At 40.3% G+C, this 288,358-nt stretch overlaps 5 protein-coding genes and 2 long non-coding RNA genes across 14 annotated transcripts; 4 read left to right on the plus strand and 3 right to left on the minus strand.

Annotated features, from left to right (window-relative positions):
- Window positions 1–5,187: 5,187 nt before the first annotated feature.
- On the minus strand, window positions 5,188–11,384 carry FAM20B (FAM20B glycosaminoglycan xylosylkinase). The gene is made up of 8 exons (XM_053469867.1): window positions 11,182–11,384; window positions 7,429–7,896; window positions 6,960–7,046; window positions 6,763–6,872; window positions 6,479–6,650; window positions 6,189–6,380; window positions 5,595–5,654; window positions 5,188–5,449 (listed from the first exon to the last, which is right to left on the minus strand). Exons 2-8 carry the CDS (start codon window positions 7,803–7,805, stop codon window positions 5,218–5,220), a joined length of 1,230 nt encoding a protein of 409 aa, XP_053325842.1. The 5' UTR covers window positions 7,806–7,896; window positions 11,182–11,384; the 3' UTR covers window positions 5,188–5,217.
- Window positions 11,385–17,458: 6,074 nt separating this feature from the next.
- RALGPS2 (Ral GEF with PH domain and SH3 binding motif 2) lies at window positions 17,459–76,255 on the minus strand. 3 transcript variants are annotated; one of them, XM_053469862.1, is made up of 21 exons: window positions 75,815–76,255; window positions 58,872–59,010; window positions 57,718–57,825; window positions 55,997–56,047; window positions 54,303–54,386; window positions 53,049–53,138; window positions 52,478–52,570; window positions 50,101–50,227; window positions 31,696–31,833; window positions 31,252–31,342; window positions 28,528–28,595; window positions 28,160–28,301; window positions 27,574–27,725; window positions 26,111–26,165; window positions 25,069–25,146; window positions 23,905–23,985; window positions 22,393–22,498; window positions 21,242–21,334; window positions 19,729–19,834; window positions 18,983–19,074; window positions 17,459–18,470 (listed from the first exon to the last, which is right to left on the minus strand). In XM_053469862.1, exons 2-21 carry the CDS (start codon window positions 58,926–58,928, stop codon window positions 18,441–18,443), a joined length of 1,842 nt encoding a protein of 613 aa, XP_053325837.1. In that variant the 5' UTR covers window positions 58,929–59,010; window positions 75,815–76,255; the 3' UTR covers window positions 17,459–18,440. The 3 variants fall into 3 exon arrangements, with proteins under 3 accessions (XP_053325837.1, XP_053325834.1, XP_053325835.1); XM_053469859.1 differs by lacking the exon at window positions 23,905–23,985; XM_053469860.1 differs by lacking the exons at window positions 23,905–23,985; window positions 25,069–25,146.
- ANGPTL1 (angiopoietin like 1) lies at window positions 33,904–45,007 on the plus strand. 3 transcript variants are annotated; one of them, XM_053469865.1, is made up of 5 exons: window positions 33,904–34,039; window positions 37,753–38,606; window positions 43,576–43,769; window positions 44,052–44,322; window positions 44,448–45,007. In XM_053469865.1, exons 2-5 carry the CDS (start codon window positions 37,784–37,786, stop codon window positions 44,633–44,635), a joined length of 1,476 nt encoding a protein of 491 aa, XP_053325840.1. In that variant the 5' UTR covers window positions 33,904–34,039; window positions 37,753–37,783; the 3' UTR covers window positions 44,636–45,007. The 3 variants fall into 3 exon arrangements, with proteins under 3 accessions (XP_053325840.1, XP_053325839.1, XP_053325841.1); XM_053469864.1 differs by lacking the exon at window positions 33,904–34,039 and adding an exon at window positions 34,777–35,067; XM_053469866.1 differs by lacking the exon at window positions 33,904–34,039 and adding an exon at window positions 34,777–35,055.
- A 12,772-nt stretch (window positions 76,256–89,027) lies between the features above and the next one.
- Window positions 89,028–91,739, plus strand: LOC128500471 (uncharacterized). Its single transcript, XR_008354924.1, has 3 exons — window positions 89,028–89,178; window positions 89,740–89,825; window positions 91,378–91,739. It is a non-coding gene; the product is annotated as an uncharacterized LOC128500471 (long non-coding RNA).
- Window positions 91,740–92,162: 423 nt separating this feature from the next.
- Window positions 92,163–92,392, plus strand: LOC128500299 (uncharacterized). The gene is made up of 2 exons (XR_008354912.1): window positions 92,163–92,217; window positions 92,339–92,392. It is a non-coding gene; the product is annotated as an uncharacterized LOC128500299 (long non-coding RNA).
- Window positions 92,393–95,446: 3,054 nt separating this feature from the next.
- RASAL2 (RAS protein activator like 2) lies at window positions 95,447–200,837 on the minus strand. Of its 4 annotated transcripts, none has more exons than XM_053468719.1 (18): window positions 200,654–200,837; window positions 149,450–149,577; window positions 147,380–147,506; window positions 121,078–121,184; window positions 117,034–117,146; window positions 110,783–110,936; window positions 110,590–110,688; window positions 109,711–110,265; window positions 106,593–106,737; window positions 106,042–106,186; window positions 105,178–105,414; window positions 104,431–104,632; window positions 103,181–103,359; window positions 101,147–102,008; window positions 100,080–100,217; window positions 99,739–99,941; window positions 99,559–99,646; window positions 95,447–95,869 (listed from the first exon to the last, which is right to left on the minus strand). In XM_053468719.1, the coding sequence occupies exons 1-18, from the start codon at window positions 200,835–200,837 to the stop codon at window positions 95,705–95,707; spliced, it is 3,831 nt and encodes a 1,276-aa protein (XP_053324694.1). In that variant the 3' UTR covers window positions 95,447–95,704. The 4 variants fall into 4 exon arrangements, with proteins under 4 accessions (XP_053324694.1, XP_053324693.1, XP_053324695.1 ...); XM_053468718.1 differs by having other exon boundaries at window positions 103,181–103,380; XM_053468720.1 differs by lacking the exons at window positions 147,380–147,506; window positions 149,450–149,577; window positions 200,654–200,837 and adding an exon at window positions 137,583–137,610 and having other exon boundaries at window positions 103,181–103,380.
- A 50,738-nt stretch (window positions 200,838–251,575) lies between these two features.
- On the plus strand, window positions 251,576–260,703 carry LOC128500147 (histo-blood group ABO system transferase 2-like). The gene is made up of 5 exons (XM_053469187.1): window positions 251,576–251,639; window positions 251,741–251,873; window positions 254,686–254,832; window positions 257,956–258,087; window positions 259,545–260,703. The coding sequence occupies exons 2-5, from the start codon at window positions 251,806–251,808 to the stop codon at window positions 260,251–260,253; spliced, it is 1,056 nt and encodes a 351-aa protein (XP_053325162.1). The 5' UTR covers window positions 251,576–251,639; window positions 251,741–251,805; the 3' UTR covers window positions 260,254–260,703.
- The last annotated feature ends 27,655 nt before the right edge of the window (window positions 260,704–288,358 follow it).

Below are 288,358 nucleotides of genomic sequence, written 5' to 3' on the forward strand. Positions count from 1 at the left end.
GCAGGGCACTCCACCACATATCTCTGTGTAACGGTGGATTGCGGCAGGGCTCGGCCGTCATGTTTTGGAGTAATTCTCTATATAGAGGATATTTTGCACACATTTAATCTCTTAGACCTGTTTGGACCCTTTTTGTAGTGAAAGGCGCCTGTGATGTCACTCTACGCAGGAACTCCGTTACACGCAGGTCCAGTTTATTGCTTATTACTTGTTCGTAATCTTATCTGTGCAGACAGCGTGAGCGCGGCGTGACTGAACACGGCACACGGGCAGATAAGCGCGGCGTGACTGAACACGACATGACGTGATTAGGTAAGGAGAACAGCCGACAAGGTTGGGCTATGGAGCCCGGTACAGAGGAAGTGACGAATACTAATACATCACTCTGTAGGGATTAGTAGAGCCGGCTGAATGTCATGTGATTTGTAGTTCATTAACAGTCCCCATATCCCCTGTCAGGACCTCTTCACCTGATATACTGAGGTGGGCAGCCAAACAGCAGAGATGGTAAAGAGACCTCTGACTGAGTCCCTTGTGCATCGATGTGCGTTTGGCCTCTATGATAGAATAATGGCAACTTTCCGCAGCCACCCGAAAGCATCTATAAAACATATATTAAGTGCGCTTAGCATATATCAATTGATTATAAAATTATTTGTACACAACCTGTATGTGTGTTTCAGAGTTGTATAACTTCTTTGTGAGATATATCTTGGTGTAGTATGTTAAAAGCACAATCAGCTTATAAGCCAGCCATTGCACTCACATATTCCATGATTGGAAAAAGCTCATCATAGATATTTCCAAAGAGGTTGATCTCCAACTCCCAGGACTTTGCCGTACCAGATCTTCAAACCTCGTCTCCAAGAGGTTCTTCAGCAGCTTCACGTCTCCCGGAGCGAAAAGGAAAGTGACCGTACTCGAGGTAATGCGATTAAATATTTATTTGGAATAATAAATAAAAGATTTAAAAAGTTAAAAGTCTGAGCGCATATCATGGAATATGTGAGTGCAATGGCTGGTTTATAAGTTGATTGTGCTTTTAACATACCACATAACCACATAATTAAGGTGCTGCTGGCATAGAAGGGAGAGCACAGGATCGGTCACTTTATTTATATATATATATTGTTTTTTTTTTCTTTTGCGACATTATCCTACATCCGAAAGCACCAGCCGTCTCTCACCATCAGCCGGCTCATTTTCTAAATAAAAAAAGAGGGATGTCATAAACAAGAAGCCATCACGCCTCACCTATCGCCCTCTGCCTCATCTATCGCTCTCTGCCTCGTCTATCACTCCTCTTCTCTTTCCCTCAAAAAGCCTTCAAAAGAAAACGAAGTCATCGGCAGCCCCCTGGGTGTGTAGCTCTCTGATCCCCCCATAGACGGGATCAAAAGGCCCCACCGTACCACTCGAGGATGCTCGCCTGCTAAGGAGCTCTCTAACCGGCGCCTTACAGTTTGCCAGGAATGGCCATTAGTGGATGGGGGGCAAGTGTTATTTGGGTGGGAAGAGGAAACGTCCAAATACTGACATGGAGACTCCAGTCCAAACCGGGAGAGTTCCCAAGTATGTTTATAATGCATGGCGATGGGGAGCTGAAATGTTCAACCCTACCTTAAGTGACAATCTCGTTTCAAGTTCTGTGGCATAGTTAGTAGAAGTCTACAATACATCAGTAGTTAATTCGGGCGAGCGCTACATGGTGATGTCACAAACGCAAAGATAAAACAATAGAAAGTCTTTGTGATGTAATCCATTTAAATACAAACGCATCCGAGAATAAAGGATTCACAACCTGTAGTAAAGAAATACTCAGCCTTTAACAACTACTTGGTGTTGGTTGCTTTTGTTTTGAAGGACATTGAAACTTTCTTTTGTTAATTTGTGGGTAATTGTCAGCATTTTCTCTTGCTGTTCTTTATTTTTTATTTTGTAGTAAGAATTGGATTTCAAGTAACCGTTTTTCATCACAGTAAGATTTACTATCACCTATTTTGTCTTTATACTCCAATTGTTTAGTGTGACCTAATGAGCTTTTAGAATCACTGAATGTTCTTGTTACAACAAATTACAGCTTGATAGGCAAAAGCTATGACAGGTAGTTAGCTGTTCTGTGGAATATAGATAGCCGTTGGGAAACTGGATTATTTTAGGGCTGCAACTAACGATTATTTTAATAATCGATTAATCGGCCGATTATTTTTTCGATTAATCTATTAATCGGATAAAAAAATATTTAATAAAATGCCCTGCACCCACCCACCCACACTCTGCCCCATCAGTTTCCCACCCGGCAATCATATTTATTTTCTCTCTCTCTCTCTCTCTCTCTCTCTCTCTCTCTCTCTCTCTCTCTCTCTCTCTCTCTCTCTCTCTCTCTCTCTCTCTCTCTCTCTCTCTCTCTCTCTCTCTCTCTCTCTCTCTCTCTCTCTCTCTCTCTCTCTCTCTCTCTCTCTCTCTCTCTCTCTCTCTCTCTCACGCTCCAACGACGAATCAATCACTCGATTAATCGATAATTATCGATTATTATCGATTTTATCGATTCGTTGTTTCAGGTCTAGATTATTTGATCATATTTGAACTAGACTTGGGCGCCAGCCAACTCTTCGAGTTCGTCTTCATGGGGGTGGAATCCTCGTATTCCACGAACATTCGCCCGTTCCTCAGGCAAAGTTGCTCAGTCAGGAGTTAAACATCCAATTGGTTGAGGAGGCCCCTGCACGGCCCTTTAACTCCTGATGACGAACCCACGGATTTCCACTCCTGTTAACACCCGTGATGCTGTGTAGATAAGGTAGGCTAGCTGGGGAAGGGACCAGGGAGAATAGTAAATGAAGACGAAAACTAAGATTCTTCGTGTTATGTGTCTTCGTCTACGTTTTGCCGCCGCCATGTTCGGTATTCGGGCTGAACAACGAAAACGCACCCTTCATGTTCGTTTTCATGTTCGCCCGAATACAAACACACAGGCCTAATTTTAACTATATTAGACAAACCATAAGCCACACGATATTACAAAAAGAAAAAGTAGAGGTATTCTACTACTCAGAACACGATTCCGATGCAAAGTCTGAAAAGCAATATTATCATCAGGGACTTTCCAGTGGTCTCTTTTTTCTAAACTAATGACTTCAAAAGTGATGCCCAAATTGTTCATGGGGCGGTACGGGAATGGTTTGGTTGACATTGAGTATTCTTCTAAAGTTTCTCTTTTATTATAAAAAGCGTTATAAGCGGTGTGGTGCATTTTCAGTAGACCCCCCCCAATGGAAAAAAAAAGTACCATAATTGATGATTTTTTTTTTATTATTATTATTTTCATAAAATTCTTGTAGGCATTCATCCTTTTATAGCACTATATCACTCCTGAACTGGATAACAACTTAGAAAGTACAAGTACCCTTATACCAAACCGTCATTAATCATATAGCAGCTTTTCTTACATTAAAAAGGAGCATCCACTGAGAGAGGGAAAAGCTCTGGAAATTGGGCAAGTTTGGGAGAGCCGGACCCAGCATAGACACAGAGCAAACTCACATCCAAAAATTGGTACACAACAAGGTTTCAACTTAAAAGTCATCAAAACAGAAGGGAAGATAAATGCCCCGTTATAAGAGCGCGTGAAAGTTTGGTATGTATACGCAGTGAACATAATCGCAGCTCCTATATTAGTCACCTACACAGCACACAGGTAAGCTTTGTCAGTTGTTGGACTACAACTCCCACAATCCTCTGCCAACTAGTTCAACACAGGTCGGGAGGCTTGCTGGTGGTGAGTCTGATGTAATATACAATCGCACCCTATAGGTTTATTCGTTAAACCAGTTAGAGTTGGGACATTTCATATCCATACCAGCACTGAATTCTGAAGGGGCAAACCTGGCCAAAGTGTTCTGAAAGGAAATCTTTAAGGTCCTGCATTATCTCACCAATATGTATAACGTATACATAATTAACAATGTGCACCATTATATCAGTACAAAAATCTTGCTTCCACCTACTGATCAGGTACAAGCTAACCTTGTAAATTCAGAAGAGTTGGGATTTTTACTCTCTCATTCACTATTCATTATAAAAAGGCCATCACCAGAAAGTTTCAACCAAAGGCTGAGTTGGCCCTGTATAAAATTACAGGTCAAAGGGTGAAGAGATCACGAATTTAAGTATGCATTACATGGGGCCAATCAAGCTTCTCCTGCATCAGTCTGGGAATTCATAATAAATAGCGAAGTCAAGAGAGCTGAAACACGACACTAATTTAGTGAATAGACAGCTTACCTGTATTCATTTAGTGTGCTAAATGTCCTTGTTTGTCAAGTACCTCTTTAAATTCTACATATATTTTTGTTAAACAGTAATAACAATATTGCATTGTGTCACATTCACACCCATGCCTGACATACCTAAAAAGTATAAACAGTCACAGCAGGAAAAAAGAAATCATCCATCACGATCCAATTCCTAAGCGGTCCTGCTAAGAGATGCTCTGTGCCATGTCTTCCCATCTTTCAAAACAGCAAGACATGCGGTTACCGTCCGATTTGCCATAAGGAGAAATGTTTTGCTATCCCTTGACAAGAGAGATAGAGGAAGGAGCGAGAGCGGCACACAACGCACCAATGCTTTTTAGGCTTCTCAGGAACTTAGACGGGCAACAGCATTATGCTGAGACGAACTGGCAAAAACAAAGTCCGAAGAAGTCCCTTAATGCCATTCATCAAGGATTAGTTCATAAATTAGAAGTCTAATAAGTTATCTATCAGATCTCAAGAGGCCATCAAAATACATACTAAACTTAATAAAAATAAAAAGGGGTGGGGGTACTATGACCACCAATTCCATGAGTCGCAGTGTACAAGGTATTAGCGCCGGCCCATGGACACCGTACAAACCTCATGTCTGTAAACCATCACCCGCAGTAAAAAAAAAAAAAAAATTTCAGGTTTCCCCAGCCTGGAAAAAAAAAAATAATTTGCCAACCCTTTTCACGCCGAGGGCACACGGGTTCATGAAATCCATCATGTTTGCCCAGATTCAAGCATTTCCACATGGGATGTCGGTTTCCTATGACATGTGCGTGATACAGGGGTTGCAGTCTGTAGGGTCTACATTTTGGGATCTGTAGGTCACACTGTGCGGTTTCACATGGAGTTGCAGGGTGTGTCGAAAACAGTTCCCTCATTTTTATTAAGCTAGTTTCTAATGGACGTGTTACAAGTGGGAAAGCGTCATCCTGTCCTCCACCATCACGGTATCGGTCCCAAACTGGTCTATGCACTGCTGAACTGTTCCCATTATCCCCTGCAGACGGCGCTCCAAAGCTTCCAAATGAGCTTCAGACAGCGCTGGATAAATGGGGTCACTGGCAGTGGCAGACAGCAGCGCTGAGCGAAGGGACGCCCGCTTCAAGTGTGAGAGACGATTCCAAGTCGACACACGAATACTGTGAACAAAAGAAGACTCAGTAAAAATAAAACAATGAAAAGAAAAAAAAAAAAACAACGGGCAGAACTGAGAAAAGCCAAGCAGCTGTTGGCAGAAATCAAAGTAATATAAATGAATAAAACATCAATGTCTGTCTGTCTTACATGCAGCACTGATAGAGAGGGGCTAAGATACTGCGCTCGTCCAACGATGGATTCCCAAAGCTGAAAAGACAAAAGATTGTTTTCTTTATTTCAAACACATGAATTGTGCCGCTGTTGTACTGTTAGCGTTTGTCTTACCTTCTGCCCATTAATAACATTGCAATAATGCTTTTTATATTAACAATATGAACTCATAATGTATGAGCCAAAATTGTTAAAAAAAAAAAAAAAAAAAATATTCTAAATGTAAGAAATAAGACGCACAAATAAACCACACGGCAGCTCAGGTACCATAACTATACTGACATTGTAACACAAGCTTTCCCTTACACCCAAACGGGTCAAAGCTTCGAGTCTCGTGCTACAGTGTATCCCTCTGTCAGTCCCAAACTTGAATGCAGAATTCCCTCCCAAAAAAGACTAATGTTTGATTCACAAGCGGACACTAGAAGCAAAAATGACGTATCCCTCCTGCGGTTCACCTGTGAATCAAAGGCCTTTAATGTTTTACTAATTTGCCTTCAGGTTACTGCAGTTATCATGCAAAAATATTTTATTACAATCTCTTGACTGATTCAAGGACTACAACCCAACCTTTTGGCATTGTCCAAGAGTATAAGCATACTGGCTCCTTCATCATCCTGGAAGCTCTCATAGTGATGGCGATCTGCATTGCCAATAAGATAATCGAAGACAGCAGTGTCAATGATGTCCAGAAGTCGTGGTCCCGAGTCATAAGGCGAGGTTTTTTTTACGGCATCACAGTAGCTTTCGTCATACTCCCACCTGAGGGTAATAGCATGTCAGCATTTGGAGGCAGTAGACAGAGGTGCAATGTGTAAGGTGTAGGGAAGCAATGAGGTGAACTTTGCTCTGTATTTTACCTCGCCAGTTTGCCTTCACGATAAGTCCTTCCCCATGGGTGTCTGTGCTTCTGGAGAGGCCAGACATCAGGAAGCCAGAGAGTAACCGAACCTTCCATTACCTCCCCGTCTGCACAGGCTGGCTCGGTTTCCCGGCAGTAGTAACACTTTCCATAGAAGCAGGAATTGTTCCCTAGAGGTGATAGGTTACAGGCAAAAACTGGGCTTAGCTCCTTATAGAAAGGTATAACATGCACATAATGACATACCCATCTACATCCTTGTCTTTAAATTGTCAAACTCACCTTGCTTCAGAAAGGTGCTTAGAAGTTGTTCGGTGGCTACTGGCTTAATCTCAGTCATAAGGTTTACATATCGACCAACCACAAGAGGAGCCCGCCGGAAGCCAAGGATCCTGAAGGAAGACACACTGGTAAGCATGTACAATGCATCAACAACAACAACAACATGTCCATGACTATTCTGCACCCGGCACACTTACCTATCCAAATGAAAGGCAGCTACCTCCGCATTATGCCGGTCGTAACCAGCATATGGCTCTCCCTCCACAATGTAATTACGACTGTATCTGAAATCATTAAGAAACATGGTCTTATCAATAAGGCAAAACTATACAAATAGACACATTAGAACATAAAGAACAGTTAAAGCACACCATCCAACTAACAATGAAATTGTTAAAAACCTACACAAAGGCATAGTATTTGCTGTTACAAGATAACATTATTTCCTATTCCCTATTATACTGCTTGGCCAATTCAATTAAATAATGGACACTGGCAGAGACCGTTAGATATTGATAATGGACACAGTCTTTGTAAGAAAAGTTCCCAGACTGTGAAATACAAGGATATTAACCCCTTGCTTTACATTATAGCTCATATGCTAATCCAATCCAACACACATTGTATTTTATAGCTGGTGGGGCAGACATTGAATATACCCCTTACCTCTTTGGCTTGAAGACTACCTTCTGTCCACCGTCAAGGACTAGCAGCGCCTTAAGTTGCGTTCCTTTGTATCCCACATCAGCCCTAACAATTTTCTTTGTTGCCATGGCATGTAGAACTGCTCCCATTTCTGGAGTATCCTCGGGATACACTTCCCGTGGGACAACCCACTGGGATGCAATTTCCCAAGGGGACTGCAAGGTGTGCTCCAGCCGAGAGTCCATTGTGAGTTTCAGACTAGACATCATGCGCTGGAAAGACAGCTGGTCTTGTCTTTGAGCAGCGGAAGTTTCCAGTCGATCCAGTAAGAGAAGCTTGGTAAGAACAAGAATGACCAGCAGCAGGGCAAGGACAACAACCCTCTGCTTCAGCTTCATGATGGCCTGGACAGGAGGGTCTTAACACAACGGAATGCAGAGCACATCAAGGCAAATGCAGAACATTGCTCTGCCGGATCCCCGCTGAAACCTGTAGGTCAAGGATAAGTCATTTATTAGCTTCGTCATAGTGAAACTTAGCAGACATCTGCATAGGATGAATACCAGTGTTACAAATTAACAGCTAGCGTGGAAATATTTTAATTAAGAAAATATGGCACCTTAGTTACGTTTGTGTCAAAATCGCTTAACAAAGAACATACGAGTGTATAATTCAATCAGCATTGTTTCAAAGAGCTCAAAAGTTACCAAAACCAAATGTTTCAGCAGATTGCAAGAACACCGACCATATCTCAGGAGTCTTACCCAACAATAGACATATCGGTCACCGTGACAGAAGAAACCAGCACGAGACAAAACGCAGGTAAACAATGAGGTGCAGAGACATAATGGAAAAGGACAGACACTGTGACGGCCCAGGGTTAATAGGTGCCGTCTGTGGTAGTTATTGTCTGAATTCTGTATGTCTCAGTATATGTGTGATTATTGTTATACTTTTGTTCTCCCCTCATGCGTTACCCTGCCCAGATGCCACATTCTCTGCCCACGGACTCTAACCCTGTATAGCCTGGACAGCATCAACCCCACCGGAGCGCCCCTTTCCTGGAGTTAACCCACAGGGGGCGAGGTACTGACCAGGGGTCGCTGGGACCTCCTGGAGAGCGGATATCAGCCGGCGCGGTTGTCGGACGTTCGGTCCGTCCCGGGGAAACTTTAAACTGCTGCCACTCGGGGTCCCTTCATCTGATTGCATCACATTGTGGACAGAATATCGTCAGGACCCCGAGCTATCCATCGGTACCCCGGGATCGCCACTGCTCTTTCGGGAACACCCTGAAAACGATGGTTTAAGGTTGTACGGTCATTGCGGGGCTCGGTGGCCTAAGTGTGGCGCCGGACTGTCTGGGCAGGGCGGGAAGATGTGGACATGATTTATGGTCTTTTTCTCACCTAACTTATATATAAGCCTGTGCGTTTCACAAATAGAGTCCCTGTTTTACCTCACTACGAGTCCTGTCTTGTTATTGAGGTAAGCCTCTGCGCGCTGACCTTATCAGGGCGGTAGAGTGCTGTATTGCTATACTTCTGTATACTACAGCGCCGCTGAGGTTCCTGAAGAGCTGTGTCCTCTGCTATGATCACTTATTGTCCTTTTCAGGACAATAGCCACCCTGTGTAGCTCAGCTTCGGCTAGCCACAGTGGTAAAGCAGCCCCTTCTCTCTGCAACGCTAGTTCTGTCTGGCGGTGAAGGGGTTAATCTCTAGTGTCCCGGCAGGAGGAAGCAACGATTGGCGGGAGTACCCAGTCGGGGTAGAGGTCGTTCCCGTAACAGATATTATAGATCATTCCCCATAAACTACCCAGCACCAGCTTTTTTTTTTTATTTATTATTTATTTAAAGGAAAATGTGTGTTTTGCCAATGCATTGCCAAATATAACTTAAAATGCAGACACATTGAATCATATTTTCATTATAACTTTAATACGAGTAATAAGTGGAAAAGTCTGCCATGGAGCCCACTGAATACAGCAGTGATCATCTTAAATCTCAGGGTAAGACTCAGCCAACTACAGACCAGTAAGTCTTATGCCAGCAGTGGGGCGATTAATAACCGCGCTAAATGAAAGGCTTGGTAAATATCTGAATGGAAGATCAGACACAGCTGGGTTTACTGCAGGGAGATCTTGTCTAACCAAATGAACCTCATTTTTATCTGGGTAACTGAAATAATAGACCAAGAAAGAGCTGTAGATGCCACTTATCTAGGTTTCAGTAAAGCATCTGACGCGCTCTCTGACGCTGGATTGGTTAAGTTAAAATACATGAAGTATAAGGCAATGGTTGAGTGATAGGTGGCAGAAGGTTGTAATTAATGTATATTAGGTGTATATTCAGAGAAAGGTCTTGTTACTAGTGCGATATCTCAGGGATAGGTACTGGATACCATACCTTTGATATTGATGATAAAAATATAAAAAAGTAAGGCATGTGCTTTTGCAGATAATATAAAGGACAGCAACAGAGAAGGCACTCCTGGTGGAACAAGCCAAATGGGAGCTGCAGATTAATGTTGATAAATGTAAAATAATGCACTTGGGAAATAAAAAAAAAAATTAAAGGCAGAATATAGCATTGGAGGCACCGTTCTATCACTAACCACAAATGAGAAGGACCAGGGGTAATTATCCGGAAAGGCCAAGGCATCTTAATGTGTATAGCTTGGAGAAAAGAAGATGGCAGGGCTAATACAGTGAGGGAATTTAAACTTAAACATAAAGCTATCTGGAATCCAAGACAAGACCAAGGACTGATTAGGGTCTGAGTCTCTGCATTAGGAGACTAGGTGGGTTCTTATCTGCTGTCGAGTTCTATGTTTCATGATGTTACAAAAACTACTGCTCTCCATTCAATTTTAGACTAACCTATTATAGGTCCAACAATAAGGTGACCACTGACATAATGTGCTGAGTGTACGCTGTCCAGTTCTGTGAGCACACACTCACCATACAATGTGCACATAAAGGATCCACTCAAAATGGCACGGCTACTCTGGGCACCCTGGTGGCTGTGTGTGGAACTGCATGAAATTCACACATGAAAGAGGTTCTTGTAGTGGGAGCAATTTGTTAAAATCCCTGGAATCAACTAACACCCCCCCACCCCCCATCTCCAAGTACATCAGCAGAATAATAAAACATCATAAACTTTATTACAGAAAACCGCGGCCTTATCAGTAACACTGATCTCAACTGTTAGTGCTGGGAACTAGTGCTATTCTGCAGGTATATAGATCTATATTCCATTCAGATATTTATCAGAGGGAACACGGAACCTGCATGGCCGGATGGTGACAGCTCCTATATAAGGTTGGATGTGCTCATTATACAAAGTACTTCACTCCTAGTACTGTCAGGAAGCCCCGGGCATTACTCACACCACGGAGCTCTACATGCGTCAAATCAGGTGTGTTTATTCGTCACAGCAGGTGACCGCCATGCCTCTGGCCATCGCATTATGTTCCCTCTACCTGACGCAGTCCCCACCCTCAATGGAACCACTGGGCACAAATACCCTAAGTCACCGGCCTTCTATTTGCCCCTCCCAAAAGCAACCTGGGGTAATTATCATCTCCCAATAATACCTGCCCAACAACACTCCAAACCCTACTGCCCGCTCAGCCGGGTCATGTAACCAGGCCAGGTAGAGCCACCCGCATCACAGAAATAAACATACATTTAATCGTGCTTTTAACCCAAGTTACAGCGGAACCCCAAGAATTCCCCACTCCAGTTTCCTGGTGGGAACCCGCTCACCTATTTGACATGGACCCCAGCCTTCGGTTGCCAACATCACACTCTCCTCCCATATAGGACACGGTGCAGCGCACAACGGAACTGTCACACCAACCAATCAACGTCCGCAAAACTGTGGTACAAAAGCCAATCAAATGTTACGTCACGGCCGGAGCGAATAGAATCGGCCACATAGCCAACGCGATTCCTGCCAAGAGCCGTGAGAGAATCAACCTGAACTGCTAAAGCCAATAGGAGCGCACGACACAAATATCTGAGGCGTAAAACCAGCAACCAATAAGAAAAAGAGAGGACGCGCTGACGTCTGTTATCCGCGCCAGAGGTAGTGGCAGCCATATTTAGTTGGGTGAAATGAGATTTCCGAGTTTACATGCAAAATGATTTGAATGGTAAAACTAAACACTGCAGCACTGGTCACTGGTGACTGACTCAAGAATATTGTAGGCTTATAAAGCTTCCAGAAATGGTATGAAATCCAGCCTCTTATATGGAGGATGACTTAATAATACAGCAGGAGCCGCAAAATGAATCCATGCTTTGATAAATAAAAGATTTGCTCAAATTGTGTTTTGCAAGCGTTGCTCTGTGCACCACCATTACTTGGCTATTTCATTCATACCCCCCAACAGTTCAAATGGCCAAACAGGAAGACCTTTGTTCAAGGGGGTGTGGTTATGGGGCGTGGTTATGGGCGGTGCTTCAGCATCACTTTTTAGGTGATTTTGTGATATAAGGTAGCCATAGAAACCCAGGAGACGAGTGATTCATTATTGGAACCAGGACTCATATACTGAGAGCCATTCACATGCTAATTACTCCTGGGCTGCTCGGATTTCAACATTTGCACCCTACCTGATGTTTTTTAATCCTTCTTGTAATTTCATGTGTGTTTCCTAGAATGTATATAGTAACCATGCCTAAAGGCAGAGGACTGAGTGTGAGTCTTCAGCTGTTGTAGTACTGGAACCCAAGTGCTATTGTTGTGAAGTGGAAGTGTCTAGGAGTTACAGCTCAGCCACGAAGCGTGAGACCACGCATGCTCACAGAGCAAGGCTCCTTAGTGCCGGTATATAAATATCGTCTTCTGTAGCGTCACTCACTTCAGAGTTCCAAACTACTAGTAGGCATAGTGACTACTGTAAAGTTTGGAGAAGGGATAATGGTCTGGGACTTTTGTTCAGGGTTTGGGTGAAGGGTAACATTAATGCTACAGCATACAAAAACATTTAAGACAATTGTATGCTTCCACATTTGTGGCATCAGTTAGGGGGAAAACCCTTTCCTGTTCCAGCATGAGTGTGCCCCTGCGCACAAAGCAAGGTCCATAAAGACCTTTGGTTAGACAAGTTTGATGAGGAGCTAGAGTGCCCCGCATAGAGCCCGGACCCGAACCCAAACACCTCTGGACTGGAACGCATGTTGCAAGCCAGGCCTTCTCATCCAACATCAGCATCTGATCTCACAAATGCTCTTTTGGCTGAATGGACACACATTTCCACTCACTCCCAAATCTTGAGGAACTCCCTCATAGAAGAGCAGTGGGTGGGAGAACCTCCATATTAATGCCCAATGGAATGTCCAACAAGCTCATATAGGTGGGATGGTTAGGTGTCCACAGACTTTTGGTCATATAGTGTTGTACTTCATTTGTTTTGGACTCCCAGCTGCACGTTTGCTTTCATGAACGTGGCCACCTGATGGCAGTATCAACCGATGGCTTAGAAGAGTCAGAAAATTAGACACCATTTCATTTGACTGTATGATATATGTTCTCAATTATTATTTTAAGAACTTGGTAAAGCACTCCTCAATCTCCAAACTTTTTGTTGGTTTGTCATTAATATACTGAGCCTGTGCACTTAGCTAGTTGAATTGTACTTCATTTAAATGATTTGTATTTTTCCCCAATATTCCCCTGGTCTGAAACACAAGCTATCCTATGTAATCTGTATCAGTATATTTGAAATATAGCTATGCTTATTGTACCCGTAAAGGCCGCACATTGTCTGTTTATAAGCATCTAGGAGCTCAGTTGCTAGTAAAAGTTGGCAGGGAAAAGGTTTGGAATTACCGAATTCTGAATTCCACTATCCAGAAATAAAAAGGCCGCCCGGAGGTATGACGGGTAGCAATTATCCCCAGCAGGGAGAGCTCTCACATAAGATTATGGTACCTAATTCATTGTAAAAAGTCATGGCTGGTGTCTTAGTACTTGGGGGGCTCCTGCCATTGCCCTTATATGTAAGGGCAAAAAATAAATATATATATATTCACACACACACACATGTATTTGGACAGTCTGTCAGTGACTGTTAATATTTTGGGCCTAGAGTGACACACATTTAACCAAGAGGCACCATTTAGTATTGTTTTACTTTTTTAAAAACAAAGATAGTGTCTGTTTCAGAGTCCAGCAACTGTGAACATGTCCACCATGAACTGTGTCCATGCTATGTCTGGTTAAGGTGGGTGCGTGTACAGGGTTAAAATAAGTGTATACAGGGTTAGGTTAGTTAGGGTGGGGTGTCAGTATACAGTGTAAGACTGGGTGGAGTGTGTGTGTGTGTGTGTGTTTTGTATGAGCCAAGAAGGTGGTGCGCAGAGTGACATGCACTGAAGCTGTCCCAAGTAGGGAACAGAGCAATTATTTCCTGGGTGTTCTGTACCCTGCATTAGAAATAATTGCTCTGCACCCTACCCTGTTTAGCTTCTTCATTGCTTTTTATAAAAATATGGGGGGAAAAACAGGGGGCACAGCGAATATTCTTGCCAGGGGTGCCACTTGGTCTAGGACCGGCCCTCTACAAAGTTAATGTGGATTAGAGCAGGATAAATGCTTTTGCCCATTTTCAAACAGCTTCCATGGCCAGTTATGACACTTACACGGTGACGTTTAGGTTGCAACAGAGATTTCGATCTCATTTTGGGTTCCCTACAAGAGTGTAATAAAAAACAGGTAAAAACCATGCGATGCGGGAACAAAAATCCATCTTGTTCTGGTGTGGATATCAAGGTTAAATAAGATCGCCAACAACATCATCAGCACTGTACTAAAACACAATCAGATAATTGTGTAGCGATGGACTTGAAAACTGGGTATAAACCACGACTTTCCTTAAAATAGCGTCATGCACGGGATTAAAAATTACACATAAAAGGCGTAAACCAGTAACTCGCTGCATACTCGTCACATTTAGATGAAGATTCGCCTAGACGCAGAACCTGCCTGTATTGTAATTTTCACCAGCGCTGGTACCCGGGAACCTGAAATCATTAGTCCCAAGAAGCTGTAGAATGTCAGTTTTCGCGCCAGTTCTTTTCTCTGCTTCATGGTTTCCAGCAAATAACATTAGGTAAGGCATGTAGAATGCAGCTGCTTTCCAGGCGCCTCCGAAATGTTTAGGTTTTGACATGAGTTATGGGACCGAGTAGAAGACATGAGTTGTGTAAGATTTAAACTACATTACTAGTACGGTTAGTTATAAAAACAGACTGTTCAAACAGCGGTTCCTGTCGGGTCGGCAGGTTTTCCCATGTGAGGATGTAAGCGAACGCTTTTGATCTCTCCACAGATAGCAGATTGTGCGGTTTTTGGAACGGACATTGGTTGATTCCTTTGGGTTTTCAGGCAAAATAGTGGAAAAAAATGTAAAAAAAAAAAAATTAAAATACTAGAAGCCAAAATAAAAACAAATTAAATAGTAGATAATGTAATTTTTTTTTTTTTTTAGAAAAATAGGTATAACCAGTATATTAACTGGATTAGGTAGTTTAAACAAAATACAGACTACATTATAATGTTAACCTTTTATTTTCAGTAGGAAAACGTGACCTTGGGACAGTGTAACAAACGCACATTTGTCAAAGTGCTCACACACAACTACGAGAAAGGAAAAAAAAAATAGGAGAAATGCACATCCCTGGTACAGATCATAATGCAGATTCTCCCAACGCAGCCAGGGGCCACATTAACCCTTTCAACCGGCTTTACAAAATCACCAGCAGAGAAAGGGCTTTAAATAACAAACCAATGTGCTTTTTTTTTGGCCCCATCCTCCCTCTTCATTTGGCAAAGGACATTTAATAAATTGTAATAATGAACCTCAATGATGTCACGAGAAGATAACTAGTGACATGTTGAGGACTGGATAAAGTCTCAATGCCTTTTTCGCCCCAGTGTCATTGACATTACAGTCACAGTAAGCAGTTTGACTTTTAAAAAGCTTTAAAAACGAAACACTGATGCATCATTTTCTGCCAAAAGCGAAGAAAGATCATCCATTGTGTTACGACCCCCCACATTTGACCGGTGAAGGCACTAGCATTAACCCGGCAATCAGCGAGCAGACTCAATGCTTTCCGGCATGGTCACTGCCTGCTCTAACACTCAAAGGAAATGATATCCGAACATAAGTGGAAAATACTAAAGGAGTCGTCTCTAACGTAATATTTTTCTTTTTCTTGACGGTTTCTGGTACCGGGACGATGCATTTCACATGGATAAGGCTAAGGAAAGCAGGCATCTTGATTTTTTGTAGGGCTTTAACAAGTCAGCTATTATGGTTAATTAGGTCCAATGTGATGTAAAGATAGATAATATTACTTAAATCTTAGTTAATTCAATGCCCTATACATAATAACTACTTTCTAGATTTCTAACCGAGTTCCACTACCTATCTGGCAGTCTACGGTAAAAGCAAAATCCCTGCTCCCTGTATCCTTAATAAGTTGACTGCGTTCCTACATAGCTGAGTCCCTGCATCACATAGGGGAATGGCAGAAGAGAAGACGTTTCTTAGAATGTAAGAATATGTGATGCGTATATTTATACAGAAGGTCCCCAAACAGCGGCATCAAGTTATCCGAGTCTCTAGTGTATGCTACTGTTGGGCATCACTAATAACTAATGCACTACAACTTCCATTATATTTTGGGTCTCCTAGCCCAAATCTGGCTGAGGACGTTGGGTTTTGTTAGCCACATACTGGCGGATCCTAATACACAGTAGAATTGTAGGCAAGATCCAGTGACAGATGTTCAGGCCATGGGTGGATAAGGTAATATGTATTGTGGTTTTTTTTTCCCTTCCCCAATACAAATTTTGTTAGAAAAATGGCTGGCCAGGACAGGTACCCGGGTAGCTGTCCAGTCCATAAAGAAGGCTATGGGGGGGGGATTAAGAGGGTGTGAATATCTTGTAAAAATAGAGGAAGACAGATGACATTTGCTTCATATGCTTCCAAAAACTGTTCAGGTCATGTACACAGTAACTTAAACCAGCACAAATACTAATGTTTGCAGAAAAGTAGTATGCTTGGAGTCCCAGGATAATTAAAATGTGCACCAACCGTATACAGGCGGCCAGCGGCTACCATTCCGCTTACGTTACCTGCGCAGGAAAGAGAAACTAAAAACAAACATTAAATAACTGTCCACGGCAGTGAGTGACACTCGCTCCAGGTTAATCAGGGTGGAGGAGACACCTATTTGTGAAACGATTATCTGTATGTGACTAGTATGTACATTAAATAATATCAATAATCAATGGTTTTATACATAAGGTGATGTGTAAACTATACATTTAGCTTATACAGTGCTGAATGCTCAGAACACTTCAGAGGTGGATGGTTTTCGGGTGGGTATGGGAGTGAAATAATAATTCGGGATTTATACTGCATTATACATCCCCGTAGCTTGCATGGGCCGCATGGCCTTGGGTCTGGATAAGCCCAGATTGGCCTCTTGCATGTTTTCTACATGTGGCACGGAGGTTGTGCTGTATCTTCCCAGCCATGCAAGGTGAGCCATGATGTGCAATCTGAGAGCAGACCTAACGTGCCACTCACTCACTCTGTCCCCTGTCTAGTTGTACACAAACAGCATCAAAAATAACAATAGCTGTCTTAAATGAACAGTGTATATGAAATTATATATAATTCGTAAGGAAATGCTAATATTACATATCCATCTCCAACAAGAGTATTCTAGATGTTGAAGTCGCCTAAGTGGCAGAGCTGTCAGTGATGTCGATGAAGGCTCCACAGCAACGCGAGCGTGGATCAGGCCTGAAATGTAACCCAGTTCTACCTGCAGTGACGTTAATAATGTAACAGAGGAGGCCTTCAGGACTCTCACATCATCTCAGACAGGCTGGCTAATATTACCTGTCTTTATTCCCCAGGACCTACACTGACATTTTATTAAAATTCACTCGGCTCCGGAGAGATATTGGGAAACATCTCTGCTGATTCAAAGGCAAAAACCTAATTCATTAACAATAAAGTGAACTCGCCTTTTGGTTAGAATAAGTTAGAAAAAGTAAACAAAACTAAAACAATTCATAAAAAGTGGGATTTTTCTGTGTATGTAGCAATGGGTGACACAGATACCGTCTCAAATATTCCTACAGAAGAGACCAAATCCCCAGCCGCTGTAACAAGCACGTGTTTGTAGCTTTCAGGAGGACACAACATGCCCTCGCACCAGTACGATACACCTTCCAGAGACCTCTCCGCATCAGTAGTTTCCATCCTTCTCTGGCTCTATCTTTTGAATCGGATTTCCAACAAATGCTTCAGTGAACATAACCCTCAACCAACACCTCCCGAAACGTCACACAACCCTAAACTAGAATACTAGCGTTTATCCTACAGTAACACTGTCCTTCCTAGAATGTTTTTCCTGTTTTCCCAGAGAAAACTTTTTTCGTATAAAAAAAAAATCCCACGACCCATCGGTTTCCTTCCCCAAATCAGTGAGTTTGACAGTTAATAAAAGTTAAAAACAAAACACAACTCAAATCACAAAGGCGTGCGTAACACCCGTGTGAATGCACTCGCTCGCACACGCAGTATTTGGTGTCACAGTTCAAGACGCACAGTTTCTTTTAAAGTTTGTCTTTAAGGCAGTGGTTTGCACAGATTGGTTCAGTGAACGCTGTCAGGAAAAAAAAATATGCGTATATATAAATATATACATAAGCAAACTCAAGATGAGGTCCATGGCTGATCCTGTCCACGTCTGCAGGTCTTTTGCCCCCACTAGTTATTAACGGATATGGTCGGGCACAGGCGCTTGCCTTGTATTTCCGGCTGTCAGTCTGTTTTGTTCATAGCTCTAAGGTGCTGTTGCCAAAAAAAAGGATGTGGAGTCCTGCGGACGTATGGCTCAAAGCTTCAAGACAACTGTAGCTCCTTGTCATAAAGTATGTTTCTTGGTAGATTCCACAATCCTAAATCACTGTCTATATTTGTGCCGCATCACTCAAAGGTCATCAGATTGGCAGGAGCCTGTGTAGAAACCAAGAGAAAGATATTGTAAGCGGGTAAACAATTACAAAAAGTGTATACAGCTGGAAACTGCGCATCTCGAAGCAGAACAATCACTTCTGATGCCCAGTCTGGCCCCGTACCAGACCCACCAAAACTTCAGGTGAAAACATTTGTCCCCAGAGAAATATACAGGAACTCTGCTTGCAAAGTTTTATCCTGATCAAATATTTGCTTACAATGCTTGTCCTGGAGAGTTGCAATGAGTTTTATTTACAAAGTTATGCTCACGAATTTAGTGAAGATATTTTTTTAATCACCAACCCGCTATATATACAATGTCAGAGACTAAGCCAAGTCACTGATTCTCACTGTGCCTGGGAGGTCAAAATTGGTTTAATACTTCTTTCATATTAATAGATTTATATGCTTCCCTGTCCTAACTATAAAGAATCAGTCAAGAAATACACAGCGATACCATACTGTGGCCTTGAGATATCAGCACCCCGTATGTAAGCGTGTTCTCTGCTTACCTGTTGTCTGTTGCTTTGGCAGGCAGAGCTAAGGTGTTTGAACCACAACATGGCATTCACACGATTACCGGCCTGGAACTTGTAAGAGTTTCCTACAACGTGGGGAAAAAATTAACATAAAATCACATGAAGTAAAATACTGGAAAATGCACAAAAAAACACCATCAATAAAGTATTGTATGCAAAGCTAGCTTCCCCGTTTCATATAGCGTTATAAGGATTCCACTTCTTTATCCTCCACATCACAGCCAGTGTGCTCAGGGATATTTTTTCCCCTTATCTCAGGTAAAGATATTTGACAATCGGTGTCCATTCTCCATAAAGCAGTAAAGGTGACCACGTACAGCACTATTTTTTTTTTAGCACTGCACAAAATGCTGCCCATATCTTGCGATGCTCTGCCCATATCAACACACTACATCTGTTTTGGGCTACATGCTCATTCTCACACACCTGCCCAAAGCACTCTACATTATTTTAGCATCTCAGACAGGAGAATCATTATCTCCTGGGTTCAAATCTATCCACATGGCAAAAGTGGAGAGCCCACACACCTAGATGCTATACCCAGAATAATCAATTAGCTGCAGTTCTGTCTGTACACAATGTCAGGACAAACAGATACGAATTCTAACAATTATGTCCCAGATCCAGTCTGGAGAGGAAATGCTGGCAAATGACCGAGAATGATGGCTGGAGCCAGAAAACGTGATGTTCTCGGTTTATCCTTAAAAGAGTTCACTTACCTTTCTCAGAGTCTGTTAACAGAAAAAGATCAGGATGTTCCGGATCATCAGCCATCATCACCATCCAGCCCAAAACACAAACATTTTTTGTAGATGTGGACTTGAACTAGAAAGTGAGAATAAATACATTAAAAACAAATACATAATCTAACATAACCAAAATGCCCAAACAGGGGAAAGGCATATTTTTAAACGCCATGAACTGATACCATTCGAACCTTCGGATATGGTCTGAATTTTTCCAGTCTAATGCAAAGCTAAAACAGTAACAGGAAAAACAAACAAAAGCCCCCAAAAGCTATCTAGCTCCAGGATTTGTCAATTAACGATTTTGTTCATAGATAGTCTTATAATTTGTTGCCAGGTCAAAGTACAACATGTCTGCACAGTCCTAAACGGATTGTGGAGTTTGTTTGCTTTAATCATCCCTTTCTTTAAACAATTCCACTCATTCCGTACTCTGCAGTATGAAGTACAGAGCATTTCCATGTGATATATATTGTCTTTATTAACAACAGACTAGAAAGCCTGCCACAGCATAAGCAGTAACTTGATTAGAGTGTTAGGGAGCCAGTATCCGCCGCTTGGCCAACAAAGAGGTTTAAAGCAGAACCAAACTGTATGGAAGGACTCCAGACACTCTTTATAATGTTGTAGCTCGTTACATTTCTGTTAAAATAAATAGGATGCTGCATAACAAATTTAAAAACTTCAAAAGAAGAAACGTCTCTTTAACAAGTATCAGGCCGTTGTAATCGACATTAGTATACATTGCAACCTACAAGGTTTGATTTGTTCATCAATGTGTATAGAGTGGAACAAACCTCACCAAGCGCCAGAGGCGTATGTGAAGTATTTGGCACCTGGGGCAGATCCTATATTTGGCACCCCCACACTTTAAATATTTTGTGGGTGTTTTTACATTTTAAACTACTTTATCCCAGCATTTCTCCTCCTTGGTGATTTACCTGCGCCACTGCTTATACCACTTACCTCCAGGAGTGCCGTGTGCAGACTGATTCCGCATTCAGGAAGTGGATGTGATGTAATTTCCTGTCTGCTGGATCAGTCAGACAGAGTGTGCAGGGAGAGTGTGAGCGTTCATCTTACTGAACGATCTTTGAACTCTAAAGCCACTAGGTGCGGGTACTATCTGCAGCTAGTGGCACAGAAAAGGGGCAGACAAATGGCTAGAGATCTGTCCCAGAGTGGCAATCCCCTGATGATTGGCACCCAGGACAGACCTCCCCCATGCCCAGGACATCATTACCCAGCAATCCCCAGTGCCATAATAATGGCATGCTAAGATCAAAGACGTACAAGGGTGGTAAGGCTGTATCATATACAGTGTAATTGTAGAAGACAAGAATATATATTGTAGCGTGAATGAAAATAATCGCCATTCTGCACAATGCACTTTTCAGTGTCAGTTCTCCTTATCCATCACCCCCATTTGGGTTCATGAGCAGCATTCTAGTTTGCATTACAGTTCCAGAGTGTTCTCCAATCTTACATGTTTCCTCTCTGTGGCCTTCAGGGATTTTGCGGCGTAGTAGATCAGCTGTGTACCACACAGTACGGCCCAATACTTGGTCCAAGATGCAACCTGCACACATGTGACACAGACATGTTACATAGAGCTAACCGTGGAGGACACAATCAGAAACAGTTACATGCATAGCCTGGAGGAGAGAGGGGATGTGATAGATAGAAACAAATATATAAAGGGAAACAACCAAAATGCAAGAGGGAAGTATATTTCAAAAGCAGGAACTTCGAGACAATAGGGCAAACAAAGGACTAAATAAGGTTTGAGGTTTATAAAGACGCAAAGAACAAAATTTGGCCAAATGGTCCTTATCTGACATCAAATTGTATGTTGCTACATCAATAGACCTACAATTTATACTCATAGTTTGTTATCAATACATGATGTGACAATCTTGAGTACTGAACTACTGTTGCTTTATTTTTGGCTGTGTCCTTGTTTCTATTGGTTGAAGTAATGCTGCGGGAAATAAATTGCGTGTTGTATAACCAGGGTAGCAGATCACCCTTAAGAAAGGCATAGAGCCGAAACGTTGGGGGACCCCCCCGTGGAACAGCTCTCCCATCTCTGCTTATTTTATTTTTTGGTATTTTTTTTATTTAGAACTTGTGTTTTCTTTTTGGCTTTAATATTATTTTTGGATTAAATATATTTTATTTAAATGACTTGTTTGTTTTGTGCACCTCCTTACTTATTAACCAGGGTAGCTTCCCGAGTATTATATTTTGGAAGCTCATGGTCCCTACAGTAATCCTAAATACGGAATTAAACATCAGCTTCAGTACATGGAGCAGGAAGGTCTGATTTCTTGCCAAGTTAACACAATTGCCGTGTTATGTTATATGGTCCTCAGGCGAGAACTTTTGTTTTGTGCCAAGACTCCTTAAAGAGTGGCAGGAAAAAGAGAAGAAAAATGCATCGCATACAATGCAGAATATGGGGCCATGCTGTAAAATAAAACAATTTGCTTCAGAATTTAAACAGCTGCAAAATGAAATCATTATTTCAACAAAACGTACAAATGGTGAAGAAAGCGTGCCGAGGTAATTAAAATTGTTCTGCAATTTGCCATCGACAATAAGGCTGGAAATGGGGTTTGTGCAGTGAAATCTTACTGTTGGCTTCTTTCCTTCTTTAAGCAACGTTTTCCGGCGCAGCACCCCTTGTATAGCCACCGCTCCGGGATATAAATGCACGGCCAGCTCTGTAGAGTCCGCAGAACTGCAGGAGAGAATCAAGTTAGCATTTATAGGAAGCCATCAGCTCCAAGGTATCGCTGGAATAAAGATGTAAAAAAGTCTAAGAAGGACAGCAAATCAGGGAACGGCTATACGGTGGTCTTTATTTTTTAGCACAAGCAGAGTGTAGTTAATGTCAGGCATTCACCCGGGACACAAATCAAACTAAAAGCATCTCTGACGGGTTCATCACAGGCAGCACTTCAGCCAAGGGGGAAGATCCCAAGTACTTTCCTAAACAAATTTTAATTGCCATGACGCACACACAAGACCAAATTAATGCGAGATCAGAAGCCGAGCGATAGGTCACGTGACAGCACCGCAGGATAAAGACCGCTTCTAATGACGTGATTAGGTCGGCTTTGGAACTATGAACAATGCAATAAAAGGTGGCTTCTAGCATTAAGGTACAAGAATTTGCAATGACCTGCACCAATGGCCCTCATCTGCCCATATATATTATATTTCAACCCTAGAGGAGTCTTTCATGGAGCCAACTGAATCCACAGAACTTCTTCCATTGTAGCATTTTGTCTTTTGGACTGCAGAAGTCCTATTTAAGTGAACTTTTCTGCCCATGAAAAAGGCAGGCGTTGCCCTATTAAACATTGTTTGGTCAGATTTCTAGTCTAGTTTGCTGAAAAATCTGCTTCCTTTACGCTGTAATATATTGTGAAAGAATATCCCCGGGGAGATCAAAGAAGAATAACGGTTAATACTTCCATGATAGACACCAATTAATTCTTGCACAATGACCTAGTTCTGTGTGCAAGAATGGAAAATCTTAGCTCATCTGAACTAGTAATAAGTACACATGGCTAGGAATCCCAAAATTAAAAAGCATTAATTTGGTCATATTCTTTTAGACAAAACAATGATTATTTCCTATATTTCAGTGATTATAGGAGAATTTTATGGGGCTTCAGTTTCCATTAAGATGCCTAACAGGCCTTATACCATACAGCTAATACAGTTACTGTAAAGGTGCTTATTGGGGTTTTAATATTTCACGTATGAGCGATGGCACAAGGGATCAGTCTTAAGGAGGCATCTCACACATCCGAGCGGGTAAATTAAAAAGCAATGAGATGTGCATAGCTTCTTCAGTATGCCAGTACTAAATATTATGTGCAGGCAATACAAGTAGGATCTTTTATCACGATTGCTGGCGCACATAATTCCAGGAATCCGGTTCGGTGTTCTGTCATGTGACCCAGGGCTACAACTGCTTCACAAACAGACGGAAAAACACAAGGGGAAAATCCAAACAGAAACGGAATATGCAGTCAAAACCACCGTTAAGAACAGATTTATTTTAGTTTGTTATCAAAAACGTTGGTAGTGAGGACGTTAATCAAGCGCGGGCTGGAGACATTTCTACAGACTTGCCTGGAACTGCGCAGCTGAACGCAGCTCCGAGTTAAAGATGACATTTTGAGCCTGCGTATAGAATGCAGAACACGAGGGGTCCTACAAAGGAACGGAGCATAGACATCTCAAGAAGTTCCCTTTAACTTCCTATTCCGCAAGCTCCAAGCACATAAAATACAAACTTTGCCGGACGTGTGGTAACTGGGTGACCAAACCAGATACGTCTGCACTCAATGACCATAATCATAGCAGAGGTTTAGGATGTCTTAAACTAAAATATAATCAAACAATTCTATATCACTGCTCGTATACCAAGCATTCTTCAGAGGCTCTTCACGGTGGTCTCATCTACTCCACTCTCTCCCTCCTAAGTCATGCCCATTTACGCCATTCAACAGTAAGGGAGATGCTTCTAACTCTACATTTAGTTACAAAAGTGTTGAATCCAGCAGAGTAGGTGGAACAGCACCTTTATTTTGCACACTCCACTTGGTACGAGACTGAACACGGGTTACGGGAGGTTGAACATGGTGGGCTTTAACAGTTGTTTTTACAATGCAACACTAGGAGTTTCAGCCTTGTGATCAGAAGACCCGATACTTACCTGCCACGGAGTATTTATCTTGGCAAGAAGGAAGATGCCCAACACTGGCCAGGTGACTGGCATTTAAAACCATATAAAAATAGGCTATTACCAACACCTAGAGGTTCTCCACCATACCCGCGGCCATTGTTTGACCACGAAGACAGTCAGTAGCAAAACTATACATTACACCAATCACTTGGCAACTGTTAACACTTCAAAAGTTCCACCTGGCAGTGCAATATAAAGGGCTAAAATAAAAATAAGTTCCACGGTATTCCGTTTGAAATAAAATAAAGCATTCCGCAACAGGTCACACTTTGAATCTACTTTTCACCATTACGTGAATATAAAAACTCAGTCCTCATCATGTTCCTATTTAAATCACTTAACATCCATAAAAGTCACGTAATTCACTTCCAATGTGCAAACGGCAGATTCAAAGAGGAGGGAAAAAAACACTGGAGATTCTGCAGGCACCGAAATGAAAAAAGGGTCACCCAAAGCAGGAGGAAAGCTCTGAATCTATAGCCAGCACCCGAAAGAGGACAGTAACCGATGCCTGTGTCACACCCACCACCGCAGCAACATACTTATACCTGCTGGCCTGCACTGGCCCTCGGTATCCATTCCATGCCCCTCTTGTCATCGGACCCAGAGAATGGTATAGTCTGTTCCTGTAGGATTCCATTACAGATTGGAACGGTTACATGCGGGCAGACAGCCATGTGCAAGCGCTCAGAAGGAGTTTGAGATGTTAGAGAATACATTGTGTCTAATGGATTTCAGGCCCTCTTATTTCCTAAAAGCAGAACTCTACATTTAACTATTTTATCATTTTGGTATTGTTTTAAAGAACAAAATCAAGTTAAATGTCATGATATTTTAGTTAAGAAAATGTTCCTTCTCTAAGTGCTTGTGTATATGAATAGACTTTGGCACCTCAACAGATGTTACATACCTTACTTTCTTGTTAAATATTCCTATAATTTAACTCGCAACAATTATAGCAGAAAAAGTTTTTTAAAAAATGCGCCAAAAATAAAAAATGAACATACTAACAAATAAGAAAGGTTGAGCGTAACATTAGAATAATCTCTTATTCCTTACCGCAACAGTATTGCACATTGATTCCTTTGAAAATTACCTTTCAAGATAATTTCTTCTTTACTATTTTTACCATTTGAGATTATTATTTAAAATAATATATTTAATGTATCTAGTTAGGTTACTTGCTTAAGAATTGGTGTTCTTGCAAAAAACAATCTTTATAGATTGTTCTTGACAGGTATAGAGATGAGTGAGATCTTTGGGTACATATATGCAGCCCCCATAGTAATTACATCCTAAAGGCTTCCTGTGCTATTTGTACTGTAGTTTGATGAACAAAACATGAAATATTAAATTGCTGAGAAGAATCTCTGTAACCAACCATAAGTATGTATCATATTTCCTCCGATACAAGAAAGTAATGAAGTGCAAGGATGAAGAAACTGCAATCGTGATTTCTGTAATTAGAAATGACATTCGACACGGCACTTTCATCTCTTAGCCAGACCCGGTAATCAGACGTCAGGCTGTCTTGAAGTGGGTAAAGCCTACCTGCGGATTAAAAGGCGGTGTGCTGATCAGAAAGCTTACCTTTCAAAAGCTGGCCATGACATGTCTTCACTGAGCTCTGACCCATCGCTGCTCCCTGAAAGCAAACAAAGAAAACAACAAAAAAAGTTAAGGACCTGGGAACAGGACAAGACACACATATTACACGCATAATGTCTGTTTACGTACTTATGTACATTCCAGGAGCATGAGCTCTGCACAACCTGTATGAATATGTGACATGTCTTAAAAAAGCATGAACGTGAAGTGTTTTAAAATCATTACTAGTGAAATTTAAAAGGCTGAAGAGAACAGATGGTTTTACCAGAATTGTGTCATGCAACTTTTCTAGCAAATGTTGTTTTCTTATAGTTTCTAAACCATCCCTCAACATGGGAAAGGTATTAAAAACAAAACACCTAAAAAATTATACCAGGACATAAACGCCTATTGGGACATTGCTTAGACCTTTAGTTTTTAATATATTGCAATAGCGCTTCAGTGAATCAGTTGCCAGTCCTCAGCGTGCTCCTGATCTCCAGATTGGTGTTAATTCAATAATTAAAGAGTAGTAGCAAGAGGAACAATTTTGTCAAAGGTCTAAATTGTTGCTTCATAATAAATAGCTAAATAAGACAAGATGTTTCAACTTCAGTTAGTGAATAAAGCCCCTTTAGAGCCAGCATATGTTGCTCTTAGTTAAATCTTCCAAACTTTAAGGGGCAGAGAGAAGAGACATTAGCCACAGCCACTGCTGGGATTAATCCCTTCTCTGCAATACGTGCCAACGACACATCATACTAAATGATTCCCTGGCAGCATTGCAAACCAAGTAAGAGACCTATAAAGTGAACCCGACAATTGGCAAAAATGTACGTTTTCCAGGAAATACTGTTCTGGGCGATTTTCAAGTAGGGTAATGCCTGAGTTTTCCCTAGCTTTTAAGAAAAAAATTAATTTTGCATTGTTAAGAGGTGAGAAAAAACGCCTTGGGTAAAAGTAAAATGGGCTAAGAGAATAACAGAATGCTTGTGGTTGTGTCCCTACCAAATGTTCCAAGTCTCTGGCTGTAAGGGTTAAAGAACGGTACACATTCATTTTGCTGGCCTTGAAGTTGATTTCATTTTACAATTCAATTTAACAGCTTACAAAAAAGGATCCTCAAGTGGGATTTAGCTTTTCCTCAGCAATTCCTAGACAGTATCTTACACAGACATTTTCCAGGATCAGTTTAACAAATCTGGTATATATCCTCCACAACCAATGCTTATGGAGAAGGTGTTTTGTTTGCCAACATAAGGCAATTCAGTCTGTTCAAAAAAAAAATAATCCCAGCCACAGGCCTCCGGTAACCGTAATAGAGCCGTAATGGTCACAGTCACTAGCTTTGTGAAATGCAAAGGGAGTAACCACGCTCTGCACTCCAGCTCCTCAGTAGATCCACCTCTCAAATTATTCTTACAATTATCTTAAGTGCCAATATATGTGTTCCTTATACTTGTTACCTATGGATATTCCGCTGGAAAGAGTAGAGCTTTCTGCCTGCCCTCGTGAAGGTGTGTGGGGCTCCATAACACTGTCGTCTAGAAGATGCCGGGGTCCAGCATTGGGGAAGGTGGCACTTTTAAACTCTACTGTATTCATTTTATGGATGAAGCTAAAAAATAAATAAAATAGATACCACACAGTTAACTATAAGAGACCACCAAGTTTTACAATACCCTAACTTTATAGTGCATTGGGGCATTCATAAAAAAGGTAACACTAGTTTGTTAAAATATCTTTTAATTTGGCATAATATAGAAATGTATAAAGCTACTGTAAACTCTACCACTATACCAAACTATACCACTTGATGCCACATGTGTCCATCACTGGGAAGAAGAAACTGTCAGTGATTTAGGTTACTTATGACAATTACTATACGACATTCCCAAATGATATGGAAGGTGTAAATTTGAGCATTATAATTTGGTGTGGCCAGACTAATTTCGGAAGAAAACTGGTATTCTCAAGCATGTTTTAGCTTTAAAGACAATGAATGAGACTTATCAGCTATATAACACTCAAAGGTTCTGAAGGCGTACTGACTTGTATCCCAGACTATGACACTTGCGGTGTCCGTGTGGGATCAGGTTCCGTGGAGAAGGTGGTGTTGGTGGCAGTAATACTCCTTCCACTGGAATGGTTTTTCTGGAACTTTGAGGTGAGGCTCCTACCTCTGGACCTGGACCTAGGAAAACAGAAATGTGAACAGGACATTTTCATTACATAACTGAGCTTGCATTGACCTAGACAAACAATGTTAAAAATAGTCCTCAGAAGCATACTAGGAGATGGGGAATCAAAGAGGTAGCATTCAAACGAGTCCACTGAATTAAAGAACAGGCCTTTAAATTATATCTCGTACGCCTTAAAAGAAAATAATTTTGTCTCAGGTAAGATATGAAAGGTCTTACCTTCTAAGTCTTCCTTAGAAGGAGCAGAACGAGGAGTGCTGGTTCCAGGTTCTATTTTTAAAGATAATCTGTGTTGAAAGAATAAAGTTGAGAAATTAAATGTATTTAATGAGTGGCTCATCTTGTGTCTAAATTTTACAGCAGTACGATGGATGCCAAAAAACGTAGATGAACAATCACTATTATAAAATAAAGCATTTTATGGCACATACATAATTTCATATAAACGTAATTTATATTGATTGATTATTAAGCAGCTTTTATTTGACTTCAACCATGGCTACTCAAGACTGGATGAAGCCATTACGATACAGCAGGTGAAAGCTGAAGTAGTCACCAGGGGACCAAGATAACAAGTGTTGCAGAAATACACCTTGTTTATCCTACTCCTGTTTGTGCTGAAGGATACACTTTAAAGTACTCTTATCTGACACAGAACAGGCTGCCCTCGTCCTCTATGATCAGGGAGATCGTTTGATCGAACGCATGCCATGCAAGGCATTTAGCTGTGTGATGTGTTAAGGGGGGTTCCGCAGAACCACTCAGCCATTATATGCGTTAAAGTTGCATATGGCAGCTGGCGTGTCCATTTGAACGGTTCTGTGAAGGAGCTGGCATAGTGATCCTATTTTAAAGATCATTGCTTCCATGCAGTGGGAGTCACAGGGATCATGGCAATAGGACAGTCCAACAGCCTTTTAAGAACACGGGCAAGTGGGAAACATTTTAATCCCCCCCCCATTATAATATATCACACTGTTCTCACCTCAACCGGATTATTGGTTTAATAAAGACAGAATGGGAGGAAAGAGGAGGATGCAAGAGTCTGCAGATAGGAAAGAATGCTTTTCCTCATCTGGTACCAATATACAGCTGGCTCCAAGAGCTCACTCATTAAGCCTCCTCTCTCTTTTAATAGGTCTTTAAAGCAGCAGTTACTTTTGAACTCCATAATCTATTTCTATTTACTTTGCACAATCAAAAAGTAAATTATGTCTCTATTAATATGATCAGAAAATCACTTGCATGTCTTTATAAGGATGTCGGTCTGAAATACACCAGAGCTGGACAGATGCCCAGTATCTCTGTGAGAAGACATCATTGGAACAGTGCGGTGTAGGAAGGTGTGCGTGTTACTTCCACAGAATGAGAAAGGAAAAGGGAATTTAAGATTGAGCGATAACCCTCTTTTAGGATCCATGTTCAGACCTCCCTCCTTAATCCATATACATAATATACATTCCACTAACAGCCATGCAGTGCCTGACACCGGGTTTCCGAGTGACGATAAGCAGTTGGCATGGCTTTGTTTACGGCACGGCTGCTGTATCTTCATCTCAAAAACTTTCAGAAAGGATGGCAACGAGAATGCATACACAGCTATTTACACAACCTTTATTCACTAACGCAATGCCGGACGCAAGGAGATTCACGAGACCCGTGTGAGTCGCTATATAACATACAAAGAGCAGCTTTAAGAAAACATGATTTCTCCCAAAAAAAAGAAGCTCGATGCCCATGGGCATATATATAGGTTAACTGGAACTCCTAGAGAAACCTGGGCAGAAACACAACCAATGATCAAATGATCATACATGCGCGCACACACAAACACACACACACGAGCCAATATAAACAGGAAGGCCGGGGTTTCTGTTTATGCAAAGTACATCAGGAAGTAGGGGCAACCAAAAATATAATTCTTCAAACATTCACCTTCCTTCCGTTTACCGTGTTTGTGTTCTTTCACCAATCTAATCACCTCATTTTATGAAGCATGTCTATGCTTTTTCCTTCTAATTGTCCTTTTCCCATACAATCCCAATACATCTGTTTGCATTTCTTTTTAAAACTCCAAATGTCTGCTGTTTTCTCTCATGCAAATTAATGGAGATGCTCAGATATTTGCATGGAGAACATAACCAATTTCAGAATAAATGCAAGAATTTGATGTTTCACATAATTTACAGAAATTAGCAGAAGTAACCGTATTATATGGTCGTCACTTGATAATAGTGATGACGCAAATGTTGTACAGAAATTCTTGCCAGGATGCATCAGTAAGTCTTTGTTCCTGTGTACGGTAGAGGGGCTGACAAAATAATTAAAAACCAGCACTAGATTGCAACCAGACAAATATTTTTGCCAGACATCACATTGATTTTGAGAGAAACAATTGTTTGACGTCCGTCCACGTCCACATAATGAATACAGATGTTGAGCTATGTCTGCTTGTATGAGACCTTCATACTAAATGTCCAATATTGTGAATATTATACAGTAGCCTTCAAAACTCCATTAAATGGCCAAAATAATAATAAGTGGAACAGCAGATGACCCGACATTCCGAATACAATCTAAAGTAGGATCAGTACGTAAAACCTGGCTTTTAAGTAAGCTTTATTTAATCAAGACAGACTATTTAGGTAGATAATTCACAACAAATGCTTGCATCAGGCAGGGGCAGACAATTTAAACAGGTTCCATCACAAGCGCTACTCAATTGGCAAACACAAACATTATGTTATTACTCTAAATTTAAGAGGGGCCCCTGACACCTCTGCTATAGAATAATGAATATTAAAGGACCCAATGCTTAAACAGTCCAAGAAACAATTTTTGGACTGACTGGTTTAATGTATCCGCTGAAGGTGTGGTATAACCTCTAAAGCAAATAATGTCATGCCAGGCTATAGCTCAATATACCATTCCAAATTCACTTACTTGTAATTATCATCCTCTACGAACTTCTGAAGCTCCTCAATGTACCGCACAGAGTTCAGGTATTTCTGTACATGGGGCAGGATAGGGATCTCTGAACATATAAAAAAAAAAAACAAACACAAATATAACCTATAACAAGGCATTACGTATCAAGAAAAAGCATGGGACAATTAGTTAAAATTGAAACAACCATCAAAGAAACCAATGAAGCTTTTCTACCGTTAAAACAAGAGTAAAGCAATTTAGGTGTTAATACACCAAGCTGTTGTATTAGATTTTATAAGCCTGCTTGAGCAGCTTTTTGTTTCTGTAAATCCAGATTGTTACGCGATGCGCTAGTTTTTATGTTCACCCGCCGTCTAGCTCTGCGGAATATGAGGCTTCTACACAAATTCATTATTTATTACATTTCCTCCAAACAAGTAAGTATGCTGTTCTACACACCATATTCGCAAGACTGCTGCAGGTCAGAGATTATCCTCAGAATGTTGTTCATCAAGTTCGATCTCTGCTCATTTTCCAAGATGCTGCCGGTGGAAGGATACGCCGAGTCTATGTACGTGAGGTCAGAGAGGTAAATACCTGTACATAAAAACAAACACAACGTTATTAAGGGCCTTCATTTTGCGCATATATTGTTTATACATACATATACACACACACACACCACTGATACATTGCTGCCCCAACACAACGGTGTCGTAGAGGGTAAGGATTTCAGCTTTGATGAACAGAACCAAAGTCTCCGCTGGCGTGCTAAGCCTCACACACATGCAGACGTGTTTATACACAAATGTCATTCTGGTAATGAAAGCAGATTTTGAGTGCGACGTTACTTTCTGTCGCACATAGTATTCCATTATGCAGAGAGAACAGCAGCCCACAAATAAGAGTTCACATTGAGAGACCTGCTGAATGGAAGCCCTGCGCTGGAAATTAGCCCCTGTGACCTTAGGCCAGGAACCTCTCCTGGTATCAATATTCCTTTGTAAGGCAAGAATTCGCCGGGTTATAAATACGCTCTGTACATCGTTACACAGCCAGGCCCATACATTTTATAAATAAACTAACCTCTTGTTTCTGGCATCCTAATAGTTCCAATCCACTAATAATCCGCCTATCAGTCAAATACACAGGAACGTTTGCGTACGCTATTAGCATGCCAAATATATGCAGGATACGTACGGGGGGGGGAGCTGGATCTAAAGCATCTTTTGATATTTAGAAACTAAATGACAAGAAACAGCAGGTACACAGTAATCATTCACCTCTGTGTGTCTTTGTTTGAATTAATCATTAATTGAGCTGGCCAAACGCATGTAGCAATCAGATGAAAAATGTTGGAAATACATTATTATTACATTTAGTACAATTTTAGAAGCCACGGTGATCAGCCAATGTTCTACCCCACAATTTCTTAGGGAAGTGTGTCGTGTAACCAGCAGAGCCCTCTAGCTATTATTCCGGAACTGGAAAAAAATACGTTTTATTTCTATTAGGTGATTTTCATTTTATGGACTTGCAGTTGTAGAAGCCAGAGGCGTCATGTTTGCACAGCAGTGGCTCGCTCTGGTTGACCACGAGCCTCCTTGCCACTAAAACATATGGTTACACGAGAGAGGAAATTTACATCGCACTCGGCTTCCTCCCCTGGCTACCTTTTCAATCAATATATCCTTTCGTAGAGTTTTGAGATGAATTAAACAGATGACGTGAGGCCCGGAGATCAGACTGGGAACAGAAAGATGGAAAAAGTATTCAGGGGTGGAATAGCAGTTATTTATGAAGCACCTTCCCCGTCAGAGCGCTGAATGGCGGTGAAATATCGGTTAACTGATGATGGGCTCTCAATAACGCGTAAACGATGCATGAATTGAAACATTTCCACCCATAAACTTGATTATCTGTTATAAAAGGACAACCCCGGCATTCTCCTCCAAGTCAGGCCAAGCTGGCCATTCATAACGCATCTGCGAGGAAGGTTAAACCTCGTCATCATGTATGGCACGGTGCAGCAACTATCGGAGGAAAAGGCGATTGGGTTCATCCTGCCCGAGCCGGAACGGAAATGCTTCATACTCACGATTTACCGATTAAACCTGTCACTATTTTATTTATTTTATTTCCCAATCATTGTTATATACGGTATAAGGCATCGCAGTTATCCAATATGCCCGATAATACAGGTTTAAAATACAGTAAATGTAGATCCAATGAGTCTGATTTATAATAAAGCTATTTATTGCTGTTCTAAATAGTTCTGATAATAAAGTGGCTCCACGTAATCTGAAGGGAAGATATATGTTGTTAGGGAGCAGATCGGAACTTTTTAATTTTAACAGTGCAATTATAAACTGGAAATCCAAATATCTGCAGCTATGTTCCCATGCTCCTGAATAGCTCTGCCTAGAATTAATATAATAAAAACAATCCCTGTTTCCAAGGAGAATTGGACTCGGCTTTTTTCTCTAAAGGGTTAACTTTTCATAAATTCTGGAGGTTAATCCCAGCAATTCCAAGAGCAAAGAGCCTGCGACTAACCAATGAACAATTTATTTAGTGTAAGAAAGGCTGCAGGAACCAAGGAATAACCGGCCCCGCTACTAGAAGACGGGACGAGAGGCCAAATGGTCCAGAGCATGGATTGAAATCTCAGGTTACATGGACTTTAATGGGGAGGCACGTTACATAAGGCAGTTATCCCTCCCTATCTAAACACGGACATAACGCAGAACATACTCTGCACGCCGTTCAGCTCAGAGTTCTGGCAAAGGGGGAACGGGCTGAGGTAAGTCAGTTGTTTTTTTTCTTGTTAAAAATTCTCTTATGAAAAAGGTAGAATATTAAAACGCATGATAGACTCTCCTAACCCTAAACAAACGTTGAGGTTTTAATCTGACCCTGTGACCGTAAACACTGCCACATGTGCCGGACTCAGACGGGAGAGCACGCTGGACCACTGAACACTATACAGAAGCCTTCGGCAGACGTAGTGTCAGATTCCTCTGTGAAACATCGTGTCCTCTGCTGTTACAACTCAAACTAAGACGTGGTTTATATAAAATACAGACGCGATCCTCTGCTCAGCAAACACATCATCCTCCCTTCAATGCTGATGGAGGTAACCGTTTACAGAAAGGGATTATGCTGATCTCGTGTCACAGACATGTCTGCCAAAGCATGTCGTGACCAAGTTACAGTATATGTGTGTGTATGTGGAGGAAGATGTTACTCACCTGTAAAAAGATTTTTAAAAAGAGAGACAGAGGAGCAGCAACAAAGCCAGTGAATTAGAAACAGATAATGCAGGACTTAACTACCATGCGATTCATTTATTAGAACCTGCTGCCCTTACTCGGATTCCGAGGCAAACCCCGCTCCATTCCAGTGTTCTATTTAAGGAGGAGCTGTTGGGTCTTTGGCTCCAGTCCTGTGGGGCTGAACCTTCGTGTTTATGATCCACCGATGAATTAAAGGAGTAAGAAAGAAAAAAAAGTGCACATAAAGGGTTTAAGCTTAGATGTCTGTGTGTATTAAAGACCCAGTGAACGTCAGCAGACCAAGTTGTCACAACCTGACGTTTCCAGTTTTATCTGCTTATGGGGCTAGGAAGGGGTACTTGGCACTTTGTTAAAGAAGAAGCAAGCTGGGGATATCCGGTGATTGATTTGGATGCTTGTATTACGGAGAAGAGATGCAGCACACAGCTCATGAGTTCTTAGGATAGCTGTGGGCTGCTTTCCTGCTGCTCTCCCACCTTCTGGGTTTTGGAACAAACAGAAGTTAGAAGAAGATTTCATCAAGGTCAGGCAAAAGGTTGGTTTTACGCAATTGTTATCTGTTTTTTCTAAAGATGAAAGAAAAAAAACGAGCGCCTTTGAAAATCTCATATGTTTGGCACATGGGAACATCTGGAAGGTCTTAACCCCTTTTCTGACAAAAATAGTGTGCCCTGGCAATGGGTATAATGGGAGGAATCCAGAAGAAAAATGAAATGGGGATCTTATTGATTCAGCTGGAGATAAAGAAAAAGCAGACGTGGACAGTAATTAGATATGGAAAGAAAGGTGGAGAGTGTGAAAACCAGGGTTAGTGCGCTCCCTCAAACCTGACGCTTAATAAATAGACTGCAGATGTGATCAAGTGAAGATGTTTAATGGGTGGGAGACGGATTGCAAAAAACACACCCAATATCTATAACACACTCCTAACGGCATTCACTGGAGGGCTTAACGTTGCTTTTGCACTTATGCTGCTTACTTTAATACTTTTGTAACCAAAGGCAGCGTTAGAAACATTATTTCTGGTACTGCTGATTTTCCAGAGATTGTTCTTTCATATTTCAGCTGGAAACACTTAATTTCCATGTGAAGCAACATGCAGATAAGGAAAGTTTTAACATACTGAACATAGTTTGCTTAACATACTAAAGACCGCAATTAATTGTTTGTCTACGTAGTACGTCACTTTTCAGGTATAAAGAAAAAGGCAAAAAAAAAATATACACCAAGGAAAGAATAAATCACGGTTTTGTACCCAAACAGGTTAGCAGGAGACGTACGTGTGATAAAAGTATTTAGGGGCCAGGAATAGGACAGAAGTATTACTAAACATGCAAACCATTCACTAGAAGAGATTGTAAAGTGAAACTGTCTGAAATGATTGAAATCCTGAATTCATCCACAGCCTTTGACTCTATGAGCTTTGTTACAGCAGACCGTATGAAGACGTATTCATGCTCCTTTTAAGATTAATTACACCTTGTTCTATATTTACCCAAACTACAAAAATATTTGTATGAAATTCATAAAAAAGGCAAAATGTAGTTGTGGAAGAAAGGCAATGATGACATTGTGAAAAATACTGATATAATGTTTATAAGGAAATTTCTCTTTCCGTAACAATACATCAGTACATGTTAGGATAACTTGGGGTGTATAAACTTATAAGAAAGCGAGGGAGTCTATAATAGGAACAGATGTAGTTATGTGCTGGTTTATGATCAAAGAATCTAAATGCCATAATCTAACTCTCCTATAAACTGAAGCATAAAAACAAGATGTTCATAAATCACTTTTAGTATGTGCTAGTAGAAAATGACATCAATGTTATTTAAAGAAACATTCAAGCATAAAATTGATAATCATATTCTTACACGGCAAGAAACAACTTCTCAAATCAAGGAAAGAAAGGGGGCAAACCCTACTTGGAGGCTAGTTCATTACTAGTTTAAACCTAAAAGCTGAGCAACCCCCATTCTGTCTGGGGGTATATCCAAATGGCACCGTGATGGGCAATTGCAGGTGGTGTATGAGAATATGGCCTATAATAACATGTTGGTCCTAGAAATGGGGATTATAAAGATCTATACATATTGTTCAGAAAGTAAAATCAGGGGAGTATTCACTTAACAAGTTTCACAGGTAAATTGAAGCGAGCTGAAAATTTTTGTTCTCCGGGTTTAAGGCTGGACTGGCCCTGTAGAAGGTATAGTAAAATCAGGGGGATTATAAATCATCTCACGGATTTAAGAACCCCAGGAGAACTTTGCTCGTTTTACAGGACAAACTCACAGGCCCTTCGCAGCGCGGCTATTTGTCTACAAAAAGCACCTGTAAAGGCTAAAATAATCTGTCCTCCATAAAAATCGGTCACGTGGCAGAATAGGTGTTGCATAGGAGTTAGTAACTGGCTAACAGACAACAGTTTGACCGATGGAGTCTTAAGGGCAGTCAACGGTAACAGCTAAGGTTGGCGGCTGTCAGCCAATTTACGGTTTCCACAAAATTATCCGTGGCAGGCACCTGCCCCTAAACATCTGGCACATGTCTAAAAAATTAATAGGACAGTCACAGGGAGTCAGGAGAAGTTAACTTCTGAATATTAATGCTTATGCTACATCTAAATATACTTTACGGTGCATTCCAAAAAACAAATTGGAACAAACCATCGTCCCGGTCGTCCCTGAAGACACCTTGGTTGCTACGGAAAGTAAACAAGTTTGAATTCTGATTTCCTGAAATGGATAACTCTCGAGGGAGTCGATTCCTACAAATTCATACCTACAAAATGTACATTACTACTTATGGAGTATAATAATCTTTAACTCTAAAGAATCATCAGGGAAGAACATGCTAGCACAAAAGTGGCAGTGTGTGTGTGCGCATGTGCACGTGTGTGTGTGTAGATAGACATGTCCCTTTAATATTGCGATCATGTTATAAAGGAATAAAGAATGTATATTTGCTATGTGATCCAAGGGTAGATTTTAAAGGTGAATGTTCCTCTTTTCTGGTAACAAATCATAGGTAAAAAAAACATCTTGAAATTTATATCGTTTTTACAAAATGGTTGGTGCTCTTAAGCGGTCTTTGATTTTTTAATTCCGATTACTAAGAAAGAAATCATGAAATTACCTATCGCTTATCAAAACCAGTTTGTTATAGGCTTACTTTTAAGAACATGTGTCAAGCCATTTTTTTCCCAATTTATTTATTTTAGGATTCTGGATACCTCCTTTGTACCGCGTAAAATGGGCAGCACTGTCTGGACCTTGGGATTCTTGTTTTTTTTCCTCTTGTCTACTGGGGACTGTACAAATAAATCCAAAGTTGGTAAAGACACTTCAAAAAGGTTTACACGCTCTGTTGATCAATCAGATGCCGGTGATGGCAAAAAGTGTGGCTACACCTTCATGGTTCCACAACAGAAAATCACGGGTCCAATATGCGTTAGTACCAAGGCAGCTGGGTCAAACAAAGACCAGGTAACTCGAATGGACTTGGAGAACCTAAAAGATGCGTTAGCTAAGCAGAAAAGGGAGATGGAGATGCTGCAAGTGATTGTGGACGTGGATGGAAATATCATTAGTGAGGTGAAGTTACTAAGGAAAGAAAGTCGGAACATGAACTCTCGCGTCACTCAACTTTACATGCAGCTCCTGCATGAGATCATCCGAAAAAGAGACAACTCTCTTGAAGTCTATCAGATGGAAAACAAGATTCTAAATGTAACAGCAGAGATGCTTAGGGCAGCTACACGTTACAAAGAGCTGGAACTGAAATACGCATCACTGGTTGACTTGGTCAATAACCAGTCAGCAGTTATAGCTTTGCTGGAAGAACACTGCATGAGAGTTTTTTCCAGAAGGGATAGCCATGGCTCACCACCTTTGGTTCAGGTGGTGCCACAGCACATTCCCCAAAGCCAGCAGTACACACCGGGACTGGTGGCCGGCAATGAAATTCAGCGGGACACAGGATATCCACGAGCCAGAGACAGCAGACAGCCTCCACAAGTCCCGACACCAACAAGAAGCCCATTCCGGAACCCTCCAGTCACCGTAGTCAATGAAGGTAATATATTTCATGTAATTTTTTAAATAATGGGACTAATATAAGAACATGCAGATAATGTAAATTATAAGCATAGTCAGAGTGGATATTCTCCTATGTTTCTAATTGCATTGCATTTGCCAATGTAAATTACTGTCTGTATAACTGGACAGACACAAAGCATTTTGGTCATACTGTTTGTAGTCAAAATTAGACTCTACAAAGATTGCATTACTTAGATATAAGGTGTCGGAGCCCGATAGAAGTTGGTGGCCTAGCGATACTAAAATGGAATTTTTGGCTGTAACTTAAATCATAAAGACTGTCTCACTCCGCCAACCCCAAAATGACTACATACAGAAGCACAGCTGGATCGCTCTAAAAGAGCTATATTACCGTTTAAGAAACTGTATGGGGGAAATCATCTAACAAAAAATGAAAACAAACCATAAGAACAGCTGATGGCCGATCTGTAATTTAAATGATTAGATGACTTGAAGGAAAAAAGTAATAATAATAAAATAGTCATCATGAATAAAATGATTTCATGGGCCGTACACATTTTAGGATGAACATAAGACCTGTCCTGATGGCCCAGAAAACATGACTATTTTGTTCTCATTTCATGCCAACTCTACGTCAAAGAATTCTTGCAGAGAAATAAATTGCATACATTATCATAACATTTAAATACGGACGCATAGATCTCCACATATATAAAAAGAGAAAGTAACAGGGAAGCCTTAAAACAGTGCATTCCTAACAGAGTTCTTTACCCAAACCGAGCAATCAGTAATGTGTTCACAGGAACCCGGTCAATCAAAAGATTCAACTGCCAAAATAATCATGTATTGGCTTTTTTGGTTATGCCAAGTGCTAGTAACTTATTAAAAATGGGACCTAAATCCATCCTTCGTGTGCTCCTTCCCAAAATGACAAACTGTAAGAAAGATGGAATAGAATGGGCAAGAGCGAGACCGGTTATCCCTCCACATGTGCTGCATAATGACTGACAGATCCTCAATACTGCATTAGTGACATACTGCACATATACCACCATATAGACACCAAATGCCCTTGGTGTTCAGTTGTGGGGTAAAACATAATGCTGTGCATAAATCTCACAAAAATCCGGCAGGCGTCATGTCCTGTTTTTAAGCTCGTCTTGTCTTATTGTCGTGTTACAGAGCTTATGATTTACATTTTTCTTTATAAAAACATTCTTCTAATCTCAGATTTAAACTGTTGTTAAGAAAACACTTTTCAAATAACAGGGAGCAATTTATTTTACTATGAAACAACCCCCCCTCCAGAAAAAAACAGTGGCTTTAAGTAGCCATAATACTTGGACAGGGCATTATTTTTTGGCGTTAGTCTTGAAGACTCTGAAAAGGAAGCTCCAGTTTAACATGATGCAACATCAGCTGTATGAGTTTAGCAATAGGTCATGCTGCTGCACAGAACGCAGCCAGATGTGGACTGTAATCTTTATCGATCCTGGGAAATTGGGGGAGAACAGGAAAAAAAAATTAGTTGGGTCCAGTCCTACAACGGTAGCAATTTAACAAAAGAAAAAAAAAAAAAGGAGAAGAGAAGGAAGGGATCATAAATTAAACTTCGCATTTCCAAAAACTAGCGATGTGACTGTCTCACCCTTACTCGCCCTTTCAGCAAAGGCTTTTAATTTAGCGCAAGAATGAAACTGGTCCAAATGAGCAGTGGCCAGATCTCACAAAGACAAAACACAAGGCGGCTGTAGTATGAGACGTGACAAAACTCGGAAGAACAAAGTCACATTATTAATACAGGAAGTAAGAAGAGGTGAAAAATCGGAAGCTTGTAGAACAGATGAGCCGGAATACCTGCAGAATCCTGCGGATGGTGCTGTAAATCATGATTCATACACCTCTGTGCATTCACTCTGTTACATAGCAGTTACGAGCTTTACAGAATCTTCCACATCTGAGCAAGCAAGCAAGTAAGCCCAATTACACATGAATGGGTCAGAACAGTTGAATATGTTTTCTGGATATATTTGTGGGGTATTTGGTGTTTCCATACAAGTAACAATTGGTAGGAAGAAGAAGTATAAAAAGCAGCCATGTAGCAGCCAACACAGCTCTCACGCAGAGACAGAGGTCACAACAGGAACCCGTCTTATGACATAAAAGGGTTTCAGCGTCAAATTCCAGCTGTCCAACATTGTACAATTATTAATAAACCACACACAGGAACACGGCGGCTAAAACTAAATTTGGATTCTCTCCAGATCTTGACGTTATTCCCAAGGTGGAGGCATCTTTTCTGACTCTTGCTTTTTTGGTCTTCAGGTTTCTTTCTATAATTAAAGACATCTGACTAAAATCAATGACTGTAGTTATGGTTCTATGGATGGTCTTACAGTGACCGGCTTCTTAGATTACCGGCCATCGTCGGTTCAGCCTGTTGTCTATTTGAATTACCATTTCCCCAAAAGGTGCTCTAATGAAATCCAGACCTTTTTAGCGGACGTTAAAACAAATTGTTTTCTTGTATTCAGCAAATACTAATTACTCAAAGGTAACTTCAAGTTCTTAGAAATGACATCAATTTATAGACCATTAAAATTGCTGAATCCAGATGTCATATCAGTTCTTCATTAAAAGTCCTGGAAACATGCGCCATGCTTCTTAAATGTATTAATAAGACACTGTGGAGTCTAGGTAACCTAGACACGAAACATGTTTAGGAGTGATAGTGGCAGTTTAATGGATGTTTATGGCGTTAGTCAGTCATGGTTTTGGGTAATATTCTCCTTTTCAAGCCATACTGTTGGAGGTGGTTAAGCTCCAGGACTTTCAAGTCTTTGTGTTCCAAACACTCACATTTCCCCCCTAAAATTTGAACATGTCTGAATCACATGTAAAAGAACAACATTTCGATAATGTCTGAGACCAGTAGGACAAAAAAAGTGCCGAAATGAATGCCGCTGGCACGGTAGGATGCCGTCACTTTTACCGGCGCTTGTCTCTCTGGCACATTTCACTTAGAGGTGCTATCTTCTGGGGGTTTCTGTTTCCATGATAACAGACCTTGGGGGGCTTGCATTTGCTGGCCCTTAATGCATTCTCCCGTGGTGGGGGCTCAGACTTAAACAGATTATCGTGACAGGCTGTGGGATTCAACTTTCGCTTTGTGACTGCTCCTTTAAGAGCAGTTATCGTGTCTAAACCGTTTTAAATTAGTTCATTTTCTCAGATTTCCCCCTTTTTTGGAAAACAGAGGGCTTATTTACCACGAGGCTTTACTATCCCTTTAAGGAATCACAGATAATTCACATGATCACAAGTGGTGGAGAAACATTAGTGAGCGGGCATCCTGTCAGCCTAAGGCACGCTTCCTCCGAGTAAAATAGTGAGTTACGTGTAATCGCACGCAGATGTTTACGGCATACAATATCCTGGTTGCTTTTTGATCCCACCATACCATTAAGTGGCTGTTAAGCAGATAATAAAAATACGTTCTTGCGGTTAATGATCCGTCACCGAACGCAGCGTGGATCGCAGAGGAAAGGTTACACAAATATGTAGAAGTATCCTTTCTTCATCAAAGGAAAGGTATCCAGTTGCTGGGCAATAACAAAAGCAAAAACAAATGTTTCCACACGTACAGATCGGACCCAAAAAAAAGGATCTGGAATTTAAGCTTTATCCAACAGGAATGAAAAGAAAAATGCCACGTGAATACTGAGAAAATTATCCTTGGGGTCCTCGGGGGCCTCCCAGCACGCTCGACAAAGATCACAGTTTATCCTACAAACAAAAGGCTCTGTTTGCATTTCGATGGCACATTCTGTACCAAACCATGCTGTGAGAACAACAAGCCCGCGACGCGGAGGCATCCAGAGCAAACACCCCCAAGCAGCTATCACACAGCTTTGGGAAAGAGCGATTTACTATAAGGAGTGATATAAGGAGAATTACAAATCTGGAATAGTTTTAAGAGGTTTATTTCTTTACGGATCCTTTTTAGAAACAACGCTCAAGATTATAATCTTGATTTAACGCCATTGCCGTCTACAATACCTTGACGGATTAAGGATGGATTGGCAGATATCATCAAGCACTTGAATATCATTTATTCACAAACGTCAAAACACCCTGAATACATCTACAGGCGGGGAACGATTGTTATTAAAAGGCTGCGTTTGCTGAGAAACTGAAGAAAAAAAAAAAAGTACAGAGAGACCAACAGCATCCATCCAGCTTTCATTTACTTACAACTGTCCTCCCCAATTCCAAAATCCTTAATGCAACAAACGTAAGGGCAGTAAAGTGCCGCGAAAGCCCTTCCGCCCACAAATATCAACATGTTTAAAAAAGGGAGCTTAGACGCTGGCTTAAGCTATCCCTTGCTTAACTGAGCGGTCGTATTAAGCATCACGAGAATGATTTTTATAACTAGAACACTTAGCTACTGGAAAGGATATCCATTTAAGGCTATAAAGACTTCATTAACATGAATTACATGTAAAGGATTTTCATTTAAGATCACAAGTACTGGAGTTTTGGCAGCCAGAGGCCAAAGCTGTGGGTAGAAACAGAGGAGGATGGAAACGGCAAATAGGGGTGAACAATAGGCAACGTGGAACAGAGATGGTCCACCAATGGTCCAACCACTAAACAGGTATCTCCTGGGTAGCAGATGTTTATAACAATAACCCCCTCCAACCATTTGTCAATAGTCGGGCAACAAGCGATTTATTTTCTCTTTTTCTCAAGATGTACAGACTGTATACTCATAACCAGCCAAGGGCATATTTAACCAACTTAAAGACAGGGAGACACAGCGATACAGATTGTATTGTATTGTATTGTTAACCATTCACCATCTTTTGCAGATATTGTAGAGAAAGCACAGTATTATTCATATGTTTATTAATATTGGGGGAGGAGAGGTCCTGTGTCTGGCAAATATTTTTTTAATAAAACATGACATATCTATTCCATAGGCCCGTTTCGGGACTGCAAGCACGCTAAGGAGTCTGGATTTTCCAGCAGCGGAATCTATTTGATTAAACCGAATAACGCTAATAATCACGTGCAGCTCTGGTGCGAGAACGGACTGGAACCTGGCGGCTGGGCGGTAATCCAGAGGAGAACAGACGGATCTGTTAACTTCTTCCGGAACTGGGAAACATACAAGGCAAGATAACAAAACACTGACACTCCATAACCGTTAGTACTAAGGAGATGTAACCCAAATGTTAGACGCAATAAAGTGTCTTATTACACACTTTGAGGTACATGTGATCATAGACTACGTTAATCTATGCCATAACGTTTTAAAATGTATTGATCTCTTTAAATCTTAACACTAAACTATCCTATGCTACAAAAGTGCCACAATATGCCGATTAATATCCTTATGATTGTTCCGGTGTCATTATGAGCAACTTGTTAAGAATAGGTTCATTTCCCTGTGCAGAAAGGCTTCGGGAACATCGACTCCGAGTACTGGCTGGGATTAGACGCCATTTATCAACTGACCAACCAGGATAACTACAAACTGCTCATTGAGCTGGAGGACTGGAACAGTAAGAAAGTCTACGCAGAATACAGCAGCTTCCGCCTGGAGCCGGAGACGGACTTTTACAGGCTGCGTTTAGGAACGTACCAGGGAAATGCCGGCGACTCTATGGTCTGGCATAACGGCAAGCAGTTCACAACATTGGACAGAGACAGAGACACATATTCAGGTAATTTAAAGCCATTATACATACATACACACACATTTACATATATATATATATAAATAAATAAAACACACACACACACCTTTGTAAGTGTATAGAGGCTAATAACAATCACATTTTATCTTCAGGAAACTGCGCTCATTTCCATAAAGGAGGATGGTGGTACAATGCGTGCGCACACGCTAACCTTAACGGCGTATGGTACCGGGGAGGTCATTACCGCAGCAAGCACCAGGACGGCATATACTGGGCAGAGTACAGAGGAGGCTCCTATTCTCTCAAAGCCGTCCAGATGCTCATCCGGCCCATAGACTGAGAGGGTGAGAGGGCCCTGTCTGGCACAAGCTGAGAACAGACTGCCGTGATTTGGGAAATAAATTATAAACTTACCATCGTGAATACGTCAAGATTAACACGTTGCAAGACTGTACGCAGATTCACCCAAACTGCTGTCATGTACTATTACAGCAACAATAAGAGGGATGCTGGTGAATCGCCAGCATCGATACGTTACCCAATTAGAAAAAAAAAAGTATTTAAACGATTGTTTAAAAAAAGCAATTGCTCGAGATTTAAGAGAAAAAAAAAAGCACAAAGTACATCAAATGACAAATCCTCCTATGTGCAAATCTCAGATTGATCACAACAATGAGGGGAAGGCTAAAAAAATATAACATTCCTTACATGATCAGTGGTTGCTGTAACTGTTTTCATATGGAATTCACGTTCAGTCTATGGCTGTGTAATAGAGCACAAACGGCAGCCATGTTTAGGATTTAGATTGTAAGCACATGTATTGTGAGCTAATCTCATGCTTGCAAAGCTCTGCAGAACAATGTCCACTAGACGTAGAGGTGGCGCAGGCACATATACAGAAAATCTATACCTGGTCCCCAAATACGTTTTGTATGCACTTCAATGCATTCTTTAGTTTCATTTGGCCCCTCTTTTGCTGCACTCATATGTAGCACCGCAGTCCCCGCAAAACAGACCCCAATGTGCATTTCATGTAAAAAAAAAAAAAAGTGCTGGGGTGTGACAGAAAATGAGAAAATGGCATACGCGGGTGTAACGCTCCAATCTATCGCACTTGCCGAGTGCTGTATGCAGGCTAAAACCATAGCTCATTGAACTATGCATTACATAGAAGTCCATGCAGGAGACGCCCACTGGGACCTACACAACGCACAATGTCTTTTAAATGAAGTAAAAAGAAAAGGGCCATATTATGCCAAGAGAAAACGGAGTATTAAGCCGATGCGTTTTATTGGACCAACACAGAAAAAGATGTAAAGTTGCATAAGTGTTTAGGACCTCAGAGGTCTATTTCTCAGATGGAAGAAGAGGCTTTAAGAAAGCTAACATAATCCAACATCCTTTTCTGTGTTGGCCCTATAAAAAAAAAAAAACAAAAAAAAAAACGTATCCACTATAAACACAGCTTGGTAAATAAAGCCCACTTTAGCTCATGTAAAATGTCATTTGCCTGTGTCTATATGTACCATTATTTAAACATTTATTTTAAAGATATATACGTAAAAGAAATTCTTTTAATGAGCGCGGACACGGCTTTCGACGAGCGCTTGGGAAAAACATCCAAGTTTCCAGACCAAAAACCTGCAGCCAGTAAATCTTTAAGACAAGCACATTAAGCGTTATTTTCCATACAGTCCAGAATCCCGCTAATCTCCAAGAGGCCTTGTCTACGTAGTGTAAGGCAGGTGACGGCGCCAGTTGACTGAATGTGAACTTTTGGCTGATCTCTGTACAGTTTTAACCCTTTCAGTGATGGAAAAGCCTGAAGTACTGAAGTGAGAAGAAATCTACCAAAAAAAACATGAGAAAGCAAACACGTAATGTGACTGGCAGAGGAATACGGCAGCAAAACTTCATGGAGAAGAGTCCCAAGAAAGAATCTATTAATGCTGCAGCAAATTCACATTAATGCAAAATGCTCGGTACATCTCATCATGTGAAAAGGGGTTGTGTATAAAAAAAAAAAGTGGTCTTATCACCATAACAACCATTAGAATTAAGCAATCAGAAGGACGATAACGGAGACCCAATAATGTCTCCAGCTCTTACAATTCCAAGTGTGCATTTCAGAGGTTGTTAAAGCGGCCCTGTTAACCCCTAATCGTACACATTCACCATCATTTTCCTGATGCCGTGTCCCTGCCACCAGATTTCCGTACTCTTTAGAAACTGGATACACTGTTGAATAAAACATATGCTACAAAATAACATCAAAAGAATAAAATAAACTCACTGGCAAAAGCTAGGCAATTACTTTTGAATCAATGGTCATTACGATATTGATTATTTTGTATTTATAACAGTTTTGTTTCAGGCATTTGAAAGAAAAATAACCCACGCAAGTGCACCAATCAATCACATTAACATAATATATAGCTCTCTTCGTATAGGGCCCCCATCCTGAGTGTATATAGCCGGCCTCTTATGTACATAATGTAAAGCAAATCATTTCGGAAGTACCAAATCATCCAGAACAAGGAAGATGTTCTCCGACGTCTCCAGCTGCCATCTGGAGAGAATATGGATGTTTGTGATGCAGCTGCCATGGAATGGGGAATCTCCGGAGAATGGGAATTAAGTGGATACCATCCCTCATAGCATGCAAAGGGAGGAATGCCGGGCAGCCGCGTATGAGTAACAAAGATCTTCATTCTCTTGACTCTCTACTTTGAAATCTTGGAAAAAATATGCATGATTAACTTAACTTTTTTTTTTTTTTTTATACACAAGTGTATGATACACACCGGCTCTCGGCGTTCTAAAACAAGGAGAAATGTTATATCTATAGATACCTAATAAGGTTTGTGCATAATGTCATTTGTATAAAAAAAATAATGGATTCAGATGTTTTAAGTGAAAAATAAAAAACACCAATAAACCATTAAGAACATTGTTTAAATGTGGAACCAACAATGGGGTGTTTAGAAGTGGGGCTACACTTGTGAGTTTCGGATGAATGTATAAGTAAAGGAGAGGGAATAAGGCATACTTTAGCTGTTCTTTCTGAAGTAGAGGGTGTAGCTTTATGACACAGGCTGGTTGACTTTCACAACCACCCGACGCCACCAAATCTTTTTCTTTTAAAAGTAATGTATCCATGAAAAGATACTTTTTACACAAGAAGTAACAGCACAATACGTTTTGGGATGGGTTTCAGAATACGAATTCCTCAACTCCTTCCACTGAAAAGGACGGATGCATCTCCTGGACCCTTTCAATGAAAACATCCCCATCGCTCAAACCTTTCCTTCCCTGTCAATTATGGCGAGAAAAACTTTTCAAACATGTCCCTTTCATTCATGCCATCTTACTTACCCAATTATTTTCAGAAACATGGCTATAACTCACATGAGTCCTAATTTTTTCCCCAAATTGTTCAAAAAAGAATCTCTTTAAAATACATATTTACTTTGATATGATTGCGACTACTTAAATGTTACTATGTTATGTCAGCGGTGTTCCTGAAATGATGTATGGATGTCCCCTCAGTCAATTGAAGGCAACACAGCAGATGTAAAGGCTCATAATGAAAATTGGCAATGAATGGGTCAGCGTGAAACGGAGACCGGGAGTTTAATGAGCATTGGATCCTGAATCTATATTACAGACGTGAATTACTTCCATGCTAAGAGGCACCCGATTCCCATCATGGCTAAACCAGCCGTCGGAGGTTTTGACCTGCTATATATCATTGGTCTTGTACAATCAAACACAGATTCATTCATTCCATTCAGAAACATCTGGACAGACATTAACAGCTCCCATGTGCTCAAATGTATTACAGAGGACTTAATGTGAGGCATTTGTCAAATAGATATAATGCAGGAAAACCAAAAGTCAAGCCAATACATGGTTTTCTATTCTACGTGTGAAAGGGTCCAGAACGCAGTCATGTTGCTTGCTCTCGGGGATGGCAGCTCCAAAAGCAAAATTTAATATTACAAAACACCGACTGCAATTCAGCACATCCAGAATGAAACCAAAAAGGTTTCTCTTTTTCCGACGCTGGGCTGAGTAACATATGTCCGCACATCTTGCTGGTCTGATGTAGTTGCCCATTTTTAGGCCCCCTAAGGGAAGAATTCATACTTGGAGAACCTGTTTTTTGTCCCCAAAAGTTATATACCAACAGGGCCGGCCCAAGACAAAATGCCGCCTGGGGCGAAGTTTAAAATGCCGCCCCTCCCCCCCATTATCTACCCTTCCTCTCCCTCCATCCCTGCTGCCCCCCCCATTATCTACCCTTCCTCTCCCTCCCCCCTTCCTATTATCTACCCTTACTCTCCCTACCCCCCCTTGTACTTACCTTTCAGGAGTCCTGCGGCGAGTCTCCCTGTTCGGTCTCGGTGCCGGCTTGTAATGCTGAGCGCCGGAAATGACGTCATCTTCTGGCACTCAGCATTACAAGCCGGCACCGAGACCGAACAGGGAGACTCGCCGCAGAGGAGAGAGAGAGAGCCCCTTTCTCTCTCTTCCGCTTTAAAAAAAAAAATAAAATAAAAAAAAAAGGGCTTGGGGCGTTAAAGTGCCGCCCCTTCAAAAGTGCCGCCTGGAGCAGTTGCCCCACTCGGCTCCATTGTCGTGCCGGCCTTGTATACCAATACACAAGCTCTGGCGAGTTAGGACTGTAACATGAGTCCTAATTGTTCAAATCAATTACACTGTATTCAGAGCCCAACTACACTGTGTTTGTAAAAAGTACCCGTCAAGGACTACAAAAAAGCATGCCTGAGCGGGACATTTATCAACCTCAGTGTATCTGATGTGACTGCTCTTGAAGTTTTATTTTTTATATCAAATGCAGGAAACAAAAAAAAAAAACACATAAAATGTACAATAGGCTTATGAGTTCTTTCACAAAAGCAGCTTGACCAAGTGAATCATCACCAGGAAACCGGCTTATCCTCTGACCTGCATTTCTAAGAAGAATATCTTCTGGAGAAGCCAGAGGTGTCTCAAGAGACTGCAAACTCCAAACGCTGTTTGGGGGGAGAAAGGTGAAATCCATCTTCCTACAGAGTTTGCTGCCAAGTACTTTGTTAAGAGCAGTCATGTGCCGGACAGAGTTTACACTGCACTGCAGTCTCCATTAATGTCAAAGTGAAAATACAAATCAGCAGAATATACTAGGCAGCCGTGTAAACCATGACACCATGCTCTGTAACAACCTCTTAAAGCAAGCACTCACTCGGGCCTCTGTTGATGTAAGCCTAGGCATACTGTCTTCTATTACTCAATCTCCTTCGGGACCGAATAATGCGGCTGGTAAACACGCCTTCGCTAAAGGTGTAAATCCCACGAATCAGAGGGACTTACCTTGCATTTGCCTCAAACCCCTCAGGGTTTTTAAACACTACCATGCTAGTTTTTGTTGCACTTGATTCATGGATTACACAGAATGACTCCATCCCCATCATTTGCAGTAATAGGTGGCAGCGAGGTTAGTAAGGCTGAGAACAAAATGCATGAACCCACCAAAACTCAAACATTCCAAGAACCTGTGATTTTCCATCAAGGAGAAAGCAGCACAGAATACCCCCTATGGTGTTGAAGTGGTAGGAAAGTCACTCTTGACAACAATGGATGTAGGCATTTTTTGCTTGCAGTTTGCGAGAAAAGCCAAACCTCTCTTACGGTTTTTAAAGGTCCAGTAGAGGTCATCTCAATTAGCAAACAGACTATGCATGTTAACCATGACAATACACACTGCCGACAATATGCAAAGTCAAATTATCTCTGACTTACCTAGGTAAGGAATACAAGGAGTCATCTTCAAGCTATTGATGTAGTCTCTGAGCCTTTTATAATTGTCTTCTTTACTGACTACATACTCCAGTTTCTCAAACGTGGTCTTATCCTTGCGACTCAAAAGCTGAAAGGCAAACAGTTGATCAGTCAGAGATAAACCTTTTTAATACAGAATGTACAACTACCATATTTTATTATAGCGCTTACTCACTTGGGGAAAAAGTGCCATTAGACATGTTTATATTTAGTCTGGCCCAAAAAGCTTGCAACAAACTCCAAAACAAGTTATTATTCAGTTACTATGTGGTTCAACACAAGAGACGCTTAGCTTGGGACAACAGTAGGGAGGAAAAAAGTCTCAGGTCACAACAGTGTAAAGAAAATGTCAGAAAAGTCAAAAAAAATGGCTCAGGAGGCAGAGGTCTCAAGAGGACAACTTGCTGAAATGGTGCTTTTCACACTTGCGTCCCTGCAGACACGGTACAGAGTGAGGGAATGTGTTCAGGTCCCCACAGACTTAAATATAAAGGTCCTAGTAATTACAAGAACAATGTGGCTATTGAATGAATAAAAAAAAGTGTCTGAATCAAACTACAGGACCCGAAGAAATAAATAAAAGGTCTGTGTGCATATGTTTGCATCTCGGGGAAGTGGCTGTAGTCATAGAACAGGCAAGGTGTGCTGCACTAATGCCTTAAAATCAGTGACTTAAAACAGCAGGTAAAGAACTTTATTTACTACAGCTAAGGACCCCTAAGCCATGAACACTGTGAGAAAGGAGCTTGTACTTTACAGGATGCACACTGCTTTCCCTGGGCAGTCACTCCTGCGATATACAATGCCATTTGGATCTAGTTAAGATCTGTTCTATCAATCTGGAGCCAAAGCAGAGTTTACTGCAGTAGAAGTAACAACAGCTACAGAAAATGAGATGTATCTCATTATATTGTATTTATGGAGCAACAACTGATTCAGTAGCGCTATCCCAAAAATGGAGAATATAAAATGACTTAATCACATTAAGTACAAACATGCAGAATTAATAACAGTATGAACAATATGAAGGCATACTGGCACACGAGGAATAACTTTGCACCTACAAAGGAATCCAGTTATTTTAACTGGACGGCCCTTTAAGCAATAGGTTACACGTGACTCTAGAACGTGTGCAGTGCTGGTAACCAGCAAGGATCCCAGTTCAATAACAGTCATCTAAAGGGAATTGGGGCATTTCATTCACATACGCATCATCTTCAATTCTGATACTTCAACAGATCAACATATGATCCTTTTAACGTTTATACAGCTGTGCTGCTAGAATATTTTTGGTTCTAAACCAGAGAACCACTAACATTTGTTTTAATGAAATAAAAACAGGGTCGGCCAACTTGTATAGTTACAATACATTCCTGTGTATGAAAATGCTTGGGGGGGTTCAATTATTAAGAGGTTAAGGAGTGAAACCAGAGGTTACCACAAATAACACGCTGACTGTTAATAGCCACGTCCTGTTCTTCCCCATCACATGCCAATCAAAGACACCATGAAAAGACGCCATACATGTGGAGCAGCTATTTTAAGATGTATTGAAAATATCCAGTTAAAGATCAACACGTTTTGTGGTACTGCCTCACCTTGTGAACTTTAGGATCTAAGCCAAATGCATGCTTAAGGTAAATAGTGCAAATAACAGCATCAAAAAATTGGGAATGTGAACAAATTTAAAGGGACAGAGATAAACTTTTATGAACTCCAAGGACTTTCATAATTCACAGCACATTGCGACTGCTTGTCACAATCATGAAATATGTTCATAAGTTACGTTTTGATCACTAGAGATTTCACAGAATAACATTTCTTTCTTATCTTCTAATTCAGTCGGTGTCCAAGGCAATTAATGAAGTACAGTGCAGTGACAACATTTTTTATCATAACCCTGTGTTTTGGACCGATTACCGGTAACACCGCTGGAGTTCCGCTGAGAATTGCTCCATATCAGTCTAGATCAGTTAACTTACTGTTTTCGTGGAGGATCCACAAGTTTCCATGCATTAAAGGCAGTTTAAAAACAAATCTTAAACATATGTAGACATTTTAGGAGCCAGAATTTCATGGATCGTGAAAAGGGAGTTCAAGGAGGATATATGTAGAATATTTTAAAAATACAGGAGCCAAAAGTGAAATCGTAGAAGCCTTCACTTCCTCGCTCCTGGAACGAATCCACTCCTGGGCACTGCACGGGATTGGAAACGCTCCATAATATTTCTCCGTCATCACCCACATATAGGAACATGTTTTAACCAAACAGTCATAGTCGCACATTGTGTGCAAATGTATCATACCATGTAGTAGTTTAGGGATTTTATATACTTACAGCCCACGTCTTGGTAAGTCTGAAGATGGGAGCACTCTGCAGTCCAGATACGACGGCCATTAACGCATGCAGGTTGTTCAACTCATACAGTTTCTATAGATCAAAGGAACAATTACGTTATATGACTTCCAAAGCAATGTGATAATCATTTAAACACAAAGCTTGCAGACATTTAAAAAATATTGAAATACTTATCCTGGGCTTTACAGTATAAACCTTATTAGCAGCCAATTTCACTAAGTTCAATAATTAGTGGAGTTTGATCATTGGTTTGCTATCTTAACCGTATGATTAAAGTCTGTTACTGAAAATGCATCACAGGCTTTGTGGCTACCGCGCAAGTAGTAGAATAAAACCATATTACACCGAGGTCGCTCTCCCTGTAGCTGCTATTTTACGCAGCCTGTTCCTTGGGCGTCTGGAAGTATTTAATGGACTCCCAGAGTGCTGCCAAATAAAGCGTTGGAAGTAAATATTTATCCGTGGGGGTATTCATTTTAAAACAAGCTTATGTGCTTCAATATATTTAACTCAAACCAAAAGTGTGACAGAAAAAGTAAGGGAAACTCACCTTGGCAGTTTTAATGTAATGACTCAAAACTTCAGCCCGGATTTTTAACGTTTGTGCGTGAAGGATCTCTCTGACCACCCAAAAACTCACCTGCAATGAAAAAGTATGGAAGCAAAGAAGATAGAAGGGTTACAAGCAAGCACATCAAACCGTTACGTCACGACGTGTTCAGCGTGTTATGAAAGGGAGTATGGAGGGTGAAAGCTGGGGAAAATGTTTAAATCCTCAAACATTATATATGACAGCCCAGCTTTAGTTACCAACCTAGTATAGTTACCAACCCAAACCCATCCAAAGTCAAGTACTGCAGAGAGACATGGCAGTAGGGTGACTGCTGGCTGAATCTATAATGCGGCAGCCATCATAATCATTTAATGTAGACAATAGCTGCGTGCTGCCTTTTTTGTGTTGTCCGATTTGAGTTTGGGGGGGTTCTGCAGGAGATGTGTTTAGTCAAACACATCTCCCTACACATGTATGAGTGCATGGTGAGCGGTGAGTGTATGATATGGGTATGTGTGTCTGAGTATATGGTGTTAGAATGAGTGTTTGTGGGTGTCAGCATATATTGCTGTTTCTTGATGCCTGGGAGAGGAGGCACATGAGACAGATTGTGTGTTAAAGTGAGTTTGCATGCATGCCTTTTAGTTACAAGTATCCCAGTAGCCCCTAGGCTCACCTCCGCTCTCATAAGGCATCCTTATCGTAAGGAGAGCGAAGGGTGGGGGAAGGGGTGTGACAATGGGATGGACATGGGGGCCCAGGCAATAAGCCCCAAGATTTCTGTTGGTGGCCCTGAATGATCTGGGGCATATCAAAGATGCGTTTAACCAACTGCATGACACGCATGGGGATCAGAAACACTATACAGAAATTTGGACTTAAAGGGGTTAAGACCCACAAAGACTGGTATGCCAAAATCATTCGTTTCCACTAAAAACAGGTTTCTAAAAAATTTAAGGAAAGTGAAAGGTGATCAAATGAAACCGATGTTTTTCTTGGAATCGGCACCATCAACAGGAATTGCAATTTCCTGAAAGGTAAAAACTTCATTTGCTGCAGTTTATGGCCCTTCTGGCTTCGACAGCCCGTCATTCTTAACGGGAAACCATTGTGCGTGAGATTCTATATACATATACATTATATATACACATTATATATACACAAAATTACGCTTATACATGTATCTTTATGCATATTTTCAAGAGTATAAAAACTGCATAGTAATAACGAGATGCATTACAGGGAACTCACTTGATTAAAACGTCTTGTGAAAGCCACGGCATTTGGTGCAGAACTGTATTTCTCCTTCTTATTCCAACCACAACTTGATAACTCCTGAACACAAGGTAGATATGTTTACCAAGTTAAGTAGAGAAACAAACGAAAGGAATACTGAAATATAATATTCAAAAGTTTGTGCGAATATGCTTCTTTTGCCGCTTACAGCATGGCAGCGCCCTGTACAGTGAACACGTGGGGGTGATATCTATTCTATGATGGCCTAATAGTGCCAACAACAAATGTTTGTAGAGGCACATCAAAAAAACCTTATATATATATATATATATATATTACTTTACAGTAAGCCCACATTTACACATAAAATAAGATAAGATAAGAAGGTGCACACAAAAGATAATATGCAAAAACAGAATATTTATTCAGAATTGTACAAGAACACACACACACACACATATATATATATATAGTACCAATATGTATACACCGAATACTCAGAATAGTACAGAAAAAACATGTCAGCGACAGGAGAGCTATACCGTGGAGACCCCCAACGTTGCGGCTAGCCCCCATTCTCGAGGGTGTTTCTGTAATAATGCTGCCTTTAACAGGAAACAACTCATCCCATCATACACTCCATATTTACGTACATCCATCCAAACCTTTACATACGTATTCAACAGATGGTTTATTTACTAGTAACCATGGAATAAGTGAAATTCCCAGCAGAAAAGGAAACTGTATGATTTATAACTCGGAGGAAAATGTGGTAAGGATTGCAGCTTAGAGGGGGAAATTCATTTTTTGGACTACTATTAAGCGCCAGGTTTTTCCGTTTCTCAGAACTTAAATTGGTAAAATAAATACGGTTGCCGCTTAAACGTATAAAATGTGTCTAAACCTGCTGGTAGCAAGTAACCTGCAGCTTAACTCCCTCTGGTATTATAGGATTGTATGGTAAAACCTCCACTGCCACACTGCCAACAAGAAGTAATGAAGACCACAAACCATGTACTGAGGGGGGCTTCAGAAAAGAAACGCAATGATTACTTTTTAATTCACACCGTATAGACCCCCACTGTTACTTGCGGCTTTTCCTTAAAATGAATTGAAATGCCGATTTTATTTATTTTTGTCTAATATATTTATGTATTGGATATGCTGGGAAATGCATAGGCCACAGATTTACCCGCCATGTACGTGGCAGCCCATGTGGACAATGAATAAAGACATGGCCATTCTAACATCAGTCTCCACATGGCTATGGAGGGCTTTTGTCACTTTTTTACACTTTTGCAGGACAGTACCTGAAAATCTGTCCCATGTAGTTTCCCCCATCCTAGTGGGGGCTATGGGCCAACTCTGTGCGCTCTTTGGGTAAGGTGGGTGGGTTGATGGCCAGGCCTCTGGTCCGGACCACTGCCACCTCTAACCACAACACGGGTGCTCTTGTTCGGTTGCCGAAAATGCCGGGGTTATGGGTATATAACACTACATAAATAAGCAGCCGCTCTTTGACGTGGTAAGTCAGGAACATATAAAGAGCATTACTTATAACCCAGGAATGTAAAGGCATAAGGGGTCATCATCTGTTCTTGTACTTCAGTTTCCTTGGGATTTGAGTGTGGAGGAATGGAAACTGACATGATTTAAAACCAAAGTCAAGTCTATAAGGAATTAAATGTACAATCCTGTACACTACTCACCTCTGGCTGAATTGCTTTAAAAACAGGAACATCCATTAGTGTTATCTGACCCTGCAAGAAGGAACACAAATACTTCTGAGAGCCTATCTCCCGGCACGTAAACAATACCACGGCAATGAAGAAGACAACGACACCGCACACATAAACAGGACGTGGAGGGATATTCCTGCCCTTTTTCTTCTACCCAACATGTTTATATTTCAGGCTCCTGTCTTCGTCTGTATATCTTATCGTGTCGACAGGCAATATTTTTTAACACGGACCAAAGTCATCGTTGGGTTATCGAATTTACAGTAAAGTGTTTCCCTTAAAAAAAAATGACTCGGGGTGTGGGGGAGCCTGGTAAAAACAAATACATGAAAAACCATTCAATCCCCGACTCACTATTCCTCCAGAGGGCCTTATATTCCAGAAAACATTGAATTTTTTTGGTTTTTCGGCACAACTATTTTTAAAGCAAAGAGGAAGTGTATTTGAAAGTTTGTTTTTCACCATCCTTAAAGATGGTAGAAAGTCCCCAGCATAAAAACAAAAAACTGTGTGGGGGGGGGGGATAGTTAGATGTCAAGCAGAGGAGGTATTGAACGTGAAATGGAGTAGATCAACCCAGAACTATAGAGAGGAAATGCCATGCGGGACAGACTAAAGTGAATGATGACATTCCCAGGCAATGGAAAAGCCTGGTTTAGACAGGACTGATGTAAGGACAGCTCTTTAACACTAAGCACCAGGTCTAAAAGAACCAGCAGTGAAGAGCTTTCTGGATAAGGTGAAGAAGAACTGTAGACATCAGAAGTTTCAGAAATTTGTATGGATGCAGACATGGCTTCCAAAATCAATTCTTAGGTCCAGAGCATCCCAGTGGCCTAGTGAATGATTCTCATTGATGTTATCCCTTTACGTGATTAATCAGTGAGCAAACATCTTGCAAAGCCCTCATTTACAGACAAAGAAGACATGAATCTCCAATGCTGTTCTTCAAAATACAGAGAATGGCAATGAAATAATTGAGCTGGCTGTAATAGGCAAGCAGACATGCTGCATAAAAGTTTATTTCAACGCCTCACTTCAGCTGCTTTGCATGCTCGCAATACATGTATGTATATATATAAAATCATGATTGAGTCATTTGTTATATGTCATAATTCAGTTAAACAAACATTAATCAACAATGTTTTTAGAGCCTGTGTGCGGGCCAAGTCTACCGTATCACGGATTAATAACACGGAAATCTCCCAGCCTCTGAGGGGAATGTGACGGGGCTTATGCTAGGAAACCACTAGCTCTTAAAATCAATCCTCCGCCAGCATCACATATGGATGGGCAATACATCCTTCTTCATCAGAACTCAACAAAACCCAGGGTCCAGGACGCCACAGTAACACTGAATGACATCCCGTCCCTGGACACGTGAATTGGCTGAATACAGAGCTGGTTACGTGTCCAGAACAACGTTTTAATATATATATATATATATATATATATATATACTGCTAGAGGATGGACCTCCATGGGGTCACGCGGCTCCTGGCTCTCGCATCGAGCCCTGTTCTACATAGGGCTGGCTTTACACATAACCAGACAAATATATTCATACAGAAAATACCACTTACATCTACGCTATGGAGCTGTGCCAAATAAGTGGAGACGTATAAAGTGTGTGTATAGTCACTGACGGCTTATAAAAGATATTTAATTCACTTGTGCCCAGGAAAACTTACAGCATATTCTTCTGGAGTAACCATGAGGACATCAAACACGACAGCATCAAAGCTTTTCTTGAGCTCAGATGAGCCTTTATCACTTAAGGACTCCGAGCTGCTGCTTTTCTGTTACAAAAGAAATTATTATATTTTAGTTGGGGGGGGGAAGACACAGTAAAGTCGCATATTATGTAATTAACAATCTTCTTGGCAGTGAATGTTAATTATTATAAGCCTGTTTAACTTTTCATGCCAAACCCCCATTTTTAATTGACACCAGATGTTTTGGCCTTCACATGGGTCATGTTCCTGTTTCAACAGAATCTGAGCTACGATGCATTACTAACTACAAGCAGCCAAAGCAGTGTTTTATAAATGCCAACTGCAAGCGTGGGCAAGGAGGGCACGCACGCCATGGACTATATACCACATCAGCAGAGACCCTGACCCAGCATTTGGTCTGTTACACTGCAATATCCAGACATTGGATGGAATTGGTATTTATCCCGCCTGTCCTTAAGAAAAATCTGAGCTACGAAGAACACACTAAACCAATGATTAGTTAAACAAAACAAAAAAACAATGTACAAATAAATGATTGATCACCTGTTTACCCGAAAAACCTGCAAGGGTTAAATTTAGAAAAGCAGGCAGAATAGCACCATTAAGACTCCATCTAAACACTTACCTTAGTTCAACCATGGTGCCCAATTAAAAAATGGAATAAATCACATCCTTAAGAACACGGAACCAAATAAACCTCTTATGTAATTTTAAATAGAATTTATTAATATACTTTTTGTGTCTGTGAATGAAATTCCATTTTTCTCAGTAAACTCCCACAAATGTGGTATATGTGGTTATTCTGTGTGGGAATGGGATTACAGATATTTGAAGTCACGCTGCCGTTTTTCGTCAGGCTGGCACTGTAGACTTCTGCTCGCAACCTGCTCAGGAAATTACGTGGACAATAAAATTGCTCCCCCCGCCCCTCAGCCTGCTTAAATAAGGACACACGCAACTTCAGAAATCTCAATTTATGTCAACCTACGGAAAATTTTCCAAGGCATTTGCAAATATCACAAAACAGTCCTTCATGTGACAAAAATGCGTATTTCAGCTGAAGGCCTTTCATTAAGGGCCGAATGAAGAGCGCTCTGTGTTGCTCGTACCTCTGACGCAGTAGTTGTTAGAGCAGTATTGCTCGACTGGCCGTTGATAAAGTCCATCCTTCCCGCACCATCAGTGCTCACCCCTTCCTCAGTGTGCGCTCTAATGTGACAGTCATCTCATCTCCACGGATGGGGCATCCTACAAACAAGTGAAAAGACACATTAATGCAGGCGATCTGAACGTATACACTAGCGAGTAATTTGAAGTGAAAATCCATTACAGCTGTTGAAGAAAAACATGTATCCTTTTTTCTTTCTAAATGTAAATGGAGTCAGTTTTGCACGGACTGGCACGCAAATAGACGCACTCTGTCGTTACTGCGATTCTTCTGTCTCATGTAATTCCTTCCCAGCTGCATCTCAGAAACAGAACATGTTCGAAACATGTTAACCTTCTATTCTATTGAATTAAGTTTGAGGAATGTTTTGTGTTCAAATACTGGTTTTCTTTTTTCTTCCATATTCGAACTTTGCCCAGACATGGTACAGAATGACCAAACAGACTGATCCAAAATACGAAAGAATGCTTGTTATAGTAACGTTTGCTTGTTAGTTTGGTCTTTACATATATATATTATATATATATTCAAACACACAAAAGTAAAATGTGTCCGCAAATCTACAAAACCAAAGTTAGGTCACCTCTTTCACTACAAAGCAGCAGAACAGCAGTAGCTGCAAAGAACACGTCACATTTAATTGTTATGTGCTGTGTGAGGATACCTGTTCTCAAAGAGCAAACATTTCCTAAAATGTTGCACTTATGTGGATAAAATGTTATTTCTATTAAAAAAAAAAAGCAGTAAATGTTCCTGATCGCTTTAGTCATCCAAGATACAAAAGCATGGTCAGAGTAACAGCGCCACCTGCTGGACGCCCGTACACACGGCAGGCTGCGCTGCCTCCGAACCAAAAGCAGTCCTTTTTCATACATCGGAAATATTGTATGGCGCTTAAAGAGGATCTCTCATGTTTCCTGTATTTTACAGTTCTACACACCAAATACATGTGTTACGGTGATTAAAGAAGCAATTACATACAAGTAAAAAAAAAAAAAAAACCCACTTTACAAGTACCCCATGAGAGCAGACTTGTTATTGTCATTATGTTCTCTAACCTGTCGAGTGGCTGATTGTTGTTGACTGGTTGCGGCAGCCTTTGTAAGGGTGGGTTAAGTAAAAGGGAAAAGAGTTATGGACAGGAAAGCGATCAGCTCCTTGCCACAGACTGCCATCATAATAATTGTCAATGGGGTGAACACAATACACAAGCTAAAGATAGATGAAGTAGTGATTGGGACAGTTTTTCTGTAATAATGCCATAGGACGAAGTCCAATATTACTAAAACCTCAAAGGAGATTTTCGCTGTGTTCAGCTTTTCAGTTTTCTAGTTACACATTAAACAGCAGCCATTGTTTGAGAAATTATTTTCCAAAACGAAATGTTTGATGCCTTCAAACATTAATAAAAACTCAATATCTTTTAATGACTACAAGGGGAAACCCCTCTCCATCTCGTATCTATTACAATCACAAACCACAATGTTAAGCTCTGGGCGGTGGGGTCTTCCTACTGCCAACCTTTTTCAATGAAACAAATGCTTTTTTGATTGGGTTTTTTGCCGATTTGTACTATTGCCACTCCATTGTGCCTGACCTCACAAATGCTCCACTGGATGAACGGGCAAAAATTCACACAGAATGTGATGTCATAAAAGTCTTTGTTAGTGTAACGGTCAGGTGTCCGAATACTTTTGTCCACATAGTGTATATATCACTCACACGCTTTGAACCGAGTGAAGAGGACGTGGATACTAGACATTATGCGAGTCTAAAGTAAATGTCCTAAAGTACACCAAAAATCAGAATTAGAAACCAAGTTTGCCCCCTGTGTCATCAGCCAACTGCATAAATAGTTAAATGATAAAGCGATATATGGGAAGGCAGCTTAGATACAGTTGAAGTATATATGTTTGGATAGCCGTATGAATCTAGTATCCTCTCCAAAGCAGCAGAAAGCCATGCATCACCGCCATGAACAAACACATTTAACACTAACACAGCCACAAGGCACCATGTAATTACAGCGTAATAAAAACATTTAGAGAGCCCAGAAGCCGTGCAGTATTTCACAGTCACCGAAGCAAAACATGCGGGACTTTTTATACTTTCCAACAAGTGGGGCTATAAAGGACAGGACGGAAGCTGTCCCACAACGCAGCTAAAATGACAGCAAGGGCTGCAAGAGCCATCATAGATCTGGTCGTTCCCAAACACAGAGTGATTTGTAAAAGCCGATAAGTGCCGACATACACATTACCAGAGGCATCTGGAAATCTAATAAATTTTAACCTTTTGAGAGCAATAAACCTGAAACACGACAAAGCAATCATGAAACATCACCATTTTAACACAGGAAGACAATATGACGGAATAAACATAGGATGCGTCTCTTTGTATTAGAGGACAGCGTGTGAATGAATGAGACAATCCAGAAAATCTAATTGTTCATAACTAGTCCAACGAGAACTTATTCTTATGAAATACATTTCATCGGTAGACCTGTGATGTTTGCCGCTCCGTAACCCACAAACAGTTCATCCTGCCGAAAAGATTTTATTCCAATGATCATATACATGTGTATGTAGTGACCTCGCCTAACAAAATGCTACAGGACACACAATTAATTAGATTCAAACCCATTATTACTGCTACACAATCCATTAGCGAAACATCCTATACGTACAGATTCCTAGAGAGTATAGAAATAGAGACCAACGCTTAAACCGCTTCTTCCTTTCAAAAGCAACTTTTTAAAGATTGTGCTCTCTCCGCGGGCCGCGCTTACTTAGGTGCGTGCAAGCGACTAAAAGAAATGACAAATATTCAGCTTTCATACAAAAGGTCTAAAATAAGGTAGAAACGCAAACGACCCCCGACTGATTTGTCCAACCCTAACGGAGTTGAGTGATCTTTCTAACAGCTCTGGGTTTCCATGGCCTTCGGAAGGTGCCCAGACTCATTAGACACGTGTGACACGCCACAGCAGACACCGGATACACCGGCTGTCCGCCAGCTGGATACGCCATCCCATTCACACACAAGGATAGCAACTGGATGATCTCTGTCACAGCGGAATCCGGCCTCATGGTCATAGCGACCCATAGAGACGCAGCCCGTCCTGCCTCATTCATGCCAACAAGCTCATAGCTTAATACAGAAGGAGAATTCTGTACATTCCTGCGCTGGCTTCACGTACACGCTACACACAAGCTGCTTTATGCACCAGTACGTGACACGAGAATGTAACGTCTCCACTGGAAACAATGGAACTGCGAAAAACGCACCACTCATAAATATACAAAGCTCCGGGGAACAGGCACGCAAGCCTGGAAATAAACGCTCTCTTGCCATAGATGAATTGCTATTGTGTTATACTACACGCCGACAGCTTGGCTTGAAATTACTTCAGAGACAAAAGCGCCGCTTGTCAGCTCTCAATATATACTATGGTTAGTGGAAGATCAGATGGAAAGCTTCACCAAAGTGCAAAGTTTCTGAATAAGACAAAGGACACCAACCATTAGGAAGGTAGGAGGATTAGAGGATTTATCCTGCATACATCACAAATTGGCAGCGTGCCGGGTGCTTTGGTTCTGGACGGCCATCGTGGATAGGATCACACTCATGCGGAATGAAGATTTCCCCCTGTGATGGCACCCGAGATGCTCCCGAGGACGGGCTATTCAGTCGCCCTCTTCTCTGTTAAGATGCTCTCATATGTTTTTGTACAAAATAATTGGCACACAATGCCAAATACTTCAAAAGGAAATATAAAGAACAAAAACATTAGAAACATAAAAAAGACGAACACCAGGAAATTTGAGTCAGTCCGTCACGTCTGTTCCATTTAAGTCACAACACTCGGGGCATCTCCGCGGGGAGTAGAAGCCACACAAAAGAAACCTAAAGTGTCTGACAAATGAAAGGTATCCTGTGTTTATCTCACACTGGAGATGCTGGAAAACTCTGAATTCTTAGAAGAAGGAAACGCCTCATGTATTCCAAGGTCTAGAGGAACATCTACAGAGCCAAAATTTAGCAGGCGTTAAAAGAACAACCAACAAAAGACTCCGTTTTAGTAAATAAGCAGAGCTGATCATTATAAAAGGTGAGATTTCCCCTGCTTTCCCTTTAACAAAAAGGTGAAATCTTAGAAAGAAAAAAAATTCACGTTTACAAACCCACCCCATTCTCAGCTACTCATTAAGCAGGGAGAATTGGCACAGCTATTTCCAAATATTGTTAGATCAGTAAAATCATCAGTCACGGCGGCCACCATGTCACAACTAGCATTGTTATAACTTCAGCCACACATAGGCAGAGTCCATGAAAAAAATTGAATACAACAGACCTGCGTATGTTAAAGGGGATGACCAGAGAACAGATTCCGCATTGTGATGTGGTTTCAGGCTCATCCCATAGTAATGCTCTATGACAATCGATTCATTCATTCACCCATACATGCCCTGTCGCAAATGACATGCCTTGAAGAAAACAGCGATCTGGCATTCTTCTTGGCTTATATGTTTTTAAGATGCTCTGAGCCTAAAATTGTGCGTGTATATATTTTTTTTTTTTTAAAAAAGGTATGACATCAGCTGGATAAACAGCCGTTTGGAATTCTGACACTGCTTTGATCTCACTGAAACCTATGCAGGTAACCCATGTCCTTTCTTGTATTAGTCCAGCTGGGGTTAATCTCAGACAAAAGGATAGGGAAAAGGTAGAAGATATGGCTCCGAGGCAGTAATGTAGAGTCATTTCATTTGGTCACATTTCAGAGCATTTCATGTTTGGCTTAACATTTACAGAGGGACATTCTCTCTGTCACTTCACCACAGCAGATAATGAACATGACAGCCGATGGTGGCTGAAACACACGACACCGAAGGGGAAATTATAATACCACAAAGCGTATTCGCTGCACAGAGATAAGCAGCTGGTGAAGGATCATGGGAAATATTAACCAACAGCTAAAAAAATGCAGAGACCCCCCAACACCGCTTTAGACAATCAGCCAAAACAATACTCCTGTACGGGAATAAACCTATTCACCAGATCGAACTCGGACGCACTTGCCCAGCTTCAAAAGGATAAACATTTCCTTTTCAATACGAAGACTATTATTTCCAGATCCTTTGTGATGTCAGCTGTGAGAACAAAAAGGTACTCTGAACATTCACAATCAAGTCAGGCGTGAAAAATTAGGAATTTAGGAGAAAATAACAAAATAGAATAGCCGTAAACAAAGCAATGGTGTAGGAGAGCACCAGGGAAGTGTCTAAAATTATCTATATTTTCGTTAAACCAAGGCTTGCCAAATACTTTAGCACACTGCGTTTGAGGCACTCCCTCCTGCCCGTGGCGATTATATGTTACAAGCCACTGACTTGTGATAAAATAACCGGTGACCTGGTCATGTCCCGTGCATTTTGTAACTGGAAGCTAACGGAAGCAATGGATAAACACTGGAGTTACGCTATTATGAAATATCTCAACATCAAGAACACTCAACATGTAATTCATGCATTAGATACATTTTTTAGCATTCACGTCTGCCATAATAGTTTTAAATAAGTCATGCTTAAAGGTAACATTGCAAACAAGCTAAGGGTTCAATTATTAGACCATTACATTGGCCACTTGGTACGAGGACTGACACACCAAGTCAATGCCAAGAAAAAAAAAGGCCATCTTGCAGATATAAAAAGGTTGCACGAAGAGGGAAACGTTACAAATATACGCATTTAGTCATCCCATCCCCCTGCTTCCTAACTCACAAGAAGAAACTGAACACGGTTCAAAACGTATATAGAGAAGTAGAACGCAGCGTGTGCCGCCCTGGCTTTATACCATATCTTTGCCCTTATATCCAGAACTTTTTTTCCACACTGCGACTGTTAAAGTGTTTCCCGAAGAGAACTGCGGGCTAATTATCCTAATCAATCAACTAAACAAAACAAAGTATGCAACGCAGAACAAAGTGCATGAGGCATGAGAAGGAAGGGCCCGGGCACGTTTCATCGGGCTCTCGTGGCCCGGCATGTACGTGCTAGCCCTATTTAGCAGCCTGTTGCAGTGCAGTGCCATTAACACAGTATCGGCTGAACCCTCTGAATGAACAAAGAGCTGCTGACAAACATTCAATTACTGTGGCAATGGGGGCAGCGAAGTGTAAAGAACAGAAGCACAGCCCACACGGCTCACATAGGCCTCTCTCCCCGACACGCGGGCAGAACATACTCCAGCAGTGACACCGGCTCGGGGGTTATGTACAAATCATGTCATCAGCCTGCAAAAAAAGGACATTTAACAGTATATTGGTAAACATTTGTAGCAAATCTCAGTTAAAGTGTAATTTACATAGCTGGTTTAGAAAATGGGTCAATCAAGTATATATATATATTTATATATATATATATATATATATATATATATATATATATATATATATATATATACACACACACACACACACACATACACATATACACACACACATACACACTTTGAGTGGCGTGACCCCAGGGCTTTACCAATACGAGATAATCTTTTGGGGAATAGTCTATGATATAAGTTAATTAGCGCATGACACGGCAGACACACCCTGAAACTAACACACAGGAGAGCTGCGACTTCACTGCGAGGGCTGGTTGGGCGAGTTATATCTCCACTCCGACAATCGAGAGGGGTGGGAGGGCAGCAGGGAACAAAGAGAGCATACAAAATATATTTCAGGGATTGTCTGGTCGATCGGGAATCTGAAATAGATTCATGTTGAGACAATTTATTGCAATATCTTACCAGAACAGACATGATACGGATAAATACACAGCCTGATCAGGAGCATATCGCCCAATATATAAATATAATGAAGGTATTTAATCAGCAGATACCGGGACAAGAAAAATATTTTGAGCAGTTACTTTGAATGTCCAAGCCACTCTCTCTACTTTGAGACAGAGATCTAGTCACTCTATGCTCCTCAAATGATAAAATCCTTTTAACCCTATAGGGATCTTAATTGGAAGGTTCCATATATATGTCTTTTAATATAGTATAATGCAAATTGGTATTAACATAAAAAAGTTTTTTTATATATATATGGATAGAGTATAAAGCCCGTCTCATACTTTTACTGTAACACAATAATTTTATAGATGTAAGAGCGTTACAGTAAATTGAAATTTGTATTTCTCTCAGTAGCTGACAAATTGTTATTTTGAAAGAGCAACAAATTATCTTGAAAGCTTATGAAAACCATTACAAAATCAATCCAACAAATGGATTCTGTGATACGAGTCTCCATGCAGCTGCTGGTATTCTTTTAATGACCTATCCTCAATGCTAAAGTCATTTTTGGAGAATCAAAGCCTTTTTTTACCTACTGCATTAGCCTTTGCTTTTCTGTTCTCACTAAATGTATTGGGAATGGTTGCTTTTCATACGGACGCGATACTTGTTCTTTTAGTTTTAGTAACGGCGCATAATGTAACAAATGAGTGATTTCCGGGATTTTGTGTTGCATCGGTCATGATGATTGTGATCAAGAATATCAAGAACTGAATAAAAGTATGTATTGTGAGAGGAATAGTCCCCTATGGAAATATATTATCGATCAGAAGGGAGTAATATAGTCTACATTATTCTTCAGCATGGCTGCTGTGAGGATCCCTATAAAGAGTTGTGAAAAGGCACACAACTATCCAAAAGCACGTACGTGTCCGCACCATCTCTAACGCAAGCAAATGTTTCAACAGCCACAACATTATTAGGCAGTTATAGAGAGATTAGATGCATGCTGGGAATTATTACGTTCCAAGTTATGAAACGGAGCGGGAGAAAGTTTACTGCACGGCTACCGGAGAAGCATTACAGGGCCATCTGGTGAACCCGTTAGCCACACTCCGCTCTATGCAGATCCATTGCATTTTCTGTCCTCCCTCAAAGCTGCCTCTCTTTGGTTTCTCTTGCCATGTTCTCCACGAGTTGTGGGCCTTCCCCAATGCTTCCAGGATCTCACCCACTCTCTCTGAACATGCGATACAAAAAAAAACACAGTAAAAACTGACCGTAATACGCATATCAATCTACTGCAAGTGAGAAATGTTCCTTTCGATCCCCGGGAATCATCTTCCCATGGTGTAATAACCAAACAAAAGGGAAACTTTGTGACTCATGGGCAGGTCAAAACAAAGCGATACTTTGTCAATCAGTCGAGTAAACATTATTACAAGTCTCTTTTACTTTAAGAACGCGGACGTCTCAGTCATTTGGCAACAAATCCCCAAATCTTGCTTAACTCAAAGGCCATAAACAAGCTACACATAACAAGCCACTCAATATGTACACGAGTTACAGGCGGCGCCAAACACGCACTGCTAGCATTTTCAGACTTTGCTGTATCCGGTTGATGGAAAGAACATTATATGTCAGTCTGTATCCATTTATAGTTGTCCCATAAGTTTGTTTGGGTCAAGAACTACAAAACAAAAGCCAGTGTTGAGCCTAGCCTAGCGGCGAGGACAATGATGACCTTTACAAAGCTATCTACATGAACTTTCCTCCCCAAAATATGATTAAACAAAAAAAAAGGAGTGATCTTCGCATGCCTGCTCCTCCTAGAAAGATAAAATGGAAACCAGTTGTGTGGCGTCCATTATTTCATATTATTTATACACAAACAATGGGTGGGCTTTGGAATCAATGCGTACGTTAAAAGTTTTACCGGGGACATTGAGAACTTGCTGCTCGGAAATGAATTTTAAATGTATGGAGATGTGGCCATTAAGCGGTTATAAATAAATGAATAACTCCGTGATTAAAGTTACATAGAAATGGCAGGAAAGCCAGTGATAAGAGCGTATCAGCAAATTAAAGGGAACTGGCACACAAATCCTAATTCCTGCTATATATAATGTATGGGTGATTTATTCATTTCATAATGCCATGGTTAAGCTTTTGGGGTAGCCAAGATCTGCGGTCACAGCTGGAACAGACTCAATCTTACAAACAGTGCATTAAATAATAATAGATGTTCTCAGCGCTGGATCAATCTATGATATTACGCAACACAGCATTCGAAAAATGCTCATCAAGTGAACGGGATTAATAGCAACATTCGTTCAGAAAGCTAATATTTAAATTGATTTTTTTTTGTAGTTAAATAAAACAAATTCTATATACTGTCATTAATATGATTCCCAGGAATATGTATGAAGGGTTTACAAGCCAGACAAAAAAAAACAAAAAACCCCCCCCACATTTTTATGTATGTGCATTTAACACTACATCTACAATTTCTCAAACATGCAACTTATAATAACCTATTAACAAAGACGCATCACAAAACCTGCATACTTTTACATAACAAGACTCACTCCTATGCTGTATGCACCTCTGTGGGATTTGTAGAAGTCTCCTAATTTAAAGAAAAAGGTAAAACGTGAAGTCCCGGGGCTGGCAGGGAGGAGGCTTGAGAGTAAATGGGTTCACTGCTGTCAGAAATCATATTTATATGGTGGGTTTATGGCGCACATTTACTTCTTTACAACGCTTTGAAGAAACGTGTCTGCTGACTGTCAGCCCGGAGACACACAAGCGGCAGAACGCCGAGGACGCCATGGCAGCTCCGTACTCTCCATCACGCAGCTAAAATCAGCACATTCCCTGCAGCAACACGATAATGAATACGATATCCCAGCAAATAAACCCACACACATCACAACCGACACGTCTATAAGGCTGATATATATTCTATGCAGAGGGCTGAACATTTCAATAGTCTGACGTATAAAGGGGTTTATTCACCAAAGGGACAGTTCACAACAGCGGTGAGATTCTGCTCTTTGACTTCACTCAACATTAGGAAGGCACAACATTGTGCTTTTACTGGAGGAAGAGCTTGGCCAGGCCTGGATAATGTATAGTTAAATCAGTGAAATTTCATCAGTCTCCTTTAAATATGCATTACGCAGGGCTAACTCATACCTCACTGCTGTACACAGCCTTGCTAGTGTTGGCCCTTCATAATGAATAGTGAAGCGAAAGCTAAGCCTTTATTGAATAAACCCCAAAAGCTTGGAACGGGATACAGTTTTTCCTTCTTGTTGCTAAACATAGTGGTCGTAGGATTTGTGTGGTCAGATTTTCACTAATATATATATATATATATATATATATATATAAATATATATATATATCTTAGTATATATATATATATATAGTTTATGAGTCTGGTGATGTTGTCAAAGGACTAATAGTCTGTAAGCGTGGCTCTTGGGTTTTCAGTTAGCTGGTGCTGCTGGGGCAACCTCACCTAATGAGAGCATGAGACATACACTATTAGGTCACACACGATGACATCACTTTGGTAAAGGGCGAGTAGGCACAGCAGGTCATTGTTATAGCCAGCAGAAGAGGAGAATAAACGCTCCACATTTGATCTGAGTGACTGTGTAAAAGGAAGCTTAGCATGGTGTTCGCTCGGCTGGAAATTTCCACACATTGAACAATTCTCACAGACAAGAAATACACGCTGGCTTTCTGTATTTCTCTCAGCTGCAGGGCTCCGCAGCAGACACGGGAATTACCAGCATTATTTTTTATTCTACATGTGTGTGGAACAGAAAGAAACTCGAAATGCCTTCCACTCGCCAACAGTTGGGAAAACACATTTATCACCAGGAGCACACTACGTGGGGATTTCTCAACCGGGAACGAATAAACGACCCCAGACAGCAAGGGGTTTTATAACCATTAGAGCCACCATTGGATGTTTCCAGCATCATCTTAGGGCCCAGGCCCCCAACTGGTCACAATCAAACCCCCTCATTTCCCTACAGCCCAGGTGCCCCTACCCATGTCACAAATCTATACCTTGAACACATGAGATGTGGGGGGCATCATATATCTGTATTGCTTGTACCCCTGATGGCAGCCCTGGGGCCGTTCTAACATTTCTCTCGGCTAGGAATACAAATTAAAACTAGCAGGACTTTCGAAAGCATCACAAACAACAAATCCCATCCTTACAATTAATAAATGTAATTTATTGACTTACAACTATAATTCATGTCAAGAGACAATTGGGAGTAAGTGTTTTTAATACAGCTCCGTCCATCATTTTCACGTCACGGCACGGCACGTCACGTCACGGCACGGCACTCCAGCCACACGTGCAGCACATGAAACATAAATATTTTAATCTGAAGAAAGGACTCCTGATGTCCCCAAAAGATTGGAAAACCAATCAAAACTTATTCTGTTTGTTCAATAAAAAGGTATTAAAGGCTGCATTCTCTCTTAGGCTGACAGGGCAACATCCATTTTTCTTATTCAAACATCATCACCAGCATGCAAAGGTCTACAAAATCAGTCTGCGCTACTAAATAACGCGATTATTCGCAATACTATTTGTACCGGGACACCAAAGTAAGACTGGCTCTTGCAGGTAGTCTAACACCGTCCATTTACCCGGTTTCCGGTGATATATTTACATCAGTGTTATAATGACAGTAGCACATGGTTGCATGCATTTTAATTAACCCGCTACTTGGGAAGGGTAATTGGCCGTTTCATCTGCTTTCTATTATCTATGTTTATAAAACAACATTTAAATAGGCCTTCGTTGTGTTCCAATTATTTAATGTGACGCAGCTTTCCTGCGGGATTCCTCTGCTCAGGGCCTTTTATCTCAGCAGTCCTTTTTTGTCAGTATATTTGCATGGGTAAAAAAAAATAAAATAAAAAAAAATAAAAAAAAAAAGGGGCAATGATCATTATGGCCGAGAAAGGAACCCGCTGACTGATTGAAGGAGAACTGCAGCAAACTTTTACATCCTATGCCTGTGGTTGGAAGGAATATGTATGTAATATTTGTAGCAATCAACCTGATAATAGCAAAAGTTTCTCACGTTTCATAAGAGTACTCGCCTATCCGCGATCCTCCACTAGTGACTTGGAGCCCTCGCGGAGATCAGAGCGTAGTACTAATTGTGTCATACGTGACACGGGCGGCAATCAAGTAAATATTTATGATGCAGATGGCGTCCTTCCACACACCACGTATCGTCACGTACGGCCCGGCTGCACTCCAGGAGGGAAATACAACCGATCGTATTATCTATGGAAAGTAGAATTAGCGCATGTGTAATATAGCGACGCACACACGCGATCTGCACACGTTTTTCTGAGCATCATAAACCTGATCCAACTGAAAACAGATTGCTGTCAAAATGCCAAATCCACCAAACCTTTCCTGCATTTTCCCTTTTTCGGTTTAAGTCGCTGACAAAGTGTTTCAGAGGAGCTGCTGGATCCCGTATTCCGGGTTACTGAAATTTCCTCAATAATCTCTTTTGTCCTCAGAAAACTTGGTATCATTTTCAGAGCCAGATCCGCACAGATATAAAGCTTACCTCCTGCAATCACTTCAAGGATTATTTGGATTGCCCAGAACACAGCACTCTAGCCACCTCTCTCTGCCATGTATGTATTAAATATTCTGCAGAATGGTACAAGATCTCTTCAAACGTATATGAGCGAAGAACACCGTTAGTGAATACATGCGCTTAATTGTTACTATATACATGTGCAGGGGTGTGAGTTTCCACGGCAAAACGACAACTCCTGCACACAAAATTAAGGTCTAATGTATTCAATATAGAATATGCAGGGGTATAAAGCGTGTGTGTGTGGGGGGGGGGTGAGTGTGACACTGTTTGAGTGTACTTCTGTAGGTCAAAGTTGTTATGTGATGCACTACCTGCTACGTCATGCATACCAATTGTACAGCACTGCGGAACATGCTGGCGCTATATTAATAATAATCATCATCTTACTCCCCCCCTGTGTCTACAAGAAAACACATACATACACATATATATATATATATATATATTTATTTTTTTTAACGCAAAAGGCAAATAAAGGTGTTTAATTAGATTTTCGCCCCACCATATGGTGCCACCATTTCCTTCTTTCATTACCACATCAGACGGCGTGAAACGAGAAGCAGAGGCGTGCGACGCACAAAGCTCACAAGTAACGGCGAAACAACTTTTGTTTGTGTCCAGTCGCTGGAAACAGGAAGGAGAATTTAAAAATCTAATTAGAACCAAGCGTCTCTTCACTTCCCCATTCATGTGTTAAAAAGCTTGCAGAGGATAGAGGTTTGTTTTCTATTTCTCCCCAATACAACATGATACAGAACATTAAAACAAATAATGTTACAGGAAATTAAAAAAAAACATACAAAAGATTCAAATTGAAACAAAGCGAGGTTGTATTAATATCTGGCAGGTTTTAAACATGCGATACAGGCGTCTGTCATGAACACGGCGGCTGCCAAACACCGCGCCGGCCTTGGACAGAGACTTATCTTTCAACTTTTCTTGACTTCAATAAACAAGACTAGCGAGTCCCGGACATTCATGACTAACGATGCTAAACTTCCAGAATCCCGTTGGCTGGAGGCCATGGTGAGAGGTTAAAGAAAACTCCAAAAACCCATTTATATCGTCATATCGCACATTGGGAGTATCAGCTACGTATAATGTGACTACAATAACGCGCAGGAACAACGGACCCATACAAATAATAAGCGGCTATCCACCCCAGCAACATTCCTGCATTTCATATTTCGGCCAACCCCAACGAGTCCGTCTCCAGCCTGCTTGGGAGGTCACCCCGGACCCCGGGATCCGCAGGTCGTCTCGCACATCCTTCAAACGCACACACGAGGCATTAAAACCATCTCGCTCTCGCACTCCTCCCATCCGGATAAGCCAGGTGTCAGACACGAGACAACACTGGCTTTTTCCATTCTACTTTACAATTCCGGAATAAGATACACGTTAAGAGAGCTTTGGAGACGAGCGCAGTGACACTATCTAGGAGTGCCTCGTGTTACAGAACGAAGACAATTCATGTTTTATTACATCAAAAATGTATATAGAGATGACCAAATACGCACATTATAGATGTGATGCACTTCTACAGCCAGCAATCTACCTCCAACCCACGTGACGTACAGACTTACGACAATCTGCTGCCTGAGTTGTGAAGGCAGTTACACGTTACAGAGAAGCTAGGCAGACGCCGGAGCTCATGTAGCCTGAAGGAATATCACTGATAAGCCTCTGACGATTGTGACTTCAAAACACCCAAGTTCGGATTAGTTTGTGAGTTTTTACTCAAGTTATGTCACCCCCGCAACCCCATTCTGTATCGCAAAGAATTACGGGCCAGGTCCAAACATGAGCTAATCTAACCATATAGGTTTAAATACCCCACTCCCCGGAGTCCTCAAAGAGCCTTTTCTTGATGCAAACACAGGAATCATAAAATCTAAACTTAAGTTGATTTTAACATGAATTCAGAAAAGCAGCCATACACCGTCCGATAAACACTTGCGGTAATGGCGCTAATACACATAGGAGTTACGGATATCTCCGGCATGCGCAGCAGCGAGATGTAATCTCAAGCAATCATCTGCTTTAGAGTTATGTCAGCTGTTTGCAGGCCACATGGCAGGCAGCACATCCACGAGGAGAACAAGCTCATCACAATTTAACGCCCCGCTCTACAGAAGGCGGTGAGACGCGCGTCGGCCGAAATCACAGGATATACAGGTGCTGATATAATGCGAAGCACACTATACGTTCCTCACCCTAACCAAATTACCTGGAAAGAGCATGAACGATCTCTTTTTGGACTGGGACAGATTATATGTACGGGGTGACATTGGAATAATAGCGGTGCCATCAATACTTTATTCTTTTTGTCCATCGCGACTATTTTCACACCAAAAAAAAACTAATCTCATTCTTTAAAAGACGTAACAGAGTCAGACAGCAGCAGATGAATGTATTTTGTACGATGCATGCGCCGCCAACATAAAAAAATGGATGTTTCAAATACACACGATGGAACAATCATTTCAGCTAAACTTATGTTTAACGGACGTTGGTTTAAAACGCTCACTCAGTGTCCCAAATGGTCAGAGACCATCTGTGTCCCTCAGTATCCCATCAGACAGGAGACCGTCTCATCCGTGCAGACAGAAGGTCTCTCAACTGTTAAAGACAAATGGTGTCCTGTCAGCTAAAGATAGGAAACCTGTCACAACAGGTGGCTCCCGGATTCCCCAAAATAATCTACAAAGATCAATAGACCGCGGCGCGCCAAACACTCGGTACCACTATACGGCCGTGCCATGGAAGCCGATACACGGGGATCGGGACAAACATAACTGATAACAGAGGAAAGCGACACGGACGGGACGGAGAAGATAAACAGCAGCTTACTGACAAAATACAAAAGGACACAGGAGATAAGAAACCATTCTATTCTCTCCCATACGAGCAGTCAACATGCCAAACGCCCCGGGAGCTCTACGCCAGTCCCTGCAAAGCCATCATCACGTAGAATATACACACACACACACGGTATATATATATGCGCATGTATATTCACACACACGCACTTACTTCTAAGAGTCACATTTATGCAGAACTACTAATGTCACATACTCCGCGAGAACAATCGCACAGCCGGTCACGACGCCGAAAGCACATACTTTCACATGACACAGAAATGATTGGAAATCACAAGACCGGAGCGGTGAAGATCTTGTATTTTAGTGGAATATATCCAAGAACTTGTCTTATGTGAGAAATGAGATCACATTTCTCATCATTTAACGCACCGGCTACTTTCTTACATTACACTCATCCGAGCGATCAGCTCCCCGACGCGCTTTGGAGAGGTTTATTTACCGATAACGTGTTTATTTTATGCACATCCTATAATAATCCCCCCAAATCAAACACACGATGCAGAGGCGCGGGGGCTCCGGGCCACCAAACAATAAAGCAAAGAGGACATTGGAATGGCTTTAAATGGAAGACAAAGAGCGCGAGTGCCCGGGACGGTCTCTAGACTGCCACTGATCGCTCGGAGGAGGGGAGAGACTCCAAAACAGAGCATGAGGGATGCTTGTCTCAGAGACAGCACGCCATGTACAAAGAGCAACTCCGGTGCAGTTACCATAGAAACCAAGGGAATGTCCTTGAGGATTGCTCAACTTTGAACCATAGTTGCTCTTTGTATGTAAGCCGGGGGCTGATTGTGTTCTTCTGTTTGTCTTCTCATCCTCCACAATTCAAAGAACAAGATAAAGACCCTCAAGTCCCTGCATGTCCCGATGACTTAGTAAATCTACACTTGGTGGCCACAGACCCCCCAGAAACCGCCCCTCCTGGGCCGTGGATTTGTCAATAACATCCCCTGGAGTAAGCGCGCACAGTCTGCCTGTCTCCCAGCCTCAGCTGCTGCAGAAACTCCCGGGGGTCGCAGCTGTCACCCCCGCTTCCTTAGCCCGGCCTCTGCCGCAATGGCCTCCAGTCCCAGGGACCCAAATCAATCACAGAGGACCATCTGTCGCCACCCGGACCCCAGAGACACGATGCGGTTAACATGAAGCTTCCAACTGGCGCTCCAACTTTTTAAGGCTTCAGCGGATGGGCCAACAGCCGTTCTCGTTGCTAAAGGGGTGGTGGATGCGTTGTGCAGTATCCAAGCGGACGCACATGGATTTAAACGTGTTGAGAATGACAGGACATCCCCAAATCCATGGAAACGCCTGAAGGGACAGTGAGCCCGGGCGCTGGGCTGCAAGCACACCCTGAATCAACCAGTGCACCGGGCAGCAGCTCGGCCACGCTTTGTGCCTGACGGGGATCACATATCCGTGTATCAGAGCACCACAGCTTGGAGGATCCCAGTCAGGGAGCGGCCGCGGGTACCAGTTCATCCCTCCTCAGCAGAAAGGCCCTCGGTAAAAACCCCCGGCCCCGCTGCCCTGTCAGTAAGTGTTACCTGGCCGGTGTCGTTTCAGCCTGCTGTCCGCGATATCTGTGTCAGCGCCGTTCCCGGGAGCTCCGGGCCGTTGTTCTGGCTGTTTCTCTTCTCTCTCATTCAGACGCCGGCACGGGTTCGTGCGCGCCCCCGCCTCCTGAGGCTCAGCACGACCCGCTGCTGGGAGGGGTCACGGCTCAGAGGAGGAGGGGTTCAAGCCCGTGGAAAGAGCGCGCAAAATTGCGCGTACCCGTCTTCTCAGAGCAGAGCGAATCGCTCGGGAACCCGGAGACTGAGAGCTCTGGCCCCGCCTCTCTGACAGAAAGGGAACGCGCGAGGAGGGGGCGTGGTTTTGCTAATCCGTATTTTGTGCCAGAAGCGGCAAGTGAATTCAACAATTTAGGTGCTGGAGTGTAGGAAGAGCAGCAGGCAGATACACAATGCTCTCTGATGTCACCATGGATGACCTCATAGAGGTGGATTGCGATGGCTTGAGCTTTAAGGGTTTCTCTAGCTGAGCTTTATTGGTACCCCGTTTAATGCTATAATGTGCTGTACTCATTAACTCCTTCATTTAAATGGCAGCCGAATGCTACTCTCACAGATTGTGATTTCAAACTAGTCAGAAGTCATGCATGTGATAGATATCGTCTGATATAAATGATTTGTGAGGCTAGTTGTGTTTAGTACCCATTGTACAGCGCTGTAGTATATGATGGCGCTGTGAAACAAAAAATCATAATAAGAGTGCAGTCATTATTAAGCGTTTTATTTTTTGAAATAAACTCCATTTGGTGCACCTATATATTCTATGGAGCATGGATTACACCACCATTAATTTGGTTGCCCTTTTGGGAGGTCACTTTTACTGCTTCTATAGCTTGTGTGCCCAGGAGCTTGCAACACAAGGCCATTCAGCTTTTGTTCTGATACGCCTTATATATATACGGCCAGCGTCTTGAACAGCTGAGCATTATAGGAGTTGTAGAACTACTACCTCAACTGTTAATAATTAGCAGGCCCAAGACGGAACTTTCCATCCAGCTTGGACTAAATTTAAAACTACAATGTGTGTTAATTTTACTTTCATAAACAAAAAAATGGCGAAACAAAGACGGAACGATAGATACTAAACAGCTGGCAACACCGCGGATGCAGAGTGCCTGTTTCCCTGACAAGATGAACATTATGCAGTCTGGGCGGACTATGATGTCATAACAATGCATAGTGATGCTGGTAAAGTCTGATGTCATAGGCCAACTTACAGAAAAGACCCATAATGACTATACTCAGCAAGGTTTCCATCCTGCCCTCCCTCCAGATTAACGTTAAGCACAAATACGCCGTTAGATACCCATAGAACGAATAATACATCCCAAGATGCTTTGGGGTAAAGATGGTCAGGCTGTTAATTCGCCGTCCACGCTCTCTCCCTGTGACAGTCTATTCCATTCCGCTTTAATAAAGATAAGTCCCTGACCATCTGGTGGCATCGCTGGTGAAGACATCAAGAAAGATTAATACTCTATTGGGCTTCCTAAATCAGACACACACAGTTAACCCATTGTACAGCGCTACAGAATATGATGGCGCTACCTAAAACAAGAAATAATAATTACTGCTTATTTATTTATGTTTGTTTATTAAAGGGTTTTCAGAATACAAGCATAGTAAAATACGAGTACATGAATAACTCCAAAGACTACGCGTTCAGACATCCGCAGCTTGATCTCGCTTCTCACAAGGTCCTCCGTCAGAGCCAAGTCCCCCCCGCCCGACAAATAAATGATTAAAATAATCGAATGTAAATATTGCTGTGTATTTTTGAATCTACACACACACAGTGTAAAAGAGACACAGCATCTCACCTGTCTTACTATGGACCTGGCGGATGAAGATCACAAGACACGACAATCAACCACAACATTTCAACTCAATAGCGGGACGGTAACGTGATCACGTTGTGTTATTCACAGCCGTGCTAGAAACAGGAATAACATATTTACAACAACATCCAACATGGGCAAAAAAGGCGTGAAACTTCCAGTTTCTGAAGCCTTTTACACAGATCAACCATTTGTGATATTATTTTTTATATAGCGCCATCAGATTCCGCAGCGCTGTACAAAGGGTAGACGGGACATACCAACTAGTGTATAACATAATACGATGACATATATAAACGACAGGTGAGCAGGGCCCTGCTCCAATGAGCTTACAATCTAGATATAATTTATAAAGTTAAAATACCAAAAAACACATTTTATTATTATTATTATTAGGTATCCTTTACCTTTTTTGACACAGTTTCATCTCACAGAAAGGTAGCTATATTGTAACCTCTAGTTTGCTTCTAGTGTATGAAATGCAACTTAAACAAGTTTGTCCCTCACAGGCATCCATATATACTTCTCATCCTTTAATTTTTCTGCCGTGTTAGAAAAGAGCTGCATTAAATCACACATTTTTATTAAAAAAGTCTATTTATTACGAGACGAAACTGTACCAAAACCGAGCACCCGCGTGTTTTAGGGTAACACTAGCGATGTTATCCAGACACTGTCCTTGGCTACTGAAAAGCAGTTCCTGTTCATTTGCCAAATATATTTATTTTGTAACATAACTTTCAGTAGCGGAGACGATTCCTTTATTATCTCTCAGTTCAAGGCCACTTCCTTCTGTGACCGTGCGGAACACACTAAAATAACATTTTATTCCTATGTTATTCTAACAGACTTCTAGCTACGCCTCGCAAAGAAACAGCTGCAGGCTAAAAATGAATGATTACAAAATAATAACGCGGTTTTTACATTCAAATTGCTCTTAAATATTAAATAATAATATTCAGCATTTTTTCCTTTATGCAACCCTTTTACAATATAATATTACACTAAAAAACATTCGATTATGTGTCAACTATGATTAATTACCATATTTGCCCTAAATATAGGCAATGATTAAAAACCTTAAACGTAACAACTGTATTTTTGGAAATAAAGGTCTTTTAAAATTTGGTGAAGTTCTGTTTGTAGGCGGCACATAAGGCTCATAATCAGTAAAGTTGGGGGGAAATGAGGCGGCCCCGGGGCTTTAAGGCCAGCGGCTGTCTAATGACGGAAGTGCAGCCAGCATGTTATGTTTTTGTGACCATACAACATGCAGCCGGTTATATCCAAGCACTGACCGCGCACCGCAGCGCCAGATCTGCCCTGGAGCAGCAGGTCGGGGCAATATGGAGCACTGTAGGGCAGCCGCTCACGGGGCATTTGCCTGTGTGCCAGATGGCCAGTCCGGTCCTGTTGTATGTATCGTTTGAAGGCATCCAAACAAATACAGGTCTAAAGGACTTAAAACGGTTGGAGGTGAGCCTAATGCGGGTGACCTACAGCTTATTACTTTAAAGTATTTAAAACCCGTTAGCCAACCAAAAAAGAGGAGCAATATTTCCATATGAGAAAAAAAAAAGAAATTCTGGATACTTGTAACCCGGTGCCTCATGTTATCTCATATGAAATATTCCATATATTCTGCAGTAAGTAACAGTTCTCTAGAAAGCCGAGACCCTATAGGCGGTCACCAGGAACCCCTTCATTCATAAAGATCAATCACCCCTTCTTAAAATAACTGGTTGACATGAATACAGACTATAGTTTTTATTTAATCTATTTAGAAACCTCCCTTATTCAAGCGTAAACATTCAATGTGGTGATAAAGGGATTTTTTAAGGCCAGAAGGTCTAATAAAAAAGGGAAACCTAATAATTTCTTGTTGATGAGGCTCACAAAAGCACCAAATGAGCATTGTTTATGTATCTTAACTTTAATAGAGGCTAATAGGTTTAGCTCCATTCTGTATAAAGAGCTTTGTTCATAAAAGGCTCTTAATTATCTCTCAATAGACAATAAATACGATTACACCACGTTGGATGTTCTGTGTAGAATTCCTTTTACATGCTAATAAAGCAAAAACTGAGATAGGGAGAACACGGAGATTGCAGTGTGGTCCTCTCGCTACGCCTCCCCCAACCTGACAAAGGCAACTCGAACCAATCGACAATCACATTGTTACCTCTTCTGGACTATATTGATGTAATATTATGTTTCAAGGCGACCTTTTGGACGTAATAGTATGTCAAGGGTTTTACCGTGGGAGATCGGGCTCATATCATCGCTGGCTCCGTGATGACAGTCCAGGTGTAATTGTGCTCAGTGCGAGAGCCTGTCCTCCATCACTGTTTGAATGCCCAGTCGCTTAATCAAGCATTCTCATTAATCACTAAGCAAGAGGGACCAAGTGGAGGGCAGAGACCCAAGAGGGGTCCGAACCGTGTTGTGATATTTGATCACCTTCCTGCTGACTGAGAACCAAAGAGGGAGACGCCAGAGTAAGATACAAAGTGTTCTCCATCTTCCAAAAATTAAAAAAAGAAGGTGAAAATAATATAAAACCAAAATAAAAATATTGTACCATGTAAAAACGTGACGTGTGCCATGTAAAAACACGGTGTGGCCTTTCAAAGCATTACAAAAATATGTGTGTGGGATATTATATAACAATTATAAGAAAGCCTGACTTGATGTTTAAAAAAATGGTATTATTTGTTTTGTGCATACGCTGAACATGGCAAATGGTTTTCACCATATGGTGAAAATGGCAAAATGTTCCAGACCCTATATTGTGTTGTGAAGGGGTTAACAATAGGTGTGAGATCTATGGTGTACAAATCAGGTAGGTTTCAAATACACATATATAGCTTATTTTAATGTGGAAGCTCCATTACACGGGATCATTAGCTTTATAGAACCGTAAAATATATAGGTAACCAAATCAATTAATAAAATACGCATTTGTGCCGTTTATGTGACAAAAGAACAGCACTAATTGGTAATAAAACACGGAAATATTCACAACAGAGCTGCAACGTTTCCAACCGTAAAGTAGACAGACTATACATTCTGTATATCTTTACAGAAGCTGGAGTCATACAAATTCCTTTTGGGCCCACAAGCCCCCGGCAGAAAATAGTTTGGATAGATGGATATACATTCTATATCTTTATTGTAATTGCAAGATAAATCTTACGCTGCAGTACAGATATACATCGTACGGAGGTGTGCGAAGCTGTCATCTGTTTTATTGCACTATGACCATGAAGCAAACAAATCGCTGCTTTGTATATGGAAATACCTTCACTTTAATCATCTCCTTTTCCATCGGCATCCGAGAAATATTCTTTGGCCACCCCGGGCTAACTGTATTTGCCAACAGAGCCTTTTCTTCAAAGGCGATCTAGCTAGTAGAAGAAAAAATACACCTAGAAATATAGAATTTAACAGAGGATAAGAAACATTCAGCCCATCTAGAGACTCAGACCTTAATTCGTCCTTAGTCTTTTCTTAGATTCAGGATAACTTTATGCCTAACCCGGTTTAAATTCCTTCACTGTATTAGGCTATACCACTTCTGCTGGGAGGCCTTTCCATTTATCTACCACTGTTTCTGTAAAGTAAAACTTCCTTACGTTCCTTACGTTCCATCTTCTTAGTTTTTGGTGATGGCCGTCTCTTCTAGCATTTCTCCTCCTTTGAAATACATTTTCCTCTTGTATTTTGTTTATTATGTTTATGTATTTTTTTTCCCATTGTACCCATTGGGTAAGTGGAAGGGAGAAGCGCCGGCGCTCACCAGCTTCTTTTAATGTATGTGTCCTCTCAGGGACAATGTCGGAGAAGCACAGAGATCTCAGGATCCCCGGCAGTCTATACAGATAGAAACATATTGAAATGTCGTGACCCGGCATACCATTCTATATAGACAGGTGGGGAGCAGAGACATCCACGTTGATAGATCAGCTGAGTTTCCCGACCTCGCTATGTATAATGTCTGCATTTAGGCTGCTTCCAGTATAACTGTTATATTTTCTATTTTCATAACCACAAGCAAGTTGAATAAACAACAAAACATCTTACCTACTCCAGCATTATAATCATTCCAGTTCTAAATTGTTAAATCTTTAAAACTGTAATTAAAATAGTTTCCCGGAAGAGAGTTTTATGTCTAAAAAAATGATATAAACTCAACAAATCAACACGTCGCACACCGCGCAGAAAACATTTTTAATTAAATGAGCATGTTAAACATCTTGAGATAACTCGAAGCTGTAGCCAAGAAAGGAACATCTGTTTTTGTCTGTGGGAGCGCGGTTTTATACTCATTTTTATCATCTTAGAGCCGGAATTGGGGAAATCCTTTTTAGTTTAGGCTAGTTGTGTAGCTCTTGCATGGTCTAATACAGGGGACCCGTTTGGGTAATTTATGTTAGTTGCAAAGCAGGTCCGGAATGGCCATCTGGCACACCGGGCAAATGCCTGGGGGCCCGTTGGGTCGCTGTCCGACAGCTCCACACACTAACCTAATCTGCTGCTCCATAAAAACATGGCGTGCAGCCGCGCACATCCAGTGGTCAGCTGCACTTATGTTATCAGGTGGCTGCTGGAGCAAGAGATCTGGGCAGCACAATCTCCGATGCTTTGGCATTTCAGTTCTCCTGGAGCTCACTGCAACCCTGAATCTCAATGTTACAGGATTAGTCCGGTCATTTTTTAGCAACTCTTGGTTGATGACAGAGGAGGCCCCTGCAGGCAACCAATAGACTCACTTGCATGGCCCTTTAACTTCTGACAGCGCAACTTGGCCTGGGCCCCATTCGAAGAGTTAATGGGCCGTACAAGCGACTTTATTTTGTGGTCTCTCCTGGCCAAGTTGTGGCGCCAGGATTTTAAAAGTCTGTACGAGCAACTCTATTGGTCACCAACAGGGGGCTCGTCTGCCATCAATCAATGGTGCACTTCATTGGTTGACGGCAGAGGAGGCCCCTGCAGGCAACCAATAGAGTTTCTCCTACGGACATTTAAAATCCTGGCGCCAAAGCTGCTATGTAGTGCGTACCACGTTAACCCCTTATTAACCCCTTCAACAAAAAACAAACACAAACAATGTACACAAATATTTGCCCGAACTGAACAGAGGAATGGGTGAATATTCGTGGAGTACAAAGATTTTTTCCCCTATGAAAACGAACACGAAGAGTTGGCCGGCGCCCAAGGCTAGTAATTACTGTATACAGCTCTGGGGATTTTTACTGTATATAAAAATATTTTCTCATGGGAATTTCCGTTTAAATATTGTGCTTTATTAATCCACACAATGAAACTGCACAGCAGGGCAGCCTTAAGATATGCATGAATACCGATAATCAGCTGTATTGCTCAGTCATTGTTATATATACCGGTATATATATATATATTCTTTATTGTAGAATAAGCTGTATATTTTAATAGCACCCATCTCTCCCTCCCCAGAGTGTTTCTATGTGGACACTTTTATTTTGTTTCTAAGCTGGTGGCATCATTGTGGGAAGTAGTTCTATATTAACAGCCGCATCACAGATTCTTCACAATCAGCGCTGGACGCGTTGATAACCCCCAATTACGTTGTGTCAGGACGTTAATATTCCTTAAGTGCGAAAGTATGTGTGCTGTAAATTCCATTTGTAATGCGTTACATTAAACAGCCGATAAACTGACAGGGAAGGCGTTAAGTGATAGAATACTTTTTCCTTTCCTAGCAACCATGGCCTGAGTTGCTAAATGGGAATAAAGTTTTAACATTCCATAAAGCCAATGAGATTAGATATTACAAAGCGCTAGCTCACTACTGTAGTGCACACGTTCCATAAAGCCAATGAGATTAGATATTACAAAGCGTTAGCTCACTACTGCAGTGCACATGTTACATAAAACCAATGAGATTAGATATTACAAAGCGCTAGCTCACTACTGTAGTGCACACGTTCCATAAAACCAATGAGATTAGATATTACAAAGCGCTAGCTCACTACTGTAGTGCACACGTTCCATAAAGCCAATGAGATTAGATATTACAAAGCGCTAGCTCACTATTGTAGTGCACACGTTACATAAAACCAATGAGATTAGATATTACAAAGCGCTAGCTCACTACTGTAGTGCACACGTTCCATAAAGCCAATGAGATTAGATATTACAAAGCGCTAGCTCACTACTGTAGTGCACATGTTACATAAAACCAATAAAAACAGATATTACAAAGCACTAGCTCACTACTGCTGCTGCTCTAGAGCTGTAGCTTCTATTAAAGTTAAGTTTTTAAAGAATGTAAAGAATTATACTAAAAGTACTTATAAAGTTCTTTACCAAGAATCTTTCACCCAAAATATCACATGACTGGCAACAATGGCGGCCTCCTGGTCTTCAGCTAAATGAGGTTTATTGGAAAAAAAAATGAGATACACTCAGGTTTTCTTCAATGCCGACCTACATCACTGCATACAGTGCTGGGGTTATTACTGTCAGGCTCGTAACTAGAAACCACAGTGCCCAGTGTGAAAATTGCTCTAGGGCCCCCCAACTTCGCCAAGCAATATGACACAAATGTACACATGCTTACATACACACACATGCTTACACATAAATGTACTCATACTCACTAACACACATGCACTCATTCTAACACACACACACTCTCCCTCTCACACCACTTATATTTACACATTCATGCTCTAACACAAACACTTACTCATGTGACCCGATACTTTTGTCCATGTCTCCCTGTGCCAGTTTAAAACTGTTTAACAAGGGCTCACCCTAGTGAGATGGACCCAAATGTAGTTGCGAACCCTGTATATAGCTCTGGGATACATTACTGTACACAGTGCTGGGGTATATTACTGTATATAGCGCTGGGATACATTACTGTACACAGTGCTGGGGTATATTACTGTATATAGCGCTGGGGTATATTACTGTATATAGCGCTGGGATATATTACCGTATATAGTGCTGGGGTATATTACTCTATACAGCGCTGTATTTAAGGTGGAAAGGAAAACCATTCCCTTCCCCTTTGGGGCTGATAATAATTACTGATAATAATGAACAGTAACAGGCCTTGGAATTACTATCTGTAAATAACGGAGACAGAGAGAGCTCAGATAGGATCAGTATGTAAACGACTTAGATCCTCGCCGGTCAGATAACCAGGGAATTCTTTTGTGTAATCGACTCCCGTAGTAATAGAAGAGCAGATATGTCGCCAAAATAGCTGAATCCAGAAACGCTCCGAAAAATCAACCTGTTATTGACGTCACTGGAAATAGAACGTGTTTAGCGAGCGGCGTGTAGTATGTTAGTGTGTAACACGAGCATTTATCATTCATTTTTATCTCTCCAGTCAATCAAAAACAAAAATTCTTACCAGGCTCTTGGCATGGGGGCTAATTCACTAAACTGTGAGATGTGGGTTAGTTTCAGTGTGCTGAAACATTTCATCTCAATTACTTATAGGGGATCTGTCACATACCCCAAACCCTACATATTTTCAATTAAATAAACCAATAGTGCTTACATGTTAAAATGAACATTATATAAATGCATTAGGACCACACCTTATATATATATACCATATAACACTGCAGCCATTATATGTTTGTGGCGTCTCTTTTCAAATTCTGCAGAATCCCCTCATTTGCCCCCCTCTCCCACCCCCCAGCTACACTATATGGACAAAAGTATCGGGACACCTGACTATGACACCAAAAGGCACTTCTCGGGACAATTGTCTGCTCTTTCTATTTTCTATTATATTTTATTATAAAACTATAATTAATTGACGAACAAAAACCACAGGTTTTAACTATACATTATGAAGGGCTGACCCTGCCAGGCAGCTCTGTGGAAAGTATAACGTAGTTACATTTGTGGCTTTAAGATATTTCACAGTACTCTGTAAACTATTTGAATGAACGCTATCGCGGAGATGAGAATATGACTGTGAAGGATACTCCTCCTGGAACAAGGAATTTGGAACTGAAAGTGCCAGCGCGATGAACTCTTTACATTTGTAACGTTCCAAACGTCATATTTCTAGCTGTTTGTCACTTTGCAAGGAACAACTTTGGATGAAATGTTAGATTTTGTGTTGCGGTATATAGTTTGTCAAAAGAAATACTAATTTAAAGGGCAGCACCTACAATGGGATACACTTTAATTTAATGAGATCTACCTACCTCTAATTCTAATAAAAGCGTTAATCTGAAACAACGTGAATACGGGGAACTAGTACAGGGTGCAGCTCTGATGCAGCGTGATACAAATGGAGCAATTAGCAGAGGCAAGCCCGGATCGGCCATCTGGCACATTGGGCAAATGCCTGGTGGGCCAGTGGCCGATAGCACCCTGTATTTGCCCGATCTGCCTCTCCAGCAGGTAATTAGGTCCTGCAGTGTGTGGCCACTGGCTGATTATGAGATGCTGCATAAATATAAAAATGTAACATGGAGCAGCACGTGCGTGAATTGGAGGTCACTGGCTTTAAAGTGCAAGGGCTACTTCGTCACCCCCTTCATCACCCCCTGTCCAGTCCGGATCAGAGTCTTTCTATTTGTTGCTCTGGCGACTGCACTGCTTCGGGGGTTTATTTACTATTGTCTTGGTTTGTGTAGGGGGGGTTCTGCAATTAAATGAAATACTTTATTACGCATCATCAATGGACAACCCAGTGAGCCTCTCCTGGCCCTTGATGACCCAGTTATATGGATGAGATGACACTTCAGCTGTGAATTGCAGGGCCAGATCCAAAATAATGACACTGATCGATATCCAAATGATTTGAAGAAATGGATGTAGTGATGCTGCACCCGTGCCAGCGCCCCTTAGGTGTTACCAGGCCGAGACATGGAGATTGCTTCAGTATTTGCTAACAAAAATAACCCAAAATAAAACAGTTGCTGTTCCTTGTGAGCGATTCATTTGCTTATCATGACATGATTTCCTTAGCACATCCGCGCTGTATCCTCTCGAACGTTTGTTCTTCCTGCTGGGGAACTGATTTCCAGTCATGCAGATGATCTCAGGTGTCAGGTAGAAGTGAGAAGACTTTCTAATGTATTTCACGGAGTGGCTCATCCAAAAACGTTTACATTTCTGTTTTATGGCAGATTAACTGCCTAGCGTGCAGTGGAGGTGATCGTGGCATTACGTGACCTCCTGGCTATGGTAGTGGTCAGTGGCTACTGTGCCTCTGCGGCTGCTGGTGGAACAGCCACAGGATTATTAGGCAAGGCACTCGTAGCCAATAGACATCTGGAGCCTTATTTAAGAGCCTGGCGTGCTTAATGGATAGTCCAACTCTGAAATAAACTCTTCTAAATGGAATTGGCGTGCACCGACTCTTCCCAAGCGTGAGATAAATCCTAGTTCTTGGCAGCTGTTTCCCTATACAGGTTCCCGATTCTGGATGTACAGATCCATCCATCACCTTCTTGTATAAAAGAAACCTACAGGTGGACTCAGTAAACCTGAAGCTTAGGGTCATCTGAACAAATCCTCGCAATGAAGGCCTTTTTTAACGAAATCTCTGCAGATAGCTCCAACTCGGTCCTTCTCACAGGAGAGACTTGTCATAATGCATTATGAGGTCATACTTCATTGTATTTTACTTTAAATGGATGTCAGTTTAGTAATTAAGATCGATCAAACACCTGAAAACCTTGACCAGCGGATCGTGGGAATACATTTACATTTTTATATTTGTGTTTGATTAGCGTTAACATCAATAAACTTTGCCTTGATTTTAATATTGACAAACGTAACGCCACAACATTCTTCACTTCCCATCGGTGATCATACATCGATTTCCTGTCTCCTTGTTAGTCCATCGGTATTTGCTTGAAACATTTGACTTGGAGGAGCGGCTTCCGGGAAGGAAATCGTGGATTACAATGGTCTCGGTGCGGGGCTGTAGAGTGAGCAGTGAGGACGGTGGGCAGAGGCCATGATGCAGTACCTGGGACTTCTCTTTCTTCTCGTCGCAGGTAACCCCGACCAGGGAGACACTTACTCTCTACTGCTTCATATTCTAGGTCTCTTTTCTTATCAAATGAAATAACCTGCATTTTAAAACGATCAGCACGACAAACCCAATACTTTATCGCAATGTTCTACAGCGGTCTTCAAGAAGACAAACCGTTCCCAGCCAGGTTCTCTCTCTTCTATTACAGAGAGTTAACACCAATCAAGCTTAACAGGTGAAAAAGCTTACAAGACAATAGGGTAACATGTTTTCATCCAAACAGGAGAGACTTACAGGGAAAAAAATACATGAAGATATTAAAAGGATGCTCCTTGTATGTGTGGATGCATAATATCCACTTTTATGTGTTTCTTCTTATAATTCTTCAGCAATCCAATTCATTGTTTGTTTTTCTTCCGATGTATATTCTGCTACCTGTATACATACACTTGTGTGAAGTGCACAGCATTAGTATGTTTGTTTCAGCAATATTCAATATTTTAATAATCCATTTTATAAAAATACTTAACGTGATTTAACGAATTGAAAGGCAAATCACATATTTCAATGTAACTACAGCAGCGTAAAACGGAATCTGTTGTTGTTTTAAGGGTATTTATAGTAAAGCGGTGCATTTGAATTACCTGCCTTGGAGCTCATTATGTTTTGGGCATTTTAGGCATTCATCTAACACAACTTATTTCTTGTTGGCTGAATAGGTTGAATTTTTCAAGGGGGTAAACACAGTACATGCAAACAGAAATGCCTTCGTATAGAAATAACAGCAGACATGATGGTTCGCTGAAAGAATATATTAAGTTTTTAATCCCTGCAATACACCAGGGCACTCCTTAAAATCATGTATGGACGTCATAATCAGCCATATCACTCTTCTAGTACGAAGAACATTGCTGATTGAAAAGAACAGTCGTGTCTAATATATATATATGTGTTTGTTTATTGCACACATGGGATGTTAGCCTCTGCAGAGCTTCTATATAGTTTCTATTGGTTTCAGTCTAAGCCCCTCTCTTTTGCTTGCCTTGGTGAATTAGCCAATCTGACAGGGGTCGGTGCCAATGGTAAGTTCACGGGTCAGGAAGGATCAGGACTGAATCCAGACACTAGGGTAATATGCATCGTGGGTGCACTTCTGCTTTTTGGGACGGACAGCCAGTTTTCTGTGAAGTCAAAGTACTTTGTGAGCTAGTGTTAAAAATTGTCCATCAAATACTAAGTTTCTGTTAATATGCTTCACTTACCTGGTTTAAAAAAAGCTAATGAATGCTCCTTCATATATTTAGTCGTAGGAAGAGGCATCAGGATACTAGTATAAAACATCAAATGTAGGCTGTCAAAAACAGCCAGCAAGTACTATAACTGAAGACACTTCTGTATCTCTACCTGTCCTTCCTCAGATCCGGACGGCTGGATCCCAACCGTCAGATTATCTCATGGAAGCACAAACGGTGACAGCGGAATGTCTGCCGAACAAGGTAATTCTATTCGCTTTGTATTCATCACTAGTGGTGGGTGCTTCCCAAAATGCGGGGCAATCATGATCTGGCATCATTACATTCAATAATAACAGCGAACTGAGACTATTGCATCCTTAGATGATCCGAACACTGACAGTCTGGGGGGGTCCCTTGGCCATACATGAAAACCGATCACTATCAGACCACCCAACATCTTGCGATCTACATGCAGGTTGTCTTGAGCACTGATTTATTCAAATGAGCTTCTTTATGAAAAAGGGAGAAAGTTGGGGTTTAGGTTCAGCAGTTTTAAAATGCATCATGAGCTAATCCAGGAATCTTCTCCAGTAGTAGTTATTGAGTCAAATCGCCAATTAAACTATGCTTCATGCAGGGCTAACCCTTTTTCCATGAGAAACTCACAGAGGCCAGAGCAGTTAATGCCAATTAACTTCACTAAGCACCCAAATTTATTATAACAAAAGGTGAACTCATTCTGAACTTGGAATTTTTGGTAGGAATGTGTAACAAAGCAGGAAGAAGAGACGCTCATTATCAACCTCATTCATTTTTCTGCAGACTATGGCTGGATGGTTTTCAAAGTGGATTTTCTCATCACGGAGGAAGTTGACTTCATAGATGCCCTAAATACCGTCGTGGACATGGTAACCGGCTCACAATATAATCTAAAAACATTTCCCTAAACTGCACGGTATTAAAGAGAAATGGATACCACATCCCTGCTTCCTCTAGAACTAGTATGGAAGTGTGTGTGTGTGTGTGTGTGTGTGTGTGTGTGATTTAGGACACAATGAAAGGGGTGTGTAGACATTCTATATACAGAGCTGATAACAGCTATCTATAAAGATAACATTTTGTTGTATTAAACCTGATACGGGGTCAGCACAGTCCTGGGCATGAAATGTTTTATGAATGTTGAATTGTATTTACAGAAGGCTTCACATGTCTATAATAGTTATTCAGGCTGGAATAAGAATAGCTCATTCTTACATTGTGTTTTTGTTTTTTAGCTCAATTGAGCATATAGTTGACAGTTCTGACAAACTTCAGTTACCTGAAGTTTGAAAGTAAATAGGAAAGTCTAGCTACTGGAATAATAAGCCATTATTTAAATATTCCAAGCTCTGTGATATAGCCGTCTCTATGCATCATGTGGCAAATGCTAACGTAGAGGAAAAATATACAATTGCACAGTTGGGATTTAAACATAACATACTGCGTCACGGCATGTGCTTTTATTGTGCCCAAGCATTAGGCTTCTTAGGCATTTACCCATATATCGAAACCCGATTCACTGCACGTAAGAGCGGTATATGTATTATACACTAGGAACACACGGTGATCTATTCACCAAGAGATTTGTGTTTCAGCTCCTTCATTATGAAGTAGTAATAGTAATAGTGATCAGGTGCTAAATGTTGTACTATTTAGTAAATAATTATATAAAACATTTATAAAAAAATTTAATATGAAAAAAATATATATAAAATTATATATAAGTGATTGTAAATAATCCGGCAAACACTAATAGTATGACCCCAAAATACATAATCATTAGGAAGGACTAACCCCAACCTCACCGACCGATACATTATGCAGGGTCAGTTCAGCTCTTCATAATAAATAGTAAGGTTAAAACCACAACTCTCCCACAAACTCTCTCGTTCGTGAATAAACCACACAATGTTGTGCTGCTAGCAATATTTTGATTTACACAACTTCTTCTGCAGGCCACATGGCCATCTTTTACCACTTACACCTTTATTGCTGCTCATTCGGTAAATCCGGTCCCGGCTGGATACATAGCATGTAGCTGTGCGTGCGTGCGTGCACGCGTGTGTGTGTAGGTGTGTTAGGCAGCCGCTGGCCTTAAAGCACCAGGGTCAATTTAAATCCACAGCCCTGCTAGGAAGCACTGGGGCTAGTTGGTAGCCGGGGATGCCTCAAACAGTTTGATATATTTTAGTGGCCACTGGCTTAGATGGTATTGTCCCATAAGTGCTCAAGATGTATACGAGGGGGTAGTGACTGGCACAGAACAATGAAATCATTTAGGGTTAGGAGATATAGGGTAGTCCATGTATTAACACTTCATCATAACTAGACACCAACATATGACTAATGTAGTTTAACCACATCATAAAACAAAACAAAAAAGACAAGGGACCTGTTGTGACCCGTTTTATTTCTCCACAGGTGGAAAGATTGCTGTTAACAAAGCTTCCTGCTGAGAGTTTTAAAATAGCTCCACTGGACAATACGACAAACCATTACTTCTGAGCACATTGTTCCAACAATCCATCCCCGATCGGCACCATGTCAGCCCGACCTGCAGAGACATTGTGTACAAAGTAATGTGCTTTTAACAGAAACTGTATATCAGTTCACCAATACGCCTCCTACAGGGAGATTATTCACTAAACTGTGAGTAGCTGCCACATGAAACATCCTACCTACTATATGCATTATAAAGGGCCGGTAATAAGGCCGGGCATGATGCATAGTTTAAAAATGTAATCTGAGCATGATCTGCTCCATTTATCTAGTTATGCCAAGTAGATGTATCATCTCATCCACTTCTCAGTTTAGCGAATAAACCCCATACCTGGGGTAGGAAATGGGCATAACCAAGAACCATTAGATTAGAGCCTGTAGACTGAAAATACTCAGCGGGTGCCCTGGGGAATTATTGCTTCAACCAGAGACCCTGGGTGAAATCTGGTAGGTTCCCAGGTATAATAACTCAAATGAAAATAAACGCAAGTTTGTAAGAATACTGGGATGGACCTGCATACTTACACCATTCAATGCATAAATTGCATTACACAGCCCCCCCCCCCCAAAAAAAAAACCCCTTCCCCGGCCCTGTCCGTACACTTCTTGCACATGCTCAGTACAATTAAATTTTAATCAGTGGACCACCCCAATCAATGAGTAGCACCAACCAATCACATACGGTTCTTTAGCACGCGATGGCTGCTGCTGCTGCTTAGCGACCCAAAGGAGAGTGCCACCGAGCACGTGCAAGCAGCGCATGTTCCAATTCTTCCTGATTTCAGTAGAGGTAGCCTGGAGAAGAGGAAAGAGACAAAAGTCTAATTTCTAACCCTAATAATAATGCACCAATTTGCATGGCAGAAAATGCACTGGAATCCAGGCAAAATGTACTCTGACATACACCTCTTGTAATTAAAGTGCAAAGTGAAAGGTATATGTCTCGGTATCCGTGTGTCAGGGAATCTCTGCTATGGGCAGATCACCTATTTCATCAAAACCCAAGATCCGGAAAGATGTAGGCGTCTAAAACAAGAGATTTAGCTATGTGTTCAGTATAATTCAAGCGCCCTTTGCCCCTAATGGAGTCTTCACATTAGGAAGGGACATCCAAGGTCCTGAAAGTTTGTTTCCGGACATCAAGAAGATGCAACAAACATCTTCAGATACATTTCTGTACATTTTATGAAAACCGGTTATACCTGCAGGTCCACGTCGGTAACAAAGTGTCTGCTATACTCACAAAGTTACATGAAAGAGCAAGCCAAATCAAGACCTTTAATAATCATGTTCCTTGTATAGAAACATTTTGCACATAAATTGCAACAAACTTTGTTAAATACAGAATTTTATTTTATTGTAGATATTAACATTATTAAAATAGCTAATTTCCATAACGGTTTCAGAAAAACAACTTTTTAATCCATAAAATCCCTGGATGTCACAGAGGCAAATTATTCCAAAAACAAAAAAAGGGAGATGAAAAGATTAAAAAAATATCAAAAAAAAACAAAAAAAAAAACAACCGAACAATAAATAAATAAAAAACGATTTGTCTCACTTTCAATCAGACAGCAGTCCGAGTTCTTTGATACCCATTACGATAGCCCTTTTTGAAGAAATTTTGGTATCGGTTCGCAGGCTAGAGATGAACAGAAAAATATGGGGAACTAAGAGGTTATTTCAAGCAGTGATTCATTAACACTTTCACTGCCAAAAAAGGTGAATAATGCATAGCAAAGCCCACTATCTGGCTGAGAAAGGGTTAAGGCTTTTCACGGCAGGAACGTCCTGTCCTACTCTGCCGTATGCTTAGAGCGCATGAGTGATATGTGCTAAATATTGTTCAAGGGTTTGGATCCATCCGTATTCACCGATATCGTGATAAACACATTGCTTTGCCTGGCGTGAAGCACACAGGTTAGGTGCGTGGAGGTGAATCTTGTGGCTATTTTTGCATCCCTAAACATATGTAATAAAGGTGGGAATAATGTGCTTTCTGCAATAGCGTTTGTTTTAGGATTCATTACAGGGAGTACTTAACATACTGGTACTGGAACGCTCCGCACTCCTGGACATCCCTCGGTACGGCTGAAACATTCTACATCCGCCGGGGTACACGAGTATATAAGGGCCTCGCTGGACAAAACAATGCTTTTTAAATAGAAGAGGTTCCTTCCGCCTAAGACACTTAAAGTAAGGACTCAGGCACACAGGCTATTGCTTATACCTTTTGGTATAAAAATACAGGATATTGGGAAAATACTACATCTGTAAACAATCCTAGGTTACAGCCTAATGGATGTTTGCATTGAAAGGAGTCTTAAGGGTAAAGAAATAACATGAGCTCCTACGAAAGGGCAGCCATTTAGCTTTCCAGTCATCCTTTCTGGCGATGGCTGGGATTGAGAGATTGCTGCAGGTTTTGGAAAGAAGTGCTTTCCTTCATTTATTTCCTCCGTGTCGCAGATCATTGTTATATATTAGGCTGTCTGATAAATGGCGGCACTCGGCGCCTCCTAATAAGACAACAAAATGGATAGATGGCAGCTCGAGTACCACAGACAGTGAGCCATATTTATAAAGTTCTGCAGCAAACTTCTACCTGTCGACGGCTTCTGTAATTTGGGGGTTTATTCACTAAAGGGAGAGTTGTCAGAGGAGTTGGGACTTCACTGACGCCACTATGCATTATGAAGGGCCAACCCCAGAGAGCTTCTGGCACAAGAAAACCTTGGTTGGCCGCGGATACTTCTTCCTTGGAAGTCTCCTCGCTTATCTCTTACACAAAGCAGGCTCAGTATTTCTTGCAGGATAATTACCTGGAAGTCGCCCTTCACTATAATTAATAAACTCAGTGAGTTCATACAAAGTCTCGACAACCCCCGTTATCTACGCTGCCACGGGAAGGAAAATAGTTACTTGAACACAATTATGCTCCTGACAAAAAGCTTTTTGGTGTGAAATGTCTCAGGACCCCCCATTTGGTAGTCTCTGGCAGGTGTTGGTATTATAGGGGGCTTTTTGGTTGCCTCCTATCTGCAATCAAGGGTTTATCAATTATTCAGTGGCCCTGATATCAACTTCTAATAACTGTACCTTCCCTTTAGTGGCCCCACCACTTTTTTGTTCAATGTATTTCACACCCCGGGTACACAAACCGTTTCAGTCCAATTACAAGTAAATGGTGTGCTGTGAATACACAACAGAGCCGAGCAGCTGCCAGTTCATACGAACCATGCTTATTACTCACTCTTCATGCCCCTTTAACGCAGGGTAGGTGAACCTGTGCGCAGAACACCACTCCCATCAACTGCAGTCAGAGTGATACGAGTTGACAATTCGGCAACACCTTACGGTGCTTCAAGCAGTAACATTCATTACCCTCCCCCACCCCTAACTCAACATGTACAGTGATCGTGTAATTATAAATGTGAATTGTATAATTACATTTTACAACCAAAATATACATATATACAGATTTGTAAACACCAAAATATTACTGTAAAAAAACACATCCTACACTATTTAAAGTATTGATCTGAATGGGTGCCATCGTGGTGCCAGGAGCAGGAGAAATGTAGTGACCGCTCGTTCCCTTGTGCCCCACTTCTTAGTGTTTTTCTTTTCTTTTTCCATTTTAACCCATTTACGGCCATAAGTTAATCATACACCGCAGAACCCCTTAGGGAATTCACCGAGTGCCATCAGATTGGTATTAAGGGTCTTTACTTAACCCTTCAAGCATGAGCACATGGCACTGCAAGGGTTAAGAGGATTAAAGCAGGGGGCGTACCTGCCGACCCACTCATTTTCACTTTCCTCCAGCTTTCCACGTTTTATTATTGCTCACGTTCTGCGCAGCAACATTTCCTGGGTATTGGTGCAATATGTACAGCTCCTTCTACTAATGACTTTTTATCTAATTTACCAGTCCTGCCAGTGAGAAGATAAACACAAAAAAGTATATATATATATTTTTTTTTAACAATTTTTGTTTTCTTTACATATATTTATAAAAGATATCTTCTACATATTATTAACTTCCATTTGGTATGTTACAAGATTACATTTCTGTACAGGGCACAAATGCATTCACTCTATATACAGCACGGTATGGTCGGTCTCCATCCATATCGCAAAAAGGCGTTTCTAGGCTTTACCGTCACACTTTCAGTTAGATCGTAGATCCGGGGTTCTTCGTCATTTGGTTTAGCAGCATTGGGTCAGAGAGAGTCCTGGCCGAAGACTAACAACTGCTGTTCTTGAACTCTCCGTTCTCCGTGATGGACAGTTTGGTGGGATTGGTGGGAGAGAGTCCGTTGCGCACTTGTGAGCTATAGCGCTCTTTGACCTGCGTCAGCGCGCTCATCAGCCGCGTGTTGGCTGCATCCAGTGATATGATCCTCTTCTCCTGCAATACACGAGACATGTTAGAGGTTTCACGGGCTGATTGTACAGATGGGTAGACAAGCTATAAATGGGCAAACAATTCTTTTCCTCTGTGCAAAATGGAACGTTTTCTGGAAGCAGCACACATGCTTATTTCTGAATTTTTTGTACTTGATGCACTTGAGTGGCTTCGGTCTATAGAGGCTTTGACGTCCCACTACTGAGCCCTTTAAATTATGCCATCAGTGCGCTAAATGTTTTGATGTTGCCGAAAAGGATAGGTAACCTCCACCGAACAAATTATTCTGACGTACATTTTAAATAATAGTTTAAAAAAGGCTACCAGGGACCTCTCATGAGATGGTGGAAAGTGTTAAGAACCAACCATATGCTGAAAGGCTGCAGAAGATAACAGTCCACATATAAAAGTCCAGCAACCGAGAACATAGAAATGATGCTGAATATTTATGGGGAAAGTTTTAATTTAAGGAGCATTAACCTCATGGCTAAGGGACTGTCGGAACACTGTTGCAAACCTGAAATCAAATGAACAAGGGGGTTTAAACAGACAGCCGCACACAATATCCTACAAGCTTATCAATATTGTGATCAATACATATGTAGCTAATTATGTACCTGCTGCAAACATTTATACCCCTAACTGTATGCAAAACAAATGTCTACATTAGGTTCCAAGTAAGCAAGTGGAAGCCCGTTGGGTAACCGTGACAAGATGGAGAGAGAGAGAGGAAGAAAATGTTACATTTTGCAGAGAAGGAAAGGAAATAGTCCTTTGCATGGGCGCGTTCTTCAAGGAAGCTACTAAGAAAACAAAGAACCTAGCAGAACATGAGCAACCGATGGCTGTTTATTCGGCCGACAGCAGGGAGGTAACAGCGACACAGGAGTGAAGCAGCCCGAAAGCTACAACAAAAGGTTTGTACGGAGGCATGTAGGTGATGGGAAGGTGGTGAAGGAAAAGCACAAAAGGGACCAAAACAAAAAAAACCCTAAGGACCAACAATGCACTGCTCCAAACCCCATTCCAGCTCATGGGGCGAGGGGGTGGAAGGGACCCTTAGCCTGCCGGTGCTCCGAAAGGTAACATGCCCATTTCCCCCACTCCAACTACATGGAAGAAACCCACAATGAGGTATAGGGTATATATATAATGATTCTGGTGAAAACCGGTCTGATCCACATAGGAACAAATGCCATGCACGCTGGCTGCTATGGAGTCCACTTTGCTGCAAATTATTTTTAAATAGGTAAATCCCCCTTCCGGATTCCAAATATACCGTAATATATTTATAAACACACATTTAATAACTTTCTTTAAAACTGACCCTATTAAAAGGATCTGAGCTGTTACTTTCTGAAAAAAGATGTGATTTATCACAAAATGTGTAAGCAAAGTAATAAAAAAGATACAATATAAATGTACATTTGCATGATCATCTCCCTTTAAAGAACATCTGTTAAATAGCTCTGCAACCCCCCCCCGCAATAAAACCCCCTTTATAAACGTAAATCTGTTACAGGAAGATTTTCTCCCCCAACATAAAAGAATTGGCCAAGGACACATTTTCCTGCACCGCACAATACGCTGTACACAGGCCAAGTCGATCATGCTTTCCAGTGCCAATAGTAAAAGCAGCAACTCAAAAGCAAACAACTCTAAAGGAAGCCTGCGAGGGACAGCGATCCGAACAAGAAAAAAACAAACACTTTACATGCCAACGCAAAAAAAATTCGGTTTAGGAGAGGTGATCTAGAAACGCAGAGTTTGACAGATCATAAGTCACCCAAAGTGTATGGTATGACGATCAGACAAAACATTACCTACATGAATACAACCTACAGGTAATATTCGGGTAACCGCCATTATATAACGCTACAGCTGCTACCAGTCCAGCATCAGCAATGAAGACATAGCCCTCCCAATGTTATGGGACTACAACGCTCCGGGGTTTTCAGACAGGCTTAGGTGGGTGAGATAAGGAATTAGGAAGGGGCAGATCCTCCGATCCTCATCTTACTGTGAGCACCAGCCTTTTGCCCCGTGGTGGAGGCAGATATGTCCGGCAGCTTCGTATGGCCCGACGAGAAGGGAGTAGAACTTAGCACAACTGCATATGTCTATAAAGTATTGGCCATACTATGACAACATGTCCCGTACGACTAAAAAACACTACTACAGACAGTTAAAGTTAAGTATAACAGACAGAAGAATTCTAATATTCAGGTTAAATGAGTGTGATGGTTTTAAAATTGCATTCAATGACATGAATGGATTTCTGTAAATCACAGATCAGAACAATCTGTCCAGTGAAAGGCCCTGTCCACTCTTGGCCTAAAATGACTATTTTTTTGGCCAAGGCCTATATTTCGTTGACCAAGCCAAATTCTGCTATACTGTAGGCAATTAGTAGATTGGCAACACCACCCCAGAAGAGTGGAAGGAGCTGGAATGTGTCGGAGGTCAGTGCTGCGGTCCATGTCTGGATACACGGCTCAGCTAATTAGTGCACTTGGGTTACTTGCCTGCTTGCGGTACTGTCCCATTAATGACCTGTAATTTAACACAGTTGTTATGAGACTAACGAAAGACCAAGTCAGTAGTAGTTGGTGAGGAAGAGGACTGAATGGTGTTGCAATGATTGCCCATTGACCGTATTCATGGATACCCAAGAGATAGCAGGACTTTAAAGAAGAAGCATTAGGTACAAGAACACGACCTCATCGTGCGGGCGTTTAGCAGAAGTACAAGTATGGGGGGGATTTTTCACTAAGCCCCAATGCCGCCCGGCAGTTATTTCACAAATGTCAATCACAGTACTCTTTCCATCTGAATTTTGAGAGACCCCATGGTCCCTGCAAGTTGAAGGAAAGTCAAACAGAGAGCTGCTTATTGTGACTGAATTTGGTGCAAATAAATGGCCCCTTGCTGCACAGTTCCCACTTATCTTGGTGGGAAGCTGGAATCCATATTAAAGTAATGGGGACTTAATGAACAGTTAATTTACGGAGCTGTAGCTGCCCAAATCAGATCTGGTATATCCATGCAGATGGAAATGTAAACTTATTATAAGCAATGACACAAGCGCCTGGCATGGAATACATTATGAAGGAGTTGTATGCTTACAGCACAACAGACTAAATGTGATGGCATTTAGTAACGGGTAGCTGTACATGCACATAGGTGGAATCCAGCAATTGATTCACAGTAATCAACACAGCTGCCCAAAGACTTCTGGGAACTTTCCATAACGTAGCAATTAGCCACATTGCAAATTTAAAATAAATAGATTTGTACTTTGGCGGTGTGGCAACGATTAGTAATTCTTAATCATAAAAATCTAAAAATAATTTATGAGCAATGTATGGATGTAACTAAGTTATAAGATCCTGGCACACAGCTGATATCTTTTAGCAACAAAGTAAACCTCATTAGTTTTGTGGTGAAGACTCTGAAGTGCTCAGAACCAGAAACCTTCCTCTTGGGTTCTAAAGATCACAGCAGCTTAGAACGTCAATGGAGATGCTTTTCATCTTATGTCACAAGGAACCGAACTGTTCTCAGAGCTTTCTGAAATGGTTGGTGCGGCACAAAGTGCATGAGTTTCGGTGCTGGTTATGAATTCTAACACAAACCAATACGACAAAAAGCTTCCGGAAAAGCATTAGAAACGGACACATCCAAGCACGTACCTGAGCATCGATGATTTTCTGCTTTGCATCAATGACAGCCTGCATCTCAGCATGGTCCTTCTTCAGTTCCTCCTCCACAGCTATTAGCCTGGAAGGAAGAAATTAGGGACATGTAAGCACAAAACCAGCCTTATTTACAAAGAGCCGCACTAAAGGGCAAACCCTTACTTCTGCACTCACCTGCTGATCACGCTTTTCATTTGGCTGTCCTTCTCTTCCTGCTGCCGGCGCAATCTCTCCTCGCTGTCCTCCAGCCTGGATTTGTATTCAGATAACAGCTTCTGCATCTGCTGTTCCTGCACCAAGAGGCGTCTCTCATACTCCTCCAGGCGCCGGCTTGAAACTTTCAATCGCTCCTTCAGCTTGGCAATCTCTTGTTCATACTACAAGATAAAGGTTTTGTTTCAAATCAAGAATTCCTTTGCACAGCTGAGTTTAAGCGGATGCCCCTGTGCATATGGTAGCCCTATTACACCTAATGGATTCATATAAAAACAAGACCTCATCATCGACTGTCTCACCTTCTCAGCAGGTTTAGATTCATCCTTGTTCTGGTCTACGCTTTCTTCCTCTTCATCCTCATACTGACCATTATTCAGCACCCAGGCTGCTGTCCTTTCGACTGGGGACATCGTTGTGGAGTCCACAGGTGACTGTACCTAGAATACATCCTCCAAATTGAGTCTCTGGATTGAGACAGATCATCTAATATGCTTTTGTTTTCAAAAAATGAACAATTCTTTTTAAGGGCTGAAGATGAAAAAGTGTATATTTTATATATATATTACATTTTTAAGGAAGAACGTTCGAAATACACTCTGCAGGGCTGCCGAGTCTTTTTCTCGCTCTCTCCATTAAATCTAGATGCTGCCAGTGACCCAAAAAGGGAAAGTCTAGGTTCTAAGTTTACTTTCATAAGTAAATTAAGCTCAATCACCCTGAGAAACAGGATGCTTGATAAGTGAACATCTTAATTTATCCTATCATTTAATGTATTATTAAATGGGTCCTGAAAACCAAACATAAATTTATAATATGAGAATTAAAGAGCTTATTACAAATTATATTTACTAAATTTGTCCTTTGGAAATAAATATAAGAAATGCATCGTATAGCAATCCCTAACTCTACATCTACTTTCTTCATTAATTAAGCATTATGCATGGCCAAATTAGCCCTTGATGTAAGAGAAACTCACAGAGGCTGGCCTTTCACGATGCATAATTAATGTAAGTTCTTAATGTCAACGCAAGTCACTGAAGGAAAACGTTTTGTCACCATGCTGAACTGTGTTGAATGTTTGTGGGTCTTTCATGTAAAAGGAGATATAAATGTAAGCAAAATATTGCCTAGAATTAATGTTTATGAAATTTCGATTTGAGTTCAGCTACAGAAATAAGAATGAAGACACTGCCAATTAACTTCACATTACAGCCACAAGAGGGCGACACAGCACCAACAGATGAGGAAGCAGTAGAGAGCAGCCGTCTAATAATACTCAGGACTCTAATAAACTACTAGCATTAATCCATGCAAACAATAAGTTACTTGTATGAGCCTGGTACTGAATATCAGTAAAACCTCTCACCTGCTGTGTTTGCTGACGGTGTACCGCTCTTAGCTTCGGTACGGGGCTCTCCCGAGAAGATGTGGATTGCTGCCTGGATCTACTACCGTTCTGCACAGGTTCCGCCAGCAGCGTAGCAGAGATCCCAGACATGCTTCCCGTGCTGCGCATGGAGGCACTATGCGGTAAGGATTGTGGAGCTTTTGCCCGAGCTCCAAGGGCAGCCTGGTCGGTTTTGCGGATCTGCGCCTGCCCAGTGCTGTTTTGCCGTGGTAATGCGATAGGGATGGGCCTGTCAGGCATGGTGTGCCTCCTGGCGAAGTCTTCACTTTGAGTGCTCCTTTTAGTGAAGTCCTCCATGCTGCTATTGCTCGGCCCGCTGAGAATAAACTCTTCACTGTTGCTCTGGCTACGAGAGCTGGCAGTGCTGAGATTTTCTAGGCTGGAGTCCACAGAAGCCTTGGGCAAAGAAGGTGGTGGGTTGTTGAGATGATATACAGGATTTTGAAAAGAAAGAGGCTGCAAGCTGCTTTGTTGACTCAATGCTGGATGCAGTGGCCTCCTGACTTGGGGAGCACTTTGTGGGGTGCTCTGGTTTTCCCGTAATTGTTTAATGGTGGCGACGTGTGCAATAGACAACTGGCTGCCAGTAAAACGAAGTGGTGGTTCCTGAACCATACAGGATCGCTCACCGTGATTTACGGCGGGGTCTTGAAGGTCCATCAAGGAAACACTGCGTCCATTGGGCAAAACATTTTCTCTCTCATCTTTGTCTGAGTAGGACATGCTTTGGGTAGACGCTTGCTGGACAAGGAGCAGTGTTTTTCCCCTAAAGTAGCTGTCCGTGTTCTCAATAGTTGGGGACTTTAACTTCAACAGATCACTATAAAAACAAGTATATACATTAAGTTAAACTAAAACTCCTTTAGGCATTGAGTTATTTTACCACTAATATCATAGATCATCAAAAAATATCAAGTACAGCTTTAAAAAAAAAAAAAGCCAAAAAAGAGAGGGGGAAAATGGACAGGACAGGAAAGACAGGTACGCTTTCTAGAAAAAAAAATGATGGACAAGGAACCATAGCCTAGATGTGTTGCTGTTAGGCTGCTCCACCACTCGGTAACGTGAAAGATTACATCTTTGATGATGGAGTAGCCTAACAGTAGAAGCAATTCAGGTTAACACAGTGAAAGTATGTAAACACGGATGAGATAAGCATAGGGCCAAGACATGCGCTAAGCCCAAAGGTGGAACAAACTAAGCGTGCCATATATCACATCTGCTGTCTGTTTACAACAAAGGTGAAATAGATCTACACGGAATAGGTGTACAAATAGAGACATGCCATTGGTTTAAGTTCTTTATTTGGCCGTTATCGTAGAACCAGTAAGTCTGGTGTGCTATGCACGTCTTTCATAATTGGGATGCAGTCCTGTACATAACTTATAGAGAACTAGACAAAATGACATAATTCCATCATACACACCATTTGCCCAACAAAGCAAAGAATTGCGATTCTACCCACATTAAAAGTAATAAAATGATAATTGCTGGTTGTGGTGAATAAGTGAGAAGAGGAGTAGACCTTGTGAAGAACACAAAGAAAAGAAGACCAGAACCCAACAGCGGTAACGGACTTTGGAATTTAATTATGGACATACGTCACGGTAAGAAATCATTCTCATGCTTTTATTCCTACACATATATACATTTTAGGCCTGAATGCCACCTGAGTGCTAGGAACACATGCTTTTAATCATGTGATATCTGTTAGAAGGTCTTCTTTGGAATACTAGTGTATCATTTTAATGGTCCAATCCTAAAATTCACAAATTGCCCATATATATAGTAAGAACTTATACCCTAACTGTTAACGTAAAGGGGTATGAAAACTCATGATTAAAAGGGCTTGTTCTCCTCGATCTTTTCAAGAATACAGAGCCTACAACCATTGTCTTGCTTCAGTTTGTGCCGTATGTAAACAAAGAGCATTTGAACCTACAAAAATAAACTTCGCAATGCAAAAGGAGAGTTCGTAGCTCTTGTTCTTACCCATCAGCAGGATCCTCGAATATCTTCTGAAGTCCAGATGAAAGGCTGCCACTTACATTGGGGGAAGAGCTGTGCTCACTAAATCTTCTGAGTTGTTGCTGGATTGGAGTAGGATTCGTCAGTGACTTGGTGATGTCTGCTAGGATGCGTGGCAGTGGCCCCAGTTTTTCCACGGTCGCCTGTAGGAAGGAATTTTCACCCTGATTGGACAACATGTGTGGCAACATCCGCCATTGTGATGGGGAAGGCCAGGAGGGGTTTCGGAGGGCAGGTGTTTTTCGCATGAGTGTGTGAGCGCATGGCATGAGCGCAGAACCATATTATCGACCACGATGTGACGGATGGAGGAAGACGGGGTGCAGCCAGGCATCAGGGTAGGAAAGGGGGAGGGAGAAAAGGAAATAGAGAAGAAATTAGGATTGGTACAAATCCAGAAAAAGAAAATATTTACAACATGCTTAATGTAACTAACACTACTGCCATTCCAACTCAAAACAATCATGCAAAGCTAACCAACTACAGGGAGATGCAGAGGAGGAAGGAATGTGCTTTGTTTGCATTTCAAGGATGAGGATCTCTAAGTTAGAGGAACATGCTTACATTCTAAGGAAAGAAGGAGGGGAGGATGAGGATCAGTGTTACTGGGTGGAGAAGTGTTCAAGGATTCAGCCATGAGCCATCAATGGTCCATTAGAGTCACCTATGCCCATGATCAATGAAGGACATCAACAAATTGATGTAAATGTGACAAGATGATTCAAATGTGCACACGTCACCCATGGAAACATAAGGTATCCGAAAGGATGAGCACCACACAAAGGTAGCAAAAGCACCACTAATTGGAACACAAGACAATATGTTGGCCTTCAGCTATAAAAGACAAACCATGTTCAATCCTCACACCAACTTACCAGCTGCCGCTAGGAAAAAGAAGGCCAGTTGTACAATTACTCTGTATGTCACATATTAGCTCATGTTAACATGTTAGAAAGATATAACAGGTTTGGAGCAGAGAGGCACGTTTCTTATTTCTAGTTCCCCATATAAAGCATTACAAAGACCGGTAAGGCCGTAGGATCCAGGATCTTTACCTTCAAATGCCTGTTACAGTTATACCTTTTCCTGAGACCTAACCGCTCATGTGATTTGTAGTGACACCCTTGTTTTAAAAAGTATTCAATAACACGCTACAACTAATCACAATACATTTCAACCAAACGCCCAAACTGTACGATTCTCTCGAATGTTACCTTATCCAGCTGTGACACGACTTCCCACAGCAGGCTGTGCAGCACAGACAGCTCCCGACCAAGGTCTATATAACCTTCAAAACCTGGTGTGTTTGAGATGGTGTCTGGGTTGGAGATCTCCTGAAGGAAGCGCTTCATCCCTCCCCACTCGTGCTCCAGAAAGTCATTCATGAAAGCCATGTACTCTTCCTTGTTACCAAACCTGTGGTAAAGGTTGGGAGGAGGAGGTGTTTAGCAAGAGGCAATACGTTCTGATGTTGGGGCTCTGTGTCTTTAATAGGCCTGATGTGTGCCTACATTATACTGCAGCATGTGCACACACACACACACACACACACACACTCACACACACACACACACACACTACCGTTCAAAGGTTTGGGGGTCACTTAGATGCTTTCATGGAAAATAAGGACATTTCTAGCTGTAACATAATTGCAAAACTTGTCACGGGGTATACAGCAGTCATATGGGTTCTGGCTTCACAACTTCCACATTTTCTTCAAATATTTCCCCTCAGAACACACATCATTGTTATGTTTGAAAGGCTGTCAGGGGTATGAAGTAACCTATTAATTTTAATGTTAAAAACATCCTCTATTTGCATTGTGTCACACATCACTGGAATTATTCACTGACTTAGAGAAATATATTAGTTGCTTATTTAATGGGTTTTAAGCTGCTGATGACCTATTGTCCAAAGTCTGTCTGAGCGCAGGACACTTACTAGGGCCGGGGAACACTTACTTGGCAAAGTTGGCAAGATTTTGGATGACCTTGGCGATGAGCGTCAGTGTTCGAGAGGTGCGGTCATCAGGATACTCCTGCATCAGGCCAAATAGGCTGGGAGACATTATGGATGGACACAGAAAGCGAAGGAAAAGAGAGGCGCTGATCAGCCGTTCGCTGATATCATGCTTCCCCCGGTTAATACATTGCTGCTTCCAGGATGCAAACACCTCTTTCAGCTCCCTGGGAAACACACTGCAAAAAGAACAATTACATCAACGTGACATCAAGACGGCATCAAAGCAAACGGAAAACTCCTGTACTGACATGGTCTTTAAACCTTAGCCTGGAGATAACATTTTGGTGAACGGAATTTTAAAATTTAACTATATCTGTCTAAAAAGTGTACACTTTTTTTTGGCAGGCGGGTGAACAGTTCATTGGGCAATGGCTCTCAAGGTTCAAAAGAAACACAAAAATGCCACAAAACATGATTTTGACTGGTCCACATAACTAAATGCCTGGCTTGGGCATGTGTGACACAAAAGAAGCCAACAGAACCAATGGACCTTACACAAACTCACTAAGAATCTATCATAGCACATAATTTGTTCTGCAAGGACTCTTCGTGAATCTGTTGTACTGTAGTGAACAAAACATAATAAACCACAGCAATTAAAAGATTTGTGGCTGACAAAATGTAATCAAAGTATACCTCTGATTCTGTAACAGTTAAATCCACACATAGGTTTCTCTTAGAGGAGTAAGTGTTGGTCTCCTCATTTGGCAGAACTCCTTGATAATGGGGACACAGTAGTCCAAGGCCTTATTTACAACGTCTACGATTTGTCAGGCCACGCATGGTGTCACTGGCTTACTTACCAATAAGAGTTGATGATCTTACAGAAGGCCAGTTCACAGCACATCTTCAGATTGCTCTGGTGCTCAGCTAGTTCACTGGAGGAACATTTACTGGGATCCACCTCACAGTTTTCATCCGACTCATACAATGCTTTGATAAACTCCCCTGTAACCGAAGCCAAAAGTTGGTAAAGTCAATGAGAAGCCATAATGACGAACAGGTTAGAGAAACAACACATTGTGTAATCTAATAAACACAAGGAAACCAAAGTTATACAAACAAGTTACCAGGCTGATCTATTCAACAAAAAAAACCTATATTTAGCTATTAGCTGCAGAACAAACCACTGTCCGTAACTCTCTTCTGATGTGACGATAAAGCAAAAGGGTGGAACCTGTAGACATGCCATCAGCTTCTACGGGCCACACGAGAAGAGGTTATAATGGATGGGAAAACGAGGACTCCATTAAAGCCCGCCATTCTCCAACGCAGAAGTTCAGGATTATTAAAATCATAAACGGCTGGAAAGCTTTCTGTTGTCTAACGCAGGGATAAAGAGCATGGACCTTACCCAGCGCATCATGAAGGTACTTTTGTCCCACCAATTTCAGATACTCCTCAATGGCCTTGGTGGCCAATGTGTTTTCTCTGAAGATAAGGACATCATGGTCACCGCAGCGGTCCACTTCTGACATAACCAAATCAGTTAGGAAGTCCTGAAAAGAAATTTAAAGGTTTTGATTTTATGGTATGTGGTGATAGAAAGAATAGCACAGCAAGCACTCAATTTCTATACATATTTTTACTGTTTTGACAATAAATGGCATGTTTCAAATACAAAATTAGCATCAGACTACAAAACTATCAATGGCCCACGATGAAAACTAAAGAGTCAGCGATCAGACTATGGGCAATAATTCTGGTTACAACAAATCACCTTAACGTAAAATAATTTAAGCCTACTTATAACACGTAGCAGCAAAGTCAGGCTCCACCACATTATACTTTTCATGGTGTGTTTAAAAATCTATGTTATTTAAACATAATCTTGTGCCGTTTAAACGTTATTGGTACTGGTGCCACCAGGGCTGTCAAGGAGGAACATTTCAAAGAGCAGGAACAACAACGGCCAGAATTAAAACAAAATTCACCTATCCATAGCTATGGAGTGGCTGGAAAAAAAAAGACTTTCTATGCATCAACAGCTGTTGTGAAACTCTGCTAAAGCCGATCCCGCACCCAAAAGTCGTAGCAAACATTTTTTAAACAAATGGCTGTGATGAGTTGCCACAGGTGCAAATACTGCTTGGCACTGCAGTTCTTGACAAGCCATCGTTCTGCCACAAATTGTTTTAAATTATAGGGACTGTGGGACAATTGAATTTTAAGTTATGTTTCTATAAGCAATTAAGGCCATTCATTGTGTTTCATTGCAATTTCTGTAGACCGCTTCATGCAGGACACTAGAAGAAGGCCATCAGCGGTGGGTACCATAAAGAAAAGCCTTGTGGACGCTACAACTGTGGGAGTGAAAAGCACCTCCAGGAGTTTATTCCAAACATGTCAAGGTAAACATACGACTGATTATCAGAGGGGCATCGACATGTCCCGGCACCAAAGCTCCCCGTGCACAAGAGCCACGTCGCATCCTCTCAACTCAGTCTTCCAGAAAACGGAAGTACCAATTTTCAATGTTAAAGGTCCCAACCAGCCTCAATGTAAAAAAAAAAGTCCCTATTTTGTTTGAATGTAAATCATTGGAAGGATTCCCGGGAAGTATCTGCTTGGATATGGAGAACATGCAGGGTCAAGGCTTTTAAATCCAGAAATGATGGATGGCTGAGGCGGCAAGTTTGTGGAGCTCTGCAAATCGCAACCGTATAAAAGAGCTAAACAGGCTAATCTTAAAAGAGATTCAATTGATAAAATGTGCGTATTAAAGTGCCATATAAGTACTTTAATATGCATCAATGTTTAAGGGAAGGACTTCTAACCTTCCATGACAAAACGAAAGTGAAAAAAGTGAACATGTCTACTTGGCTGCAGTGTATAGATTAGAGAAAACTCCTGAAAACGTGTTCCTGCTGAATAAGGGATATTGCACCTTTAACCATCCTCTAAATAATGCATGTGGAACAATGATGCTTTGCGTGTTATCTAGCAGTCCTGGGCACACTAGGGACAGGACAGTGTTAGAAACAAATATAGCTGTGTGTCTATGGAAACATTGCCGTGCAATTATCATATCCAGCTTTCTGTAGAGCTGCTCTGATGATACAGTGTAATGGAAAATGACCTCTCTGCGAAATATACCAACCATTTATGATAGACAAACAAAAGCGTGTAAGTTAAATCACTATTTTACTATGAATTAAAAGCGCACACGCCATTGCATATGGTAGCCGAGCTTCCCCTCGCACCTTTATCCCTGACCCCATCTCCCAGGCTTGTAAGAGATGTTTTGGCCAAACCTATCTACTCACTAAACATGTGCGGTGATGCCTGCAAGCGTTCCACTGGGTCTGACGAAACCCTACGGATGCATGTCGCTGATTTTCAGTGGGACCTAAGACATTCTTTGTCTAACGCTGTACAATTTGAAGACCCATATATGATGGAGTTCCATATACATTTGTAATTATGTGATGATTTACTATTATATAAACAACAGTATTACTCCGCAGGATTCCAAGGTGCGGTCATGTAATACATCACTTGCAGATTCCTACTAGGCAATGGGCATTCATCCTTGTATTTCACTACAAGATAAGTCTGGGAAACCTGCCAACAGCAAAGCAGCCATCAAAACAATGCGAGGAATGTGTGTGTGTTTATTAAAGAGATAATTAAGTAGAAAAGATGTGAATGTGTACATTTGCAAATGTGGGAGGGGTCTGCTGAAGCCACACCCTCTTTAGACTTATGTTACATTTTTCTGCTAGGAGCTAAACAGTCTCTGTATATATGCCTTTTCCACTCAAATCCAGGAGATTCCGGGTAAAACACTGCTTTCCCAGGGCTCTGGGGTAGTCTATTCAACCCCCATTGGAGTATTTACCATCGTCTCTGCCCTAGGCGTAACCCAAGGCAATGCTGTCTGCCACCCCTCCACACCGCTGTCCTTTCTACTGGGCATCAGGATATGAAGTCATATAATGGCGCTCCAGTTTTTAAGGTAGTGCAGCACAGAAGGGAACTATGGGCTGGTTGGGAAGATCAGCGACCTCCTTTTTAATTGCCCCATTGAGCAATGGCGTTGGGTCTGATCACCCAACATGGAGATCAGGCTCTCTGGAACCACAGTCTCCCTTGGTCCTCTCGCTATTGGCCTGATCCAGAATACACCACGGCTTCTGGCCCATCACGTTGATTGTCAAACACACACAATGCTAAAAACAATCTTTAATCCGTCACACTAGGAAGTAAGCAGGTCGCTATAGAATTTGGTTGCAGATGTGTATATTCCTGGCACATTTTCTGGGTCATCTGGTTTATGTTACCCATTAGGGTGAAAGTATTCAGTCGGCCCTTCTGATGGCGTAAGGCGTGTTCTCTGAATACTACACTTTACTACAAGAACAGTACCCTCAAACAGGGAAAAAAAAAAGACTGTAGAAGGAAACTATGCAGAGACCACATAAAACTGACTAGCCGGTACTCTACTGAATGAATTATGGGAACGGCCTTACCTTGGCTCTTCCGGTGCTCTGTAGAATGTGTACAAGCGCACACGCCATTTCTTCCTTGTTGCGGACGCTTATAACCGGTTCCAGCACAGAGCAAAGCATGGTGTAATTAATGGTAATGAACTCTGCAAACTCTTTGTACTGCTCCATGGGCAGAATGGTTATAGTCTGATATCGGGACTTGATACGGATAGAAGGCCCCGCGGTCTTGCCTTTGTTTACCGTGGGCGTGCTAACAGGGTACCACTTTTCCACAAACTGTCTCCCGGTCACGCTGGCCATGGGGATGTTTACTAGCCCCACGTAATTGTTCTTGTCCTTTTTCTTCTTTTTGTCGACATCCTTGTAGATGTGCACGGTGATGTTGTGTACAGGTGGCAAGCCATAAAACTCAAAGTGCTCTCCCCAGAAGATATTATCGGCTTTTGTCTTGCTTGTTGTGCGTGCAAAAAGCGTGTCGTCCAGGCAAAGCTCACAGAAATATTTCTTTTTGGGGGCGAGATCTTTGGCCTCGATGATCCACAATCGCAGGACATTTTCTGCCCGGCGACAATTATCCTGAAAGAAAACTAATTTAATATCCTGAAATATTGTAAATAATTTATTCCTCGTGACCCTATGTCTGAGGTAAAAATCTTTACCATAGGCTTACACAGCCAAGCAAGACTCTCAAATTTCCATCTGACCATAAATCATCTGACACAAGGCTTCGTCATACTGCATGTAATGAATTAATGAACAAGAAACAAAGAATCTGAAAACAGGTTTTTTTTTTGACTAGTGACTGGATATTCTTTGGGGTGCGCTGTGATCTTGCTAAATGAAATAACTATCTGTTCAAAAGACACCTAATGGTTCCTGGTTGCCCTCCTTCTCTCTTACCTTGTTTGGTTGAACGGTTCGGCGTAGATTTTCCATCCACTTATCCCTCTCAGCTGCAGACGTGCAGCTGAAACATTTGCTGCCGCTAGAATAGGTGACCTTTTGGAGGTAAAGGGGAGAACATAAATGAGCCGAAGCCTGACTAAAAGCTTCTTCTCTTACACGTATTTCATCGCATTCTGTGACTCTTTACCTCGAAACAGAAGTCCTGCCCCAGTATGCTGCTATGAAGCGGTTTAACCAGAATCTTCTCTTCTGTCCCCAAATCCAGAGCCTCCACTGCGCTACCTGGGCTGAGCAGGGACTCGTGGGAACGAGATTCTTTCAGTTTAGGTAACCCACGTGACCTGCATCAAGAGAAGACTAATTAAAAGGCTTGAAGACACCTACCAATCCCTCGGCCATATCACATATCCCATCATTTCCAAATTACACGGGTGGCAAAAAATCCAGCGCTTGGTTTTATTCAAACACTAGGATTTAAGAATAAAACACCAATACTAAACTCGACTAACAGCATCTCAAGAGGTTCAAAAAATATCAAAGGTAACATTTATCTATCAGTGAGGAACAGAAGACAATCAAAACTACCAAACATGATCATGCCAAGAGAGAGTAACAATGTATGTAACAGAATGAATGAAAATCCTCCCAGTATAGTGATCTGAACAGTTGATTTAAAAACTCCTGCTTATAAAAATAGGTTTGCTTAGTTACAAGTTAATAAGGTATTTCATGCAATTGTTTTTCTTCACAAGAAAATGTAAAGACCAAACTTACATGAGGCAATTATACAGCCACCTTGCGGTGCACCCCCAAATCATAGCTGAGCCTCATTTCACAATCCCCCACCCTTCACTCCATCGCATAAGGGTCATGGGTCTCGTGCCACGAGGAAATAAAATCTGCCCGCAGGGATATCAGGCATTCAATCCGAACACACTGTCTGGAGGAAGAGATGTCCTCATAACCTGTAAATCAAGGAATACGCCGAATTCCAATCATTCCGGACACGGGAACAGCATCAGCAGCCAGAGAAATCCAATCTGGCTTTTCAGATCGCTAGCTCCTGGATCCTCCTTCCCCACATCCCGCCCCTAAGGTAGCACAAACAAGGTCCCGGTGAGCACAGCCGGCTGCACTCGGGGCCTGTTGCTATGGCAATGCACCTATAAGCAGATTACTGCTTGCAGGCAAACAGGGAGAAGCTGCAGACAGTGAGGCTCAAAGAGCATGCTCTGTAAACATTGCAAAGGTGACCTTTTCAAGCAGCTTCCCGTCCATAAACCCAACCCCAGCAAGGAGAAGCCTAGGCTGGAAGGGGGACGCAGAGACCTGCAAGTGATGTCCCAAGAGGGGACAGATCAGCGACATCCAATGCGTCAAACCAACAGCAAGCCTCTCTGCCGGGAACCCCCACCCTTTACCAGCATCTGCTCATTCTCTCTCTTAACCCAAAACAGAATATCACTACGTGAGATTATTGCTGGGAGAATAAGAGGACTGAAGGGGAGTAAGGGCAAAAACAGGCAATAGCATTCCCCAGTCCGATCCTTAATGAGCCTTAAATGAACAGATCATTACCCCTTCACCCCCCCATCATGAAGCTGGAAAATCAATGTGTCACTGGTGCAATTGTGGTTAACCTATTCACTGCCAGGGTGCTAGGCCATGCCCAGCACTCTAGCATTTTAACATCTGCAATTCTCTGGCACTTAATCACTATGCAATGAAGCATCTAGATAACGTTAAATCTTTGAATGCCAGCAGGCAAGCAGCCTGTTGCCGCCAGCACCCAAAGGGTTAAACAGCAATCTGGCCTTTGTAAGATTTGATAATGCAGGATTACAAGCCTCTTCCCATTTCGCAGCATTTGGCCTGGGGAAAGATAATCCCAAACAGCAGGATTAAGGCAGACAGGTCACTGGCAACACCCCTGGTGGTTTAAATGAGGGGGGACATCTTCGTTACAGGGTACAAATCAGTCTATTAAACAGAAGAGCTGTATCTATTAGTTATGTTTTGGTTCTACACACACCGTTGCCTCATACAATAACTCACTAGCCAGTCAATCATCTGTAATATAATTCTTTCTGGTAGCCAGTCAGTCATCTGTAATATAATGCTTTTTAGTACAACCGGCAATTCCCTTGCCATCTGAAGGAGACAGGCACTAAATCAAGCAGACTTAAATCTATCTGTATATCTAGCTTCAGAGCTCAATGTCTACTTTACTACTCACCAAAAATATCCGTCTGCCCTCGTCACCGAAACCTATCATAACAGCCATCTGATTATTTAATGCTGTATATCACATAACCACGGCCAGAAACCCCCAAAGCTCAAACAGGAGTGTCTGGGTTTAAAATGCAATTTAAAGATCACTTTGGGACTGAATACTTTTAAGGCTATGGGACTTGCAGTTTGAGGCAACGCATTTGCCTGCTCTGGCCTCAGCATCATCCTGAACTTTCCCCAGGCATGTGTTCCTCGAGTGTAAAGGACCGGCAAGGTATCATCTTAAATAGTCCATTTAAATCTTCGTGGAGAGGAGTGTTTTATGATTGCTCAGCACGCTAAAGGACTTTATCATATTGCACTGAGATCTCAATCCGGGATTATGACCCAAAGGATAATACAGTATTAATGGGAACGCTCGGACCATCCACAGCTAAGACTCATGTTACATGCATTAGCCGATATGACGGCTTGGGGAGATCGGCAGCCAGCATCATGATGAAGCATCATCCGCACCACAAATACATCCTCTCTATGCCTTAAGAGTTTACATATTGAACCCATTTTAAGAAAAATATAATCTAGAAGATCCAGAGCAGATACCACGAAAGTGCCTGAAAATACTTATCTTGTGTAGCAGTGAGCGGGACCTCGTCTGGTTTGCTGCAACCTTGGGTTTAGATGCCCAGAGATGCAGCTAAAAGGTACAGCAGCTTCATACTGCAGCATTCGCACATACACTACCGCACCCCACAGCTGGACCATGGACCCGGCTCTCATTTATTAATTACTTAAATGCCCAGGATCTCTGCCAACTCTCCAGAGGGACTTGGCAGCTCTCAGACGTTACATTTAAGTGCTCAAGATTTATAGGGCTAGAAAAGGTGGGGACACGAGGCTAGAGAAGTCCATATAAATGCATCCCCCGCCATCTGCTGGTGCCAGTCAGTGTTTTAATGTAGTCTATTAACCATATCTCCCAGCACTTTGGTAAAAGCTTTCAAGTGCACCTACTGTGGGTCTGCATGGATTCTGAGCTGATCACGTTACATACACTGAGTTCTAACAGCAATTAAACCCTCTTTTTTTCCCCTAACCTTTTATTTGATTTTTCCAGGAAAAGCAGCTTTTCTCAGTAACTGTTCAAAGAGCTTTGTCCTTCACGTATCAATAGTAAGCATTTCTAAGGCTTGCTCCCTGTATGCACCACAAATTAGCTCTAAACCGATAGAAAATAAAGATAAATAAATGCATGGGAGATTATCCGGAGGTTATTGGTATTTTCTTTAGCTGGAGATCAGTTTCCTGAGATACCGACACATTTTTTAGAGCTTAACTTTTTGGTTGGCAAAACAAGGCACGGCTCTCCGGCACCCAGACAGTTAAAAGGTACAGTCTACATTTTAAATTTCTTTAAAAAGTAGTAGCAGGAATCCATGGACAACCAAAAGATCACCAGAACACCTCTAGATGGTCTTTAGGATGATGCAAGGGTTGATCTCCAGGGCACAATGCACAGGATGTTCCTTTACTGTTATTTTAGGATCTGTATAGTATTCACTTTATCAGAATACGTTAATTTTACACGGGCTACAAAGGGAAGGTGCCCCCCCACCAAAAAAAATGAAAGATCGAAGCTCTAGAACATACATAACACAAACAATCCAGGTATACCACATTAATATATATATATATATATATATATATATATATATATATATATATATATATAGTAAAAAAAAAAAAAAAAAAGAAAAAAAAAAAAAGAAATGGGACTTAAGCACTTCATTTTTAAAGAGAAATCTGATGCCTTGTCTATGGACATTAAAAGTAAATAAAAAAACAAACCGGTGAGCATCCAAAATCAATAAAAGAAAACATTTACCTAAAACGATAGGATATGAGTCCATCTTAATAAGGCATATAAGCAGAAAACATATTGCTATTTTAGGGAAGGATGAGAGATTATTTTTATTATATTTTGGTAGGTGATGAATAAAGCAAACATAATTCATGAAAGATGTTTTTTAGTCCCAGCATCTCGTTAAAGGCTTTATACACGATTTTGGGACAGAAAATGTTTGATGGATATATTTTACTTGGGGAAGCAGAAAAAACGTGTGCACAATAATAAGGCACATAGTATGTCTACTGATCTGCCATAGTTGGCAAAGGAAGCACTGTATACCGGTTAAGACTACATAATAAATAACTTCAATGTAATTCATTTAAAATAGGCTAAAACAAACAGTACTATTTAGCTAATGCAGTGATATATAGTGCCCATATATATTTTTTTTTATTTAGGAGGCATTAGAGCACTGGCTGTTAAAGCAAATCCCTCTCACCATAAAAAAAAGCAAAACTAGACATTCTCACAGAAACGTTTAAACAAATGTAGAGTTCTGTTTAAATAAAGGAGGAGGACTACAACACTGGAGTTTAGAGGAAGAGAGTTCCTACCGACAATCATTTACACTAATTTCAGGGTGATAAGTATTTGTTAATAAAATATCAAATAGTATTGGGGGTTCAGTGAACCTACCTACTATGGAAAGAGCTGGCAGAACGGGTTCCCCGAAATCTCATGATGGTAAATGCCATTACAGCTCATTGCCCTAACACCCCATGTACTGAACAGCCTGCACACGCAGTAATACCAGAAAATGACTCAGATTCACTTAATCTGCAGGAATCCAGCGTGTTTAGCCGTCCAGATGACAACAGAACTCAGCCCAGCTGTCAGGAGGGACGGCACTTTGGGCTAATGTGTACGGGCAATTCCTCCCCTCCCTACTTGTTACACATGGAACTAAAATGTAATGTCTTAAAAACCATCACTTTTTTTAAGTAACAGGATGGTGCAGATATTAACCGACTCCCGTCACATCACAGAATAAACCAAAGAAGGACAATCATGAAGAACACACCAAAGGAGGAAAATCATGAAGAATACCCAAGATATGCAGTTCTTCACTGATGAAGACCAGGAGAAGCCAAAGTGTTCATACGGGGTTGTTGGTTGTCTTGTACAGAGGAAATGTATTGGTTCAGGATTAGTCTGATACAGAGATGCACTGCTTTAGTCTCTAACGGCACTTGTGAGTTAAAATCTAAGACTGTCCCGAGTAGGAGACTCAACAAAGTTGTGCATTCTTGGCCAAGCTAGTGATATATAATATAATATATAATATATATATATAAGAATACAATCCACAACAAGATGTGCAAAGTTTGAACGTATAGGTATATAATATACCTGGGAACCTCCAGTCCCTGGCTACCCGGAGCCCTCCCTCTTTGGGTAGAAGGTGGGCGGTCCCTGTGATGTCAGTGGGTGGGAGGGGAAGTGGCTCCCGCGACCCACAGATTGTCTGCGGTGTCCTGGAATCTCTGGACAGAAAGTGGAGAGTTTCCAGGTACGCAGCCGGCCCTGACTATTTCGGTCATTCAGACAGCACTTTGAAGAGTACATTTGTATAATTTAATTTGTAAACACATTATTGTGACCAAGCAACCGTTCTGATCTCCTACAGAAATAGGACGTCAGGGGAGTAAAGAGGGACAGATGGGTTTGGGCCCCAAAGATGGATAAATGAGTGTATGCATGTTTTTATAATATTGCTTTATATAGCACCATTGCGCTGTACAATAGGAAGGCAGACCACTTTGACTTACAATACAATAGAGCTTACACTTACTAAGACAGAGATCCTATTCTAATGCGTCAGGCGCTAAATAAAGCCATCAATAATTTAAGATTCTATAAAACAAGAAATTCAATACACTGCTATTCTTGGTGCCGGACGAGGACATATGAAGTGAATTATATAGGGGAAGACAATTCTTCTTTCCTCTTCCAGACACTGGGATCCCTCTGTGTCATATTTAGCCCAATTATTTGACTAATTATTCCAATAAAGCAATCCTCATCCTGCCAAAAGGTTATAAATCTCAACTGCTATGCTACTTAGACAATGTCCCCCAGGGTTACTCATCACAACTATTTTTATATCCTACCCATAACTCTGCGAATTAACAAGGCTCTGGTCATTCCGCTCTCCCAGATTTATGGGGCCGTATTTCACATTGCAACGAGAATGAAATGGGCTACAGCCAAAGAGCGTAACAAAAGACAGCGGAAGAATACAGAACATGAATAAATAAACGGCTCAGACCTTCAACGCTGGAAGACATGGGACTTACCTGTCACTCTCTGTGGGTCGCAGGGACGGGAGACGAAAGCTTGTGTTCCGGTCCAGCTTAGATTGGCTTTTCGTCCTCTTAATTGAGCCTTTTAACCGTTTACTAAAGAAGCCCTTGAAAAGAAGAAAATAAAGAGAACCTGTGAGCACTGAATGGCATGTTATTTCTACTCATAGAACCAAAAGATCCAAAATGACTTCACAATTATCCCTTTCAAGGATTTTGAGCTTCCTGCAGACATCATCAGAAACTACTTACTCCGGATGCAGAGTAATAAAAGTTATTCTTGATAATGAGAGAACTGTCATTAAGCGAAGAGGGGTACTCAAATTACTGAAAAATCCCGGCATTTGGCAAAATGTACCAGGCTAAAAGAAATAAATGCCAAATACAGGCTTTTTACAGCCTAATTCACGATTAAATGAAAAATCCAACTTCACTTTCTCAAGCTCCTTACTGAGAACTATAAAGGAGTCACCGACATTAAGCCCGTCCCAAGCAAAGTCAAAAATGTTTTAAAAGTCTAATAAAATTAGTTTTTGTCATGGAAACTAAACAGATTCCTGTTTTACCAGCCAACATTTTTAGGCTTCATAAATTGCTTCCACGAAATGCTGACTTCATGGGGCCAATGAATGCTGCGGGTAAGCCAGGTGTATGTGTTGGGGCCGGAAACAAGCCCAAAAGTGTGACATCCAGCAGGTTCTGATGCCAATGAAAAGGCAAGACACAAAACAAGAGCTCGCCTCAGTTAAATTGAGGTAAAGAACTCTAGCTTAAGACCCAGAAGATCAAGATCTACTGAATCGGTTTAAAAGATGAGCCTCCCATGCTCCATCCACTGGCAACAAAGTTGGAGAGTTCTTGGCCACCGATGCACACGTAAAGATCGCTTAGTTGTTACGAATTATCTTCACGTGGGGTTTAATGCAGTTCTAGACATAAATGATCCAGGTTTCTGTGAATACAAACACCGTCACTCTCTACTAATGGGAGCTGTAATGAGAAAATCACCGTCAACAATCTACAGACATACCTCAAATGTATGCGCTAGGCATTCAGCGACACAATGCTCCATTAAACTCTCATACGCAATTCCGTGCACAATGTGTCTGTGCGCGTTAATCATAACAGATTAAAACGGATATATAGGAAATCCAGTCTATGGAGCTCCTGGTTCCAGTTAACACATTAACTGCCAATAAATGTTATTTTCTAGGTGCAATTGTCCAAATACTACTGCAAAATTACATCAGGTGCATAGCAGGTTTATATGCAACTCGGGGAGCGCATAGGACCGATTAAGGGCAAAAGGGACCTTTAAATCTCCTTCCTCTGTCAGGTTATTTAAGGAGTTTGAAGTCGAATGTTTTAACTCAATAACATCAGAATTCATTATGAAGGGCAAACCCCAAAGAGCTCCATCGGTAAGAAGGGATGAGCTGGCCCTGCATAATTCATGGTTACATTATTATTATTGATCTATGTAGAACTAAAATATTCCATCTCACTGTACAATGGCCATCACACAACAGTTTGGATACCACAAAAGGTGAGAAGGGCCCTTGACAAATGAGCTTACAATCTAGAAGACATGACGTTCCCCACACTAACACTAAAAATATATATATATATTTTTTTTCTGGTAGTAAATTATCTTTTGTTTTACTTGCAGCGTGGAATTCACTTTGGAGATATCTTAGGAATTGGATCATGATACAAGAGGACTCTGCATAATAAAAAGTAAATAAATACTTAATAGGAAGCTGTATACTAAACAGGATCATATGAACATTTTATTGCGGTGATGGCAGAAAAAGGGATATTCCGACAGAGGAAATTCAAAACTACAGCTAATGCTATTAAAGGGATATTGATTCAGAATTGTGGGAAGACAGTTGGATCGTCTTAATGCACACAGAAGGACTAGGACATTTGGTGCAAGATAATTGCATCACATTAATGTGGTGGAAATGATAGATTGTAACGTAATAGAAGCAATATGAAATTAGGTGAGAACAAGCCACTCCAGCCAGATCAAGTGCTTTATAAGATGTCAACCGGGAAACACAGGCATACATTTACAGGTATTCCTTTTCTTTGGGTTGAAAAGTGTAACATTTGCAGCTTTTTACATGACCCTATAGTTTTATATCCAACGCTAAGAAAGTTATGGGGTGCTGGAAGCCAGGTTCATATCGGGTTGAGTTCTGTAGAGCTGGGGACTGCAGGTCTACGGTTAAACTGACGAGTTACTGTGAAGTTGACTTGAGCTTAGAGTTTAACTCGGTCACGCAAGCGAGTGGACGGGTGTCACTGAGGTCTTTCAGGCAGCTAGATGAAGAGGATGGTTGTCAAATACGGAAGTTCTATTGAGCTTAATGGAGTTCTAGGTCGACTGGGCTCCTCAGGAGGAATCGATGAACCTGGAGACCTTTTTCAGCTGTGTGACGCTATCGAAAGACTCAGCAGTTTGAAACGGTGATTAGACAAGTTGCTAAATTTCAGCCAACTCAGTTAACTTGCATCAAAAGAACTTCCAACACAATACAAAAAAATATGGATTATATAGTGATTGTTTTTCAAGATCTTCAGTTTTAAAATGAATGTTTAAACAAAAAGAGGAAAACCTATTTTAGATAATTTCTTTTAAACTACCGAGCCAGGGCCTTATAGAAACATAACAGGGCTTCATATTTAGGTATTTTAAGTCTATCTGAAAAAGGAAGGCGATTCTTGTAGTGAAATCATTCCATGCCACCTGCCACCCTTCACACATCACTTGTCTCTACGATTGGTTCCTCTGGCATCACAACATGGCAAAACCCAGGTAACGCTCATTTCACTGCAATAACATGTCATTCAAACTGCCCGCAGGGTCCCCAGGAAGCAATTAAACTGGTAAATTTAACGTATGCTAATGCTGGTTCTCCCCAAGCAGGGCCTAATCAGACCCGCATGGCAACGCCTCCTGTTGTATCAGAACAGCAATGCTGCAAGCATTACTTGTTACAGGTCACAACATTGATGTCCTGAAGATTAAACAGAAACGAACCAGAGGTATTTTGTAAAGTCATGCCAGGGGCATTACTTTATAGCTTACTGTACATGAGAGGGACCAGTTCCACCGATCTTTTATACACATGCAATCCCCTTAACTCCATTTAACAGTTAAACTTATGAGTTGGGCAGATAAACCGCAGGGTCTAAGTCACAGGGCTCAGTAGAAGATATAAATGAGTGAAGAATCCATGGCACAATGTGGTTTGAAAGTAATTTATATGACTGATGAGGTGGGGCAGGTCAGGTAGAAGATACTATGAAAAGGTTTTAGTGTTCACAGGCTGATGTAGGAGAGTAAATACACGCTACAAAGTGACCTTTACCAACCATGCCACCACAGGACAAGCTTTTGGTAGGGGCGCGCTGCCCACTCCACAGGCATAAGGCAAGAGAACATGCAGTTGGGAGATCTCAGCAGGTTTCTCCTGACCTTCACTTTTGCTGACTATGTTGGCTTTTGTTACATTTAACACCGCCAAAGAAGCCAGACGGCATTCCCTCACATCCAATTACATCCTCTGCTAGACAAAAGCAGGTCCTAGCGTCCCCTGTGTTACCGCTATCAATAGCCGAGTGTTCCTTCATAATGCTGTCCTGATTCTCCACCAGATAGAAACTAAGAGCTACAAGACTGACATTTCACTCCCGTATCAAACCTTTTTTGTGGTTTTGGGAAGGGGGGGCGATGTCTGTTGCAGTTGACCATACATTCCATCCGATGCAGCCGGTGAAAAAATGACATAACCTTTAATTTCTCACTAGTTTAAACTGTTCTGGAGAAAACTCTTTTTTGTATATCCTGAAACCTCATCAGTAACCAGATGTTTTCTCCACTTGTCGACTGCTTTGCTCTGGTTGACTCAAATCTCAGATTGTAAAAAATAAACACTCCATTGCAACGTGTCTTATCTGAGTTCAGATCACAAGTCAGAACCACCCCTGCTACGAGATTTAGCAAAAAGTATCAAAGGCGGAACTTACTGAGACTTTAAAGGGAGAGGTGTTCGCAGGATCCATGGAGTTGGTCTTATCAGATGTGCTGGTTCCAGAGATACTCCTCCTCCGAGGCGATCTCTCAGCTGGCACCTCTGTGGGAAGAAAAGAAAGACGCAGAACATCAGGAAATGGTCAATATAATGAATACTCTAAAAACAACAATCAGAAGAGCTTTGGAAACCCTACAAGTGGCTCTTTGCGAACAGAACATCTCTTTGGCCATCACAGACGGAAAAGAGCAGAGAAAAGGAAACAAATTCTGAACATGGGTTTTTTTTAGCAGGTGATTTTACAGAAGAGCAAGTTTAGCAGGTGATTTCCAGACTGGAGACATTCTGAAAGTCTGTGCTTCTCAGGCATGTTACGGATGATCAAACCTGTTTGGAGTCAGAAATGACAACTCACCTCTATAAGAGGGTGAAAGTGCACGGTAGGGTAAAGACAGGCTCGGGTGAGTATATATATATCATGAAGCCCCACAATGTGACAATGATGAGAAGAAAATAAATAGGAACTTATACAGTAACACTATATTCAAATGATACTATGCCATGTAAATAAATAAAAGTAGCTCACAGATTTTAAGCTACATCAGAAAATAAAAAAGCATGTTAACAGTTCTCATTTGTTAAAATAGATTAGGCTCATTAAATAGATGTCACAAAAGTCACAGCGGCTAGCTAAGGGGTGAGAATTAGACACACACATTCTACACACCCCGACCCACACATGGCAAAGCTATCCTCACCTTTATCACACGTGCTGCCCATCTCCACACGAAAGGCAGGGAGAAGCTAACTTCGAAGCTTCAACCAATAATTAAGCAAAAAGGAGCCGGAGTCACATCCTACGGAGTTCTCGATCGTCACTGGAGAGCACACAAGTAATCGCAGCATGGCATATTCCAGCGCTCTCACAAAACCGACGCAGCTAGAGCGAACGATCCTGGCCTTTTGGCCCAAGGGATCCGTGCTACTTCCAAATCAGAGAAAGCTGGATCCGATCCTTCCGCTCCCCCTCCCTGTGCCAGTGTGCAGAGAGCAAGAAGACACACATAAGACTGCAGCTATTCAATCAATCGCCTCCACCGCACATCCTCATTAGTTATCATCAAGCTATTTACAGACGCCGAAACACCCTCTCGTTCTTTAAAGAAAAAGTCATGAATGCGCCCCAATCTAGGCAAACAATACGCACTTAGAGAAGAGTACTGCCAGTCTGTGCCAGTACAAAAACCGTTCTCCTCCAAGGGCAAATTATCTCTCTACACTGTGATCAACACATTCACAGACTTTGAAAGGGAATAAATACAAAGCAGTCATCTGGTGACCATAGTTTGTTCGTTAGAAATATAAATGTGTTTCCAAAGAACAATAAAATGTTTAAAGAGCATTTTCTGTAGCAAATATAAAGTACACAAAACGCTACCCCCCCCCCAAAAAAAAACTTTGTGTTCTAAAGAAGACAACATAAGAAGATAAATGAATAAGCATGAGGACTAAAGCGCCGGGAGAGACATAACATAAAGAAAAGTTAACTACACAAAAGCCAAACAAGTGAGAGAAGGAACTGTAGATCGATGCAGCAAATGCTTTCCTGGGGAGCGCTCTGTGCAATTTGATCCCCCGCCTGCCAGAGCACCATAGAAAGATTAGCCGTTATCAGTCCGTACCCGGCATCCCACCTATCACCGAAGATCACAGAAGAACAGCAAGACAGGCAAGCATTTTTTCCCAAGACTGCAAGCATTAACCGCAGAATTCAATCTAAACAGTTGAATAAAAAGAACAGTTCGGCTTCACTACAAAGAAGATGATGTGGTCTGGCAACTTAAAATTATAGGAATGATCATATGGTAAATAGATAAAATACAGCATCCTGTGCTCTTTGATATCCTCCGACATTTCCCCCCAAAACATAGCTCTCGCAGTAAAGGACCTGGGATAATGCAAGACCCTAGAATTCAGAGATTTGAAGGTATTGCTTTGTATGGGGGGCAGATAAGCTGTAGATAGAGTTACGAAGCAGCCATCCTTAGAATTGAGCTTCCCCTATAGTTGGCTTGCCCGTCTAAACCCTTTACATGCTGCATTCTCCTTTGGCATTATCACCTGCTGAAACATTAATGCAGCTTCCCCCATCCACCTCCCCGCTGCTTGCTGGTTTCCATTTCATCTCGGGCCAGGTCGGCACTCAGTCCAAAGGCTGAACTGCAGCCGCTAAATACGGACCTGGGCTTTCTTCCTTTTGCACAACAAAAAGCACAAATACATTAAAGCAAAAAAAAATATCTAAATCAAATTAATGGTTTAAAAAGACAGCGCGCTCACTTGGCCGCCGCAGTTGCCGGGGAATTTTACAGCATGCCAAACAGAAGGCTCCGGCTACGTGAGTCAGCATGCGGCTGGGAGCGGGCATCGCCAGAGCATTCCGCAGATATGAAAGGAACGCTGAAGACTATGACCCTGAGCCGCTCATCGGGACAGCAGCCTTTCACGTCTGATCGGTGACACAGTAACAGCAGGATGTGTTAGACAGGGATGCAGCCAACATTAACACATGCAGATAAGTGGTTAATACATGGGCGAGCAATGAAAGGGTTAAAAAGACAAGTAGCAGCATGTATATGCAAGCTATAGTGGGTATGCATATCCTGCATAATGGGTTAATACATTGACAACCTTTAGAACCAGTGAATTGTCCAACACAGAGGAGGTTATTTTATATGCATCCGCCTAAAGAGGGGGTCTGATAATCAGATTGACACATTTGGCCCATCTAGTCAGTCCGTTTTTTTCTGATGTAAAGACTCAGATCTTAATCAGTCCTTGATCGTGTCTTAGATTCAGGATAACTGTATGCCTATCCCATGTGTGTTTCGATTCCTTCACTGTATTAGCCTCTACCACTTATGCTGGGAGGCTGTCCCAGGTATCTACCACACTCTTAGTAAAAGTAAAACTTCCGTTACATTTAAACATCAGACCCACTAGTTTTAACTTAAAGCTAACATTCCTCCTCCTTGAAATGTTAATATGTTTACCACATTCAAAACTGAAAGGCAAAAGAAACAGCTTTGCACACTTATTTATTTGTGATTAATGTTACAGGAAATACAAGTGAACTTAATAATACGCTTCACGGGGACCTGCGGGACATTTCCTCTCTGGGCGATGGGAATAGACAGATGCCGATCCAAACTCAGGGCAACGGGCAGACTCTCACGAACGAGCCATTTTCTTAATAAATGTTGTGGAAAGGCACAGCCATTAACTCATTTACATATGATTAACGCAACCTTTCGGCGAGGCGAGGACCTGTCACGGCGCTGATCAGGGCTGTCGGGAGCACAGCGGCACATCATGTAAATTTGGGGATCTTTTCAATGCATTTACATAATGTCTAAATGCGAACCTCATCATGGATTCATCGAGGAACGCAGTCGATTGATATATTTATATAAGCGGCACTGGTTTATTTTAGGATCGGAAATTTCCATTTTCAGGATTTTTTTTTTTTTTTTTTAAAAACTCTATCCAAAGTTGCCTTACGAAAAAATTATTAAATGGGACAAAAAAAAACTACTGAAAAAAAAAATACCCAAAGTCATTTGCCGTGTACTGATGCTCACTTGCCCCTATAAAACCCATAAGCACAGTGCTAGCAGACTCCCATAATCCCCAGCCAGACACAGTATTACACAGTGCTAACACTTGGTGAAGGTAAGTTGGTGATAGCTCTAATTAAATGACTGGGCTAAAAGACTGGAGTCAGATATAAATAAAACAATACATAACATTTGATATTGATCTCCAGTATATATATATATATATATATATATATATATATATATATATATATATATATATATATATATATATATATATATATATATATAAAAACAAACAAACAGGGCGCTTGTACGGTGTCACTATCACCCGACGCGTTTCACCGACAGTCAGCATGAAAAGCTTTATATTATTTGCAGCACTGAGAAATTAGTAAAGCTTCTTGTTATTTTACCTAGTTTAGCGAGCAGCATATTCTGTATCCCAAACTACTTTCTACTTGTTGCTTTTCAGTTTCTTCAAAAGGTGGTAGTCAGTACTAGGAACAGAATCCCAGCAGGAGGGATAAAGTAGTGCTCCTGGTATTAGTAGCCAATGTTTCACCCGTCAGATTGAGAGCATTTTGTAATTCACAGTTAGAAAAGGTTGAAAGGCATTAAGGGATTGAGAGTTGGGAGAGCACGCACAATCCAATCACATCACCTCTCCGTGCAATACAGATTTAGAATCTCATCTAATCCGCAGGAGATCACGGAGCTCCCTTACTGTCCACAATCATTAACAAGTGAGAATACACAACCCCCCGACCAGAAATGTGTCATATAGGAATCTGGGCCACCGTCTACAGTTAAAGAAACACGGACAATCTATACTTCCCTAATATACATATATGTAAAAGACTCATCGTTATTTAGTATTCAAATGACGAGGAAGATTCTACAAATTAAACAAGGCTATAATAGTGTTATTTGTGCCATATATATATATATATATATATATATATATATATATATATATATAAAAGGCCTGGCTATACGTCAGGCTATACGTCAGTGACTCTCGAGCCCATAAGAAAGAACATGCTTCCCCACATTCTTTTTACCCAAACCCAATCATAGGAACAGGTTCACCCCCCTGTATGGACTCTAAAAAAAAATCATACATTTTAGAAATCTAGGAAGAAAATATACAACACTAACCATATAGAATAGAATGAAGTCCAACTGATATACAAGAACTGAACCCTAATGTTTTTTATCTACAGACAAACAGCACCCCCTGCTGGAGATAAACAAACGACAAATCTGGGAGAGAGGGGCAGAAGATCTGTAAACATATAGAGCCAAAAATAATTTGGAAAACTCATTCCCTGAAATTACCAGTAATGTCAACTCCTGTGACACTCAGCCACAGTTAGGCTGAGCACCAGGGTAATCATAGTTAAAAGACTGGCAGGGTCACACGGTTAGGCCTGACAGTGTGCTCCAAACTGTACTGCGCTGCCGGTGTGGTTGATGGGGAACTGACTAACCTCATGGTTGCTGTCCACAGACGGGAGTCCTGAAGCACTTTAGGAAAAAGTAACAGTGAAGCAATCCAAACCATGCTAGCGCTATCCTTTATTATACATTAAAATGCTGAGGCTAAACGACAAACGGCAGTAAAAACGCACCGAGACGTAATATTTGCTCTAATGTAGAAAAAGGCTAACTGTGCGGGTGGCTGAGTGTTAAACTCCTTCGCTGGAGTGGAACTAAAGTTGATGCTAATGGCTCATTAGCTACAGCGCCCAAAGTCTTCTACCAGCTCTCCTCCAGAACAAGTGGCATTTAATCAGCTTTCCATCTCACAAACTACACAAAAAGGAAAAAGAGAAAAGTGATGAACGATGCAAAGATGAAGGAGGAGAGGAGGAGACAACGGACACAAACTGGGATACAACTTGAGATCCCCCAACAATTACATAGCAATCAAAGGCTTGGACGCCAGATCAAGACCAAGACCGATCACGTGGCACACAAAGGGTTAGACACAAGAGTCGTCACAAATACAGAGCCGCTTGCTGGCCCTTCAGATAAATTACACTGGACATTACTGCCAGACTCTGCCTGTATCGATCTGCCATCTGCCAACCCCGTTTCCTCCGCCAGCCACTTTCCACAGCGAGTTCATAGTAATTAACATTCACTCAGGGACTTTTAAGCATCTTCAAAGTAGTGAAGGACTGTGCCAGGGTACCGAGCACTCACACTACAGCGTATCGGGGGATATTCACGGAACCCTTTCAACTTTATAAATTCAGCAGGCATTATGAAGGTCTGATGCCAATGAGTTGGTACGGCAACAATGGTTAAGTCGGCCATGCACAAAACACACAATCTAATTGCAGCAATACTGAAGAACAATTATGGGGGGACATCTCTACCCTCTATTGTGCAAACACAACAAATTTGCACATACGTTACATATATATGTATGCATAGGTACATGCGTGCGTGGAGTGTGTGCATGAGCGCGTGTGTACGTATGCACGTATATTATATTTATTACCCATCACTTTAACAAGCAGCGTTCGAGCGGAAAGCTCTTCTTCTCGAAACCCAGCACAATGATATTTTCTGCTCCATCAATTAAATTGATTCGCCCAAAACATTTCTTTTTGTGTGACTGCCGTACCAAGAAACGACAGGAGGCTCCTCTCCTCCTCCGTACTGCTGTCCAGCCACTCCGCGCCGCCTGGAGATGGGAAACTCATGCTCTGTCCTGAAAAGTTTCCCACGTGGAAGACTACACCCCTCCGCACCGGCTGCTTTCCTGAGCCCAGCGGTGACAACTTGCAGTGGGGATCGAGGGCCGGGATTCCAAAGGCAAAGCTATAGAGATCAGGGGTAATCGGTTTTATTTGAGTGCTTTTTGCAGCAGGTAGCACTTGCTGGCATGGCTGAGGATTAAAAGGACTCAAGATGAAGGCTAAAAAAAACAAGGAAAGAAAATGAATGCCAATGGGTCTAAATAATATTTCTCTGTGCTGAAATCAAGGACTAATAAACAGCCCCATTTATCACTGGAAATGCTGAGTCAACTAAATCCAAAGGGGGAGACAGAAGCGTGAGCAGCGCAGTTCTCCTGATCCAGTCCGCGTTGAAGCATTGTCTCCTTTCTGCACAAGCAGGTTCATCAATCTATGATTAGGAAGCACCGGATGCTCCCGTCCTACCTCCTTTCCCAAGCCAATCTTCCTCCTCCTTGTAGCCCCTACTTAGATTGTGACGGCTGCATTGATCGGCAATAATGGAATCCGCAGTTAAGTGCCAAGAACGACATTAAAGGCTATTCCAGCGTGCTCACAAAACCGGGCTGGTCGGATGCCCAGCTTTGCCTTCCGGTGCTTATACTCGGTGGGAATATGAGGCTGGGGAGTGCGGCTGAAGGAGTGGAAGGAACATTCGCTATGTGGCTCATTGGAAGGAATACTCCATTTAAACAGGCAGCACAGCTTTTTTTCGGTGTTGCTGAAGCTTTGCTTGCTGTAGAGAGGGAAGCCCTTAACAGAAAGGAGGTAGCATGGTTTTTCTGGGGTAACACCTTGCAACGCAAAAGGTACCTGGACAAAGACTGGTGACACGGCAAACCTGTTTAATGAGCACACTGTCTTTGTTCTGTACCTTCTTTAAATTATGACACATCCCTTTTAATACTTTTATTAGCGATATTATAAAAGATCTTAAAGGTAAAGAATGCAGATGATACAGAGGTCTGCAACAGGGTGGAACAAGTCAAATGGCAGCGATTTATATAAATTAGAAGAATGGTCGCAAGTATGGCAGCAGCAGTTTAATGCTGATAAATGTAAAACAACGCACTTGGGAAGTCAGAATGCTAAGGCAGAATATAGCACTGGGGACACTGTTCTGTCAGTGATAAGGAGTAATTATTTCTGATGACTTAAAAGTAAGCAAGCAATGCAATAAAGAGCCACAAAAAGCCAGCAGGGTGCAGGGATGTATAGCGAGAGGCATTAGTAGCAGGAAGAGGTATCTCTGATCAGGCCTCACCTAGAGTTCTGGACACCCCATCTCCGAAAGTTTGACACATCGGAGAGAGTTCAGAAGAGGGCTACCAAATTAATTTTCTCCTGCAAACCAATCAGGAAAGACTAAACGGATCTCAGTATATATATATATATATATATATATATATATATATATATATATATATATAGAGCTTGGAAGAGAGAAGGAAGAGATAAAACCATTTAAAAGGAAACACGAAGCAATTTAATTCAAAAGAGGAGAAATGTTACGACAAGGGGTTATAATCATAATCTGGACGGCCAGATGATTAGATTTAACGTAAGGAAGTTTTACTTTACAGTGGGGGTGGTAGACGAGATGGGTCCAACGGTTATCTGCTGTCGAGCTCTTTTTGTTGGGAAAAAAAATAAAGTTAGTATATCTAAGTATATTCTGAGTTTGAAAGACTAAAGGTGCCTTTAGACGTTATCACAGTAATGGCCGTGTCAGCTGCTGACTGCTTTTCCCATGATGCTCCACCAGCCGTTTGGTAGATGGCCGGAGAGTGCTTTATGGCCCCCGCTCGTCAAAACTTGTTTTAGGGGCCATTTAATGAGCAAGAGCACAAAGAGACATCTCACCGAGCTGCTTTTTTGGATTATAGCCATACAATCGAGTTGTTTAGTTGGGTGAGCATTCCATGGGGGTCCGATCCTCCTGATTGCCGTGATATGCGGTCTTTCACAGATGAGACCAAAGAAACATGCCCCGAGCATAAGTCCACTCAACTGCCATCTACATTTAATGCTCTGGTGTTTATGACTCTCAGACCCACCGCTACATGTGTTAGATACGTCCACGCCGGCACAAGTGTATTTTTCCAAATGACTCGGAGGCCACGGGTGGCCATAAATACATTGAGTTTTTGAATATACGACTGGTCAGAGCAGATTTAATGGACTCTGCACATTACTCCAGCCCACACCAAACGCGTGCGGTCGCTTAATGATCTGTTTGAGGCGGAACAAATTAACAGCACCATGCGGGTAGGAAACACAAGGCGCACAATAAACATGCCAGACTCGCGGGTTTCCAAATTAAAACGTCCAAAACAATGAATGTATAACGTGGCCTAATCGCTTAGCAAAAGTATCAATCACCAAAACGCTGCCTTTTAAGTTACCTTTCATGTTTGTGTAAAAGGCCTTTCAATCAGCCCTAATTACAGCTCCAGAGCAATCGCAGGGAGACGGACATGGCGGGTGTTATTGGTCACACAGCTTTGTAGGCATCTCATTTACCATCTCAGCAGGAGAAAGGACACGGCACAGGAGTTAATGTGATGTCATTCTGCGAAAACTCCTTTTGAGCAACATCACCCCCGCCCTTTTAAGCTGCTTAAGTAAGGGAATTTGGCACTCGTTTTTATCTCCAGGATTTCTTCCATTGTCCAGAAAGTAGCGACCCCCCCCCCCTCAAAAGCTGCCTATAAGCAATCAGCAACTTTTTAATCATCATACTCATGTTTCAAAATAGCTTATCAATCAAGCCAGTTTTGGTGTCCTAGTAAATGGGGAAAGAAAAAAACCAAAACATTTTTGTTACTGCGTTACTATAATCCAAAATAAAGCACAGCAGTAAGGAGTTGCTTTATGGCACTTCTCACTTAAAGGCATTTAACCCATGTTATCTCAGGCAGGCCAGGCATGTGTTAATCCAAAGCGATGGAAAAGCTCCTGAATATTACACAACAGGCAATACTTGATCCAAAAGAATAAGTCAGCCATAGCCACGAGACTTTACACACACGGACATCCTTACATGTAAAGATGAATGATCTATGAATTATATGAAGCTTGTATGCGATAACACACATCTATTGAATGGTCTGTGTGACATTATAGAGGGTCCTGCACAAGCCCTTCCTGGCAACTATTTAAAAAAATACAAAAAGATGCAATTTATTTGCCAGCCCAAGGAATATATGGAAACGGTACACCCGAATGTACCTTTAAAAACAAAAATTTGCATTATAGGTGCAACTACACATCATAGTTTCACAAAAACACATGATTTGGCATAAAACCAGGAGCAATAATGCACAGCCGCTTACTGACCAAGCAGTATACAGAATCAATGAGATCAGAGATCCCTCGCATGTATCAGCGCTGTCATAAACCATTATGTCATGATTCTGTATTTCACCCTTTGAACTCCAGTAGTATACAGCCCTCCCGTTATAGTAATTATAAGAGAGAGGAAGGGAAGATCATGATGTCTGGGTTTTAGCAACAATCAATATCTTTCCAGCCGAAAAACAAAATCAAAGAATTTTCAGATTTAACCCCCTCCTTACAAATAACACAACATATGGATCAGGTGCCCAGGAAAGACAATACATTCTGGTCAGTCATCTCATATCTACCCGTTATGTTGGTATTGATGCCCCCTCACTGGTGCATCGGCATGTATAGTAAATTATAACATACATATACGAGGAGAAACTGGCAAGTTCAAAAAGGTTTCTAAAAATCAGAATGGAGGACAGCCTCTGAATAAAGCAATTTATTTAAACTCACAAATAAAACAACCTTTAGGAACACCTCCGTGGCCCGATGGTTTGTGTCACAGTGCGCCGGGAACCCCCAAAGCATTTGCAACAGAGACCAAGTGACGTTTTTAAGTACCTATGATGGCTGGAGCGTCCCTTTAAGTTTTGATAACGGAGCAGTAGGCAACTCAATCGCCTTGGCTGGTATCTGAGTGAAAACCTGATACATACGGTAATCTGTGACAACAAATAATCCACAGAGGAGACTTAAAAGTCATAAATACATATGCAATGCAGTAGTTTGAAAATGATGTCATAATGTAAATAAATCAAACGGGGGGGGGTGGGAAGCATATGAAAACTCAATTTATTGGCTCTCGTATTGACTTATTGCAGCTCCTCCAGGAACTGCTTACACTGCAGAATCCGCTGGCCCCTATGCAAACACATTAGATCCTGTATAAAGCAGTCAATAATTTATAGAGCTCAAATCTAATGTGAATAAGGGCTGAAGGCTGTATAAAGCTGTTTTTTTGTACTCCAAGACCATGACGTTGTCAAATATATCAGTTACCCAACACCATCAATACAAATGGGTATCCTTAAACAAGAGAAGGTCTATAAAAACTCAAGGGTGGGGCTGTATGTTCCAAACAACAAACACCGCATTAATAAATGATAATCAGAATACAAATGTATAACAAGATGACAACCAAAAGGAGAGGAAGTACATGCCATAGGCGCAAGAGAGTCTAGGGTACCCTGAAGAGCCTCCCGTAACATCATTTCCAATAAAACCCTTTCTTCCCAACGTCTGTGTTAAAGTATTCTTTGTTTCGTCCCCCAAAGCCCTAGCATTTGCACTAAGAACATTTAAGAACTAGCAGCGAAACCTCCCAACACCCAAGTACATTCCTACTCCTCTACACCAGCCGTTCAGATCATGTTATGTTCCGTGCGAGCAGACCGACAAGTCTAACGGGGGACTTTAATCCATATGCACTGCACAGCTATATATACACATATACATAAACACCGTGTAGTCTGCCAGCTGACTCTCCATGAAAAACAAAACCGCTGAGAATTTTGTTATTTTCCTCTTGGCTGAAATACAGCCAACCAGCGACATTTAAACAGAACTATTATTATACGTTTGCGGAGGAATGAAAATAACGAATGAGGTAGGTGGTCATTGAAGGGTTAAGTGCATCTTGTAGACTAGAGGAAGGAACTTAAATTTAGGACAGTGGCTGCTTTGTCTGCTCTCATTCTTATACGCAAGTGCAATGCTATAAATATTCATTGCGTAGAACGCTCTTTTGCAGATAGGAAGGTAAATTTTTTCCCATAATAAGAAGAAGTGAGGAGGGTGCAACAGAAATGAGAGTAACCGGTACACGCCTGGCGCAACTCAGGCAGATTATAATTTTTAGAATGTAACCATAGTTATGAACGACACCATGAGAGGCAGATTGTGTGATGACTGCATTCAAAATGACATTCACGCCGATCAACACTTTGACCTACGATTAAACAAGTATTCCAATTCCAAATGATCCCAAACTAAATAACAAGGAACTTGTATGAACAGCCAATTTAATACAGCAAAAAAGAAGCTATTACCAGCAGTGTTTTAAATATATATATATATATATATATTTATATATATATATATTTATATATATCGATATGCATTTGAATTTATTCCTATTGGGTTTATTTGAGGCATGCATACTGGTACTAATACTTTGTATTATGGATAAAGTGTGACTTTTATGAACTGCCTTCCAAATGTGTTTAGATTACACCTTCAGGCTTTGTCACAAGGGCTGTCGTTAGACTTTCCACGTGAAACCACGTTTCTCTCTTTTTTACAGTCTAACAGTCCATAAACATAGCAAAACACCATGTCAGAAATCCTCCATCGCCACTAGGGAGGAAAAAGTCCAGCCCTGAGTATGGGTCTCAGGCCCCAGGGGTTGTCATTCTGGACACCCAGCTGTTGATGGTGGATTAAACATACATCAATACTGGCCTACAGAAAATCATTCAGAATCTTGTACATCTCCTGCCCATTCCAATCATATGAATTCACTAAAAAATAAATAAAAAATTATACATTTATACATACATATATATATCACAGTTGTACCCAGATATTATATATATATATATCACAGATGTACCCAGATAGATATATATATAATATCTGGGTACAACTGTGATAAGCTTCATGTGGGTATTTATGAACATTGTTTGGATAAAAAGATATGAGACTACATTTTTTTCCCCTAAAAAGTAGGGGCAATAAATGACCCCAATTTCACAGGATTTCCGCAAGCTGCTAAGACATCGGTGAATTTGCTGAATACATCACATAATAACATAATATTTTATTAGGGCACAAGCAGATTCTGAAGTTTCTACAGAATAAGACAACATCTTAGGATCTGGGCTCAGAGAATACACCCCTCTTGAGGGTCATTTTGTATTTTGTGACCCAAAGCATGACATCGTTACCTCTGCTTCATTTACTGCTGCCTGTCGCTCTAAGCTGTTGCTTGTCCTTTACAGAATCCTCTTGCTTCAGTGCATCCCCATGTCCTCCATTTGTTTCTTTCTTCAACCTCCTTTAACTCTTTTCTCATGGAGAGGTTTCATATTCAGGACGGGTTAATGTTGCATGAAGAATATCTTCTACTCTTTGGGTCAACTGGCAGCCTACAAGCCTCCAGTACCCCTCTACGACAGAATTCTGGAGTATATCCGGTATTATACCACAGCTCTCCAACAGCATATCAATGGCAATGTAAAAATTATTGTGTAGACACCTCGATATTAAAGGGGCAGCCAAGCCAAAATATTAGTTTTTTGTTCAGTGATCGGTGGAGTAAAGCAAGTTTCTCTCAGTTGAGTTTTAATGAGGTCTTGGGATAAGGACTTCAAGTCAATCATATGAAGAAAAAATACATTTTGGTTGTTTTTAAGGAACACAAGAACATGTATTCCAGACAATATCTTGTGAGGAACTTACAGCTACTCGGTTCAATGGGCTGCCAAAGAAAATGATCTGATCTCCTGAGCCCAGCAAAGCATTGACGATCATTACATCCACGAGTTCTTCTTTCCAAAGGGGGTCATTCGTTTCCAAAGACAAGCTTTTCTGATTTGTCCTCGATTCTCCTGATCCAGAAGCATCTGATGGATTCTTCTCATAGTTACAAACTTCAGCCCTTTTCATCTGGGCATAAAGGTTCTCCTGATGTGGCCTTGATTAGGTCAGAAAGAGCTAAATAGGAAGCTTTATGTGTCTTTGTTGGGCCAGGGGCTTATTTGTGCAAACCCGATTTAAAAACAAATATACTCTTCTATTTAATGCTATTTATTTATTTTTATTTTTTTGCAATATTCCATCGCGGCTGCAGAATGAAGAATGATGGCGCGTTTTAGAAGTTGTGATCTCTGCTGCTACATAGGTGAAAACATGCATGTAATTTTATAATAATTGAAAAAGATGAATCAGAATCTTTCCAGCACCAGTAAAGTACAAAGCCTCTCTCTATCATTATTACTAGGTGGTGGCCTGTTGCGGGAGGTGTCATTGTACCATTTTTATTTCATTGTTCTTGCCAAAAAAAAAAAAAACACCGACGCGTCCTTAGCACTAAATTTAACTGGTGTGATGAATCAGGAGTAATTAAATTGTCTAAAGTTACAATACGCAAAAGGTTAATATACAAATGTTTTGTGGGTAATGGCGTTTCACGTGTTTTATGTACAGATTACTTATTGCAGGACAATGCAAATGCCAAGAGAAGTGGTGATGGTACATCTGGCTGGTTATTTTAAGGAGATTTTTCTTATAGCTTAGTTATTGTTCATAGTTTCGAAAATATATGAAAATCCTATCTTATGCCCATTAATGACTTATCCAGTAAACCAACCAGGGAAGAGGGTCAAGCTGGCGACAGCTGGGATATATTCGGAGTTTAAAGCTGTGAATATAACAGGATCATTTAAAACATTTAACGGGGACGCCCACCTTTGTGTTTATCACTGGTATCAGGACTATGTGTTTGTTTTTTCATTATTCATTATGAAGGGCCAACATTGGCAAGCTTCTTCAGCGTGAAGGGCTGAGCTGGCCCTGTATAATGCATAATTCAATAGGTAACGGGACTTAATGAGGCCGAGATTTGCATCAAAAGCCGACACGGCCGGCATTTTAATGAGATTCCTGTCCCAACATTATCCCCCATTTTCATCACTCAACCTTTATTAAGGCTGCCTGAGCCATTCAACAACTTAATAGGAGATAAATAACTTAGCGAGGCTGAATAATCATACATATCAAATCCTCCTAAACAGGACGTTAAGACGCCTGCTCCCATGGAATTACACCGCAGGTAGGTTTCTAATACATAGATATTGCTCATTTTAATTTATAAACACCATTATTTGGCATTAATATTTTGGAACAAATAAATGCTAAAATATCTGCTGTTTCAGAACCAGATCAAGAAAGGAAAAAAGGGTATAGGACTGTCAGAGCAAAAGATTCTCTCTAAAAGCGAATTTACAGAAGAAAGTTGAATGTATCGGCTACGCCGTTCTAGTTTTGCAAGTTCGCTCTGTCACTAATAGGAAACGTAAGCTGAAAGCATCACTTTGTTGGGGGATCATAACAAAAAGACTAGTGATTCATACAATCGCTTTTGTTGTTTTCGCTTGTGTTGCATGTATCTAAAAGTAAAAGGCCAGCAAAGTGTTGCTCGAATACTAGGTAAGCAAAAAAAATGGCAGCGTAAAAGCAAAAGACATTACAAACATACGCGAAAGGGCATATAAACACACCCAAACATCTATCTATTCATCACGACAGCAAAGTGGCAATTAAATGCATAAACAGGAAAGCAAAAGTGTTTTAAAAGACCAACTCCACCCGATTAATATCACCAGAAAGCAACATATACAAATTACACCCCACGATCTCCCTGACCAGGTTACCCCAATAAAAATGATTCCACCATAACAAACACATTTGAACCAGTAAGGTAAGTAAAGGGCCGTGGGCCCTGCTTATGTGCAAATGATAAGACTACAAAATGCACAAGGAGGGCAGCGCAGGTTTACTCTCAACTACATCGCTCTACACAAGGCTCTGAGTCAATGGAAAACTTCCAACACGTCAAACCTTCTCGCATTTCTCTAAATCACATAACGTGGCTGTGTGCTCCTTAGAATACTTTTAGGTTTACTAAAAGGAACATCACAGCCTTGTTCACGTGGGTAAAACACGGCTCCCTCCTGACACTGAAGGGTTAATGGCAATAGGTGCAATCAAATGCATTGTGGGCCTTCCTGAGCTCCAGTGCTAGACAGGAGGACTTTCCAGAAGCACAAGCTATGCAGATCCTGGCTTTTAGACAGGGGAGGGTAATTAGAGCTGGGTTTACGTTTCAGCGCGATCGCCTTCCTCCAGGGAGAGCCAGAAACACACAGGAATCCATTCACCAGTACAGATACGGACCAAAAACCATCGCACAATGTGAGCGCTTTCAGCCGGACTCTGGAAACCTCACCTGGAGTATCAGGTGTTACAAAGACTTCTTTCCACGTCTGCCTGGAAGTCGAAAGAAATGCTGTTTTGGTATGCAGACTATCACATGATTAGCGAGCTCTGCGAGCCTGCTGGGACGCTGACAATATACACAGGTGGGTGGCCGCCGGATCAGTGAATTGGACAGACCCGATTAACTGGGATATTTGTGTGTGTAATATATAATATATATATGTGTATTTACAGTCTACATCGTTACTAGAGACTCTCAGATCAAATGAAATCATAACTATTAACACTATGCCCACAAAGCATACAAGCGGTTAAACAAGTAAAGCTTACTTTAAATGAGGTACAGACTGTAGAATAAGAGCAAACACCTACCTTGCCTTCCAGACAGGCTTTTAACTATTTAACAGCCAGACTAGGGGCTGAGTGTAAGTACTTACAGGTGAACCACCTGAGCGCAATGCCCCACACCCCCTCTGATGCCGAAATAGTTAACTACTCCCAATACTCGCTACTTACAACAAATCCACTGTTAAAAGTATAAATCACAAGGAGAAAGTCTGTACATCTGCCTATCTATTAACACACAATTCTGAGATCAGTACTGCCAACAAACCAACCCTTCCAAAAACTAATATGCACTTTATATATATAATATATATGTATGTATGTATGTGTGTGTATATATATATATATATATATATATATATATATATAATCTCTATCTCTATATATATCTATTCCAACTGCTCCTCAATCCCATTCTGGGAATCCAGCGAAAGCCTCACCTGTGAACTGCATGTTGTGCTGACATCATATTGCTGGAATGACACAGAATCGGAGTTCCTGCTCGGATGTCTCTGCCTTCCTGTATGAGGGCAGCCTCCCTGCTAGGAATGCAGAAAAGCCTGAGATCCAGCCTGTCCGGCCCAATCACATCCACCAATTGGCACATCCAAACAAAGGCTGTCTCAATGCACACACAGTGTCACTGAAACAATGTGAGACTCTTCCTCCTATCACAAGGGTGTGCTGGGACTGAAGGGAGGTGTGCGGGGAAGGGGGTTGGGATGGGAAAGACTCCTCAAACAAAACCTTGATTTTCTGGAGTCAGATCCTCGCCGGATTGGTCGTGGCCCATTTTATAAGTTTACATACGGCGCGTATGGAGTTTCACATTGTTTCCTCGTCTGTGCATTTTCTGCAATATTTGACAGTCGAGTAATCAGGAGGATCTCAAGGGGCGGTGGCAAGTAATATTTGTTTAAAAAGAAAACCTTAATCATAAATACATCTGAAGTTTAAGAAGTGCATGCTGGCTATTGAGTGGTTACTTAAAACGTTATAAGCTGGAAATACAATTAGGTTTGAACCACCCTGTGGAACCAAATGGGTTAATTTTAGTTTTAAGCACACTTTTCCTGGTGATTATCTCGCCCCAGATTAACAGCAGGATCAGGTGTCTATGAAGACTTTCAATGGCAACAAGGAGGGGATTCTTGCAATCTAGATACTCTGCAGCGACAGGTAGCATTCTTTAACTTCTACATAACAGGCAATGAGGATCTATGAATGTACCGCTCTTGGGCTTCTACGATTTTTGGCTGCATTCATTCGCACAACCATCACTCACACATGCTAACCCTGGCTAGACCTCAACAAAAAAAAGTGAAGGTATTTTACCATTGTCAGGGGCAAAAGAGGCATTTCCCCTCTATGGGAATGACACAGTGGGTTTAGATTTTGTGAGACAGGGCAGAAGATATGTGGTGCACACATACTGCCACTTCTATTTCTATTACTTCCATTGTCTGTGCCCAGTGGCACTTAGCATGCTTTCAATGGCAAGCTTTTATTCAAGGGTCAGCCCTCCCCTCCCCCCTTCGCAGTGCTGCCCAGCAGGAGGGGGGCTGTTAGGTTTCCCAGCCCAGCTCCTCACTGTGTGGGATCTGAGGACAAATAGCATGCTGGCCCTTTAACATGGGGGAAAACCTAAACAATGTGCGCGGGTGGGGGGAAAATACCCTCCCTGTGAAAAGCCAGCAGAACTATCCACCTATTCCCATATAATAGGATAAATACACAGTGGCTGTGCTGCATGGACACCATGCTTCCCAAACAGAAAAATAAAATTATTGGTACATCAATAAAGGTCCTTAGCACACTTACTGGAAGGTGGTTCCATGTATACACCACCCTTTCCGAAACAAAGTACTTGCTATTTTTGCACCTTAATTGCATCTCATGTCGCACCTTTCGCCAGCCAACGTCTTTTTGAGAAAAATGCGTTTCATGAGACGCTAGACTTTTTGTTTCTCACCTTTGTATAGAATGGAATCAGCGTGTTTGCAAATAAGGTGACAGTAAACAAAAGGCAGCAACGCACCTGACAAGACTCGCTCTCAGTCCGAGGGGCCGGGGAAAACTCACAACCCCTGAACTACTTTTCCTTTAAATAATCCTAATAGACTGTAAGCTCTGTTAACCGGGCATTATATTCATGTTATTGTCAATCTCCTATCCATACAGAAAGTTACATATTTACAGCCTATGTTTTGGCACGCAGAACACGCTGTTTATATAGATTTATAGCATCTCGCCTCACCGATAAGAGCCAGAGGGAGAGGAGTTCTTTGCTTTGGTTGTTTTATGACATTTAAAGGACCAACAGGCTTGTGTTCCTGTATGTGCGACTTTGGGGGTTAAAATAAAAGGTGGTCCTTCGGGGGTTATATCAGAGGTGGTCCTGGTACACAGACTGACGTAAAGCCGTTACCATGACAACCACTTAAAGATCCAATCAGCAGGTGATACGGTGATAAAGCCACTTTAAAACTTTGCACTAGAATCCCTTTCCACCCGCAACCCCCCATTGTGTCTCAGGGTGGTCAAATGGCAAAACCCTGGGACATGAAACAGAGCAGCGTGTGACATTTACCCAAACAGCCCCCCACTTAGAAAAAATAAACAGAGGGCCAAACTCCGACGCGCTGCAGTGCCTAATCTCAACGGTGCGCTCCAACCTTCATGAGCACGGATATGACACCTTTTTAGTTGACTCCTCTAAAGATTTACCAATTTGTGATTTTTATAAATGAATGGCTGGAAGAAAAAAAACAATTTATATAATTATTTTAACATATAAACAGCTTTTTATACTGAACTAATTAAATTTAGAGCTTTATGAGCATGTGTAGGCATGGAGGCGTTCCACCTGAAAGTTAGGCGGCGGCAGCATGGTAGGTGAGAAGGGGAGTAGTGTATACTATACTGTCAGAGTCAGTGTGTATGTGTGCATATGTATAGCACTAGAGTCAGCCTGTGCATGTGTGCGTATATAATGTAGTATAGTGCCAGAGCCATTATGTCTACTGCATTGTAGTGTCAGATTCAGTGTGTATGTGTCCATAGTGTTAGTGTGTATTGTTATATATGTATAGTGTTAGCCAGCATACGTGTATAAGAGTGTGTTGGTAGCGTGTATGGGGTTTGTTACAGCATGGCATTAGCATGAGTGCGCACGTATTAGTATTAGTGTGTACATGAGCGTAGAATGAAGTGTGTTAAAGTTTATAAGAGTGTGTCTGTTATTGTATGGTGTTAGAGTGTGTAAATGTATGTTACCGTATGGCAAGGCTCAACAAACTCTGGTCGCCAAGTTGGGCACTATATGAAAATAAAAACATGACTGAGAAAGAGAAAAACTGGCTACTAACTTTTAGGCTGGCTCCTAGATCCAAGTCAAATTTGTTGACCCCTATTGTAGCCGCCATGTACTGTTTTAAGGGAAACACTGTTTGGGGGCATATGCCTTAATGACGCTGAGAACCCAAATCCGATTGTGGGTTTAATAATAATAATAATAATAATAATAATGGAAGGGGGAGCACTGGGAATATGTGAACATATACTCCTAATGCCCATGCTTGCACACATTCTGCTTGGAATGCTGGGTAAAAGACTGACTGTCCCTTTAAGATCCTCTCAATAAATGCAAGCTAACTGAAAAAAGGATTACTTTACTCTAAAAATAAGCAATATTTATTTAACACATCTTGGGCGACGAAGCTCTCCAAGGGCAATCTTGGCACAGTCAATACCCTTTCTATGCCCACCCTCTCTAATCTCAATTAGCAATGCAAGCTTTAGATGCTCAGTTCTTCCCACTGCATTCCTTGTAGGTTACAGCTTCTCGGCAACAGCGGGATTGTCACTAATTAAAAATCATTTAATTCAGCGCTCACCCACACAGTGATATGTGCCCTCTGTAGACCGGGCTTCTTTAGCGGAATTTCTATTTTTCTTTCCAGAGAACATTAGGAAAATATTTTGACCAAGTCAACTCTCAAAAGAGCACTCGGAGCTGCAGCAATTAAAAGAAAATTTGCAGATCTGAAAAAGTCTACTGAGTGTATATTAACGATAATGGGTTCTTATTCATATTTGCCAAGTAGGAAAAGTGGAGATGAATATTGAACCCACCAGGATCTGCACAGATCAGTAGGATTTCTTCTGTAGCCCCTTAACAACTTTATCCCTTTATCTGCAGATTTGGAGGCCGCCAACGCAATATTTTGGGTGACTTTTTTCAGAGCTGATTCTTTGTGGCAATGCTACTGAAGTCTGTTCCTCCTCAGACTTCATTAGAGTATGCGGCTGGGTGATTAACACTGAGCCACTCTATTATTTGCTGCAGGCTATATGATGAGTCTTTCAGACTGGGCTAAGATAACAGAGCTAGAACATTTTATATAAACTTTATATGATACAATAACGGTATAATATTTTTAAAATATATCAGATAGCAGTAATAATAATTAAAAATAGGGGCGTTCCTCTTTAAGAGATGAACACTCTAAGGAAGGGAGCCCCAAAATCAGAGACTGGATAGGGTTTTGCATGGGGAGGGAGAGGACTGTCTCAATCCCCCCATCAATTTTCTGGTTAGATTGCAAATTTGCAAGAGCTGGGTCCTCTTCTGCTTCCGGAAACATAAACCTCATGTTTGTTTGCGTTTTTGTTAATGTTGTGTTCACCCCTATTGTAACAGCAGAATCTGATGGTGCTCTGTTCATAAAATGTAACAACAATTTGTATGATGTGGAAGGCACTTGACTGATATACTTAATGGACATCATACCAGAATTCATAGCATGGAAAAGCAATTTTTGGAGCTTTAACTTATTGAAGGGGTTTATGGACTTGATCCTTGAAGCAGAGCTGTAAAATACTGGTTCTGCAGGATAAGGGGGCCATATTGTTATAATCACACTTTTCTAGTTCGGCTAGCCCTGACTATAAATTCCACATCCTTGATGGATGGTTTAATGACCACATCAAACACCTGTGTATATACATAATTATATAAGTACACATACTGGTGCATTTCCCATAAGCCACACTAAAAATGTGCCTCGACTGCCATGCTTTTCAGAGGTGCCAATGGAAAGGCTTAACACTAGCCTCCCCTACCCACGTACACCATGCACTTCTTGCCACGGACCTGTCAATCTCTTCCCTGCCCCCACGCATTTTATGTATAGTGTATATGCTCATCATTAAAGTGGCTCATCTGGCAGACCCTCACCACACCACAATTCAAGAGACCTACTCATCAGCCCCTCCTGCCACCAACATGGAACACCATCCAACAGCCATTCTTCTCCCTACATACAACATGGTGGTGCAGCAGCCGTTCTCTTCGTCCTGCACATAACATGATCCAGCAGCCCCTCTCCATTGTCCACCAGAGCCATGGTGTGAATTTTCATACGGCAAAGATGCGTTTCTACCAACACAAGGCTGAATCATTCAGACTGGAAAAAAAGCTTAAGGGGCAACAGGGGCTTGATGTATGGGACCCCTCCTTAAATTTAATTTGTCAAGCCCAAATTACTATAGGGCCATTAAGTATGCTGTACAGAGAGAGAAGGCAGATCACTGCTTGCATCCAATGGAGTTTTATTCAACAGAAACTCATACAAAACACCTGCCCCAACCACATGTATGTAGAGCTTCTGAATTTGCCAGGGACTAGCCAGACATTTGCAAATGGATAGTTACCCTTGAATAAAAGCATCAGTCAAATCAGTTCTTTACACTTTGCAATGTCCCCCATACGGGAAACCCCACGCATTTCAGCCACTGCAAGCTCAGCATGAGGATAAATGGAGCCCAGAGTAATCAGACTGCTGGAAATTGCATGTTTCCAACCATCACACGTGAGAAAGAAGTGCAGCAGGTTAGATTTTGTCTGCCATTTTCTAAAAATAAGAAACAAAAAAAAACAACCATTAGAGTTACCTGCCACAATCATTGCTGTTTACAGGAGGGGAACTAATCAATCCTATATTAATTTAAAAATATATGCACGGCTCCTGTCATCTCTTAATATTATGCCTAGCCTTTTTACCAATGCATGTTCGAGATGATAATCATCTTATAATCAGCCTAAAATAATTATTCAAATTATTCAAGTTACATAAAAAGTGAACTTTACCGCAATGCTCCTGAACCTGGCAGATGTACGCTGCATTGTGCAGTTACATCTTGGATTCTGCAGAGACCAAGGATAACTATGACGAGCCGTTGAATTTGACCGAATTTGGTGGAAAGTTTAATGCAAGTTGTTCCGAGAGTTCGGTTAAATTCTAAAAAGTCTAAAGATTGTAAGTTAACACATTTTCAGACTTGACAAACTCAAGGAACCACAGCTCATATCACCTAACTTTTTAGTCTCTAAATAAGCCTTCTCAAGTCCCTAAGTTGGGTTGGTCCTGCTGGTTACTGTGGGCTCCTAAATCCCATATACATTTCATTGAGTTTTAGCTACTGAATATGTTCGTAAACAAACTCAACGCATGGCATTCAGGTGAGATCGGCACCTTAAACTTCCTATGGAGTGACCAGTGACTGAGGGGTTAACTATCCTCAATGGATGAAGTCACCATCTGCGAAGCTTCTAAATGAGTATTTAATAGCAGCCTCAATCTTGTATGTAATGAACGAAGAGCCGAATTATTTTCTTTGACTCATCCAAAATCAATCCAATTCATTCGGTGCACAGATGGAGGAAGCGATCTGTTGCTACCCAAGAAGCGAATGCATGGTGCAGTGAAAGAGACAAACAGGGGGAAATTATGTAACTTTTTTTTAATGAACACAGGATATGATTTTCAAATTCAAATGCCAGAGTCGTAAGCAGGATTTCAGATGGCACATTCATTTGTTTACATCGATGAAAATGCTAATCTGATAATCATGCACAGAAGGAGCTGTGACGTTCCCAACCACCGTTTAACGTAGAGATTGAAAGGTTGGGGGGGTAGGAGAGCCAGCCTTATCACTTTATCTACCCAGATCAGCACCACCGAGTACAGATCCAGCAGAAATATCAGCTGTGCATATAATGATCAGCGATGGCCGCAGCCCGGCCAAAAAAGATGGACAAGTCATCAAACTGGACCTGCCGACTTCTACAAACACATCTACGGAATGCTTCGGTATCGCATTATTAAAGTAAGTTTTAGAAATTGTTCTATTGTCTTCTTGATAATACAAACAACCGTGTAACATCTGACTCTCTGCCGAACAGATAAGATGCAATGAGGTTTATGTATCAAGTGCTCCAGGTGGAACGTTTGAAAAGTAGCCTTTCCACGAAGTTCCTGGCGGCTGGACAATTCCATTGGTTGCTATGATGGCCACCTATAAATGTTTGCGCAAGAACCACTTTTTACGCTTAAGTCCTATCGGGTGTTTTGAACAAAAAAGGTTTTCAGTTCACCTTAATTGCTTTATAAATACCAAGTAATATGTATAAACCCATTACACGAGACATAGGAAATAACCAAAGACATTTTTAGGAAAGGCAGAACAGGTTTCGTGAGCCTACAGAAATCCGATGGTGCTAGAAGGTGATTAGAACCGGCAGGTCATGGACCCTTATACACGATTAACATCTGTGCTTTCTTATTTTGTGTTTTTATATGCCAAAAATATCACTTCCTACTTCATTTCAAGTAATTCCAAATGGATAATCATAATAAAGAATGCCTGCTACAAAAACAGCTGTAGATTATTGCTAAACATAATATATACATGAAAAAAGTTTTGTTTTTTTCTCTTAACTATTAAATAGAATAACCAATTGTCTGTTTTGCCCCATGAAAGCTGCCATATTGTTTCCACATCCCATGTTTTAAATGGGCTTAAGGTTTGTGATAATACATTTCCAGACACACACACTAACACCAGATGTTCTTCAGCAGAATTTATCTACCAAAATAACGTTCTTTTATATAGTGTACCATTTATGGCAATTATTTGTGCTTTTGCCTCACTAAAACCTATTCAACATCGCTAAAGAGAGTCCTCAAAATCTAGAACTTGCTAAATTCGCAACTGTTTCCACCAGTAAACGAAAGAAAAATACTACCTTGGGTATCAACGTACATTCCATTGGTATTTAGATTGTAAAAAGGGTGGGACACTGTCGCACGTAAAAACACCAAGAAGACAGCATCAACAAATGCAGCCACTAATTCCTCATCCTTAACGAGTGTGGTTACGCTCTCCTACACCAAAGCTGCTGGGAGGTTTCATAACATTGTAATTACACCACCTTAACCATGGGTAGGGATTGTTTGGAGTTCAAGGGTCCTGGTCATACTCAACATCATCAGATACACCCAGTAAACATGGGCCATCAAGTCATCTAGACACCTATCAAGTGGATTCTGATCAATTAACATTACAGAGATCACTACCCAACTTCCACATAATTAATACAAAACCATTTTGTAGAATTTAAATGAGCATCTGAAATGGATGTTGTACGGCCCCCACGAACAACCACAGAATTTAGAAGAAAAGTGGACATAAGATCACTTAGCACCTTGGCTTCATCCGGAAACCTGGGCTCCAGTGAATTTTATTCTTGGAATGTACAGAAAAACCAGCGGAATTTTGAGAACTTCTCCGGCAAGAGCACCAGCATGTGACCTGCCGATGCCATCACAAGTTCTGACAAAACACTTTATCAAACGCTCTTTATACACTACTGGGGTTTTATAGGCACAAAGCACTATTTATAGTACATGAAAGTGTTTACGCTGTTTTAAATCAAAGGGGTTTCTTTAGTTGAATACCACAAATTGCTCATGTCCTTCACATAGACTCTGCCATTTACAACACTAATTAACCTACCTAATTGTGTTTACTGACTAAAATAAACAAAGGATGTGTACTTGAAGCCCGTCTTATGTGTTTACCATAGAAGAAGCCGTTGTAGCTCACCGAGGCTCTGTAGAAGTGAAAGATTTAGAAGTGGTCATGCCATCCTAGCAACCAACGGAAAGATCCTACTTGGGCCGGTTCATTTGTCGCCACAGCGATAAGACCACTTTGCACCAGAAATGAATAAATATACATACACACAAACACACGACTCCCATTTTATCATGATCTGCAGTTTAAGTTATTCAGTTGGGCTAAAAAGTGGAGGTGGAGTTGTACTATAAAAACTTTTTGCATTGGGAAGAGTAACAAAAATCAACTAACTGCACTGACACCGTGTTATCGTAACACTATGATGGTAAAGCCGTCTGATTTATGGACCCGAAGTTCAGCCATTAAACCAATTATTTTTTTGATAACTTGCTTTATATTTAGACTCTGGGTAACCTCATTGATAGAATTCCTATTACGCTAACAAGGGGGCTGCTTGGATTATTAAAGCCTCGGGATTGACCTTGCAATGTATGCAATTCCTACAGTAACCGCCCAGTATAACTCGCACTAATTGCTTTATGTTACTGTGTTAATGAACAGTATTAGGCTCTGATAAACACTAGTTGGCTGATAATGTAGAAAGCTTTTTCCTCTGATGACCTTCTGTGTCAGTTTACAGGGAGATATCAGGCAGCCACCACGGGGATACTTTCAAGCGGCAGGGGGCAGCTCTATGACCAGACAAGTCCCTACATGCAGGTATACCTTCCTCTTTAAAGGGGTCATTCACAGCATTTAACACCTGATATCCATTTGTGTATTAAAACTAGTCTTAGATTTTACTTTTTATTTGTCAAACAGAGTAATAGCTTTGAACGTCTGCAGTTTATAGAGGCTGAGATCTGTGACACAGATTCCTGCCCTGGTGTTATTTGCCATTCTCTTCCCTCATCTTTACAAAGGCTGCCAGAACCAATAACTTCATGGGGGATATAATTATTGTAGTTCCCATGATGTACACAAAATGTGGTTTTATAATGACCAATAGATTATATATTCAATGCCTTTACTACCGGAAAACAACATTACATGGGTTTATCTAGTGTGCTAAACTGCAAAAGGTATAATTGTGGGACAGCTCCAGAATCATTTCAAATATTTACTGACCCGTTATAAATTCTCAGTGCAAGAGGAGTGAACACAACAGCAACTCCTTACAGTCTCCTCAGGGTCTCAACGGATTAAAGAAAGCAAAAACATACTGTCCAGAAAGGAAAAGCATGAGGAGCGATGTGATCCAGTTTCCAGAAAAGCAGCTGAAAACGCATAACTTTAATCAATTTCTGGAACTTACCCAGCTTGGTGGCCCCTTCTTGGGGGTATTCTGGAAACTGGCCCTCAGAGGGGACGCTCACTGTTCTCCGGAGGCTGCGACTTTTGCTGGATTCTGGAGGTGGATCCTGAGTTATTTCACCAGACATCTACAAGAAGAGGAGCAAACAAGAATGACTGGCTTCAGTGATGATCCTTGCTAATCTCCTCGCAGCTAAAACAGATAAGTCAGTCCTCCACCTGATCTCTTTATCCTGGACGAGATTACAAGCCCAGGAGCAGAAGCAGAACGCTGTGACTTAAGTAGCTCAGGGGCTCCCTCTAGTGGATGCAAATCAGCATTGCCAGATATCCAACTAACAGCCTGATGCCTGCCAACACCAATGCACCAGGTGACAAGGTAACTGGGCTCTCTGTAAAACTAAATCAAATACCCACTAGCAAAAAACAGTGGCCCATTAAATATTACATTTTAATATCAAACATTCCCAGAATGTGTTTATAAAATCATGTTTTGGAGACAAGTCCCTAAATTTTACCTTGCACATGCTCCTCCAAATGCATTTAGACAGTAACACAATTTCACCAATTTTTAGCTGTGCAAATTAATCATGAACGGCAGGTACAATATATCTCAACTGAAACACTATCAGTGCTGGACAAAACCTAGGAGTCGGGAGTGAAACATTTAGAAGCCACGAATGATATCTATTTTATGTCCTCCTCCAGCTTAATTTTTATGGGTAGCTTCTTATCTCCCAAGACATAACTCTGAAAGTGATCTGACGAGCCCAATAGGTAAAAATAATTTGAGATGGAGGGGGGTCATTCTGATTTTTGACCAATTATTTGCTAAACTGCTATAAACCAAGTTCCTAGTTATAAATTAAAATGTTCCTGTCCAAAACACCCAAGTTTTATTAATACCGAATGTGAGTATTTTTACCGTCTGAGAAATTTCTACCCATGTCAGTTGCCCCCTTAGCTACAGCCCATCAATAACCACTTGTCAATATAATCCTCTTTATTTGTGTGACTTTAGCTGCTTTTCGGGGTTGGGGTTATAGCGGATAGAATGAAAGACACATGCAGCGCATTAAATCCGTGGGCTTCCTTGGAAGTGCCAGTCACGGATTCTGGTTTCAGAGAAGCAAGGCTACAATCCCAATTACACAGCAAGCGGAAAAGTATTCCTCCCACCAGCAACAGGAAAACAAGTACTTGGCAGAAAGATGTGCTTTCGCGATGGCTCCTGCGTGTTTGCCGTAGAGGGTTGAGCAGATTACCCAGCACGCTGTTAAATACAAATTATCTGGGGGTCTCTGATGTTCAATGAATGACAGCCATAAAAACAGAACAGGAAAACAAGGGCCTGGCGCTGCCCCAGCATGTGAATACAGCAACGTCAGTCCAACTCCTGAAATCCTGGTTCAGCCAGCCACCCCAATTTTTGGCATACGACTGGCGTAACCAATATTTCTGAGGGATCTTGGTCCATGTGCCTCGGCACGTGCCACACGTGGCACCCTTAACAGTGACTGCAGGTCCAACCAGATCACATGGGGGGAGGGGAGACTGTTCTCCTGTTCTCTGTGGGTTTTCTCAAAATATTTTTTTAATGTCTGAACTGCAAACTCAATTTCCAAACAGGTCAGCGGGCGTTCACACTGTTCCTTTAGCTTGTCACATTTCACACCTAACCCATTCAGACGCAACATTTTAAGGTGTTAAAGCAATTCACGCGGAATGATGGAGGCAGGGTGACGTGTCTGCAGTCCACGCAGCACCCGGGGTACCCTGCCGGCTGCATGTTTATGAATAGGTTAACGTATTAGTTAGGCTCCTCGTCTTTCTGCAGATAATATAATAAGTTGCGTTCATACACAACTGGACTTTTACCGATAGAGCTAATTCTACAAGCTACGGATACAGGAATGCAAGCGGTACTAATGATCGCATTGCCCCTACGGAGAGCCAACAGAAATTATGTTACATGATTCCTAAACCAACATTGGCTAGAATGGGTTAATCGTTTAAGAGGAACGCACTTTACTGCCCTGATCTGGCTTTTGTTCCCCAATCGCACCCTCACCTCATCTTCTCGGTTAAGCAGCACCAGTTGGCTTTCGGTCAGGATGCAGTACTTTCTCTCCCACGTGGTCGTCTCGTTGTAGGGCGACTGTCCACATGACATCCTATGCGTGGGAGGACCCTTCACATCTAGCAAAGACAATCAGAAAATCAGTAAGTACATTAATGACACAAATCTTCAAATACAGATATTTAGGAGGGAACTCGCACAATTTCTGCCAGCATTGCATTGATAGGACGCGATTACCTTCTGATCTGGACCTACATCGGCAGTTTATTTTATCTCTTGTCGTTAAGAACTAATTGAAGTAGATATAATTCGATTTATATACACAAGAGGCTACTTTCGGATTCAGGGGTAAATAGTAAAATCAGTATTCTTGTTGGTCACTAGAGGGCAGTCATTCCATGACCAGTGCCAAACCCCGAACAAGCGATAACACACTCATTAGGAGAACTAGCCCAGGCAGAGCCCACCACGCAGATGTGTCTGAGACGGAGGGCGTGCAGCCTTTCAGCAGTTTTAGTATGTTTCAGAACGTAAAGGTTAGATAGTGGGAGATGCAAAATTATACAGCAGAAACATAACTGCCGGCAGAAGCTTACAATCTAAATGCAACAACCAGGTTGCTGAATAACACAAAATACAGCTGGTGTACGAACCATTACATTACAGGAAGATAAATCAACTTTTTTATTCACCCATGTGGGTGAAGAGAGCACTCGAAGCATTAACAGGGTTTGAGTTAACATGCAATACAGTAAGATTATACTGGATATATCATGATAGATCCTGCACAGACCTGGCTGCACGTATATAAGCCTGCCGGGGAAGGAATACGCTACCATATTAACATAACTATTTTAAATGTTAGAAGATACAGGTTTACAGGAAACATATTTATTGTTTTTGGCAGATGAGTTAACCTCTAGCTCCAGAAGCACCCAAGGGGTTAAACAATAAGGAGTTGCCGTTAGACTGGTGACACACAGCTCTCCCATTACACTTTGTAACTGGGCAGAGCTGCTCCCAGTGTAGTCCAGACACTCCGCTGCCCTTTCTTTATCGGGGGATTTTGGAAAATCTCAGCTTGTGGAATTTTTTTTTTGTCAATGAGCTTATGACGCGGTATAAATGAACAAGAACATGCAGGAAATGAGTCAGTCCCGTCTGTCAATCTCCAACGCTGCCCAAAGGGAGATGGAAATCCTCCAAAAAGAGAAATGAATGCCATTACAAGGTATTGATTTTAAATTAGGCGAGAGAATTCCACGTAGGGTACTGCGAGACGAGAGATTTAGGTGGAAACATCAGGAGCTGGTTACTGGGCTCACTTATAAAAGACATTCTAAGGATGAAGTGCCACTTATTAATTACTACATAATAAAGCCCCCGCTTCCACGGACACAGTGGGCAGGATCATCATTCTTACATATTAAAAATCTCAGGGTATAAACTGTTTTACTTGAGGGTACCAGGCGGCCCTGAGCGAGAGTACAAAGAATTGTCACCTTTACAGCTCTAGAAAACCCGACGTGCAATTATCCCGGGCTAAATATATTCCAACATTACTTAAAGTCTGACCCTGACTTTTATCTAGGCTCGTTGCAATTACTGAAAAGTCACTTGGACTACACGTGAACAAGGGGACGTACCCATTGTACAGCGCTACGGAATTTGATGGCGATATATTAAATAAATAATAACTAGTTCTAGTACAGGGATTTCGGCAATATTAACATAGACACAAATGCGGACATGTTAACAAAAAGAAAACTTTCCAACACCGTGGGGGAGAAGCGTTCACTTTCTAATCTATATACCAGCTTTACAAATCCCCTTTTGCTCCGTACAATGAGGCATTGAAGAAGAATCAGAAAGTGGTCATTTCTTCTCCCTGCAGGATCAAGAGGTCAAGTCATGCTTTTCACATGCTAATGTCTGCCAAGGATAGACAGACGAGCAGAGACGCTTCTTTAGCGTACCCTCGGCTTGTCGCTTCCCTGATGGAATGAAGGAGGCAAACCAAAGCCGCTTTCCCATGGATTCCAAAGCACCGCTAGATACGGTTCTGCATATTCAGAGCTTGCCTTGTTTTATATAGCGGCACGGAGGCACAGATAGCCACCGATTCCATGCAACAAAAAGCAGATCACTGGGAAATAAATTAGTTTATAATCCCAGCAAATCCACAGCTAATGTGCCGGATACAATTAGGAACAAAACGCAAATCAGACTAAAAAACACTGTATTTATAGCGGTTTGTGGTCTTTCAGCATTTCACTTTGCCCAGAAGGCTCTGTGATAAGCATCCAATGGCCGGCAATTTATCTGCAACACAAAGCCGATTGCTGTTGAAGACAAATATAAAAGGGACACTTTAATGCATAAGATAGGTGCGTGGTGTCTGCTTTGCAAATGCATGGGGGGGTATGCAGAATCCCCATTTATCCATTTGCCTTGGGGGTGGGGGTCTGTTCGGACCCTGTGTGCACGCAACAGCAAGGTTCTCATTGTTTTACAAAGATTCAAGCAGCCAATCAGTGACAAAAGTAGTCGGCAGCTGCTGCAGCAGGGCTGCAGTATATAGGTCAGGTACGTGCTTTGCACAGAGTACTTCAATATGCATACTGTCCCTTTAATTAAAACAGAAAAAAGGGTCACCCAGCGTAGCACCAGATCGGCACTCAGTCTGGCATAGAGATGACTTTTAAAAGGGGTCCCATGTGACCAAGACCATTAGTAGCATCTGACCTGCTGAACAGAAACAATGGGGCGTTTGAAATGAAATACGATGAGGCTTTCTGTACTCGAGGAAACGCTAAAGAATATGTCATATTACTGAGAGTGCATGTAATCCGTCTATAACCGGTTAACGCAGAAACGCGTGGCATTAGTATATAAAAAAGAAACGTACACGCAATGCCACGGGCTATAAATCCACAAAGATAAAAACAAAGGGAAGATCCTAATATGCCGTCTATTTATGAGTCTCATTCTTCTGTGATATACTAATAGGCTTAGCTATAACCAAATCAATCCTAAAAGCCCCTCTCGGGTACCAGATCTAAACCTTATTCTATGGTTAGGCCCCAAGGGAAGGAGATAAGTCCGAGGAGGGGGTTTGTTGTACAAATTTTGGGCACACTTATGCTATATTAAATATCAACATATATATACTGGGCTAATTGTATCATAATTCCATGAAATGTGCCCATGAATGCAAACCGGTCATGATTTTTATAACATAGAACGTATATCACGGTAAATGTAAACGTTACTGGGAATTAGACACCCGCTCATGTGCAACAGAGCCAACCATTGCAATCAGAATTTAAACGGGACGCTTAAAACGCTGACAATTAATCTTTCATCAAAATCCGGAGTATGTAAAAATCTGACGTCGCACAAATCCATTCAAACCTAATTACAGATTATCCGAGTACAATACAATTTACTACGGCAAGAGAGATTAATGTCTGCTGACAGACCGGCCTGCACTCTGTAACAAATCCCTGACGGGGTACAAGCCAAATAAAACAAATAAAAATACAAAGTGGGCGAGAGAATCTATGAGCACGCTGCCATTTCATCAGGTTTCAATATAACCCGGGATAAGATGTCCCCAGCGCGGCCATAATGCCGCCATTCATACTGTATTCCTTCACGGCTTAGTTTGCATGGCCCAGCACCCTACCTGCGGGATGCCGCCTGGAACATTTTACAGCAGCAGTAAAGCGACACTGGGTGTTATGTAGAAAGGACAAACATTCTGCTGGTTGCTATGGTGACCTCAATACGTCCACCACTTTGGAACACAATCGTATGCATTCAATATAAAGGACCGGTGTAAAACACACACCGCATTCTTACCGTTCCAGGTGCTTATTACTAAAAGATTGTTTTGAAAATGTATATTTATCAGTCCCACGTAAAAGCCACATCCTGACATTTGCTTACCGCGTCTGCGACCTTTCCACGTAAACTTAACGCTTTAATATCCTACCGAGAAGACTTGTGCCTGTATAGCCCGTCCTGTATATGATTCTTAATGCCAATGTGGAGGCCGAGTCTTCATTAAAATAATTGCCCAGTATGAGCATGCGTGTGCCCGTTCACCCCGAGCAAAACCTGAGACCTATGCCACAGGGTGCGTTTCTCGCTGGGGATAACGTTTCGGCTACTTAGTATAACTTTATGTTCCGGGCCCAACTCTTTTAGATAGCATGCTCTGGCGAGGAGCTCTGCATCATTGAATTATAATATATATATACACTCGCAAGCTTACAATCATACACACACACATACATTTCTTTGTAAAAATAAAAAGGGAACCATGACATTCGTAATAAATCACTTCCTGATTTTCAGTTCTGCTATTACTGTAGGTCTACACGGAAAAAAATTAATTGTAATCCCTGCAATTCTTCCCATAGTAATAAAATACGTGGGAAATTGGAGCTAAACTAGCGCGTCATTCAGACGCAGGATTTCTAAATGTCACACGGAAAATAATTAAGCTGCAAGCGGCCATTGTGAGGAACATGGAGTCTAATATTCAACGGCGGCAGAACATTCACCGGGATTGTAAAGTGGCTATCAACGAAAAGCGGGGATCCTCCTACCTCCCTCCTTAAAATTGAACACAATTAGCTGCCAAGTGTAAACGGCAATTATCTACTTAGGAGCAATGCGAAGCATGACAAAGTATTCTCTGATTTAACACCCACACTGCGATGTGCGGAAACAAAGCCTGCCGGCTCCTAGCTGTGCCATGATCCGAATGAAACTCACCTCAGAGAGGTGACGACAGAGACAAAAATAACGCAGGGAGCCACACACACGCACGCACACACACACAGGCGCTCACACACACATCTCGCTGAATATTTAAGCGCCTTCATTGTTTGCCCACTGCATTTGTTTTCTTTGGGAGTGCAAATCATTTCGTAAACTGCCATAATTAGGGGCTGTGTGGCCAGGCTGACATCAGCTCATTCCAATCTGGTCATTAGGATGCGTGGTTTCTTCTCTCCCTTAACCAATGTGACCGCGTGTGTGTGATGTGATATGGTAACAAGCTGATTAAATACAGCAGGAAAGTAATGTTCAAACCAGCTACATGAAGACAGGGCTAATTTATGGAGAAATTAGGGGCCTGCGTGTGTGTACAATAACATAATTTACATAGGATTAAGGGAACCATATGCTTCCTCATAATAAACAAACTATACATTAGATTGTAACACATTTAAAAATATATGAACTATACCAGATACACAGAGAGAGCTTTAAACTAATATATATATATACATATATATATATATATATAGGATATAATAATTTTCAATAATAAGAGGAAGAAACAGTAATGTACTTAATTTTTTTAAATAATTGCCATGCTGCAATGTGATTGACGACTAAGGCAGTATTGGAGCGTGCAGCTCCGAGGGGGGGGCAGTGTACAGAAGAACCGGACCCACGTAAAATACATTTTGTTTGAGTGATACTGTGTCAGCCATGGAAATGCAGGAGATAAGTAAAGCCATAATGAGAAAGAGTGCAAGCCTTTGAGGCAACGTTTGGTCTCTTCTTCAGACATGGCTAGGAGATTGAACCAGATAAGACTGTACAGGGCAGGCCTTTGATCAGTCATTTGTTAAGTGTGACCTACACACAGTCTGGCTCATGTATGTATGATGGTTATCTAGGTTACTGCATGAGGATGAACGTTTATGCTGCTTTACACCTTTTTCCTATGTTGGCCCCCAAAAAAGGTATCAACTTTAAGATAACTATCAATTTAAGACTATTTTGTTTTTGGCTAATACAGCTACATTCATTGTCTTATTAGGTTTAAGCTGGGAAGCTTACTTCAGAAATATTTATTTACATCTGCAGTCTGGCCTGGGGCTTAACCAATGCCTCAATGTCAGTCTTCAATTACACAGGTTTAACAGATCGCTTCACACGAGGGCAGGTGGATTAACCTGTGTCAGTCATTCCGAAATATTCACAAGTTCTGGGCTGTGGTTTCACTTAAGGACCCTGCTCAACAGCGTTTGTGATTAGCTATACAGTATGAACCATGCGGCTTTACATGGACTTCTTTTATTAATACACAACGGACAATGATTGATGAACAAACATCAGAAACCATATGGTCAGACTGTAGCAGGCAGCAAGTACTCTCCATACACCGACGATACAGCTGCAAATGGACCTACTAACGGTCAACTTCCTCAGCTTCTAAAGCCACTTTTCCCGTGATTATATATATATATATATATATATATATATATATATATATACATACACATACATATATACACACACACACACAGGTATATTTACACTAGGTATTGTGGATTATAATAGCCATAAAGACATTTGACAAAAGTGGCCACTGACTGCCATCACAACCACACCCTGAGCTTTTCTATGCCTTTAGTTCCTTTGTAGGTCACGGATTCCAGGAGGTTATTGTCAGTACGCAGTTAAACCATTTACAAAAGCAGCAAGCGGAATTGATATTTAGGTGACATAACCAAGGGGAAGACAGGTGTGTTGACGACAGCTCATATTCCATTTTCAGGTCCATGTAAGAGGCCCATTGTTTGCAGACTATTCTGACATCACTGTTAACGCCCGCTCAATTTCACAAACCGCTTGTCGCCATAGCTACAAAAAAATGTTTGAACGTAACCTGTTCTCACAAGCTGATGGTCCACAAATCATCTCACAAAATAATTCCCCCGGGACATCACTTCTACAGCTTGCTTATTTTCCTCTGCATGTTAGACTGTTGGGATCACTCCATGTCAGTTCAGGTTTATAAGATCTCTACAGAGGACCAACTCAACATAACCACCTGTCTCAGGAGATTGCAGCAGCTTTTGTTGTTGGAGGACCTGGCCATTATATAAAAACTTATCTACATGTGAAGCATTGTTGAGGTTAAAATAATTTTAAAGACAGGGCTCTCTATGGTGTATTTGAGACCTCTGATCACTACAAGGAATCTTCTGTACTCTTTCTGGGACTGTGAAGACCATGCACCAAATCCTCCACAGTGCAATATTCATCTACACAGCATGTAGATCCAAACATATCCCCATTGTAGGGGTATGTATCCCTTTAACTGGTGAGAGATCCTGAAACCAGCACTAGGTATGTCTGTAGGGATTATTTCGGCTTGCAGAATGAGGCTTTGCTCAAGCATGGACTGTCAACAATATATTTCACAAATTACTCAAGGCGAGGAGAGAAACCAGATACCGCAGGCAGAGCTGGTGTCATTTACAACTGGTATGACCGTCGAAGGCTCTTGTGCTGGATCTTACACCTGGCATGCGTGTGATCCTCATTACTACGAATAATCCCCAGCAGATTCCTATGTGCATCTATTGCCCCGATGAGGCATCCACACATGTAAAGTGCATTAAGTCGCACTTAGCTATACATTGCTCTACCCCTGTGCTTTAGTTCGCCGGTGATACAAGATATTAGATTTGACTGTATACATTTAAATTGTGATATTATGCCTACGCCAAATTTTGGCTGCAGTTACCAAGGTAACTGTCTGAGAACATGTATTTTTAGAAATTTCCAGACTACACATTTTACTTTACAGTTAAAGTGTTAGGGAAAAAGTCTGTGTTGCAGGTGAAACTGATGGTATATGCGCTGAAAGTTAGGCATATACACATTAATTTATACAGTATACGTGCAGGGCAGCTCAGGTCACCCAGCATTCCCTCTTACTAGCCGTGGCTACAGTTATACGAGTTACTGTTACAGCAAATTTAACAAGGGGCAGCACTTTCACTCGTCTATATTATCTACGTGCGTATTGCCCTTTAAAAAAATACATAAAAGGAAGTTATTTCTTTTATTCCAGATTTATACACCCAGAATTAAAGGTACATCAGAAGTTTTGTCGTTCCAAGCATCATAGGAGTTCTAGCAAAAGGGGCCCATATAGCTCAGCCCTGGTTAAAAGCCACACTCCCAGCCCCAGTATGGACATCATCCCACTGGGTAATCATATTAAATGCAGAGTTTTTAAAGGAGTATCCCCACGTCATGTTTTCAGAAGAGCCGCTTCAAATACAGCCGACTTTACGACACATGAACCCCGGTGATCAGCGGCCAAATCCAAGGATTCTTTTACTTGCAGAATGCCAGCTGTCAGGCATTCATAAAAGGCTACACCGTAGCCCTACTAGACAAGAAACACCTCCAGCTCTGGAAATGTAAATTAAATATTTAAGTACTTAATGTAAAACATATAAAAAAGTTACTCCAACATACAGTAAACTTCTTGTTCCGCTGATTCATTTTAAGTTGCCTTTTTTGGGGCTGGGGTCATGCGATGACGACAGCGTCTTTAATGCACAAAGGTCACCGATGACTTCTAACACAATTCTTTCAGGTTTTTTGTTGGTCTGACCATACATTTGGAAACAAGAACAGGTTTAGAATTCAAGGAATCAAAACTATAAATACGTGCTCGATGTCTAAAGTATCCTCACAGATACTGTAATCCAACCTGGCCCTACACCATTGTAAAAATAACTCCGAAATCCTAGAACGCCAGCAGACTTTCCTTCTATTTATACAGAGAACCTGACAGTGACGGCCAACGTGTCCTTACTGACTGCAGATGTTACGGCTCCTTGAACTGCTAACTAGTTATCTCAAACATTTGACAAATTTGACGGCCGAAGCTAGTTCTACCGTGAATCAAACAGAAGAAGAATCATTTACGAATGAACCGCATTGCAGAAAAAAACCCAGAGAGGCCCGAGCCGTAGGGGCGCAATCTTACAAGGCTGAGAACGCAACCTTTGATAACACTAAGACAGCAGTAATGTTAATTGCCTGATTACGCCACACAGACAGGGGTATTGCAAAATGCGAGAACAAGTCTGGCACTAACTGGACTGTTTATTAATAGACATAATGCTCAGATTACTAATGTAACCCGTGCGTATTTATGGCAAATTCAACATGTATTGGAGATATCAGATATGTCGAAGATGATCGACTTGCCGAACTAATTAAATTAATTTAAAAGCGGACTGGTGAGGGTTTGAGGGGCTAAACTAATGCATAATTAATGTAGTTGCGAGTAGGTGGCAAATACGGTTACAGTTATTTACACTTTTTATTGCATTCGGTCCCCTGGTATGTGGGGGGTATAAACTGGGACAACAGTCAGTACAAACCAGCCTTTAATGTGACTGTGCCTGCAATGGAAGGGTTACGGGACTAGTAGCCCTCCTTTAAAGGCACGGTAACATGAGAAAAAGAAAACACATGCATGAAAAAGATAGCAAACTAATGTAAACATTACACGTGTCTGCTTGCTAATCACGTGATCTACTTCTTCAGTTAAAATAGCTTGATCACATATTCTGGTTCTGCATAGTTTAACACAACACACAATGGATCTGCTGAAATAATATGTATAAAATGTGGAAGCAGCAAGAACCATTGATGCATATTACTAACCATGGCGAATCCCAAACACCGAATGGTACGTATCAATTACTGCCTACTGACAAGTCTCCTTAAACCTATGTTAGGGTTACCATATGATGCAGAATAAAACTGGCTTTACACAGAACCGGCAATATAACTGCAATAGCTGCTCCTGATGTGCCAGTTCCATTATCAGAAAATAAACACAGACTGCCTAGCAAATAAGAAAATACTCCCCGGAACGTACTGTTTGGTTATGCAGAACTATGGCAAATAAAACACAAGAGAGGGCAATGGGAAGGATTCCTGATTCCACTTTACAACCTGAAATAGTAACAAATTGAAATGTATCAGTCTGCGCAGAGGGAAGGGTGTCAAATGTAACACAACAATAATGGAAGCGATGCTCTGAAAAAAAAATCTAATTAGCGGTGGAAAGCAGATAAAGCCATTATCAGACTGTTCAATCAGAATTATATCTTCATGCATTAAAGATGCATGGCTCTGTTAGTGTCAACGGCGACAGCTGCTAATGTGGGCTTTGAAGACGCATAAAACATAGTAATGTCGTAATCTGTCTACCTTCGGCTTCCATAGAAGACTCCCGGATGTCTCTGCTGGAACTCAGCATACGAGACAGGCTGGTTGAAAGAGCAGAAAAGAAACCACGGTTAAAGATTCCATGTTGTCCAGAATCCAGAGAGTGAATGTGCTGCGTAGTGGGATCACCAGACTGGCTTTTCCATAAAGTTGGACCAGATGGCTCAGAACTTGATCGTTCAAAAGTAACTCTCCTCCGTCTTTTCACATTAGGAGTCATCCTTCCAGCTGGACCCTGGCATCTTTCAAAGTCCTGGTCAATGTTGAATGCACAACTGAACTGGCCTGAGCAGCTCCTCTCTCTTTGGACATTGGAAATATATTCTGACTGCCCTGACTGTTCTCCGACAAAAACCCTAGGCATAGAGTGGCTTCTTCTATTGGCTGTAAGATTCCTTCCAAACAAATGCCGTCCAAATGTCTTCCGCTTTACCCTTGAACGATAATACCACCTATAGTTGTACAATCCACCGGTTGCTTCTTTGCAGTCCACGCCAATCGGGGCCGATACAGACCTGTACACAACAGGGTGAGGATGCTTTTGTTTCCTAAACAGGTTCATATTTTCCCTGCCGCTTTTATATTATATTATATGAATAATTCAATAAAAATGTTACAAGATCCCAAATCTAAAAGCAATTTGCAGAGTTCAAAACCAAAGATTTCCAGCAGTCATGTACCTCCACGATCCTCAAACCTGACCATTCACTAATGGCACATCTTCTGCAGTCAAGTGTCAGCTCCGATCAATGTAAATGCAGCTTTTTATAAAAAGCCCCACCACTTCCTGAACAAAAACATTTTTCTCTCTTAAAGGTCTGCAGGAAATGACTATAAAAGAAAATTGCAGAACCACTAAAACTCATGCAAAACCTTGTACAGTTCTGCATTTTAACCTAAGGAGCAAAAATGTTTTGAAAAAAGGCATTCAAGCTTTAAACCACAATACAAATGAACCATCTTTTTCCGTGGAGGACAGAACCATGAAGAAGAAGAAAAAAAGATAGAAATAAAAAGGTTTATTATAAGAATCTATTTAAAGGAATTCACAGCTATTCATGATTGGTTATGTGTAAGACTGTGCGGGGTTGCTTGTTTACAGGTTGCATTCGTCTTGTTGATAGTATCTTCACATGAAACGCAAGTGGTCCTCTTCAAAACAATGGTCTCATTTAAAGGGGAAGTTCCACAATAACAAATATTTTCCTCCTTGGGCATAAAATAGACTTCTGCATTCCACAATGTCACCCAGCACCGACAAAAAAAGTTTTATTTCATTTTGCTCAAATAAACTTTCCTTATCTGCAGACCTGGAGGCCGCCATTGTGGGGAGTCGTGTGATATTCTGGATGACTCTCTGCTTGGAAGTCACACAGAGCTGATTCTTTATGGCAATGCTAATAAAGTCTGTTTCTCCACAGTGTAATAAGTCAAAGTGTTTGACTAATAAAGGTCAAGAATACACGCACCTAAAAATCCTTTTTATATACAAACCTATTTCATCTGATATCAATACTATAAAATGGTCGGAGTTCCATCTTAAAGAAAGAGCCAACCTAATTTTGAGATATATCTAGACGATATGCCAAGAATCGGTGCTTGCATAGAGCTTCTACTTCCAAAGGGGCCAGCAACCCAATTAACAATCATACAAAGAAATAAAATATTTTGGTTTTGTCAGTTCTCCTTCGATGTGTTTATTTGCAAGACTGCTGCGCCCACCCCACTTATCTCACACTGGCACCCTAGCTTGTCCAGGAGATAAGTGGTGCCGCTGGATTAACTAACAAACGTGGTTGTAAGAGGTAAGTGAAGTGGTCCCTCTAGAGTCTGCGCAGGTGGCAGGGCAGTCCTGATCAGCATACAGGGCCTGACTGGGGATGACAAGAGGGTCCAGGCACTTCATGGCCAAATCACATAAGTGGGACTGCAGGTTAGATACAGAGGGTCATATGTTACATTTCTATAATTACGAAGCCACAAATATTCAATATAAGACCATATCAGTCACCGTATTTGCCCGGTGCACCAGATCACCAGGGGGGTCTGCTTGCAGATGTGAGTAAGCAGCAGGTGAGTAAGCACTATTCATATTGCAAACCATCAGGGACAATTAAATAAATTTCATTGGTCTTTTGATCCCTGGAAGAAAATACTTTGATGGGTTGATTGTAAATACTCTGCATACATACATTTATATCTGCATCATTGTTACAGAACCCCCTATAACATGCTACATTATGAATCTGGGCAAAGGGAATTTTACGTGGCAGCCATTTCTTTCCATCAGCTGGATGACCTCACTTACCCAGTGTATACGTTATGGTTGAAGAATGTGAAATATTTATATGAGCAAACAATTCATAGATGATGAGAACATCACTTTCTGGAGCACAGCAAACACTAACTGAATGAGGTGAGTTATGGGCAATCCGGAACTGGAACTTTTTTTTTTTTTTTTTTTTTTTTTTTTACCATGAGTGGCATTTATTCAAATGAAAAGATTTCAAGAGTAACAATGTCCTTTCAGCAATACAAAAATAGTCTATGAAAGCACCAGAAAAGAAACCCATACAATACAGAGAAGAGAGAAAATAGGCTTATTATATGTAATAAGGAAGACAGATGAATACACTTTAATCGGCAGCCAGGGATTCCGGGAAAATACTAAATCTACTGTAATATGCATTTTTTTTTAAATAGTTCCATGTTTCGAAGGATTATGTATACTATGTGTGTGTGTGTATATATATATATATATATATATATATATATATATATATATATATATATATATATATATAAATAATTCAAAGTAACTCTGCACACAGACTAATGGTTATAGATCCATACCTGGTTGCATCTTCAAATCAATGTTTCAGACGCTCTCTGGGGCTTTTTTTATCAAGAGAGTCTCTAGACAGAGACCTCGTTGAGTTTCTATAACATTAGACAACATAGAAGCCACAAAATTCACATAAACTTCAGCATTTATAAAACCTATTCAAATTGGTGAACGAATGACATATAATATACCGCCGATTAAAGGAGGTCAAGTATTCACTTATACCAAACATGGGACAAACAATTTAGGAAATGTTTATACAATCCATTACCAGCTTGGCTAAAACAGATTACTAATAACTATTCCACTGAAGACATATGACTCACCAGAAAGGAAGACCCTTGGGATGTGTATTAGTGGGGTTACCGATGAGCTCATAATGTCAATATTTAATTGGATACAGTCAGAACAAGTCATATTATTTTACAGCTCACAGAGCTACCCAAATCATATTAATTGAGGTTAGCAGATGTCCTGCTGGTAACATCAAATCCCTCAAGATGATTTTGCTCCTTTTAATTCCAATTCAAGATCTAATGCTTAATATTTTATGGCACTAAAAAGAGACTACACCTATTACACTCTGCTTGGCACCATATAGGTCAGAGGACACCTGAGCCTCAAGTTTCTTGGTGTTTATTCTACATTGAAAATGAACAGAATAATATCTAAGCCATGTTTAATTACACACTTCTAATAATGAAGCTATCCTGAAAGACCACAATGTCTTAGTAAATTACGCCACGGGTAATGTATAAATGGAGATCACTTCAAAAATGTGTTTTATTACCACAGAAGTCCATGAAACGCTTTAATTGACTGACCCATGGTGGTTGCCATAAGACCACTTTTGAAACTTTGTACCAGAATAAAAGTCACAGTGCTTATCCAGAAGATGGCCTCTGAAGTGCCAGCTCGGTGCAATATGTTTTGAACACCAGAACCCAAAACCACAAATATTCATAAAAACATACATTTCTACCTGGGATGGCCTCGAAAACACACAAACACACGTTATATAAATATATTTCATGGACTTCTGATCTCCTTTTATACGCTACCCGTGGCGTAATTTACTAAGACATTGTGGTCTTTCAGGGTAGCTTCATTATTAAAAGCATGTTAGATCAACCAAAGTAAGCTTGACAATTCATAACAATCTAAAGAACCCCTCTTAGAATAAATATGTGACATTTGTAATGTCGTATTGCAGGGCTTTTTATCTTATTACTATGGAGGACCATGGTTGGATACAATTATAGCAAAGGCGTCAGAGAAACCTTTACAGAGTATAGTGTATCAACGTGAAAGTACACCTTTGAGAACAGAGAATGAGGAGGAACATGGGAAGTTAGGATAACAGTGGAAATGGACATTTCCTGTCTTCTGTGACAGTGCCATGCAACACTATCTGTCAGTCTCAAAAGAAAAACCATTACAGGATCTTTCCTTCCTGCTTTCCAAGCTCTGCATGTTGATGTCATGGATATTGTAACAGCACAGATACCGAGGCATTGCTTTAACGAGCCCATAATCTCCACTGATACAGCCCTGCAGCTACTAAAAATACATCAATTGTTTATATGGGCTTGTGAATGACAAAAACATCCAGCTCCTGCATTTTAATCATTAAAGGACATCTGCTTCCCTACAATGCTTCCTGTGAGCAAGGACCACCTCGCTTGGCTCTTATAAACAGACACACCTGACACGTATGCCTCTTGGAAAGGTCACACCGTGGAGAGGACTTCTAGCGTTCCGGATCTGGGTTCCAGGTAACAGCGAAAGAAATGCTATTACTATTACTCTCAGATGCGCAAAACACATGGAGAAGCTCTGTGTGCACCGACCACAACATTTACCAAGAGCAGAGAACACTTACAGGAAAGGAAACGGTGCTCGAGGAATATCATAACACTTTAAATGACATAATGCATGGGAAGAGCGGTTTATTTATTTACTCAAAAAAATAAAACATGAAGAGGACAGGAGAAGTATCGCTGATAAACCTGCGAGTAAATTAGTGGCTTTATCCTTCTAAGAAATAATCACAAAGCTTTACTTATCCTCCAGATTACTTCTCAGCAAGTTTGTAATATGAGGTAAGGTACTTGGGCGATGTATAAAATGTGATTCCAGTGCAAAGTTTGGAATGTGGTCTTATCACCATAGCAATAAAACGGTACAATTAGTAGAAACATTCCATTAGTTGCGACAATGGTATACCTAACACACAATACTCGAAAATGTGTTGCTATTAGATTACAACAGGAGTCTTTCCCTATAAAGAAGAAATTGCGTATTTGCTAGATTAGTTTATCAGGCCTGTGGTTTCCAAAGGTCACAAAGACCAAGCACCCTTCAACAAACCTTCACACCTAAATGTCTGCAGCCTGTATAACAAGTGAAATGCAAGCAAGGCGTTCTTATTAGGATATATTTTCCATCTCCTTTAATTGTTAACCATCGCTAAAATATTCAGTGTAGTTTCATTATTAAATAACCCAAATCCTTCTTTTGAGTAGATACAAGGATTTACAGACACATGTTCCCAGGAGACCAGCAGCTCTATACAAGCTAGAAACAGGCTATATGAATCCAACAAATGAAAACACAACACAAGAATGCTGTGAGGTCACTAGAATCGCATGATATCATAATGCAGCCACAGTTCCAGTGCTGTAGCTCAGTGAGGAGATGGTAAGCTCCACAATCTCCCATGGGTTTGGGAATGTCTCACTAATGCGTCACCGCAGAAGCTGTTTACAAATGAATTTCAAAGATAAAACATTTTCAGAAGTATAAAAGAATAAAACATAAAATCTTCTACTGAATATAGAGCATGCTTTACTGACCATCTGAGAGCAGATCTATATATGAAATCCATTATGTAGATTAACATATATAAATACACATAGCTTGCACTATTTCTGAAAGATATTTCTCATAATTCTGCAAATTAAGAAGGGTATGCATGTTTAACACAGACACAAAATATGGCCTCTATATAAAGTTTTTTTTATAAAGTTATTATATATATATATATATATATATATACACATATATATGTATGTGTTTCTAAATAAATAATCTGGCCACAAAATTCACAAGTATTAATTATACCAATTTAAGCGTATTGGGAATTTTATCACTAAATATTTTCACTTGTTACCAAAATAAAACAATGCTATTGATGGCGTTTTGTGGCTGACTTCAGAAGAGCTCACAAACTACCGAGCAGACTAATGCAAGTCAGCGGGAAGCCTCATCTCTAGCAGCTTAAAATGATTTATTGGTTCCCGTTATGTAAAAATCAATATTAAAATTCCAAATGGAATGAAGTTTAGAGAGTAGATGGTACAAACCTAAAAGCTTGAATTTAATTGCAAATCCAATGTTGAAGATCCTAGGTAGAACCAGGGGAATTTTAAAAATAACAACCTCGCTAATTTGTGTCGCGTACAGAGAACTCTACAGGAAATAATCCTTTTCTAATGACAAGCACAACATGGTTAGCAATACACAGAGGGCTACGATAGCCAAGCTGATTGCATAGCTTGATGGATATCCGCAGCCATGTGCTCCTCACGAGAACTTTCGAGTGGCAGGCCTCCTCGCGATGGATGGAGCGTGCGACTTGGCGATTTCCATTTACAGCTGACAGCTGCTGTAATAGATTCAGAGGCACTGATCCATGAGGAATTGGCTTTTGTTCCGGTGTATACAGAGGAGGACACCTATGTTTAACATCAAACGAACATGGTGCTTTTAAAACGTCATCACGTTCTGATATTACAAAAGCTGAACTGAAAGGTGAAACAAAACAGAGGAATGATATTTTTAAATAAAGCCACTGTCAAAAAGCTTTTCTTTTAATATATAAATAATTTAAAAAAAAGCATTTTAGTGACATTCCCACAGTGGCCCCCTGGGGATTATTTTTGGTAATACACCAAGGATGGCCACACATGGTGAACAATCATATGATCACTTGCTTGTTTGATGTCCCTGTCTTTGGCATTGTTCGACGCCATACTGCTATTTCAATATCCCCCACCCAATGCACTAGGATCCGACAGGGCGCAATATTCCGTTGCAGCACAACAAAAACTCTAGGCAGACTATGAAGTGACGGTCAGGAAAAAAAAGACCTCTTGAAACAGCAACTACCTCCTATAGTACTGCAACCTTGTTGTTTATATAGGTGCCGATCACCAGATACGCTTACCTGGTTGAGGATATATAGGTAAGGCTGTCTCTAAGGGACGACGGGTTACTCGAAACGCCATGTACATATTCTTTGCTTCACAGAGACCATCCAATTAGCTGCTGGCGCCTGCACTTAAAGTTTTCCACTGCACAGATTGTTGGCTTTTTCAATCGGAGCAAAACGCCAGGATATCCTGACAGTGAGCGGCAGGGAGATAAGCTGCCACATAGAAGAGAGTCACAAAAACACAACCCATGCACAGTCTCTCCGGAGAAATGTCACTACCTAAAGCCGCACACACAGGCAATATGCACACATCTACTATATACAGTGTAAGGGTGTATATGAAATCATACTCATGGCTGCCGAGTCCATGCATTCTATAACTCTACAACAGTATTACATTATATGAGACCAACCGATTTATCCAGCTCTTTGCATGCAAAAGTTCTCCAAATGTTACCTACTACATAACTGCCCCCACCCTCACCCAAAGTAGGTATTTGATCATAAAACAGTCCCAGACAGAAAAAAGCAACTCCTTGGCACGCCAGATCTGAAAATAAAAATGATTGTAAACTTGCCTTTCCTGTGGGTGGCTACGCAGTAGCAAATGACCATTTGACCTTCTGTTTGTGTATGCAATTTGATAAATAATAAGGATGATTAATATAGTAGGTAGTAAGATCTGACAAGAAGGTCCTTGTACTATGACCGCAAGTAACACGGGTTTCTTTAATAGGCTCATTGCTTACTGCACCTAGGGTCCACACTGACACGTTCCCAAATAGTCTGGAAGGCCAAAGGCTGGCTAAGAGTCATAGAAAACCAAGCTAAGCAAATGCTGAAGTGTTAAAAAACACTTGGCAAATTAAATTATTGCAAATACAAGGGGGGGTTCTGCAGAACTCCTCCACACCCAGTGCGTTTGCCTCTTTCCATCCTCCAGCTCACACAAGACTTTTACGGGCCCAACGAGACCAACCCCGTGCACTCAGGTAGCAGAAAGCACTCCACTGATCTCAATGGGGGCACTTTCCTGCCACTGATTGGCTGCTTCAAACGACCCAAAGTTGCCCACAAGTGGAAAGCAGAGTGGTGTGCTGCAGCTTCTCCAAAAGGCGAGTACCTACAAGTTAAAAAATGCATATTATGGTACTTACAAAGTACTTTAACATACATTCTGTATGGAGATGTATGAGGAACCAGAATGTCACTTTAAGCTTTTTTAACCCAAGTTTAATTATAATTTGAGTTTTACAAGTTTAGTTATAATTATGATTAATATACGCATCCTAAACTCTGTAAAAAATGAGTTTGCATCTGTCAAAACATTCGTCAAGAAGCTCTAATCACAATAAGTCAAATATTTTTTGCTGGACTCCTGTTGGCTCTTGCAATAAAACCTACGGCTGATGAGTCACTAACTGGGAAGTAAATGTAAAGAGACTTCAGACCGTAATTCAAACCGAAAATCTGGCAATCACAAGGCTCTCATTCAGGACGACGGTGCCACCCAAGCCCATATTAACTCATCTTGAAACGTACTACCTCTCAAGGAACTTGAAAAGCTAGTTCTGAACAAGAACTAAAGCCGATGCCAACACATACTTTAGAAAACATACGTAGCGTGTCAGAACACAAAGCGTTGTTTGTACAGTTGTAACCATACAGATAATATACAATTTGTTAAATAATGCCGAGTCCATAGTGTTCAGGGATCCGGCAGAGCACAATGCCAAGGCCGGGCTCTGCCACTTTTCATAAAAGGTGTCTTTATTCTTAGGTGCCTGTAAATCAGCTGGAAATGTTTTCACCGGTTAGCTGATCTCCTTTTTGTATACTGCCTCAATACAAGGACGATATATATATACATATCTATCTATATGTATGTGTGTGTTAAATAACAAAAAGATTTATGCCGATACAGAAAACCGTTAATGTTACTTACATATGCACTAAAAACCTAAGACAATTAAAGCAGCCGAAAACAAAGCTGTACGTGTAGAAAATAATTAAACCAATAAATCAATTCTTAAATAGACATAGAAAAATGAACACATCAATGACATGGGACATTCAACTACAGCAGGATATTGGTTGACCCTAAGGGACGTATAAGCATTCAATGTCTCAATATGATATGGCGTCCTGGTTTTATATACCAGGTATTTTTCTTTTTTTTTTTTTTAAATGGATCCCTTTATGGTAAAACAATGCATCTTCTGTTATGGTTGATCATCATTTTCATGCGGAAGCTGTATAGCTGTCAGAATCATAGGTCTAGGGATGGATCCTACCTATAAAATAATATAAAGCAATAATACCATTGCAGCTTTTCAGGAACGATCCTGCGGGTTGCTCACTTTCCCTGCGGGTAAAGTTCTTCCCTTTTGATAAGCACAAAGCCCAGTGTTTTTCTTAACAGTTCTTTTTTTATATATATATATAAAAAAATAGCAGCTCTCAGTTACCTTATTTGCAATAATTTCATCAAATCTCCATGGCCTTAAAGTAAATTGTTTTAACATGTCTCTTGAGAACAGTACAAATTTACTCTTCCATAAAAACTGCAAGCACAAAACGCGGAAAAGGCTGACTTCGCTGACGGTTCATAAAGCCTGCTATATATATATGTTTGGTTGACGCACAAATACATCTCTATGCGCAGTTGGATTGCCCCACTGGAGCAGCCAGTATTGGCATTATAGATTTCATGCTCTATACAATGAAAAGTTTATAGGGTAGCTCCCAGCTTATCAATATATTGGAAATGCTTATTGACACGAGAACAAGAGTGAGGCCTTTTGTGGGAAGAAGCATTATCTCTCAGTAACTGGAAGCGTATAATGGGAATAAGGATTTCACTTATCTCGCAAAGCAGCAGTCTTCCGTTAAAAAGCATGGTGTATCTTAGTGTTTGTTTTTGCATCGTTAACCCCGTGAAGAAACTTCTTTGGTGTTTATAGACACCCTTTTGACAGGAGGTACCATTGTGGCCAAAGTCACTAGAGTGCCACTTGGCCCTTCCTTCTATTATGATATGAGATGCAGATGGCTCACGCCAGGGTCCAACCATAAATATTTGCTAGGGAAGAACAGACTTGGTGTGTAGCACCGGCAAACATACGCCGATTACCTAATTGGTGTTGCCTACCAGAAGTAGCTGCCACGAACAAGTAGGGTTTCACTAAGAAATAATTTCACTTGCTTATTTACACTTAACTGACATAAAAAGTATAGCCTGAATTTGCTTTTTGTGATATTATATATATATGTTAGCCTGTTAAAATAAGGCCTCTAAGTTACAAAACTCCATTATAGATCCATTTACTATGTTCTGCTGTTCTACTAGGCATGATCTATGCTCCATTCCTGTATCACCTACTCAGAAGGACCAGAATTATTTTAAAGGATTTAATTAAGTGATGTGTTTTCCTGCTTGGTAGCTGCAAAAATATCTGTGGTCACAAGTTTCCTTAAGGTTATTTGTCGAGCAGCCAGACAAACTACTTCCTAAGCCACAAACATCATACTTTAAAAAGGTCTTGGAACATTCAGTTCCAATCGAGTGTCTCGTATAAAGTTATGACAATTCTTACATCTGTATATATTATTAGAGCTGAAACAACGAATCGATAAAATCGATAATAATCGATAACGGAAATCATCGATAACGATTTCCGTTATCGATTAATCGAGTGATCAATTCGTTGTTGGAGCACTCGGCTCCTTTTACTTACCTCCGCGAGCGTTCCCCGCTTCTGCTACATGCTCTGCCGTCTCCGCCTTCTAGCTACGTGACGGATGTGACGCGTTCCGGAGGTAAGTATTCTGCACAGATCGCACAGAGCGAATCGCTCTGTGCGAATGGAGCCACTCGCACAGAGCGATTCGCACAGAGCGATTCGCTCTGTGCGAGTGGCTCCATTCGCACAGAGCGGTTCGCTCTGTGCGAGTGGCTCCATTCGCACAGAGCGGTTCGCTCTGTGCGAGTGGCTCCATTCGCACAGAGCGGTTCGCTCTGTGCGAGTGGCTCCATTCGCACAGAGCGGTTCGCTCTGTGCGAGTGGCTCCATTCGCACAGAGCGGTTCGCTCTGTGCGAGTGGCTCCATTCGCACAGAGCGGTTCGCTCTGTGCGAGTGGCTCCATTCGCACAGAGCGGTTCGTGAGTGTGGGTGCAGGGCAGAGTGGGGGTGGGGGTGCAGGGCAGAGTGGGGGTGGGGGTGCAGGGCAGAGTGGGGGTGGGGGGTGCAGGGCAGGAGACTGGGTGCAGGGCAGAGTGGGGGTGGGGATGCAGGGTGTGAGTGTGGGTGCAGAGCAGAGTGGGAGACTGGGTGCAGGGCAGAGTGGGGGTGGGGATGCAGGGCAGGGTGTGAGTGTGGGTGCAGGGCAGAGTGGGTGCAGGGCAGAGTGTGAGTGTGGGGGCAGGGCTGGGTGCAGGGCAGAGTTAGAGACTGGGTGCAGGGGCACAGTGCAAAGTGCTGGGTGCAAAGTGCCAGTGCTGGGTGCAAAGTGCCAGGGCTGGGTGCAAAGTGCAAAGTGCTGGTGCAAAGTGCTGAATGCTGGGTGCAAAGTGCTGGATGCAAAGTGCCAGGGCTGGGGCAAAGTGCTGGGTGCAAAGTGCTGGGTGCAAAGTGCCAGGGCTGGGTGCAAAGTGCTGGGTGCAAAGTGCTGGGTGCAAAGTGCAAAGTGCTGGGGCAAAGTTTCTTGAACAGTAATAGTCCACCTCTTTTCAGAATGTTTGGGGTTATTTTGTTTCATAAATATTGTGTTTGGGTTCTTGTACTTTGAAAATATTGTTTTTTATTACATCATAACAAAATAAGAATGTTAATGTAAATTTTAAGTTGTTTTTTAACATCCAGTTCATTAAATTCTTTTAAATAAACGAAAAATTTGCATATTGTTTTTTTTATCCGATTAATCGATTAATCGAAAAAATAATCGGCCGATTAATCGATTATTAAAATAATCGTTAGTTGCAGCCCTATATATTATAACCTGAAATCTGCCTTCTAGTTCCTAAACTACATACCTTTTTAATGATTATTTTGAAGACGTTCGGAAACTAGACTTCTGTCATTTTCCGCCTCCCCTGCTTGCTCCTGTGGAGTGTAAGCACACTGCCTGCGGAGGTCATCCCGATTCACAAGTATGTTTAAGTCAATGCTTGCAAATCTCGCAACCCAACGAGTTGAGCAGCAAGCACTTAAAGTATTAAAAAAAAGGTAAATTAAAACATTCTAAAAAGTAACTACAGATGTATTTCAAACAAAGGAACATAATGTGGGCTCCTATGAAATGATTGATCGGGATGGACAGCTCATGGGCTTGGTATCCCCTGCTTGCTTGAGAAATCTGGTTAAGCATTTACTGGTCTCTGTGGAGCGAGTGTGGCGTATGTTCTGGCTGCTGATAGCGTTCCTGGGATTATCAGCAAACAGACATTATTTTAAAAGAAGCCCCGACAAGATGATAACTTCTTGGCAAGGACAAACATTGTTTGAAATTAGCAAAGGAAGGAGACAAATTTAGCCTACTGAGGAACTGGTCCCTGCCTGCAATTGTTTCACAAGGGTTACTGCCAAGTAAAAAAGGTTTAAAGATGAAGTTGATTATACTTAAGGCTCAGAAAACGCACAGAGAACATTAATCATTCCCTGGTTACATATTCAAAACAAAGCAATGTGTATAGAGGGTAATACACCAAGGCTCAATTTATTTATGGACGTTTGGTTTGCGCACTAACTTCCAAGGCGATAACGTTGTGTTGAATCGAAACAAGGGATAAGCATAGGAAGTTGGAGTGAAGCAAACCACAAGGCGTAAGGGCTACAAAGAGATGATACCTTTATCGGCTAACTAAAGTATAATAGACTGCAAGCTTCTGAGACTCTAGGTCACTTCTTCAGGCATAGTATACCGATACGAATGAAGAGACAACCTACATATTGTTGAAAGCTTGCAATCTGTTATAATTTATTAGCCAATATAGGCATTATGTGTTTGCTAACATGGTATGCTTTTTTTTTTTAAAAAAAAAAATCAGCTTTTAGATCTTTTATTTCTTGTCAGAGTCATTATTTGGGAAATATTTAAGCCAGAAACATATATGTTTTATGTCTTCTCATTGAATCTTACACAGGTTGTATGAACCAATCACTAAAAACCAGAAACTTAAAACAATATTGGAGAGAAAGACCAAAAATAATCACACAGATCCTAAGAAACAGCAATAAGGATTTGGACTTTAAACAGTATTAGGAAGGATCAGTATTAGGAAGGATCAGTATTAGGAAGGATCAGTATTAGGAAGGGTGTTTCTAATGGTGCATATAGCGACAGATATGTTAATTCCGCAGAACAGAAGCTTTAATATGGAAACATCACGGTTTATTTAATATACTGAGCGCTAAAACGCGGTATTGGAAAAAGTGAGTTAGCCAGGTGGAGTTGAAATGTGGTTGAGAATAACCACCGTTACGGATACTTAAGGGTACACCCCAGCCATCATATGACTGATGTGCGTCACCTTCTTCTTTGCAAGAAAATGCATAGATGGATTCATCAGAGCCCCCTCTATGCATTTGCTCCTCATACCCTAACTTTAATCTTGCAAGAACCATTTCCCTTGATTCCAAAAGGAGCTCTGAGTTAGAGTGCTCAGAGACAAATTCACGTTTAGAAGATGATGGTGAGCATACGGACCCCTTAAATAATAAAGGTCTTTAAACAGGGGCTCCCCCAAGAAACATGCTAGAGTTTAAACTCCAAAGTAACAATTCCCCAAACAGAAACCCTAAGTTTGTAAAAACGTCTGGTGTACCGGATAGAATAGTACATGGTCGGTATTGTGTATAGAAAGTACTTACTTATTAAATTATGGGAAAAATACAAACTCACAGGAATCTTTTGCCTGGCACTTAAAGATACCAGCTGAGATGCAAATGTCATGGAAGAAAGTCTGGCTTAAAATAGATATGTATGTCTGCCAACGTTGCATGGATATGCATAGATTTGCACCCCGGAGAGTTCTTTTTTCTTCTTCTTCAATGCATGTCATTTAACTAAAGAAGCAAACCAAAGCTGAAAATGATTGATTTATGTGGCCGGGGGGAAAATGACATAATAGAAAAAGGTGAAATGTTTACAAAGCTAGGGCACTTTTTCACAGAGTAAACGTGAAATCTTTGAAATCATATAACACAATATATCATTTTCCTTTAGCCCATACTATGCTATGGCTTCTTATCTTGACAAGCAGACTCTACACTTTCCAAAAAGCAGAACCAGAGGTGGACCAAGGCTTATCAGCACCCAACAGCACTTTTATTATTCCTATTCTGGGAACGGGAAAATCTGTATTTTCACTTCTGGCCCAAGCGAGTCAAGAAACAGCCCCAATACCCCCTAGAAGTAAGGGAGTCACTCCATCACTACCTCCTCCCAAATGTATGCTCTCTCTCTTTTTGAGGACATGGCTTGTTCTGTGATACATTAAGAATAGTTGTAAAGGTGGAAGTTAGGGGATAGGAGGCGACGAGGGGTGATCTTCTAAATCAAACCAGGAAATTTCCCTCTTACTCAGTATGGAGCCGTGTGCTTGACTGCACGACCGAGACAGAGTAAGGACTGTGGGGTTTATTAACTAAACCATGAATCTGCAAGTGAGCTGAACCATTCCAGCTGATATAATTCACTATGCATTACAGAGGGTAAGCCCTGATCTGTTTACTCTGAAAGGAAAGTCAAAGGAACATTCCAGCCATTATCTGCTCTTTAATGTATATGACAGCTGTGTGGTCTAAATTTTTGTGTTTTTGTACATTTTCTAAACGCATTGGGGGATTTCTGTAGAATCTCCTCAAACATGTGGCCCTTTTCCCATCCCCCATCTAAATGCCATTCAGGAGATGCGTTCTGCATGTGATATACTCAGCTTCAGCTGGCTCCGGGAAAACTGGAGAAAATGTGATTTTAATGGGAGCGCTTTCCTGCCACTGATTGGCTTCTTCAGGCAGCCAATCAGCAGTAAAAGTAGATAGATCAAGGAGGTGAGGGCAGCTGCTGCTGGGCATCCACAGAGTACTTTGGGTGGAGATGAGATCCCCAACCATCCCAACACTGCAGAGGACGTATGGACATCGATAAAATTATATAACATTCACCGAAATATACTCACAAAATCTCGTCCGTCAATGAAACCGCATGTCATTCACATGACTTGGTAACAATGAGCATCTTATCCGATACAATGCAACAAAGTTCACTACACAGTAACGTTTAAAATTAGGTTCAAGCATGCAAGCACGCCAAGGTCACACCGCACTCTCCTACGCGTGCTTCCATAAAGCAGCACTATGCAAATGTTTCTAGAGATACTTCGCTGTCCGCTGAGAGAAAAACCCTGAAAAACATCATCAATATTATGATTTAATGATTTATGTATACAGAGTCGACCTGAAAGCACCATGCATTATTCTCCCACTAATATCGCGCGTGTATTATTTTACACACAGGCCGTCACACTACATGCTACCTCTTGTTTTAATCATCACATTTTTTTCTGTTTGTGGAGCAAAAATAAGTAATATTATTTTAGCTGCTATGGTAACAACAACACTCACACCTTTGTACGCATACCTAGGAACTGTATGGGGTTTATTCTCTAAAGGGAGTGTTTGTGGGACCTTTTTGGTTTCTACTCACTCCACTATGTATCCTGAAGGGCCAATACTGGCAAGAATCTCCAGCAAGAAGACCTGGGCAGGAAAGTTCTTCAAGTGAAATCAATGCATGTGGGGGTCTTCTTTAGCCCTTGTGCGAGTCACTGCTGGAGCTGGCGGCGGGTCAGTATAATGCATTTGTAAAGGAGCAAATATATAGGGAATCTGATGAATCTCTGCATTTGAAGGTGGTGGTGTGTGTGTGGGGGGGTAACGTAAAGTTGACACTCTGCTATCATGCATTAAAGTGCAAATGATGGCTGGACTGTCCTTTTAAACTATGTCCTATCTTCATTTAGCTAATGTCACAATAAACCGGAAGCTTACAACACTGAGCTAACACTCCATTGGGTTTAAACCAGCCTAAATCAGAGCCAAGATTGCCTTTAGCTAAGCTGCACTATTAGCAACCGCTATGGCAAATTAAGTTAAATACCACTTGTATTGTTGCCATATAGAAATGCATTAAAAAGCTACAGCATAAAAGCTATTAGAATATTAGTATTTTCTTTCATGAGCGGATATAAAAATTATACATAATAGACCTCATAATTAATAGGTATGAAAAAAATAAATGCTTGTGAATAGTGCCAGAATTATGATAAAGCAGCTAACCTCCAGGACCCGAGAAGAATGAAAATGCAGATCTCGTTTGTCTCGGCAAGCTCAGCAGATCTTCCATCTCCACCATAACCAACCAACAGTTGTCAAAAACAAATCGCTAGGAGGCTGTATGTTGGCGTTACATTTTTCCTCGATATCAAACAGTACATTTACCAACTGACCACAAAAGTAAACTTTAGACCAGTGGTTTTTAAGAGCGGCAACCAAAAAAACCCTGCAGTTACGGTGGCTACACTGTTATACTTAGAGAGGCGGCTGGCCCTCCGATCTCCAGTAAACTTATAGAAAGGCGAACACTGATTTTTAGGCTGTTATTGAAATCGGGGATTTTGTATACATATCTACGTGGAACGCTACAAGTGTGTTTATAAAAGCTTTTCTAATATGATGTGGTTTGCGGAACGTTTACATTGTAATATAACGTAGATTTGTTGGTTTGTTTTATAATTACACGGTATTTGTGTATGTTTTAATCACATTGTACCATATGTAAATATGCCACCAGAACCCAAGTGTGGCCACACTGGCAGCCACCATAAGTAAACCTTTTGAGACCACTCTACTCTTTCTTTACTCTACTACAATGGATGGATTTCTGCTATGATATAAAGAGCAGCTACATGATAGAGACATGTTCCTGATAGCTGTTATATAAACTTGGTGTGACTGACAGAATACTTTAATCTCAAGATTAACAGGCGAATGAATTGGTTATCAATTTGCACTGAATTTTAAGGAGGCGGCATTACGTTTTATGACTAACAATAGAACAAAGGCACTCTTCATACAGACGAGCCATAAACAAGGGCCTGACCTCAGAGAGATTACAAACCTTTGCTTGTAAATAGTCTAATGTTCCATCTATGTGTATTCATCACTCCATTAAGAAATAAGTATTCCACGGTAATGAATCAAGGGAAGAGATGAAAAATGTGACAAGCCAATTCACCCTGACCCGGGGCCATCATTCTATTGTAGGGATGACATATCTGCCATTTAAAAGAGAATGACTATGACCTTATCACACTGCAATGCAGAAATAGATAAAACTCAGTGAGATTTTTTTTTTGTAAATTATGCCGATGTATATAATTAGGACACAACATTGGGAAAAAATGGTGCCCACCGGACCAAAAGCAATAAACATATCTCAGAACATCCCAGTGCCGTCTACCTCTTCTGGGGCAGCTGCTTCCAGAGAATGCACACGGGTAGACAGGGCTCAGAGACTATTTCTTACAAAAACTTTCATAAATAGTAATTATTTATTTCTATGTTTCACACGTGTATCCATCATCCACTGCTATTTGCGAAGCTGGTTCTCGTGACTTGGAAGCCTCTTGGAGATTAGAACATGGTACACAACGATGTAGCGTGCAATGTATTCACATAAATATTTATGTAGCAAAATGGGTCAAACTCCCTTACGCAAGGTACTTATTGTCCCAAAAATAGCAAAACGCGTCAGCACCTGGCTTCATGTATGGAGCTTCTGATGCCAGCTCAGTACCACTCTTTAGTGTCCGATGTCCTGCTAGGAAAGGTGAAACTCATTTGGAGCAAACACAAGATTTAATGCGTCTAAATAAAGCTGGGAAACCCATATAAAACGTTATGAATGTTTTCCTGCTTCAAACAACCAAATCCCATTAACCCACATTGCTAGGTACACTACTGACAATACAAATACCTGCAGAAAAAATGGCGGAGGTTCCCCTATGTGTTGATTAAAGCAATAACATTTTTATTTAGAACCTATAATTCTGACATTACATACGCAATTAGTTAAAAGAAATCACATTTAAATCATGGTCCAGAACAAGCCGCATTTCTATAGAAAACTGAAGTAGCTCTTTATGTTTTGGATCACAAAAACCAACAGAGAACATGTGGGAAGGGAGCTTTAATGTTTTTAATGAATGCATTGCATAATATACAAATGACTCACGGCATCTGATTTAAAACAAGTAACTTCAATATACTCTTTGTGGGAATGCCATAATGGATGATTGTTCTTTATGTACGTATGTATATGTATATCTGCGTGCAGCAGGGAACACCCGACGCCTTTCTACAGGTGTAAACCATGATGCGTTAAGAAAAACAAGCAATTGTATCCATGCAGTTTTATTTATATAAAGGCAATGTGCGTGCCGGCGATATATTACCAAATTATTTAGTATAAAAGCCCACAGATAAAGCCAGCAAGAGCCGTACTAAGAGAATTTTAAAATAAAACACTGTTAGAAAGCTCTGCATTTTTGGAAATAAAATCATATACATATATAGCTTTGTGTTCCTGTATACTGTATACATAGTGGGATAGCGGTATACATACTACATTGTGGTTATCCTAGCTATGTTGCATATTCTGATAAAAAGTTGGGGGGCTTGCTCTGGAACAATGTTACCAAAAGCCTGATAATTATTAGAACAACATACAGATTTTGAAATATAAACAGAATTTGGGATAATTGCACATCTTTAACACGCCGTGTCTGCTGGATTGCAATAACATTTAAAGTGTTTAAGCGCGTAGGGCTTACCCCGACCAGATACACGGTTTTAAATGCCCATCAGTTCCAATTCCTGCCTCTGGTATGTTGAAACGGTTAATTAAATGTAATGAGGCAGAACTGCTCTACTTACACACAAATACACACGCTCTGGAGAAATATCTGCACATTACATGAGCTCACCTGGCGTGCAGAACCCAAGACCATGCAAACAATATTTTCTTTGCCTAGACCAGGGCCACTTTTCCAGTTTCGGCGAGTTGTAGGCTATGCGAGAGCAAATAACTTTTAATGGGGCCAGCTTCGACGTCTCAAATAACTTTTTGTCGTCCACCTCTGTTTAGACAATCTGTATTGTTTAAGTCTTCCGTAAGGGTCACGGTAAGCGATACTGCTCAAACAGTGCCTGTACCCTTACAAATGTCATCTAAACATTAACAAAAGAAAACGTGCAGAGTGATTCGCAAATGGCAGGTGAGCAAGTGTCTGAAATACTATTGTTAGTAAAGGGACCATACAGTGAAAAGGACACAGCTGATAACGCAGAAATCCAAGTAGAAACGGTGCATTCAAGACTCCCAAAAATCACAAGAAAAAGGAAAACAAATCTGGAAATACGGACATTGGGTGAAACCTTAGACTGTAAGCTCTCAAACCAAAGGCTAGAGAGACGAGGGACCCCCCAGGCATCTTGCTTTCATGGTAGACGCATAAAGTGTGTATATATTACACACACACTTACACATACACACACACAAACATATCACTCAGTCACACATGTTTATTTAATGTAGACAACTGTAACATGTACAATTTGGGCAAAAGTGACATCTGCTTTAAAGCATGCAACACAAAACGTAATATTAGATAATCCATAATTTAAGGGAATTTTAGAGAATCAAGATTTTAATAATGTGGTGCCTCAACACACAGTCGTTTCATTAGATACATTACATATGGGTATTCTAGTATACTTCCTATGGCTTGTGTGTTCCTAGACAGATCGCTGCTATTAATACCAAGTGCAGCTCCCGACATGCGATTTTTTAGACAAGATTAGAGACAGCTGAGGGACGCTGCACAGAAAGTCCCACATAATCCAGGTCCTGCCCTTAAATCCAGGACTGGCCCAGATACCCTGACCTTGCAGTATCTGCGCTTCTCCAGATGTCAGAGCATTCGCCATCCAGCTGACTGTTCGAGATGAGAACCATCAGGACAGCAAAAACAAAACCATAAAAAAAGAAAACACAAGCCGCAGCAATTAAGTGAGTTGTGTGTTCCTGGAGATAACTTTCCATGTAATTGCCAATAATTAGCAAGCTGCCTGGGCCAGCATTTGACTCCAATTAAAAACAAAAAATTCAATTGGCTTCCATTAGCAGATATGTACTGCAAAGACCCATCCCTGACTGGTGATGCCCGGACGCACACAGGTCAACATTTATCGACCACGCCGGTACACATGCCACAGAACGTCATTAGTAGTTCAGTACTGCGTGGGGCTGAGCCAAGAGGAAATCAATGAGAACGTGTCATATAAAGAAATGGCGTACCTAGAAAGGAGAATGGTTCAAAGAGAGAGACCGTGAAAGACCCACAGGGAACCTAAACCGGGGGTAGGAAATCTCCAGCTACTGAATATAAAGGTGGATCGGGAACATGGACATTTTTTTTAGGGGTCCTACATAAAAAGGGATCACCAACCTTCAATATCCGCTATGGATTTAATTATACCAAAACTAAATAATGCAACGCCCATACAGAATTCTTCCACAACAAATGGCACTATAGGGATCTGATAACATCTATCTGGGTTGCAAAGGTCTCTGTGCTCTGTCTTACCTATGAGGACATCTGGTCGTTACAAGACGATAACATCATTCGCACAGTAAGAGATATGCATAACTTCCTAAACATGGGAAAGTTTCCCGGCTTAGTTCCTACTGCCACTAACTTCTTACAATAAGCTGCTGTAACATCACGACTTCCACAGACCTGTGGCAGACAGGGTGTGTATGTTTTATGACAGGGTTGGCACTGCCAATCAGGCATGAAAATGTATCACCAAGCAATGCATGCCCCGAAGAAACTGTCAAGTAGCGTGTAACATAATTTCCATGAAATTATTATATTACAAACATTCAGGACCATTTGAACCGATTAAAGCAACTTGCTTTCATATTGTTTGCTGATGGATATAGGTGGGAGTCTGGACCCAGGGCAAGTACCCCAGTTAGTGCCTGGTTTAGGCATGGCCATTAGCAATGTGTACAGCCGTGTCTTTCACAGACAAATAGGTATGAAGACATGCTCCAGCCATCATATGCACTCTAATGCATAAGATAAATGCTTTGTCCCTTTACATTTTTGTGCTTATTTTCCAAATGCATGGGGGGGGGTGCAGAATCCCCCATACGTATTTGCCCCTACCCACACCCTCACCTAAATACCCTGCAGGTGTTGTGTTTATCGGAACACATCTCCCCGCATAAGACTAACCTTTCAGTGAAATCTAGCACTGGCTAGAGGAAGGCTGCGAGTTCGGATCCATGCACCCTTGTGTGAAAAGTCCTCCTACTGATTTCAATGGTAGCACTTTCCTGCAACTGACTGACTGACTGCTTCAAGCAGCCAATCAGTGGCAAGAAACACTGCATCAGGGAGGAGGGCAGCAACTTCTGTGTCAGGCAAGAACTTTCTTCATTTTTTGCTATGAAAAGATGCATATTAAAGTCCTCACAGAGGGTTATGGTTACTCACAGAGTACTTTAATACACATTATTCTATAGAGGGAGTCAGGGACACCAAACTGTCAGGCTTGCTCAGATTTTTTATGCTTTCGCTTGGAAGGGACTCAGCAATATTAACAGTTGAAAAATTTTTACAGAATCTTTCCCAGCCCCGTGCTGTTCACGTTCTCTAGGCTGAAAACTTTAATATTATTGAAACACTAAGTTTTTCTTACACCTAAAAAGTATATATTACATGAACATACGTTTCAAGTTACTAGAAGCATTTTATAGCCCTTTTTAAGACTTGCTGAACAATGTAGAGAAATATAACAAAACATTATAAAGATTTAACCAATTTAAACCCAGCCTCGCACTGCTTTACAGTAGAGTGCATAAGGGCTATTAAAGTTTGTGGTTAGAACAGTAAAAAATGCAAGATAAACAAAACAAATATGTGCACTTCTAATTTCCCTTAAATTATTATTAATGCACACGTGAGGGTAACCATTTATCAGAGTAATCTGATCACAAACATGTCATACTGGTATCATAAACAGCTCCAAGAACAAAGTCTTACTGTGGAAATGACCAGTTACAATAGCACAACCCGTGAGATTTCATGCTGAAATGACACAATGCAGACATCAATAATTAAATCACATTTTTGTAAGATCCCAAAAGGGAACAAGCCCTTTCTCAATGTGGAACTTTGTGGTCAGAAACTGGTGAGTAACTGACGCAAATAAGATCTGGGGCTTGAGGTCAGCCTGTATCCTGGCCTAGGGCACCAGGTCCGGGGGGCTGTAGTCCTTTAAGTGCCTTTAAGACATGATGTCATACCCTGGAAATCCATGTGTTAAAGGTACGCCATTAATGCCGTGCAGGAGAGGGCAGCGCAGAAGGTAATACATTGCTACAGGAGGTCATAGCCTCACATCATCACTGGCAAAAAAACTACCAATCGCACAGAATAGGGTTAAGTTGTTGTGTTTAGTCCATTAAACTCACAAAAGAAAACCAAACAATAACAGCCGTTCTTGTTGTAGGTGCATTTCGATAACCCTGGCTTATGTTATTCGATTACAGTTTATAAAGGACCAGCAGATTCCACAGTACGATGACAAAAGTGGGGGATACACAATTTCCATTTTCTTTGAAGAGATACAAATTCACACACATTAAAATATACTGGTACAGAAAGAAAAGAGATACCTGCTCTTACGTGGTTAAACTATTACAATCTAATATATTATTGCCAATATATATATATATATATATATATATATATATATATATATATATATATATATATATATATATATATATATATATATACATATATATATATATACATATATATATATATATATACACACACACACATACATACATACATATATAGTGCTATCATATAAAGCAACAGGATACTAGATTGTAAGCTCCTTTGAGCAGGGCCCTCCTCACCTGTTGTCTCTGTAAGTCAATTTGTTATGTTACATACTACTTTTTATGCCCTGTCCACCCATTGTACAGCGCTTCGGAATTTGCTGGACCTATATAAAACAATAAATAATAATAATAATAATAATAATAATAAGAAGAAGTGCACCACATAACTTGGAAACAAAAGCTGAGGAGGACCTTGCTCAATCCTATATCAACACATAGAACTCTAATACCAGTTATATACAATACACAAAGTACAAAAGGACAGATATTTCTTAAGAAAAGTCTATTATATAATGGACAAAAACAGGTCTGGTGATAGCAGCCACGGTCTCTGTTACCCACACACATACCGTTAATTTATACAGAGTTATAATTCTAGTGACGTCCGACCAGGACACACAAATAGATGAACAATTTTCTGCTTGGCTTCACTGAGAAGTTGTCTGGCATTTCTATATCACTTATAAGACAGATTAAGACCAGGCACCATGACAATGCATTACTTACAATTCACAGAATATGTTTTATGTGGAAAGAATGAAAAATAGAAAACAAAATGCCCAATGGATAGGAGAACAAGCCAGACCAAAAAAAGGGCAGACAACTTCACGCTTAAACTTACTACACAAAAAACAATATTTTAATATACCTATTCAATAAGAATTACGGTATATCATGGTACGTCAAGCTTTGCTTCTGCCGCTCAGCGCCACTGATATAAACAGAATCCATCACAATAAATCCTGTGTTAAATTTACCATTTGCGACATTCATTCCTCTGATGATCAAGGAGTAACACAAGAAGTAACGGCTCAATCAGCGCTACAGGATTGTTATTAGGAAGCCTAGTTAATTATCACAAAAGCAAAAGGACGAGATAGGAGAGCAGGGGTTTCGGGCCAGGAAGGAGATGCACATGGGTACATAATAAAAAGCCTCCTGGGACCATCAATGTAATTAAGTTTCTGATTGAACCTTTTCTCCCGAAAACCCTGGACCTGCTTCCCCTGAACATGGTCTTACATGATAAAACCAGAACAAGGGAATAGTTCAGCCGCGGTCACCGCTCATTATTCTGTGGAAGGTAGAAGGCCGTGGTGAGACACGCTTGTCAAATGCATTTCTCAGATAAAAAGGGACTGACAAACCAGCTACGCTTCCCAGAAATCTCAAACGGACATCTGAAAGGTTTGACGCTCCTTGAACAGAAGTCATTTTTACCATGGAAATAATTATATATATAATATATAGCAACCAAGTACAACATTAAAAAGTTAATATAAACCTGCTCCATCATTTAATGGAGCACAATTAAATTAAATCTAGTCTTCAGAACTCTATTAATGCATATTGACAACCATTCTGCATTAAATCAGTGCATTCTATAGTAACTGAAGTTAGAAAATTAAACCGGCCTGACTTCTATTAATCAGTGTCTGACTGGGTGATTAAGACCATGCCATTCTATTGTTTAACACAGACAGTATGACCAGGAAACAGGGTCTTTGTCAAGTAGATCAGGCCACAAATAAATGGCTAATACGTAGCTGATTGAAAACATTTTATTATAAAACACCTAAAACCAGAAAAAAGCACAATATCTCTTAAAAACCTATTTTTCCTCAAACAAAATAATAAAATGTGGTGGCATTTCTCTTTAAATGTATCTGAATTATACGGATTACTGGGCTATGGATCCCAACATATCATGAACTAGATGTAATTCATCCAGATAAAACTACAAAAGACAAGTCAACAATGCTGTCCTTTCCACTGTGACCCACCCTCTGTCTACAGACAAACAGATAAATTATTCTCCAGTCCACGGCCAACAGATTAAACAGGATATTACTGGTGAATACGGAAAATGAATAACTAGCATGAGGAGCATGATTCACTCCTAAGAGCTAGAAGTCAGTAAGGGAACAAACCAACGGCAATTAACATGGATTAACGCATCCGTTACCAGAAATCAGAGTCATTCATAACATAAATTCTAAATTGATTTTCATAGTAATGGCTAAGGGAACTGGAACAATATAAAGCGCTTATTATCCATAAAACTACCGATAAAATATCTCAGATGGCATAAAGCATAATCTTGGGTCACTTGGAATTATGCGAATATCTGGCGTTTATGTACATTATATTTTTAAATCACTGTGGAGTACGTTACATCTTTGTCCTTTGTAAAGAAATGTGGGGTCACAAGCAGGATCAGGGGATCAAAAAATGCGAACGCCAGGGGGCATCCATTAGGGATGACTAGGATATTGTTAGCCTCGTCTACTGTTCCATTCAGCTTATGTTCTATATAGAAAACATGTATAATATTCAGAGTAGTGGCACCATGCAATCTATTCATATGCTTATATTTTACGCATCCAGGTTAGGAAGCTATAGATTCTAGTGCTGGAACGCTGAATTAAAAAGAGTCAAATCCAAACACTCGGCATTGGTGGTGGCTTCATCATACAAGCAGCTGCTGGGGCCTCCATTAGTCTAAGGGCCCTTAATGTCTAATTTTTAAAGAAAAGCCAGGTTTGCTGGTTGACAGAAGTACAATTGTAGGAGGACTTTAAGAATTGATTAAGCCCCCTTCGTTAGAAGATGAAGGTGCCGTAATTAACAACAGGAACCATGGGGCTAAAAATGATGGATCATGGGTGTTCGGGCGAAAAGAGGAATAAGAAAGGGAGTTCTGTAATACACTCAGTTCTATAATACTCTGTCAATTCACTGTCAATCACTAGAGAAACTACTTCAACCCAAGGACAGGAGCTCACACCCAGTCCATTAAGCAATGTCGGCTCAAGGCAAAAGCGACAATTTCAAGGAAAATGAGAGATGTAAGTCCCCTCCTCTTCGTAATGTAATTCATCAACATTGATTTCTTGCTAGGGTTTTAGTTACCGAAAATCAGTTATCAGATTTATTTTTAAAGATAAAGTTAATGCCTCGTTATGGATAAAAAAGTCCTTTTGTACTAAATGGAAATGCCTAAATCCCTATCCCTTCTCCTTTGGATTATGTCATTTATGGACTCTTCTAGCATTCACAATTCATTTTATTTAGGGTAAATGATGCTCAGGACTATGGCATTCATTTAGAATTCACTTACCAGATTTAGATGGAGCTGCTTCGTCGTCTTCCAAAATGGTTTCTTTCTGCACCTGGACACAATCCCCTGGAGCTCTTATCACAATATTTGCATTTTGACCCCTGCTGCCAGTTGGTAGTTCCATAAAATACACCCAAATAGGACCCTTTTTCCTACCAGCTGGCATTGTCAACCCAGTTAAGCAGGAGAACGCACACCTAACGTTCTCCGGGGCAATTGGCAATGGAGCTTTATGCCCACGTCCAGACCTTTCCCTTTTATGTCTGCTTCTTGCCATGAGTCAATGTGTATTTCCATAGACCCTAAGCTTATCGTAAGATTATTTATATAATATCTATATTAATATCATTTTAATTATATTGCATTGTCTCATGGCTCTGACCATATTTTAGAAAATATAAAATCAAATTATTTAAATTTTGATTTTAATCAAACTGCCTTGTCCACGAGGGTTAATTAAATTACTTACGCGGAAAGCTGTGACGGACGTTTCCCTTTAAACATAAGAAAAAACAAAAACGTTTTATAAAAGATAAGCCTTTTCCATCAAGACGTCAAATGGGTTAAAGTGAAATGTAAAACTTTTATTTGTATCCAGTAACCCATTAGTGTCTATCGTGTTTTTTCTGTAAACCCTCAATGGCCATTGATGCTTATTTAGTGCCTTTGGCCTGTGTCCTATAAATACTTTCCGTTGGTATTTTGATACAATTAACACGAATAGGGTTCTATATATTTACTTAATACATCCATCATTCTAAGCAATATATATATATATATATATATATATATATATATATATATATATATAGTGAAACAGCCTTGCCGAAACTCTGACCACTTCTGATAACATACAAATTGATATTGATCGGCTGATCCGGTGAGGAGTGTTCCAGGAGATTCTGAATAGAATGAGGGGAAATCTAGTTGAGGGTTAAGAAACATAATGGGTTCTAAGTGCACATTTGTAACATTATCGGCCAGTGTTTTTCCTTAAAATCAATATAGTCAAGAGGTTTTTGTAAATACACAGATGGTGTTTCAGAGCTAAATTAACAGGCTTCAAAAGCTGGTAAAATATGATAGCAATTGTAAATGCTACAAGCAAAATTATACTTAAAATAATTCTTTGTTTGAAATAGATAACCATCAGTGGAACCTGCAAATTTAACTTCTACGAAGCGGACATTACAACGTATTTAATCGCGGAATGATTCGCACTCCAACAGCCAATCAGCCACTTTATGAATGCAACGTTTAATCATAATGTATACCATTGTACAGTGCTTTATAACCCAATCATACAAAGTATGAAAATAATAATATAGGTATTATTAGTATGATAGGTTATTAATAATCGTAACAGAAATCTAGCCTGTTGCTGAGCGTGCGGAGAGCCAAGGAAAGTATAGTTAAACAAAAAAACACTAGGGACAGAACTAGCAAAAAGTGTTTAGTATGCTAATGAGACATCACACGCTAAAATCCCACAGAAACACATGTACGTTCACAGCAAACAGAATAGTTACATTAATTACCCACATTTTTAATAATTCATTTTCCAGCGCAGCTGCCACTCACACTGTCTTGGGCTTGCGTGTCTTCTCTTAATTTGCAGATGTGTTGCTCATTGCCATAAATCTGAGTGAATTTGGTATTTCTGCACATATCCAATTAGCAGAACATCTATTACGACTTTATCTTAAATGTGACTGCTTTTATTAACAATACTAATAAGCCATTTTTTTTTTACACATGCAAATATCTCAGTTTTTATATTATCAAGAAATTAAATGTGATAGCGGGCTTTTTTAATCAATTACCCCAATATGCTATGGAGCAGACATATCTTCTAGTTACACGATGTTCCTGTAGAGGCATTTTCTTCAAAGTTATTTAAATGGTCTCCTGTTCCAAAGCAGGGGCCAAGATTTCATTTAAGAAACATGGATATATGGTGTATATGCACTATGGGTAATTTGTCAAGCTTCGCAGTTACAGCCACCAAGGGTGTTTACTAGAAATAGGACTAATTCCAACTTGTAATACAGACAGCGTGACACTTATCAGTGGCATTAATGCAAATATTTGGTAAAGACTTCTTACAACCATCCAGCACTCTCTAACCATCTGCTTCTCCAAGGTGTGTCTGTGGTCTGTTATCTTGTCTGGATTATTTCCCCAGAACGCCTGACCCGTTTGCTCTGCATCAATGACACGCCATGTAAGTCACAACTAGCAAAACGTTTTTTAAATACATCATTTTGCAAGACTTCTAGAAGACAACCGAGAACGTTAAGCAGGATGTTATGTCACCTGCCCAAGGCCACAAGGAGGATTGATATTCAAATCCACTTTCATTTGCATAAAAACATAGAATGCGTTGCAGATGAGAACCATTCGGCCTATCCACTCTGCCCAATTTCTTTCTTTCCTTAGTCCCTGGCCTTGTCTTATATCTCGGATAGCCTTATGTCCATCCCATGCATGCTCGAACTCCTTCACTGTATTAACCTCCACTACTTCTGCTGGAAGGCTATTCCAGGCATTCAATATCCTCCTCATAAAATTTTTCCTGAACCCTGTCAAAGGTATCTTTAGCCTTATGGAGATACGGTCTCCAGTACTGTACACAATACTCCAAGTGAGGTCTCACCAGGGCTCTGTACAACGGCTCTTCCCTCTATCTACTGCTAATACCTCTCTCTTTACAATACTTCAAAAGGCGGTGTTTGTAGCGTGGAGTGATATCCCAGGAAAAGGCTACCCACGTGCAATCATTTCTTTAAAGTCTGTAAACATGGCACACAATCAACGGGGGGAGGGGGGTAAAGGTATAAATGTATCTTGGGAAGGCCATTGTACAGCCTCTCTTTTAGAGCTAAACTGTTTACTGTTATTTTCATTCCTCTGAGCTTATTTGTTTGAATAGGACTAGCAGTCCATTCACAGTCGGCTAACAGGGACCTGTGACAAGAGTCCTCTTTACATGTAGCCATACTGTGAAACAGCCCATCGAGCTAGGAGGACTTGAGTAAGGCTATCCAGCTGGCAAGCGTATGCGGCCGATAAGAGAGAGGTAATGTGCCGGTGACAGATACTCTCCTTCAATGAAAAATACATTTAGAGCAAAGACGTATATCAAGGCACAAACCGCCCCCTCTCAAAAAAATTGATCTTAAACTCATACCCCTGGGGTCCATTACATTGCAGCAAAAGTCCTCTTCATATAATGTGGGACTAATGCAAAAAGATCTTTACCTACAGTAACTCTTCCATAAATATATATATATATATGTTCTCATTAAAAAAAAGTTTTTTCCTACCAGTGACAAGCTAGCTACCATTACAACGTTCCCACTGGGTAACCCGTGACTATCCCCAGCATAATAATACAGCTGGTGAACCACAAAATAAATATAGCCAAGTCCAGGCATTTCAGCTGTTCTCTCACTACACTGGGTGAAGGACAGGTTTATAAACGCAAAACAGAGCCAAGTGTTAAACTCACACATTTCTGAGTAACAGCTGATTGTCTGACGAGGAGGCTGCCAGCGCGGGATGGATCCTGCCAACCCAACGTTATTTACACAAGTCCCGCTTCATTTCAGAATGCACGGTAAAATATCACCTACACGGCAGAGAAGGTGTAACGGCAGAGAAGGTGTAATGCCAGGGCAGGTACCGCTCATGGGTGAATGATCTAACATCTGATTTTATCCAAAGGACTTTACAAAACAAATACATGGGGTATGAAACTCAAACTGAAGACAGAGTAAAGCAAGAAGTACAAGGAGGCTCTTTTATATATAGATATTAAGGGACTAGAGAAACACAAGGAGAACACTAAAGCCAGCATCACAGCCAAGGGTGAAAGGGTGGGGGATTAAACTCAGGTCCTCAACAGTCCAGAATTCTATGTAGCCATGCTCGACCAGCAGCGACTAAATCAATTTTAATCATTTTCGATTGAGTGGCCTGGACTCAAGCTGTAGCATCCAAAAATTCAGGCCTCCTTGTGGCATTCAAATGCTTCTATAGACATTCTCTAATGACAGTTAAGATAATAGTACACCTTTAAGAATATTCTACAGACGCTGATCCCTTATTAATAACAGGATACTTATTCTGAGTATTACAAGCAGTAATTAAAAATGGTTTTCTGAAGATAACTCTGAACGTTCAGGGAAGGCATCCGGGACTTTCAAATGGTCATAAGCAAAAGGCTCCTGGAAAGTCAAGTCATCGTAATCAGCTTATATCGCTTGTGATTACCAGAGACATTTGCTTTCTTAGAAAGAAGCTATACTCGTATTCGTATTCCAGGGCAAGATGAATCTAGAATCATCACTGAGTTCATATACTTTCTGGCTCCTTTGTGCACAATTCAGTAGATGTACCCCTTTCCCATAGCTGGCTCAGGAAACGTTTGTCTCACCGTAAAGACACACTATTCCACCTCATCGAAGAGCTGCTCACTGGTTTGAGGCTGAATGTTTCTAATAACATCATTTCAAGAGACTTGTCGCACTTAAACAGCCAGGGCTCTGCATGACATTCACACGCCCTTGGATCTTAAATCTTGTGTGTTTTAAACACTAAAAATGAGAATCCCTCTTCTGTAGCACTGAGAGATGATCTCTATATGATAATCTTACAGCCGCTGCACTCTCAGCATTCACGGAATACTCTCACATTGTTAGCCAGTACGCATATATTAATAATTCAGTACAAAAAGTCCCAGACAGCTAGCAAAGGTTTATGGAGCGTCATGGAACACCTACTAAAAGAGATAGGTATACAGTTCACTGCAAATAACTTCCAGAATAATGATTGATGCAGTGGTCCACTGCAAGCAGATTATATGACGGTAGCACATATATTTAGAGCCAACAACCAAGAATTGGCATTATTATTTTATTCTGAAGATGCTCTTTGCCAAAATCATTTTTGCCTCCCCCGACGTATCCAAAGCACGATAAAAACAGAAGAATAAATAAAAACAATCACTAAGTGAGATCCTATGATGCAAGTTTATTAACATGATAATGATATTCGTCTTACAGGGGAGACCGCAGAGTTTAACATAATTAATTTAATTAATTAGACCTTCCAATATGTTGTGATTTTTGTTTGTCAATCAGGATAATTATTTTGAAGGTATTTAGTTTAAAAAGTTCCTAATAAAAGCAGAGAGCGGCAGAAAGGGAGAGGGCCAGCATTATCCGTTCCCTTGAAGTTCTCCCCAGCTCTTATTACCTGCTAATTTTAATACTAGGTGACACGACAGGGGAGGAAATCAAGCAGAACCTGAGAAAATGAATTATTAGGTTTATTTGTATGATGTGGGAAGGGACAGATCTGCTGTAAATCTGTAATACATAAAATATTCTATTTAACTGAAAGGATTCTGCATTCAAGGTCATGCACAAATGGCACAAAGAAAGAAAGAACAAAAATATGTTTTGTACCTAAATGTTTAATTTGCATAGTTTATACTCTGCAGAGATGTCTGCAAAAAAGGTTGCTGAAAATCATGCTAGCCGAGCACCGTCTATATGTATAATACCCACATCTCTAACCCTTCTGCCTACAGACCGCAGGAAAGATTGTGACGGCGAATGAATGAAAGAGAATGTACGTTTGCAGCTTTCTCTGTGTGAGGTGCCTTTGGGATGTAAGTGGCAATTAGTATAATTATATTGATCACAACTGTGGTGACATGACAAGCCAAGAGAAAACATGATAAGCTGCGGTATCTCCCCCAGCTGCCTTGCTGTATATTCTCAAGGGATGCAAAATGAGGTCTCACTGCCCTGACCTCATCACTGGATGCATTAACTATTCGCGTAATACAGCGATAAACCACGCATAACACAGCATTGCAACAATCGCTCCATCTGTAACTCAAAGGGTTAACAGTAGAGCAAGTCCCCAAACATGGGAAGGTTTCATTCGTACCTTTCCTTCCTCTAACAATGAGGTGCGTTACACAGATGTCCCTGCTGCCTGGATGTGATCTGCATGCACAATGGGGAGAAAGGCTGATTACAGGGTGGGAAATGAAAAAAGCCTTTGACATGCTAATCATTCCTAAAAGTACTACAGTTTTTTCCTGTTTTCGCTTTGGCATTCAAGGCCACTTTCATTCCAGGGATCCCTTCAAATTCTTTTCAAAAGATCCATTATCACTTGAACCTTTTGTAGACGCTCACCGCATTTTCTGTAGAAAGAACTCTATGGCTAACTGGACTCTGCAATAGACAAAGGGGGAAAAAGGGAGTAAAAACAAAAAAATAAAAAAAAGTTTTCTTGCCACTAAAGAAGAAAAAAAATCCTCTAATGCATTGAGAAGGCACAATGTTGGGCAAAGCATTGCCAATCATTAATTAAAACTCAACACAAAGACTCAGAATAGGTCCTATAAACAAAAAAGGCCAACACCGATCCATTCACTGGAACCATGAACAGACCAGATTTCAAATCTATTATAAAAAATTCATCAGAGAACTCTGACTCAATTATCTAAATGTGAAGAAATCAGAATACACCGTTTCCATAGAGACTGCTCCACTTTAAACACTTTATAAAAAGTACAGATTTATAATAAATATGGTGCAATATGTGAACCATGCTCATAGAATTACATAATATTATCCACCTTTCTTTTGGTTCTGAGTTGCCAGCATATTAATTACCAACTCCACAGGAACCCAACACAAAGCTGGTCATGTTCTTCTATAACCAAAAGTTAGGACTCCGTGGGACATCATATAGCACAATGCTCCATGATTCACATTGCACTGGGGACAGAAATAGCTCCTAGTATGCAGGATGTGGTTGGGAAATAATACAAAATACATATTTCTGCTTCATAACACATGCCGCAAATAGAATTGATTAAGGGAACGGCGATAGTTATTTCACGGAGGTTGCAATAATGGCTCAGCGAGGGCCGACAAGGGGCAAAGGCTTGACTGATTCAGTTCAATGGAAAGCAGCTCCCACTCATCACACATCCACAAAGAAACATTTGGAATCTGCCCACACTGCTGGCGGGAAACATACATGGCTACGAGAATAGAATGTTTTAATTCCTATTGTGGCAATCTGAAATCCACCGATAAACACAAGAGATTGGTATAACAATAGCAACACAGAAGGTTTTATTCCAAAATTTAAGGGGGGGAAAGAACCCTGATAAAGTTGTTATACTTGAGATCTTGAGTTTATTCTGCTATTTTGCTAGTTTTTTTCAGAAAGTCCACATTGGGTAACTAGTAGGATGGGTAAACTCAAAAGAGCCAATCCCTTCTCCCAAGGCTCCTCATACCTTAAAGTAGGAGTTCTCCGTCCCCTTCCTCGAACAATACGTCATTATTCAATGCAATAATGTAGAGGGCGTACACTAATTTGGGACAATAGGAGCCAAGGGCCCCATCAGTGACCAGGCAACAATACAGATGCACTGACTGTACCACCCTAATGTCAGCCCTAGTGAAAGGGCCACTAGAAGTTCCCACAACTGCAAGAAACCTACTGAATATTTGTCTATTGATGAGAAGTACATATTACAAAGCATTGCCACCCACCCTCTGTACACACGCCTCCACTACCTAATACTATAACAAGGGGCCCGAGGCCTCCTAACCATCCAAAAAATGACCCTGTGCCACACTACACCCCGATATAACATTTTTATATTCTTCAGCGACGCATCTTATTTCTCATTTTGCATTGATCGGCAGTTGCCACGGCAATGTAAAAAATCTGGATTTTTCTGAATTCTTTATTTCGCCACAAACGAAGTACACCACATACTTTACACTCCAGGCCAGACCTATACTTGGGCTATTGCAAGTGTCATCCATCCATGCGGCCACAAGCTGTTGTCAATTATTTAGAGTGTTCTAGCTGAAGAAGGCCTGTCCAACTGGCGGACCTTGTATCGGATGTCACGCACAAACAATTTTTTGGCAGCTTTAGTCTGCCTGGGAAATTCAACCTATTTTACTTTTTTAAATTTAAATATGGGGAGAATATATACAATGCAAAAATTATTTGGAACATCATTTACGTTTGTACCCCCGAGCACAGATGAATGCATCCTGGACCTTTAATGCAGAGGGAGAAATTCTCAAATGAGACAAAATAATTTCACCAAACTGGCACACCCCGAGCCAAAATGCACCATTGGGGGCAAAAGATTTTTCATGATAATGTTACTAATCTTATTAATTTTAAAATAAGTCGCTCCACCACATACAGCAAACTGCAGATAATCGCATCAGTAACATACATACATATATATATACATATATATACACACACACACACACAGTGGGAGCGACAGTGGTTAAGGCCATAATGCATGGCTCAATCTCCGGGAGACAGCAAGTCACGGCTCCTATACGTTACTTCTCATGGATAATCGTCTGTAGAGGTCGAGAAACATAAATCTCGCTTGTATGTTCACAGGTCCCGGAACATGACAGTATCGCATTCATAAAACATCTTACTTCTAAACGAACCGCTACACCTCTCTAACCCTTCCATTTCTTCTCTGTCCTGCAAGATTCTTGATGGATGCACAGAAAGCTTGCAGCATTCAGCTAGCAATATATAAAGAAACCATTCATTCCCAACACTGCCCGCGGCGCCGGAATAAGGGCCGTTGCAGGCCAGAATGACCCAGTGGCCGTGACATGTTTTTAAGTGGCATGCAGGACATTACAATAAAAACAAAAAAAGATTTTTTGTTTTTTTTTTAAAAAGCCAATTTTTGGGAATTTCTAAAATATGTTCCCAGTTCCCTTGGCAACACAATTCACAGAATGGTTAATACACCGTTGTACCTGGATGATGAAACTTCTATGCAAAAGCGTTGAAAGCACAACCTTTCCATGAATAACCTTTCCATAAGACCTATAGCAAGCCAGGAGGAAAATCAGAGCGGTTCTCTGACCGAAAACTCATTCACATCCCCTAAATGTGCAAAATACTCAGTACTTTCATGTTATGCGGCTGATAACAAAATCAAATTTCAATCGTAGCAGCAGAGTTCAGCTAGCGCAGCACTGGCATTTCTGCGTACAATACGAAGAAACGGATAAGAGGAGGGTGAAAAACACACGAATGTGCGGTGCGGAGAAGCAGTCCCTTATTCTAAATGGAGTGAATGCAGCTAGACCATAACACACACATTCATCTTTTAACCCTCATTGCACTCTCAGCCCCTCTGCTTTGCTGCATAAGACAAAGACCTATTCTTATATATATATATATATATATATATATATATACACACACACACACACACATATGCTATTTTAACACAATGCTCTCATTCTCTTTTGTGTCCAGTAAAAAGTTAACAGAATTAACATAAAACGTCTGTACGCATCTTGTGAAGTGCAAACAGCCATCATGAAAGCTAAGCTAGAGAAATATTTGCATTGAACATGTTGCACCCTTCTTATTGTGTACAGAAAGTCTAACGCACGGGACGAGCCCCGGTGATTTTGTGTTCGGTAAAATATAATATGCACAAAACACATCCAGAAGTTTGATCTCATCATTCAAACAATACTAAAGTATTTGCTGATCCAACCGTGCTCAATGACACAGCCAAACACTTGGATATTACGTGCTCTTTTCCTAATCTACGCATTTGTGTTACTTTATCGCGGACGTCAATTACGTTCAGTCTAAATTTTCCTTCTGATCCATAGTTTGACCAACGGTCCCCCACCAGTGGGGTCCTTTTCCTGAAATTAGGCTAACATTTCACAGGTGCAGGCCGGTCATGCATTCTAGAAATTTCTTTCATCTGTGTCTGTTGAGAGCTTGCTGAATACTTCTGTAAGCTGCCAAATACAGTTTATTTTCCTTAAAAATGAAATAAATAAAACACTAACTGAACTGATTTGGGTTTTTAAAGGGACATTCTAGTTGTCAAATGTACTTTAATGCATATGATAGCCAAGTATCGCCTTCAAGTTAAGGTTTTCTTGTCCTGATATATACATTTATACGCTTTCCATGCTCCCAGCTGTTTACATTGTAGGAAATGCAGCCATATGCATTTCCTGCACAATACCGCGCATGCAGTCTGAACCCCTTTGCAATTATTCTACTGTATTTTAGGTAAAACATTCCATTCTCCTCTCATTCCCTTTTTTTTTTTATTTAGCTGGAGCCCTTGTATGAATGGATCTATTTAAACTTCTCTGCGTCCCAACGAAAATACAGCACATACGTGCCGCCTGACAGCATTCTTTAGTCGGTCTTCGTCGTACAATCTCATACACACGTTAGATTTTTCTCCTTTGTTTATCAGATAACCCTCTGGTTTTGCTAGAAAGTAATCTTCTGGCTCGAGGAAGAATTGCCACTCCCGTCAAATGAAGAATTTACTTAAAAAAAAAAAAGTCCAAACTGACTCCTTATGCACGCGTAAAAGAGACGGACCATTATCCCATACCACTAATGACTGCACTTTAACATAAATGCCGCTATGCCCGGTGATGATACAGAGCCTTCAAAAGATAATTACAGAGTCAAGAAGAAAGAAAATTGTACTTGGTTAAAATACATCCGAAAATTGCAGTCCTCATTAAACATTTCAAACATGCCCAACGCTTACCACCACCTTGTAACTGGAAGGAGTTCCCGAAGCAGGAGAACTCTCGGGACATGAAAGCCAAGCATTATACCGTATGTGGATAATGGGACATTGTGGTGAAGACACTCGGGGGTTAATAAACACGGCCATATAAAAAAACGTTCTGGGACACGGGCATTCTTTTCACAAATAAATTCCCGTTTATGTGGACTCACAGCTCAATATACACAATGTGAAGGGGGCTTGTAATGCAAAACGAATAAAGCATTAATTAATTTATCTTAAAAGAATATATTTTTTGGCATATATAAAGTATTATAGCAGGGCTTAATGGACGGCAAGTGCAGGAATAATCTGAATAATTAATTATGCCCTGTCCTGAACTCACCTCCTCTATTGTCACATTTTTATGATTAACCCGAAGCTCAGGAAAGTGAAGAATAAACACAGCGTCTCTGAGCCAAAGCCGAACGTACGGAGCGTCTCACACGGTGCGCACCTTGTTGCCGCATCAGTCTGGGGCATTACATTCTGCTGTGCGCTCGGGGTGGTTATGGCGTGTGGGCACACCTGCCCATGGATCTAGTGTTTGGTTTGCGCACCACTTCCAAACTACTGTGACACAACAGGCAACTTAAGGCCTAAAGGGGATAAGAACTAATCAGACCGCTCTCCGGCACATATTACATTTGCCCCGCATACTACTGCATTAATGATAGCATCAATTCATAGTTACCAAACTTACAGACACTTAACACCTCCAAACAAGCACGGCTGAGCTGGTTCATTTGTGACACGGCCTTTCCAGCAAACAAAGGGGTTAATGCCCATGTCATATGCAGTTTGGCAGCATTTGGTTATGTTTTCCATAGTTAACCACCGCACTACTGTGCAAACTCGGTCTCTATCAGAGCCTGGGACGGGTAGTCGGTATCACCTAAGGAGGAAAGGCAGGAGAAACCTGGAAAGATATCGTCACATTTTAAAATAGGCGCTGGAGCCGTGTGGCCCAGGGCTTCCAAAATCATGAATGTCCATCTCTGGGATTCGTATTACATACAGCACTGCTGACTATAAAAAATCTAATAATAATAATAATAATGTAGGGGTTTGCTGAAAGCGTTACTCGAGGTTACACACCGAGGAGTACAAAGGGAGGCTGCGGCAGATGAACTTTTACTATATCTAGAAGATACATATATATCTACAAAATATAAATAATGCAGCTGCTGGAACGACCCCCCCCCCCATTGTGTTTATAATAAATTCATACAAGCGCAAACAGGCTCAGAGTCCAACACCAAGTAGCCATTTATGGGGCAGGTGTACAACATTTATACAGACAATTAAAAGCAAACAGTGATAAGAATGTGTAACAAGGTGACAGCAGAGATAAGAGCGTTTAATAGAAGAAGCCATGAAGAGCAGATCACACTTCAAAACTACGCAAACAGAAAAGTAACTCAACAGGCATCCAGTAACCTACGGGTTACTCATCAGAACTTGTAAAGTGCCCCCCCCCGCAGTGTAATATGATAATAGTACTTATTATACAACAAATAGCGTAGTAATTACATACATTAAATAAAAAGGGCATGGCAGGTTACATTGCATAGTTGCATTAAAACTGCTGTGCTACACGATGCATTTTCTGCTATTCTCCCCAAAACGAAGGGGCCATCTGGTCATGTAACGCTATACACAAAATACACAGAATTCGTTAACTAGATAATTGTAAGAATCCAAAAAACAGCAGTTAGTATGTTAGAAAAAAATGCTCAGCGTGCGTAAATGTCCAATATATAGACAGAGATCAAGTAGGGCAGACATCCCTAAAACACGTGTATGGCAAAAGCGAATATATCTCAGTGGCGACCCATCAATGTGGATCATATGTGGTGCTTTTTACCTTTGTCATTAGGTTTACATTAAAATATACTATACCCATGCAAGTTTTATTATGATTTCACAGATTTCTAGCTGTATTTGAATTCCCGCTGATATTTTTCAGTATCCTCCATATATACATTACAGAGTTTGAAAAGCAGCTTCCCGTAATTCTATTTCCAGCTCTAGAGCTCATAGATCTATTCAGAATAACACAAGTATTAGCAGTCAAATTAGTCTCGCATTGCAGCGTCAGCCCATGTGACTTAAAGAATCCAGAGTCATGGTTGTTTATTGTATGGGACAGATATTACTGAGCGAAACTCCACAATAACAGGGGAGCAAATCAAAGACCCTCATCTCTGCTTCATTCTAACAGATGTTAAAAAAAGGCCAAATTAATATTTCAGTTGAACATCCGACAGACGATAGCGATAAGCGTTCCTTCTCTGTTACCGCGTGATAAAATATACATGGGCTGTACAAAGACCATTCACCTGTGTGGAAGGTTTACGTCGCTTCCTATGCAATAGTAAAGAATATAGATATTTTTATCAAGGAATGTTTACCTTCTAATAAACTGAAACCAAAATCAAGTTAGATCCCCCTAGGATTATACATGTAATGTTCTACAGATGGGGTTTACAACAGGTAGTGAGTACAAGTCCCATGATGTGTTGCCAGGCTGTGACAAGCCAAGCGCTGGCTGAAGACCACGAGTTACGTGTTGGGTGCCCACATACATGAACGCATTCGACGGTGATTACACCGGTTGGCAGAATGTCGCTGTAAGAGGTAACACACTTGGCAACAGCACAGTAATGTCACTTAGTCCATTTGGCGCTGAACTGGTTAATAGATGGTGAATAACAGGCAAACACCTCTACCAGTATATACAAGCATAAGGTAAGCCCCCAGAAAAGGATCGGTGGTATATTACCAGTAGAATGTCAAGCATTGCATCTGTGGAATAAGAAGACACCGTCATAATTAACAGCATGTGACTTTTAGCGGGTGATTGTCACATTTCCGTACGATATAACGGATGATGTGCACTCTAATCGCTCTCTCAGCAACGTAGTAGTATAATTCACACTGCATTCGAAGGATTACACGCTGTAAAGAGATAGTGACACTCTGGTCTCAGGACTGTCACCACAAATTAGGCACTGAATAATTCTATTTACAGTTTATCAGGTCGTCTGGATATCCCCAGGACTAATGTAATTCCAATTAGCCACCGTAGGAGCTCATTTATCCGTCAAAGAGTTTAGAGCAAGACTACGGCTCGCTCGGAACCTCTTCGCAGGCAGTTATTCATCACAAATTCAGTCTAATTAAAATACAACGTTTAGAAGATTTCAGCCGAGTTATATCACATACGTTACTAGTTTAGTTAACTATAAAACTAAACTAAGATGAATAGATATCCACTTGTGGAACCCAACGTTAATCGGACATAATCAACATCAAGCGGAATTTGATGGCGCTATATATAATAATAATAATAATTTTGAAATGAATTCCACAGTATATTTTTTTCACTGTATTAGGCTGAAATCTTACCGCTACATCTTTAATTAGAAATATATGTAAGAATATTTCAATGTACCCAAGCATTTCCTTCACTAGTTATACCTCAGCATGGCCGTGCAGAGCGAGATGACAATAGCACCTAAGATTCCCAGAGCTCTTAGCCATGAGGTGACCCATGTGACACGCGCATTCTATTATCGGCTTCCAGTGATATTTCGCAACATTATATAAAGAAACAGCTCGGTATTCAACATAGTAAACAAATAAAATTATAATTCATCAAATATTATTTAATTTGATTATTTTTTTACAGTTGCTGGAAATCCAAGAAAAGACAATGACTGGGAGGTCTTCACACCAAGAGGTTCTACAGGACAGGCATTTCCACCGTATGAGCTGTAAGAACGCTGTACCATGGACTTTCCTTGGCCAAGCACTGGACGGTTAACATGGGCATATCACAAAGCTGGCAGCCATCCCCTGCCAATGCTAAACGCCTGCTTTTTGGGGGCAGCACTGGCACTAAGGAGGTGGCATATACCTATCTGCCTGCCCATGTGGACACCGGTGCCCTGACTAGCAGGGGTTACCCACTGATCACAAATCTGGCTCACACTCCTTAATATGTGGAAAGTAACCTACTGAGCAATGGAGATAATGACCCCACTGGCACTGGGTGATCAGATCTGCTCATCACAATGGTGGCAGTTTCACTATGGATCTCCAGAGTCAGCACTAACGTGCCTTATACAGATGTCCTGCAATGCTGGCAGCCCCTTAATGTTCCATTGTTTTCCGCAGCCCCCTGGAATACTGAGTCGGATGCCCCACTGGCCCTTACCGTACACGCGCACCCAGCCCTGCTGCTGGCACACTGACTCCATCAGGATCCGGTCCAGCATGCTCCCTCCTCCGCCTGGAGAGTCCATATCGTCTGGGAGGGAGTCCCGGTCCGCGAAGCTCTGAAACAAGTCATGCCCTCCAGATAGCGAGTCTCCTCCGGGTGATAGATCCATCATGAGCATCACTGTGAGGACCAGGCAGGCCGCACGGGGTACCCCCTCTGCCCACACCGTACTCTATGGAGTCCCCCGGGGAAAGGAATCCAGGGCTCTGCCTCAGGGAGATGGTCACAGGGTGCTAAGCTCAGCAAAGGTCGGCACTGATACCCCAGACGCTGGGGCGAGGGAGTATCCGCTGGAGCCAAGTGGGTTACACGAGGTCCGGTTCACAAGGGTGGCGTAAACCCCATACAACAGCCTCTCCCCTCACACAAGGAAAGAGGGGCAGCAGTTAGCGGCTTCCAATATAAAACCTCGGAGTGGCACACGTCACAATGGCCCGACCGGGAGGCCCCCTGCCTTACAATACGCGTTGTCAAGGTAACAGAGCAGTGCAAGACAGCGGCGCGCAGGTCCCCCTCACCGGCAGTCGGCTGCGCCTCGCGACTCCCCAGCCTTCCAGCATCAGCGGCATCCCTGGGAGATAAGCCAGAGCAATCGAGTACCCATCCGCAAGAGGAGGAGCCGCGAGTCTTGGAAACGCGTGGAAAAATTGGGATAGGGAGAGGATAGCCTATCGAATCGATAGGGATACCGTGCTAATGCGCCATCTTATGGCCGCTGAGGAACCTGCAGCATAGCTGAGTACCAGGATTACAAAGACATGTGGATTTAATGATTTCACCTTTTTACCCGGGTAAGGGAGTTATTGACATGAAAAATCCAGATCACAGAGCTAAAATATCTATCGCTATAGATAGATGCATTTACATAAAGTGATTTACCAACGCACAGGGCGGAAGCTCATCTCAAAGGAGGAGAAATGTTAGAACAAGAGGCCATAATCTAAAAGCAGAGGGCCAGGAGCAGACTATATAGGAAAATGGTTGTTATCTGACATCAAGTTCCATGTAGTCCACACTACTTCTGACACAACTTCTCCATATGAGAAAATACCTTCCTGTTGAGAATTTGGGATAATTTTATCACTGCACCTTATGGAAGTAACCACTGCCAAGGCCTGTGCTGGGCCTGCATACTGCTTGAGTAGCCAAACAAGGTCTGTGCTGGGCCTGCATACTGCTTGAGTAGCCAAACAAGGTCTGTGCTGGGCCTGCATACTGCTTGGGTAGCCAAACAAGGTCTGCGCTGGGCCTGCATACTGCTTGGGTAGCCAAACAAGGTCTGTGCTGGGCCTGCATACTGCTTGAGTAGCCAAACAAGGCCTGTGCTGGGTCAGTGTAAATAGAAGGAAACAGGGCCGGCAGCTGGGTGTTCAGGAAAGTTTGCAGCATTAATAGCATGGCATGTTATTTTATACAGAGTAAGGGATTGTGTGGATTCATGTTATATCCATGGCACGACGAGCGGTGGCCCTGGAATCTGTGAGAAGCTATTAAGAGATACAACATGGCAGCAGGTAAGACTGTCTTAGTTTTTGGGGTATGTTTATGGAGCTCTCTTTTCATCACCCTTCTGATTCTTTACTTTCTGCTCCTCGCTTCCGGCCCTTCTGCTGCTTGGCTGTGTAGTGATTTCAAAGCATGGCTGAGCATTGCCTCCTTGGGTTGGCTGCTTGTGTGGGTAGGCGGTGTGCTTGCTCGTGTGCACGGATGGCAGCAGGCAGTATACTCCTTTTGGCAGTTTTTTGGAAACTTCTTTTTTTTTCTTTTCATTGTTGTGTTTGCTGATCTGTTTTGTAGAGTTCTTGTGCTGTTATAAACCTCTTATTTATTAATGCCTGTATTTGTGCTTATCTTCAAGCCTCCTGCATCCCAAGTATGCATTCTATTGGTTTTCCCATATATATTTTTGTGTGTATATATGTATGTATATACTAGTCATTAGCATTTAGTATTTTTAGTGTACATTGGCCTTTTTCATGGAGAAGATCAGCTAACTCCAAAACCCCATACTGACCCGAGGATGACCCACTGTCCGAAATTTACCGGGACAGTTCTGGGATTTTGGCGATTGTGCCGGTAATTCAGTGTCTGGGGAAATTGGCGGTTGTGGGTGTCGGGTGCCAGACTGACAGATCTCTTCCTCTAACCGCCTTCAGATTAAAGGATAGTAAAGTCTGTTCCTCCAGACCACTGCTTCAGTTACCCTAAAACAAAGGCCATGTAAATTAATTTGAATCCAGAAGTATTTGGAGTTGACCAAGGGCCTAACGTTGGGTGACCCCGCAGTTGTAGCAGAGCTACACTGAAGAATAGATTAAGGCAGGGTAAATGAGTGGTGTGAGTGTGTTTGAATGTACGTCTGGGTATGTGTGACTGGGCATGTGAGTGGTTATGTGACAGTATGTTAGTGTGGACATGTGTTTGGATATGTGACTGTGTGTGCGTATGGGTGTATTATTGTGTGCGTATGGGTGCATTATTGTGTGCGTATGGGTGTATTATTGTGTGTGTGTGTCTCGGTATGTTATTTTGTGTGTGTGTCTCGGTATGTTATTTTGTGTGTGTTTGTCTGGGTATGTTATCGCAAGTGTCTGAATTTGTGGGTATGTAAGTGTGGTACCCAAATTCCTACAGATGTTTTTGGAATTTCAACAACATTTCATTCTGGGCTCTCTGTTTTTCCTTATATATTTATATTCACTTTTCATAATGGGTGGTAATAATCATGTTATTTGGTCATAAATTGCCCACCAAAAACATAGCATCATCTATTCGTGAAAAGAGATAGTTAAGCTGGAATGGTAGAGGTTGCAAAATGCTCTGACAATGGGCTGACACATTGCACAGGTTGCTTCTTTTTCTTAGTGAACAGTGCCACCTCCTGGACATTTATGAGAAGTGCAATAGCCAAGAAATATCCAAATCTGGCAGCTTTCTTGAACATATTGGGTGGGGGTGTTATTAAAAGCTGCAAGTACGAATAAGTCAAATAAAATAGTAATGCTACAACCATAAAAATATCCAAATCAGGTGTTACTAACCTGCATACATAAGCCTTTCATAGATTGCGTTAGTCCATTGCAGAGGTAAGTATTGTTTCCGGCGTTTGCATTGAAACATAAAGAAAATTGAGAAATCAAATATCTAGAAAACCTAATTTTCTTGTTTTTCCCCCTACATGTTTTCCCTAGCGTTAGCCATGCACATTCTTAGCTGGTAGAAACACAGATCATAGTTATACTGAAATGGTTTATCGAAGGTGTGGAAATCCATGACTATCCTCGGCCCTCTAGTGGTGCTTAACAACATCCATAAAAAATGATCTCTTTAACTTCCCTGCAAATCAATAGCAGCCGCAGACAATGGGGAGATAATTATGCTGTGCGATGAGACTTTTTACAATCATAATTTTATATTACTACAATGTAAATACACAGTACAAATTGTGTCCCCCTTGTTTGGCTACAATTAGAGCCATAACTCTAGATAAAAGGACAAGCCTCTAGGCAGCTCCGGATCATAAACACCAAACTAGTGGAAGGTTGCGATTGCGCAAGATTAGAAATAGTACAGTAAGCATTGATGAAGCCAGAAACAAAATAGCACTGGATCAGTCTTAATACAAAAGTCAGAATCCACTGATAGTATTACATAGTGACAAAATATAAGCGTGAGTTTACCTGCCCGTGAAGCTGTAGCGTATCAAGCCAATAAACTGTAGCAGACCTACACATTTTATTCTTTCGCCTAAATAAAATAAACACATAAACTACTAACAAGCTGTTTGGTTTCAACAGCAACCTATCAGTCTCTTTTTGGGTCAAATGCCAACTAAACATTCCTTAAAACATTTTGAGTGAGCGTACGTGTTATGTGATTAAATAATTTCTTTTGTAGAAAGATATGGACATTTCACAGCGTCTGTGTCGGGTTATAAAAGTAATACATTTAACAGAGCAGGCAGAACAGAACCTAAAAATGACCAGTGTCCCCCCCAAGATCAATGAACACCCACAAGCCTCTTGGTCAGGACCAAGTGAGTGCCTCTGAGAGACGGGAAACTTGGTCCTTTTGCCGTAGGACTGAGTTTGCATCGTGAAGACTGTTATAGTGTCCCCTGGTTTGGTCTTCGGGGGCACTCGGCACGTGTGCATATGTGTGAGGGCACATTTTTCACATCACTTGCAGGGGTTAGTAAGCACTCTATATATTCCTAGGATCCTTCATTTTTTTTACATTTATCACCTCTCTCTCTAGCCTATGGCTGGTGGTGCAGGGGTAATTTTTTTAAACACCAGCTATTGGCTGGGCGTGTATTGGCATAATCTTTTTCTATTGCACTTTTTGTATTTGTTCTTTGCATGTGTGCTTATTGATTTAAGTCACGTTGGTTGACTGAAAATGGCACCGTGGAGCCAGGTCTACATGGTTAGGGTGGTGTAGTCTTGGTCTATAACCAGTTGGGCAATGTTTCAGGGATTCCAACTCAGCACTTCCTTTAAGGTCTTTGCTAAAAAAGATGATCGCGCAAAAAAAGTTAATTTCATGATGCACAAACACTACACTTCTAAAATCTGACACGTTATTTGCATACATGTCATTTATTAGCCTCTGGCCTTAAAGTGCCAAAACCAATTTTTTTTTTAACCCCTCGTTTATTCCAGGGTATATCCCTTCCCTGCCTGAAAGAAGAACAATTGGGATTGTTTTTAAGGATGAATGCAGATATATGTTGAAAAAGACCTCTTTGAATACAATTTTTACTTATCAAACCATTTCACCAAAATACCTGTTTTTAGTAGTATCCTAGGTTATACAACCTAAGGACATACGTTTGCTTTTTTTCCCATTAAAATAGACGTTTTACACTGGCAAATGGATTTGACATTATATGTTCTGGTAATTGGATTGCACACTGTGTCCTCAGAGGCTGACTCATGGCCGTATAATAAAATTGGCAGCAGGTCACACAATACATTCTTCTCTCACTTGAAAACTTATTGCAGCTGAAAGCCACAAGTTTCGGTAATTATAGCCGGGGCAAAAAGTAGCCTGTAGAGAATTTTCAATTGAGATTGTTTTTAAAAGCCTTAGCACCTTATTTGACATAATTATTTCTCTAGAACAGATTTTTTTTTATTATTATTTTTAGACCAGCCAACGTTGTGAAGAACATTTTCTCTTCTTTCTTTTTTTTGATGTTGTCAATTTTACGTGAGGAACAAATCGGCTGTTCCAGAGGCCGGGTGCAAGCTTTTAAGAGGACCTCTGGGAATGAAAGCTACTTAGGGTCCCTTAAGGAACATATTAAGCAATGTTTTTTTTATTACATAAAAACTGAAGAATGCATTTGGGTGTCTAATTCTATTTGTTTATTTAAGCTTTTTTTTAATTGAATTTATTTTACGTTTTTATTAATATTTTAAATATATTTCTAATATTTCAAGCGTGATAGTTTTCCCATTATAAAGAAATGTAACTTAACAAGTAGTTTATATAGCACCTTTCTCCCAGTGGGAGAGCGCACACACTCAGAATGATAGATATATAGTTATCACCTAATTCTCATTTATGGACCTTGAAAGGATGAAGGGCAAAGCTGACCCTTCCGGGGATTTGCTCCTCTGACCCTGAGGTTTCAACAGGCTCTGCAGTCAGGGCATCTACCAACTTCGTTATCTCACTTCGATGGGAAAATGGTTACCCGGAGCTTCCCCTCTTCTGTGCGTATGGTTTATTCAGGAGATTGGGCTAGTTACTGATAAGGACGGGGTTAGCCCCAGTAAACCTTTAGTGGACAGGGAGAGGGCAGTTGTGGACGAGGATTATGTAGGACGTAGGCAGAACCTGGACAAGGAGTGGGCTTCAATACGTTTATTCCCTTGCCAGGATATTGAAGTTCTTGGAAACCCAGCAGGCTCCCAATTTGTTTTTTTTCATCAATACATTTTCTATATGACTTCATTATCTCAACACCTTAACATAGTGCCTTATAGTAAAAAATAATAGAATGGCTGAGTCAGAATCATCCTGCAGACTGTATTAAATTGTAAGTCAACACTAGTATCAACTAGAATATAATTAACAATATATACTGCTGAGAAGCGTAAGAATGCCATGGTTAGCCTGCAAAATCCCATATAGATGCAGTAAGGAAAGCCTCTGCACGCTCACACATAGTGAGATAATTCTATTTACAAATATTATGCCAGTATAATAGTAATATGGGATATTTGTAAATAATGTGTCTATATGTAAGGATCTTGAAGCTTTACCTTCCCGTACTTTAATACCCCGCAGAACCCACGGCTGATGGGGTATTATAGAAGTAAGACTTTCATTAGATGACTTCATTAGCTTTGCCTTAAAGAATCAGCTCAGTGTGGCGTTTAAACAGATAAAGTCACCCAAACTTTCACATGGCTGACAATAATGGCAGCTTCCAGCTGTGCAGATCTAGTGGGGCTATTGAAACATCACTGTATACAACGCTATATTAAATCCCAAGAGCCTTGGTTACGGCTGGTTACCGTGTTTATCGTGCCATAGTTATGAATTGTATAGCAAACATCACAAAAGGTGTGGGCCAGTAAAAGCTTGATAGTATGCATTGGATCTTCATATAACCTACATACCTAGGTTTTTATAACATGCGCTGGGATCGATTCAATGAGCTGTTTAAATTCAGACGTCGGTCTGCTGTGTCACAGATCCCCTTGATACAAAATTAATACAAGACATAAAACCTTTACATGGCATAATCCACCCTGCAAGTAGCTGTGCCTAGTATTGGAAATGCCAAATTGCTAATATTCATAATTTTGTTTCGTATTTACATAGTTAACTTTTTTTTTTTTTTACTTTTACTCTAACTTTTGACATGTAGCCATAATACACATCATACATTTGTTCTTTTCCTCTATACTTATTTGCCATCACTGCTAGCCGGTTCTGTGGTTGGCTCATGTGCGATTTGCAGGGGGGTCAAGACTCAGTGTGCATGCGCAGATAGTGCAAGGGCGCTACATTGCAGCTCTGGAACCGCAGTGTCTGCCACAATTAAATTATGAGCATCTGACCTGTCCTGGATCCTTCATTAAACATAAAACGCACCATTTTATATGGCCAGGCATGGACAAGTTAGTTTTAGTAGATGTGTGGTTAGTGGTGTGGCAACTGGCAAAGGGGGGCAAGACTGCATGTGAGTTTGTGACCTATCGATAGATGTTTACATAACTGAGTAATTTAGCCCAGTTTCAATGTTCCTTATATTATGTCATTTATAGTTGTTGAACAATGCAAGATATTCATACTCCCCAACCTTTCTGAGCTTGTAGAAAAGAGGAACGTCACGGGAGGAAACAAAGGGGTTTTGTTTAACGTTGGTTTGGTTTCAGGAGATAAGCAGTATACGCATGAGCCCATGCACCTCCAGAAGAAGAGAAGGAATCCATCTTTAATTCACCAACATGCCCAAGACTGCAGATAATCGATTTAGTTCTGTACCAGTATGATGCTAGATTGCCGCAATTCTATAAAGAAACCTAAAGTTGTCCACGCAGTGATGGATAGAGTCCTCTGGGGCCTTGTGTGTTAACGCTCTCGGTGGACTCTTTGCAGGTGCCTTTTTCACCGAATTTATAAACCAGATAATAATAATATTACCGGGTCTTGTGGAGTAGCGGGAGATCTCGGAATCTGTTTCTTCTCAATGGTAATGAGGGATGTGATATGATAGCATACCCTTGCGTGTCAGAAGCCAGTTAAGGAGCAAGGAAAAGTGATCTTTGCTTCTCCTGATCATTTGCTAGTAAAGTGGGACTAGTGGCCTGGGCTCCTTAACATGCAAGCCCTTTAAGTATCTGCTATCTCCACAAGATCAAAGCACTATGTAGGGCATTGCTGTGTCTCATTCAGGTGCAGTATGTGAAAACTTTGACGCTTCTCTGCCTTTCGGTTAAGAGCAAGCAAGTTACCTGTGAGAGAGAGAGAGCTTCCTCCGTCCTTGGGGCTGGGAACAGCATTGGCTTTGAAAAGAAAAAATATATATAAACTTTGACAAAAGTACCTTTCCTCCTACTGTGCATCGATCTATATGGCAGAACTGAACAGAACCTTTTATAAATCTTTTGCTTGTCTCATAATTGACTGGCTCTCAACCAGTCACCGGTTTGATTAAAAGGACTCCCCTAGGATGCCGTACTGAAATATTCTGCAGTGCTGTTCGATGGAAGAGAGACCTCGCAGACACAAAAGCCCTAGCAGGAAAGGCACACAATTCTGTGGCTTACATTTCACCTCTAATATCTATTACTGATCAGATCCTCTAGCTATTTATGATTATGTGACCTTCTCTGCTTTTAGTATTAATAAAGGAGATATTTACTTGAAGAGTTTACCTTGTGGAAGCTGAGATTGGCGGCGGCTTGCGACAGAGCCAGCATTATCAATTTCTTATCCAGTCTTCTCACCGCTACCATAAAAAGACTGCCTCGATCTACCAACAGCAATCAGCAGTTGGATAGATAACTTAAAGTTTTAGAATACTCATATAGATCCTCAGAACAGGACGTTGAGACGGCTGCTGTTATATTATACTTATAATGCGTTTTTACGATACGTATATTTTGCTCGTATAAATCTGAATAAATGATTATATAAGTTTACTTAGTGTATAGAAATGTGAAACGCATGATTTGGGGAACGTGACAGATCAGCATTCGCACTAACAGTAGATGGCAGCAGAGAACCTATAGAATTCCTAATATTTATAAAAATACATCAGCTGTCGGCGTAGATTGTCCTGCTCCACAAGAGCCATCAGAGCGCATTGGAGTACTAACTACTGCTGACTTGAAAATCAATTAACGCAGCATCAATTTCAGAGCTTACTGAGCCCTGTCTAGGGTACTTATTACATTTCATGTTAAGCTTCGCTATTGATTTGAATGCCATCCTCTTAGAATAGAGCTGATCTCTTTTCAAGGGTGAAGCCACTTCACTGCATTTCCTACGCCGTCCTTACCTGGCCAAACCAAGACTATTGAGAACCGAATCATATGTACAGAAGAGCACAAGACTTGGCCAAGAAGGCACAATGATTATACAGCTTGCACTCCGGTGAGCCATGCCAGAAAATAAAAAATATACACTTTGCACATTAAATTCTATTAGATGCACTAGTGTCACCAAATTTAGTTTAGAAAAAGGGGTTTCCTCGGAGGCGTTGCACATATGCTGTATATGTAAATAACATTTGGTGACGCTAATCTGGATTATCAGTAAAACACTGTCTGATCTGTAGTGTCCCTTTAAATTTCCTGCACACAGTGAACATTTTATGAATAGTCTGAGTACCACAACCTTGATTTTTGTCCATAATTGATGAAAAAAAATCTCCATCTTCATATATGACTAATCCTGCCCACAAGGGCAGATTATTATTTTAGCGTGACCCCACTGAAAACCGGTACTGGAGCACAAAGGAATCAGGTTGTCCGCTTTCCATCAGATGGTTATTTCTACCCCTAAAGAATTTCTGATGCTCTGGTGGATGTAACACCCTGGTTTTGTACTTTCAGGGCTATATATATCTTTTATATATATTTTATATATCGTTATTTTTCTGTGTCATTTTTATGCTTTAGGTTGATCGACCTTTGGGAATAACCTTGAGATGGTATGCTGAGCCTGAAGATGTTTGTTCTGCACTGAATTTGCACTTAGAAAAACAGTTCATAGCTATCTGTGCTTTTAATAAAGTTCCCTAGTGTTATTTACTTTATTTTTCACAATACCTGGGAACTCTTGGTTTGACGTGGAGTCTCCATGTAAAGACATGCTTCTTCCTCCAAGTAGAGGAGTTGCCTTTGGAATACCTTCTCCCACCCACTTACCTTCTTCTGTCTGCCGATGTTCTAAGGCTAGCCCCATCTCTATGCACAGCTATCTCCACCCAACACATGACTTACCCCATCTCCGCACATGGTTAGCCTCACCCTTTCATGAAGCCACTGTCCCGGAAGGGGGACCTTGTATTTAGCCATGAAAGTTTTTTTTCTCTCTAGAAGCCTGAAGCATTTCTGCTTTTGCTCTTTTGAGGAGAAAGTGGATGTGCTCCAGAGCACTAGAGCCCCAGTGGAAACTGGATCGCCAGTTTTCCTCTTCTAGGGATGCATTCCCACATGGGGATATACAGCCCTATGCTTCCCTCGGCCAGAACTTCTAGTTCACCCTCCAAAGAGGAGAATCTCTAACGTCTTTAAGAAGGGATGGCAGCCAGAAGGCACAGCCATCCCACCACTGCACCATTTTTAGTGAAAACCAAAAACCATATGAAAACATGGACAAAACAACAAAAAGGTGCCAGTGAATGTGGGGAAAAAAGTATATGCTTGAAGGGTTCTGAGTTGTGATTAGCGCACTTACTAACATAGGAGGAAGTGAATGTGAATTGTGCTTCCCCATCACGTTAAATGCTCTGGTGGCCCTAACTAGGATTTCTGCAAATACAACATTCATAGCAGCTGGGGACTACTTGAGCTTAGAGACATTGCAGGAACGACCCCCCCCCCCCATTTTGAATATTTAGGAAAGAAAAGAAAAAGTCTTTATATGACTACCCATAGGAAAAATGTTTTATTAGTAACTATTAACTCACATGTAAACAATTTTTTAATACGTAACAAAAACTACGATTGAGAAATTCATTTTTTGTTTCTATTTCCTTTTATTTGCAAACCTGTCCCCAGTTATGCAACTCTGCCCCACGGCTTACTACTTTGCCCCCCCATATGCCTTTTACCCCCCGATATGCCACTCTGCCCCCGATATGCCACTCTGCCCCGATATTCCTTATACCCCCCTATTTGCCACTCTGCCCCAGATATTCCTTATACCCCCCTATTTGCCACTCTGACCCCTATATATGCCTTATATACCCTATTTGCCAATCTGCACCCTTGATATGCCTTATACCCCCTTATATGCCCCCCCGACTTACCGATGCATCTCTAGATTTGCCCCGTGCTCCAGACTCCCTGGTGTCTAATGGGGGCATCCAGTGGACTTCCGCGCATTGCGTGCAGACAACCTCCATTCCTATACGGGACTTCCACCGGGCTTCTATGACTGAGCACCGGAAGGTCATGTGACGCCAGTGCTCCATCATAGAAGCCCGGTGGTGTCGGATAGCAGCCAAGGTTGTCTGCATGCATTGCGCAGACGTTCACCGGCTGCCAGAGAGGAGGATCCAGCACTACAGGGGATCCTCTTCTCTGGCAGCCGGTGAACGCCTGTGCGATGCGCATAGACAACCTCCACTGCTGGCCGGCACTCCGTCCGAATATAAAACAAGGGGGCCTTGCCAGTTTCTAGGTCAAGCTAGGGTAGTAGTAGAAGGGGAATAAAACCAATGTGTAGGGGAACTGCATCAGGGACTGAGTTGGTTGCTGAAGATATTTCTTAAGTGCACATTTTGACTTGTGTTCTGTATACTAGAAGAAAATGTAGTATTTTGATATTTTCTTTTTGCCAACCAGATGATCTTGTTTGTTTTTTTTTCTCTTTCGTTCTCAATTTGTTTTCTCACCTCTCTTGACATTCAAAATACAAGAAAATGCAAATGAAACAGAAAAATCTGTGACCTTCTCTTTTTTTCACATTTTCCCATTCTACGAGATAACTTTTACATCTACAGATAAATATATGATTCTTGTTGGTCCTGTCACTCCTCATACTTTGGTTGAAAACAATAAATAACAGGGATTCTTAATACTCTTGAGTATAATGTAGAGCTATTACAGAATGACATTACATCCACTTAAAGGGATAGATAGGGAAAACATACAACATATTTTTGTTAAGAATGCTTTTAGTTTTGAACCTGGACCTGTGGATGTAGCCACATAACGTATTAAAGTGTACTTAAGCAAACAGAGATTCGCTTGTTTTCTTCTTCAGACATGGAAAAGAATTACGCAGGCTAAACAGGTTTATGTGATAGCATTCCAAAACGGGCAAAGATAACAGCTACAAAGACTGTAAGAATATAAAAACAAAAAGCTTTACTGTTTCTCTTTTCTTTCCCCAAAAACGGTTAATCCGATCAAGTATATAAGATTTGACCAACTTTCATGACCGATGTTCACTTGGGCATGGCAGACATTCACTTTTGTCACCTTATCTGAGTGCCTTTGAGGGGCAGGTGAGCTTTTGTGTTTTGGGCTAAATTCAGCATATATTATTGACAAAGTGTTTATTGCCCGTGACACGTACTCGCCTTGAGAGAATGATGTCAGCCTGATTTGCACTTACGACCAGATGGCAACATTTGTGATAATGGGGACTGATTGCATGATTACTCTTATGAAGTCTAACTGGAGTCTAAATTGATGGATAATGTCTGAAAGGGGAGCATCCATGGATACATGCATTGACAGAAACCTGATTTATTTAATTTTGTACAATTAATCTAGCCTTATGTGCAGGCCAGAAGACTGCTGCTATTGTCAAAATCCCTGATATTTTGGGTAACTTTCTCTGCACACCACACTGAGCTGATTCTTTATGGCCATGCTAATGCACTTTGTTCCTTCATAGACTTTTAGAGTGTGAAACTGGGTGAATAACAACAAGCAATTCTATTCTGTAAGGCAGAATTATCCACTCATTCCCTTCTCTATTTTGAACTCTCTTTCAACTGTAAAAGGGAAACTTTGATTTTAGAGAGAGTCTCTTATCCTAATTATTAAACATACATACAGTATATCGATCATGATTTTTTTAGTCAACTAATAATATAAAAATGACATTTTATGTTTGATAATTGATAATCTTTGAAATGACTAGAACAGGAGCTATGTGACAGGATTTATTGCAGGGTTATCTCTTGTGACGTTTATAGTAAAGCTTACTCTTTGTAATAATTTTAGACTTAGACTGTAAGTTCTTCAAACACACGGACGATCACATACAGTGGACAAAAAAGAGCAGGGACAAAAAAGAGAAGGTGTTTTCCAAACCTGTTGAGCCAGATTTAATCTATCAGGGGAATTTCCTAGAATCTGTGGTGTTTTCTATGTTAATAGTTATAAAATGATATAGTTATTTGCAAAAAAAAAACAAACAAAACAAAACTGGTGGACCTACAGTAACAAGTAATAGTTTCCTACAGTAACATACAAAAGAAAAAAATCCCCTCTCTGAGTGGTATGTGTCTTCTTCAACCTCAGGTCCTCTACCAGAGGCCTAGGAGTTTGAGGGTTCTGCGCAGTATCTCAGCTGTTCCTAGCACTGCACTAGTTGGACAGAGTGTCCTGATGTCGTTCCTGGAATCTATTGGAGCCACTCTCCCGGCTTAGGAGTCACAGCCCCGAGTACTCCTGTGACCACTGGGACCGCTTTGGCCTTCACTGTTCAAATCTTCTCTAGTTCTTCTTTCTGGCCCTGGCACTTCTCCAGCTTCTCATACTGCTTATTTCTAATGTTGCTGTCACTTGGCACCGCTAAATCTATCACCACTGCTGTCTTCTGGTCCTTGTCTACCACTACGATGTCGGCTTGATTGCCCAGTACCTGCTTGTCCATCTGGATCTGGAGGTCCCACAGATCTTAGCCCTGCTATTCTCCACAACTTGGGAGAGTTTAGCCCATACTCTGTGCAGATGTTCTTGTACATAATGCCAGCTACTTGGTTGTGCCGTTTAGTGTAAGCTGTTCCAGCATCTGTGTTGATGGCACCGATTTTGTTCTTCCTATTGAGCTGTCTCTTCAAGAGCTGTCTTATCTTTTGGTAGTACTTGGATGTTACTGCCTTCACATCATGGTACTCATGTGGCTGTTGGATACCAAGGTACTTGTAGCTGGTCTGTATGTCTGCTATGTGGCCTGCTTGTAGTTCCACCCCATCGGTCTTAAGTACCTTCCCTTAGCGATTCAATGTCTGGATTGGCATACAGCTTGATGTCATCTATGTAGAGGAGGTGGGTTTCCTTGTGAGAGTAACTTCCTCTTCATTATGTTGAAGCGTTGAGTTACTGTTTCTCACAGTCTTCTATCATCCATAATTCTCTGATACACTTCATATATCTTATTTGGTCTGCTGTGGTTGTTGGCCCTCAATCAGTTGCATATCGGTATATATAGATATATATTGAATAGCTATATTTATGAAAAACATACAGATCACAAGAATTCTTAATACACAAAAATGCTTGAAAATCATGGTCGGTGTATATAGATGCATGATAATATTGTTCTAACAATGCAGAGCTGTACTGTGTTCAAACTGGTTTAAGACCTCAAGGGTAGGCTTAGCAGATGTAATCCAATGAGGTATGGTTATTATTATGCTCAAAATATTTAAGGATCCTTTATCCACAGGTGGATAAGGGTATCGTGGATCAATGTTACTAGAGGTTAAGCAGAAAGGTTTCGGCTACAGTACCACAAACCCATGTCTCTCTTCCTTGGCTTGAATGCATGACAAGAAGCACAAGTAAGAGGTAAGAGCTTGTTTACCCCCCTGTAAGGTTTTATATCACAGTTACTTTCACTCATCATCTAATTACCACAATCTGCAATAATCTTGTTATGTCACTTGTTTACAATGCTTCAGAAGGAAGTTTGTTGCCCTCAAAAAACTCACAAGACCTAAATTGTAAATTAAGAGGAACTGGATACAGAGATTTCTTGTTAAAATAAGAAACTCAACAGGATAAGATCTGAAACAGACAAGCACAAGGCTTATTGGCACACCAATTTGGTATTAATGCTTTTAAGCAAAGGACATGTTCTTTGATACCAGCTGGAATCTCTTGTGAATAGTAAATAGTAGTCGGAGAGCACCCCATAATGTATAGAAGATTTAATTATCACTGGATAAAATGTCTATTAGCGGCTCTGAGACATATGTTCCATGCTACAGAAAAAAATTGATAACATCTGCACTAGATCTTAATATCAAAAGATAAATAAACATCATTTTCACTTTCAATCATTTATTTTCTTTCACGTGTGACATAACATTCCTGCCCACTCCCTTCTTTATCCAGGGGCTTTCTTTTACTTATGTAAAACTCAAACTCCCCTGTGCCTCGCCATATCTCTTCCACTCTACTGTCAGATCAATGCTCATCGGAATAAATTATTCCAGTACCGTGCCATAAAGGGAAATAGCCCTTATAAACATTAACTCAGTCTGGGAGAAATATTTTTTTAAAGGTTTAATACGATGTAAAATATACCAACACTTGTTAGAAATAGAATCAATTACATGGCCAAAAAGAATGATAAAGATTGCTGGAACTATGTCCAATATTGGATTATGGATTTGGAGCAAGAAAGTTACACATTCATCTTTTTTCCTCCCTACAAATACATAGTAAGGATTAAGGCTTCTAAAACTGTTTGGAAGCTTAAGCTAGAAACCCAAAGCAACTCTAGACTGACAAGGAGATGGCTCCCTACAGAGACAAAACTATTTTCTGAATGTCACGGGAATACATTTACAGCTCAAGAGAGATGTACAATTACACATTATTAGCTAAGAAAGACACGTGAGAGTGTGCGAGAAGAGCTAATATTAGAATTAGCGTTTTCAGATAGAGAAGGAAGAAGAAATTCTGCTTAAAACTGAATATGCTCCTTCAGTCTTAAGCAAGATTTCTTCTTCCTGGTTCAGTTCACAAACTCATATGTTGTTAAACCCAGTCAACAGCTTTTAAAGACTAAATATGATACTGAAACAGCTATTGTCTAGGTTTAGTAACGTATGCGTTAATATGTTTGAGCTTAATATTTTTCTTAAGTGTTGACTGGCTCTTTAAGCCATCACATAATTAACAGATCCCCCTGTTTCCTTGTTTGTGGTGCTCTGGAGAGCAGTCTTTGACCCTAAAAGTCTGTCTATTTTTTTGCATTTGTACAGAGATGTGAAATATTCCTTGGGTTTGAAAACCTTTCTACACGCGCACACACACACACAAACTGCGTTCTGTGTATATGTGATTGCGCAACCTGTATTTTATGGTAGACACCCTTATATCAATATAATTTTGTTATATTTGACCTGTAATATACAGAGATATCACTAGGGGGCAGTGGTGTCCAGGTTCTAGTATAACAAATAAACCTCTGTAATAAGGCAGAATTTAAAAGTGGCTTTAATTTCATCCTTTAAGCCTTAATTTTTGTAGCTATTTTATCATTATTAAAACTTATTGTTTGAAAAAACTAATGAAAATGAGCTTGAAATACATTTTGAGTATTCATTGTGTATACTATATTGCACTTTTATTAATTTATTGCTGTCTGGTTCATATTTATGCAGAATGTATGCAGTTAATCAATGCAATAAAATATAACGGAGGAAGAATGTGGTTCCAGGTCCAATAACCAGTAGAAGACTACCAGCAGGGTGTCCTCATGATTTGAAAATGTATTAGTCCTACTGTGCCTGCAGTAACAAAATTCTCCTTTGGATGTATTAGGCTCAGGAGGCAACAGTTTACTTATAAGAATGAAAACCCATTTTCAGTTAATAAGACCTACACGTAGGGTTGATATTTCCATAAAGCAATGCTCCCCTATGCCTCTATCTTTGGGATTTAGATTCTGAGTACTGGTGTCTTTCTGGAAGGTGAGACTGCTTTTTGTGCATTTACATACATTACAGTTTCTATTTTAACACTGATTTTGCCATTAAACCATGGCAGTTATGTGAGTTTGACAAAAGATTGTTTCTCTTGGTCGCATTACATATTACATCCAATAGATTGTAAGCTCACAAGATCATTGTCCTCTTCTTCTGCAGCAATATGTCTTAATGTACGTTAATGTTCTTTTCACTTTTATATTGGCTATTAAATAGTTTCACTGACTCCTATTATAATAGCTCTACAGAGTCTGCTAACACTGTATAAATAAATGTAATGTAATACAAGAGATGTATTACTAGTACCAGAAATCATTTCCATGATTTGTTGGATTTGCATTGATCCCCTTCACCTTAATTACATGTGGATTTTTGCTCATGTCCGGTCAGACTTCATATATGAAGGTACGTAATATGTACATTAATTCTCTCAAAAGGATAATATTATTATTGTTTATATTTTGTTCTTTTTTGGAATTCATTCTGTGACCTGATACGCATTTGTTCTGCTCCAGTTATCCCTCTCTCCAACCTTCCCAGTTCTTCTTCTTCTTTCCAATATTGTAATAGATGTGATTATGTAAATAACAAATCAAATCACTTAATTTACCTACTTCAATTCCAAAAAGTCTAGTGAACATTTCCAGCAATGTTTTCCAGTTGGATGAATGTGATACAGGCCCAATGAAGGATCACTAATTACTTGTCTTGTTTTCAAGACATCCTGAAAATTGTCTAATCTAGCTACTTCATGAATCAGCAAGTGACAATAGCCCAAATTTATTAATCTCCAGTCATATAAATCTTTAAAGACATCTGTGGTGTTCGGTGTCATTTTCTTCCTCAACTGAAAGTGCATACTTATTTTTTTCTTACCCATTTTAGCACCTGCATGTTGGTGGGTTAGTCAGAGCGTTAGGTTTGTGGCCACCGCAGGCCTGACCTGGGCATCGCCTTCGTGGTTGGTGTCTCCTCTACAATAAAAGGCACTGCGTGCCTTTAAGAAACGGAGCACCAGAATATGACATCATATCTTTAAGCCGCGTAGTGCATTTTTAATTGTCTGTGGAGGCTGTGCTGAGCTGATAGGCAGGTTGGGGATATCAAATATTTTGGTTTACAAAAACAAAGGCGAGGAGGGTCTTTCTCAAACAAGCTTACAATTGAGAGATAGGTATATAAAATATACACACACAAATAGGGTTGCAACAACTAATCGATGATGAAAATTGTTACCAACGAATTTCATTATCTATTAGTTGAAGCGATTTTATGGAATATAAGATGAGGGGTTTTTCAGAGCAAATGCAGGGGATCTGTATTCATCTCTCTGACAGCCGGCAGGCGTCTGTGCGATGCGCGCAGACATCCTCCGCTACTGTCCACTTCCGCCAGTGCTTCTGTGATGGAGCACCAGCGTGACAAGACCTTCCGGTGCTCCACCCCGAAGTATCGGCCAGCACAGCGGAGGTTTTCTGCACGCATTGCACAACGTTCACCTGCTTCCAGAGAGGAGGATCCCCTGCAGAGCTGCAGGGGACGCGGATCATTCTCTCTGGCAGCCGGTGGGCGTCTGTGCGATGCGCGCAGACAATCTCCGCTACTGCCGGCACTTCCACTGGGGCTTCTATGATAGAGCACCGGCGTCACATGGCCTTCCAGTGCTCAGTCATAGACGCTCCAACAAAAGTACCGGCCAGCAGCAGAGGTTGTCTGCGCGCATCCAAGTCACAGTAGCATATAGGTGTATAAGGCATATTTGGGGGGCAGAGTGACATATCTGGGGGTATAAGGCCTATCAGGGGGGCACAGTGGCATATTTGGGGGGGCGCAGAGTGGGATATCTGGGGTATAAAGCATGTGCATAACTTGGGGGGCAGGTTGGGAAATAAAAACAAGAACTGCGTTATTCTCGAAGATTTTTTATTCTGCTGTTTGTTTTTAACATCCTGTTTGTTTATTAAATTATTTTAAATAAATACATTTACATTTTTATCTGATTAATCGATTAATGGAAAAAATAATTGGCCAACTAATCGATTATGAAAATAATGGTTAGTTGCAGCCCTACACGCAAATATCAATATGAGATTATATTACGGCTGTGTCCTACATTGGTGAGGGTCTCCAAGATCAACAGGGTCCCAAAGTAGCTGATTAATTTACTTATATTGTAGTGTAAACTATCAGTACCTAAAATAATAAATGATCACCATTGGTGGAGCAAAATACTAGTACATATAACCTCAAAGCAACGGGAGGATAACATCTTATTTTAATCTATATAAATATATACTTATAGAAACATAATATAATCTTAAGATTACAGCAAGATATGATCTGGCTAATATGAAATGGATGTAACATACAGATAAATCATGTTTAAGTCAGCTGTAAAGAAAAACTGTTTTTGTTTACATTACAGAAAAATGATGAATCTCTCATATCAACTAGAACAATAGATTTCTATGATTTACCAAAAAAATATATACATTTGGCTGCACAACTGCTTATTGATGTCTTGACGTGCTGACCTTTGGTTCTGTTTTTAAGACCCATTTCCAAGAACAAATGTAATAAGGAATCAATCATGAAAATTCATGCATGTCACCATTCCCTTAGTGATAGATATGTGGCTGAAAGTTGCCAAAGAGCTTGAGTCCCGCCATCCTGGATTTTCTTCCTTCAGGAAATTCTCAGACTAAACTATCAGCCAAAGTAATGTCTATAAGTAGGACAGGGGGGTGGTTATGACAAATCTCTAAGGGCTGGGATGTCTGGGGATTAGTCATTCTCCTGAAAACTCTTCTGCTATTTAATTGTATCTATTGGTCAGCCCGCTCAACACCACGTTGGTCTCTGCTATAGCATCTGTGATCCACCGTTTTCTAATATTCAGGTAAAAACCATATGTTTTCTTGTGTATCTGGGAGTCCCAGATGTAATGAGAATGTGTTACTTGTGATGGCTTGAGTGGCTAAAGCCAATGGGGACCATGTCTGGGCAATGTAGTCTAATGCGTAAAGAATCTTGCACAGAACGAGAAGTAACCCCATGATGGTAAGGTCTCTGGGGCACCGATATTTAGTTGTTTTTTTCCCTCAGCTTTTAAGGGCAATGATCTCCTCAAAACCCCACCCAAGAATTTTGACAGAGTCTGTAGAGGCGACTCTGCGGAACACAGAACCATTCACTTACACTTTCACTTTATCTGTGCCTTATTCCCATTCTGCAAAAGACAGGGACCACTGGAGTTTTCAAAGGGATGCAGGAGCCCGAAAGGGTTACCCCCCCACCAAAATTAATAATCACACATGCACACTAACTCCTATTTCTCTGCAAGTCCATAGTAGGTAGAAAGTCATGCACCGCCATCTACTCCACATCTCTGTGTCTGTTATGAACTTCACCTAGCAGCTAACATGTTCCATACCTCCCCACTCTAGTCCTCTGTTAACCTACATATTCTCTCTACAATCTCTCTTTCCCTAATTACCAGCCTTCTTTTCACACCACATAGTCACATATCCTCATGTTTTGTAATTCATATTTTCTTATACACTTTTCTTAAATTCTCTTATACACTAAAACCAAGGAACCCTAAAACACACAAGCTTTCTTTTATCAGTTACAAACTTTTTCAATACATTCATCTGCCGCATAATTTAACAGGTATGCAACCATATTCTCCTTCTTATATAGATGTACACAAAACTCTGCATACTCCACCAACAAAACACTTTCTTTTTCTCTAACCTTTCCATCCTCGCATCACCCCCCCCAAAAAAAACAAAAGCCAAACCCTATCTTAACCATCTTCTTTACCACAGATTCATTCACAAATTCGGAATCGATACAGCCTTAACAATCAACACTCCTTCCACTAAATGCTTAAGTCCTTGTTAACCATAACCCAAACATTTGGTTCACTTTTTCCCAAACTCCTTTTCCCATCTAAGTTATTACTAAATGTCACTCCCAAAACCTTGATCGCTCCTTCCTGTACAGGTGATCCACACAATTCTAACTCCAAATCCCAATAGCCTTACATGCACACCATCCAATTCATGTCAAAACCACTAGCCATACAAAAATGGTCAATCCTGGCACTTCTGAAACCAGCCTACAAATTAATGTTACATCATCCATATACCCAAATACTTTCAACATTCACCACTCTGTTCACCACTTTAGCTGTCTTAACTGTCAGCACTATCCATGTATTTAATCCATACTAACATTCTTTCAGGTACCCCCATTCTTTCTAACACAGTAAATAAAGAAAACATGCGCCATCTCATCATTGGCATTTCCAAAATCAATCATTGCCACAGTGACTTGCAAACACCTTTCTTTACGAAAGTACAATAGATCTCTTAAAACGACCAAACTGTCACCTGTCTTCCTGGCACAGGACACACTTGCTCAAATTACCAACCACACGTGTCAATCTATTTATGATAACTTTTGCCACAATTTAATAATCCACACTTAATAACGTTATTGGTCTCCAGTTTTCAGATCATACTTTTCCCCTTTTTTAAACAAAACAATCACCCCCCCACTCATTGTTAAAGACAATACTCCTGATTCAAAACATCTATACACACGTGCACAACAGCCAAACAAGTAGCCAGACTGAAAGTGGAAATAGCACCACAACCAATATTTTTTATACTGGAGCCTGGTAAGCAGGGCAGGGCCACCTTTAATATTGATTGGACCCTGGGCCAGCACCCAGGTTGGATGCATACAACTTGCCATCTTTCTACTCAAACAGTCTCCCAGTGCCATCTTTGCCCCCCAAATAGCCTGCATGTGTTATCTTTGCCCCCAGTCTGCTTGTGCAATCTTTGCCCCCAAACAGCCTGCCTGTGCTATCTTTTTGACCCACATACACATCCATGCTATCACACACACATACTCATTCACTCATTCAGACATGCTCATTCTAGGCAAGTATAGATCTTGACAGGTTCACTTTTCTTTTGGGTTTTTATTTGCACAGGCACAGTCTTGGTCTCTTCTGGGGCAGCACTCCCTACTGGGCATTACTGCTAACCCTACCAGAATAGTGGAGCCAGGTTTGTTTTATATATATATATATGTTTTACTCACAAAGTCCATTGCACACCATTCCAAGTTTCCCAAGCCTGGTGCTAGTAACCAGCAGTTTCCATATAAAGCACTTTCAAGAGATGGTCAGCACTCCAGGTCTTTAAATCAACAATTTTTTCTTTATTCAAACAAAGTCAACCACAGTGAGTCATTTCCGACTTTCGTCAAGTAAAGAACTGGATTAAACTTGATATTTCTTGGTTAGGTAGGATTACCACCGTTACCCAAATGAAATTATATTTTTGGCATGAAAAATCCTGGAGTGTAAAAAATCTCTCTGCCTTATTGCGGATGGTTAACAAGCCTAATGATAAACTGACAAGTATAATGAAATGTCTAGTTATGCGTCAAATCTTGGATGTCTGATTTTATTCTCCCTAATAGTGATTTTTTTTTATTACTTGAGAATTAAGCAGTTCCTAGCGAAATATCTGCAAATGGATAGCACAAAATGCATAGATTTTCTAAATACCCTAATATATATACCTAATATAATGCCTCTCTTCGTCTGAACTGGGGAATCCAATTACAGTTCATAAGGCACTGACAGTATGGTAAAAATAATTAAATAAAAGGCACCTAGTGGCAGAATGGCTTGAGATCATAGGAGGTGGTAATAGAGTAATTAACTGCCTGAACCTAGTGGACCTGGTCTTAAACAGATGGTAGTTAGTAGATTTGTACATTCATATTCGGGAGAACATGAAAACAAACACAGATGTTGCGTTTTCGTTGTTCAAACAGAATTCCAAATAAACTAATATGGCGACTGGTAAACATACACAAAGACGAAGAAACACAACACGAAGAAACGAAGATTACAAAATCCCTGACTTTGTGTCGGTGTACATAGAATTGATGCTGTTTTGAAGTCAAAGGGTGGTCACACCAAATATTGATTTGATCTAGATTCTTGCACTTTGTTAAATGATAAAAATAAACTACTAACGTCTATTTTTAAAAGCATTCTAACTTTGCAGCATTATTATGTAGCGTTAAAGTGTCTGTACTGGTATATGGTGTTATCATGCCTGTGCGTGAGTGTATGACGTTAGCATGTGTGTGTGTTACTATATGGTGTTCATTCCACTTCTGCCACCTCTGTCCCTTAAATAGCCTGTTGTAGGCCATCTCTGCCCTCTTAACAGCCTGTGCCACCTCTGCACCCTAAACACCATGCCTGTGCCGTCTCTGTCCCCAAACACTTATACATTTACACATTCATTGGCTGATACTTACCTGCACTCCTTTAGTGTGCGGTCATGTGCTGCAACAGCATAAAAACGTGTGGCAATGTGTATCCAGCCAGCAGCTGCACAAACGTCATTTGGCGTCCGTTGACCTTAAAGTGCCTGCACCATTTAGTCATCCCCAGTTGGGCCCTGATGCACAGTTAATTCACCAAGATGAATTTTCTGTGACTTAGCTCATCCCACACAATGCAGAGTTATCTGGGATTAGCTATCCATAACAGAAACCTTTGCAACACACCTGCTACACACAGTTTAGTAAATAATGCCCTATGCTTTTCAGTGAGACATACGTCCCAAAATGTAAATTATTTTTGCACGCGTTTTTAACTCATGGTTCATGAAACTCCCATGTTACGTTAAAATAACTTTTTAAATAGTGTCCATTTCTGGGTCCAATGTCAGGTTACTTACAAGGTAAGAGATCGTTATCAATTTCTTTTCCACTATTTCTTTACAGGATAATTTAATTAAGAATTCAGAGAGATTTATTGAAGAGGTCTGATGAGATAGGAGTTGCACGTTCCACCAGATGGAGGTCAAAAATTGAATGTTATGCAAGCTGGCAGCAATATGAAGCAGAAAACTAGATTACACTACTTAAGGCTATTTTTAAACGTAAATATGATTAAAAGAGTTTTTTAATGATGCCTTTTAACTATGCTCATACATTTGTCCCCCTGAGACCTCTGGAACCTTGTAAATTTTGAGATTACTATAATGGTGCTACATCTTGTATTTTTCATCTTTTATTTTGCATATTTGATTTTTTTCCTTAACAATGTGACATTTTTCAGCTGTCTGCATTTAATAAAAACCAGAGAATTATAAAGTTAAAAGAAAAGATGTCCTTGCCTATGTAACAAATATATCCTATTGCGTTTTTAACTCTCTCCTGCTTCTGCGACAGTATAACGTATTTAACCTTATGTTTGAACAGTCATGCTCAATGTTATCTACACATGTTTCCACCTTTATAAACATACTAATTATGTGTTTTTATTAAACTATGTTGTTTTATGTTATGCAGCACTTGGGACAGGCAACATGTTTTTTCTCAGTGTTGTACTCTCGTTTGTCTTGTTAATATGAGTGCACTCCCTCTTTGGGATATTTGGTCCCTTTTCCCCTCTATAGCCAAACCTGGAGGGAGAGCTGGATCTTCTTGAACCCCTTAGAAATTCTGAAATATTTTTCAGAAGAACTGCACCAAAATAACCTCAAGTGCTAGAGGCTTAAATGTCTACTAAAAGCCTACTGAAAGAATGAAGGTAAAGCAGGATTGTAGGATCCCACGCTTAACAAAGAAATCATGGGGAACATAAGAATATTTGCATGAAATGTGCTTCCAGTGTCTGTAGTGAATGTCAAAAATAAGGCGGAATAATTTAAAAACACCAGATTAAATAAAAATAAGATAGCTGTAACATGTTTTTAGTGTTGGATTAGAGACCCATATGCTTATGCTTATTAATTACTTATTTCTTGTCAGTTTCCCGTGCTGTCTGTTCATATTCCAGCTGTCTTTCTGCCTGTATTATATTACGGGAGTTTCAAAATAAACACAATTCTTCTGCATTATCGTTTGCTAACTTTACCCAAGAACCTACAGCATCTGTATCATTTTTTTACTGGGTTACCAACAATTGTCATCACTGTACTGGAAAATTAAATACAAATAATAACAATAAAAATAACTTTCAGTGCTGGGTCCAGTTATGGTTGCCACGGCTCCTTGTGAGTGTCTTGTGATTGCCAGTCAGTTCTCTCCCTGATTTTCTTGGCACACTTTGGGCCCCTTAGTACCAATTGAGCATCGTTTAAACTCGACAGCCTACCTGAGTATTGTTCTTCCCTTTATGATCACAGTGTACCCATCTTCTGAGGGCTACTTCCAGCAGGATAATGCACCATGTCACAAAGCTCACATCATCTCAAACTGGTTTCTTGAACATGACAATGAGTTCACAGTACGAAAATGGCCTCCACGGTCACCAGATCTCAATCCAATAGAGCACCTTTGGGATGTGGTGGGACAGGAGATTCGCATCATGGATGTGCAGCCGACAAATCTGCATCAACGGGGTGATGCCAAAATCTCTGAGGAATGTTTCCAACACCTTGTAGAAAATATGCCGCGAAGACTGAAGGCCGGTCTGAAGGCAAAAGTGGGTCCGACCCGGTACTAGCAAGGTGTACCTAATAAAGTGGCCAGTGAGTGTATGTGTATGTATGTGTATGTATATAATCTACTTCTTATGGTGATTAGAGACTGGAGATATTATATAATATTACAGTGGATGTGCACTTCTTACTTGGAGCAGGATAATCTAAGTTTCTTAGCCGGACATGTATTGTACTGAACATTGGGGAACTGCTGACATTTCATAGATGAGTGTTACTGGCTTGGACACTGATTCTGCTATGAACTATTAGCGTCCCAACTCAATTTATGTTGGCAGACTTTTCTCATAAATGCAAATGGAAATAATGAATAACATGTTTTAAACGTTGGTTGCCAGAGGTTGTGCTTTACATAGACATTGCCATTACAAAATTCCTATTGTTTTAATTGAGAGGAAATCGCTGATATTGATACGGCTGTTTTTGTTTGGACCTGTAAGAAAGATTTTAGTGTTGTTTTGTCAATTAGCTAAATTAATTGGCACATCATTAACAGCAACATTGAAAAAGTTACCAGACTTTTTCACCCAGTGAATACTCATTTATAGAATAGACTTGTAAATGTATCTACTATTAGCTAAACCCTGTCTATAATATGTAATCAGCTCACAGGATTACAATGATAGGATAAAAATAGATTTTGCATTTGCCCTTTAATCTGCATCATTGCTGGCTGTCCTGTTAATTATTTAGGTATTCCACTTTGTGCATTAGTATCATTCATTTGTCCTTTGACTTGTCCATATTGAATTATTAGTACCCTGTTAGCTATCCACCCCTCTCCCCCATGCGTCTATGATTTTATTGCAGGGTAATGAATCATTTGGTAAATACCTAACAAGCAGCCATTCCTTATATCTGATCTGACTTTGGAGGCACAGACCACGTTCCATCTGTGTGCCCCTTTCCATCTAAGTGTCAATTTTCTAAGTGCCACTGAATAGGAGTTTACCAAGGGAGTTTGACGAGGGAGGACAAAGAGGAACTTGGAGGCTCTCTTCAATCAATACTCCATGGAAACAGTCATCAAATGCTGCCTACTGTTTATTGTGTTTGCTCCACCACCATTCCATTCCCATCACAAACTACCATCTTCACAATTTTCTTGTTCCTCTTCTCAATTTCCTCTATTGTTGGTAGAATTTTTATAACTCTTCAGGCACCAGCACCTTCACAATATGTCTGTATCCCTCCCTTATTACTTTCTTCTCCACTCATCCCAGGCCTTTTTAACTTCACCTCCTCTCTCCCCTCACTCCCAGCAATCTCTCTGCTCACACAAGTCCCATTCCCACCTTCTCTCACTCTCCCTACCTTCTATGTCCTCTTCCATGCAATGTTCCAGAAACCTCAATAATCTTATCCACATACCCTCACACTCCTCCTACTGTGGCAAGATAATTTCCATCTGCATCCGGGAACATGCGTTGGAGGTCTGTGGGGACCCTGTACCAGTGTGTTAAGAATTTGTAAGCTGCCTCCAGAATTTTGCTACAGATGGAACATTTCTGTGTCAAAATGTAAGTCTTTCCCCATTGACCAGGTGTGATTTTAACATCAAGGTCTTGTTCTTGGAATTTAACAATTAAGTTTCCCTTTGTGACGGCTCTGAGACAATGTTCTGATGCCACCTGGACACTAAATGGGCAGGTCGGTCAGCCCATTCCCAGGACAGCCTCATAGTTCTAGGTCCGTGAGTGCCAGCCCTCCCTCCCAGCCATGTTATGTGAGGGATTGTCCCTTTAGTAAAGTTGTTCTTAATTGTGTTAAGGATGATTCAGTTCATACAACAAGGAAAGATTGGAGTGGAGGTGTATCCTCAAATATTTCAGCTTCTGTCTACACGAGGGTGACCACATTTTATTTCAGCCATTCAGGGACACACTATGAAGCGGATGAGGTTACACACACAGGCGCATATTATTTATATATATATAATATATATATATATATATATATATCACATACACGCTAATTGACAGATCATATATTATTCAGAAGCCTCGGAAACCATGTTGGCTTCAGCTTTAATAGCTTTGACATGGAACCCAAGCGCTGACCAATGCAAATGCAAACCTCCATGAAGCAATACGGAGGTTAAGGGGACAACATTTTTATTAGCAAACATCATGTAAAGAAAATTGACTTTTTAGAAGAAAAAAAAAAGCAAAAATACTGAACACAACGTATTCGGTTTTAAGGTTATATTGCAAAGCAGTCTGCAGAGGAAATATATCAATGTAAAATAAAACGTTTGATTTTTTTTTTTTTTTTTAGATATACTTTTATGTGCTACATGGGAATTGCCTTTTAACAGCATCTGTATTATAGTTAAGTGTTTATAGACAATAGATTTCCCTATTTTTGTATATTTTGTGTAATGCCCTGCAGTTATTTCACATTAGGCAGGCTTTGGTTTGTATGGCGCTTATTTTCTCCTCTTTTTTTTTTGGTTGTGCTTATGGTTTGTTAATGACTTTGAAAATCTCTTTGGAATATGAGCTGTGTCCACAGAAGCGCCTCTTTTAACCTGTAACGCCACTAGAGTGTGCTGATGGAAAGCTGCATTGGAGGGTCGCACACGGCAAAATAGTGTATTATTACAGAGACCTCTATGAAGAGGTGACATGGCTGACGATACTTTCAAGGTCAAGGTGTGCTTTATGTTGTACAAATATATTTCCGTGTATTATCCCCACAAGGGGAAATGCAGCCTCTTCCTTCCCTCCCAGACCAAAGCCTAGGGAGGGCCGCATCTTCTTGGGTTTCCTCAAAGAGGAGAGACGGTCACTTCCAGATTGATAAAGCCAGAAGGTGAAACGCGTATCTGGAGGACTACCAGGACTTTTAAAGTACACACTGTTTTATTCTTTGTATACTTTGTTGGGTTGATTTTTATGGCTCGGAGCAAGGGAGGAAAAAAAGCACAGAGAGACGTTTAGGTGAAGTGCCGCCTTAAGGGCACAGTCGTGTGATTTTCAGGAGCGCTTTTTTAAAAGGCTCCCTTTAAATTGTGAGTACGCACTCTGTAGGATATATATATACTACCTATTTCTGTATACAGACATGCTGCACTATTATTTTTGTATTTCAGTTTTTTCCGTTACATGTTATCACCCAGCAACTAAAGGGTGAGTTTTTTTTTAATTCATTCTTTATTAAATATTTCAATAAAACAGACATTAAAAGACAAAAACAAGACTTCAACTTCATGTATATAGTATAATAGAGTATACAAAAAGTCCAATATATCAAATTGTTAAATAACAATAATAAATTACAATCTTGTAATACTCTTCATATATATTCTCATACACACATTATGGTTCCTGGTAGGGGGATCTTGGATATAACAGAGGAGGGATTCAAGGGTGAGTTTAAAAAAAAAAAAATATTTATTTTAGCTCTCCACACTTTTCTGGTGCGAAAGCGCTAGAATATATATATTTGCACTCAAGTTACTTTGCCCTAAAGAGAACTCAGGGCAATATGGCAGCGCTTCCGATGACCTCCTTTCTCCCAATTAGAGGGTCAGGGAGAAAACACCCAAATTTTTGCAGAAGTTCCCTTTTATTCCAGGAGACTGTTTAATACAGTAGTTTAGATCCCTGCTTGATTATCTCTTAAGCTGCAACATTTGCTATTTAAAGTTTGGCTACTTTGACCATCTATTTAAACAAACTGCTCTTGTGAAAATAAATAAGTAAATAAAATCAAATAAACACTCTGTCAGTCTCTGGGGTGAGCCTTGTGTCAGGGACCTCTGAGAGCACTATTTCTTTAACACCACCTCCCCTTAACTAAACACACATGCATACCAACACGCAAACTCACACTGACATGGTTGACATTATTCAAATTATCATCAAGTTAAAAGTTAGCTCGTATTTTATTGCTCACTGTAGTTTTGTTTATGGGTACAATCATTGTTCAAATAAAAATCATAACTGTACTATAAAGAATTCTGTCTCTTCTTGAGAACAATAAAAATCTTGAATTTAAAGGGGAACTCCCACTAAATCTGGTATCAGATAAAAAAAAAAAAACTTTTGAAAAATATTATGCCGTTTTCTATTTTAAACTAGTTTTACTATTTGCATAATATGATGTTTCTTAGCCTAATCTGCTAAACAAACTCTCAGTATAAAACTGCCTTTGGTAAACATTAGAATTTATTAGCAATGCCATAAAAAAGTTTATTGGAACAAAAAGAGATAAAAACGGTTAAGTCAATGCTGACCTACATTACTGTATACTGCACTGGATTCTAAGCTCAACTATGAAAATATTTTTGTCTGTGTGACTTTCCATTTAATGGTGAAAAGGCCTGAACAAAAACTACCATCCGAGTAGCAAAACTGTAACACGTTTCTTGGATTATATGCATCAGTGGTGGATTTTCCTTTGCCTGCAGCTCCTCTCCACGCCGCTGTGCTTTCTGGTGCGCTCCCGGCACTCCACTTTTCAAGGTAGGATCAGTGATCTCTCTTTTAACTGGCCCACTAGCCAAATCTTCCATTCCATTGGATGATTAGGCTCCTTGTCATGCAGCAGAGGGGCTAATTCCCCTGAACCAGCTGCCTTGGCCTGGCCTTCATAGACCTAGGCCAGATTGGGGATGATGTGTAATGCGAGAATTAGTAACTACTAGACCAAAAGGTACGGTTAGTCCATGGGGGCCCTGCTTTGATGGAGCTTCCTCGCCTGACACCGATATAATTTTGCGAATAGCTCAGGGCTCAGGGTTTTTTTTATAGAAATTGCTGTGAAAACCACTGATTTGTTCAGATTCAACCAACAGTATACAACAGCAGAAATTGAAAAGCAAGCAGTTGACAGACACTTTGAGGATGAGAAAATGTTTCAATGTATCAGTTTAATATCTATTTGTCTAGGTATTTTTTGACATTAGGGCAGAAAGTAACATTATATATCATTAGCAGAAGCCACGTCATAGGCAGGATTGATGGCTGCTGTTGTGTTTCTGATGTCTTGACAAAAACATATTATTCTGATACATTGAGACATTTTTTCAGCTACAGCGTGTCCGCCCAAGCCATTTTATCTACTTCTTCATAGTAATGTGCTCCATATTTGGCTTGATGTAGGTTTGCTGTACTTATTTAATGTACAATTTTAAAGCATTACATTCTCAGTTCTTCTAGGAGCAAAGAAGGAGAGGAGGTGAAAAAGAATAACAACAACTTTCAAAGTTAGATAATGTGTTCTATGTAAGCCGCAGTACAGAGCAGAAATGTCCATTGCATCTCAGACAAGAATATGTGTCACAAAACAATATATTTAGCAATAGGTCAGTAATCATAAAATCCAGTATAAATTAATTAATATACAGTAGTTTATTCCACATCTTTAAAAAAATAAATACAAATGCGGCTGGGACTGAGTATACGGGAAAATGCAAACATTTGCAAAGAGCTAAAAAAAACTCATGGGCTAATGAAAATGCACTGCTATCTCAATTCCCGTGACACAATGGGGAATATGGAAAATGCAGAGTGTACTTATTAATGCATGAAGAACAGCCATGTCATAGCTGTATTGTAAATTTATCTTGTTACATCAACATTAGAGGTTGAGTCTCTCTCTCTTTTTATGTGTGTGTATATATATATATATATATATATAATGTGTGTGTATATATATATTGATCAGCCATAACATTATGACAACTTGCCTAATGGCAAAATTGTGATGGCTAGATGACTGGGTCAGAGCATCTCCAAAACTGCAGCTCTTGTGGGGTGTTCCCGGTCTGCAGCAGTCGGTATAAGAAACGGTTGAATGAAGATAAAGTGGTAAACCGGAGACAGGGTCATGGGGGCGGCCAAGGCTCATTGATGCACGTGGGGAACAAAGGCTGGCCTGTGTGGTCAAATCCAACAGACAAGCAACTGTAGCACAAATGGCTGAAAAAAGTTAATTCTGGTTCTGATAGAAAGATGTCAGAGCACACAGTGCGAATGGGGCTGCATAGGTGCTGACCAGTCAGGGCAGCCATGCTGACCCCTGTCCACTGCTGAAAGTGCCTACAATGGGCACAGAGCAATGGAAGAAGGTGGCCTGGTATGACGAATAATTTTTTACATTTTCTTTTACTTCATGGGTAAATTAATGAGTGCACATCGCTTACCTGGAAAAACCACGGCACCAGGATGCATGCATGGAGGCCCCACCTCGCAACTTTCAGGACTTAAAGGATCTGCTGCTAACGTCTTGATGCAGATACCACAGCACACCTTCAGAGGTCTGGCAGAGTCCATGCCTGAACAGGTCAGAGAGAGCGAACAATATGCACTTTCCTATTAAAGAAAACAAATCGCTAAAGAAAAAAAGTTATGCATATCCAATCACTATGTTTCTGTTTTGCTGTGCATTTTCTTACACAAGCTCAATATATATTAGGATATATAATGTATATTAAAGTCTTTTTGGAGTGCTCAAATTTAGAAAACATAGATCTGACATTAGAAAGCCTGTGTGCCGACATTCAAAGAATGTTTTTCAGCTGAATTTACATGGCGAACCATGTCATTTTCAAAGAAATAATGCACAAGACGTCATAGAATCCATAAAAAAATATTCAGCAAAAGTGCACACCAGAATGTTGTTATAATTATGTCTTTCCAAAATAATGTGTAGCAGTGAATATTTCCTGAATGCAATATTTGGCTTTATTTCTGCAATTTTTTTTTTTTTTTTTTAAAGTCCAGAAATATCTTATATGTGCACCTAAATATTATAGCTCATTTAATAGTGCCGCCTTCTGTTGCTATACAAATATTTAAATGTGTTGCTGTGATGATCAAGGCCTTTAGTGGACCCGCCATGGATGACTCATCTTGAGATATCGGGTAATGATAAAACACTGCTTGTTTACCAAAAACAAATAATCAGTGATGCAAGTATAGCATGCTTGTTTTTACCTGTAAGGAAAACTGCTTGCAATTATACTGTTTATGCACTTTAACACCCTGGCACCCAGGTTTATTTGGGGAGCTAGGCTAACGTTGGTTGGGTTTTTTGATATCAAGCAATGGATTGTAGCTTTGATGCATTCGTTTATATTTTCTTTTTAGCTCAGTGTTTGTATTCATGTAACTTATAAAGTGTTCTTATTATAGAACAGCCCTGACCAACTACCTAGGAAAGCCATGTATCCTGTCATCCTACATGATGTACACCAGACTTCTTTCTATAGTACAATTCCAAGCGTTTCAATATCCAGCTATGAAAGTTATTTTAATTTAGATGAATCAATATACTGTGTACTGATTACCATTTTCTCTCTTTTCTGAAGTACTATTAAGGACCATTACGGTCGTGCAAATATACTCTATAGAAAAGGATCTCCAAAGATTTCACATCATAACCCCAATCAAGAAATTAGGCTATTTGGATTGAGGCATAACAATCTCCAGATTCACAACAATTACATTTGAGTGTCATTTGGTACCTAAATTGAGTGTATAAATTGCATTTGATGCTTTGTTCCCATAAATAAAGTACGGTCATTTTCTTATTTGTTCTTCTCGAATTATTAATCTATGATATTAACAAATATCTCGGTTTGGAATGTTAATGTACTCTGTCTTAATGTATTGGAATGCCACATCTTACTACAGTGCAAAAAAAGTCTACACATCCCTGTTAAGATGCCAGGTTCTTGTGATGTTAAAGAATGAGACAAATATATATAAATCAGAACTTTTTCCACCTTTAATGGAACATGAACAATTCAATTGCAAATCAAGCTGAAATCTTTGAGGGGGAAGATACATTTAAAAAAAAAACTCACAATAACCTGGTTGCATACAAGTGCTGGGGCTGTGTTCAGAATTAACCAATCACATTCAAACTCTTGTTAAATAGAAGTCACTACACACCTGCCATCATTAAATAATAAAAAAAGAAAGTCTGGGAAAGGAAGAGATTCTGGAAGGCAATAAGCATTGTTATTGGGGAAGTTAACTTGTAAAAGGGGGTTGTTGCTAAGGAGGATCCAACAGATTTTTGGGGGTACTACGATGGGTAATTGGATGGGAATTAATCAAACGTGGAATTTGGTACATCACATTGTAAAAAAAAAAGTATATGTATACAAGGCTAATAATCAAAATAGAACCTATTATTTCTGATGGTCTGAGAAGGTTACTTTTTAGGTATATATTTTAAAATTAATAATTGTTAGGGAAGGTGTAGATTAATTGACTATTTTCATTAAGCTCTCATCGCCTCCTATTATACTGTCGGCTCCCTATTCCTGTATAACACAATGGATTGCAGGTTGATTAATCTTGACGTACAGCACATCAACTGTGCCAAATTAACCTCAGTTTCTCAAAGGAGTTAAGAAAGATATTAAGGGAAATTAATTTCAGTTATCTTAGTTCCTACAAAATGACCATGCATGGCATACCAGGCCAGCCTCTCAGTGTGCTATCAGTGCAGGGTAGAAATTGACCTACTTCGGTCTTTACCGACATTCTGATTAAGCATAACCTTCATCAGCAAACTAATCCAGTTGCATTTGGAGCAGAGGAACATACACTATTTTAAGGAATTAACTTATTTTTTCCTCCCATTTAAGAGGGTTTGTCATCCAAAAAGTGAGGATGACGGTCTACTGCCAGCAGAGCCGGCCTTAAGTGTTCTGACGCCCTGTGCGGACTACTCCTCTGGCGCCCCCCCTCACTGCACCCTCCCTCTGCCCTTTCTCCCTATCCTTACTTACCTCGTTGCCGGAGTCCTGCGGTGGGAGCGGGAGCTGTCCGTCTTCCCGATCTGCCGCGGTGCACGCTTCACAGCTGAACGCCAGAATAATTCCGGCGTTCAGCATGAAACGCCGTCACCGCGAAGGAGTCACGGAGAGTGAGGGGTGCCGAGTGGACGCTGAAAACTTCACGAGCGACTGCTCGGCGCCCCTGCCTGGGACTTAAATTGAAACATGTTTTTTTTTGTGTGTTTGTTTTAACTTTATTTAACATCCTCCATTTTAAATAAAATTAAAACAACTTTATTCAATATGGAGGATGTTAAATAAAGTTAAAAAAAAACTACACAAAAAAACGATACTTTAATTTAAGTCCTGGGCAGGCGCCCCTGTTGCCATGGCGCCCTGTGCGGCCACACAGGTCGCACACACCTCTGGCCGGCCCTGACTGCCAGTAAGTATGGTACATTCAATATATATATGTATATATATGTGTGTTTTACAATGCTGGTCAGAAATTCTTTAGACTTAATCAAGGGAAGACTCCTGAAGCGTTGTCATTACTACTAATTCAGTATGTCATACTGTTAATTCAATAGAAGAGGTATTACAAGAGTCTGTTACGTTGCATATCTATCTGTCTGTCTATATACACTATATGGAAAAACGTATTGGGACACATCTCTTAATTATCAGACGTTTTGATTGGGCTCATTACCACAGGTTTAAAAAAATCAAGCCATGCAGTCTGCATTTACAAACATTTGTGAAAAAATGGGTTGTTCTGAAGAGCTCAGTGAATTCAAGTGAGGTACCTTTGCAATCAGCCAGATGAAATTTCATCGCTGCACTTACGGTCAACTGTAAGCGGTATTATTGGAAAGCGAAAGTGGTTAGGAACAGCAGCAACTCGTAAAGTCACAGAACGGGGTCACCAAGTGCTGAGCTCATGGTGAGTAAAAGTCATAAAGCTTCGCACATATTAAGTGTGTGTGCGTGGATGTATGCACAAATATACTGTATACGAATACGGGTGTGGGTGGTGTATGCTTTTTCTTGGAGTTTGGGAAATGGTCCTGGTAAGATGATGATTAAAAAAGAGACTATACCACAACGTACAGCACAGCGAATTTAACAGAATTTAACAGATGGTGATTTATGAGAAGGCAGCAGAGTATTTCTGAGTTTTACAAATTTTAGGTTAGAAGATGGCTTAGTTTCACCTATAGGACCAATCTCTTACATACAGTTGCACACACGTTCACTAGTAGTTGAATATCGAAAAGGAAAACAAATCATCTTTATGGAGGATTAAATAACGCGTATTGGTAAAGGAAGGAATCACAAAGCGGCGACAATACTAAGAGGCGACTTGCTAATCAGTTGCAATTCTCCCCAGTGATACTTAATGTGCAACTTCTGTACTGTGTAATGATCAACCGACACAAGCTAAGCGTATATCAGACTCACACGAGGGAGAGCGGGGAGGCAGGTGATAGGGGTTGGACAAAAAGACGAGGATTAATCTGATGTCAGAGTAAACAGGTGAGGCTTTATTCTTTATGTAAAATACAAGTGGGAAGGAGTACGAAGCAGATCCGAGTATTTTTGGCAGCGTGGACAATCTTCTCAATGTTTGGAAACATCAAGCAGGTAGGAGTGCAGCATGATGCATTGCTTTTCTGTTGAATATGCATTATTTTATGGAAGCCAGACTTCTGTTTCTAAGCCGGGCAGATATAGAAAATCCTTATTAAAATGCTTGCTTTAAAATGCTTTAAAAAGTTTTTAATTTAAAAATGACATCCGTAGAGTACTTTAAATCAATTATCCATAATAGTGTGGCGTAATCACATGTAAAAATTCATTGTAGAGGGCAGTAGTTGTTTTAATGCGTGTGTAATTTAGCTTTGTAATACATATCCTTATTTACATGGTTAACATGATGCTAGCACGATGTTACATAGAGGAACCATTCTGGTTAGCAATCCTCAGCACATTTACTACAGCAGGGTACCTCTATATTAGAAATGGAGCCAAAGACTTTGCAGGGCAGGGTATAGTCAAATGACAGGCTGGTCTCCCCTCTGACAGCTGGGGCCAACATGCGTGGCCCGTGCTGTCAGAGTGAATGTGAGCACACTGTAATAGAGCGCTGTCGCGTTCTACAGGGATTTGAAGGCACAAATGCAAGTTCAAGCGTTTCCTTCCGGATATTTCATCACTACCCCCACTGGAGAATCCTCTTAATGCGAGACCCCTGCCACAGTATTAGACTGCATGCGATCAGTCTGTGTGCGCCACGGTATGCTGCAGACTTATGACATAGGGCTGCACACAATGATCAGGGGCTCACCATAGGATTCTCCTGATTGCTGTAGAGGGGAACAGCATAAAGGAACCCTCTACTGCACCGGGGAACCCCCTCATTGCTGTGATGGAGAACCCTAACAGGTGATGTCGCCATTGCTAAAAATGAAATATATTTAAATATATATATAGATATAAAAATATTTTTTTAAATCCCATCATATCTTGATATGTGTGACTACTATTGAAGTTAGAGTCCCAACATGCTAAGTTGGAAAAAATGAAGTTTGAAAACAAGTAATGTGCAGCTTGTAGTATTTACCCTATGTTGGGACTTTTTTCGTGTAGCCGACTTAACCCTTCCCTTCCTAGTCTGCCTAGGACCACGATTCCCACAAGTCACCAGACGACCGGTCGGAGTGTTGAATAACCACGCCAAACAATTGAGTAAGATCCGACAGCACTAATTTATTGCGCAGTTGACAATCTCTTTATCGTACCGCAAAAATAAAGCAACTGAGACAAGGACCAATAAAACATCAAAATCAAGTTTTACATCCATATAAGGAGGTGCGGAACTTATATCGTTACTTTAAGTATGTTCGTTTGATAATGTAAAATGAAGCAGATAGATCATAAAAACCGCAGACAGATACACAGGATATCTGATTATACTCGAACACAAGATGTGTGCTAACTGCAAATTCTAGCATTCAAAATGTTTAACCCTTATCTAACTAACTCTGAAAGAAGCATATAAAATGAAGGCATTAGAATAAAAAGAGACAAAATGGCTTCCCCAATGTCAAATTTACATCTTCACCCTATAAGGGACAAAATAGATAAAAATCCTAGGCATGTAAGGTAGTTTCCAAATCAGAGTAATTGAATTAATATAGTTGGGGTATTTTTTTTCCATTGGCTCTAGCTATGTACAGATATAGGTGTGAGTTTTTTGTCCTAACAATGCCATTATTGCCCTTAACCCCACTACCCCTAACACAGGCTAAACTAATTTATGACCACTTTAAACCTCTGTGGCCTGTACATTATCAGTCTCTATTTTGCTCCTTAACCCCTATACTGCTGCCCATATCTTACACACACACATATATATATATATATATATATATATATATATATATTGTGTGGTTAGTATTGGTTTTGACTTCACAAAGGGAGGTTTATCCTCTTGAAAGCTTGTTTGTTAGTCCATTAAAAATGTAATACTTTATTTTGCACTACTCAATTTACACTACTGGACTAAAACAGCTATCCCAGGCTACATGAGTATGATTTCAAAAGAAAGCCCTACCAATAAAACAATATATAATTTGTGTGGGTACATTAATTGAGTGAGAGGGACACATTATGGGTGAACATAGGCATAGTGAAAACATGAAAACTGCTCAGGTTCTGTAGTGTAAAAAAGCCCAGGTCCTTAAAGGGTTAATGACTCAAACCAGTCTTGTCTGAGATTTAAGATGGCCGATTGTCTTTCATGTTTAAATTCAGACGCAATTATGGGTATTACTCTTTAAATAAAAAAAAAAAAGTTTTTACTTTTTAAGTTAAGAGTATATAAGCGCATTTTTAGGGTTAATAGAACATGCAGCTGCTTTATTCACATCTAGATTAGATACAATGCAAACATCCAAGCTATGACGGGCTCACAAGGGAACTGCTCGTTTACAGGTATCCTTAGTGACTATAGGGATGATGATAGGCTAATGCTCATTTATAATGAAGCAGCCTTACAGGCAGCACACTTATATTGAGATTCATATTATTATTATTATATACATATAGCACACAGTGATTCTAACCATCAAAATGGTACCCGACATCAATAACTGAGAATATAATAATCCCTCATAAAAAATAACAGCTAGTGTGTTTAATAATATCCCACCATCCCATGGGAATTCTGTGAACGTCACTCTCCTTCATTGTTATCTGTATATAATTTCAAGTTTATACTAGCTCAGTGGCCACCCTATATTTACACTATATGATTTATTAAGAAAAAACAATATGAAAAGGGAGCACCTAGTGAATGGTCTTTGGGAGAAGGCCTTGTTATGACGCCAGGGCTGCCATAAGCATTTTCCTATGGGCCCAGGCAGTACAAATTTAGTTCATGCCTCTCTCCCCTGGACTTATTTATTATACAAGCAATGTAAAAAATGATTCTACCTTAAAAGATAAGTCAACATAACACAACATAAAATATCTGTTTTTAAAAAGCATGGTTTTATATCCAATAATAAGTGTGAATAACTTCCGTGTTCTTCTATTACTGTAAAGGGTAAATTCTTTAAAATTTAGTACATGGAAACATATTGTCTTAAAGAGACATTTCACAAAATCAAATAAAACCCCTATTTTACAAAAGTTTTTTTCTTTAGGAAATCTGTACGTTGGACTTGTTGGCAAATGTTTGGCACCTCCACCTAGGTATTTGACCTAGGAAAGCATCCTCAGCATGGTTTGCACGTGTTTGCTCAATGTATGCCAAACAAATAATACAAATAATCAAATTGCTGGCAGTTCGGCTAAGACCAAAGATAGCAAAACCATTACGTTAGATTCTTGCACACGGCTTAGTTTTTCATATGAATTTATTATTCCCAGCCAACTCTGATATGAGATTTTTAAATTTATCTTCCACTACTTTCCAAATACAAGAAAATTTACATTTTCTAAACGCTGAGCAATATATCTTTAGCAGATTCGCTTATGTATCTAAATGTTAACTGCCTTTCACAAGCTGGGAGCCCCCTGAGTAAGTAGATTTTTGCATACATACATGACCTACACAAGTCTCACATTGGTAATCACAGAAAACAGATTTCATGCTTGACATTTTCCAGAATTGCCCTAAACATGGTTGACAAGCCATGACTTTAACAGAAGAACAAGACATCCCCATTAAAGACTATTTTCAAGAAATACACACTCCGTCTTTCAAAAACATCTTTCCTGAATTGAGCTTCATCAGTTTAGGTAAAAGTTTAGGTAACAGGAAGGATGCGGTCAGAATGCAAATGCCTAAAGACCTTGTTACTCCAGACTCCCTAGTAATGGCCCAAAAATCTTTAAATCTTTAAATCCCTTTACCAGCCACCCCCAAGCTGTGTATGTGTGTGTGTGTATATATATATATATATATATATATATATATATAAAGTCCAAAATTACCAATTGCACTCCAAATGCCAAATTTCTGCCCGGTGCCAAATAACTGCAGCAGTTTTTATATAATGTCTCTCTCTGTGTGTGTGTGTGTGTGTGCGTGTGAAGAATGACTCATTGCATTGTTGTTGCTCTTGACCCTAAGTATGTAAAGATATATCAGCTGGGAATTCTAATATATAGTTGGACTCCTTTTAAGCCACATTTATGAATAGAAATTGTGGGACAAATAACTAAGGCAAATATAGGTTTTCTGGTTTCCTAGGTAACTGCTCCATATTGTATCTCCATAGATATGAAAGGTTCCCTTGATGGATATGGTCTTACATGCAGCAGTAACAGGGGAGGGCTGGGCCGGGGGGGCAATTGCCCCCCAGGCTGCCCTAAATGTTAATACCGAGTGGCCGACGTGACCGACATGACCGACAGTCCCATCACATTACATCAATATGCGTAAGAAAATCAGGAGAAGATGGGCATGGATGGTGGGCTGATTCGGTGGTGCAACAGGCCACTTGACTAGACCTGCCCCCCTGGCCTTAGGCTGCCAGGCCTCCTCTGAGCAGTAATGTAGCATCTGCTGATATATTCTGAGATCAGGCTGGTTTTATTGAAACAAATAGATGATTTGATTGCATGACTTTGTTGACTTGATGTCCTATTCACAATAAGCATTGGTGCATAATAGGAACACAACTGAATCTCTCTGCTACAGTGAAAGATACTAATATGCTTCAACGTCACAAATTGCAAGATTGTCCCTAAAAGAAAGTCGGTTGTCTAATAGATGAGACTCTTAGGAAAACACTACAAATTCCATCAGTTGGAAACTAATAGGCAATACAAAAACTCTGCAACTACCCGTACTTTATACATTTGTGTTTGCATTCTTACCTTCTCGAAAACCCCTCTCTGGCTCTGTTCATATTTGAACATGTTATAAACATGTCTATATGTGTTTTTAAGGGAGAGGTATATCTTAGCATGGTGCTTGCATGCGTCAGAGAAGCTATTCATTTTTAGGTGGAAAAAGACAAAGAACCTGTTATACAACAGATAGGCATGTAAATGTTAATCACTGGGTAATTTAAGCATTTTAAGGTAATTTGCACATTAAACATCAGTGTTTGATATGAAATTTGAGCTCCAAATCTATTAAACGTATAGAATGTGTCTTATTCGAAGAATATTGCAATTAACGTAGGCAGGGTGCCCAGTTTCTCAAATGAATGGGACTGAAGCAAAACAAAGGGTAATGGATTATTCATTAGACAGATCAAGTGGTTGAAAATGTTACAGTGGATGTCACTCTGGAAGTCTGCCAACTCAACGAAGAGATTGTAATTCTCCCTTTCTATATTATTAAAATTTTAAATGAAGTGTGACTATCTGTCTTTTTTGACATTTGGCACATTACCCAGGATAATGTTGCAATAATTTTGTTTAAAATGTATATGAATGTTGAATCTGGCAGCAGACCCAAGTTGTTATCAGAGTAATCACAGCTTTCACCTTGTTCTTAATAATATAGCAACATTGCCACACGCGATGTATAACCGTTTGGTTTGGCAGAGCTGTCAATCACAAATACGTCGATGACAGATTTAGTTTTACGTCGAATATGCAATTTTCTCTATGCATTGTGGAAGCAAAAAAAAAAACCCCCCCAGAAAATAAATATATGCAAACTTTTTCTGCTTCTTCCAAAGCCCGCTCTTATTCACAATGCTTTCTGTCCTGTCACACCGAAACAATACACCTGAGCTGGATTATTAGGTGGGAACCAGAAGCCGTGAACCAGATTTAGGCCGGGTAAAATGCTATCTCCCCTTCCTTTTTTAGGGTGCATGTAGCTTTGCAAGAATATTCCAGGGCCTTGCTTAGCGCTAGCTCCATGGTTGATTTTCTTAAACAAAAGGTACCCGGTCCCCAGCTCTGGAATATCTTCCTTTATACACAGGTTCCTCGTCCTCTTGTGTCCCCTGCTCCACATGGTCTGGTGCATGCTGAAAAGCATCTTGATATGGGTTGCATGGAAAAATATACTCATATACCTCAAACATAACCTTTTCCTAGTTGTCCTTAACAGAAAATGGGCTTGGTAACCTGACCTGAATTATTTTCAGTATAACTGGTCATCTACACATTTGTTAGGCCAGTGGTCAGAGTTTCGGTTTGGCTTGCATACTGACACTTGCAAAAAACAACTTATGTAGTCACTAAAATGGAAGTTGTTCATAAGTCCATGTAAGTCTCTGAGACCAAGTGGCCTCAAATAGCCTAAAACATATTTCAGTGACGCTACACCAACTATCCAGGCCTGTCCAACATACATCCCCCTGCCCCTCTTGTCAGCTGTGTCAGTTATTGGTGAAATACCGGGATAAACCAAATATTATAATAATAATAATAATATCTCCTGCAGGAGAGTGTATGTGAGCACTTACAATTTAGTGAATGGACCCAAATGTATGGATATTGCATTATTGGTGTAGTTTGAAAAACAGTAGCAGATTTCGTCTGGTTACAGTGGGAGAATATATTTAGTTACCTTCCTGCCACTCTTGTCAGGAATACCCTACGAACTATGTAAGGCACAGTGTTATACCATTCGTTTCAGCTGGCTTTGGTTATTTAACAATAAATACTACCTAGCCAAATACAAGCTTTTATGAATAGCAATGATATATAATATATTATATATATAATAAAAGTGATTTGATGTCTGATACATGAAGCATCTCACCACAATATACTGTTTCAATAGGTATATTCATCAGAACTTCATATCAGACATTCTGTACTTGGAGCGCGATGATCTCTGCTTTACCCTAATAAAGCAGTTCTAAAATGCTGCTATTCTATACACGTTCCTAAAGGAATCACCAGGCCTGTAAAATAGATAAAGTGTTTTTCAAATATAATTACAAATCTGAGAGCATATTTGCGAAATCTGTAAGAAGATAATCATCATTTTATGTGTTTAAACAATATCCATATCAGTGTCAAAAAACAACTACATATCAGTGCCCAGTAAAGAATTGTAAATTGAAAACAAATTTATTTTTATTAAAAAAAATCTGCAGATTTGAAATGTCTGCATCAGCAGAAAAGTGTCCGCATATACAGTATAAATATATTTTTCTTGCAAAGTTTGAAAAATCGTCTTATGGACTCGTGTCGACTATGCTTTAAATAAAACTTCAAAAAAATATTTTTTGCGATCTGTCAATATTTACAATGCTGCTTACGATTTTAATTACTGAGCTGATTTATGGTCTGATTTGATTCAAACTTTTTCCTCTGAATTTCATTCCCACTCAATTTGAAGCCAACAGAAAAAAAAAGTGGCATTATTATATTACACGAAAGAACCTACCATTTAAAGTTGAGGAGGTGATTCAGGATATGATGTATGGTGGATATCCAATTACATTAAGCCAATTATACGCACGACGTGTTCACACGAGTAACCATTTATTATACTAATGAGCATTTCTTACCTTTCAATCTCATTCCTTAATCTCAGAGCTAGAAAATTAAAAAAGGGACATTTTTATAACATCTAACAAAATGTTGAATAAACCTGATTTAGTTATATATATCTTAAAACTATAAAGGAAGAATATGGAGAGAGAGAGAGGTATATAGCTGGTGAACTAACACCTTTTGTCCTTCCATCTGTTGCAAAATATGAAATTATTTGTTTATTCTGATGCAAATAAAAAGTAAGCTTAAATACATTAAGATGTTATAAAGTTATAAGGGTTATTATAATATCTATAGGTGGGAGCTTTCAAGGGTTGGTCACCCAGGGTTCAAGTCCACCTAGGATGTAGGGCTAGCCCCCAATATACAGGTACAGTGCTATACAGTGATAGATGTATATAGTATATATACAGTATATTTATCCGAATATATTTAATGTATCCATCATGCACAAATCACTACTCTGATGCAATTGCTTTTACTTTATACAACATTAAACCTATTCATGTTACCAATGCAAAATACAGATCATTTACCTAACTAGTGTAGATTCTGTTATTTCCCTAACTAGCGTGGATTATATTTACCTTTAAAATATTAACTTAATTGCCCCTCTTACATTAATATATTATAACAGTGACACAAAACGTAACCTGACAAAGGCACTAACATATAAGTACATGCCTGGACGGAGATATTGTATGAATAAAATACAGTATCCCCCGCAAACGTCAAGAACCCTACCAAACTAACGCAACACCCAGAAGATCTGTTTTAATAGAAAGAACCCACCTAATTACTGTGGATACCCTGAAAACTAAACCTCATTGCCATTGATGAGTATCATAACAATGCTTCTTTTCCCTTATGCCGTACCAGATCATCCACCAATATATCTACCGGAAATTTCACCACATCAGCCCAATAGCAGTATTTGCTGTCTATCTCACAACAGTTATCAAACACTGGTATTTGACTTGTTAGCGCATTCACTAGGGCTGGATATCTGATCCATCAAGGAAATAGACTTTAGTTGCTGCCATTGTGATGGTCATGCACTGAACAAAGATCCAGGCTTAAATGTCACAGCTTTTAGTATAATTCTATAAAGTTTTATGATCCTTTTATAAGGTTTGTTCTCACATAAAGAAATGTGTTGAATTAAAATACATACAGAAATGTATAAAATAGATATATTGATAACTATATTAGCCCACCGTTACAGTCTAGAAGTCCAATTATTGCACACATAAACACAATAAAATGCCATAAAATAAGCAATAACTAGACATAAAATGAGCAATAATAGTAATATGCAGGTATTTATCTGTGAGAATGGAGTTTATTTGGGTCCTGGCTGTAGAATTTCTCCATAGATCTTCACAGAATATTCCCAGGATTCTCATTGTTTTTGGATATCTTGCTTCCTTCTCTCTGGGAATTCCATCCCCGAATGGACTCTTATTCCATTGGTGAAGTGTTGTACGGAAGTTTACAAAAACCTGGTAAACCTATAAAGCTGTAGATTGACTGCAATTGCTCTGGTAGTTTCCTCTCTCAATCAAATAAACAGGTCGAGCAGCTCAGTTATCTGCATTTGGGGTAGGTGGGATTATCCCATAATTACAAAATACTAACTGTAGTTTGGAATGGGGAATCTGTATTATCCTGGTGTCACCTATCCCATAACTAGGGTTGCCACCTTTAGAGAAGAGATAGAAAGGGTAATGAGAGGAAGAAGGGCCCCAGTGTGGCAATCTGCTCCTTTCCCAAAGGCTGCCCAGTCCCTAGGACTTCTGTGACCCAGGACTTACCTCTTGTAAAAGGTGGCAGTGGCAACCCTACCATACCCCACATACCCTACCCAACAAACTATATATATGTTACCATCTTGTAGATGATATCAAACAGCTTCAGATTTTTTTGCACAAACATTTTGACCCTATGGAATTCACATGGAATTATCTTTTATTATACAGTGAATTTTATGTCTTGCGTAGAAATCGTATATTAAAAACATCACAGTCTATTAATTGCAACCTGTAACGAAGGAGAGGTTTTATGCTGTGATATCCCTGGCAAATCCCTTGATGGTCGATAAGCTGCCGATTTATGGTTGAGTTATTTGACTTTGATACCTGTTCTAATGACCAATCCACCTTTAGTCAATCCCTGGAACCATTTCAAAAAGCCAGATATACTCTTAAATAATTGTATTGTACTTTGGTCGATGTGCTTGCTTAGAGGAATTGTATCCCCAATTAATTGGGATGGGACACATTTTACATTTTATCTCGATAGCCTAATTACATATAAATGTTACAGCTTGCATGCATATATTTCTTTTTTGTTGGATGGGGTAATGTTAATGCCCTATGTCTGATGTATATGGAGTTATATTGCAGACTTGGGTATTCGCACAGAGTGCTGTATCAGCAAGTGCATGGCTGGTCATCTAACTGGGTCAGAGCCCTAAAACATTATTCTGATCTATACCTATCAAAGGCAATAAATGCTTGAGAGCCTTAATCAATAAAAGCAGACATTTAGAACTGCACAGAATATTGACTTCGTGAAGCAATCTTCATTTGTGACTATGGAAAATGGCCAAAACTACTCTCAAAATGGACTACAAGTGGATGAATGGGAATAAAGGCCATCTGCTAATGAGCTACTCTATATTTTGTCCTTTGAAATTCATGGCCACTACTCCCTTAGGGGGCAAATATAGTTAAGCAATAATTTCATATGGCTATTGGCCATGCACACACACTATAAAATACAGCACAGGGGAACAGGGGATAAAATAAATATGTGTCTGTACGTGTGTGTGTGTGTATGTGTATATATACATATATATATATATATATATATATATATATATATATATATATATATATATATATATATATATATACCCTCTAGATTGTAAGCTCATTGGAGCAGGTCTCTCCTCGCCTGTTGTTTCTGTATGCCATCTTGTTATGTTATATACTAATTGTTATGCCTACCTTTTGTACAGCACGGCGAAATCTGATGGCGCTATATATAACAATAAATGTTAATAATAATACTATATATTGTGACAGAATGTGTGGGAGGTATAATAGACCTGCTTTGGCCAACAGTAGCCCACTTTTTGTCAATTACAAAAAAGCCCCAGGGAGAGATGTTGAGTTTGCCTACATACTATATTGCTGGTAATTTGCAAACCATGGTAAGGGTGCCTGAGTGAGAGCGTCCGGGGAACAGGGTTGGCCAGAGCTCCAACAGCACTAATTGCTATTAAAATCCAAAGCTTGTATTGTAAACAGGAGCTCCTCAGGCTAGGACTAGTTGAAGCCCACCTGTGGCTGACTGATTAACAGGCGGCGTGTAAAACGGGATCAGCCTGATGCAGCAGGGAAAAGCCATTGATATGCCGGCTAGGATCGCTGATGGACAGAGGAGTGGTTTCTCTCTACAAAACGTATGAACTTTGATTTATTGCAAGGTGGGAAGGTGGAAATGCTGGCCAATTTAGAGAAAAGCTGTGTCTAGCGAGTGCTCCAGCAAGAGCAAAGACATTTATTATGTACTGACTTTATTTTTACTAAATAAACATTGAAACTGAGCTGGATGCGTCAGCTCAAAAATCTTGATGAACAAGGGAGATTCGTCACTGTATATATATTCACACACACATACATACTGTACGTACGTAGATACTATCAGAGTCCTCTTGTTGACTGTACCATCATCCAATATGGTTTACCGCAGCATTCTAAACGCTCTAATTTGAACCGAGGCATAATGGAAGCCCCAGGGGATTTTCAATGTTCCTGGGTTATTTTTGTGAAAATGAGTTTCTTGCATTCATTGGATCTATTCTATAGCCACACTGATTTATTAATTTTACATGTTTGGCGACATGTTCTAAGATAAATCTCTAGAGCCATAATAGGATTGTATACAAAAAGAGGAGGGGGAACACATTAAGGACTACTCAATGCTAGCTTTATTCCTCCATAAATGAAATAAAGCACCCCATTTTCCTAGGAGGATATTGGGGTTTTTTAGACACATTATCAAACCATGGAGTTACCCAATAAAACACTGTTAAAATACAAAAATTTGGCTAATATGTTCACTTTAATCTTCAATGTATATTTCTTTTTTTTTTGGTTAAATATATTATAATTATTAAAAAGTGCCTATGGATTCAGATAATTTAATTATAATATTTTTGATTCATGGACAATTTTCACGGCAAAACGTCTCACTTTTAAATATAAAACATTCTCCATTAAAGATAACAGAACTATCATCAGAAACACTTAATATATTTTATGGGGCTATGCATATCTGCCTGGAAATGAGTGTCTAACAGTAACCTGATATTGAAATTGCCATCATTTTTATTTCCTTGAAATGTTGATGACTTGTCAATAAATTCCTAAATATATGGTGTTCTACGGGGGAAAATGGAATAACTATTGTCAAAGTAACCAATCCATTATTATAGCAGACAATTTAAATAGATTTAAATAGTAAAACTAAAGAAAATCATGTACCTTTTTTTGTTTTTATGTGACATAGGAGATTTTTATAGGAAATGCATTACAAAAAAAATCAGATTTCTCTTCTATGGTTATGAGATGTTTACTGGGAAATAATCCAACCAATCACCTGTTGGCTCAATAAAATCTTAATTTAATCTAGAAATGTTAATAAGAGTAAATTAACTTTAAATAAGCAAATGCTCAAACAACCTAATGTTATTATCTGTATTATTGTGAGCATTTTAATTGATGAATGCTGTATAATAGCCCTTATTAACAGGTATAATAAAGAATGTTAACTGACGTTTGATTATTAGTATGAAAAACTGTAATGGCTATGTTTAAGTTTGTAGTTACAATTGTTCTTCTGGAGCGCAAATTTATTTAACAAACGTTACATCCCCAGTTTTCAAAATCTATAATCATCTCTGCAAAAGTGACGTTCATAAAAATAAATAACTGGCTATAAAAGATACAATAAAATATAACAACTTTCATTTTAATTGGGTTTCTTAATCTGACGGTGTTCAAGGTAAAAACTTGAACCGATAAAATTAGAACAACAACTGTAATCTTTTGGGTCTTTTAGAAAATGACAGAAACATGCCCCCTGCACAAGTATTTTTCCAAACAAAACTGTGTTTAACCCCTTAAGAACCAGGGCTATTTTATTTGTACAGGACCAGTGTTTTTGTTATGTCTTTCTTCAACTATTATTCTCCTATTTCTCAATTGATGTACCCACACATATTGCATATAAACCACTGTTCAAAGATTTAGGGTCGTTTAGAAATGTCCTTGTTTTTGAAAAAAAGGCAAATTTGTCCATTAAAATAACATGAAATGTATCAGAAATACAGTGCCGGTGTTGTTAATGTTGTAAGTGACTATTTTTAATGGAATATCTTCGTAGGCGTACAGAGGCTCTTTATCAGCCACAGAGCTGCCCCTCACATTGGACCCAGGCCAGGGTCGCCTTTAATATTGATTAGACTCGGGGAAGCATTTGCTTGTGAATTCCACAACTCCACACTCCCTGGCATACAACACCAAAAAAAACCCAGTGCAAAATGTGCATCAATAAAATTAGGGTTACCGGACACCTCCGTAATAACGCAGAATCAGGTGCTTTCTATAAAGTGCTCGAGCGTTCCAGAGTGCGGTGAATAAGTGTGGTAAGTCACTGTTTTTGTGACTCTCCTCCCGGTAACAGTTCTGCATTATTTCCAGAAGAGCACTTTATCGTACGCAGGTGTCCGGTAACCCTAATTTTATTGATGCACATTTTGCACTAGAGCTTGTCCTCAGTGCATGTTTGTGAGTTCATTTATTATAAGTTGTATACAGATATTTTTAAAGTGACAGTATTACACTATCTTTGTCCTTTCCCCTATGTGTCCTCGAGGGGGTCATCCAGTTCAGCTATACCAAGAAAGCTATTTTTGTTGCAATATATTCTGTTTTCTACTGGCCAAATGAGACATAGGCTTCACAAAAAAAAATGTAAGTCTGATAAAGGGAAAGGGCATGTTCCATTTTGTGCCTCGTAACGCCCAAAAAATGAAAAAACTATTACTAACATACTATACTTCAAATTCAATACACATTAATATATTCACAATAAGTCTACAGTACAAATACTAACTTTTGTTACTATTGTCTACAATAATATTTCAGCAGCCATTTCGCTGGCGGAGCCTCATGGGAATTGTAGGGGTTGTGGTAGCCTACACTACACACTAACTGCAGCTCCCATGACATACAGTCAGCCATTATTTGCTAAATACGATCTCATTTTATTTATTTATATAGTGCCAGCAGATTCCGTAATCCTGTTACAACAGAGTGAGTAAGATCATTTAAAACCATGCACAAAACCAAACTGGTACAAAAGGACAAGAGGGCCCTACCCTTTAGATTTTGCAATCTAAATCTATTGTACACTAAAGTTCTCATGTTGAGCAGGTGCATTGTGGTCTGTTAGCGATATTGCTAACAAGGTCATATCATTTTTCCTATTAATGGATAACTAATATTTGCTTCCCCCAAGGAAACCTCTCTCCTGAGCCAACAAAGGTAGGCAATGGGGATGAGATAAGGAAGTACTGGGGTGGGAGAGGGTAAAGGTGGGAAGGATATTTTGCCAACCCATGGAAAAAATCCTGCGGACGCCCATCTGTATGATTCATACTTAATGTTGGACCTAACATCTAAAAATGGTATTTAAAAAGCTCTATCTGCCTTTGGAAAAAAAAAATATATATATACAATTTGGGTGCACGAAAAATGAAAAAGGAGAATTGTTTAAAAATGGTGAAAAACCACCTTTAGCGTTTACATACTTCTGTATAGCAATGGATCAGGTTCAAGGTCAGTTTAACACACATTCCAACGTTGAAGTAGCATGGATATTGTTGATGCTTTTTATCTAAAAAAAAAAACTACTAGGAAATAATTCATTCGATCGTAATCGCTTATCTGCAAAAGCTTTTGTGAACTTTCCTCTTTAGAAAACAGGTATTTCTTCTATAGATATTTAGTGTGAACATTATTCATTACTTTACATCAGATGTATTAACTCCCTTTCCTAAAGGCTGCCTGAACCAATCAATTTCCACAAATGGGGAGCCGAAACTTTCCCCACTCCTGATAAACTTATACTTGAAAGAATATTTTTTTTTGTAACCATGTCACAAAAACCCATTTTTTTGTACAAAAATAAAATAAAAAAAAAGCAATGTGTTATTAAAATGGAATTTTCAAAATGGCATGTGTTTGCCCTTTTTTATTTTACTACGAAAAACATCCAAACCCTATGTACCGAACGCTATATATATATTATGTATTCAGCTTGCTATACTTATTGAAAATATATTTTTGGATGAGAGGATTGAGGAAAATCTAATTGTCCCCTTCATCGCCATTGTTGGTACCGGGTGACCCAGGCAGCTGCCTGTGGCACCTATCATATAGGGGCAGTGGCCCACAGGGGCAACTGTACCTTTCAGATATGGGCCCTGCGCTCTCACCTGCCTCACTGGGCTTCTTGGTAACCCTACAGTGCCAAAGCTAAAGCTGACTAGGCCTGAGCCCAGTGTTGTACGTTGAGTACAATGAACCATGTTGCTATATCTTTTGTATTTTTTTTTTAATTGTGCCCCCCTGCACCAGACTTGAGGTGCCATTTGATACTGGAGCAGCCTTGGTCTCCTTTAAGTTTTCCTCCCTCATGTTTTCATTGTAATTTTGTTGGGCATTATAGAATTATATTATATGATTACTCCACGGAGAGGGTAGATTATCCTGCCGCAGACAGAAACAGCTGGGTGTATGGGTTAACAAAACACTTGTCATCCGGCATTAACTCCAACAATGGGTGGAGACAAGGTGAAAACGCCCTTCGCTGGATATACCCGCTCGCTTGTTTTGGGAATTACTGCTTTATAAGGTTTTCTTTATTTCTTTCTTTCCTTAGAGGGCCGATTGTGTTTCATTATTTTTTTTATGAATTCTAGAATGTTTTCTAAGAAGAGATACTTGTATTTCTAGATCAACTAAAGGAGATATCCTGTGCTGTCACACATCAACTTAACCCTATACACACTGGGTGGAAAATGTTGCCGTCCCGGCATTTGGTGATTGGGACCTTGATTGTGCTTGTGGTGTTTATCGTGGGAATTTGGTGAGTGGTTGTTTTTTGTTTACATTTACTTTATGTCTTTTAACCCCTTAATGACAACACGGTTTCTTACTCGTAGTACGTTTTGGGACAAAGGCTCTTTTAACATTTTCAGTGTTGCTGTTTAGCTGTAATTTTCTTCTTTCTCATTTTGTGCTCCCACACATATTATATATTGTTTTTTTCAGGATAAACAGGGCTTTTGTTACGTACCATTATTTTTATCATATCACCTAATTTACTTTAATGTAAATTTACTAAAATGATGAATTATGGCGATTTTTTTGTTAAAAAAAGACTTTTTCTCACTTTTTTAAAAAAAATCTTTTACTCATCTGCAAAAACTAATGAAAAAACCTGCTAAATAGATTCTACTATTTTTCCTGAGTTTAGAAATACCCAATGTTTTTTTCTTGCTTTTTTTCTGCACGTTATGGGACAATAAGCACCAGTTTTGAGTTTGGTCCTTTAAGTGTAACAAGCATGTGACAAGTGACAATAATGAAAAAATAAAATCTGCTGTAGAGGTCCCTATCCTAGTAATGATTATAGTAATGGCGAGTTTATGGTTATGGGTTTGAAGGTTTTTTAACATTCAGTTCCTGAAGTCATGGCCTCTCATGTAGGATACTGCATGCAAAATGTATATTTACACAAACGCAGTGCAAAGCCTAATGTTTATTATTGGGCATGGATCTAAAGCTGCTGTTCTACCAGTGAATATAATTTCATATAAAGGGAAACAAACACACTGACCACTTTATTCTTTTAGCAGAACCTGTAAAACACAGAAAAATAAAAGTGCCTGTGTTTAAGTTTTAGCCAGAACCAGTGATAACATAACAGTGATTGTTAAAGAGAAGTTGCTTGCACAGTAAAAGATGCGGGTAAGGTAGGGGTGTGGGAGGCAGTTTGAACGAGTATGTATGTGTTAGCATCGATGTATAAGTGTTGGGGGGGGCAAAGATGGAGCAGACAGGTTGTTTGAGGGCAAAGATGGCACAGGCTGTTTGGGGGCTGTGACAAGCTGTATGAGGACAAAGATGGCACAGACAAGTTGTTTGGACATATAAGACTAGCCATCTTTTTCCCTAATCTGGGTGCTGGGCAGGTCCTCTAGATACAATCTGGGTGCTGGGGCAAGTCCTAAATGTGCACTCTGGGTGCCAGGGCTGCCCTTTGAGGCATGCGTCCTGTGATCTCTATCTGCGATTTGCATGTGATTTGTCATTTGATCTATACCTGCAAGGCTGGGGTTTGTGTGTTATTTGGTTGCTCTGTACCTGCAATGCTATCATTCCATGTGTTATATATTTACTCAGTAACTGCAAATACAGGGTTTGAATGTCTTATCCAGTTGATCTATACCTGCATGTTGTTTCCATGTGTTGTTTATTTGATCTATACTCGAACTACATGAGGGAGGAAAAGAGAGATTTGTCACAGGGAAGGAGGGGACAAAGGTTCACTTGCAGGACCCGCATCATTCATTTGCTATGTGATTGACACAGTATTGTGCTCCTCTCGTGCCTTGCACATATGAAGTGAGGATGTCTCACCAGAATTCCCGCTAGGGTTGAATAAGCAAAGGTAAAAATGAGACAATACTTCAGGGTACAAAGATCTTTTGGTCATGAACAGATTCAGTAATAACCGAATTGCCTTAAGGAACCCCTACACAGCATATTTTCAAGGTCTTCTGCATCAGCTAAGATCATTATATTTTAAGATAAAATTCACAAAACTTTTTTGTTTTGTTTTACTACTGAAACCTGGAGCCAAATGCCTCCCCAAAACAATCTTTGGTCTGTATTCTGCAGTTTTTAACTTGTCTTTCCTCATATTTCATTGAAATTTATATTTTAGCTTCGTTGTAATTGAGATATGCTTAAACACCCACTTATCTTGCTTTTGATAACCGAGGAATGTAGATGGTTAAGTATCAACCTATTTAACACGGTTTAGCAAGTTCATATCTTTATTTTCTTCTTATCACAATACCCTTCCTTTAGAATTTCCCTGTATAATTCCAACACCGAAAGCATTGTAATCACTTCAAAATTGGATGTCATATTTCTTTAGGAGGAAAGTCCCTCTCTAGGGCTCAAATCCATCACCCCTTCCATTTTCCCCTGAAGATGGTGGTTTAGAATGTTTTGTTTTACATTTACTTACTAACTATTTGTGTATGTAAAAGAGTTGTTATATACATATGATGATGATAATGTATCCCAACATGTATAGCTTGGAGGAAAGAAGAGAGAGGGGAGATGTGATTTAACATTTAAATGCATAAAAGGAATTTAGCAAAGTACACGATGGAAGCGTTTTTTTTTATTTTTAAAGGAGAAGACATTTTAGAACAAGATGTCATAATTTAAAACTAGAGGATCAGAGGTTTGGATGTAATTTAAGAAAGTTTTACTTTCTCGTGAGCATGAAAATGTAGCTTGTAGCTGTGAATATCCAGACGTCATCAGACGGCTGACCTAAAATGACATGTGTTCTTTTAATTCATAAACAAAATGAATCAAGATCATAAAATTACGACATGCCAAAGAAGTACACCAATGAGAATGCAGGTTAATTTTTAACCTAGATTGTTATTACAACATAATATAATTCGCTATAGACCCTAAGTTTGTATAGAGCATGCCGGAACTTCACAATGTATTTAACTTGTTATAGCCAATGAAGAAAGTAATAAAGATACAACAAATATAAGAGCTTCTATTATCAAAGTCACATTTTGTTCATATGATATGATGTTTAGATCTAATCTGACTCCTCTCCCTTTCTTTTGTCAACCCCACAGCGTGCAGTACCCAAAGCTGATTTACGAAACCTTTTCTTTGAAACATGAGCAACACCCTGAAATAATTTCGACACATGAATTAATTGAGAAAACTATTGAGCTGAATTATTGTCAGAGGCAACTGGGAATAAAGAGAAGCAATGTTGGGTATGTGTTTTCTGCAAATGATCATGGGGGGGGCAAATGCCATCCTTGCCAGTCACACACTATTATTTCATAAGCATTAAATCAAAACTTATATTGAAGTCCTTGGAGACTATTTTAATCTTAAACTCAAGGGTAATAGGAAACCCAAAGGACATTTGACAGACATTTGGCAACTGCTGAATATGAAGTGTCCTGTCCCAAACACACTTACAGAATGCATGGAAAATCCATGAAGTCATCATATAAATGATCTAGTCATGATATAAATGCTTTGAGTAACTTTGAGTAAGTAGCTGCAAAGTTAATTTAAAAATGTAGGTATGCCCCCTGAGAACATTTGATGAATGTGAGTCTTTTTAGTCATCCATTGCTTACATTAAAAGTCAAGCCCATTGTTTTATGGGTCATTGTCTTTGTCCGTGACAAATAAGTATTGTTTCCATGGGGTGTTGTTCCCCAACTTCTGATATTAAAGAGGATGTGAGATACACACACATGTACATGGACAAGAGCCAAGCAGAGGCCTTTATGGTGATAGTTCAAGGAAACAATATAGCACAGAAGTATAGGAAAGTTACCTTTAATATTCAATAAAAACAGCACCAAGATTTCCGTTTGTTTATTTGAATTAATGGTAAATTAGCTTACCACTGCATCCTTGCATTTTGCTTATGACAGTCCTCCAGATCTAGTTGTCTCTTGACTATAACTCAAAGCCAGATGGTGGATGAGTGTGTTGAGAGTTGTAGTAGCATTACTTTAAATGTACTTTTCAAAGAGCAAAGGCAAGATAGGGTAAGCGTGATGGGAGCGGGAGAATGAGGAAAAAGCTTCCTGGGATTGACATCAGGAGGAAGCAGGTTAAGCTGGGCTGCCTTTGCAAATCCCAGGACATTTGGGCAAGTGCGAGGCTTCAGCGGCCGCCCTACATTGTCTGTGGGCTTGCCCTGTAACTAAGACTTTCTGGACCCATGTTCATACCTCACACTGCTTTGGGCCTTGTTTGGCTTTTCCCTACAAGAGAAGGTCTGCAATGTCACAGCCAGGGAGACAGCCTCGTGGCTCCTTCTCTCCGCTGCTGCAAAAAAGCTATCCTCTCCCAATGGATCCACGCTACCCTTCAACCAGGGCCGGCCCTATAATGGGGCAGACTGGGGCAATTGCCCCAGGCGGCACTTTAGAAGGGGCGGCACTTTGCCGCCCCAAGCGCTTTTTTTTGGTTTTTTTTTTGAAGCGGAGGAGAGAGAGAGGGGCACCGAGTGGTTTTCGCTTACCCGCTCGGCGCCCCTCTCTCTCTCTCCTCTGCGGCGAGTCTCCCTGTTCGGTCCCGGTGCCGGCTTGTAATGCAGAGCGCCGGAGGTGACGTCAATTTCCGGCGCTCAGCATTACAAGCCGGCACCGTGGCAGAGCAGGGAGACTCGCCGCAGGACTGTTTAAAGGTAAGTACCGGGGGGGGGATCGTAGATTATGGCGTCGGCGAAGTTTAAAATGCCGCCCCCCCCCCCCCGGCGTCGGCGGGGGGCGGCGTTTTAAACTTCGCCCCAGGCGGCGTTAAGTCTTCGGCCGGCCCTGCCTCCAACGTTGGCCATGGCTCTACAGAAATGACACAATATTTTTTAAATGGAATGGATTGAACCCACAATCCACAGAGACACAAAACCCAAACACCTTTCTATATAACGGAAACGTATAAATTATAAAAAAAATAAAATATGACAACTCATGTACTGGATGTACTGACTAAACCTTGGTGGATCATGTAAGGTAGACAATTCTACTCAATGTTACTTATCAACTAGTCCTAAACAAGGGAAAATGTAATTGCGGTAAATAAAATAGCTCTACATTACATTAAAAATTGAATGATGCCCTTTCATATTAAATTACCTTGAAGAAATTTAAAATAGTCCAAGAACAGGTCTTATAATGTTATTATCCTAACCTCAAAGTTTGAACAAAACAGCATGATTCCTTTTGTTACTCTGCCAAATAAGCAATGTGGGAGGGTTGGGAAGGTTATTTTTACTACCTCAATGAAAGAGAGATTGGTTTTATTGTTTACCGTGTGACCCGTAAATGTGAACAAATTGTAAAGTTAGAAACACAAACGGACACATTGACGTGGAGTGATTTGGGTTCCGAAATAGATTTGCGAGGTATTTCTCTCTTTTCTAGGAGCTCTGAACATTATCTGGGTATGAGGATCATTATGTTCCTAGATTTGTCTCCATTATGTGTATAGAAACAGTTTCTAAATTAAATAATGTAAATAAAATGTTTTTCTTCTAAATGCCTCAATAAAAGAAAGCTATAAATAAGTCAAGAAAATCACCCTTAGCTATGCCTCTAACCAAAAGAAATTGCGTTTCTGTCCGACTATCTATTCCTTTATGATAAAAAAGATGGCAGGTAGTTAGAGAAAACAGATCAGTTTCATGTTGAAACCACACCGTTTTTTGTCATGTGTTATTGCCTGATAAAACCCTTAGGAATCTACAGAACTACAGGTGTCTGGAATACAAATATGCTCACAACAACTACATCTTCCACACAATGCTTTGTTACATACAGCGGTGTATTCTAGCCTAGGGTGATAGGTCCAGTGGGTTGGCCGCTCCTCAGCCCCTCACTACAGGTCGACCACCCTATACGATGATTTGCCTCACTATGCACTACAGCTCTTTAAGGCCAGTTGGGGAGATCTTTTGATCTCCATTGAAACCAGCCTATTGATACTGTGGAGGTATTTTCAGACGGCGGCTGGGGACACTTACCTAGGGCTGTGATCCTGATAATTACACCATGATTACATATATAAAACTCCTACACAGGGATGGCCCTTGGCAAACTATGTCTCTGCCCACCCTCATTTAGCGTGCACTTGCTTGCTGACATAGGACATCTGGTACAAGCTCAGTGCAGTCAGGTAGTCAGCTAGGTAAACTGTATGTTAGTATATTAGTCATATTTGAGTTCAAAGTAAAACAATTCTTGATTTATATTTCTGACTACTATTGTCCCACCAGGTTTTTTAAAAAAATCTTTTTTGTTTTTGTTTTCACGTTTTTCTTTTGTGATAGTTGTCCATTAGTAGACTATTTTCCATTCTCTTGTATTCTGCAGAAGGACAGCAGCACTACAAATACTAACCCCCTGGCTCGCTCCGATCATCTGGGATGGAACATACGATATTGATTTATTAAACACGCAGTACAAGGACAAAACCATTGGATTATTTGTGTTTGCAGTAAAAAAGTAAGTAATCATTGAGTGCAATCAGTACCCCCTGATGATATTCTAATTTTTTCAACTGGCTTTCCTCTAAGTTTATATTCCACGGTCCCAGCCCTCTATATTTAGTAGTTATAGAGAGGGTGACAAGATGACATCTTCAGATGCTCTAATGAGAAGTTTATTGTGCAAAGTAGATATGATTTTAATGCATCACAAAATCACTTTCTACAGATAGTGATCGAGGAAGCGTTTGTGGAGAAGTCTGTGCCAGTTGTGGAAGTATTATGCCTCTGGCTTCATTACATATAAAGACAGTATTGAAGATTACATTAACTTGGCCATCTGTTAGGAAAACATGGGTGTCATGGATTGCTGGTGGCCCTCACCATGCCGCATGAATTTAAAGGTCATGTTAGCTTGGATTGTTCTAGAGGTATCATGTTTGGCATATGTCCACATTTTCAATTTTCATAAATACAGTGAATTCCGAGTATTGGCGGTAATTGCCCTCAAGAGTGTTCAAATGTCAAAGCTTTGCTTTTATTTTTCTATTATTGTCTTCAAAGCTATTCAAACACATGAATTACAAGGTCATATTAGCTTGATTCAGGCTGGAGGCATTAATCATATTAGCATTTGGCCACAGTATTTCTCTTTTGATAAATCCTGTGAATACTGGGTATTGTCAACAATTGCTTTCAAAAGTGTTCAAATTTCAAAGCTTTGTTTTTATTGTAATGATTTTATTTTTTTTGCTATTTTCTATTTCCTGTATTTAGCTATTTGATATGACCTGATTTAAATCCTGAAAACATGTAATCAGTAAAGTTTAAAAACATCTTTTTTCTTAAATGGCACCTTATGTTGGCAATTCAGAACATTTACACCTCACACCAAAGAGTTACCACCAGAAAGCATAATGTAAGGAGATAGGGGGCAGTTTAAAAACCAACCCCCTCCCCACAAAATACATTCTAGGTGCCAACTGCTTCCATTTCTGTAGAGTTCTAATGGGGGATGTAAAGCTCTATTAGTCTGATGACAATGAGTGTTCTAACTTTGCATCTGATGCCAAGTACCAGTGGCCATCATTCACTTTCAGATTGAGCACATAAAGAAGAAAGTTCAGAATTGTATTATCTGTGCTCCCCTTACATTTTACTAAACTCACTTTCTCAGTACTAGACGGATCCCTTAGCAGTGGCTCATTTTCCTATTTATGCTCAACTTTTTGATCTCTTCCTATGGATCCCTTAACAGGCTCCTAGAAATGGAGTTTCTGGTTCCTAAATTTTACAGTGATATTTATTTATTCTTCACAGTGCAATTAACATAGTTTAGAAAAAATGAAGAGTAGGCAGAATATACAATTTAGGAAATCAAGGAAGATAAGGTATTTATTGCATTTTGATCCTATACTTGTATTAGTTGTTTTTTCTAAGCTCAGTAATTATGAATTCTTTATTCATTTTTTGCAGATATATTCGGTTCCTCGGGCCTTTCCTGAAATCTGCTGAACGTTACTTCATGGTTGGTCACAAAGTGAGGTATTACGTATTTACTGACAAGGTTGCAGAAGTCAAGTGGCCCAAAATGGCTGAAAATCGCATTTTGGTACTGCGGGAAGTTACTGCAGACCAACGCTGGCAGGATGTGTCCATGAGACGCATGCAAGTGCTCACCAACTTGACCCGTGGAGAGCTGCAAACTGACGTTGATTACTTGGTGTGTGCTGATGTCGATATGGTGTTTGCTGACCATGTTGGGGTCGAAATACTTGGTGAGCGAGTGGCAACAATACACCCGGGATACTTCCTTAAACAACCTCTATCATTTTCATATGAGCGCCGACCTATATCTAATGCCTACATACCATATGGGGACGGAGACTTCTATTACATGGCAGCTTTCTATGGTGGAACTGTTGATGAAATTTATAAGCTTAGCACAGCATGCCAAGAAGGCATAGTATCGGACAAGAAAAAGGATATTGAAGCTGTGTGGCAGGAAGAATCTCACCTTAATAAGTACTTGGTGTATAATAAACCCACTAAGGTACTTTCCCCAGAATATATTTGGGATACCGACCTACCTAACGGGAACTTGGTACAGAAGAAGCGCTTTCTTGCAGTACATAAAAACCATGAAGAAGTACGGAATAGGAGAGATTTGACAGATATAAACTGAGCAAATGGTGCATTTTGACTCTAAATGATTCCCAAACTTTTAACTGAAAAATATTTCTGAAAAATGGAAATTTTAGTTTGTAATCTTTACATTTTACCATAACTGCATTGCTGCATGACATACCGTTATTTCATGGATGCTTAACATGGAGTGGCACAGGGTGAGATTTTCACAGAATTAATTACTTTTAGCAAAATGTAGAAAAGTCTGAAATATTAAACTGGAATTATCCACTGTGCCAAGCAATTTTCGAATCGATGCCAGGAGCAGGTATTGCACGGACAATGAGTATGATATTTGATGGTTTTTTGATGGTATGGTGTTTTTTTTTTTAATTTGTTTATTTTAGCACAATTGTGGCATATAAGAAAACAATGAACTGGTTTAAACTGGCTTTTTTATAAATATGTAAATAAATAAAATCAATGATGTGAAAGGTTTAGTCTTTAATTTGACCATGATGCTGGTATTTCTTCCTCAACCACTTAAAATCATAAACTGCAAAACTAATCTAAGTCCTGTTTAAATAATTCATATGATAACCCATCTGAGAAAAATAATATTGTTGAGGACTATCCTTGATACAGGCCCTGGTCAGTCTTCTGCTGGAGGGCGTTTTATTTGCTCTCTGTGGTATCTGACTCAGTTTGCAGGAGCCCTCTAATTCTTTAAATGTAGGGTAAGGAGATCAGTTGTTGCTTAGAACACAACAGTACCTCTCCCTGGGACAGCTACTCATTGTGAAGACATTAAACTGCATGCCCTCGAGTGTTTGTTTGCTTGAATGTTGTTTTGCATGGAGCTTAATTATACTTAAGGTGAATATATTCAGTAATACAGAGGGGCAGTATAAAGCTGATTTGGGGTGTGGGGCTTAAACACAGCTGCAAAAACACATGTGCTTCTCCTCAAACCATTATATACCCTATATATACACAATATTACATAAAATCATGGATCGCGGCCATGGAGGGGGCGGCTGGGGGGCGCTGTGCTGGGTGAATCCTAAGGCAGTGCCCAAGGTGCATACATCCCTGTATACCAACCGCTCACACCTTATACATCCTATAGTCAGCTGCTTTGAACTCAACAGCATGGTCCTCCCCACCTGGGTGTTTCTTTAATCCCTGTATATATTACACTCAACACGTAATCTCCATAAAGTTGTGACTTTAGAACTCTAAAAACATAAACAAGCCCATATAATTGTCAAAACTGTAGTAGGCAGTTGATGTTTAATGACCGGGCTCTTAGGCCTATGGGGTTTATTCACAAAAGGGAGCATTGTGGTTCTAACACCTTAATGTCACTATTTTTATTTTTTTGAAGGTTGAATCCAAGTACACTTCTGCAGCAGGAAGAGCTGAACTTACCCTGCATAATGCTTAGTTAAATCAGCGAGATTTTGTCAGTGTCCTTACACGTTTATTTATGCATTTTATAGGGCCAGTTCTTTTTTCCTGGAGAAACTTGCCAGTGTTTGCCCTTCATAATGGTAATTGAAGTGAGGTACTTGAAACCACAACTCTCCTTGAGTAAATAAACCTCTGTCTATACTATGAACCACTTTATAGTGGGGTACATCACAGCCTCCCACACAAAAGTGCTCCCAGTAAAAATTTGAATGATGCACAAAGTAAACACTGGTTAGAGTACAATAACAAATCTTCTTAAGTTTACTTAACATAGTCAAGAGCGGGCCAGAATACCAAACACAGCGCCTCCTTGCGTGTAATCATATGTTGTAACAGTATAATGTATATTTCTTATTTATGGGGTGGTGGCCTTAAAGAGCCAGGGCCTATTTTACTGCTCCAGTCCGGTACTTGTCAAGAGTGTAATTAATGTGTTGTGTGAGTGGAACAGAACCTTTGATTCACGGTCTCACATCAGTGGTACCATTCTCTCTGTGTGGCCTCATAGGGGCGTTGGAGGACCAATACTGTCTACAAAATTTCTACATTTTAATTGCATTTTTAAATGGATTAAAAATGTAGTTCACTGTTGTTAACAGTTAATAGGACTGCTTTCCTTTGCCAAAGGTTGACATTAGTTTCCTGTTTTTAATATTTATACCTGCATTTACCCTTGAGGTTACATAAGGAGAATGCTAAATATACTAAAGAGAGCTGAGTGCATGAGTTATTCAAATACAAAAAGTCATGTCGCAATTACCAATCGAAGGTACACACAGATTTTGTAAGAACAAATGATAAAATAAGATTAAATTAAAATATCAATTGAAAATAAAACATGATGAACACATAATATGAAGTTATATATCAAATATATTCACATGGATAACTTACGTATCTGGTGTGTGCCTCCGCTTTTTCCTCCTTTCTAAAAAAATGTAAAACTTTGTGTCTATTCTGTATATTATGAACAGTAAGCAACATAAAATAGCAGCATACAGACACAAACAGCCAGACACAATCATTGGATCTTGCTGTGACTGTCTGTATGTTGTTGTATAAATGTATGAGCAACTTCTACATCAAATGTATAAAGAAGGGACCTAGATAGTCTGAAAAGCTTGCAGTCTATAATACTGCAGCTAGCAAATAAAGGTGCCGTCTTTACCAAATGCATTTTAAAGGGACTCTCAAGCCATCATATGCATATGATAAATGAGTGGTCCCTTTAAATATTTTTTTCCCTTGGGAGATACACCTTTTCTTTAAGGTAAGTGATTTTATTATTTTTGTGAAGTATTCAAGAAATGTGTCTAATGAGGGAGGGGGCATTCAGCTATCATATGCATTAAAGCTGTAACAGCATTTACTAAAAAGAAATAATTTTTATTTTCTAACATATTAATGAACCACATACTGCACCTAAGCAAGAACACAGTCTGAGCAGATATGTAGTCCTAGTACAAGGTTTAAGTTTAAGGTCACTGGCCTACCCGACCATTATTTTCCCAATTTTTTCATCCTTATCTTTTATTCTCTCTCACTTTTGTTCCTACCCCTTAGAGCTACCGTCTTTCCCCATATTCAGTTTTTACTTTTATCCTCTCATATAACATTTAGGTTCCCTTCATCCACGTCAGTGCATTCAGTCATTCTCTAATGTACTTACCACCTTACTTCATAAACATTTAAGACCTGATGATCTACACAGTGCAGTGCAGAAGGCCTGGGTCTAGTGGATGTTAATAATGACAAGACCCAACCTTAGGTCTACTCACCAAACTATATCCCCGCGCTGACAGTAATGAATATTACAGCTCACTCCAAGTCTTCAATGGTGCAAAAAACACCATAAAGCATAATCAGCATGACACACAACAAGCGTGTCCCCGTCAGAGCAACCTAAGGTATCCAATCCAAGCATTTTGGAGATCTACCCTCCATATGGCGGCTCTATATACACAGCTTGTTTGTATAGAAAATACTACCCATGTGATCACGGCCTCTCTTGTTCACAGCACCATAAGGCTGAAGAGCAACTTCTTTCAGTGAAAACTTCCACCTATGCTTGTAATAAGACAAGGCTTTGGATGTATGTTTATTGACATATAATTAACAGATTAACATTACATTATTTTCTCAAGTATCATTTGTTGCTATAAAGCCACTGTAAACATAAAGTTATTGCTCAGATTTATGACATACTCATGTTCTGAACAAACAAGTGAGATCTCCGTGTTCCAAGGCTTTGCTCGGATGAGCAGAATACAAAACGTGTACTTGTATTTGATGTGAATTCCCAAGGCTCTCGGAGGCTTGGTTTCCAGCTGAGCCCATGTACCTGTAACTAAAGCATCTACAACTATATATATATCGCAATACAATCTTGGAGGAGACAAGAGAGAGAGAGGAGATGTGATGGAAACATTAAAATACATAAAAGGGACGCCATAATCAGAGGCTTAAATGTGATAAAAGGATGTCTTTCTTTACTGAGAAGATGGTAGATAAGCGGAACAGCCTCCTATGAGAAGTGGTAGAGGCTAAAACAGTGAGGGAATTTAAATATGCATTGGAAGAGTATATGGTTATCCTGAATCTAGATGAGACCAAGGATCCGGACAAATGGGCATACGAGATTGGCTGAGTGTTTCTTATATGCCATCAAGTTCCATGTTTCTAACTGAGTAAAGTGGAAGCCTCAGCATTTCATTTCAATATCCAGAAAATAATTTCATTATCAAACATCATATGAGCTTCAAGTAAAACACACTGAATATGAAATAGCTAAATTGAGATTGTTTACTTCCTAAGGGTGCTGTTCCACTTTGGTAAATCAAGCAAATAAGAGATATTTCCTGGTAAGGTAGTTCCCTGGTATGCTCACCATTTACCCACGGCATATGATGTCATACACCAGCGTTTTGCATTTTCCAGACTTGCCACTCCCTTTGCTATGGAGATCGTATATGGGCTGATTACAAGGTGGATTTCCGATCTCCCCAAACAGTCCTATAGGACCCCTGACAAACCTGGTACATAATTGATTCAAATTGCTCCCACGTCAACCATGACTGTCAAGATACTTGACATATTATTGCATATTATGACTTCTACAGCCAGTTAGTGTGGTAGGTGTCTAGCAAGCGGGGGATTTGTTATGACCAGCATGCATCACACTCTATGCAAAAAAACAACATGCAGATAATATGCAAATTAGTTATAACAACAACAACAACTTCCTGCCATCAGAACCAATAATATTGGAACTGAGCTCTAGCGCTCTCTCTGATACGAATCTCGGCCACACGGCCAGAGAAGCAAGTCTCACAGGTGCTCGCTTGATCTTCATCAGAAGGCTGAAAAGTGATAACCTGAATAGGGTATTGCGCAGCCCAGGCTCATCACTTTCCCCTCAGATAAGTTGCAGCGAGCTCTGCCTCTGCCGATCGCTGGGCCGAACTCGAGCCCTTAAGCAGCAACTGGCCAGCCTGCAGCACCCCTATATCGAGCACAGGCACCACTTAAAAAAAAACAGAGAAGCTTAGACATTATTTTCTGCATGTGTGTTTTGTATAGAAAACACACTGTGTCCATAATGAGACACTGTTTCCCTGGTAGCAGCTATTAAACAGAAATACCTTTTATATCTGACCATGATGACAATTCTCTGCTAAAAATTTGTTTACCAAATTTGAATTTTAAAGATATGCTCGAATGATAGCATTTCTCAAGGCATGACCGCATTTATATGCATACAGGTGATTCTCTAGTGGCAGGGTAAAATGAAATTTGCTAATTGAGGGCAGGTTCTTTTTTTTATTTACCCCTCTGCTGATAACAATTGGAATAACAATTTATTACTGTAAGCTGTGCATTCTTTTTAAAGTGGATCTGAAACCTAATTTGCTTTTACATTAATCACTGTCTACACGTGAATTCCTATTTTTAAGATGGGTGAAAATGTTTACAGCCATGCATTTTATTAACATTTCCCATGTGTTGTGCTGCAACATAGGGAGTGACATATAAAAGTACTGCAAATGAGGGTTGCCATATCAGCATACCTATAGATTTTTACACATTACTGATTGCCACGTGTGAAATGCTGCCCCTTGTATGTAGATGTATAAACTCGCAAAAGGGAATCTCCAGCGGGCAGTTCTTCACATACTCTGAAATGCTAATGTTCCCTGGCTCCCTGCACCTTGAGGGATATATGAGCCGGACCACACTGACGAGGCCTTTGAGAGGCTGAAACGTATGTCTGTGGTGGCTTTATTTTTAATGCAGAGAAGGCTTGCCATGGATTTTGGGTCTGGACTGCCCTGATGGGTGGGCCTAATCTGATATGCTAATGAAGAGGTCTCTTCTGTAATGGAGCAAATAAACCAGATAGCCTTCCTGAGTATGTATTTTCCTATAGAGCAGGCTATGTCAGCACTGTTTGTTCTCGGTCTGAGATGAGGCTCCAATGTCATTTTGGAGGTCCCTGGCTCACAACAACTGGAGGAATATCAGTTATGCTGGCAAGGTCTGTGGAAGGCTCCTTAGCCTTTTGGCTAAAAATCAAGTGCAGTACCCTAGTGGATGAGGGGAAAACTTGGTATAACCAGGGGGGCTTTTTCAAGTCCCCAGAGCAGTCCTGGGCACACTCACAACATTGCTTCACTGTTTGTGAGGAGCAGATAACTGCATGAAGAAAACCTGGCAAGCTACACTTCACTCCATTCCTCATTGACCCTTATGGACTTGGAGTACAAATAATTTTTTAAATCCAGCCAAGGCCAAATGGCTGGATATTTTTTTCTTTACCTAGCCTCACAAATTGCCTTTGTTTGTGTGCATGTGTGACTATGATTTTTCTGTAAATAGACACGTGTGATTTTCTTTACTTTGATAAAACTGAAGAATGGAACACAGAACTGGACACGGACACTGATTCGGATTGAGCACTTCCTTATGGTTACGGCGGTTCCCCTCCTTGTACTGGGTGGGGCACCAAGAAGATCTGGGCGAGGAGAGGAGTGAGGTAGCTCTTCTGAACGCCCCCCTCCTCTTGCGACTGTTCCAGTGGTCGTAACCCTTGCGGGGAAGGACCAAGAAGATCCTGCCCTCCTACAGGGCTTATGGCCGGGGAGGGAAGGAAGGGGCCGCATATTCTTCGGGAATGAGACCCCCGAAAAAAATCAAGAGGGGGACCTGGTGCCTTATGGCACGTTGGCAATAGTCATAGTTTGCAATTTGTCCAAAACTGGCGTTGTGCACGGATAGCACTTTTTGCACTTTGGACCCCTCCATGCACTTAATATTTTTGTTTACACTAGCCCCAGCCCTTTTGTACTGATTTTTGCATAGAGCACGTGTTTTTTGTATATTTTATTTTCAATAAGCAGGTGATGCAGTATATGGACATGGATTTTTGAATGAAGTATTGATTCTGCATTTGACCAGAACCACAGTATGAGCCATTATGTAAAAAAATAGAACTTGGAACAGTGGTGACCTTCCCAGGAGTGGCCAGCCTATCAAAATCAAGAGTGATTTATCCAGGAAGTCACAAAAGAAGTCCACTCTTGCATACATACCAAGGCACACTTAAATACTTAGGCAGACTCTAACATGCATACCCAGCCCCAGGTGGCACCCAAGATAGATCGGCGCCCTAGACCGGTACCTACCTTGCCAAGGAGGGTGGCCAAAATTCCTCCAAAGTGATGTAAAAGGCTCATTTCTAGCTATTGCTAATGTCTGATTCCAGTTGTTGACTCTAGGGGTGGCACAACCAGTTATTAGGTTTAGGGGCAGTTCCATTTTTACATGGGTTATATTAGTTTTGATTACCTCTTTTTTTGTCAATATGGGCATTGGGCAGAAATAAAAAATGACATTTCCTTTTTTTTTTTTTTTAATAAATATAATGTAGGTTGGTATAAAATAGAGAAATTCTTATGTAATGGAATAAACCCATTTAATTTAATCTGGCTCGATAAGAATATAATTAAAAAATTGGGTATAACTAGCTTTATAGTGAAAGATCTACTTAAAGCTTTACGCAGAATACGGAAAACATATGGATTATCTTCGATCCTATCTGAATCTTCCCCAATTGAAACTCTTTGTATATACCTAGAAGATTTGAATATCCATGAATGGACTCGCTGTGGAATCTCCAATATTGGTGACATTATGGAGGACCAAAAAGTGATACCATTCTTGGATATACAATTTAGATATAATATTTCAAATAGAGAACTATTTTCATATTTGCGTATAAAAATTTTTTTGTTAAAAAATCAATTAAGAAAACGAGATAAATGGGATGACTTTTTTCTAAAACCACCTCAAACAAACATGATATCCAAAATATTAAAACTATTAGTAAATTCGTCTTCATCCTGCGATAAAGTTAAAACAATCTTATTGTGGGAATGAGATTTACAGAAAGAGTTTCCAATACAAAACTGTTACAAAGCTTGGCAACATACTAGGAAAGCAGTTCATTGCTTAAATCTTCACGAGCAGTATTATAAGTTGCTGCATCGTTGGTATATGGTTCCATCCAGACTCAATAAAATATCTAATAATATGACTGAACTATGTTGGCGATGTTATAGAACAACTGGAAATCACTTTCATATATGGTGGGAATGCGAGTATCTGCAACCAATTAAGGAAAAAGTAACTTCTTTATTTTGTTCAGTTACTGGGATTAATATAATTCTTACTCCACAGATTTTCTTGTTTCATTTAGATATACCTCAAATTTCGAAATATAATAAAATACTACTAGTTAATATACTATTGGCATATAAAATCTGTATCGCTCGCTTTTGGAAACAACAAGAAATCCCTCCATGGAAAGAAATTTCCAACCAAATAAAAGTTCAATCAATATCCGAAAAATATTTCTTTCGGAATAACTTAGATTTCTATATTAAAATTTGGGCTGGATGGAACCAAATGAATTACTCTATTTCTTAGAGGGGAATACTCCTAATGTTTAACCCTACTATAATATTAAACTTTCGAAGCTAGATACTCCAGGAACTCTACGGTCTCATATGGATAGCTATATAGGGCATTGTGTAAATTTTGTATGTAGAAGGTAAACGATGCAAATCTGTTAAATTATTACCTGAAGATATGTATCTTCAAATATCCTTATTAAGTATATTACAGATGTAAGGTGTATAAAGACAATGTATTAATTACCTTCATGTCTATGTATGTCATAGAGAGAATATGATTGTTTATGTGTTTAAGTCAAATTTTTTTTTTTCTGTTTTATGTTTTATAAAAGAAGGAAAATTTAATAAAGAATAATTAAAAAAAAAAAAAATGACATTTCCTCCTGCCTAGAAATCTACATGTGCTTTGAACTTTGTGAACTAAGAGCGGGATTGCTTTAGACATGACCATGCTGACGAAAGTGTATTTCATTTGGCTTTAAAACAATGAATAATCCTTGAAGTCTGTATTTCTTTAAATATGAGCGTGCCATTAAAATGCACTTAAGAAAGTCTCTTTAAATGTTAATGTGATGACACTAGTTACATAGCTCTGCATTTTCATAGCAATTGATGTTTTTTCTTTTTCGTGACGATGATGGTTGTTTTTAGATATACCTTTGTTTTGCTATTACTGTATTGATTTTCTTGCTAAGTTATATAACGCTACCATCTAAGCAAAGTCCTTTGTTCCCATTACCTTAGCAACACGTATTTCACTTACAGCCGTGTTTAGAAAAGGGTTTGATTGTGGGCTGTTGTTGAATATATTACACACATTGTTCATGGTTATGGCCGCTTGCTTTTTGGATGGAAGCTGATTCTCATTTCTGCATGGCAGTTATTTGTAAATATTACATTTTTAGAGCACTGTTTTGTTCATGTAGGTGATATATATACAAAATATATAATAAAGGTAACAATAACGTTATAGATCATATGCATATGCATCTGTCATCAGGAAGCCACTGGCCTTAAAGTGCCAGGGTCGCATTGCTTTCTCCAGTCTAGCCCTGGCAGGAGGCAACTTGACCTGCAAGCCCTCCCCTGTTTAGACAGAGACACTGATCTCAGCTTCCACTAGACTAACATATCTCCAAAGTAATTATACTGATTGCTAAATTAAACCCGAAAGCTTAACCCCTTAAGGACAATGGGCGGTCCCTAAACCCATTGGAAACAATGAATTAGGAGCCCGTACATGTACAGGCTTTGTCATTAAGGGGTTAAAGTAGTTATAATGCATAAAAGTAAATAGGCTAAAAGCTGTGACAGTACCTCTTTAAGACGCCTTCAACATTTGATCCGTCTTACTAATGCTTATCTCTGTTCTGCCTGGATTGGGTTCCAAACTAGATTTAATTGGACAAAGAATTATCTTTGCAATGGGAACAGCACATTTATTTCACTGAGATTTTTTTTTGATGATAATCATTTGCAAAATTTGTATACAATTTGATGAGGATTAATTATCCTATTCCCCCGATTTTCATTGTGATAAATTGGATTCTTGATGTCATTATTTAGTTTCCAAGTTTGTTTAAGCTAATAATCTATGGCCGTCTTTTGTGTTGAAATTCTATTGTAAATTTGCCAGCTCATAGATTTGGTTCCTTCTTTGGTGAACGTGCCAAAGAGATCAATTCTTATGACAGCTTTGTGTTCGCACTGTGAGAATGTTTCCAGAAATCATTGGTAGAAAAATAATTCATTACAGGAAATCTATCTTCAAAATACTGTATAAAAATATTGCCATTTATATACAAGATTGACAAGGAGAATGCACTAAAAAAATAAATGAATTTTATGTGCCAAAATGTAATGCCTTTAATGCTCATAACACATTAATCATTCAATGATTAACTAACTTCCACACATTTAAATAAAAGTACAAATATTTTCCTGTGCGGTTTTTCCTGCACTGGTTGGATTTCACGCTCCCATTCATCAATGGTGATTTATAATAAACACAATGCACCACCGTAAACAAATCCTTAACGTAGGATCACACTAACCTTAGGTATCATTTTCCATTATACAAGTACAAAAACTACATAGGGCTGCCGTAACGATTGTTAAAAAAATTCTAATATTTTAGGACACTTGGAAAGTAAGTACATCATATATGTATAATATACCAGTATATATAATTAAGGGCGCCACCTGTCCAAGTTTAACCATACGTTCGCTACGTATACACACATTTACGTTTATACTGTTTCCTGTCTATTTCTTATCACGCCTCCAAATGGCTCAGCTAAATGTGGTGACCCTAAAATATATATATATATATATATATATATATATATATATATAAAATCATCTTTGCTGATAATCCCAGTTTGGCTTAGGCAGTCAGGGCAGGCGCCTATTGAGCGAAAGGGGTGTTAGGTGTGTGGATTGCGACATTATGACACCACCCGTGAGTCGGTACGAATTCATGTTGACACTAACAAGCACAGATTTACCACGCAAGATTGTAGCTATGCACAAATTACAATTTTACTTGTCGGTCAAGATTATGCCTGTGTATATTATTATTTGTTATGTTACACCATGTTAGCCATTCCCTGGGAAAACAGACCAACACCAATAAGGACATAACTAGGCTACAGAGTGATCAGAGTTTTCAGTGTTTCAGAAGTTTTCCCCATTAAAGAATAACAATATTTGCTTGAAATGTTGAACATCTCTATGATTTAATAACACCCTTAAATTATAGATCAGTTATATTGAATGGATATAAAAGGCACATTTTAGTTACAATTATACCTCTGCTATAATTGTTTGTTCATTTACACTTTACTCTCTATTATGAATATTTTTTTTCTACCAAATGTTGTATACACTTCTTGCTCCTTAGTATGTAATATGTTATAATAATCTAAATGGTCTGTTTAAACAGAGATATTCTCTCTGTAATGGCACATGAGAGCTAAAATTTGAGATGCTCCAAAGCAGGTACACACCATAAGGCAGGCCATAAAGCAGCTGTCTGTTTTTGGTGAGCATCTCATATTCTTTTTGTATGGCATGTCACCCTTTGGGAATCTTTTGGGGTTGACCTCAAGTGCAAAGGTGAGTCCAGATGTGAACCTTCTTGCTCTTTTGTGCCTAGAGGGACACCAACTGTACCCCACTGACAATGCCAAGGAGGCCAAAATATATGTCGGGGGTTGGGTCCCTGGTGCAGGTGAAACTTGCCTCATATTTTCTGCTCTTTTGGGTCGGATATAGGTGGAGATTTTTTCTCTGTCGTGGTACAAGAGAGCTAAAACGTGAGATGCTCCCAAGTGGGGGAGGTCTGTTCTTGATGAGCATCTCAAATTCCTTTTCTACGGCAGATATTAGACAAAGCATATCCTATCCTACTAATATCTCTGGCATCCCTGCCTTTTGAGTGTGGCCAGAGAAGGGCTGGCACCTTCTGGCCCAGGGGACATGCAAAGCACATGTGCTCATATGTACACACTTACTCAAGTGGGTGCCTTGTGCAAAGCCTGTCTTCAGGACAGCTTCCATGTGGTATGAGCTGCCAAGCAAATAGTGTTATGTTACCCAGTTGAACCTCATCTGGCGTTAGCCCTGTTAGAAGAAATATGAGAGGCCTTCTGGCCCCTGAAATGTGGCTGCACCAGTCAATCAGTTGTCTGTCAGATTCAAAAATGCATCTACAGCATAACCATCTCCAACAAACCATCAAAAATTGATTACAAAATGCTATAAGCATCTTGGGGAAAGGGAATTTTATGTTAAAAAAATGCATAAATAAATGAGAGCCAATTGATATCATATTTAGTTCATAACAGACAAGATATGCTGGGAATAAGGTCCCGAGTTGGAAAACGTTGGTCTAAAAATAGTTTGCCATAAAAAAAAAAACAATTACTGAAATGAAGTAGAGAAAGGGTCAGATTTATTCTACAATTAAGCATGCGATCCGTGAAACGAAGGAACAAGAACATGGCAAAAGAAATTAGTACCTCTGTAATAAGGTCATAATGTCCCCACCGCCATATAGTAAATGTCCATGTAATGAAAAGTAATAATGCATAAATCAGGCAAAGTTATTATAATCTACCGACACTATTATCCTTATGAATGCAAAACAAGTGTATATGAAGAGTCAAATCTGTATAATACAGTATAGTGTGACATTGTACTGAAAATCACAGCTATAAAGGGATAAGCAAGCTTGGAGAGCGTGACCAAGTACATTGAGGTGCTTCATAAGCAAGTCCACAATACAATCATTAGTCTCAGATTTCAGAAGCACCCGACCGGTGCTGCTGCTGGATAAGCGTAACACTAGCTGGTGTTAACTGGGAACCTTGTTAAAGTATAATCCAGTAATGGGTATACTTTGATGCATGAATCCTCAGGTGCCTATTGGTGAAGAAGTGCCGACACAGGCCAACGTAGTTCTGCTTTCCTACGTAAACGTAGCCAAGCAAGCTACAGTGGGCTAGAGTTCAATGTCTGGCATAGCCTTAGCGGTCATGTTCCTTTCCAGTTCAGCCAACTTGCCTCATATGGCTATCTTTTTGAAGCTGGGGGCTAAAACAAATATTTCACTTCTTCTCAAATTCTACATTTAATTATTCCATATGCTAAATAAACCTATACAACGGTGTTTACAAATTAAAATAAGCAATATATATATAAGTATTAAAATCCCGAAATCATGATCTCCATGATTGTTCCTGTTCATGATGTTATCTCTCTACTATTGATAGGTTGCTGATTAATGTTAATTAGTTTGGCAACATGAGGTAAACACTTAAATATCTTGTAGAAACACAGAATTTGACGGCAGATAAGAACCATCTATTTTGCCCGTTTTTCCTGATGTATGGGATTCAAATCCATATCAGTGCTTGGTCTGGTCACACAGCGAGGATAGCTTTTTGGTAAATTAGGCAGGGCAGGGGACTCTGCAACTCGCGGAGTCTGTTTCAGTTCTTGGTATACTATTCCTGAATTGGGTTTAAGACAGTTGCACATTTACACTACCAGAAAATACTCTTAATTTTGAACAACACAAATACTAAATCCAAAAATGTTGGTGGCCAATTAGGGAGGACAGGGGAATGTTTTCCATTTTTACCAATGACTACGGTCTATTTGGAACTGTCTATGAGACAGAATGATTACAGTTTTTGTGGATCGGGCAAAGGTGGTGGCAGGAGTGTATGAAAAAGTAGTCAGATGACCCCTGGTGCATCAGTCCCGAGTAGGCTGAAGGCTTCTTGCCTGGAGTCAGAAATACAACCAGCGGCAACAGTACTAGCAAACATCCTTGGCTGTAGTACTGTTAAAATATTCTCTACCCCAACTACCAACGTGAGGGGCAATTTTAGTCCCTACCAGGGTAGCTAAAATGCATTACACTGCATTACTAAAAATATTATCTGAAATACTTGCCATGCAGTAGAAGTATAATATTTTATTAAGAAAAGGAGTCTAGAAGGACATTGTACCAGGAGGCATATGTCAGCTCATAATACATGCAAGACTAGCCTTTTTTAGATCTTTCGATATATTAGTCATGGGTTTATTTAATAAAACAGATCAGAGATCAAAATGAATTCTCCGTTTAATAAAATATAAAATTAACCACTTTTGGGCAGCATGAACTTAATAGTAATAGGCAAGATGAAATGAATGATAAATGTAAAAATTCTTGGCTCTGCAGGTTATCTCAGGCAAGCAATGTAACTATTCTTTTATAGGTGACATAACATTGGCTTCTTAGGAATATGGGAACTGAAAGGTATAGGAGAAATTCTGCGCCGGTTGTTTTGTGACCTTGCCTGCAGTTAAAGGTGCAATATTGTATTTTTTCAGAGATGAGTGAAATAAATGTTGTTTGCTTCATTGATCCCTGTCTTTCAGCTACATGAAAAAGTATTTGTTTTTGAAGCACTATTAATTCAACTTTCTGTCAGCCAATATATATATAAAGGCACTGGGAACATGCATTCTCCACCCTTTATCTCTTTGCAGCCATGATATTAGCACTCTATGCCATAATCACCAAGGCCAGATGAAGGAGCTTTGGGCCCTGGAGCAATTACATAGCATGGGCCCCTTCTCTGTATTTCACTTTTTTTTTCTCAGTTTTCTGCCTCTTTTTTCCTTCTGCTCTATTCTTTCCTCCCTCTTTGATAATTTTATTCTTCATTACATATTTTCCTTTTATCTTGCTTGCCTGACTTTAACATTTTAAAGGCGATGGAAAACCCAGAATCCCTTGTGGTTGTGGCAGCACCATGCGATTTCTGAGGGTTTTCCATCACCTTTGGCCCCCATAACTTATGTAACGGCATTTCTTGGCTACCCCAAGAAGCCAGTATCACAACCTCATGCGGATGAGTCCCATTAAGGTGATCTGGTGATCTGGCTATTGCACCTCTTATCTGAGTCTTGTCTAAAGGCTGTTCTGTACAACGGGCAATTACTTTCAAGGGATCCATGTATAAAGTGGATATGGAGGCAAAAGGTGATAATTGTTGACCTTATTTGCATGCGCCTACCCAGAATCCCTTGTGGTTGTGGTAGCACCATGAGATTTCTGAGGGAAAAACAAGCCACCTAGCTTGTCTGGTGATTGTAGATGGGTGTTTAATAATACTTCTACTACTCCCTTAATTTTAGTGGAAGGGTTTTCCATCACCTTTACCCACCATAACTTATGTAATGGTACACACCCCACCCTCTCACACCCACTGGGGCTGCAGGGCCCCTCAGAATGCCAGAGTTGTGAGCATACCTGGGAACATTGGTGGGTGGTCCCATGGAGCAGTGCTTTTCACAGAAAGTTCCCAGGTACGGTTATGAGTCTGATCAATGAGTTGTTGATATAATTCTAGGCACGGGGAGAACCCTAAGAGGTTCCCAAAAGGAAAACATACAAACACAAAAAATGAGGATATATCAGCCAAATACAATACTAAGATGGCCTGTGGAATTACCATTTGGGACAGTCTCAAATTTTAATTTATGTGTGCCATTACAGGGTAAAAATCTCTGTCAACATCAAAAGCTCAACCTACAAGGACAGTCTAGAATCAAAACCTCAAATGCCAAACTGTCACTTAATGGCCTGCCGTATGGCACATCCCCACCCAGGAGTGTCTCCTTTTAGTTCACCCGTGCTGCCTGTTTTATGATTTAATGTCTTTTGTGTATGCTAGATACAAAGGCAGCTACTGATTTTTTTAAATCCGTCTAAGGTTCAAACCAGTGCTAAATCTAATCTACTATTTCGGTAATAAAACAATCATAGCAGTACAAGAAAATATTGTGCAAATTGGATGTCAGATATAGTAATTACAGGTTACAGGCAACAGAGTTTGATCTAATTAAGATATGAGGCCATAAGTAGCAATACAATTAACATTTTGTTAGTTTCTATCGCAGTTTAGCAAACATCACTAGCAAACTCTATTATTAATTTGAACAAAAAAAACAAAAATGAACTATTATGGCCACCCTAACAAAAATAAACACCCTAAACCAAAAGCCTACAAGGTTTCCAATACAACAATAGGTTCTAGATGGAGGAATTCATTGTAGAAATCTCACAGAAAAGAAGCATCACCAAATTTTTCCTTTTTTTTTTTTTCTCTTTTAAAAAGTATGGAGAATGGACATATAACAGCATGACGCCAGCACGTCAAGTGTCATTCGAGCGTTTCATGTACTGTGGTGGAAATGACCTGATGATTGCAGTGCATGACATGCATTGATGAGCGAAAAAATATTTTTTTGGTTTTACATACATGCTCTGGATCCTATTGTGTACGTTAACGTTGGGTATGCCTGTAGGCAGGCCCGGACTGGCCATCGGGCACACCGGGCAAATGCCCGGTGGGCCGGGCCACGGCAGGGCTGCATTGACTTAGGGGCTGATGGAGCTGCAGCTCCAGGCCCCTACTCTACCTACGGCCGCATTAAAGCAGGGCATAAGGGGCGCCTGCCCCTTAGGCCCACCGCACCTGCGACCGGGTCCGCCACTCTAAGGGGCCGGGAAGTCCCCACCAAGGCCGGCCTTACGTGTCTGCGGCCGCACAGGATTTAAATTAAAACATCGGGGTTTTTTTTTAACTTTATTTAACATCCTCCATGTTAAATAAAGTTTTTTTAACTTTATTTAACATGGAGGATGTTAAATAAAGTTTTTTTAACTTTATTTAACATGGAGGATGTTAAATAAAGTTGAAAAAAAACCCCGATGTTTTTATTTAAACCCTGTGCGGCCGCAGACCCCTAAGGCCGGCCCCTTAGAGCAGGGCCGACCTTTGGGGTGTGCGACCGCACAGGGCGCCACACTCCAGGGGGTGCCAACCTGCGGCACCCGGCACCCCTCCAGAGACGGACAGTAATGTCCGCCACTGGAGGAGCAGGCTCGCAAGGGAGCGGTATCGGAGGTCTTTCACAGACCTCCGGTTCCCTTGAGTGATTTTAAGCCGGGTTCAACCCGGCTTAAAATCACTCAAGGGAGCCGGAGGTCTGTTAATGACCTCCGATACCGCTCCCTTGTGATCTGCGCGGCAACAGCTGTTGTGCGCCAGGGTTTCTTGTCAGATCCCGGCGCACAACACTGAAGCCGCGCCCACCGCTGTCCGTGCCCTCTGACCCGGAAGAAGACAAGAACTGAAGAAGAGGAGCGAAGAGGAGGAAAAGAAGCTGAAAGAAGAAAGGAAAGGTAGGAAAGCATTAAGTGAGAGTGGATTGGTGTATATGTGTGTGGATTGGTGTATATGTGTGTGGATTGGTGTATGTGTGTGTGGATTGGTATATGTGTGTGGATTGGTGTATATGTGTGTGGATTGGTGTATATGTGTGTGGATTGGTGTATATGTGTGTGTGGATTGGTGTATATGTGTGTGGATTGGTATGTGTGTGGATTAGTGTATATGTGTGTGGATTGGTGTATACGTGTGGATTGGTGTATACGTGTGGATTGGTGTATATGTGTGTGGATTGGTATACGTGTGGATTGGTAGGTGTGTTGATTGGTAAGTGTGTGAGAGTGATGGGTGTTATGCTGTACCATTTCCAATGTCTTTTTCATGATCTAATTATGCTCTAAAAGTACATCATAACTCCCATCACTCTATACTGTTCCATACAGTGGCAGAGCTGGGAGGCAGAGGCCTTGCACCCTCACCGCAGGACTCCTGAAAGGTAAGTGAACTTCAAAGAGGGAGAGGGTAGATAGTTAGGAGGGGGTAGTTGCGGCGGGCTTAAGGGGCTCTGCGTTAATGCGGCCATATAGGACCAGTCAGTCCAGTCCTGACTGGGCCTATTTTAAGGTGGGGGCCTGGAGCTGCAGCTCCATCAGCCCCTAAATCAATCCTGCCCTGCCACAGGCGCGGTCTCGGTTGCTGCTTGCTCCGGCAACAAGGTAAGTAGGGTGAGGGAGGGGGGTGCAGTGAGAAGGGGCAGAGGGGGGTTAGATAGTGAGAAAGGGGGAGAGGGGATAGATAGAGGTGGTACATATTGAGAAGTGGGGAAGGGGGTTACATAGTGAAAAGGGGGAACATAGTGAAAAGGGGCAGATAAGATGAAGAGAGGGGGTAGTGTGAATGCGTATGAGAATGAATGAATGTGTGGATGAATTGTGTAAATGCGTATGACAATTAATGAATTCATGTGAGGATGAATTGCTTGAATGATTTGTGAGACTGCATTAATGAATGTGTGAATAAATAAATAAATAAATAAATAAATAAATAAATAAATATGGGCTGCTCAGGCTTAAATGCCCGGGCCTATTTTTTGTCCCAGTCCGGGCCTGCCTGTAGGTAGTAGGGGGCCTAGCCTGGCAGTAAATCCTGAAATGTAATTATAGAAAAAAATAAGAATGTAATGTACGGAAGTAAAAACTACTGTGGGGTACTGAGGTTCTCAGTGGAAATCTCTAGTATAAAAAGTTAGAAAAGAGGAATTGCCTATAAGGAGGGTACAGACAGCAATGGCAGAACAAACTGGCCCACCTAGTCTGCCTCTTTTTAATCACTTTTTAACGTATTAATTATTAAGGGTAGCTTTATGCACATCCCATGAAATCCCATGAAATCCTTTACTGAAGAGTTTCCACTGAAAGTCAATTCCAGGCATATGGACTTGACATAGGCCGCTGTGGCTTTAACACTAAGGCTGAATGAGCATGCCATCTTGCATTAGACACAAATGATCACTAATCTGAGCCAGGTACCACGGGCCTAAATAATAGAAAAAAAATTATAATCATCTATTCTGGCATGACCCTCTATATTTGCATATGATTTTTTTTCTGTATTATATACATAGACAAATTAGTACTCATGACAGAGAATACGTTTTGCAGGCAATTAAATCTTTGTAACATTTGTAGTATAACATCTTTTTAAGAAATTACAAGAAGGAACAGAACTAGTCCCAAATGTCTTTTGTAAAGGCAATTACTTTAAGGAAATATTTCTATACCAACTTGTGCTCTCCCGCAGCCATTATCCGCACATGAAAAATGTAATTTTCAGAAATATTTTACATTAGTCCACACGAACTGGTACATTCCCTTGTAAACACCCACGGCTAACACAAAACAAGGCTATAAAATTCTTGGTCCATTCACCTACATCTCATCAAATATAATTTAGCTAACATCATACATGGGCTTGGATTAAGAATTAGCCTGGCGGTGATGGAGCTGCAGGCACATCTAACAAAATAGGCCAATTGCTCCCAAAAGCCACCTAGGCTTACAGCCCTCTACTGTGGCATTCAATCAGAGCATCATTAGTGTCAGGGTAAATTCACACAACCATTTTTTATAGCTGGGTTTCACTGTGCCTTCTTTGTGCTGTAACATCTTTTATAAATAATTGTTGTCAATTACCTTTAAATGCCATATAAATGGCAATGGCAGGGCTCACTCAAGCAGTAAAAAAAGCTCATTTCCTTTATATTTTATCACAAGCATCAGATCCGGCATTGCCCAGGGTATATAAATGGATTGCCGTTAAGTGCGCTTCAGAATAGCCTGCCACGTACAAGACTAAGTTTTGTTGGCTTTGAAGTTTACTGTCGGAGTAAGGAGGGTTTTTTCTGTATATCTATTACTTGCCGTGAAAGCCTGACTTCTTTGAATGTTTCTTGGGAAAGTGTGTGTTCAATCTCTTTCTGAGTTTAATTGGCACTTTAAAGGCCTCCTTGGCACAGGGCTTGTAATCAATGCCGCGCAGTACTCTATCATGGCAGAAGGAAATGTTCTGCAGCTGGTGTGGCCCACCATAGTCCTCTACTAATTGGTGTGTTTGGTAAAGTTGGTTGAAAGCTGGTCACCGTCAGTCTGACCTAAGCCTCCATCTGCTGCCAGACTCTAATTACTATAATCCTCAGGCTGAAAATGGATTTTTCCTGCATGGTGGGATGGAAGATCTGTTGTAGATGCCTCTCGTGGCATCATTGTGAATAAGAACATAGAAGAACCATATGCAGTTGTTAACCACCCCATAGATTTTAAATGGCTTCATTTTTGTATAAAAAATTGTTTATTCAAGCAAAAAATACACTATCAGATTAAAAAGCAATAACAATGTAACTATTATTTACATACATTAGTAAGTATTGTGACATAGCGCTGTTCAGTTCAGACACTGTACAGATTCAATTACTATAATAATGACAAGGGGATTACAATGGTGTTTCCAGATAAATTGCAGAAAATATAGATTCTCACATATCAGCCGGAAACAACTGCATTCCCCATCATCCCCAATTCTAATTTTATATATATATGTAGCCGAGCTGTGTTTAGCCACACCCATTCCATACCCACTTCTCCTCCCACTAAAGACTGTCTAGGTCTAGCTGTGCCTCCACACATCTAGCCCCACCCCTTTATGAAGCCACTCCCCCTGAAAAGGGTAAGCTCTGGGGAGACTACCCCTGGGAAGTTCATCAGTATGGATATTAATTGAGTTTTCTGTCCCTTTGATAACAACGACACAAGTTACAAACAATTTAAAGTGCCGGATACAGTTATAGCATTTATTTACATTATTTTCTATTCATTTATTTTACGCCCTTTGAACTACCCCTACCTTTTGTACTTACTTATAATATGAGACAATTCTTAAAAATAAAAATGAGCATGGATTTCTCTTGTTTGTAGCACAGCCATTTCCACCATAGACGGGAACTCTATAGCGCTCACCAGGGTCTACACAATTAAACTGGGTCATCAATGTGGCTTGTTCATAAAGATTGTAACCTGGCCACACTATATAGTGTTTACAAGATGCCTAGAAGTAAGGGGTTAAGTTTAGATAATTACACACTTTTTGTGTGTAATTACACTGTTACATAACCAAACTCTGTATTAAAAATGTGATATAATAAATTAGCTATAATAGTAGATAACCGGTTGAAGATTATATGATTGTTATAGTAATTTACGTTAGAACTCAATAGAGTAGATAAATGCTGTTTTAATTTTGTATAAATAGGGAGTTCATGTTGGGTTAAGTTCTATTTTTTTAAAGAGATCGTGAAATTGGAATAGGTTTCCCAGATTATAAACATCTTGTAACAGAGTCATTTTAAAGACATTCCAATTAAGAAATTATATATTGGAAGTGAACCAATGAGAAAAGGTCACCCCCTCAGTAATCCAAATTTTATTAGCAATAAAATAGTATATAACCAGAAACAGGCAAAATGTTAAAATGTTCCTAGCTGGGAAAGAATCATAAATCAAATTAATGACTTTGTTAAGATGGAACATATTATTTTTCATTACCCAGACAAAACAATTATGGAACTCCATTTCATCCAGATATTCTCAATCTAAATATGCTAACATCTTAAAATTATAATCTAATTGAACCTATATGTTATCTTCCTGTCTCATTATGTGAATGGACTAATCCAATATATTAATGGTAGGATTCACTACATGAAGGAATATCTTGTTCGATATAAGATTGTGGTGAAATAATAAGACATAATATCACTAACTCTGTACATGTTCCTCTAGGACTCTTCTGTACCGTGTCTTGCTCGACAAGGATAGGATTGCATATCTCTTTGCGGAGTGCTCCCCAGAAGAAGAACTTGGGATCAAGTGATCCACTGTGGCTTCTCTGGAGTTTTCTTGTCATCACCATGTCTTCACCTGATATAAAAGCTATTGCTCCTTTATATTATGTTTATAAAGTTGACAGATGAGTTGTGCTTCAATCACTTACTTCATGATAAATTATGAAAGGATTTAGTGAACAAATCTGTGAATACGACCTTGTTCACGGACAACTAAAGATACAAGTGCTGATTTCTTCACCGATAATATATTTATGCATACATACATACATTTATATAGTGCTATCGCGTGTTCTAAGCCCAAATTGACATTACAATATAGAATGTTTTATATAATTACACCTTTGTAAATTTGTAGCTGAATAAACTATTACCCATTGAAGATGTGTGTTTCATTAAGGCAGTATATAGTAGTAATAGAAAAGTCATCATACTTTGTTGACTACATTTTCTGATTCAAGACTCTTTTAGGATGTGTGGCTACACCGCCTTTGACAAAAATACCCGTGACTGATTACCATGTGTTCACGTAGGTATATTCTGGTGTCTAGTGAGGTAGGGCAGGAGATCGGTGCCCCTGATAGCAGCTTTTCCAACTCTGGCACCAAACTACTGCTCTTTCCACAAGTCACTAAAGATGGTGGTCACTTCCAATGCAGAGTGGAATGGCTAAACTTTAGGTCTGCTAAAACCACTATGATTATATATTCTAGAGATGCTTCCTCCAAATACTAACATAAAAATGTTAGCATTAGATGATTTGTCTCTTAGTGGTGTGATTTTACACAAGCCTCTAGACTGTACATTCGTAATAAGCATTTTGCCATTTTTTCCATTTATCTTACTGCGTTACTTGTATTATTCATGTGGCACGGAGTTCTTTGCTTTTCCATTACACTGTGCGTGTACATTATTCATGTATATCCTACGAGAGATATAGGGTGTTGGTGTCAGAGGAGGCACTGTGACATCTCAACACTCCATACTGTTCCCCAGCAACAACTTAGAAGCTAGAGATAACAGCTTCACATAAACATTAATATTAGTATAAACCTAGACAAGCTTATTGCTATTTTTTTAGCTGACTTTCGGCAGGTTAGCGTATAATACTTGCTATGTAGGAATTTGGTATAGAACTAACATTCTGTACTTGTAATAACTGTTTTTTTATTTACATTTAACTGTAAATAGCAAACATACATAAAAGCCTATTCTGGAAATATTTGTAAAATACAGGATGTTAGAAACACCCAAACGTAATATTCCTATGTATATTTCATTAATAATTTACCTGTGACTCGTTTATAACCCTTGCGTTATAAATAAAGGATTAGAAGGAATGATTTGGCCCTTAAGCTTCTTAAAATCATTAAATAGCAGGGATCTTCTCCACAGTAAGTTTAAGAATAGTGCATTATAAATTTACTGAGCATACTGAGTTAATATCCAGAATTTTGTGTGTTTTCAGATGCCAGTTCTGCGAAGTATAGAAGAGAAACAAATGTATGGCAATACAAACTAGACTGTGGTGTTTAATTGCATCCAGAGGCATTTCTCGAGTTTCTTAAAGGGATACTGCAGTCATCATGTGCACCATAATGCATATACTATCTGTGCCATCCTCCTGCGCAAGTGCAATGAGGCAATCTACATTTGTCCTCCCATTCCCAGCTATTTGGCTTGCAGAAGACATGCAAGAAGACTTGCAGAAGTCCCCACCTATTTGGCTTGCCAGTTAGCTCCAATGGAACTGATGCGTCTGAAATAAAATCACGATTCAATGCAGAAATGAAAACCATCCATTACTAGTGCTATTGTTACTTTTAAGTTCTTCAAAATTATATTTTCAGTGCATATGCTTCCACCAAAGCCTTCTACCAGCCTATGAGTCATAATAAACTTCCTAGGGGTTGTATTGTCAGCAGACAGCATATGTTATTTAGCACTAGAAATTGGTTTTAACTGTTTGCAAACTAATATCACAAATATTTTAGGGGTCTCTGGGTGATGTCCTGTTTCCCTGGGTCTCCGAGTCAGTTTCTTCTTTCTCCGTGCAGGGGAATGGTGTTCGGCCACCACCTCTTTTCTACTCCCTGCCCACTTCACTCCCAACTCTCCACCCACTAAAGACTATATGAGGTTAGACCCACCCCTAATCTGGCTAGCCCCACCCCTAAGCACTGCTAGCCTACGCCTTCTTGAAGCCACTTATCCAGAAGATGGATAGCTCCAGGCAGCCTACGATGGGGACATCCCAGACATGGGCAGGCAGCAATTCAAAAATACAGAAGATGATAGCAGCGAGATGGCTGCTACAATCTACAGAGGAAAACGAAACAAGGGTATTTGGGTACTGGGGAACTTCCTTGAGAACAATTATTTTAGAGAGTGACCTCCCAATAAGACAGGTTTTTAAAACATGCTTTAAAAAGGCTAAAATAATATAAGGACACTTTTGTTAACAATTACCATTGTAATGTAGATTAATTGCGCTCACACACTTATGCTTCATTATCCTAATGTGTAGCCGAATATCATTTTCAAGAGACTGTAAACCCACTACATTTTCCCCACTGTGAAATGCAGTGTAACGTAAAATTCCCTTACTGCCTAATATTTTCATATTCATATAAAGGGTTCTTTGGCGGCCTGGCGTTGAAGCAATGAGACCTGTACTGTCTCTGCCGGTAAATGCACTGAACTGACATCATAATCCAGTACCTGCATGTCTAGCAAGCATGATTGCAATAGAAGAATGGAAATCTATGATGATGGAGACCAGTATGAACTAGATCCCTACACATTACATAAACATTTGAAAAGGTCTTTGTACTGCGAGCATTCCTACATGCAAGAACTTGTGCTGGTTATTATAAAGAGGGTCAGGGGACCTGTGTATACATTTCATTTATGTTTATTATAAAGAGACAACCACAGTACATGTATCCTGCAGGAAGGTCGTTGTTGGTTTCGTTTGTATAATACATAGTTAAGTAAAAAAGATGTGAGCTGTGTGTGTGTATGTCTAGGTAAACCTGTGTCGGGACGCCTTCACTTAAAAGGTGGGTTGCAGAACTCGCTCAAGCCTTCAGTTGTATTTACACATCTAATTAAAAAATACTCAATGTACTTAAAGGGTATAGCTACAAGAGTGGGGAAAGTGTGTGGATGCTTAAGTTCCATATGTGCACTCTCAGAAGCAATTTCAGAAGAAGACCCAATGCCTTTCTTGGCTTGACATTGTTAGTCCATTATATGCTTAGACAACTTGAACATACTCATGTGTAGATGTGTACAATCCTGCGTTTATAACTTTACATTTAGAATTCATAATTAGCATTTAAATGCGTACAAAGGTCCGACAGGAGGTGATTGGATACAACCCCATACAATCATATTAGGACTTGTTTTGCATTACTTTAGCTTACCCTAGAATCTCTTTTCTTAGACACCTGTACTTTAAACCAGGTGCTAAATATTGTGTTACTAAGCGCTTAGCTACCGATCAGCCTGAACGTTATTTCGAAATTTGTTTTAGTATTCACACCACCTGTCATTTAGGCACCTAATGCTCTAAACGAAGAACAGAGCTCAAAGACATGTTAACAAATAAATCACACCAGCTGTAGTGCTAATTGAAGTTGGTTCTGCACTGTGTCTGTTATCACAATTTATATCCACAAGAACAAGTCGCTTCAGCTTGTTCTCTAATCAACTAAAGGCTTAACTCAGTACCGGTTTTAAGTGTTTTTATAAATGTTCTCTGAAATGTATTCTGATTACCAACCCCGCTATAACGTCCATTCATCAGAGAAGTATTAAAATATATAGCATGACAAAACAATAGGATTAAACACACGGTTGCTTCACAGAGTGATGGCTTCTGATCAGTGAGGCGTCCATACAGAATAATACCTGCCAGCCCTAAATGTGTGAACCAAGCGTTATTCTAATCTCAGGGTGTTAAAGGAAAGTAACTTATGTTCAAAGCCTTAATATATTTCCTGCTCGGCCCACCAGACCACTGTTATTGGCTGGATGCAGACCACCAAGGCTTGTTATGACCCTCAACCCATTACTTCTATTGCAGGGTATTAGTATGCATCCCATGCTACTTTTCAGTATGCTGGCCTCTACATTAAAGACATGTACTTATTGGATATGTTACCTGGGTGTCCTTTTTAAGCTATAATTTGTGTCCCCTTGCAAATGCATCGATGAATTAGTCAGATTCCCCCATTCATTGGCTCTATTTCTTTGCCCCCCTGCTCCCAGGCTTGGAGGGCATTCGGCCGAACACACTTCTTGTTCGCAACTGGGCATGTGTGCCAAGCTTACCACCAGTCAGCCCCAGCGACGTTTGTGCGACAGTCCTGGGGGGCGTCAAACGTGCACATTTTCACACGCACAAAAAATGTTCCAACTGATTTCAAGAAACCAAAACAGGCATAAAAACCAGACCATGGAGGGGGCAGCATCAGCTTCTTCTGAAGGCAAGTGGATTTTTTGCAGCTGAGTGTCTATTAAAGTACTTACAATGTTATCAGTATATTCATACATTGGGTATGCTTTGGCTTCCTTTCAATCCAGAGATGTATTTGCATAAAATTACTGTGCTATAAAACAATAATTAAACCCCACATATGAAAATCATAAGCGATATTAGATACACAAAAGAATAAAATCCACAGATCTTTTAAAAGCAAGTGCATAATGTACCTGCTTAAATAAAATATGAGATGAATCTCCCAGTTTAAAACACAGACACAGCAAGAGTAAGGAATTTATATGGAAAAAAAATACAGGAGATTTTGCAATTTTGGTCTACTCTCTTGTTAATATTTATTACCATTAAGAATATCATATTAGCTTTATGTTATGAAAATAGCATTTCTATTACTGACATAAGCCACTAGCTACATAGCTGCATCTGGGTACTACATCATTGCTTCAATATTTTAAAATGAAGATTTGTTTTTTTTTATGTAGCAGTATTATGCATTTCAACTACTATAATAGATTACATCTATGTGCGATAAATATCACTAGTTATGAATTCATGAGATTTTATGATTAATATATTTTCTTTAGTGCTGCCTATTATGTGCGATCCTGCCTTTGATATATGTTAGCACTTGGGAAAACTAATCAGAAACTCGTTTTGCATACTTAATTTCTTAGTATGCACAACAAGGCTTTAGCTTCTTTGGTCATAATATCTCTTCATTATCCACAATGCTTCTCTGCCTCTCATCTGCTATCAAATTGTATATTTCTGTGTAAGCTGAGAGCCTGGTAATTATTTCTAGTTCTGTACAGAAGGAATGCATTTACTTCAATAAAGCAACCTAGAAACTTAAACAAACATTGATTTCCTAAATGAGAGGTTTGTACGTTGGACGGCCACATACAGTAATCACACCAATTACCAAATGCTGTGTTCTAAAATGTAACATGATATTACTGAGCTTAGACAGAGAATATATTTGTATTTTGTGTCGCAACACAAAATAGAAAAAGCCCGTAAAAGGCCCTGGACAAATGCACAAAATGGCTATTCGAAGGAAGAATGTTATTGCTGCCATTGAGTTATTTGCCATGTGTGGGGAGGCTCTAGGTTTGACCTGGAGTCAACGGGTGAAGAGCTGCTTCTCCAGGTCCCAATTCTTCTCCCACCCCAACCCACTTAATGCTATTCCTACCCCTCACAAAGTCACTCCATTAGATGAGGGAAGGCTCCAGGTAGCCTACCCTGTGTGCACATCATTGGTTGGGTTTTTAGGTGTACACTGAGCACTCAGTAGTGGCCATACTCAGAAAAGTCGGTTCACCTGGGGCCATTCATTGGACTTTTCATTCCCTACGTTATCCTGTTTTTCGTGTCACTCTTGGCTGCTAGAATCCAATAAAGTCAACGGGAGTCCTTTACCACCTGAACTTTTCCATTGAGTATAGTCTGCATGGGATTTCACAAACAGCAGCCATGTTTTTTTCTGAATACACCCACTAATCTAAGGGCATAGGGGTCAGGGAAAAACATATGGGGTTCTACAGAATTGGGGAACCAAAGGACAATTACTCCTAGTGCATTCGATGGCTGCTGTGTCCCTTTAAGCATTATACATATACTTGGGAATTCTTAGCTTTGGCCAAGAGGCTCTGTATATCTTAGGTCTCCTGGGTCTCAAAATAAAATGTTGTAGAGCACTAAAGAAAAATAGAAATTCCTGAGCCAATCTCAAGTGCTAGAAGCACATTATGCCTTATTATGCTATGCTGTCCAGCTTTTCTAGAGGTTTACTTCACCAATTTTTTTTTATTGAATATTGTATATATATATATATATATATATATATATATATATATATATATATATATATATATATATATATATATATATATAACACAAACGTCAGCAGACAACGATTTCTTTTGCCCTTCACAATATGGCGCCGCTAAGGGCATGTCACGTCGATTAAAAGACTCCGTGCTGCATCATAGTACTCACCACTGAAGGTTCCGGAGGATGACGTGGCACTTGATTTAGAGCCGCTGTCTGATGGGAGGAGTCGGCTGCCGGCTTATTGA

This window comes from Spea bombifrons, chromosome 6 (genome assembly GCF_027358695.1).
Source record: "Spea bombifrons isolate aSpeBom1 chromosome 6, aSpeBom1.2.pri, whole genome shotgun sequence".
Taxonomy (NCBI): Eukaryota; Metazoa; Chordata; class Amphibia; order Anura; family Pelobatidae; genus Spea; species Spea bombifrons.

Excerpts from the sequence above, each read along its gene's own strand:
- FAM20B (XM_053469867.1), bottom strand. The coding sequence starts at position 7,805 with ATGAAGCTGAAGCAGAGGGTTGTTGTCCTTGCCCTGCTGCTGGTCATT. Across the intron at positions 7,047-7,428 it reads GTAGTCTTCAAGCCAAAGAG|ATACAGTCGTAATTACATTG; the intron begins GTAAGGGGTATA and ends TAATGATTTCAG. Across the intron at positions 6,873-6,959 it reads GCTGCCTTTCATTTGGATAG|GATCCTTGGCTTCCGGCGGG; the intron begins GTAAGTGTGCCG and ends GTCTTCCTTCAG.
- RASAL2 (XM_053468718.1), bottom strand. The coding sequence starts at position 200,837 with ATGCTCATGATGGATCTATCACCCGGAGGAGACTCGCTATCTGGAGGG. Across the intron at positions 121,185-147,379 it reads AGAAGGGGCCACCAAGCTGG|AGGTGCCAGCTGAGAGATCG; the intron begins GTAAGTTCCAGA and ends TTCTTCCCACAG. Across the intron at positions 102,009-103,180 it reads TTCGAGGATCCTGCTGATGG|TGATCTGTTGAAGTTAAAGT; the intron begins GTAAGAACAAGA and ends TTGTTTTTATAG.
- LOC128500147 (XM_053469187.1), top strand. The coding sequence starts at position 251,806 with ATGTTGCCGTCCCGGCATTTGGTGATTGGGACCTTGATTGTGCTTGTG. Across the intron at positions 251,874-254,685 it reads GTGTTTATCGTGGGAATTTG|CGTGCAGTACCCAAAGCTGA; the intron begins GTGAGTGGTTGT and ends TCAACCCCACAG. Across the intron at positions 254,833-257,955 it reads ATAAAGAGAAGCAATGTTGG|AAGGACAGCAGCACTACAAA; the intron begins GTATGTGTTTTC and ends TGTATTCTGCAG.
- RALGPS2 (XM_053469862.1), bottom strand. The coding sequence starts at position 58,928 with ATGGACTTTATCAACGGCCAGTCGAGCAATACTGCTCTAACAACTACT. Across the intron at positions 54,387-55,996 it reads TTAAAGCAATTCAGCCAGAG|GAGTTATCAAGTTGTGGTTG; the intron begins GTGAGTAGTGTA and ends CCTTGTGTTCAG. Across the intron at positions 25,147-26,110 it reads TCATGGCCAGCTTTTGAAAG|GAACAGACTATACCATTCTC; the intron begins GTAAGCTTTCTG and ends GGAATCCTACAG.
- ANGPTL1 (XM_053469865.1), top strand. The coding sequence starts at position 37,784 with ATGGGCAGCACTGTCTGGACCTTGGGATTCTTGTTTTTTTTCCTCTTG. Across the intron at positions 38,607-43,575 it reads AGTCACCGTAGTCAATGAAG|GCCCGTTTCGGGACTGCAAG; the intron begins GTAATATATTTC and ends TCTATTCCATAG. Across the intron at positions 44,323-44,447 it reads AGACAGAGACACATATTCAG|GAAACTGCGCTCATTTCCAT; the intron begins GTAATTTAAAGC and ends TTTTATCTTCAG.